Source organism: Rhinatrema bivittatum, chromosome 4, assembly GCF_901001135.1.
Source record: "Rhinatrema bivittatum chromosome 4, aRhiBiv1.1, whole genome shotgun sequence".
Taxonomy (NCBI): Eukaryota; Metazoa; Chordata; class Amphibia; order Gymnophiona; family Rhinatrematidae; genus Rhinatrema; species Rhinatrema bivittatum.
Window position 1 is genome coordinate 131,774,929 of NC_042618.1, and position 247,278 is coordinate 132,022,206.

The 247,278-nt window shown below is 44.0% G+C and overlaps 1 protein-coding gene across 6 annotated transcripts; it reads right to left on the reverse strand.

The window, feature by feature from the left end:
* Positions 1-66,168: 66,168 nt before the first annotated feature.
* On the reverse strand, positions 66,169-232,256 carry TMEM229B (transmembrane protein 229B). 6 transcript variants are annotated; one of them, XM_029598841.1, is made up of 4 exons: positions 231,902-232,256; positions 109,271-109,335; positions 92,270-92,310; positions 66,169-68,184 (listed from the first exon to the last, which is right to left on the reverse strand). In XM_029598841.1, exons 2-4 carry the CDS (start codon positions 109,296-109,298, stop codon positions 67,651-67,653), a joined length of 603 nt encoding a protein of 200 aa, XP_029454701.1. In that variant the 5' UTR covers positions 109,299-109,335; positions 231,902-232,256; the 3' UTR covers positions 66,169-67,650. The 6 variants fall into 6 exon arrangements, with proteins under 6 accessions (XP_029454701.1, XP_029454700.1, XP_029454705.1 ...); XM_029598840.1 differs by lacking the exon at positions 231,902-232,256 and adding an exon at positions 189,099-192,618; XM_029598845.1 differs by lacking the exon at positions 92,270-92,310.
* Positions 232,257-247,278: the final 15,022 nt, after the last annotated feature.

The following is a 247,278-nucleotide window of genomic DNA, read 5'->3' on the forward strand; positions in this document are numbered from 1 at the left end:
TGGCTTCTATGTCCCTGAAGATCACATCTATATACCTTTCAGGTTGCCTCAGCTCCTCCAGGTCTGCCACTCTAGGCTCCAGAGATTGGACTTGTTCTGTGAGAGCCAGGAGCTTTTTGCACTAGGTGCACACATACAACTTCTCACCAGCGGGTAAAAAATCATACATGTGACTCTTGATACAGGAGACTGGAAGGCCCCCCTCTTGCTGCTGGATTGCTGTCTTCATCTTAATTTTGCTGAGTTCTTAGTTAAGATTAGATTGCTAAGGGAGTAGGAATGTGTAAATAAGAGTCCTTTAAATGTATTGGTATATTCACTGCTAATCTGGTAGTAATCTACAATGGGATAATTAAACTCTTGATAAGGGCTGGGGAAATCCTGTATTTTCGATAAAAGGCTGATTGATTTTTAATGTGAAAGTGTCTCTTGCCTATAAATCAAAGGATGAGCTAGGGGTGGGTGAGAGGGTAGGACAGAGGGAAAGACAAACACACACAAACTTTAAGTTATTACCTACCTTTTGGCTTGCTTTTTATAACAAACACACAAACTCTAACCCTAATACCATATGGGTTCCAAGAGCCGGGCACCAAAGCAGTGCATGTAAATATGATATACCTGTTTTTATAGGTGATACTTTTACCTCAGAAGATAGTACTTTGTATGTCCTTTTTTCATTTAAAATCTATTATATATGCATAATATTTGATTGTATATGGCAAGGTCCATGGAGGTGGGAGGGGTGCAAGGCTGGAAAGTACACCTATGACACCTAATACCTTTGCACCAGCCCTGATTCTGAGGAAAGGATGAGTACCAGTAGTGTGCCATAGAGATCATATTACGCACCCCGTCCGCGCCTGGCCTGCACACGGGCCTGCTCACCTCTCTGGTTCTATGGCAGGTCCCGGGTCGGCCTCCCTAGCGGCAGCTGCAAGCTCTTCCAGGCCTCGTTGTTCCGCAGTGGTGGTCGCTGGGCCTTCCAGTGTGCACCAGGCCTCATGCCGGAGCTCAGTGTCCTCGTTAGCGTTGGTCATGCCCATACGCGCTTGCGCGCAGACCGCCCGGCCTCTTGTAGGGCCAGGGGCGGGTCCTAGCTCCGTGGCGCACCCTGATTGATTCCCTGATATAAGGAAGTCCCTGCCTGTACTTCCTTGCCTTGGCAATCGGGTTAGTGTCTTGCTAGATTGTCACTGCGTCTGAACCTTGTTCCAGAGTTGTTCCAAGTCTCGTTCCAGGATCCTTCTGTTCCAGTCTTGTTCCTGCCTTGTTCCTGCATCCTGGTTCTCCAGCATCCTTCTGTTCCTGTTCGTCTGTCCGCCTCCCCAGGTAGTACCTCCAGACTGTCTCACTGGTACTGACTTTGGCTTGCTCCTTGACCTGCCTGCCTGCTGCCTGCCTTCTGACTTTAGCCTGCTCCTTGACCTGCCTGCCTGCTGCCTGCCTTCTGACATCAGCCTGTTCCTTGAACTGCCTGCCTGCTGCCTGCCTTCTGACCTCGACCTGCCTGTGACCTTGTCTGACCTCCAGAACCTGACCCCTGCTTTGTTGACCACTCCTTGGACTGACTCCTGGATTTTTGACGTCTGCCTGCTTGACCACGTCTCCAGATTCTGGCTATGTTCCTAGCCTTGTCGTCACCTACACTATTCTGGTCCTCCCTGCTCCATCTGACCTCCAGTTTCGAACCTGACCGGGCTCCTCTCCTGTCTGTGGGCACGCCGGACTTCCATCTCTCCAGGAGACCCTGTGAGGCCCACCTAAGTCCAAGCAGCCCGGGTCCCTACGGGCTCCTCCCAGGGGGACCTCGGGCTTCCAGTGGTGAAGCTCATCCTAGCCTCTGTCTCCTCCAGTGCTCCGCCTCCTGGGGGCAGGTGCTTTCTGGTCCCTAACAGGGAGTCATTCTCCACTGCTTCAGACAAGGGTCCACCCCCGAGCGCAACAGATCAGTCTTCATTTTGCTTCTCTTCAGTATTTTTATTAGTGATATTGTGAAAGGGCTATCATGAAAGGTTTGCCTTTTTGTGGATGATACCAAAATCTCAACAGAAAGTATGGAAAACATGAGGCGAGACCTGATAGAGCTAGAGTAATGATTTAAAATCTGGCAGCTAAAATTTAATGCTAAAAAAATGCAGGGTTGTGCATTTAGGTTACAACAACAAAAAAAGAAGTTCATACAGTATAGGGGATGAAGTTCTTCTGTGCATAAAACAAGTGCAGGATCAAGAGTTGATCATATCTGATAATCTTAAGGTGCACAAACAAGTAGAAAAATTGAGGAGAAAGCAGGCAGAAGACAGAGAAAAGGAAAGGGGAAGTCAAGAAGAGATGGGAGAGTATGCAGGAAGGGGGAGTAAGGCGATAACAGGGAAGGGAAAACAGAAAAGAGGAGAAAATGGAAAAGTCAAGAGTAAAAAGAAACAAGGGTGGAGGTGGTGCAACAGAAAGAAGGGAAACATAAGACAGAAGAGGGGAGGGAGTGCCGCAGAGAGGAAGGAGGAGGAAAAGAAGAGAGGAAACGAGAAAATGGAAGGGAGCACAGCGGAAGGAAAGGTCAAGAGAAGAGGGGTGGGAGCACAGCAGAGAGAAAAGGAAGATGGTGGAACATTATAGAGCAGGACTGAGAGAGGAGGAGAGAGAGAGAAAAAAATCGAAACACAGAAGAGAAGAAGGAAGGCAGAAGGAAAGCAACAGACAGAATGGAAGCCTGCAGTAAAGAATCTTTGCAGCAGAACAAGAGTTGGTTTCTGAAATGCACACTGAGTGAGTCTCTGTGTGATATGTTGGGGGATAGGTTGAGGAGATTGACCTAGGGGAGGAAGTGATGAGTTGGAGAGATGTGGGCAGAAGGTGAGTGATGGACTGGAGAGGACAATGGACCAGAAGAGGGGAGCGTGGAAAGGAGGGAGCAAGGGACCAGAGAAGTCAGGTAGAGTGGGGGCACTGGAAGAGAAACTTGACTGAGGGGACAATAGACTAGCCCTCTACTAAATGCACTCATTTAAAAATGGCTACCAATGGAAAATAATTGGGGACTACTGTTCTGTAGCCTTTGTTTTCACTATGTGCAGAGTTAGAATGAGAGACAGCTGATATAACCAGTTCTGGAGCACAGCATAGCAACTGATCTGCACTGTCCCTGCCATTTTTTCTAGAGTGGGCTGACATATTGTTTCTTGTTTTTATTTCATTTGTTTTTTTAAATAAATGTAAAGAAACAAAACAGCAAAAAATAAACACAAAAACTGAATCCTAACAAGATTGTTGCTGTTTGACTTCTCAGAATTACTGTTGTTTTGGTATGGCAGGTTTGCTAAATGGTTTCTTAGTGTCTTTTTGAAGATTTTGTTACTTCACAAAGTGCCTAATAATAGAGGGAATTTATGTCACTGTTACTGAGGTGACAATAGAATTTGATTTTTTATGTATGTTGAGTAATATATATATATATATATATATATATATATATATATATATATATATATACACACACACACACACACACATACAAAACAAAGTGTAATATCTGTTTTGGAGGGGTGGTGGTGTCATCATGATTGCTGAGCTTAATTATCTGAATTTTGAGTGGTGGTGGTCTATTGGCCTGAAAATTAATTTTGTTGGAGGGGTACCTGCTTATTTCGGTACAATCCTCGACTGCCCCAATCAGTGCAGCAGTTTGAAGAGCAGCTCAGTTCCACCCAGCAATTTCTCCCATTCACAAAATTTAGGACCTGTGAATTAGTATGCTCATAGGTCTATCAGTGGCCCTACCCCCCACCTTATGCATGGGCTTCCTGTTCAGTGAGGAAGCCCATGCAGAAAACAGGGCTATATGGATGTGCATTTGGAATTTTCAGTCTTTTGTGTGCATTATTAGAAACAAAAAACAAACAAAACAATAATGAAACAAATGGGGGAAAACCCCATTTTCTACTGTGGAGTCTGTGGGCACTCTGGCTCACTAGCACTGTGCTCCAAGACTTCTCCTGCCAGCACCATCACTGCTGGTGGAGGGGGGACAGCACAGTAATCATTCACCTAGGGCAGCAAATAGGTATTCTGAATGCATACTTGAACTGATGGGGAAGGCAATAGGTTTTTTTTTTCACTCAGGAGTATCAAACCTTTAAGAATGATTATAGGAATGGCGAGATTCAGAAACCAGAGGAAAAGTGCAGATATTAATAAGTTTATCATATTGAGGGAGAGCAGCTGCAGTTTAGCTAGACTGGTGCCAATATCTGTTTTGCTGAACTTTTTATGATCAGCAATTTAAAAAAGGGTATTTTGGCAAACTGCTAGACCGTTAATTATTCTGCAAATAAATATTCACAGGACAGGTTGAGTGAGTATTTGGCTGTGTCCTGTTTGTGTGTGTACTTCAGATAAAGGAAACCAGCCAAAGTAATTCTGAAATTGTAATTCTATCACTTATTTAAAAATTTTCCTTTCCTGAGCTGAGCTGTCAGGATGCTGAGTGACTGAATGATATTTTCCTAACTTTCACATCTTCATCCCTCAATTGTTCCCTGTTAGAGGTGTGCATCCGTTTTCCACGTATTTGTAATCCGCAACTTATTTTGTCCTATCTGTTAAATACGTGGGGAGGCGAAATGCATCGCGACTCCCCATGTATTTAACAGATTTCTGTTTTATTCGGCCTCCTAAATAAAAATTTAAACCCCCCCTCCACCCTCCTGACCCCCCCAAGACTTACCAAAACTCCCTGGTGGTCCAGCGGGGGGTCCGAGAACTCACTCACACCCTCGGTGCTTTATTAGTTTTAATTATTGGGTGTTATTTGATATATGTGCTGTTTTGAAATATTTTATTGGTGTTTGGGAAATTGTAAAAAATGTATATGATTTTAATTAATAGAAATTCTATTTATCAGTAGTTTTAAAATATTCTTTTATTAGTATGGTTTTACTATTATAGCTGATGCTTTATGTTTCTTGATTTTATTTGTTTTATGAGGAATGGTGGTTCTGTTTTTCCATTGTTAATACACAGAGTCTGGCTTCTTGGAGTTTCCATTTCAGTTTTTGTCTAATTTGTGCTCCTTTATTTTGTATTCTGTATTTGGTGAGGGTCTGTCTCTGCTCTGTGTGTGTGACCATGATGAGAGATTCTGCTAGCATAGGGATCTATAGCAATCGGGTTTGTTTTGTTTCCTCAGTAGGTGGTGTATTGGTATTCTAGGACCCAGTGTAATATTTACCCTTGCTTTTTCACAGGTAGGGTTATTGTTGTTTGAGTCCTTGGTATTATTACTGTTATGTTATGATGGGATTACAGTTTAGATTTTGAGTGTCTTTTTTGCGAGGTTTTGTGTTAGTTCACAATGTGCCTGGCAGTGGAAGGTGTTTGTGCTGCTGTTACTGGGAGGTGACACTAGAATTTGAAAATATCTTCTACTATGTTGAGCTGTAAGGGAAACATCCAAGCTCCATTATTTGGGGGAATTTCAGTGGATGCACAGAGTTACAGAACTGGAGGTGCAGGATTTATATTGACATTCTGTCCCTTCCTATAAATTCCAGACTTCACTCTCATAGCCATATAGAATTAGTTGAATGAGGCTATCAAATAATTATATAGTGTGAAACTGGCCAGCTTTTTTAAATTATGCAGAAGACCCTTTGGACTTTTTTTTATTAACACCAAATATTCAAAAGCTGTGTTCATCCCATCAACCTCATATATCTCATTAAAGAGGTAAATTGAATAACACAATAACTTTGTTTTATTATTGTTACTCATAAATTATAACAATAACATTAATCTTGGAATATATATTTTTAATATAAATGAAAGGTTTTCACAAGATAGGTTGTGTCGTGAAACATTTTATTATGTATATATTTAAGGAAACATACATAAATTGTCGAAATACATTTCGTTCGTTTAACCTTTAATCTCTGGTTTGCTAGTAGACTGAATTACTGTGTCCCGAAATTATGTTTGTCTAAAAGGTGTGTCACCAACATGAAAAGTTTGGAAAGCTCTGCTATATAGAGATATAGTGCATAAAAGTCCCAAATGATGACTCCTCACCCACTCACTGTTCCAGGTGATGAGGGGTCATCAGAATGTCTCTGCATCCTGTGGCCAGAGCCTGGTATTCTCTGCAATAGAGCCGGCTTCTCCTTCCTCTTAACCGGGCAGATGGGCGACTGGTTGACGAATCTTCAGGCACAGTAATATCCATCTCACCTAGGAATGCGTGCACTGCAGCAACCATCTTCACCTTTGTGGATTTGCTTTGAACAGCAACTTGCAGTCCGAAAGGGAACACCAGAGATATTTAATGTCTGCCTTCTTCAGGGCCTCAAGAACATTGTGAAATTCTCTCCTCTTCAGAATAGTGATAGCAGATATGTCCTGAAACACTTCTCCTTTCTGACCTTTCCACATGATCTGCCCTTGCTTTCTTGCCATCTATGCTACCTTTTCCTTGAGAGCAAAACTGTGAAAAGTCACAGTATCATGAGGGAGATTATCTTTCGGGCTCCCCAGCACTCTATGTGCTTGCTCCAGCTTATTCTCAGGTGCCTCACCCTCATCACCCTCTGATTCCAAGATAGCTGTGCAGATGTTTGCCACAGTTTGGAAGCAATCATTAAACTCTGAAAGCTCCTGCACTCCTCTGAAATGCAAGCTGGCTCTTCTGGACCTGTTTTTGAGGTCCTTGAGTTTTTCTTCCATCTCCTGCAGGGTGGCAGCCATCTCCCAACCCTCTTTTTGTTAGGTCACCAGGTCCGTGGCCTGTTCATTGAGCCTCATCTCAGCCTCCTTCACACGCTGGCCAAGCACCGTAATTCAGCAATCAGCATCCCCAGCTCAGATCTTAGGGCCTCCATATCGCGGCACAGATCTTAGGGACTCCATACCACCGAAATTCAGCCCGGGATGGCAGGCCAGCATCAGCATCACTTTCATCTGCGCTCCCATGTTTGCAAGTCACGCTTTCCACCTCACAGTCAGGCTCTTCCCCTGCCTCAAAGCCCAGAGCATGGCCTACCTCCTGGCTTGCAGACAAAAAGTGCTTTGGGTCCGGGTTCTTCTTGCTCGCAGCCATCGCGGAGCAGTTCAGCAACAGTGGGAGACTAGAGGCGACAAAAACGGAGGGTCTGAGCACCGTGATTGCAGATGATTGCTGAAGCAGGATCAGAGCTCGGGATTCAAGTGGCCATTCGTACTGGATGACGTCACTTCCTCATTTTTATACAGAATTTGAATGTGGCCAGAGAGTGAGCATAGCACACTGACTCAAGTAGTCTATTCCAGTCATATGGCACAGCAAGGTGGAAAACGCGGAGTCAGGAGTTCATTTTGTACTTCATCAGTCCCGCCCTAACCACATGTTCCTCTTGTCCCACCTTAGCCCTGGGAAAAGTGTGCATGCTGTGGACACCATTCTCCAGAATGGGGGGGGCGAGGGTGCATTTTTTAAAGAGGCAGTTTTCATGGGATCCCTTGAAAATTGCCCACTTTTAGAAGGAAAATTCCATTTTAATGAGTTGCATTTTTTTAATTCACATCTTCATGTGCAGGGCTTTTATGGACTTGACTTTCACATCACTGGCACTGCTTGAAGAGTGCCTTGGGCATCAAGTTTCTTCATGGCCCTCAAAAATAAGTGGCTTCAAAGGACAACACTGGGCAACCAAAAGCATTAGTTGTAGATAATAAATGAGCAAAAAGACATGTTAACCTGTGGACTCATTTCAGTTCCCTAAGCTCTCAGGAGTCTTCGCAGGCCATTCTTTACTTTCCTGCAATGCCATTTTTAGCTCAGGCAGCCTTCCAACCAGGCATCACCTGGCAACATCCTTATTATCATTCATTTATACTTCAATTATCACTGCTGTATCAGACCAAAATATGTTTATTGTTCCTCTCTGCAGACTCCATACTGTCCCCTGCTCTCATGAGACTGCCTCTTTGGTGAATTCTGCATCTGAGGCACTTGAAATTGCTTTTTCCTTGGCTTAATCATACTGACAGTAAAACATCCACTTCTAAAATCATCTTTACATATATTCTAAATATTCATGTAAAGAGATATCTGTGGTTTTATTTCTTCAAGATTATCAGATGATACGAGTCATCAAGGACAGGTTGAGTCGCCCCTGATTTTGTCCCATTATTTACAAGGGCTTGTCTTTCCAACCTTTTTAAGAAGCTCACAAATATAATTGGTTGAAACAAAGGCTACCTTAGCCTATCTTAGTGACCTGGAGCCATCTGGTAACCCTATTTCCATTCTTCTTTGCTTTCATTATTTCTCACATATGTTTTCATTTTCTCCTGATCGTGAAGCCTAGATGCTAGATCAAAGAGCTGTGAATCTTTGATCTGAGTCCTATATCCTGTCATTTGCATTTGATTCATCCCATTTTTTACAACTCCAGAGGCTTGTAAAGTTAGCCGGATAATTTGTCCAGTATATTCAGCAGGATAAATGTGCCGCTGAATATACTTGTTGAAAGTTATCCGGCTACATATAGCCAGGTAACTTTAACCCTAACCGGGCATTAATTGAATATGCCTGGTTAGGCCTTAAGTTATCTTACCTCGTGTGGCTGAATAACTCACTACTTATCCGGATATCTTCAGAGATATCCAGGTAAGTAGAGCCTCTTAGGAAAAAATAAAACCTAAATTGTGGGCTTCCTGGCCCAATGCCCATCCCCCCACCCTCTACCACGTGTATCTTCCCCCTCCCCCCTCGGATGTCCCAAGAAGCTGGCCCAATCCTTTAAACTTGGGAAACTTCCAAACTTTCAGCAGACTTTCACTGCAGGCTTGGGTCACCCTGCCCCCCCCCCCCCCCACTAAAAAATGTTAAATGTCCCTCCTCTGCCTCCCTCCATTGTCATCCCCCTTTCCCCACCCCTGACTGACACCCTCCCACCTACCCATTACCACCAAAAAGTGCCCCTCTCCTGTGGGCTAGGATTGCTGCTTTCAGTGATCTCGGATGCTTCCTGCACAACTTTACCTATGTAAAGCTGGAAGCATACTTTTACACTGAACAGTACGCTTCCAGGATTATTACTTATGTATCTCTGAAGATACCCGGGTAAGTAGTGAGTTATCCGGCTAACCTAGCCAGATATATACACAATATTTGATTAGATTAGATGGATAACTCAATCCCTTCCCAGAGTGACCCTGAAACGCTCTCTTTTTAACTGGTTACCTGGCTAGAATTTAGCCAGATAAGAGTTAAATATAGCCAGGTAAGCCATTCAGACAGGTAACTATTATGCTAACTGTCTAAATGGATTTTGAATATGGACCTCCCTGTTTTTCTGAACAGTAACTGTCATAACAAATATTTGGAATATATTCAAGGTGGTCAGAAGGATATTTTCTGTAACACTCAAGACAAAGTAGAGAAGATACAAGGGAATCGGTGCCACAGAGATGCAGTTAAGGGAATGAAATATCTATGGGCATGGCCAGTGCAAGGGTACGAGATGCCCTAAATGAACCTATGATATTGCATCCCTTTTCTCCCCCTAATACTTACCTACTTGCAGCAGTAAACTGCCTCCTACACTCTTCAGGCACTGGTGGGATAGGTTCCACTGGTGGCCCCAGCCTTCCTTCTGTTCTCTTCAGTTACCAGCTGGATGGGCTGAGCCAGCAGCCAGAGATCTCCAAACATAGTAACAAGTAACATAGTAATTGATAGTAGATAAAGACCAAAATGGCCCATCCAGTCTGCCTAGCAAGTTGCTTAAAGTAGTAACTGCTGTTCTGTCTGCTAGCAGGATGGGATCCCCACCAGCAGCTCCAGCCCTCCTTCTGAACTCTTGGGCCACTGGTAAGATGGGCTCCTCCGGAACTGCCAGATCACCTCCTGTACTCTTCTTCTGCCAATTGGATGGGCTCTGCCGGCAGCCCTGGGCCTTCTCCTGCCCTCTTTGCCCACCAGCAGGATGGCCTCTGCCAGTGATCATGGGCGCTCTTCTTCCTCTTTGGATGCCGATGGGATGGGTTTGCCATTGCCCAGGGGCCTGGCACTTTTATGATTTTGCTGTTTCCCCCCTCCCCTCAAGATATGGCACTGTGGGCGACCATCTAGTTTGCCTAATGGAAGCATCAGCCCTGCCTTTGTAGGCGGTTCTATGGATGGCTTCAATTCTTTTTATCTCTTCCTCTTGTGATGGCAGCCTATGGATTATGCATATTAGACAACCTGTGTGTCTTCAAGACAACCCACAGCACTTCAGCTGCATTTGATTACTTGGTATCTTGATGGCTTTTGTGTAGCTATCATATAAAGTTATTTCTTCCCCCTTTTTTACCTGTCTTGTTTCTGAAAAAAGTGAATCCTAGTATATTCATCTCACAGTCCTGATTATCACTAAGCTGAGATTCAGTTACTGCACCCACATCATTATCCTTTTCCACCATAGTGGCTTCTAAATTAATAAGCTTGTTGGAGAGATTGCAAGCATTTGTACACATGACTCACCAAAGTATTTTTCTAGCTCCCTCTCTCCCTCTCTCCCTATCTCCCTATTTGTTCCTTCCTAAAACTTCATAAACTTCCAATTTTTATTTGGTGTTTTATATGCCTTCCAATATACTACTGCTTCAGTGTATCTATCTGCTAATACAGGACTCTGCATACCTCCCCTTTCCCATGTTTTGGGTTGTTTTTTTTGTTTTTTTATTTTGATCCTGCTTACTTGTGGGCTTTTGTCACTGTCTCCTGAAGAACCTAGTTTAAAGCCTTCCTCATTAGGATGACAACTCTGTGAATAGAGGTAATCTTTCCATTTTTTGATAGATATATCACATCTTTTCTCAGACAACCTTTTTCATTGAATATCAGACCACAAGCCAAGAAATCATAGCGTTATCATCAATACCATCCATGCAGACATACATTTATCTCCAGAATGGGTCTATCTCTAGCAATGCCTTCTTTATACTTGACTGTTAACATAGACAAGAACACTACTTGGACTTCTACTTCAACCTATGTTTCTAGTGCCAGGGAGTCCTTTCCGGTCTGCTTAGTGTCATCCCTTGTAACATCGTTGGCACCTACATGGATTAGATCAAAAAATGTTGACAAAAGATCTCATTGTAAACTCCATCATGACAAGGAATCCTAAATTAAGGTGATCAGCTAGCTCCTTAGCATATGGGGCAGGCTGAGTCCTGGTTTAAGTCCAGTTGCCTCAATGGAGTTGTATTTTCAATTTCACAAGAAAAGCAAGACTGCTCATCAGTGGATATAGTGAGGCAGAAAGAACCATGATTAGCTCAACCTGTCCCTTGATGAAGTGGCACTACCTGATCACTTTCTCTTAAACAGCAACCTGGATAGCAACATCAATATAGGTCGTATAATGAATGGGTATATAGACTGCACTATTCTTTTGTCCCCATAACTTATTTCCTTAGAGAACAGATAAGGCATATCAACATATTAGTGTGAAGGAACTTGAAATGACACTGCTCATGATTATCCTTGTCTGTAGATACACTGCTATCTCCAGTACAGTCAACCAGGCAACTTGCCCAAGAACAAAAATTCATAAAAATAAAATGTTTTACATGAAATCTTACTTTACTTTTTGGGTGATGCATCAAGCTATATTAGTGCTCTCACATGCATTAAACAGTGTATAGTGTGTGATATACACTCTATATCTCACGATGAAGTACCATCATGGCGATATACGTGATATTATGCATGGCTCTGCCCAGATTGCCTCCCCTATTACAATGACCTTCTTTGCATGTGATTTGCATGCATGAATAATACAAAGGCATGAAAAGAACGTCAATAATAGGCAATTTGTTGTTAATATTTTATCACAGTTGTCTGAGAAAGTGGTCAGTTGCTATAAAATAACAGCACCTTTATAAAAAGCAGCAAATGTGTCATGGGAGCCACGAGACCCTAACCCAGGACCCGAGGCTGCCACGTCACATTTAAAGTGCCTGGAACCTAAAAACAAGAAAACAAGAAAACAATGCAGCAAAAGAAAAGGTTGAGTAGAGGTCAGTGCAACTGCCCCTCCTCTACCCCCCAATGTAGGGGGGGGGGGTTCAGGGGTTCTCACCCCCACCCCCTATCTCCACTCAGTGGGGTATAGTGTACCCTTCCTGGCATCCCCCTCCTCCCAAAGGTGTGAAGAGCAAAAAATGGATTTCAGAGACTCCCCGTACCCCCAGGCACACCCACCTTCCAACCCCCCCCCCCTCACTCCTAAACCTTAAAATGAAGACTCTAGTCCAGTGTTGGGGTTGGGGCACCCCCTAGCAGCCTGCCTGGTCAGTGTTAATTTTCAAAATGGTGCCAACCTGACCTTACCCTTGTCACATGACTGGGGGTGCAGGAGATTCCCTGAACCCTGTTTTTTGCTCTTCACACCTTTGGGGGGAGCAGAAGGGGGATGCTGGGGGTTACACTATACCCCAACGAGTGGAGATGTCTATTGGGGTGGGAAGGCCATTGCCACGTTTGAATTTGACACTTTTTTCTTTCGCTGCAGTGAGCTTTTTTTAAAGGTTGCAGCCGCCATCGTACCTAAAAGACTGCTTGCCACGTTCTTTTGTCCTGCGATGTTTAGCTACAAGACAAAAGAATGTGCCATAGAGCTGCGATCTTTTTTGAGGAGGGGTCCCTCTATCAGGAGGCACCCCCTGTGATAGTGGGACTCCTGTGAAAAAAATTGCGGCTTAGTGGCTCTAGGCCTTTGTTTGCTGTGCAATGTTTGTCATTATAGGAAATATAAAAAATCCCTAAAAGGGAAAAAAATGTTAGTTGGGGAAATGGTTGCTATTGATCTTTATCAAGCAAAAGGATTTTATTATATTTTTTTACACAGGCATTTAGCACTTTTTAATGCCATTTCTCAGTTTCTATAGATCTGAAGCAATAAATTATGCTTTGATAGAGCATAATGTGATATTAAAATGTCACACAGCCAACTAATCACAATTCAGAACATCATAACCTGCACAGAGCAGATTCATTTTTAGGTGGCTCGCTAATGTAGTGTTTCCTAACCAGTGTCATATTTATTTATTTATTTATTTATTTTTAATTTTTATATACCGACCTTCTTGCATATCCAGCTAAGTTAAACCTGCATGTTGGCAGATAGAACTTACCCGCATAACTTATCCGGCTAAAGTTAAATAGCACTTCTTAGCCGGATAAGTTATCCGGTTAAACAGCACCGTCCAGATCCACCCACTGCCCGCCCACTATCAAGCTGCTAAGAGATAGTCAGGTAAGTGACTTATCAAGCTATCTAGCAGCCACTGATATTCTTATTTATCTGGCTATCGAGCGCTGAACGCACTTTCAATATCGGGCCCATAAAGACCAGGGGACATTTAATGAAGTTACTAGGTGATATAATTAAGACAAATCGGAGAAACTTTTTTTAACCAACACATAATTAAACTCTGGAATTCATTGCCAGACGATGTAGTAAAAGCTTAGTATAGCTGGGTTTAAAAAAGGTTTGGACAAGTTCTTGGAAGAAAAGTGCATAAATCATTAATAAGGTGGATTTGGGGAAAGATGGTTTAAAGGTGAGGCGAGAGAGGCTATTATAGCAAAAAGAATATCTCTCAAAAAATGGAGAAGGGATCCACATGAAGAAAACAGGAAACAACATAAGCACTGGCAAGTTAGATGCAAAGCATTGATAAAGAAGACTAAGACAGAATTTGAAAAGAAGCTTGCTGAAGAAGTAAAAATTCATAATAACAAATTTTCAGGTACATTTGAAGCAAAAAGACTGCGAGGGAGTCAGTTGGACTATTAGATAATCAAGGGGTAAAAGATACATTAACAGAGGACAAGGCTGGGATAAGCAGCATGGAATCTATTGAATTTAGGAATCCTGCCAGGTAATTGAGACCTGGATTGGCTCCTGTTGGAAACAGGATTCTGGGCTTGATGGACCTTTAGTCTGATCCAGCATGGCAAAAAAGATGTTTTTATGCTTGTTCATTCTAAGTCAGGGTTTCCCAAACCTTGTCCAGTTGGGTTTTCAGGATACCCATGCTGAATATGCATGAGATAAATTTGCATATACTGAGTCTCATGGTATGCAAATTTCTCTCATACAACTCATTGTGGATATCCTGAAAACCAGACTGGCTGTGGGACAGGTTTGGGAAGCACTGTTCTAAGTTGTAATGGCAAAAAAGTGAGTAATGCACATTAGTTTTAAATAATTAAAAAATTGATTTTTCTATTACAAAATCTTTTTTTTTGTATAGAATTCTTGACAATGTAGGGACAGAGAGCGTAAGGGAAGGAGAAGAGAGAGAGTAAGAGACAAAGAACGACAGCATAACCATAAAGCTAGACTAGTAAGTTCTAATGGGGTAAGGCACATACCCATTGTTACAAACCTTTCCACGTCCAATTTACAGAAATCTAATTCCGGGTAGAGAATTGGAATGTTTGTAATGCTGGTCAGGTAGATTATCTGTGTGCAGGGGGTGGAAGAACACAAGTACTTGGCATATGCCATCCACATAGCTTATGTACTGGAAAATCAAGATGTATTTGTTATGAATGTATTTGGCAAGCATTTCCTTTTCCTCCTGGTGATGATGTGTTTGAAGATTTGCAAGTATCTTTGAAGACATGAAGATACATGGGTGCCTGCCAGGTTCTGAAACTATAGTTCACAATGTCAGCTTATGCGTATAATCAGAAGATTTGATTCCATCTACAAATCCAGCTTTGCTGGTAAGCAGTAAAGAAAAGTTGCTATACAAATTATAGCTGCGCAAACATTTCACAATATTGAAATGCAGTATCTGTACTAATTACATAAAATGCATTTCATGATGCCAGCCAGTTATGAATAATGTACAATGGGAACATTGATCCATAAAATTGCGGGTATATGAGCATTTACTATAATACTGAGTTTTTTCTAAAGATCCAGGTCTTTCCATTGGATTTCAGTGCAGCAAATAATAAAAACACCTTCTATTTCAATGGATTGTAAATGCAATACATCAATACTGTATCCTAGATAAAAATGCAAATCCTGTGCCACTAACTGCATCACAACAATGAAAGCTGCAATGGTTTCAATATCAAATGTGTGCTCTGCATTCACCCTAGCATAGTAGCATTTAATTCCTATGTCTGGTTTACAGTAGGCCAAGGAAAACAATTGCTTCCTATCATAAAAGCCTATTTATTAAACCACATTCAAATCAGGAATTAATGCCCAGTTTTAACACAAGCGTTAGCTCTGATTTTAACACCTGATATACTAAAGGACATTAATCATTTAGTAAATGAGGTACTAAAACCAGAGGGGTAGATTTTCAAACCGCGCGAATTGGCGTACTTTTGCTGGCGCATCAGGCGCCAGCAAAAGTACGCGGGATTTTAGTAGATACACGCGTAGCCGCGTGTATCCGCTAAAATCCTGGATCGGCGCGCGCAAGGCTATCGATTCTGTATAGCCGGCGCGTGCCGAGCCGCGCAGCCTACCCCCGTTCCCTCCGAGGCCGCTCCGAAATCGGAGCGGCCTCGGAGGGAACTTTCTTTTGCCCTCCCCTCACCTTCCCCTCCCTTCCCCTACCTAACCCACCCGCCCGGCCCTGTCTAAACCCCCCCCTTACCTTTGTCGGGGGATTTACGCCTCCCGGAGGGAGACGTAAATCCCCGCGCGCCAGCGGGCCGCTAGCGCGCCGGGACACAACCTGGGGGCGGGTACGGAAGGTGCGGCCACGCCCCCGGACCGCCTCGGGCCGTAACCACACCCCTGGACCGCCCTGGGCTGTAACCATGCCCCCGGGCCCGCCCCCGACACGCCCCGACACGCCCCCGACACGCCCCCGACACGCCCCCCTCGACAAACCCCGGGACTTACGCGAGTCCCGGGGTCTGCGCGCGCCGATAGGCCTATTGAACATAGGCGCACCGGCGCGCAGGGCCCTGCTCGCCTAAATCCGCCCGGATTTAGGCGGATTTAGGCGAGCAGGGCTCTGAAAATCCGCCCCAGAATGTATATGGGTATTGTTAGAGCTGAATTAGGTTCCTGCCCTTTTGGTACTTCTGGGTTTTGGGACAGGATCAAATACCAGGCATGGACACTCAGGCTAAGGCCTAGGACAGGATAAGAACTTAGTGGAAATCTGGAAGGTTGCTGAGCAGAAACAGGAGCTGGTAGCAAACTGGTGGCAGGCCAGGAAACAGAGTCAGAAAACAAAGCACAAGCTGGAGTTGGAAACTAGTAATAAGTCAGAACAAAAGACTTACCGTAGATATGAGAAACTTAGTGAGAGAGATTCTGTGTATAAGAAGTTCAGTAGCAGAGGGGCAGGTCAGCCTTCGCCCTTCGGGTTCCTGAGAACATCTTTCTGCTTCCCAGCAATCCCTTTTGACTGAATCCCATTCAATTCCTGATGCCCAGGGGTATGGTCTTAAGGGCTCTTAGAAGCAGTCTTCTTTTCTGCTGCTTCCATTTGCTTTGGGTTCTCCACTGATCTGAAGTTTAGGACTCCGATCTTGAATACAGGGGCAGATCCAATTTCAAGCCTCCATCGGGGTCTTGCCCTAACAAATTACAGGTTGTACATCAGTGTTACTATGGCCAATTGCACCCCTCCCAAAGCTTCCAAGTTATCAAGTGTCCTCTTATACTCCCCCCAAGTCAGCAAGTAGTCTCTATCACTACCTATCCCTTCAGAGAGTTTTTGAAGGGAACTCTGGAGGCAGGACAGAGCGTTTGTGTTGTGTCTGTGGATCCATGGGTTGAGGTGAGATTTGCCCTATCTGCAGAGAGGAGCCCTGCAGGTTCTTGCCATTAGCAGGTGGACCCAGCCGAAGCCCATATTCCCCTCAGGTTGAGCCTTTGGGTACCTAAGCTGGCAGAACTTAGGCAAGGGTCTCTGCTGATGATTGGAGACATGGTCCAAGGCAGGAAAAGGTCATAGCAGGCAGTGAGTAGGCGTGTCGGTCTAAGGCAAGGGTCAGAGGCAGACTGGGGTCAAGTGTATCCAAAGTCCATGCAGGGGTCAAGGGCAGGCAATAATCAGGCGTATCCAGAGTCCAGGCAGGGGTCAAACCAGGTATTCATCCAAGGGAAAGGAAGAGGAATGGATAGGCTGAGACAGACACGCAAGGCGGGAGCAGTATGAGGAATAGGGCATGCAGAGACAAAGATCCGAACAGGCTGGAGATGAAGACTAGAATAGGCTGGGGAAGCAACATGTACAACCCTCGGTAGCTGGATCTGTTGCTGAAGTGGGTTGCTTCTGGGGAGTGGCCCTTATATAGGGAATGCTGATGATGTCATCTCTAGAGACCGTGGGGACGTTCCCACCACGGACCCTTTAAATACCAGATGGTGATGCAGAAGCGTGCCATTACAGTTGGCAGCAGCCTGCTGCATGGTGAGCTGACAACGTCAGAGAGCATCGTTCTGCTGCGAGGTGAGCTGGCAATGTTTCACTACATCAGAGAGCAGTGAGCTGGCCTGGGCCCAGAGGTGAGGGCAGTGGTTTGCAGGGTTAGTCTGTGGACGACTGAATGCATTAGTACTTCCATGAGATCAGATATTCTACTTTTTTGCTCCTCTGGTGGGAATCCAGGACCTCTTGAACGTCATATATTGTATCCTCATCAGCAACAACTTCCTGAGGTTCAGGTAGCACTCTGGAGGGCCAAGAAAGCACAACTGGTTTGAGCAGAGAGACGTGAAACACTTTTTAAATCATTAGCATAGGCGGCAGCTGTAGCTAGTATGTGACAGGACCCACTTGCCTTAATATTAAGAAAGGCCCAATAAAGTGTGGTGCAAAATGCATTAGGGAAGCCATAGGCACAAGTATTGGGTACTTAGCCAAACCTTCTCACCCATCTTGAATTGGGGAGCTGACCTCCTTCGGGTATCTGCCATTTTCTTGGCTCGGGTGGTGGCTCTCTCAATTAGCTGATTAGTTTGTTCCCATAATTCATGCAATTCCTGAGCTGAGAGTTGATCTGCCAGTGAAGGAACTGTCACATGTAGTGGCAGAGAGGACAGAAACTGTTTCCCATAAACCAGATGAAAGGGAGATGAGCCAGTGGTTGCGTTGATGGGATTGTTATGGGAGAATTTGGTGCAAGGTAGGAGGGCAGCCCAATTGACTTAGAGGTCATTGAAATAGGAACAGAGGAAAGATTTTTGAGAGTGCAATTGGTACGCTTTGCTTGCCTTGCGAGTGGTAGGTCATTGTATAGTCAAGCATGATACCAAATATTTTGCAGGAGTGCCAGTACCATGCAGTGAACTGAACTCCTCTATCTGATAGTATATACTTTGGTAATCCATGTAGGTGAAAGACTTGGAGGGTGAAAAACTGAAGTGTGCCATCTTGGAGAATTGATCAGTCACCACCCATATCACAGCGGTGCCATTAGAGAAAGGAAGATTCATGATAAAATCAGTAGACAAGTTGATCCAGGGTTCTCTGGGGGCTGGCAACAGCTGTAAAAGCCCCCAGGATCGACCATGCAACACTTTTTGCTGTGCGCAGGTGGGACATGAGTCGATATATGCCTTGATGTCTTGCTTCATTTGGGGCCTTCAATAGTGCTGTTGAAGCAATTGAAGGTTTTGTGCCTTCCTGGAGTGTCCTGCTACATGGGAGTGACATCAAATCCACTGAGTTCATGGCCTCAGCAAATTGTTGTGTCTGTGGACCCATGGTCTGAGGCAAGATTGGCTCTACCTGCAGGGAGGAACCCTGCAGGTTCTTGCCATCAGTAGGCGGACCCAGGCAAAGCAGAGACCGGACAAGACCTTCACCTTTATCAGCCTATGTTCCCTCTCAGATTGAGCCTTTGGATGCCAGGGCTGGCAGGACTTAGGTGAGGGTCTCTGCTGATGACTGGAGCCATGGTCTGAGGCAAGGCAAAAAACATAGGCAGGTGGCGAGTAGATGTGTCGGGATCCAGGCAAGGGTCAGAGGCAGGCAGCAGTCAGGTGTATCCAGAGTCTAGGCAGGGGTCAAACCAGGTATTCATCTAAGGGAGAGGAAGAGGAACAGATAGGACTGACAGGCAAGGCAGGAGCAGGCTGGACAGATGAGGCCTAGGCGTACAGAGACAAAGACTGGAACAGGCTGGAAACAAAGAGTGGAAATGGCTGAAGGCGAAGCCTGGAACAGCTTGAAGATGAAGTCTGGAACAGGCTGGGAAGCAACACACACTACACTCGGTAGCTGGACTGCTTCAGGGCACGTTTGCTAGCTGTTGGGGTAGGCCTCATAGGTTTTCCTATAAGGCTGCGTCAATTATGCCACAGCAACAAGGGCTTTACTCTCATGCTGCTCATCTCAGAAAGTGGTAAACATCACTTCCCCACCACTACCACCTTCCAAAGACCCAGAGTGCCACAGCAGCATTCATTTGAAGTGCGCTGATATAGGCTACTCCTTGGTATAGTTGTGTTTCTCTTTGGCCTGGGTATTTGCCACTTTTAAAATTTGGCAATCTAGGCAATTGCCTATGCCTAAATCCCAGCCTGAGCAGATCTAAAACTTGAGAGTATTTGTTCTCCATGAATCTTCTGTGAGAAAATAGGCAAGGATCAAGTCACGGCCTCTCTTCCTATTCCGATATAAAACCCTATTGTCAAGCGGGGCAGGCTGGACTCCAGGTGCACCTCCTGCAGGAGCACTGCAGGACTGCAGGGCTAGGCTAGAGTTTGTCTTCTGCTAGCCAGTCCCCTCCCCCACAGGTTGAGCCCTTAAGTTCTGGGGGTCAGTAGGGCTTGGCTTCTATGGCTGAACATCATGGTTGCAAGACAAGGCATGCTGGACGAGGCAGGGCAGGCACTGGCTGGAACTGAGGACTGGACACTGGAGTAGGCTTGCAGCAGGATACCAGGCAAGGACTGGGGCTGGATACCAACACAGGCTGGGCAGGATACTGAACAGGGACTGGGGCTGAACACAGGAACAGGCTGGGACAAGGCAAGGCAATGGCAAGGCAGGGAATGAATACATGGAAGTGGACTGGACAGGGCCTGACAAAGACCAGAAGGGCAAGACTGGACAAGGCAGACATGGACAGGGCTGGACAAGACAGACAAGGACAGGGCTGGACAAGGACAACACAGAACAAGGAATACTGAGGCCCAAAGGCAGCGAGGCAGAAGGTCTGGAGGCCATTAGGTAAGGCAGGAGGCCACACGGTAAGGAAAAGCCTGAGTAGGCCACAAGCAAGGCACAAGGTCAGAGCAGACCCGGAGGCCACAAGGCATGGAACAAGGTAAAAGCAGACAGGTCAGAGAGCCAAGGGTGACTCCATGAATAGGCACTGAGGCTTTAAGCAGGCTGGATTAAGTAGGGCTGAGGCTTGTGAAACCAGTGGTTAAAATAAGGAGGTGGAGGATAAATAATTTTTTTTAATGTATATATAATACTTGCCCTGGCTCCTGGAGAGGGGGAGTGCTGCTGTGGAATGGCAGATGATTGGGGCTGTTATAGCCCATGCTGGAACCTAGGAGCTGCTGGAAACCATATCCATGGTAACCTGCTAACAGGGCAGTGTAAGAGTAAGAGTAAGATTGACAGTTAAGAGAGAGATGAGCAGAAGGATTTTGTATGTCCCAAGTCTACCAGAGCCTGCTCAGCCACTTTGAAAAATAGTATGAAGCACAGAGAGGAAGGCTGTATACACTATATAGAATGTATGAGTTTGTATATGTGAATGTCTTAAAGTATTTTCATTGTTATAGTGAACTCCAGGTAAGAGTCAGAATAGAGTCAGTTAATTTGGAAGATTTGGTCAGCCATTGATAGCAAATTCATGTATTGCCTGAACCTAAGGAACACGATTGTCATGCCTGGGAACTCTCTGGATTTAGCCTAGAAGACTCTGGAAAATTTAGACAAATTACCAGGTCAGACCATAAGGTCTCCAGGTGGTGCAGTGCTGCTATTTTTTACTTTGCCACGCTGTTTCCTCTCGTTGTCCTTGGTTAACTTCTGGGCATGTGCGATGATAATTTCAGCAACAGCGCATACACCCGAGGTGAAGAAGAGGCTGCAAGGGACTAGGCAGGCACCGGTGTACATGAGAACCTCCTTTGGAGATATGTGAGCACGAGGGAGAGAGAAAAAGAGAGAGCACTGTAACAAGAAGAACATGCCTCTCTATATATCTACCACTGTAAGAGGGGCACTTTCAACTCAGGGCAGGTTGGGAGTGGGATGGTGTTTCATCTGCCTAGGGCACTACAGACCCTTGCACCACTCCTGTGCATAAGGATTGCAGGGGCCCATGGTAAAGAATGACTGTTGTTAGTTGCTGGGGAGGTAAGAGAGAAATTGTCCTCCCCCAACTCTCCCCCCCCCCCCCCCAACACTAATCTTGAGAAATCTCAGGGTGAACAGAACTCAGAAGTTCCCAGGTGTGATTGTGAGTGAATTTAGGTTCATATCAGTAATACCACTGGGGTAGATTTACAAACAGCGCAAATTGGCGTACTTTTGCTGGCGCATCAGGCGCCAGCAAAAGTACGCGGGATTTTAGTAGATACGCGCGTAGCCGCTAAAATCCGGGATCGGCGCGCGCAAGGCTATCGATTCTGTATAGCCGGCGCGCGCCGAGCCGCGCAGCCTACCCCCGTTCCCTCCGAGGCCGCTCCGAAATCGGAGCGGCCTCGGAGGGAACTTTCTTTTGCCCTCCCCTCACCTTCCCCTCCCTTCCCCTACCTAACCCACCCGCCCCGCCCTGTCTAAACCCCCCCTCTTACCTTTGTTGGGGGATTTACGCCTCCCAGAGGGACGCGACCTGGGGGCGGGTACGGAGGGCGCGGCCACGCCCCCGGACCGCCCCAGGCCCGCCCCCAAAACGCTGCCGACACGCCCCCAAAACGCCGCGCCGACCGGGCCCGCCCCCCGACACGCCCCCCTCGCCAAACCCCGGGACTTACGCGAGTCCCTGGGTCTGCGCGCGCCGGTAGGCCTATTGAACATAGGCGCACCAGCGCACAGGGCCCTGCTCGCCTAAATCCGCCCAGATTTGGGCGGGTTTAGGCGAGCAGGGCTCTTAAAATCCGCCCCACTGTGTATATATCTGTTATATTTCTGTTTCACTGGTATCAAGGGGAACAAGAGAAATTAAAGTCCAAGAGAAGGGTTTATCCCCTGAGAGAACACCTGCTATACAGTAATAAGATTAATGGTGAAAGGAGAAACAGACAGCTTCAGAATTCTGTGACAAGGTCTCTGACAGGCTAATATTGGGCTTAAGAACCAGTTTACTTATTCTGCTGGTCCAGTGGCTGGTAAGGTAAATGAGTAGTACCATCATTACACTGCAAGAGCTGTACTAATAATGAAAAAATATATATATAGCGCAGAATTTTACAGCAGCATCTCCCAGTGTGAGAATATTTCCCTGACATTAGGGAAACAAATCAAACATTGGAACAGAGTAGTGCTCAGAGTTTAACAATCAGAACTGCGAGTGTGCTGAGAATAAAGGAAAAAAAAACAGATACATGAACAGTTCTGTGATATCATATCTGTACTGCAGGAAATGAGGTAAATCTATAGCCTCAAGAGAAAAATATTTACAGAAACTGACTCAACTTTATACCACCTAAATACCTGACCTGAGAAACATTAAGCTGGAATCAGTGTGTGTGAGTACAAGGAGTGTGAGAATGTGAATTCACTGCTAAGCACACTGAAACCACTATTCCTCTGTGCATAGATAGACGAGAGGGAAATTCAATTTTTTTTTATTTTTACTCATTTAGCTAGCCAAATTCAACAAGACTCCTTGACCACAAGTTGAGGTAACTCTATTAGTACACTTTTGGTGCCAGTATAATTAGGAGCACATTATTTTTTTTTGTTATGTAAAGCTTAGTTAAGCACAAAGATAAGCAAGGAGATTGTGCTCCCCAACTGGATCCAGTGACTGGACCCCTCTAGTTGCTCAAGCTTCAACCTCAATCAGCATTAAGCCAGCCATGATATCAAGCATCAGTGGAGGGGAAGAAGACCAGTGACAGAGCAGCGGAGACCAGCTAAGTGCATGCAACCCAGAACAACACAATCCACCTAGACCAGAAAAAAACTGAGATATCACCAATACTTTCACAAGGAATTCTTGAAAAAAATCTGAGACCATTGTACTTACTGACCCTGATTCAAATATTGTAAAGGAGAGAAAGAGAACACTTACAGAGAGTAACAATCTACAGTAGAGACAGAAAAAGAGAGTAGCACACATATATAAGAAATGCAACCAAGAGAGACACCAACACCAAAAAACTGTTGCATGTGCTGGCCGCGGTAGGTCCACGGTAGGCCCGCGGCCAGGCCCTCTTACCCTCTTTTGCCTGCTCCACCGTCTGGCTCCTCTTCCCTTGCGGCCATGGGCTGCCACCTACAACCTCGGGTCACCCCCGGTGCTCCTGTCTTCGCGACGGACGTCTGTGCTCTGCGGGAAGACACCGCCATCCTGCGCCACGCCCCTCCCTAGGCGCGTGCACAACTCCTCTTCCTTTAAAGGAGCCACGGCGGGAAACTATTTAACCCACGGCCCCGGATGATGATGTCACTGGGTTCCGGTATATAAGATATATAAGGCCGAGCCCAGCTACAGTTAGTTGCCTTTGCAACAGGTCTCCATGAAGGTCATGTACTTCATTGCTTCCTCTGGTGATTCCTTCGTGTTCCTGGTTCCTGTCTAGTCCGTGTTCCTGTTCCTAGTTCCAGCGTTTTCCCTTGCTCCTGTGTTTCTGCGTTACTCTACTTGTTCTATGAATTGACTCCTGGACCCGACCTCTTCTTTGCCTGACCACGCTACTGATCATCTCCTGGACCCGACCTCTGCTTTGCCTGACCACGCTACTGATCATCTCCTGGACCCGACCTCTGCTTTGCCTGACCACGCTACTGATTATCTCCTGGACCCGACCTCTGCTTTGCCTGACCACGCTACTGATCATCTCCTGGACCTGACCTCTGCTTTGCCTGACCACGCTACTGATCATCTCCTGGACCCGACCTCTGCTTTGCCTGACCATGCTATTGATCTTCTCCTGGACCTGACCTCTGCTTTGCCTGACCACGCTACTAATCATCTTCTGGACTCGACCATTGCCTTGCCTTATCACTCTACCTTGCCTGTTGCCTGCCCTGACTCCAGCCTGTTCGAAGACGCCTCTGCTATTCTCTTTCTGGACTTGGCCTCTCAGGCTTCGGCCTGTTCTTACTCGGGCACCCTCTGTCTGTCTCTTGTTCAATTTGGCGCCGGGTTTCTGTGACTCCGCCTCATCCAGATCAGATCTTCTACTCTTAACACTGCTGGCCCCTGGCTGACTCCTCCTCATCCATCAGAAGGCCTCGGACGGAGACCCACCTAACTCCAGCTGGCCCAGGTACCCAAAGGCTCAACCTGAGGGGAATGAGAGCTGGTATTGGCGAAGCTTCAGCCAGCCTCCGTCAGTCAGCCAGCTCCACCTACCAACGGTGGGGACCCATAGGGCTTGCCCTGTGGGTAGCATCAACCCCACCTCGGCTCAAGGGTCCACCTCCTGTGCAACAAAAACAAGGGAGAGTAACAGTTAATACTTACCTTCTTCAGAGATCCTGGAAGTACTCTGTGCCTGTAAAACAAGAATTATACACAAAGACTCAATTTCTTTAAGGAAAAACAGTAAACAAAACACACTTTACAAGAGAAGAGAGTAAAGTAGTTTTCTTTTTTTAAAGAGAAAAGTGGCCAAGTTATCGGATAAGTACTCTTTTGGGGTATAAAAAAATGGTTCTTTTCATTTTCATTTTTTTTAATGCGACGATATCTACTGAAATATAACAAGAAAATTGTTAAAAGTTGATCGTGACAATATTATTGCTATTGCATACTTGCTCTTAAAACTTGCTAAAGTGTAATAAATAAAAGTTAATACTTCAAGTTATTTACATAGAACTACAATCCATCTAAGTTATTTCCATAAAGACTCTGTCTTCCCTCTCTACCCCTGGGAGACTACTTGGTTAGGTTCTGACCCATATGTCTTTGGAAGAAGTCCCAGCAGGAAGAAGAGCATTCACATTTTTCCTCTTTCAATTGGTACTTTGATAACATCTGATAGTGACTCTCTTATTAACATCCAAAACCCTATAGTTGAACTTTTCCATTCAGTCACCGAAGTGGGTAAGTCTCTACCACGAAGTGTCTGATTGGTGAGACTTGGGCTTAATGTGATCAGTGAGGAGATATTTGGCCAGGCTATAAATGATGCTAGCTGAGGACCCCAAGTGGAGGGAACACTGCATAGCAGGCTGAACTTTGGCACGAGAGACTGTAAAAAGGTGAAACCGTGACACCTATCACTCCTAGCTTATCATTTTTGTCCAGCAATTTTTTTAATTTGTTGATGTATAGATATTGCTATCAACCAAGGAGGGTTAATAATAGATCCAGAAATACATGGTATAGCTAAGTTAGATGTAATTACTTCTCTGCTACCAATAAATTGTGATTTCCATACCATTCCCCCTGATCACTCACTCTTCACTCTGTCCCCATACTGCGCTGCCCTAAAATTACTGGAATTCTTTCAACCAGTTTTCCTCCTTCCCCCCTGCCCCCTTCTTCATGCACCAGCTTTGATTAGCAGATTAAGAAGCCAAATCAGTTTAACAAACCTAAACCCTTCCTTTAAACAGACTTTGGAAATAAAACCCATAAAGTAGAAGCCACAGATATAGGGCCACCTAGAGAACTCAGACATAGGCCCACACTCACAATAATGGTGGACCAGAATCTTCAACATAAACAGTAGAGACTACTTGCAATGCTCAAGATGAACATTCGGCCAAATAATGTACTCACACAATGCTCACAAGATGCACAACAAGTGGTGCACCCAGCTCTGGGGCAGCTCCTTAAATACTGCAATGTTTGCAGTTGATGATGGGCAAAAAGGGAGCAGGATCTTCTGCTCCAGGCCTGTGGAGTGCTTATGTGCTAGCAGCAGACCTAGGCCAGGAGTGCTCTAAGAGGAGGGCATGCCAATCTCTAACCCCCTGCTGCAGAATGAGTCTCTGGCAACATGACGCTGCCTCTGCTACAGCTCCTTATTTGTTGTAGTGCTGCTGTGACATTGCTGCAGTTTCACACATGGAGCTGCATACCTGTAGTGGCATCAGAATCCACTTACCACTATCACAATAGTACTGATGGAATCCATAACAAGCATCATGTTAAAAATATTTTAAAAGTGGAAAGCAGAAATTTTAACACAGATGCAATTTCCCAAATTCTAGCTTTCTATGATAAGTGATTACAGGGTGCATTTACAGCAATGGTGCTAAAAAAAAAAGTATAATGGTCAGTCTTAAAAGAATTTCAAAACTGATTGACTTAGCAATAACATTTTCTGCTGAGAAGTGGTGAAAATTACTACTTGCTTTGTTTCCTTTTGAAATATTGCCCAGTACGCCAAGAAAACAGCTTTCTTTTAAGAGAAAAAATAGTTTGTAAAAGCATCTTTCTAGTTTGGCAGCCATTTCAGACGCATGCATCCTGGAATAGCAGGAGCATTTTGCTCAGAGCAGATGGGAAAGCAGAGCTCAGTTTAGATATGGCACCACAACAGCATTGTGAAGAAATCTCTCTGCCTGCTGCACAGGCTACTTGGTAAACTGGAAAGTGCCTTAGGGAAACAGCCACTAAGACGTCAGGTGACGCTCTCTCAGTAAACCTTCAAAACAGTATCAGGTCGATACAGTAAAGTGTGCTCCGTCGGAGCGCACTGTCAGCCTGCTCTGGACGCGTGTTTTCCCTTACCCCTTATTCAGTAAGGGGAGGAAAACACGCGGCCCACCCGCGGCACCTAATAGCGCCCTCAACAAGCAAATGCATGTTGATGGCCCTATTAGGTATGCACGCGCGATTCAGTAAGTAAAATGTGCAGCCAAGCCGCACATTTTACTTTCAGAAATTAGCGCCGACCCAAAGGTCGGCGCTAATTTCTTCCGGCGCCAGGAAAGTGCACAGAAAAGCAGTAAAAACTGCTTTTCTGTGCACCCTCCGACTTAATATCATAGCGATATTAAGTCGGAGGTCCCGAAAAGTAAAAAAAAGTAAAAAAAATAAAAATTTGAATTCGGCCCGCGGCTGTCGGGCAGAAAACCGGACGCTCAATTTTGCCGGCGTCCGGTTTCCGAGCCCGTGGCTGTCAGCGGGCTCGAGAACCGACGCCGGCAAAATTGAGCGTCGGCTGTCAAACCTGCTGACAGCCGCCGCTCCAGGCCAAAAGGAGGCGCTAGGGACGCGCTAGTGTCCCTAGCGCCTCCTTTTCCTCGTTTGCACCGCGTCACCTAATTTGCATACTGGATCACTCGCACCGGCCAAGGGCTGGTGCGTGCGCCGGGAGAGCGGGCGTTCGTCCGCTCTCCCGCGGTTTTACAGTATCGGGCTGCAAGATAGGAGCTGCTTTAGAAAATTATCTGGCCTACAGAGTCAGCACTTAGATACAGAGCCAAGATGGCTAGTCTGCTCTCCTAAAAACAAACCCCAAAAGTGTAAAAGTCCACCAAACAAGCACAACAAAATAATCTCACTTTAAACGATCAGTAGGTAAACATTCTATGGTGAGAGGTGATGACCATCATATAGCACTGAGATAGTTCAATAGTTTCCAATCCTGAATGTGTGCTCAAACTATAATCATCGGTCAAACACTCTGGCCTCTCTTTGTAGGATATGAATATTTTTAAAGCATATTTTCACTTGCATTTAACATTTTTAAGAATCGCTGCAGATTTAATGTAATATGAAAAACTGCACTTATCTTGGTGCTTGTGCCTCCAGGTGTTGTCACAGACTTGTGCACAGACAACATTCATAAATTAATTAAGCCCCATCTTCAGCTCCCACTTTAAAAATATTCATATCCTACAAAGAGATGCCAAAGTGTTTGACCGCCGATTATAATTTGAGCATACATTCGGGATCGGAAACTATTGAGCTATCCCAATGCTATATGATGGTCATCACCTCTCAACATAGAATGTTTACCTACTGATCGTTTAAAGTAAGATTATTTTGTTGTGCTAGTCTGCTCTCCTTACATAAAGAAGAAGAAGCTGACATTTTTCTGATTGATAGGTCACAGCAAAAACAAAATACAGAATTATTTTATTAGCCTTAGATATAACCAATGCTTAACATGAATCATTGAACAGTTGGATGGCATACATGCCGGTTAGGGCTAGATAAACTATTGGCCTGATTTTAAAAAGCATTTTGAAAATTGTTACAATATATGCCATTGAATTGTCCATAGGATTTGCTCGCGTAAATGCACTTTACTCAAGTAAATGGCTTTTGAAAATTGCTACAATGGTAGTTACATTTACATGTGCAAATTCTTTTGTAAGCATTTTCCCCATAGAAACAAAATGGGAGAAATCCTCTATATCCAGCCCTATTTGGGAAAGATTCACTGAAGCCATGCAAGTTCACATATAAGAATCTTTGTATGTGCTTCACTGGTGCTGTATTCAGTTCACTAATACTGTGCGCACATGTCAGAGCCATAGCAACCCTATGGTTAATATGACTAGGTTATAGGAGCCACTGCCAGAAGTGTGCCATGGCCCCTACTGCTCTGCCGGCCCTGCATGTAAGTTGTTATCCATTGTGGGTCTGGTGGTGCAAAAGGAGTGCATGCTCATGGTCATATCCCTGCCACTCACTCTCTTTGTGCTCAGCCCTGTTGCTAGCATGAGGCATGGGTAGAAATCTTCCCACTACTGATGGGATCTTGCCAGCACCACAAGCAAGAGCTGGCCAGCCCTCTGCAGCATCTGTGAACATAAGAAATATAAAAAATGCCATGCTGGGTCAGATCAAAGTCAATCAAGTCCAGTATCCTGTCTCAGACAGTGGCCAGTCTGGATTGAAAGTACTCAGCAGATCCCATAAAATAGATCTATTTCCTGTTATTCACTACCAGGAAGAGCAATAGCTTTTCAAGTCTGCTTGGCTAATAATGCTTCATGGACTATTCCTCCAGAAACTTTTAAGCCAATCCTCTTTTAAGCCCCCCTATGCTAGTCACTCTGACCACATCTTCTAGCAAGAGATTCCACAGCTTGCTGGCACCACAAGCAGTACCATATTTCCTTGTGCTGCCAGCAGAGATGCTGCAGAGTACTGGCCATCAGCAGGATGGATCCAATTCAGCTTAAAGCATGAGGGTGGTTTGGGTGCAGCAAAGCTTCTCTCCAAATAATGGAGTCACACCAGCGTCATGGCCTGGAAGAAGATATAGCTACTGCAGCCAGAAGAAAATGGAGATGGAGAAGAGATGGACAAGGGCCCATCTGGACCAGAGGAGACCCTGCAGCCTCAGAGGTGGAAGGCAGGTGTGGCCTCACCATTTGCGCAATAGGGCAGTGCACGAGGGCCCACAGCATTTTCCCCTAGCCTTGAATGGGTAGCTAGAGGCCAATGAGGGGCCAATGACCCTTATTTCCCAGGGGCCCGGATCAATGTCAGTCTGTGGGAGTAATGAAAGTGGAAAGATATTGTGTTGATTTGGGTCAGGGGAGGGAAGAGAGTGCCTGGGTCAGGCTGGATAGGGGAAAGGGAGTGCCTGGGTCAGGCATGGAAGAGGGAGAGAGTATGTTGGGGTCAAGCTGGGGAGGGGAGAATGCTGAGGTTAGCGATGCCAATTAAAGGCTGGAAGGGGCTGGCTTTGGGGAGCACTGGGATAGGGAAGGGTTATCAATAGGACTTGGGGAAGTGAAGAGGGCAAGAGAGGGCTGGAGATATGAAGAAAAGGGGAGAACACTAGGGTTGAGAGGGGATTGTACTAGGTTTGGGGGATGAGAGGGAAGGGGGAGATCACTGTAGTTGGGAGAAGGTTCTGGGCTTGTGGATAAAGGAGTAGACAAAAGGGGGGAGATTGCTGGTGCTGGGAAGAGAGTACTAGGTTTGAAGAAGTGGAAAGAAGGGAAAGGGGTTATTACTTGGATTGGGGGGACAGAGTGCTGTGGTTGGAGGGATGAAATCACTTGGGTTGGGGCAGAATATTGGGATTGGAAGATAAGGGAAGGAATGGAAGGGGAAAATCACTATAGTTGGAAGGAGTGCTGAGATAAGAGGGAGATCCCTGGAATTGAGGGAAGAGGGAAGAACTGGGGTTGGCGTTGGAGGAAAGGGGAGAATGCAAGAATCAGGCATGGAGGGTGAGGCGAGAGAATGAAAGAGTGCATATGTGTGTGAGAAAGAGAGTGTGAGTAGAGCAGGGGAGAGAATTTGTGTTGTGTGTTGTGTACAGGGTAGGGGTGCACTTAGTCACTTGGCAATGTGTGCCAAATTGCCTGGCAAACGCGCACAGGAAAACAAACAAATCTATATGACAGGTTCCAAATGTTCACAGAACCTTTTTGGCAAACCCTGTCATGTGTGCCATGACACGTCTTCTTTCCAGCCACCCACTCCTGCCAGGAACAGATAAACAGTTGCCTTGTTGTTGTTGAGGATTGTGTAAATCACTTGCCTCAAGTGAGTAGAAAACCTGAAAAAGAAAAAGGTGAAAGTTAAGAATTTGAAATAAGTTAAATAGAGTAAATTAAACTCTGAAAATATTCTTTGAGGAAAGCTGCTCCTGAGGGAAAATTCCTAAAAGGAAAAGTAAAGAAACATATTATTTTAGTCTTTTGTGAATGTTGTTTCATAGACATAATACTTGTTAAATTTACTTGTAGTCATATTTTCTAACATCCTCTTTGCTAACTACATTTCTGCATAAGAAAAGGCAGTCTTTTCTTGACTAAACAGCTGGTAAATTAGTTAACAACAAAGTTCATCCTACCTGTATTTGTGTTTTCTAAACTTTTCATTTTAATCTCCTTTTCTGTTGCTACAAGCACCATTGGCTGGGTGAGTTCTTGTCCCCAAACTTTTATTAGTACACGTTCGTGAGGTGAGACAACTGTGCAAGCCCCTTTAGGAAGCCAAGAAGACTAACACACTAGGAAGCCTAGGTCATTGTGTAATGCAGTGGTGCACAAACTGGTCCATGCCGCACTCCCCCCCCCCCCAAGTTGGGTTTTCAGGATATTTCTAATGAATACGCATGAGAAATATTTGCATACATAGGAGGTAGTGCATGCAAGGTTCCACATTAGAACTCATCATTTAGGAAAAGGATCTAAGTATCATTGTTGATAATATGTTGAAATATTCTGCTCAATGTGCAGCAAGCAGCTAAGAAAGCAAATAGAAAGCTATGGATTTTTATTAGGAAAGGAATGGAGAATAAAACGGAGAATATCATAATGCCTCTGTATTGCTCCATGGTGCAACTTCATCATGAGTATTGTGTGCAGTTCTGGTCACCACATCTCAAAAACGATATAGCAGAATTAGGGAAGGTACAGAGAAGGAGAACCAAAATGATGAAGGGGATGGAAAAATTCCCCTATGAGGAAATGTTACCATTGCCTGATAGTCAGTTCCAGACCAGCTCCTGAGCTCTGCTCTCAGCAGCAAGAGTCACCAGCAGTGATTATTAAACATGTAGGAGCTCCTATCTGAAAGCATATATAATCATGAACGTCTCATCTTCTTAGCCAACATGAGCCTTGTAGTGTGGTCATCAATGGGAAGCATGCATGGCATGGATAGCTGGCCCTTGCTTTGTGGGCATACACATTACACACAGCACCTCCTCATCTTTCTCCTCTTGAGCTTCCTGATTTGAGTCTTTCCAGCCTTTATCTTCGCCCCAGGCTTAGCACGACAGGAAGAGCGTGCACTGAGCACTGGATGCAAGTCATTCTGAGTGCTGGGAGCAGCAATGGTGGAAGAGCTCTGGCAGCTACATGTGGCAGCCAAGGTAACTAACTGAGATGGCTGACCACTTTGAACTAACTTCTTCCTTCTCCCTTCTCATGCACTTTTATATAGAGGAAAGTGGCCCATTGTGATGAGTTCATGTGTATTTTTGTCCCCTCTTTTCTTTGTTTTAAAATTACAGAGAGAGATTAGTGGGGCTTTCAGTGCTTCTTTTGATTATAAGAGTCCGCTCTATGTCTGTATTGTCTGCCCCATGAAGGTTTGTGTGCCACATAACATTTTTGTTAATGTAGGTGTGCCTTGGGTTTGAAAAGGTTGGGAAACACTGAGTTAGGATGTTTCATTCTGGGTTGGTGTCCTTTTCTTCAGCAAACTGGATGAGCTTCCCAATTTGTGGAGTAAAATGTGCACTAAAAGTTCTCCCAGAGGTTTACCCAGGATTCCTCTGTCAGGGGTCCTCTTCTAACATAGCAAAAACAGTCCTACCTAAATCTCCAAATTCTCATCGATTACCCAGTCCTGTATCCTGGTCCCTTGGGAGGAGATACGGATGGGGCCTCCATGATCTTGCTTGACTCCTTTTGGTTGTTTTGAAAAGTTGACTTCTCGGGCTGAGAAGTCTGGGGTTCTGGAACCTGCTAATCCAGCCTGGCTCCCAGTGAGAAGGAGCAACGTCTTTTCAATAACTCCTGGGCTTTTCTGCACTCCTGGACTTCCTGAGTTTCCTATTGTTCCTGATTTCCCTGTGGTTCCTGAGTCTCCTGTGGTTTCTGAGTTTCCTGTAATTCTTGAGTTTCCTGTGATTCTTGAATTTCCTGTGGTTTCCTGTATTCCTGATCCATCCTCTTCCTCAGACTGACACCTGTCTCGACTTTTGCTTGGATATCGACCACAAATATCGCCGCCTATCTCGACCTTAGCTGGGATATCGACCACAGAGACTCCACGTAAATCCAGCCAGCCAGCCCCGGTACCCGAGGGCTCAACCTAAGGGGAATGTGGGTGCTAGCCTGGGCTTCCCCCTTGTTGGACCGCTCGGGTCCTATTCTCCAGGATCTTCCCTGTTCTTGGATCTTTTTCGGTCAGTCTTTGAAGAAACAGGTCATTTGGCGGCTTCCAGATCTGAAATACTGTGCACTCGCCAGGGCGGGCATTCCCTGATGGATTATACAGTCGAATTTCGAACACTGGCTAATGAACTCCATTGGGGAGAGGATTGCCTCCGGTCTGTCTTTTTGGATGGGTTAGTGCCCAGGATCAAGGATGATTTGGTGGCCTGTGAACTTCTGTCCTCTCTGGATGCTCTTATCGACTTAACAGGCAAGATTGACCAATGCCTGCAGGAGAGGGCTCACAAACTACAGGGCCCGAGGAGGCATGGGGTTGTCAGCCATCTCCGACATTTTTTTCCAGCTTCACGTCCATCTTCATCTCCAGAAAAACAGATAGAAGAACCATGCAATTGGCTTGTGGTCGCTTGACTCCTGAGGAAAGTCAGAGATGCCAACAGGGTGGACTCCAGCTTGAATTCTCCTTACCGCCATCGGGACCGTTCCTCCAGGGAAAACAGTGGTTCCCAAAAGACTTCAGAGCAAGGTTTTTGTCTTGGTCCCACAACTCCCGTGTTGCTGGTCACCCAGGATGTGCCAGGACCCTGGCTTTACTTCAGCAGTTTTATTGGTGGCCAAATATGTGCAAAAATGTCCTGGCATACGTGGACTCTTGTCCAGTCTGTGTGCAACAGAAACCTCTGGTGGGACATCCTTGGGGGCAGTTATACCCACTGCTGGTTCTCGAGGAACCGTGGACACATATATCTACTGACTTCATTGTGGACCTTCCAATCTTGCAAGGCAAGACTGTTATCTGGGTGGTAACTGACCACTTTTCAAAGATGGCCCACTTCACTGCATTACCTGGCCTTCCTTCGGCTCCCCAATTGGCTCAACTCTTCGTGCAGCATATCTTTCATTTGCATGGGCTTCCCAGGCACAATGCTTCAGATCAGGGTATTCAGTTCACTGCGAGATTTTGGCAGAATCTCTGTAAGAAGTTTGATATAGCTCTAGATTTCACGACTGCATATCACCCTCAAACTAATGGTCAGGTTGAATGGACTAACTGTTCTCTAAAGCAGTTTGTGAGAACCTACGTCAACGCTCGGCAAGATGACTGGGTTGATTTCTTTCCTTGGGCCGAGTTTTCACATAACTCGATTTCCTGCATGGCCACAGGAGCCTCACCATTTCAAATCATCTACGGCAAACAGCTGCTTCCACCCTTGCCTCTGCCTTTAACTGTCCTATCTCCAGCAGCTCAGTTGATGGCCAAGAAGTTAAAACAGTTGTGGATCCATACTCAATGTATGATTAAGCAAGCAGGTTTGACGGCCAAAAGGTTCACAGACCATCACCGCAGACCGGCACCCCGGTTTCAACAAGGAAACAAAGTTTGGCTTAGTACTTGCTACATCCGTCTAAGGGTGCAATCCATAAGTCTGGATCCACACTTCATTGGTCCCTTCACAGTGCTCAGACAATTGGGACCAGTGACATATCAACTTTGACTATCTCCTTCACTAAAGATTCACAACTCCTTCCATGTCTCTCTTCTTAAGCCTCTCATACTCTCCTGGCCTGCTCGGAGAATTCCTGATCCATCGCAGTTTGCTGCTGAGAGCGACACTATCTATTAAGTGAACGAAATCCTGGATGTTCGGAGATGAGGTCGAAGATGGGAGTACCTTTTGTCCTGGGAGGGATAGGGGCCAGAGGAGAAATCATGGCAACTGGCTTCCAATATCTTAGACAAGAACCTAATTAAGCAATTCCATGCGGATCATCCAGGTAAACCCAAACCTCCAGGAGGAGGGCCTAGAGGGAGGGGGTACTATTGCATGGGTCGGATGTCCTGCTCAACATTCAATCCCACTTACCTTTGTTTCGGAGTCGCATATGGGGGCTTCAGGGTCGTGTCAGGAGCTTCAGGGTTGTTGTGTTAAGAGCCTGGCCACTGCGCGGCCGTTGGGACTTCAGGCTCTGCTGCGGTCAGGGTGGTGCACGTGGCTGGGGCCTGCCACTCTCTTCCGATGCCGCTGTCTTCCCAGCCCTCCAGGTGTGTGCTGTTTACATTTAAATTAAAGGGCCAGCAACCTCTATCCTCGCGGCCCTATTGAATGACATCATGGTGTAGGGACTATATAAGAATAGTCCCTGCACTCTGCTAGTGCCTTGGCAATGACTTTTCAATAACTCCTGGGTTTTTCTGCACTCCTGGGTTTCCTGAGTTTCCTATTGTTCCTGATTACCCTGCAGTTCCAGAGTTTCCTGTGGTTTCCTGAATTCCTGATCCATCCTCTTCCTCAGACTGACACCTGTCTCAACTTTTGCTTGGACACCGATCACGAGTATCGCCGCCTGCCTCAACCTGTGCTTGGACAGTGACCACGGGTATCGCCGCCTGTCTCGACCTTAGCCGGGATTTCGACCACAGAGATCCCATGTAAGTCCAGTCGGCCCTGGTACCCGAGGGCTCAACCTAAGGGGAATGTGGGCTGGTTATGGTGAAGCTCCAGCAGGATCTCTGCTTCTCTCCAGCCTCGCCTGCCAAAGGTAGGGACTTGTGGGGTTCTTCCTCATAGGTAGAATCAACGCCCCTTCAGTCCAAGAGTCCATAACCAGAACACCCTGAGACTAGCACTATTTTGATTTACAACTGTGTACTTTATGGCCATAAAACATTGGCATTAGTCCCAGGGCTGGTCAACACCATTGTGGAGTGGGAACTGGCGGGCAGGAGCAAGTGAAGATCTCTCCTGCCCCTTTCAACACTGAAGAACCCACAGAAGGAGTAATTGGGGGCCAGCTCGCGTGCGGGTGTGGGACGATACAGAGAGTCCCAGGGAGATCCCAGCTCAACTTGACCCCAGCTCACTTGTGGGGAAGAAGTGAAGGATCCTGGAGAAGCCCCAGCTCACTCAAGGTAGCAGTGGCAGGATGGCAAGGCAGAATCTATTGTGGCTCATTTTATTTTTTCATTTAATGTTTATTTCTGTTTGACAAATGAACAGAACCAAAATAAACATTGAACAAACGGAAACCCCAATATTAAAAAAATCCTTGAAATGCAAAAATAAAGCTTTTCACGTTGTACATCTCTAGTTTGGATCTCATTCTTAAGTGTGTCTCCATGCATATTGCACACATTGAGAAGTAACCAGAGATAGCATAGAGTATAGAGGTTTTCAGCAGGACCCATAGTGGATGAAGAGAAAACAACTATATAAAGACATTCTTATCCATCAGATGTGCCTGTTCCAGTGAAATGTAGCCTTTGGCTATGTAACAATGTCTTTCTTTGCTCAAAACATTACCAAACAGAAGTTTAAATAAATAAAGGTGACTCTAATCCAGGATGTGCATGTGACATGGAGTAGTGTAACTCTGCTTCCGCCTCATCACATTTCCTTCTCCTATATGGATTTCAGTAAAGCCTTTAACACTGTTCCACATAAAAGAATGGTGAGCACATTAGCTAGTGTGGGAGTTGGAAGACAAATTATAAACTAACTGGGTAAGAAGCGAGTTGAGCAACAGGACTGAGAAAGTGGTGGTCAGTTGGATCTGTTCTGAGGAAGGGAAAGCAACCAGAAGGGTGCCATAAGTTTCAATGCTAGGTTCAATCCTTTTCAGTGTCCTGTCTGCATTGGGGCAGGTTAGAAAGAAAAGTGTATCTCTTTGTAAATTATATGAAAATTTGCAACAGACTAGACACATGCCAGAGGACATAGATAAGATGAAAGATGAATTTGAGGAATTGGAAGAATGATTACAGACATAGCAGCTTCATTTTAATGAACAAAAATATTAAACTGTTCACTTGGGATGCAGAAATCCATTTTGGAGGAGAAGAATCTGATGACCTCAGTATAAGCAGTCAGAGTAACAAAGTAGCTAAGAAAGATAATAGTATACGCGGGTGCATAAAAAGAGGTATCACAAGTAGAAAAGGGAAAGTAATATGATCTCTCTACAGATGTCTGGTGAAACCTCACCTTGAATACTGTGTTCACTTCTGGAGACCGTATCTACAACAAGACACTGACAAGATCTGGGCAGTTCAAAGCAAAACCACCAAAATGGTGAAAGGCCTATACTAGAAGCAATATATAAGGATTGAAGGAGATAAAGAGATGCTCTCTCAAAGAAAGAAGGGAAAGGAGACAAATGGTACAAATATGTCAATATCTAGCTGGCTTCAATAAAGTATCAGAAAGCATTTTCCATGAAATGAAAAGGTTAAGGACCTGGGACCATCATATGACGCAGAAGGGAACTTCAAAAGAAACATGAGAAAATACCTTTTCACTGAAATGATAATAGACATGTATTAAGCTACTATAATTCCACAACAAAAAGAGTTAAAAGAGACCCCCAAACAGATACCAGATTACACCATAGACTGAGCCCAAATAGCAAACTGAAAAAGTTTTATTGGTCAGCAGTAAAACCTCAAACCAATGAACAAAAAATATATTAATCAAAAGAAGGTGTCAGCAAGCCTGTCGATGTGTCCTGCTGTGGTAGGGGGCATGGAATGGCTGCCCTATGAGGAAAGGCTAAAGAAGTTAGGTCTGTTCAGTTTGGAGAAGAGACGACTGAGGGGGAATATGATAGAAGTCCACAAAATCATGAAAGGACTTGAACTAGTTAATACACAATTGTAAACCGATCTGATATGACTCATGTCATGAAGGTCGGTATATAAAAGAATTAAGTAAGTAAGTAAGTAAATAAATAAATAAATAAATAAATAAATATAAATCGGTTGTTTACTCTCTCAGATAATAGAAGGACCAGGGGATACTCCATGAAGTAGCAAGTAGCTCATTTAAAACAAATCGAAGAAAATTATTTTTCACTCAGCGCATAGTTAAGCTCTGGAATTCATTGCCAGAGGATGTGGTTACAGAAGTTAGTGTAACTGGGTTTAAAAAAGGTTTGGATAAGTTCCTAGAGGATAAATCCATAAACTGCTATGACGGTAATTAATAAGCAATAGTAGCTTGTGATTTATCTAATGTTTGGGTACTTGCTACGTACTTGTGACTTGGATTGGCCCCTGTTGGAAATAGGATACTGGGCTTGATGGACCCTTGGTCTGACCCAGTATGGCATATCTTATATTCTTATGTTCTGCTGGCAAGGACCACCCTGTCAGTTCAATCAGCCATCTCCAATAGTGTCTCTGAGACTTTGAGTCCTGCCTGAACGACAAAGGTCTTCTTGGTGGATTATAACTTATCACTGAAGAAGCTTTTTTCAGTGAAATACTGGCCACTTTGGGCCTGTTGTTCAAGAATAATCTAGACTGTTGTAATATTGCTTTTAATACGCTTTAAAAAAGTATCTCAGAAAAATTCCCTTTTTTGTAGGTGGATGATTGAACTGACCGGGTGGTCCTTGTCTACCACAGCAGGTCATACTGACAGGCTTGCTGACACCTTCTTTTGATTAATTTATTTTTTGTTCATTGGTTTCAGGCTTTACTGCTGACCAATAACATTTTTTTCAAATTGCTATTTGGGCAAGTGAAGCTACTATAAACTAGGTTCCTGCTCCTATGAGCTTTTCATGTATTGGAGCCTTAGAATGTGGACTGAGCTGAGTCTGGATCTGAGTGATATGTTTTGGACCTATCAAAAAGGGGTTTTCAACCCTGCAGAGACTGCCACAGCTAAGGTGAGGAATATAAAAATATGTCAAAATCCCCTGAGTGCTGTTCTGTGAATGACAAATATTCTGCAAGAAACAGCACCCAGCATTCACACTGTTAACAAGTTGGAAAAAGGACTGTACTGTTTAGCTTGCCCAGAGAACAGCACTACATAGCCAGCAGAGGAGGAAGGCAAAGAAATGCTGGGATACCATTTAAGGAAGAAAAGGCATAATTTGGCTGGCTCTGTTTGTGTGTGCAGAGCAGGATCAGCCAGGACTTGGTGTCAGGAAGAGAGGAGTACATCTAGCAGCCCTGTAATCAGCTCTTTTCCTGAAGAGCTAATTATCGAGATGGAGAGACAGAAGTCTGAGCTCTGAGAAAATAGAGAGACAAACAGCTATTATTGATTCATAGCCGAGCTACATGTAAATAAGGGACATAGAAGCCTGGAGCTGAGAGACTGAGAGACTTTCTTTCCAGAGAGCACATGGCTGGATCACCCTCCTAAGAGATTGAGTTAAGTAATTGAAACTTTGCACAGAGAGTAGAGGAGGGAGAAGGTTTATTTCCTTGCCTTTCTCACAAATTCAGTATCTCATCTTAACTGCTTCAGCCTTTCAGCCAAAGTCAAGCATAAACCCTTGCTGGCAGATATTGTGAAAGAAAAACTGGTGCATTGTTTAGTTCTGTAAGAGATTGAAACCAGGCCTGCTTTCTGTTTAGTACCAAGTAAATCATTTGGGGAACTCTCCAGGAGAGAGAGATCTTTCACACACTGCAGAACTCATCTATTTGGCTTGTCATCTAGCCAGCTCCACCATCAAGAGGGACTTCTTCATTTTCTAGATTGTTTTTTTCATACAATCTTATATTTGGGACAGGGTATACCCTTTACAAACTGGAGACACTGGGGTGGATCTGTCCCCCCCCCCCCCCCCCCTCCTTTTTGAGTACTCAGAGGTGAAGACAATTTTTGAAAGCTGTGTATTTCACTGCTTCTCTCCCCCAACCTTTCTCTATTAGCGTTCCTTAATTTCTTTTACTATCCATATGAGTATGTTGGTTGCCCTGGCTAACAGGCCATACCCTGTGTTATTTTTGCATTGCTTGATTTAAAGTAAGAGAACTGCAAGTTTATATTATACTTTACTACTGTACTTTTCCCATTTAATGTTCTGGTTGGATTTACTGTCTACTTATATAATACTAGTAAAAGTATTTTAATCTGATGTGATGAGTTTATCTGGTCTATGGTACCACAAGTGAAAGGTTGTTTGGGAAGGGCACCGAACTGTGGTATCGGGGTGACTGGAACTCTGTCTTATCCCCCACTCAGGCTACAAACCCAAAAATAAATCATATTAATAAATATAATTTCTCATGTGGTACTCCCCACCTCAAGCATAAGGGTAATTCATAATCCGGACCAAGGAGGGGCCACAGACACCTGGAACAGATTTCTAGCAGATTTGATAAGAACCAAAACAGTGGCAAAATCAAACATGCATATGATATCACAAGGGATCTTAATGTCAGGAGTGAGAAGACCACAGATCTAGTCAGACCTGTTACAGCATAGTAGGCAACTACAAATAGGCAGACAGGGTGGATCCAGTGATCCTTTTCTCCCACCTTCCTCTATGTGTCATATAGTTTTGGTTTTTTTACTATTTGTGCTCACTGAGAAAATGCATTCAATCTGATCTTTAACATCACATCAATAACACCAGGGGTGGGCAATTCCGGTCCTCGAGGACTGCAAACCAGTCGGGTTTTCAGGATATCCTTAAAGAATATGCATGAGAGAGACCTGCATACACACTGCCTCAGTTGTATGCAAATCTATTTCATTCATATTCATTAGGGGTATCCTGAAAACCCGACTGGTTTGCAGCCCTCGAGGACCGGACTTGCCCACCCCTGAATAACATCATCAGAATTTTAATCAACACAATGAAATAAGAGCACAATACAACACTGCAACAATGTAATGTTCCTTTTCAATTCTCTCTTGTTTTTTTAAATTTTTACTACTCTGTTAAAAGTTTGATGGACCAAAGACAAGCCTATAGAGTCAGGTTCTTTCTTTGTCACCCAGCATTTTCCTCTTACTCTGTTGGATCTCCAGGTCCATCAGAATAAAAGCTGGGATCTGGCATTATGAGCTTTCACTCGCATCCATTCTGGAATTTTTTTCCCCTTATTTTATGTTCTCTCCCAACTTATTTTTGTCTAGTCTAGATGTCACTATTGAACCATGACTATGACTTCCTCCATTCAAGGGACTGTGAACATTATCTTTGCAGCATTCCCAGCCCATTCAACCTGGGAAGTAGATAACTGAGTCGGGAATCAAAACCCAGGTCCCATCATGTAACAATGCACAGCACTTCCACTGAGCACTGGGCAAGTCTGTGACATTGGGTTCTAACTGGGGTATCTGAAGATGGGTTTCAGCAGGTATTATGTGCTAGAGAAGATCATCTCATTATGGATAATGGGTCTCATCATGGATATTGGATAGAAATCATCCTTTGTAATAGACCTGAAAGGTAGACATATGCAGACACTTCTTCCCATTTTCTGCACAGACAGAAAACTGAACTCAGTGTAAATGAACTTCCTAATCTTCTTAACTATTTCATTATACATTTGGATTGTAATTGTAATTGTAATTTTGCTTATAATCCATCTTGAAATTAATCAAATGCTTACAAATAAATATAATTAATTAATTGATTAATTAATTACCTGTCGACATTACAATAAAGAGGCTAGTAATGCTAGCAATTAAAAATATGTACTTCACATAAAAACAGTTGTTACAACATTAAACCCTATGTAAGGACCCTTTTAGTTGGAGAGAGTGGGTAGGAGTGGACTGAACTGTTTGCTAAGCATTCCCAGACAGGAGGTACCATGGTGGTTCATTCCTAAGATGTAATTTAATGAACCCCAAGGAGTTCTAAAGCAGTGCTCCCTGACCTTTTCAAGTTCAAGGCACAACTACATGAACAAAAATGCAGACGTGAAGAGAACTAGGAAAGCACTGAAAACCCCCACCTCTAGTCACTCTTCCGAATGGCAGCCGACTCAGTTAATTACCTTGGCTGCCACATGTGGCTGCCAGGCTCCTCCACTCAGGGCCGGTGCTTCCATTAGGCAAACTAGGCAGTTGCCTAGAGCGCCAAAATATGGGGGCGGAAAAATATGGGGGCACGAGGCATTAGAGGGGGTGCTGTGCCAGATCTGGTACCACCAAAGAAGGGAGCACTGTGCTGGAGCCACTGCCACTAGTAGGAGGGTGTGCTGGGCTGCAGCTGCCACCAATAGTTAAGAGAAGGAGAAGGGGGTGTATGACCAAAGGTTTACCTAGGGTGCCTAATACCCTTGCACCAGTCCTGCCTCCACCGCTGTTGTTCCCAGCACTCTCAGTATGAATCACATTCAGTGCTCGATGCATGCTTTCCCTGTCGTATTCAGCCTGAAGACTCAAAAGATGAAGCTCAGGAGGGGGAAGATAGGAAGATGCTGTTTGCAAGCAGAGCCCAGCTGCTGGTCTGGATCTCAGCATCAGGCAGTGGTGATTTTTCCTTTGCACACCTGATCAGGTCTGAAGGAACACCAGTATGTCATGGCACACTTGATGGGAAAAACACTGCTCTAGTGGCGAGTGTAGTCAGTTACAGGAGCAGCATCACAACAGGGCCAATGTAATAAGGTGCACTAATGTTAGCACCGGATATTATTCCTGATTTAGCATACATTTTTCTATGGTAAGTTAACTCTGGTATTTAAGAGGGGTTTTAACACCTACAAATGCATGTTAAATCAGGAGTAAAAACCAGCTTTAAAATTAGCGCAGGTTCATGCAAATTCCTTGAAAAAGAAGGCATTAGCTGTTCCCCAGCAATGCAGGAAGGTGCGTTAAAAGGCAGACAGATTGAAGCACATTTTCTAAACACTGGAAATTTAACTTCTGGGTCAGATCAAGAGTAAAACTTAACTCACATTTTTGGTGGCCATGTTATACTATTGCTGTGCCTAGTGTAGTAGTGCCTAGTGTAGTAGTTGCTGGACACAGCAACTGAATAATTTTGGCCACCAGAAATGTGAGTTTACTCCACCTCAGAGCCAGGAGTTTAATTTCCAGTGTAAGCTCTTGAGGCAGGCACCTACAGCTGAACAGTACACCGGTGCTGTGCATCCCAATTTTGGTATACTGTTTAACTACAGATGCTGTTGGAGTCATTTTTTTGTTACTTTTGCTGAGAATGTATATGGAGGGTAGGCCGTATGGATTCAGAGTTTTCACCTAGACATAGGCTAGTTTGAAGGCCACAGGCTAACCTCTGAGTGAACTCCTATTTACTATCTTACACTGTGAAATGTTTACGAACAGGAAGAGTCTGTTTATTTAGTTATTCCACTAGGTCTAGATGAGAAAGCAGTTGCTATTAACTTATACTAAAGCCTGAGAAAGAAAGTGAAGGACATAGCTGTGCCTGAAATTTGATAAGAAATCAGAAGTAGGGAACATCACTGCTTTCAAAAGCATTTTTAGTGTATAAGGAGAGACAGCGAGAGAGAGAGAAAAGAGAGTGGCTCCTGGACCTGATAGCACAGGCTGATCCTTTGGAAACATGTAAGCTTTTACATATATATATATATATATGTGTGTGTGTGTGTGTGTTTGTGTGTGTGTGTGTGTGTGTAGCAGTTGTTATTATCTATTTTATTTGTTCTGTCCTCCTATTGCTCAAATAAACGTATTTTCCTAAGTACCTGGAACCGTGATGTACTGAATCAAAGTTTGTGTGTGACTATTTGTGCAGGGGATAAGCTCCGGGGTTCAAGCCCTCAGGTATAATCCCAGTAATTGTGTATGTTTATATCCGAGGTAATCCTGTGTGCATGCAGGTGATAAGCCCCTCAGGTAGCACCCAGTGTAGACCTCAGAGATATTAACCCCCCCCAGGTCAGAGCCCCTGGGCAGAATGCCAGTGTGCACGGTCTGAACCCGGAACAGATGCCCATCCCAGGGAGCTAATACTTTGTTCAAATAGCTGTAAGTGCATACACAGAGAGTAATTCTTGCACCCAAGGCCATTTTGGTAAGGAATGGCAAGTAAAATCAAAGCATAAGCCCTTGGTGGTGGGCACCTACAGCTAGCTTAACAAAGCATAAATTCTCTGAGCGGGGGAGGGGGGGGGTGGGCACCTGCAGCTGAACAGGATGCCAAAGTCAGATGCACAGTGTCAACGTGTATACTGTTCAGCTAAAGATGCCTGTCCCAGACAGCTTTTTCTTGTCATGCTTGCCAAAATGGTCTTGTATGTGAAATTGGTACTATGCATCCCAACTTGTGGGTACATTCTCTCAATCAAGGCCATTTTAATAAGGAATGGAAAGTAAAATAAAAGAATAAGCTCTCTGGGAAGACACCTACAGCTAGATCAACAAAACATAGGCACTTTAGCACAGTGCGTGTCCTGTCCAGCTATTCAGGAAAACAAAGAAAACCTTTGACTGGTGCTTGCTTCAGAGAGCTTACATTGGAAATCTAACTCCTGGGTTTGAGATGGAGTAATCACACATTTCTGGAGGGCAATGTTTTCTATTGTACACAGTGTGGTATTCCACCTCAGACCTAGGAAGGACTTAAATTTCCAATGTAAGTCCTCTTGAGCTGGAACCAACAGCTGAACCATGTGCAAGCTAACTGGGGGTGAGGGGGGCACCTACAACTGAACACTATGTCAAAGTCAGGATGCACAACACAAAAGTGCATACTAGCACTGCATACTGTTCAGCTGAAGGTGCCCGCCCCAGACATTGGCTTGAGGCCAATATTCAGAGCACTTTTAGAGTGCTACTTATCCAGATAAGTGGTCAGATATAACTTAGTCAGCTACGAAGCAATTTTTACGCAGATAGTCAGCAGCATAACTTTGCCACTGAATATCCCATGTAACTTAACCAGATAAGTTATATCCGGCTAAGCTACATACCCAGCTGGATTTCAATATTGGGCCCCTTATGTTTTGTTCAGCTGTAGGTGCAATCCCTAGAGAGCTTACATTGGAAATGTAAGTCCTTATTCGGTCTGAGGTGAAGTAAAGTCACATTTCTAGTAGCCAAAGTCATTCTATTGCAGTTCCCAGTGTGGTAGAAACAGCAAGACACTACTACATGGGCACAGCAACAGAATATCATGACCACCAGAAATACCTCAAGACAAGGAGTTAACAAAGCACAGGAGTAAAGAGGTAAGTGCTTGAAGTTGGAAGGAGTGTGACCAAAATGGTCTCGCAGGCAAGATTCACATGCAAGGCCATTTGGACAAAGCATTCCAAGTGAAATCAAAGGGTCAGCTCTCTGGAGTGGGCAAGTACAGCCAATAGGGATGCACAGCACCTACGTGTGTACTGTTTGGCTGTAAGTGCCCTCCCTAGAGAGCTTACCCTTTGATTTCACTTGACATGCCTTAACCAAATGGCCTTACATGCAAGATTGTGCCCAAGCTGAGGTGCCTAGTGCCAATCTTGCACACAAGTTCATTTTGGTCATACTCCTTTTGGTTTCAAGCACCTACCTCTTTACTCTTGTTTTAAAGCACTTTTTAAAGCACTTTTCAGCATTAGTGTGGATTTTTCAGGTTAACTCACATTTTAGAGCATTTTTTTACTCCTGTTAGATTTGTACCCCATTAGCTTACCGCATTCTGCAGAGACCCTTGTTTTTAATGCACGCATTAAATAAAACCTGTGTTAAAATTCAATTCTGATTTTATTACATTGGCCCCAATGTGTTGCTGTGGGTGCCTTGAAAATTACTCTTGCCTTATTAGAAAAGGCATTTTCTTTCTAATCTGGGAGTGGAGAATTTCCCCTTTTTCCAAGGGAGGATAGCTCATCCCACCATGAGTATGTCTTATATAAGAGAAACCCCGTGTATTATTTTTTATATGGAGTTCTCTAGAATAGAACTTTTCAATCTCCAAAACTTTTGTGGACCCTCCACATGCATCTCTTTAATTTTTACATGCAATTAAATGCCATACAGAAAATTGAGTGATGTATTAACAAATAATAAAATGCATTCCAGAATCATTTGTAATGTATAAAACTTAATATGAAATAAACAATGGTTTGTGATATAAGCTGTGTTCTCCCTCCTGCCCTCCCCTTATGATTCTTCATGAGTGCTGCTCCCCACCATCACCAAGGCCCCTTCCCAAGTGCCTTCTTTTCTGTCCTGCTTCCCTCCTACCACAGCCTGTTTGAGTGCTCTTTCTTTCCCCTGCAGCTCATTCTCTGGTTCTATCCTTCCTGCCCTCCTCCTGTGACTCTTTCTTGACTGCTCATCTTCCAGTCTTCTCCCTTACTGCCCTGCTTGCCCCACCCATGGCCTCTTACCTAATGCTTTCCCTTCTATCCTCTCCCCCCTGTGTCCCCTTCCCTGGTCCTTTGCCTCAAGGCCTCCTTCCTGAATGCTTAAACTCCTGCACTCTTTCCTCTCTTGAAGCTATGCCTTTGGTTCTAGAAGTGAGTTCATTAAACCAGGCCAGTTAATGTAATGGTAATGGCCCAATACTGAAATAATCATACAATAGAGAGGCCAATATTCAGTAGCTGGCAAAGTTAGTGGATAAAATTATCCAGATCACTTAGGTGGGAGGCACCGCTGGATATACCCAGATTTCTTAAAGTTAACAGGATAAGTTTATCCAAGGGTGCACAGGGAGTCTGGAATCATGCCCCTATTTGAGAACACCTGAATGGAAAGTGTCTGGAATGAAAATACATCACAAAGGGAATTCCTGCAGGAGGTTTCTTGACTGAAGATTCCAGGTGGATTTTCTCCATCAGATTGCTCTTAAATGCGATGATCCTGGAGGTTGGTATAATGGGGCATTTATCGCAAAGCACAGAAGTCTTTTCAGAGGAAAACTGTTGTGACAATGCATCAGCCTTATCGTTGTTCAAGGCAGGATGATAGGAGATAATGAACTGAAAACAAGTGAAGAACATGGCCCAGTGGGCTTGCAGGAGGTTCAGACATTTGGCAGTCTCAATTTAAAGTAAACTTTTAATGTATGTAAGGCTTGTGATCAGAAAGATGGCTCTTTCCAGCAGATATCTCCATTCTTCCAAAGCCCACTTAATTGCAACGTGTTCTTGGTTTCCCACATCATAGTTGCATTCTGCAGGACAGGATTTTTGAGAAAGGTAACAACATGATGCAACTGAGAATCCAGATCAGAAGTTTGTTACAAGACTGCACCTGAGCCAACTTTAGAAGCATTCACTTCTAAGACGAAAAGTTTGGCTGGATCCAGGTGACACAAGATTGGAGCTGACACAAAGAGTTGCTTCAGTTCTTTGAAGACCCTCTGAGTATAGGGGTTCCAAAGATTCTTTGAAAAGTTTTGAATAAAGTGCTAATAATAGTTAGCAAAGCTCAGAAAATGTTGGAGTGCCTTGAGACCCAATAGATACCAGCCAGTTAAGTACTGGGATTACCTTATCTGATCCACCTAAAAACCTTGAGCCAAGATCATATATTCCAAGAAGCGGACTTGAGTCTGTTCAATCATACACTTCTCAAACTTAGTGAAAAGCTGGTGCTAGGGAAGATGAGAAAGGACTCATATTATATGCTGCCAATGCTCTAGGGAGAAGATCAAGATGTCATCAAGATAGACCACTACATACTGAGAGAAGAAAGACATCATTGACAAAGGCTTGGAATATGGCAGGAGCATTACAAAATCCAAAGGGCGTGACCATATGCTTATAATGACCATCTCAGGCATTTAAGGCAATCTTCTTCTTGTTGCCCTTACATATCTGCATGATGTTATAGGTCCCCTGCATGTCCAGCATGGTACAAGTTTGGGTGTCCTGAAGTCTATCAAAATGTTCAGAGATTTCATTTCATTTCTTTAGCGGCAGGGGATAACAATCCTTTACTATAATTGTATTGAGGCCCCAGTAATCAATACAAGATCTATGGGATCCATCCTTCTTTTGTTCGAAAAATAATCCTCTGCCTGAATGGGGCTTTTTGGTTGAATAAAAGCCTCAAGCCAGATTTTGCTGAATATATCCAAACATGGCTTTAAATTCTGGGCCTAACAAGGGATATGTCTGACCATGGAGCAGCATGGATCCAAGATGTTCCAAGAAAAAGAGAAGCAAGAAGGAGCACTGAGAGGAGAGGATCACCTTGCTAGTGGCTGAAAGGAATCAGTAAGTTTTGCTTGGGAAATTTGAAAAGTATTGGGGAGAAGTAAACTATTGGGGTATATTATTTAGTGTGTTTGTGTGTTTGTGCTTTTTATAGTCAGTAAGGCAGCTAATAAGCAGAGGTTAGTGTGCTTGTATGTCCCACTCCTCCCACCCCTCTCCCACCCATCCATAGCTCATCCTTTAATTTATAGGCAGGTGCCACTTTCACACTAAAAAAAAAAAATCAGCCTTTTAACTTCACTTCATGAATTCCCCACATCTTATTGAGTGTTTGATCATTCCCCTGTAGGCCACTACCAGACATATAGTGAATACACTAATACATTTAAAGGACGCTAATTAGACACATTCCTACTCCCATAGCAACCTAAAACTTAACTAGGAACAGAACAAATTTGAGATGAAGGCAGCAGTCCAACAGCAAGAGGGGGGCCTCCCAGTCTTTTGCATTGAGTGTCACATGTATGATTTTTTACCTGCCGGTGAGAAGTTGTATGTGTGCATCCGATACAAAGAGCTCCTGTCTCTCAGAGAATGAGTCTGATCTCTGGAGGCTAGAGTTGTAGACCTGGAGGAGCTGAGGCAGACAGAGAGGTATATAGATGAGACCTTCAGGGACATAATAGCCAAGTCCCAACTTCAGACCGGCAGCCCTGGTGCTGCCTTGGAGGAAGAAGGTCTCATGATGGGAAATCATCAACCTGATGGGAGATCATCAACATGGTGCAGCAGGAAAGGATCCTGAGCAAGGACCTGCTCTCCAGGTGATGCATTGTCCTTTCGCACCAAGGATGTGTCTCCCAGGGCTACTGCCCAGGAGGGAAGTGTTAGGTCAGCCATCATAGTTGGTGATTCGATTATTAGAAATGTAGACAGTAGGTTGGCTGGTGGGCTTGAGGATCGCTTGGTAACATGCCTACCTGGTGCGAAGGTGGTGGACCTCACACGTCACCTAGATAGGATTTTAGACAGTGCTGGGGAGGAGCCGGCTGTCGTGGTACATGTGGGCACCAATGACATAGGAAAATGTGGGAGGGAGGTTCTGGAAGCCAAATTTAGGCTCTTAGGTAGAAAGCTGAAATCCAGAACCTGTTATGATGCTGCTTGAGGGCCTAGCCACAAGCAGCCTCTCACCTCTGCAGCCAGGAGGCTGCCGCCGCTGCCGTCTCTTCCGCGGCCCGGAGGCCACCGACAACATCACCCGATGTCCTTCTCCTCATGGCCTGGAGGCCGCCGCCATCACTGCAACCCTCGCAGCAGGAAGCTGCTGCTGGCCTGCTCCTTCTTGCGGCAGGAAGCCACCAACATCAGGGCCTTGTTTCGCGACCTAGTGCTGCCCCCAGCTCGATCCTCGTGGTGTGGATGCCACCCCCGCTGTCCCTGGTCGTGCCCTTCCTCTAGGTATGTGGCTGCGCCTCTCTCTGACATTTAAAGGGCCCATGGCGAGAAAAGCCCCATGGCCCCACCTGATGACATTTTCAGGGCATCTTCTCTCCAGTCCCATAAAAAGGGCTCCTCGTCAGTCCTCGTTGCCTTCGCAAGGAGCCAGTCTGCTCCTGGATTCTTCGTTTGTTCCAGCTCATCGATCCAGGAGGCTTCTGAGGTCCATCGCTTCTTCAAGGTCCTTTGTTCTTCGTTGGAGCTCCTGTGTCTTCATCCATGGTAGCTGGTCTCTCGTCGGATCCTGTATTATCTCTAGATGTTCCTGTCTCCGGATGTCCTGTGTTCCAGCCCTGATCCCGATGTCCTCTACTCCAGCTCTTCGACCTGCTTCCAGGTTCCTTACTTGCTCATCTTTCCTGGATTGCCTCTGTCGTGGTCTGTGACCAGCCCATGGGGGGCTGTGTAGGGCACTTCACGGCACAAGGTCTACCTTCACATCTGCAGCGCAAGTCTCCGGAAGGCTCCTATTTTTAATGCTGAGTTCCGAGTCTTGAATCCTGAGTCTTGAATCCTGTTCCCGATCTTTGGAGTACATTGTTCCTGCTTCCGTCTATGCCCAAAACTCAAGCCTGAACCTGCTTCGCTTCAGCGTGGTCCACGACTAGCCACGGGTGGCTGTGTAGGGTGCACCTTGGTGCAGGCCTCTCCTGAATCTTCGGCATGATTCTAGTTCCAAGTTTCCACTGTCTCGCCTGGAGTCTGCTTCGCTTCCAGTGTGGTCTACGATCAGCCATGGGTGGCTTGTAGGGCGCGCTGTGGTGCAGTACTCAACCCGTACTAATACCTGTATCCTGAGTCCTTGCTTAAGCCTCTGAGTATCCTGAATCCTCTAGTCTCCAAGTATCCTGAGTCCTCGTCTCTGAGTATCCTGAATCCTCGTCCAAGTCTCCAAGTGCCTTGTCTCATCCAAGTCTCCAAATACCTAAGTCTTGTCCAAGTCTCCAAGCACCTTGTCTTGTCCAAGTCTCCAAGTGCCTTTTCTCATCCAAGTCTCCAAGTACCCATGTCTTGTTCTTGTTCCAGTACCATCACCTGCCCTCGACCTCTGTCCATCCTGTTGCACCTGCCATTTCCAGACAGTGGGTCCAAAAGGGCTATCAAGTTGCCGGAGGGCTACCCCAGAGACCAGCATTGCGTTGTTGGGTCTCTTCTAGTGTGTTCGGGTTCAGCAGAGGTCAGGGCCCCTGGTCTTCAGCCTGTCCGCCCATGCTCGGACATGTCTTGCCTGCCTCGGTGCTTCTTCGGAGTTCCTCTGGGGTCCTGCCATGGCCTAAGGGCATACTATCTCCCTGGAATCGGAACTGCTCCCTAGCACTTCCTAACAGAACCTCCAGGGTAGCATTCTCTGAAATGCTCCCTGTTCCACGCGCAGGTCCCAAGAGGCAGGCAGAGCTCTGGAGTCTCAATGCATGGATGAGATGATGGTGCAAGGAAGAGGGATTCAGTTTTCTAAGGAACTGGGTGTTACGCTCTCCTCCTCCAGAGGGGAGGAGTTAGCAATCTGCTGTCGTTCACCCCGCCAGGAGGGCAGAGTTAGCAAACTGTTCTGCTTTTCTCCTGAAAGGGGAGGAGTAGCAATCTGTCATGATCTGCTCTTCCAGAGGGGAGGAGATAGCTATCTGTAGTGCTGACCCTACCAGGAGGGCAGAGTCAGTAATCTGTTAGCAAACTGCTGGTAGATGCTCCTGTAAGTGAAGGAGGTAGCAATCGGTTATGGATCAACTCCCCAGGGAAGAGGAGTTGGCAATCTGTTCTATGACACTCTTCTGAGGAGAGGAGCTAACAATAGGTATATTGTACTTCACTACTGAGATAGCAATCTATCATGCCTCCGCTACGGAGTAGCAATCTGTTTTATATAGGCTGCTGGCAAGTCCCATAGAAAGAGAAGGTAGCTATCTATATAATACTTCCGTGAGCGGTGTTAGTGGTCGGTAGTGGTTGGCTCCCACAGAGTGATAGCAGTGTAAGGAATGACCACTTGGAGGAAATGGTGAATCCCTGGGCCGATGGCAGATGACAGCGCCCTCAGGAGGAGATCCTGAGAGGAACCACCGGCTAGGCTAGAATATGAAGTAAACACAAATAGTTCTTTATTAAGCTGGAAGCTGAACCACCAGTGGTGGCAGTAGTGATTTGAGGTGTCCGGTAGGGCTGAAGTCCTGATACTGGAATGTAATCTCTAGGTCGCTGAGCTGTAGAGAGAGACTAGGAGTGAGAAGACAGGGTATACTGGATACAAGATGGTACACTCACAATAGTAGATGTCTGCAATGGTCTCTATGCCACAGAGAGTCTTCGGTATATTCAGGAACAGGAGCCATTGGCGAGCACTGGTTCCTCTAAACAGTCTGTAATAAGAACTCACAATAGCTGTATATGAAATGGCTTCTACAGTAGAAGAGAGTCTGTAAAGGATTCTAGGAACATGGGCCCTCATGGAGCGGTTCCTATCTGCAATCTTGCCAATATAACTCTTGTTCTCCATACCTGCGATAACATCTTGGACGGAAGGGAGTCTTCAGAGCTATAGGAATGTAGGCCCTCGTGGAGCAAGTACCAACTCCTATTTACAATAGAACTCACTGTGTTCACATCCGCAATTGCTTCTGGGCAATGAGGAGTCTTCTGAGTATTCCGGCAATCTGAAATCAAGAAGAGAGAGTGGAGCCCCTGTGGAGCGGGTACTCCTGGTAACTTTGAAAAGGACGAGCAGTGGGGAAGGATTCCCCTGGCTGACTCGGATCGTTGTTACAAGTATCGTGGACTGCCGAAGCAAGTTCTATTGGAGTTCCTTGCTAACTCGTTAGAGGTTAGCAAACAAAGACCTTTTAAAGTGGAAATGGATGACGTCACTATGGGGGACGCCCCCAAGGTTCACGCCCTTGCTGGTACAAATTCTGGAGCGCGCGCACACGTGCACCCTTACGTCATCAGGAACATGGCGGATCTGTAGCGTCAAGCCAGCCCGGGGACACCGGGACCAAGAGGCAGGGAGAAGCCGCGGCTGCATCTGTCTGTCAGAGCTTAAGGGATTCGCTCCCAATGTAGAGAGGGTGGAGCGAGGGGTGAGAAGAGGCACGAACACAACACTGGGAAACCTTTTGGGGAAGGGGGAGAAATCCCTTGTGTGTTGGAGAAGAGTATAGTGATCGGAGTATAGTACCATCCACCTGGCCAAGATGGTGAGACAGACAGTGAAATGCTAAGAGAAATTAGGGAAGCTAACCAAATTGGTAGTGCAGTAATAATGGGAGATTTCAATTACCAAACTATTGTCATAGAGAGTCAATACAGTAACCCAAACAAAACTATAAATAATGAGGGAAACCAAAAATATATATCTATAGAAAAGCCTAAGTGACAGTGTCAGCAAGCCTGACGTTGTGATTTTTTAGAAAAAGAACCCAACTGGTCTTCTAATCATTCACCATCACTGTCAAAAAGGAAAAACTTTTATTTAACTCAAAAATATTATTTTTTATATTTTTTTGTTTTAGTCTTTTTTATAAAAATCAACTCTAATCCTTAGGAGAAGAATGACTAGCAATCTCTCTGTAGAATGATAAATGCAGTCTTCTTCTTCCTCTTCATCGGGAAGAGGATGAAGAAGACTGTTGAGACGCTGTGTCCATCTTGAAATGGCAAGGACTCTTGTGATAACAATCTTATACGCCCCTGAGGAAGCATGTTTTGCGAAACACCAGCCGTGTAGGGCTGTATTTATCATTCTACAGAGAGATTGCTGGTCATACTTCTCATAAGGATTAGAGTTGATTTTTATTAAAAAAAAAATAAAAAAAAAGACTAAAACGAAAAATATAAAAAATTCTATTTTTGAGTTAAATAAAAGTTTTTCCTTTTTGACAGTGATGGTGAATGATTAGAAGACCGGTTGGGTTCTTTTTTAGGGATGTGAATCGTGTCCTCGATCGTCTTAACGATCGATTTCGGCTGGGAGGGGGAGGGAATCGTATTGTTGCCGTTTGGGGGGGTAAAATATCGTGAAAAATCGTGAAAAATCGTGAAAAATCGCAAAACCGGCACATTAAAACCCCCTAAAACCCACCCCCGACCCTTTAAATTAAATCCCCCACCCTCCCGAACCCCCCCCCAAATGAGTTAAATAACCTGCGGGTCCAGCGGCGGTCCGGAACGGCAGCGGTCCGGAACGGGCTCCTGCTCCTGAATCTTGTTGTCTTCAGCCGGCGCCATTTTCCAAAATGGCGCTGAAAAATGGCGGCGGCCATAGACGAACACGATTGGATGGCAGGAGGTCCTTCCGGACCCCCGCTGGACTTTTGGCAAGTCTCGTGGGGGTCAGGAGGCCCCCCACAAGCTGGCCAAAAGTTCCTGGAGGTCCAGCGGGGGTCAGGGAGCGATTTCCCGCCGCGAATCGTTTTCGTACGGAAAATGGCGCCGGCAGGAGATCGACTGCAGGAGGTCGTTCAGCGAGGCGCCGGAACCCTCGCTGAACGACCTCCTGCAGTCGATCTCCTGCCGGCGCCATTTTCCGTACGAAAATGATTCGCGGCGGGAAATCGCTCCCGACCCCCGCTGGACCTCCAGGAACTTTTGGCCAGCTTGTGGGGAGCCTCCTGACCCCCACGAGACTTGCCAAAAGTCCAGCGGGGGCCCGGAAGGACCTCCTGCCGTCCAATCGTGTTCGTCTATGGCCGCCGCCATTTTTCGGCGCCATTTTGGAAAATGGCGCCGGCTGAAGACAACAAGATTCAGGAGCAGGAGCCCGTTCCGGACCGCTGCCGTTCCGGACCGCCGCTGGACCCGCAGGTTATTTAACTCATTTGGGGGGGGTTCGGGAGGGTGGGGGATTTAATTTAAAGGGTCGGGGGTGGGTTTTAGGGGGTTTTAGTGTGCCGGCTCACGATTCTAACGATTTATAACGATAAATCGTTAGAATCTCTATTGTATTGTGTTCCATAACGGTTTAAGACGATATTAAAATTATCGGACGATAATTTTAATCGTCCTAAAACGATTCACATCCCTATTCTTTTTTAAAAATCACAACGTCAGGCTTGCTGACACCATCACTTAGGCTTTTCTATAGATATATATTTTTGGTTTCCCTCATTATTTATAGATTTCAATTACCCCAATATTGACTAGGTAGATGTATTATCGGGACATGCTAGAGAGATAAAGTTCTTGGATGGAATAAATGACAGTTTTATGGAGCAATTGGTTCAGGAACTGATGAGCGAGGGAGCAATTTTAGCTCTAATTCTCAGTGGAGCACAGGATTTGTTGAGAGAGGTAATGGTCGTGGAGCTGTTTGGCAATAGTGATCATAATATGATCAAATTTGAATTAATGACTGGAAGGGGCACAGTAAGCAAATCCACAGTTCTAGTGCTAAACTTTCAAAAGGGAAACTTTGATAAAATGAGAAAAATAGTTAGAAAAAAACTGAAAGGAGCAAATACAAAGGTAAAAAGTGTGCAAGAGGCGTGGACGTTGTTAAAAAAATACAATCCTAGAAGTACAGTCCAGATGTATTCCACACATTAAGAAAGGTGGAAGGAAGGCAAACCGATTACCAGCATGGTTAAAAGGGGAGGTGAAAGAAGCTATTTTAGCGAAAAGATCTTCATTCAAAAATTGGAAGAAGGACCCAACAGAAGAAAATAGGATAAAGCATAAACGTTGGCAAGTGAAATGTAAGACATTGATAAGACAGGCTAAGAGAAAATTTGAAAAGAAGTTGGCTGTAGAGGCAAAAACTCACAGTAAAAAATGAAAAAGGGGACGGAACAGCTCCCCTATGAGGAAAGGCTAAAGAAGCTAGGACTGTTCAGCTTGGAGAAGAGACGGCTGAGGGGGGATATGATAGAGGTGTTTAAAATCAAGAGAGGTCTAGAATGGGTAGATGTGAATTGGTTATTTACGCTTTTGGATAATAGAAAGACTAGGGGACACTCCATGAAGTTAGCATGGGGCACATTTAAAACTAATCAGAGAAAGTTCTTTTTCACTCAACGCACAATTAAACTCTGGAATTTGTTGCCAGAAGATGTGGTTAGTGCAGTTAGTATAGCTGGATTTAAAAAAAGTTTGGATAAGTTCTTGGAGAAGTCTTAGAAAATAGCCACTGCTATTACTAGCATCAATAGCATGGGATAGACTTAGTTTTTGGGTACTTGCCAGGTTCTTATGGCCTTAATTGGCCACTTTTGGAAACAGGATGCTGGGCTTCATGGATCCTTGGTCTGACCCAGTATGGCATGTTTTTATGTTCTTATGAGATCAAGAGATAATCTGTGCTGAATGTCAGTCAGTGGGTGGGTTATGTAACTGAAGCCAAAGTGACCCAAGGAGAACTGTACAGGAAATGATTCAAGGACTCAGAATGAAATTATTTCAGAGTGACACATACCTACTACTAAATACAGGACCACTGTGACCTATTGTGTCCTACCTTAGTTCAAGGGCCAAACATCAAAGCCAACAAAGGAGACAGGTATAGGATTGGGGCAGCTAGGAATTCCATGCAGACAAAATCCAGGGTAATGAAATTGACCACTGCCCCTGAATAGATGAAGGCCAGGGACTTCACCAATTCCAATGGCCAATGTAAGGAGACTGAGACTGGAGATGCTGAGCCACATGAATAAGGGAAACATCAACAAGGTCTAAAGGAATCAGATCTTGTGACGCTGGTGATACATAGTGATCAGACCTGGGTGTGTGTGGACAACTTCTAACTGTAAAGCCAGCACAATAGAAACAAAACCCCAGCTGTCTCCTATGATTTTTCTCCATGTGGGAAAAACAAATGCCAATTTAATACAGTTCCAAAGCTTCTCGAGTGGCCGAACAGGTTTGGCTCATGGGACTGTGACAAATAGAACATAGAAAAACATAGAAATGATGGCAGACAAGGACCAATGGTCCATCTAGTCTGCCCAGCAAGCTTCCCATGGTAGTATCTGCCACACCATGCAGGTTACCCCCATGCATGTCAATTTTTCTTAATGTGCTTTGCTTATGGACTTGGCCATAGAAGCAGTCCTGTTTTTTCCTTAATGTTTGCACTTCAGTACCTCAGATTGTAAAAAGTCATGGCTCGTGTTGATTGCTTCTGAATCCAAATTCCTCTTTCCATCACTCCCCAAGCACCTCCTTTGAAGCAGAGAGCGATGTTGCAGTTGCATCAAAAGCATCACGGCTTATAGGTTAAGGGAGGTAATCTCATGCCTTCTGTTAAGAGTAGTAACTGCTAGGGGTGTGCATTCATTTTGAACTTATATGTAAAACGCTACTTTTTTTTTTTTTTTAACTTAAAAAAGTGATGAGGCGAAAACGATCGGATTTCCAACTTATTCAACATAGCTATGTTGAATACGTTGGAAATCGCGATCGTTGATCCTAAATAAAAATTTAAACCCCTCACCCTCCTTAATCCCCCGCAAGACTTACCAAAACTCCCTGGTGGTCCAGCGGGGAGTCAGGAAGCCATTCCTCTATTCCTTTGCGAGGAACACGTGACGTCCGCGTCACGTCGGCGTGACGAGGCCGTCACGTGGTCCACCGCGGTTCCGCTCCCGGACCCCTCGTTGGACACAAACGGAACTTTTGGCCAGCTTGGGGGGGCCTCCTGACCTCCCCAAGCTGGCCAAAAGTTCCGTTTGTGTCCAACGAGGGGTCCGGGAGCGGAACCGCGGTGGACCACGTGACGGCCGCGTCACTCCGACGTGACGCGGACGTCACGTGCTCCTCGCAAAGGAATAGAGGAATGGCTTCCTGACTCCCCGCTGGACCACCAGGGGATTTTGGTAAGTCTTGGGGGGGATTAAGGAGGGTGAGGGGTTTAAATTTTTATTTAGGGAACCGGTGCACGTATGGACATAGACTCAACTTATGGAATTCTCCATATGTCCATATTGACCGAAATTGACCCCCCTTTTCGACTTATGGACTTATGAACATAAACTTTTTGTCTGCACATCCCTAGTAACTGCTGCTCTGTGCTGGTTACCCCCATGCTTATCAGTTCTCTAGATTGTTAGAGTCAGGGCCCTCATTGATTGCTGTCTAAATCCAATTCCTCTTTTCCCCTGATATTGAAGCAGAAGTCTGGAGTTCTGACTGTTGGATACCGGCATCTAGATGCAAACAAAACAGGATCAAGATATCCAACTCTAAAAGCAACTCCCAGAGTGGGGTGAATCATTTTAGTGTGAGAAGAAATAGCTTCACCTCCTAGACAATGAGCTCTGCTAGATTGTTACCATTTGAATAAGTATTGCTTCAGTAAACTTTTATTTCATTAAAATAACACTGATGCAGAGAGTGTTTCTTATGGAGACTTTAGTCCTGTTCCTTAAAAGCCATGAAGCTTTGTTTCTCGCCTGCTTATAGTCCTGGGGGAGTTCTGTTCTACTGCGGAGCGCAGAATTTGTGCAGAACTCCCCCCTTTGTGCAGAATTGCCAAATTCTGCGCAGAAAATGGCAGAGGAGACCCAGGCATGCTGCGGAGTGCACTGTTCGTGGCGAAGATGAACGCCCCAGCGTGCTGCAAATGGAGCGCATGCACCATTCACAGCGAACATAAAGGCCCCTGCATGTCTCGGGGTGCACTCCAATCGCGGCAAAGATGAAGGCCCCAATGAGCATGAATGTATGTAGAGAGGTGTGTGTGTGTGTTTGTGAAGGGGGGTGTGAGAAGGGGGAGGGGGGAGGTATGTGAGAGAGAAGGGGAGGGTGAGAGAGAGGAGGGGAAGGGGAGGATGAGAGATTAGGAGGGAGGAGGGATGAGGGGATGAGAGAGAGCAGGGGGAGGGGGTGAGAGAGGGAGGAGGGGTGAGGGGGTGAGAGACAGAGCAGGGGAGGGGATGAAAGAGAAAGCAGGAGGAAGGGGGTGAAAGAGAGAGGAGGGGGGTGAGCAGGAGGAGTGTGAGAGAGACCAGGGAGGGTAAGCAGGGTGTGTGTGAGAGAGAGAGCAGGGGAGTTTTTGAGTGTGGGTGCCAGAGAGAGGGAGCCTATATGAGGAGATTGTAAAGGAGCATGTATGTGTGTGAGAGATTGGGAGCTGGTATGAAAAAGGGATCCTGTGTATGTGAGAATGCTGGCCTGTGTGAAGGGATTGTGTATGTGTGAGAGAGAGCCTGTGTGAAGGAGTGCATGAGAGAGAGACATAGGTAGCCTGTGTGAGGGTGTATGCGTGAGAGAGAAAGGGAGCTTGTGAGACTGTGCATGCAAGACAGAGGAACCCTGTATGAGGGGATGTGTGTGTGCGAGAGAGTAAGGAAGCCTCTGAGGTTATGTGTATGCGCACTAGAGAAAGGGAGCATGTGTGTGAGAGAGGGAGGGACAGAGGGAACCTGTGTGAGGGGCAGTACTGAGAACGGGGTCAAACCCTAGAGTGGAGATAGAGTAGAAGGGGTTGAGCCTACAGATGGAGGGGAAAGATACTGGCAGGTGGAGGAGTTGGGGCCTGAGAGGGCAAAGTGGCCTGGGGAGTAGAGAGAGAGAGTGGGAAGGGAAACTCTTACAGTGAATTTCTAGAGAAATTCTATTCAAAATGTTTAAAATTCTGCATCTTTATGTAATACCTTTATTCTGTATTAATTTAAAATTTAATTATTTAAGGACCATCATGTAAATTGTTTTATTTTTACCAATATAATATGGAGCATGAGAAATTGAACTGTGGTTGGGTGGGACGTGTTTATTACTCATTATATAACTCCATAACTGGGGTGTTTGTGTTTTGGTTAGTAAGAATCTGCCTTTGCAAGTCCATAAATCATTATGTGATCCCGAAGGCAGATATATTATCCTTAACTGCTCTCTTTATGATGATTAATTCATTCTTGTGAATGTGTATGGCCCCAACCATGACCAGGATGTCTTTTATAGGAAACTGCTGGAAATTGTTGTGACCTTTGGTTATGATAAGTTGTGTATGGGGCACAATTGGAATGTTTGCATGAACCCTTTTAGATAGATCCTCTGGATGCTCTTCTTTGTCCCAATACCGGTTTGATTCTAGTGAATTGGTTTCTTCTTTATCCCTGTTAGACATCTGGCACCACTTTCATCCTACTAATAGGGACATCTGGCACCACTTTCATCCTACTGATAGTAGGCTTGATTATTTTTTATGTACATTCAACATTTTGGCTGGGACATGGGACTGTGCCATCCTCCCTTGTACTGTTTCTGCTCATAGCTCTAGATACTCTGCCCTGCAAAGAGTAGGCCGCATACCACCATATGGAGGTTGAATACATCTATGCTGGGCAGTCTGGAATTTTTGGAGACTAAATATTAAATATGCCATATAAATGCAATTTATAAGTCATGTATTATCTTTGACACTTTAATAAAAATAAATTTAAAAAAAAATGGTAGTGGTAGACTTTAATGAACATAATCCTCCTGGTGAATATTCCCCTGTGCTCCGCTGGGAAGCATTTAAGGCTTGTCTCAGGGGGCATTTAATTAGCTATACCAGTCACATTCAGAAGAATTTAAGACAAAAATTGTTAGCTAGCATCACTCAACTGGAATCCTAACATAAGCAGGACTGTAAAAATGAGACGTATCATAAATTAGAAAGTGCCCGACAAAGAGCTTCCTTCTTTAGAAACGGAAAAAATAGAGTGTGCTCTGAAAATTACTAGGTTATGCTACTATGAGCATGGGGATAAGGCCGGGAATTTATTAGCTAGAGTGGTAAAGGAGAGGCAAGGGAAGTCACATATCACAGTCCTTCGCACCCCTGAGGGCACGCTTACCTCTGACCCGGGTAGGCTTGAGCATCTGATGATAAAGTATTTTTCAGATCTTTACTCGGCCCCTGATGGGCAGGACGATGGAGCCATACACACTTTTTTGGAAAGAATAGACCTTCCTGAATTGGGTGAGGCTCAAAAAGAAATGTTGGTTAAGCCTATCACTCTCCTTGAGATTCAAACAGCGATCTGGGCCCTTCCAGCTGGGAAATGCCCAGGTCCTGAGTTATCCCATTGATTTTTACAGGAAATGTTTGGATGATGTAGCCCATCTTTTGGTGTCTTTATATAATAATGCTGGTTAGGTGGGGTCATCTTTGGGGGATTTGGGTGAGGCAACAATTTCTCTCATATATAAACTCAGAAAGGATCCTGCTGAATATGGCTCTTATCGTCCAATATCGTTATTAAATTCTGATCTGAAGATACTTGTCAAGTTTATGCAACTCTGTCTGGAAAGTATTCTGCCCTATTTAGTACACCCCGATCAGACAGGATTTATCAAAGGGCAAGTATCCGCTGCGAATACTAGATGCATATATAATATTATTCACCTTTCTCAGAAATTGGGGAAATGGGTCTCATTGTTTCTTTAGATGCGGAAAAGGCATTTAATCATATCTCCTGGCCTTTCCTTTTTTCTGTTCTCCAGAGAATGGGTTTCCCTGATAAATTTGTGCAATGGATATGCACCATGTACAAAACTCCTAAAGCTAGACCTTTGGGTTAATGCACTACTATCTCCCTTTTTTCATATTTATCATGGTACTAAGTAGGAATGTCCCCTCTCTCTACTTCTCTTTGCCCTGGCCATTGAACCCCTAGTGGCTTGATCCGACAACAGCAAGACATCACTGGTGTTTGGTTTGCTAGGCAGAAGCATATCACTACTCTATGCGGATGATGTCCTGTTCTTTTTATCTCATCTGTGAGAATCGGGTCCTGCACTGCTGGACACCCTTCACCACTTCGGGGATCTATCAGGTTATAAAGTCAATTATAACAAATTGGAAGATTTTCCTCTAAGTACCAGAAATGTTGTCCCAGCAAGCATGGCAAATTTCAAGGTGATACGCGTTGGGTTCACTTATTTGGGCATTTATACATTCCTCATGAGTTCAGGCATCTTTATGCCTGTAATTATGAATGTCTAGTGGCTGATATACACCAGAATTTAAAAAAATGGGTGGATTTACCAATTTCATAGGCGGGGCGCATAAATTAATAAAAATGAGTATCTTGCCCTAGCTATTTTATTGCTTTCAACATGTACCCTGTGATATTCCCATTAGGGTTTTTGATCATCTATACAGCCTTTAATTGAAATGTATTTGGCGCTATTTGGGGTAGATTTTAAAAGAAGCGCGATCAGCCTACTTTTGCTTGCGCATCAGACTCAAGCAAAAGTACGCTGGATTTTAGTAGATACGCGCGCAGCCGCGCGTATCCACTAAAATCCTGGATCGGCGCGCGCAAGGCTATCGATTTTGTATAGCCTGCGCGCGCCGAGCCGCACTGCCTCCCCCCGTTCCCTCCAAGGCCGCTCCGAAATCGGAGCGGCCTCGGAGGGAACTTTCCTTTGCCCTCCCCTCACCTTACCCTCCCTTCCCCTACCTAACCCACCCACCCGGCCCTGTCTACACCCCCCCCTTACCTTTGTCGGGGGATTTACGCCTCCCGGAGGGAGACGTAAATCCCCGCGCGCCAGCGGGCCTGCTGCGCGCCGGGCCGCGACCTGGGGGCGGGTACGGAGGGCGCGGCCACGCCCCCGGGCCGTAGCCACGCCCCGTACCCGCCCCCAAAACGCTGTCGACACGCCCCCGCAACGCCGCGCGCTCCGGCCCCGCCCCCCGACACGCCCCCCTCCGAGAACCCCCGGGACGTACGCGAGTCCCGGGGCTCTGCGCGCGCCGGGAGGCCTATGTAAAATAGGCTTCCCGGCGCGCAGGGCCCTGCTCGCGTAAATCCGCCCGGTTTTGGGCGGATTTACGCGAGCAGGGCTCTGAAAATCCGCCCCTAAGGGGTAGATTTTAAAAGAAGCGCGATCAGCGTACTTTTGCTTGCGCATCAGACTCAAGCAAAAGTACGCTGGATTTTAGTAGATACGCGCGGAGCCGCGCGTATCCACTAAAATCCTGGATCGGCGCGCGCAAGGCTATCGATTTTGTATAGCCTGCGCGCGCCGAGCCGCGCTGCCTCCCCCCGTACGCGAGTCCCGGGGTCTGCGCGCGCCGGTAGGCCTATGTAAAATAGGCTTACCGGCGCGCAGGGCCCTGCTCGCCTAAATCCGCCCGGTTTTGGGTGGATTTAGGCGAGCAGGGCTCTGAAAATCTACCCCTAAGTGTCCACGCATTAAGGGCGGATTTTCAGTGCCCTGCTCGCCTAAATCCGCCCAAAACCGGGCGGATTTAGGCGAGCAGGGCCCTGCGCGCCGGTAAGCCTATTTTACATAGGCCTACCGGCGCGCGCAGACCCCGGGACTCGCGTACGTCCCGGGGTTTTCGGAGGGGGGCGTGTCGGGGGCGTGTCGGGGGGCGGGCCCGGTCGACGCGGCGGTTCGGGGGCGTGTCGGCCGCGTTTTGGGGGCGGGTACGGGGCGTGGCTACGGCCCGGGGGCGTGGCCGCGCCCGCCGTACCCGCCCCCAGGTCGCGGCCCGGCGCGCAGCAGGCCCGCTGGCGCGCGGGGATTTACGTCTCCCTCCGGGAGGCGTAAATCCCCCGACAACGGTAAGGGGGGGGTGTAGACAGGGCCGGGTGGGTGGGTTAGGTAGGGGAAGGGAGGGTAAGGTGAGGGGAGGGCAAAGGAAAGTTCCCTCCGAGGCCGCTCCGATTTCGGAGCGGCCTTGGAGGGAACGGGGGGAGGCAGCGCGGCTCGGCGCGCGCAGGCTATACAAAATCGATAGCCTTGCGCGCGCCGATCCAGGATTTTAGTGGATACGCGCGGCTCCGCGCGTATCTACTAAAATCCAGCGTACTTTTGCTTGAGTCTGATGCGCAAGCAAAAGTAGGCTGTTCGCGCGCCTCTTAAAATCTACCCCTAAGCTTAGCCAGCTGTGGCTTCCCAAGAAACAAGGGAAAATGGCGCTTACCAATTTAAGGGTTTATTACTGTTGCGTCCGTCGGTCTCAGATGGCTTCTACTTCTGTGCCTCACCTTTCTTCCTTCTCTCTCCTCAAGCCTTGGGAAGATGGCTGTTGCCGCATCTTCATACCCGCTCTCTCCGGCGCCCCGGAATGGCAACGGCGACGGTGTTCGCCATGATTTTCCTGAAGGCCTCCTAAGGTGCGCATTCGCACGCCATCCACATCTTTATCCACGACATGGCAGGAACCTCGGGGGCGTCCCCTCCGAGTGATGTCATCACATCCTGGTATTTATCCTGCCCTTCGTTTGCTAACAAACTGAGTTAGCAAAGATTGGATTGGACTGGAATGCCTCCGGTCCAAGCTGCTCTGCTGCTTCCTTGCTGCTGCAGGAAGTCCTCTCTCTGCCCTTCAGGGTAATTCATCGCTAACCTGGGTACCCGCTCTTCGGGGGCCTTTACGCTCTCTTTCAGGTACCTATCTGGGATATCCGGTACTCGCTCCTCGAGGGCCTGCTCTCCCTACTCTGGTGTCTACTACTGAACTACTTCTGCCTGCCAGGATCTCCATCAACACAGCTATCTACTTCAGTGAGTACTAACCCTGTCAGTCTATCTCACCTTCAGCTTCAGCGCTGGGAGTCTTCATCCGGGACCTTCCTCGGCTACCTTGCGTTGCCTATCATCTACTCAAGTGTGGGACTGGTCTCCTCTGCTGAGGACCCCTGGACTACTTCTACTGGGTTACCTCATTGCTGTCCACTCCCCGGACAGTACCATCAAGCTGTATAATAAATACAAATTATCTCTATCTGCGTGTATAGAGTCTAGCCTAGTACTGCGGTTCCTCACGGGGCTCCTCCCCATGGGAGTGGCCATCACTGCAATACCCAAGAATCCACTCCAACACCTCAAAACCATAACAATTACTGGGCTGCCCCCTCACTGTCAATTAATGTATAGTTTAGACAAGCTGGTGCCATTTGGTGGTCCATAGAACAGTTCCAATCAGATGAAATGGACCTTGTTTTACTCTCTTTTGTGCTCCTGACTTCCTCGATTTGCAGAAGAGTAACTCAGAGTAGTCCTTTGTTAGCTCACATACTGCGGATCTGGAGTCAAATTGTGGGCTACTTAGGGCTCACCATGGAAGCAATTTCTTTGATGGGGGCCATTTACAGTAACACGACGATATTGGCCCTTACTTTTGCTCCTGGGTTGAATGCTTGGAGACAGTGTGGCTTAATTAGCCTAGCTCAGTTATGGGAAGATGGGAAATTTCTTAGCTTTGAAGACCTTAGCTCTGAATTTGATCTCCCTGTAAATACCCATGCTAATTACTTGCAACTGCAGGCTGCTGTCTCTCAGATGTTTGATTTAATGGTTCCCCTCCTGGAGTTAAATGATCTGCATCATTACTTTTCTGACCCTGATATTGTTGTAAAGGGCATAACATTAGTTTATTGGGGGGTGCTCCTTGGAAAATTTGATTCTACTACTTCTGGTAGTTTGATTCTTCAATAGAATGAAGATTTTGCCTGAATGGAAAACTATATGGTCCAACACTCATTGTAGTTCTCTCTGCCAGTGGCAAGTTGAACTAATGGTCCAACTGTTACACAGAACATATGTCTATTATTCTATCATATTTCCTGAGGACAGCCTCTACTGCTGAAGGACTTGTGGGGAACGAGGTACTTATTTACACATGTGGTGGCACTGTGTTGGAGTCCGAGACTTCTGGCGAGAAGTAGCTGCTATCATTGCTGATATCATTGGAGTTCCCATATATTTAGCTCCCCTTACGGGCTTGCTTGGGAGGTGGGACGGTTCTCTAGTCCCGAGGAAATTTCAAAGCTTGGTGAGCCAATTACTTTTAGCGGCACTATTCAACATTGCTTCTGTTAGGGAAAGGAACCCAAGCTTTGGACACTGGCAGCGCCAAATTCGCCACATTGCAGATATCGAAAATCTTCGATATGCGCTCCGGCATGAGCAGTTTAAATATTGAGCTATTTGGTGCCCTTACTACATTTATTTAGAGAATTCTGTTATTATCTAAATGTACTCATTATTTTCTTCCTCTGTATCTTGACTGTGCTAGGGCAACTACCTTTTACAGAGCCAGTCCTCTATGGTGATAGATATTTTTGTTCTACTACTGTTTTATGTACTGCTGTTGCATGTATTGTATTACATCCCTCCTGTGGATTTTTCTTGTATGTTAAAAATTTATAAATAAATAGTTAAAAAAAAAAAAAGCAGACAGAGACAGACCGGAAAACCCAGGATTGGAACTGTGTACTTCACAGAGTACACAAAATTTCCAAAGGTGTACTTTACCTCCAGCACTTACACACCAGGGATGCACTGCAATCACCTTGTACTCTATCTGTCTCTATCCCTACCCCCACCGAACAATTTGTTTTGACGGATAGCAACACAATGATAGCGCATGTCTTTCCTGGTAAGTGCACACTGGCTACCTCACCCCCATACCCCCATTCCATTACCCCCTACCCACCCTACCCTCACCCTCTCCTTACTCTTCCCCTTCCCCCATCCCCAAAAGGATGAAAATATATCTGGATTGTTTCAATGGAACTGGATTTGCTGAAACCAACAAAAATTAAATTTGCATGGGACTCAGAAGGAACTTTTTTCTATGATAACGCAGCCTTATTTTTCTTTACAGAAGGAATTATTTCAGGTGCAAATTATTTAAAAATACAATTGGTGACTTAAAAATCTAATTGTGCTTTTTAAAAGGGGGATATGTGCTTTCAGAAGCTCTTGAAGAAATAGCTTTTTTTTCCTGGCGTCCCACCAAATTACTAATGGGGTTTTAGGATTTGTGGCACTGTTGCTACAATGAACGTACCTATAGACATGTGTGTATACCTACCTGATTTGTCTTACCTTTCCTGCAAAAAAGATGCCATACTAGAAACTGCCAATGCCCTCGTCAATGTGTTTAGAGAAATCCATTCAATGGACATAATCAGCACTTGTTAAATGATTTTAATAATTTATTATTCCTTTGATTTCATGGTTTCAGTGGAGGGTCATGGATACACTTTATAACCTCTAGAGAGAACACTAGTATCTAACTACATGTTATGGATATTTCATGAGACGTTGCATGCTACAGGAGAATTCTAATTAACACTGTTTTGTCAATACTTGCTCATAAGGAAATTTGAGACCAAGAATTCCATTTATCATAATGGAGGTGTTTCCCACCCCTCCACCCCCATCAGAACAGTTGTATATGGAAACCGATACAAAAAATGAAAGTCACTGTGAGGCTCAGGTAAAATTGCAGAGTGTCACTAATTACAGTAGACCCTCCCTTAAGGCTCTGTCAGGTATAGGGCTATTATGCTCAAGCTGGCATTGTCTACTGAGGTGGTTTGATATATCATCAGACAAAATATAAAGTATCATCAGGTACATTCTTTGTCTCCTAAGAATAGCTTGATAAAGAGGGTATACTCTTCAGTTTTCAGTATAATTTGTCATGTAAAAATACACTTTTTATTAATGCTGTGAAATAAGAAGTACTGAATTAACTGGCAAGAGTAGGACAAGTGATGGTCTATCTACTAGATCCTCTGTTCTAGATATTCTAGTTCACATCCTGACACCCCCGGTCATTTAAAATCTTTGACCTCAAGGAATAACATCTGCTTCTTGGTCACATTGACAGCATTCAGCCTCCATGAAGACAGATAACTCTTTGGAAAGGGAGAGACCTTTGGACTTGTACTGTCACCACAATCTTTGTACTAAAGAAACACAGGCTGAAATCTGGAGCAGCTGATGGCATGGGTCCTGTCATTTGGAAGAAGACCTGAGATATTCAGCTATTTGGCCACTTTGCTAGGATTTAGAGTGTGGCTGGCAGAATTCAACCATCAGAAAAGGCCCAAACATCTCTAGCAAGTATCTGTATCCATATGTCAAAGCAGAGTATAAATCCAGCACCATGTTATATTGTGGTGCAGTTAGAACCTTGAGGCCATGCCATGGTATCACATTGGGCAGAAATCTAACTTCCTGGTAGCATTATGCTGTAGTAACCTATTTTTCATGATTGTACTTCCGTAGTCCTGAAGTGGTATGTTAGAAAAGTAGATACCATGGGAAGTATTGGTTGCAATAACCAGTATAATAGAATAAACCAGTCTCTAAAAGTTAAGCGTAACACAGGGCACTAAGCCCGTCCACTAGATTTATCAGGGTTTGTTTTTTTTCTGCATCTTAGATGATAATGTTTCTTTTGTTTTCTTCAAACAAATGCAAATAAATAAATTTTTTTGTGTTAGTTAAAAGTCACAGCTACAATATTATCAAGTAGCTAATGACGCTAATCCTTGCAGCCCAAAAAAAGATATTTTTTTAAAAAAAACTTTTTTCATGCGTGTCCATGTAGATTATATATCATACAAGAACTGGCAGTTCTTGAAGCCATCAGCGACAGTTTCTGGTGAGTACCTCGTCATGTACTCCCGGAAGCATCTTCAGTCAGTTTTAATATGCCCATTCACAAGGGACAGCGTGGTCATGATGGGAACACCTGGCTCTGCGTTTTCATCAAACCTCAAGCGCAACGTATTCCTGATGACTAGCTGCTCCATGATGAAGGCAGCGCAGAACCAAGGAATGGCATACTCCAGTGTTATCAAACCCATGAAATCAAAGTCAAACTGTGAATAATCCCAAGGGCAGGCATTGAACTGTCTCAGGACAAGTCCTGTTGTGAATTCCCATAAATATGTCCAGAGGGTATAAATCAAACAGCGAATTATAATGTTACATTTATCTTTCAAATACAGGTACATCTTCTCCACGATAAGAATGGAAGTGCCATATATAAACAGGGCCCAAACGCTGGTGACACCAGGAAACTTCCAGTTATAGTTCACAACAAATTCCCAGGCAGCTGTGAACATTACTTCACAGAAGTAGCCATGAATTGCATAGAGATACCAACGAGACAGTGCAGTGAGTGGCTCTACTGCGGCCATCCTTCCGCGAAGCATATAGCAAGAACCCTGGAAGAGAAAGAGACATCAGTTACAAACCAGTACGGTATGGGTATATGTACTAAAGGCCATTGCCTTAACAACTAAATTCAATGTGCAGTAACTCAGGCTTTAGCATGTACAGTGTTAAAGCGTGCAATTTCAATGTGCATTAGCACTATCATCAGGAGTTCTGGAGCTAATGCTAACGCACATGCAGCTTTAAAATATGAATATATTTATTTATTTTTAAGGGCCTCCTTAGGTATTAATGCATGATATAGTATGCAGTGTTAATACCTGTGAAGGTTAACACAGCACATCTCATGCTGGAAAATTACACCTCATGAGATGTAGTCAACTATTCACCATGAAGCATGCCTTTTCCATTTCTATGAATGTCTAGCCACCTTGTAACACTCATTTTATTTATGAATGTTTTACCTGTAAACCGTTATGAACTAGTGATTCCTACATGGAATGACGCATTTAAATAAATAAATAAATAAATAAATAAATAAATAAATAAATACATGCCTCTCTGTGCCGGAAATTCTCCACCATTACCTTCCTGATGAAGCTAAAGGACCTCCAGACTCAAACTGCCTTACCCCCTCCCTTGTAAAATCCTATCCCCTCCCAAAGCACATAAAAAAGCTCTTCTAGCAAAAATCCTCCATCCCCTCACCCATGAAAAAGAACGGGATCTCTGAGCTGTAAGGTCTTCCATCCCCATCTTCCACCAGGGCCGCTTTAACCACTTAAGGGGCCCCAGGCAAAGTTTTGCGAATGAGCCCCCTTTTATTTTTTTACTTATTGTTTATCATTCTCCCTCACCTCCCTGACCCTAACACTCTCTTCCTTCCTTTTGTCCTTGTTAACCTGATGCTGCTAACCCACTGCTGCAAGCTTTCCTCCTCTGTACCAGCTGATGAGAGGGCAGCTGTATGCTGCCTCCTCCCTCTGCCCTTTGTGGGCCAATGCAAGCACATCTCTACTGTCTTCTGGTCCACATAGACCCACGGAAGTGTGGCGTAAGGTGTCTTCCTCCTTCCAGTCTGTGCGGACTGGTGTTATGGGTTCAGACCGTGCACACTGGTATCCTGCCCAGGTGCTCTGACCTGGGTGGGGGGGGGGGGGCCTAATCTCATATAAGCACACAATTACTGGGATTATACCTGGGGGCTTGAACCCAGAGGCTTATCCCCTACACAAAGAGCCACACACAAACTTTGATTCAGTACGTCACGGTTCCAGGTAAAGTAAGTTTATTGGAGCAATAGGAGGATAGAACAAATAAAATCAGGTCAAATAGAAGTAATGGTAGATAATAACAATTGCTACAACTGGCACAAGCAGTGTTAAGGGTTTGTGCTATAGACAGGACTGGTAGAAGGATATTAGGCACCCTAGGTCAGTGGTTCCAAAACCTGTCCTGTGGAACTCATTGAACATGTAAATGATACATCTGCATGCTGTAATATCCTGGAAACCTGATTGGTTGAAGGTCTGGAGGTCCCCAAGACAGGTTTCGGAATCTCTGCCTTGGGTGATCCTTCAGCCTTGCTCCCTCCTCTCAATTAACTTTCAAGTCCACAGGACCCTACCCCCATAGAGATTTTGCTAATTAAACTCAATTATTCTGACTCCATCCTTCCAGAACAGTCCTGTAAAAACTCATAATTTGAAAAGAATATCAAATGCTTATAAATAAAATCATACTTTTAAACACTAAACCTTATTTAATTTATTTATATGTATTATATATATCTATATCTAAATCTAGCTATCTAGCTATCTAAATATTTGTTCTGATATTAAACAAATTTATATATATAATACAAATGTTTCAGAAATCATGTCATAGTGTCTGAATGCATCATCTGTGATTTTTGAAGGAAGATTGAAAAAAAATATCAAATACATACATTTATAAATTAAAATAAATCCATACTTCATCGGTTGAAGGTAATCACTGAAAAGGCTGGCAGTGCTTTCCTACTCATCACAGCAAAAAAAAAAAAAAAATTCAAATTGTGATGTCACCTCAGTAACAGTGACAAACTCCCTCCTTTACCAGACACTTCGTGAAGTTACACAAAATCTTGAAAAATGTCACTCAAAACCTATAAATCAATCCTGCCTTACCAAAACAGCACTAACTCCCGGACCACAAACAGCAACAACTTTTTATGTGTAAAGCTCCTAAAGTCACTAAGGAGAAGTTTCCAGAGTTGGAGCAGTTTTCTTTCTGCAAAGAAAATTCCTGAAGAGTTCAAAGAGCTGGGCTTGAGGGGAGGGGTTGTTCCCCATGGGAGGGGTTGGGTTGCTGAACATATAAATAGTGCTTCTGCACAAGACACAGGAGGGTGGTGAAGAGAAGTTGAGAAGAGTTAGAGAAGTGTTAAGGGGTTCTCAGTCAAAGATTCCCTGGGGAGAAGAAGTGAGAACTGAGCTGAAAGCTGTAAACTGAGAAGTTTTGGAGTACTGGAAGAGCCCAGGACGGTTTCTGGCCAGGATCACTGGAGAACCAACCAGAGGGATTAGAAGTCTGAAGACAGAGAGAATCTGTCTCCTCTGGGGAAGCCCACAGAGAAGAGAAATTGTAGAGAATTGTATTTGGGAGTTTTAAACTGATAATCTTGGATTAACTGAGAGAACATCTGAAGAAGAGTTTTGTGAGGCTATTCTGAGTAGAGTCAGTAAGTAACTGTTTTCCATGGTTTCTTCTTCTCCCCCTGTTTTCTTTTGATTTGGACTATCTTGAGATTTTGTTGGGTTTTTACGATTGTTTATTTTGGACTTTAGAATAAATTTTGATTGTTTTGGAACTACATAGCTGTGGTGTGCACCCTATTTTTGTATGAGTCTCCCCTTGGACCTCCCACATTTTTTGAGGTCCCTGACTGGCTGAAATCTGGTGGTATTTGTTTTTCCAGTTCTGGGACTGCAGAAGGATTACTCTACAGCTGCCAAAAGTGACCCCAATGAGAAGGGGGTTGTTACATATGAAAAGGCAACACTACAAATATTCCACCAAGCCCTAAAATACCAATATATCTCCTATTGGAAAAACAGAACAAATTGGACTGCTACAGAATCCTACACAGAACCTACAAAGTAGCAGAATACATACCCTCACCAAAAACAGAATAAATGGCCACAAATTAGAAATATGCAGACAAAAACTAATTTATTTTTTTTTACTCTGCTGTCCACTCCAGCTTCACCCCTACCTCCTGTTCTCTGCAAACAGGCGGAGAGAAGGAACAAGGAAAAAGAAGTGGCTGGATTACCTCCAGGCTCACCCTCTCCTTTTCCTGAATGGCAAGAAGGGAGGGACTGGATTAGGAAGCTGAGGGGCTCGTTTTTGTTTTGCAGTGCCTGCTCCAGGCTCACATTTCCGCTCCTGTTCTCTGTATGCTTTCTGTGAGGGGATGTGCTGAAGCAGGAAACAGACGGCTGTTCTCTGCTGCTTGAGATTAGGGGCATTGGCCAATAGAGTCATCTGGGCACAGCCTTGTGTGCTCATGCAGTGCACCCCCTGCTATGCATGGTCCAGGGCAGCTGCCCCTTTTGCCCACATTCAAAAGCAGCGGTCTTCAACGTGGTAGTTTTTACCAAGCATGATCCCTGCTAGTGCATCTTCCTGTGTTGCTTGACTACTTATTTCCCATAAAGAATGTGCAATATATATATATGGAGGGAGAAAAGAGAAGAAACCAGGTATTGGAAAGAGAGAAATGGAGAAATGACTGGGGGATAGGAAGAGAGATGGGGATTGGGAATAGGGGGAAATAGCTGGGGATGGGAGGGGGCAGGGAGAAGAAGAATGTGGGAAAACTGGGGATTTAGGGAGAGAGAGCACTGGATCGAGAAGACCCAGAATAGTGGGAGAGGGTAAGAGGACCAGGTATTGGGTAGACAGTGAGGGAGAAAGGACCTGTTACTGGTGGGAGGGGGAGGGAAGATAGAGGCCCTAAATTTAAGGGAGAGGGGAATCCTGGAAGATATACCCAATCTATCCCTGCAAACTGATATTTTCCTATATTATTCATAATATAGTGAAATGCTTAATTAGCTGACCTGCCTAACTGTGAGCTTACTAGTGGACATGTTTAACTGTTAATTAACGGACATATTAGAACAGTCATGATACTCAATGATTAAAGTTGCCTTGTCTATTTACCTAGCTATTTATAATTGTTTCTGTACTCAGTTAATATACCCATTTCCGTTGCTATAGTTGCTACAATATCCATTATTATATTTAACCTCTCTTGCATATTAACGAGTTATTATGAAAATCTTCGTTATTTCTTTATTATTCTAACTTGTATTTCTTTGTAATAAGTTGTTATATCTGTAAACCGGAATAAAGGAATGTTTCAAACCTCGGTATATAAAAACATTTAAATAAAATAAATAAATAAATAAATAAATAAATGGAGGAAAGAACTTAAGAGAAAAAGGAGGAAAGGGGGAAGGAGAGAATCAAGGGAAGAGAGCAGAAGGAGTGAAGAAAGAGAAAGTATTAAAATGTCCACTCTAAAGGAAAGAGACAAAGTTGCAGGAAGGAGTACACCAGAGTAAGAGAAAAAAAATGAAACAGAGAGAAGACTGAAAAATATGAAAAAAAGAGACATGCCAAGCCAGAAAACAAAGCCAGGCATATCAAAATTTGGAAACTCGTTACTTCATGGAGAATGTTAATAACTATTCACTATAAAATATCCTGGGACCCATTTCAAAGTCTCTGACCTGGACATGTCTCCCATATAGAATTTACATTTTGGGAATAGTTGGGTGTTGTTGCCTAATTTGACTTTTTCTGGTATATGAAAGACATATTCATCATCACTGGGGTTTTGTATTGGGCTCTAGAATATCTTGTGGCAACAAAACATAAGGATGTGCTTTTCGGTATATTTTGAGAGTAGATTATGACAGTTTTCCATGGGGACAATCCACCAGACCTCTTCCCTCCTATCGAAATGAACTGCTCATTCACTACTAGCACTACAGCCAGTTGCTAATGAGCAGGTTGCTAACAGGTATAAACAGCGTACGTTTAGGCGTCTATCCATATGCAAATGACAAAAGTCTGAAAAACAGGTTCAGAAAGTTAAGAGTACGTGGGATTAAATGAAGATATCGGCAGGGAGGGGAAATGGGGGAAACATGTGGCCATGGGATCTTTGAAAATTGTCTGCCCTATCTGTGCGTAAAGTTATGCACAAGAACTATGTTTAGATCCCAAGGAATAGTTGGATCTTTTATTGGGGGAGTATAGCAGGAAGTGGCTTGTCTGCTCAAAAATGTATGTTGGATTGGTTTGATTTGAAGACATCTCCCCTGAATCAAACCACTGCTACTATAATTGATAAAGTATTATTTTTAGATGAAATGGGGCTTGGACTTCTTGCTACAGTTTACATAAGCATTGTTCAGAGACGAAGCTCAATTGGTTTTGAAGATTTAAGTGATGGACATGTTTTTTTAAATAATTATTTTGCGTACTAAAAACATTTTTAGCAAGACTGAGAAATTCTAAAAACTGAGTGATTAATCTTTTTAGGTTATTTTCATTATTTCAGGTATTGATCTCACCTTGCTTTTTTATGAGGATAATTGTACCATAAATAATTGATTTTTTAAAAAAATGTTAAATTGAAGGTTCTGTTGTTTTCATACAGCCTCAAACTCTGGAACACCCTCCCAATGGAACTAAGAACTCAACCAAACCCAAAAACCTTCAAAAAGGTTTTTGGGTTTGGTTGAGTTCTTAGTTCAAAAAGGAACTTAAAACCTGGATGTTCACCAAAGCCTACCAAAACACCCAATGACACATACACATCCTCCCCAAAATATAACACAAATCTGGACTGAAACCTCCTAGCCCCTGCCTTGTTAACTTTCATACAGAACCCCACCATGTACCCTTTGCTACGTTAAGAATATCACTCTCAATCTTAATAATGCTATAAGAGATTGCTGTATGTCAATGCATCTACTAACCTGCTAACACTTTATCGTTCGAAAACTTAACCGTTATGAAAACGATGTAAATGCCTCTCCTAACCTCTTAACATTTTATCCGTTGAAACTTGTAAACCGTTATGATGGTGAAACCGAATGACGGTATATAAAACTCGATAAATAAATAAATAGATAAAATAAGTGTACTTGAATTATCAAAGCAGAATGTCAGCAAGAGCAGAGTCAGCTTCAGGCTGAAATCCACAACTAGAAGAGCAATCCAGGGGGCAGCCAGCAGGGAAACCAGATCACACACAGGAATCAGGCTGGAGTTCAAGAAGGCACGGAGCCAGATATGGGTTTAGGTAGGCAGCGAAGCAGGAATAAAGCAAGGATCCAAGCAAGGACATAAGAACAATTCAGAGCAGAGCTTCAGTTGGATGATTTTATCAGGATCATCAGATCCTTGATCAGTTTCAATTTGGTTTCAGAAAATCCATGAATACTGAAGCCCTACTACTCTCAAGCCTTAATGTGTTTAGGCGAGGGTTCAACAGCAGGCATGGTTTTGTATTAGTGTTACTCAATATTTCTGCCAAATTTGATATTCTTAACCACCAAATTATTTTGTATCATTTGAAGGAATGTGGCATATTACGAAAGTCAATGAGTGGATTACAACTTATTTATCTGAGAGAACCAACAGGGTTAGTATGAACGCAGGGCAGACACTAGCAATAGGTGTCCCTCAGGTATTGGCCTTGTCTGCTGCCTTGTTTAATATTTACATGGCTCTAATATGTAGGCTTTTGCCTGGGCTCTCTACTGGATACAGACTGTACATGGACAATATACAATTCATTTTATGTCGTGGTCTGCCACTTTTCAAATGCTTTCCGTCTGCATTTCTGCTATAAAATGTTGGATGGCTTATAATATGTTAGCTCTAAATCTGAAAAAAACAGAGGTGGTTGTCTTGCAGAAACTAAATAATGTTAGCATTCTGTCTTCTTTCTTTTCGAGAATCTGGAGATTCTCATGGCAACGTCAAAACGTGTAGGGGTTGTCTTTGGTAAGAACCTATAGATGTGGGATAAATTATGGCCGTTGTTAAATCTGGCTGTTATAAATTGTGATTACTGTGACCTTTAAAATCTTTGGTAACTCTGAATTTCGATCTGTGGTTGAGGCATTAATTTTGCCAAGCCTAGGCTATTGCAATTCATTATTTATTGGGTTGCCAACATCTGCCCTGTAGACCTCCATATTCTTCAGAATTTGGCTGCTCTTGACAGTTGAGCCCATATCACCCCTGTTTTAAAGGATTTGCACTGATTACCCAATGAGTGGTGGGTATGATTTAAAATTGTATTATTTGTCCATATAATGCTGAGTATTAACTCATTTTCATAGAAGAACTCGATGTTACATATCTATAATCCTACTCATGCCTTGAGATCATCTCAAAGAGGGCTCTTAATGTTCCCTTGGTTCACTCTGCACTCTTGGCCGAGACTCGTGAGAGGGCTTTCTTGGTTGCCAGACCAATTCTCTGGAACTCTTTGCTGGAAGCTTTGGGTCACACTACCTGTATGTAACCCAGGCATCTTTTCGGGTTACCAGTAACCCTGGGACATGTCATGGTAGTGCAGTTAGTGAGAGAAATAATTAGGGGAGGATCCATTAGTATGCAGTCCCTCCCATTGAGAGTGCTGTAATGGATATCCCACTCAGATGCTTTATAGAAGAGCTCTGCCAAGGGCTCTGGGAGCAAACTAAGGGGGTTATTTTTCAAAGCGTTATCGCGTGTGAAAAGGGCCTTTTTGCATGCAATATAATACAAATTTGCTGGAGGGGAGGAGTCGGGGCGGGGAGGGGGAGGAGTCGGCCGCGGCACCGCTGCCGACAATAATGTGAAGAACATTATCGCCGGCAGTAGCACAGCGAATAGCACCACCTTTTACAGTGGTGCTATTTGTGTGAAAGGTTGCAGCCGGCCGCACTGCGGCTGACAAAATCACATCATCATGGTGTGAACGGCTGCGTCCTTTTGCAGGCCTGCCACCCCCTTCGCCACCCCGTCCCCTTTTCCACGGGATTCATTATTCTGCAAAGAATGATGAAACCAGTCCTAAGTTGGCAGTTTAAGAGGAAGGTTGGAGATTTTTGCTTTACTTATATTTTGGCCTGCCTGGGACCTAGGCTCCATCCTACTTGGGTATCTTTTGTAATCAGGGCTCCACTGCTGTACTCTTCTCACAAGGTGCAGCATGGTTGTCCTGGGAATATTTTGTCTTTTGGGCTTTTATTTCATAGGAGCTTTGCTGGACACCTGGGCCTTTCCTGGATTCAGGGAATGAGGAACCCTGCATTCAGGATGGCCAGGGATTGGTAAGACCTGCCCCAGAAGTGGTGGTGAGCTGTTGCAAGGGGAACTCCGGTGTTATTTCCTTTTTGGGAACCAGAAGAAGTTATTTTTGAAGATCTGGGAGGAAGTGTTTTCTGGCCCTCTTCTTACCCATCTTGGGATCTGTGAGCTGCAGTTCCAGCCAGGATCCCTCCCAATAGGGATCCCCATCGAGTGAAAGGCTAAAAACCTCTAACTGTGAGTAAGAACATATTTACAGTTTGGAGGACACCCATCTGGAGTCTTCACGCCCTGAGGAGAGAGAGGATTTGCTGTCTGTGCAGAGACAGTATTTTTCGCCATCTTGGAAGGGATTTTCCCAATCATTTAAGGGTTGCCCTGCCCACTGGGACTACCATTTTCCAAATCCAGTAGTTCCCTTACCTATTTAAAAGACGCCTGTATAGATAGAGGACAAGGATTTGTAAAAAGAGCTAGGAAGATTGTGGTGCTAGAAACATATTTATTGTGCAATTAACCCATCACGTTTTGCAGTAAACTCTTTATTTTGGACACTAATCCAGTGGCTCCAGCATGTTTATTTGGGCACACAGTACAGAGTGAACAGAAATTACCCTCTCCCAGGAAATCTTGGGAAGGAAGTTAGTCACCCCTACACTGGGACCTGAAAGGAACTCTTTCTTTCCCAAGTCAAAGGATCCACACCTTTGGGAAAGAGGACACTCAACGTCAGGGTCCCTGCCCCAAAGAGATTACAAATAAGTTTATGGCCCCACCCATGCAGGATAGGCACACCAGACTGGGGTTACATGTACAAAAACATTTAAGAAGATGTTAAAACGTATCTATTTCAGCAGGCATTTACTGAGAAAATAATCATTTTGATGCTATGAAATGCTACATTGACCAGGAAACTGGAGTGCATTTCTATTTTGTCTATACATTTAGATTTTGTTTCTGTTTTATTAAGAATGGGAGGTTTTTTTGTACATCACCTAAAGCTGTGGTGATAGGTGGCCAATAAATGTTTTACATAAATAAATAAATAAATAAATAAATAAACAGAGCTGCAGGGCAGCTAAAATGGCACAATCATAGAAACATAGAAACATAGAAATGACGGCAGAAGAAGACCAAACGGCCCATCCAGTCTGCCCAGCAAGCTTCACACATTTTTTCTCTCATACTTATCTGTTTCTCTTAGCTCTTGGTTCTATTTCCCTTCCACCCCCACCATTAATGTAGAAAGCAGTGATGGAGCTGCATCCAAGTGAAATATCTAGCTTGATTAGTTAGGGGTAGTAGGGGTAGTAACCGCCGCAATAAGCAAGCTACACCCATGCTTATTTGTTTTACCCAGACTATGTTATACAGCCCTTATTGGTTGTTTTTCTTCTCCCCTGCTGTTGAAGCAGGGAGCTATGCTGGATATGCTTGAAGTATCAGTTTATTCTTCAGGGTTGGCCCCTGCTGGGCGAATGGGATGGCAGCATGCTGGAACGCACCCAATCTAGAAAGATAAAAATGGAAGACGCTCTATAATTTCCATTAAATCTTGTGGCTCCCTGTGCAATCTTCTTGCTACTTGCTCTAGGGAATACTGGCTCAAAACTGGCTGTAACTTCCAAAATTCAGGAAAAGTACCTTAGAGTTATTGAGGATGATGCATTATATCCTCAACTTGGTAGCCAACAGTAATCAAATAAAATATTAGGAATTATTGGGAAAAGAATAAAACTGAGAATATTATAAGACTCAGTATGAAGCTAATGTAATAAGCTGTGTGCTGAAATTCAGTGCACGGTTTCTTAACACGTGCATACACTGAAAAATAATTTAATTCCAGATTCAATAAGCTAATGGTATGCTAATGCATCAGGAGTTTTAAAAAAGTGCACTAACCTGAAAATGTGCTCAGAAGACATGCTTAATGTACATAAACAGGACTTCAATTCAAAAAGAAAGCTTGGAAGGTGGGGGTGTTACCAAATGAATTGCCTTTTGATTGATTCATAGATTGCCAAAGCTGCTAAAGTAGCATTTTTTCATTTGTGGAATATAAGAAGACTCAAGATGTAGTCTGATTCTTAGCTATTAAGCTATTGATTCAGCTCTGGTTGGAGCACAATTGGATTAGTATAATGAATTGTATTGTGGTCTTCCACATAGCACTGTGTACCACTTGCAATTGGTGCAAAATGCTGCAGCTCAGCTCCTCACTGCGGACTTGCTGTTGAGATCATATATCCCCTGTGCTAAAAAATCTACACTGGCTGCCAGTCAGTTGCCCAGCCAAGTTTAAGTTTGTCTGCTATATATTTAAAGTGTTATGGGGTATCAGCCCCCACTACTTTTGGGATGTGTTCTTTGTATGTCCTGAATCATGCATTGCGTTCTCAAGTAGAGGGGTCCATTGGTGGTTCCGTCTGTTGGGGAGGTTCAATTAATGTCAGTATGCTATAGAGCCTCCTCTGTCCTGGCTCCCACTATTTTGAATCAACTACCCAAAGAGCTAGCATAAGATATGATCATTTTTCATAAAAATGAAGATTACAAGGTTATTTGCACAAGCATTTTATGTTTAAATTTGCTTATTGAAAATTTTAACAGTAAGTACCTATCATTAAAATCATCCATTGTACCAGAAGACTAGAGGGTGGCCAATGTAACCCTGATATTTAAAAAGGGCTCCAGGGGCGGCGATTCAGGAAACTATAGGCCAGTGAGCCTGACATGAGTGCCGGGAAAAATATAGTGGAAACTATTTTAAAGATCAAAATCACAGAGCATATAGAAAGACATGGTTTAATGGAACACAGTCAACATGGATTTATCCATGGGAAGTCTTGCCTCACAAATCTGCTTCACTTTTTTGAAGGGGTTAATAAACATGTGGATAAAGGTGAACCGGTAGATGTAGTGTATTTGGATTTTCAGAAGGCATTTGACAAAGTCCCTCATGAGAGGCTTCTTTTTTTTTTTTCTCTTTATTAAATTTTTCAAAAACTTACAAAGTATCCACTTTGAAACAGAAATATGGTATTATTTTACATGGAGGAGCATATTTTTATAAATGAAAGAAAAAAAAATAGATCAAAAAAAGTATTTTCCAAATATATAATACCCATTAGACCCCTATACTTGGGGGGGGGGGGACAGAGTAACTGCACATTTAGGAGATTACAGAGGAAACAACATTAAACTAATTTAAACATATGGATCTCACAAACCATTACTTTTAATCAGAATTACTATTGCTCGGTTGTAACAAAGCTTTTTTCCCTTCTACAAAGCTCATCAGGTGCTCTGGCTGGTAAAATATATGTGTCCTCTTTATATTTTACGGTACACTTGCATGGGAAGCGTAGATAAAAAGACGCTCCCAATGCTAGTACCTCTTGTTTTACATCAAGAAATGCCTCTCTCCTCTGTTGTGTACTCTTTGTGACATCAGGATAGATTCTGACTACTGCGCCCATGAAATTTGCTTTAAGCTTTTTAAAATAAGCCCGCATAATGTCCCCAAGTCTTTTTCATTAAAGAAAGAGATAAGGAGTGTTGTTCTCTCCGCTATTTCATATGCTGATGATTTGAGGAATTCAGTCAAGTTTTCAAGAACATTAGGAGTTATTTGTTTTTTCTGATCTTTATGTATCGGGAGAAAGTTTACTTTATCCAGAGACGGAGTTTTTTCAGAGGAAATTTCAAGTACTTCCATGAAGTATCTCTTTATGGTTATACGCGGTAATTCTCCTATTACTCTGGGAAAGTTTAAAATCCTAAGATTTAGATGTCTCATCACGTTCTCCATATATTCAATTTTTCTATTTATAGCTCCATAGTTCTGCATCATAGTTGACTGCACCAATTTAACTTGTTTAATTTCTTCTTCAATTTGTTGGAATTTCTCCACTGTTTCCTGTTTTGATTTTTGAAAGTTCTCATTCAGCTGGCACATCTGAGAGGAGTGTACACTTATATTTATAGAGCACTCCAATAAGGACTTAGCCAAGGTAGTTGTTAAACACCACAGGGATTCTAAAGTCACTATCTCCAGTCTCTTCATGCTTATTACTTCGCCAGCTTTAATAGGGGTAATGGAATCTAGGTTATCACCACATCCACTGGCTTGATCTCCTGCCATCCCCAGCACGAAGCCTCTGGCGGTATTCTCCGGACTTTCCAGGCATCTGAACAGCATTGCCCTCCAATTCAGCCCCCTCTGCCAAGACACCACAAAGATCCACTTTGTGACTTCCTGTCAGGCGCGGAGTCGAAGTTCCCCGTTCAGTCGGAGGTAGTGCTGCGTTCGTGCCTGCTTTCACCCTCGCTCCACCCTCTCTACCTGTGTGGCGACTCCCTCCATGCCTGATGGACGGCATGATGCCGCAGCGTCTCCATGCCGCTTCTCCCCGGCATCCCTGGGCCGGCTCGACGCTGCGGATCCGCCATGTTCCTGATGATGTAGGGCGCACGCGCGTGCTCCGAGGTATGTACCAGCAAGGGCATGAACCTCAGGGGCGTCCCCCTGTATTGACGTCATCCGCTTCCAACATAAAAGGTCTTTACTTTTGCTAACAGATCGAGTTAGCAAGGACTCCGATTGGACTAGCTTCAGCTGTCCAAGACTACTTTGCACCCAAAGGATTGCTTGCGGGATTTCCATCGGACCCGCTTCACTCTTGCAACATTGCCTCTGCGGACCTACCAGGGGTACCCGCTCCTCGGGGGCCTCATTCTCTTTCTCTATTTCAGATTACAGAAAGAAACCGGTACTCTCTCCTCGAGGGCCTATGTTCCTAAACCCTCTGAAGACTCTTTATTGCCTGGAAGCGATCGCAAGAGATGGACATTGTGAGTTATTATTTCAGACTACCGATAAGAACCGGTACTCACTCCTTGAGGGCCTATGTTCCTGAATACTCTGAAGATTCTCCTTGTCCAGAAGCTATTGCATGTACAGACATTGTGAGTTCTATTTCCGAAGGTATATAGGAACCGGCACTCGCTCCTCGAGGGCCTATGTTCCTGAACACTCTGAAGATTCTCTATTGACTAGAAGCTATTCCAGATACAGATTATTGTGAGTTATCACCGCTTTCTCAGAGTTTCTCTGGAACAGGTACTCGCTCCTCGAGGGCCTGACCCTTTCCAGCTACTGAGCCATTTCAAGACCTTATGTGAGTTATCACCTAGTACTGGCTATATATATCTGCATACCCTGTCTATTCACTATCTACAGTCTCTTTGCAGCTCAGAAACCTTGGAATCGCAGTTCCAGTATCTGAGGGACTTCAGCCCTGCTGGGCATACCAGCTCACTACTGCCATCTCTGGTTGTTATACGACCTTTCTAATAAAAGAACTATTTGTGTCTGTCTCCATACTCCAGCCTAGCCGGTGGTCCCTCTCGGGACTCCCTCTTGGGGGCACTGTCATCTGCCATCGGCCCAAGGATTCACCTATCTACTTTCTGTCCAGCTGAACACCATCTTCAATACTCCGCTGGTACAGATTGCCTACTCTGCAGTCTACATTATAGCACATTGCCATTCCTTAGCAGACCCATAGGAGGCAGTATATGACAGATTGCTACTCTTCCCCTTTGGGGAGGGGATTCTACCAGACTGCTATTCTCATCTGCTAGCTCCTCCCATCCGCATAGCAGATCCCACAACAGATTGCTAACTCCTCCTTCTGCAGGAGCCACAGCACAACAGATTGCTAACTCCTCCTTTCCAAAGGAGCCAAAACTAACAGGTAGCCTCTGATCCAAGGGGCTGAGGGAAACTTCCGAAGTCGAGTCGTGGTCTCCTTCTACTGGTCCGACAGCTGGACCACTCAAGCCCTCCTCCTTTGGTTTGATAGCGCATTGAGGAATGGTTTTCTGCCCGGGAGGTAGTGAGGACGTCGAGGGGTAAGTCCTCTGCTTCCCTTTTCATTTGGGGGGCATTATTTCTTAGGAAATCTTGATAAACAAAAAAAGACACCAGAGCAGTCTCAGCATGCAGCCAGTCGAGACGCCATCTTGACTCCGCCCCCCACCATGAGAGGCTTCTAAGAAAACTAAAAAGTCATGGGATAGGAGGCGATGTCCTTTTGTGGATTACAAACTGGTTAAAAGACAAGAAACAGAGAGTAGGATTAAATGGTCAATTTTCTCAGTGGAAAAAGGTTAATAGTGGAGTGCCTCAAGGATCTGTACTTGGACCAGTGCTTTTCAATATATTTATAAATGATCTGGAAAGGAATACGACGAGTGAGGTTATCAAATTTGCAGATGATACAAAATTATTCAGAGTAGTTAAATCACAAACGGATTGTGATAAATTGCAGGAGGACCTTGCGAGACTGGAAGATTGGGCATCCAAATGGCAGATGAAATTTAATGTGGACAAGTGCAAGATGATGCATATAGGGAAAAATAACCCATGCTGTAGATACATGAAGTTAGGTTCTATCTTAGGAGTTACCACCCAGGAAAAAGATCTAGGTGTCATAGTGGATAATACATTGAAATCATTGGCTCAGTGTGTTGTGGTAGTCAAAAAAGGAAGCACAAAGGGAAAGCAGAGTAAAGGGCACACACATTTAGATGAACAACAACAGAGTAATATGCGGCAATTAATTATACTGGACAATATCACTTTGGCAAGACCAATTTTTAATTCTATATTGTGCACACAACAGCTGTGCACAAAGGTTCAATGTCAGAGTCAAATGTCTGGGACATCGCGTTGAAGTTCCCTAAGTGCCAAGTTGTTCTGCAGAAGAGTCTTCACCTCTCAAGATAATCGGTCTAGGCACAGAATGTTGTTGACTCCTTGGTCATTTTCACATGCCACACTCCTAAAGCTATAAGCTTACATTGCCTCTGTGGACCTACCAGGGGTACCCGCTCCTCGGGGGCCTCATTCTCTTTCTCTATTTCAGAATCTTGCGTATATTAGATACTGCATGCCTAACTTAAGTAAACCCCTCCTGTTCTGGAGAAATCAAAGAAGGCAGAATCACTGAGAGTCGATCAGCCATAATTTTTGCTAATAGCTTAACATTAAAATTAAGTAGCGAGATCAACCTATAAGAACCAGGTTGCAAAGGATCCCAACCTGGTTTAGGTAGAACTGTTATAGTGGCTGTGTTTTTCCCTAAGGGAATTGCCCTAGTTGTCAAAAGTGCTTCATACATTCTTCCTAGGGGGAACGCACCTGTTCCTGGTTGTCGACTTCGTTCCTGTGTTCTTGCTATTTGGCTTTCCTTACGGACTAATCTCCTGGACCCGACCACTGCCTTGCCTGACTATGCTATTGATCTTCTCCTGGACCCGACCACTGCCTCTCCTGAGTACGCTACTGATCACCTCCTAGTCCAGACCTCTGCTTTGCCTGACTACGCTACTGATCATCTCCTAGTCCAGACCTCTGCTTCGCCTGACTATGCTACTGATCACCTCCTAGTCCAGACCTCTGCTTCGCCTGTCCACACTACTGATCATCTCCTAGTCCAGACCTCTGCTTCGCTTGACCATGCTACTGATCATCTCCTAGTCCAGGCCTCTGCTTCGCCTGACTATGCTACTGATCACCTCCTAGTCCAGACCTCTGCTTCGCCTGTCCACGCTACTGATCATCTCCTAGTCCAGACCTCTGCTTCGCTTGACCATGCTACTGATCATCTCCTAGTCCAGGCCTCTGCTTTGTCCGACTACGCTATTGCCTTTCTCCTGGACTTGACTTCAGCCTTGCCTTGCCACCGCTCCTTGTTTGCCACCTGCCCTGACTTCAGCTTGTTCTACGATGCACCCCTTGTCTTCATCCTAGACTGGGCCTCTCAGGCTTCGGTTTGTTCTTGCTCGGGCGCTCCCTGTCAGACTTTGGTTCCTATTGGCGCCCGGGTCTCCAGGACTCCTCCTCATCCAGTACAGACTCTTCAGTTCTATAGTTGCTGCCTCTGGGCTGACCTCTTCATCTCCTCTTCAACGACATACTGAGGCCCACCTAACTCCAGCCGGCCCTAGTACCCAAAGGCTCAACCCGCGGGGAATGAGGGCTAGTATTGGCGAAGTGGGTAGTGTCAACCCCACCTCGGCCCAAGGGTCCACCTCCCGCACAACAATTACATCAATTTCTCAATAAAATAAGAATGAAAAGCTTGGTTGTGACATAAATATGGAGGACATTTCCACTAACCATACTCAGAAGAATTAGTAAAGCCATCTAAAGTCACCCGTAAAGGTGCACGTCAGAAATTTCTAAAGGACCTATCTCAGGACTTTCCACATTTTGGAAGGCAGATGCAGAAAGCATTATATAGTCTAGTCTGGCCTTAGTTTTATGAGCTCTTGAATAATGGGTAAAATCCTTCTCCAGTGGATGAAGGGCTCTCCACACATCTAACAAATGAGATGGTAGCTCAAGTAAGGAATGTCCTGGCCTTGATCTCATGCCGTGACAGATTTAGCAGGAGTTCTATCAAGTTCTGGATCTGAAACAATATTAAAATCTCCTCCCATAAGAATGGGAATATATGCATACTGAGCAAGAAAGTTTACCAAATTTGCAAAACATTGTTCAGAATAATTATTAGGAGCGTATACATGTCCCAACAAAGCATGAGTCCCAAATAAATATCCTTCTACAAAGATGTATCTGCCCTCAATATCTTTTATCATCTTAACTATTTGAAAGTGTAACATATTATGCAGTAATATTGCTACTCCTGCTCTCTGTAATGTTGCAGAGGCATAATAAAAATCACCTACTCGTTGTGTATGGAGTTTAGTATGTTCTAAGTCTGTTAAATGGGTCTCCTGTAAAAAGACAATGTCAGTGTGAAACCTTTGCATAGCTCTCAGCATCTTGTATCTTTTCACTATTGTTGCGCAAGCATTTTTATTTAAATGTTTTAATTTAGTCTTACAAGTTGTATTTATTTTGAAATATTGATTTTTATGTTATTCTTATATTTTATTTTCTTTCTGCACTGAATTATGCTGTTTGTAATGTACAATTGATGATTTGTGTCATTTTATTATGTAGATTAATTGTAACTGGCTTAAAATTTGTCAAAATAAGTGTGCATAAATCATGTTTTCTGCACATAAATATTGAGCACAGGACCACCACACCATGAACTCCAGGTTCAACTCCATAGACTAACACTAGCCTCACATTTCCAGCATTAAGAAAACATGAGTTAAGCCTACACACCTCTGCACTGGGAAGTAATAGCTAATGCCTTGATTAACATGAGATTTGAATGGAGGAACACTAATTTGTGCGCACAGTTTTACTCAAGTTTGTGCACATATGGGTAGATTTTAAAAGCCCTACACGCGTAAATCCAGGAGTTTATGCACGTATCCGGGCCTTATGCGCGCTGGGCGAATTTTCAAAGAGGCCTGGCCAAGCGCATAAATCCCTGTATACACACACCACTGCCGGGCCTCTTCAAAGGGGTGGGCTGGCGGGCCCAACTTACTTCAACTCGAGAGCTGAAGTAAGTGATGAAACAAACAAACAAAAAAAAAAAGATAGATAGGGTTTAGTAGGGATGTGCAGAGCAAAATTTTATGTTCATATTTTTTATGTCCGAAAGGGGGTCCCACTTGCGGCCAATATGGACATAAAAAAAATCCAATGAGTTGGGTATATGTACATATGTGCAAAAAAAAAATTTAAACCCCCTCACCCTCCTTAATCCCCCCCCAGACTTACCACAACTCCCTGGTGATCGAGCGAGGAGTGAGGACGTCATTTCTGCAATCCTTGGCGAGAAGCATGTGACGTCGGTGGCACGTCGAGTGACGCGGCGTCACGTGATTCCCGGCTCGTTCGCGCCGGACGGCTCGTTCGGCCCAAAAAGAACTTTTGGCCAGCTTGGGGGGGCCTCCTGACCCCCCCAAGCTGGCCAAAAGTTCTTTTTGGGCCGAACGAGCCGTCCGGCGCGAACGAGCCGGGAATCACGTGACGCCGACGTCACGTGATTCCCAGCAAGTTCGCGCCGGACGGCTCGTTCGGCCCAAAAAGAACTTTTGGCCAGCTTGGGGGGGTCAGGAGGCCCCCCCAAGCTGGCCAAAAGTTCTTTTTGGGCCGAACGAGCCGGGAATCACGTGACGCCGGCGTCACTCGACGTGCCGCCGACGTCACATGCTTCTCGCCAAGGATTGCAGAAATGGCGTCCTCACTCCTCGCTCCATCACCAGGGAGTTGTGGTAAGTCGGGGGGGGGGATTAAGGAGGGTGAGGGGGTTTATATTTTTATTTTGGCTCAACAATCGCGATTTCCCACATATCGAACATATCTATGTTCGATATGTGGGAAATCCGATCGTTTATGTCGAATCAATTTTTTAAGTAAAAAAAAAATATGAGTTGCGTTTTACTAATGCGGTCAATCCGAATGCACACCCCTAGGGTTTAGGGGGTGGGGAGGAAGGTTAGGTAAGGGGGGTAGGGAAGTTCACTCCCAGTCCGCTCCTTAATTGGAGCGAACTGGGAGGGAACTGGGGAAGGCCGGAATGTGTCACTACACAGAAATTGCGAAAGTCCCCCCCCCTTGTGTGCGCTGCTTGCACATACGCGCACAGAATATAAAATCTGGCCCACATCTGCGTGCGGCCCACAGATTTTATAACGTGCACACGCTGGTGCGTAATTGTTATAAGATCAAGGAGTCAATGTGTGCGTGCCGGGAAGCGCGCGCACATTATAAAATCTAGCCCATATTTTTTGAGCCCTAAACTCCTGATTGCATCTGAAGTGAAGTTGTATGCACAAAAAATGTACACACAGTCCAGCGCACCTTATACTGTGTAAGAATATGGAAACTTCCAGCAATGGGAGGTTCCAGTTTGGGTGTGTTAAATTACTGAGTGATAGTCAGGGTCCATCCCATACAAGGTGGATGAGTGTCCACATCTAGAAAGGTGACTCTAGGAGTCAGTGGGAAGAGTTGTCGATGATGAAGACAGCAAGGGCTATGATTCTCCTAGCTCTACAAAGGGAAAGGGTTTTTGCTTTTCCTTTCTATTGGAGTTTTGCGAGGGATTCTAGGAGGGGTCCCATAGTCTGAAGAGCTCTAGAAAAAGTTTGCTTCTATGTCTCGGGGCAGGGCAGCTTATCTGGGAGGCTGAAGACATTGGGTGATTCAGATAGGAGGGTGGTTTGATAGGATATGATTTTTATATTGAGGAGTAGTTGGGGGCTATGAGGAAGGTACTTGGATTTGTTTAGTATATATTTTAATGTCAACATTTTGAGTGGCTTCTGATAAAGTGGATAATCAAGTCAAAATAAATAAACCTACCATTACCATAGTTTCAAAGTGGGAGAGGAGATTCTGAAGTTCCTGAGGGGTGTGAAGGGAAAAATTAACTGGGAGCACGAGAAGGATTTCCCACTAATTGATCCAAGAAGCATGAGAAGCTGTAGGTTCATGCCACAAACTGTTTGAAATGATAAAACTTGTCTTTTTTCTATTTTTATACTGCTGACACACTTTACTTTTCAGGTAAATATTCAGAAAAGCAATGAGCGGATAAGTCATTGGGCAAAGTTAGCCAGATAACTTGTCACAAATATTCAGAGAGACAAGTATCCCACTGAATGTACTCAGCTAAAATTATCCAGATAACTTCAGCTGTGCCTCTGAATATACTTGGTGCAAGTTATCTGGGGATGTGTACCCAGCTAACCTCAACCGTATCTCTATACTCAAAGTAGCCAGGTAACTTTAATAAAAAAAAATATCTTCCAGACTAGTAATCCTGATCCCCCAATTCAATTCCTAAAAATGTGCCAAAAGAGCTTCAGGGCCTGGCACCCAATCCCCCCCCCCCCCCCCCCCAGTCTTCTAAATAAAAAGAAAAAGTTGCAGGCCATAGTGGCCAGAGATCTCACCCTGCCACATACATATATGTTAAATCAAATCTTGGCTCCAGTCACCTCCTGCCAAGTACCCCACTCTTCAAGAGCCCCTACCTCCACCCAACTGCCTCTCCCAAAACCCCCAAATACCCCCCAAGGATGAGCTGGGAGCCAGTACAATCTCACTGTGCTCCAGGCCGCTTCCAGCTCCATTGTTAGCATATGCTGTCAGCACTGGGGGAGCTTGGAAGTGGCTGGGAGAGCCGGTAAGACTGTCCTGGCTCCTGACTCATACTTGGGTAGCTTTTGGGGCTTTCAGGAGGAGTGGGAGAGTGGAGTTGGGAGTTCTGGGACTAGGAAGTCCTATGCAGAACGTATTTCTCCCGTAGACATAAAAAGGGTCATTTTCCAAAGGATTTCTGTAGGTACCACAGTGCTTTACCTGCAGAAATGGCCTGTTTGAAATCTACCCTGGCAATATGTAGGTAAAACTGCACACAAATTACCTGTATACATGTAATTTTAGGTGAATCAGGGAGAAGCATTCCGGGACAGTGGAGTGTAGGTGGGGCTTGCATTTATATGCAGCGTTTTTGATTCTGAAAAATATGCATGTACATTTCCTCAAAAAACTTTCCCTGCACAAAGTATCAATTAATTAATTACTCTGGTGCTTATTTATTTATTTTGCAGCCTTTTTTGGCACTTCAGAGCGGATTACATTCAGGTAGCATGAGCAACTTTCTGCAGATAGTTCTCGTGAAGTAATTTTCAAACCAAACTTACGCCCAAGTTTGCTTTGAAACTAAATGTAGCTTAGGTGAATACTAGTCTGTAAATGGCTGCATTGCTTTATGGCCGTATAACAATTTGACTCCCCCCGGCCCTAACACTGTTGCCATTTTTAAATCACAGCTAGCAGGGCAGGGGCATCTGGGGGCTTGCTCCTATCCCTTTCTTGCTTGGAAATCCCCGGTGGGGTAAGCAGAAGCTGGGGGATGCAATGAGGAGGAGGACCTGGTGGCGCTGGATGTGCTGATAAATGGTGCACACTATTTACCATACAGAGAAATCCAAATAATGAGTCATATTGTACCCACTCAGGTAAAAACAATAGTTGGATTTGTCATTAGACATGAGAGAGGCGGACAGGGGAAAGGTGCTGGGTGTGAACAAATTAGGGGATATTGCATGTTCAGTTACCCAGAAGGGTGAAGTTCAAAGGAGGAAGATGACAAAACTGTTTTGGATAAATAGGATAGCCTACAGGCAGTCGTGTTACATGGCTGGCAGCTGGCATATAATCTTGGCATTGTGGACAGGAATAACTGGGTAGACTGGATGGGTCAATTGTTCTTTTTCTGCTGTCACCTACTATGTTATGATGTTACTATGAATTAAAACAGGGAGGCTATGGCATCATCCTGGAAGACATGTCACATACACACCCAGGAGACCAGATCCCATCCTTGCACAGCATCCAGTCAGGAGAGTTTGCAAGGAAGAGAAAGATTAACGCAAGATGGTGCCTGCCCTGGCATTTTCATCCTGTTGATACCAAGGAGGGAAAATGGCAAGCCCTCATTCCAGAGGGCACTGGTACCTGATCACCCCCCTCCATGAGCACCCTGTAGTACTGGGGCCAGGATTAGCCTGTACCCTGGTGGTCCTCTATACAAGCAATCAAAATATATTGGGGGAGGGGAGCACATTGCAACCCTAACTAAGGCTACTACCAGGAAGGACATATTCTTATGGTTTAAAAAATGTTTAAAAGCCCATCTTTTTAAAGACGCTTTTTCATAGAAATGTACACATGTTGTGTATTGTACTGTATTGACAGAATTTTGTGTTTTTATTCATGTTTATGTTTAATATGTAAATTATTTAGTACAATTCATCGAGTCAAGAGATTGATAAATATTTTAAATAAAATAAAATAAATATTCTGGGAGGGCCTCAAAGCTCTCTGAATAGATCTTTATAGTAAAAAAAAAAGAATTGTTAGCTTCAAAGAAGCCTTCATCTCCCAAACCGCTATTCTGGGTCTGAATTCAAAATGCCTGCAATAGTCTTGGGGAAACCTGTAATCCACTTTAAAGTGGCTGAAAGCCTGAATATAAATACAATAAATACAGAAAAATAAATAAAAATATAAAAAACCCTCCTCTTTTGTCAATGGGATTTAAATCATTGTGTTCCCCGTAGGATCACGTGACAGGGTGCTTCCACCATAATAAACAGCTTTCCAATGGCAAGGAAACATCTTCAGTTCAGAGATCACACTCTATGCTTTATTACACAATGACCTTAGCAGGTGGTAAGAGTCTCCATCAAATACAAATTTATCTCATGCATATTTATTGTGGATATCCTAAAAGCCTAACTGGCCATGGGGTTCTCAGAACAGGTTTGGGAAAGCCTGCCATAATGTCATCAACGGCACAGTGATCATCCCAGCTATGCTATTTGATTGCTAATGTGTTACCGTGACCCTTTATAAGAGACAGTAAAACCACTGTCTCATCTACATTGTAATGGGTACAATGCTTGCCGGTAGCTCACTTTTTTCAATAATATCCACACTAAAAGGTTATTAGCTAGTCCAAGGTGTTAAATTTTAGGTCTTAGTGAGCACTCACTAAATACTGTGTGGGAAGAGCATGCCGTGCTATTTACCTTGCACATTCTACAGCCTCATTTGCATAAGGCTTCCCTTCATTTACATGTAGGGACATGCTAATTTTAGCTTGCACATATTTACATCCTCTGATCTGGTTTAATATGCCTGATAAGGCTTTCCTGCTCTTTTTAGTGCATTCAAAATGATCTTAGCATGCATACTAAACTTTATTTCATAGGCCCCAAAGTCTTACTCCTTTAACTATACTGAATTTCACTTTGAATGTATCTAGAGCCAGGGTCAGTGCAAGGGTATTAGGCGCCCTAGGCACCTTCTGCCTTGCACTGTCCCCCCCCCCCCCCCCCCCCCAGGTTGCACTGCCACTCTCATTAGGGTTGTGAGCCATGAGGCGCTATGGCACCAAAGAGGAGTGGAGATTGCTGAATTATCCCTCCTCCTCGTTGATGTCACTGCTTGTGGCCCTGCATAGTTCACTTAGTGGTTCTGCTGGCTCTAACTAGAATCCAAAGTAATTGAATGAAAATCCATGGGTCATGATACCCTACCAGGGCCCTTCAGAGGAAAACTGCTATCCTTGTAATTGGAGCTGGGCTAAGAATAAAGTGTAGGGTCTGAGCTATTAATCCAGGATGGTCCTTTCTTGATCTTTTGGCTGAGGTGGAGTCTCTGCTGGAAAAAAAGGGAAATCCGATTCAGCTCCAGAAAAAACTCCGTGCAAGTAGAACCTTGTGTGAAAAGGGCTGCAGGACGTTTGCTCGATCCACAAACTGAGCCTTGGGACAAAAAGCCTGCAGCACTCTTTACACAAGTTTGTGCCTGCACATTATTTTATCTGAAGCTGTGCTGACTTTTCCATTTGTATGTGTTTAATCCTCCTGCTTTGACAATGGGCCTTACATCACTGTGGTAATTTAAGAAGACGCCTGAGGAAACATTTGCTGCATGTGCAGTAGGTGAGGGTGGAGGAAATGTTAGCAGGAATACATCAGCAGATTAGATATTGTCAAGGCCTTTGCCTTTCTACTGCATTGTTCTTTGAAGCACTTATAAGAAGGAATATTGTTCCTTAGAAAGATTTGCATTATCCTATGTTTGTTCTCCTTTTGGACAAAATGGATTACCAAAAGCACTCATTATTCACCCTTTTTAGATTTCATGCATGAAATGGGACCACAGATGGCCTTATCACACATAGAAACTGGAAGCAGAGAAAGAAAACCTACTGAATAAGGAAATCTGATATGTAATACAGTAAATACCTTAGCTGTTCCTTTTTGCTGGCTTCTCCCACTTGTTAAACCTGAAAACCAACACCAGTGTTTTAGGAAATGATGTGCCACACTTCCATAAAGCTATCTATGAAAGGCAAAAAAAAAAAGTACTTCTTATCTTTCAGAGGGTTTTTTTCCCACAGAACATTCATCATGCCTCTCAGACAGAATAAACTTCCAATGCATTCAAGTGCCATGAATTAAACTGTGTAGATTAGAATGGAAAATAGTTTAATATTTTCTCTTTTCTCACTTCACTATCTCTCATTTAAGGTCTGCATAGAAAGTCCCTTTCAAACAGCATTAGACCGTGATACAAATTTTTTGTTTTGTGTAAAAACAATATTCTTACTTAGATTACTATGGTGCCCTCATTCAGTGGTGATAAATATGTCTAAGGTGCTTGTTTTCATGCTGCAAATTTAAGGAGGAGTATCTTTTCTTTTAATTGTATTATATAGGTGGGGGAAAAATGTACAGAATTTTCTTTTTTTCATCTGGAAGGTTTCATCTGATCTTTTGGGCTTCAAGGTTATTTTTGATTTGGAGGGGGAAGGGACCTTAAAAAAACAAAACAAAAAAGGATACGTCTCTCACTAAGAGGGTGGAGGCAAAAATAAAAAGTTTAAAAAAGCAACTTTCATGCCATGTTTTTAAAAGAATTTTGGCATAGATGCTGGTAGGATGTCATGAACAGCCGCTGCACTCCTGCTGCTTGCTCCATTCTTCAGAGTGATTGGGTGCCTACTAGTGGCCAGAGCTGATTGGTAGTTGCCTCCGGTTTTTTGATGTTATCACCTACTTTGCCCTCAAATGATTTTCAAATGCATCTACTTGAGAGTGTCAATAAAATCTCACATGCAAACACTTTAGACTCATCCTTGGGAGAAGTTGGATGAAAAACGTACTAAGCCTTATAAAGATTTCATTTTTTTTCCCCAAGAAAAAGCACAAGGAGTCCTACAACTATCTGAGGACAGTTTAGATCTGTGGGGACTCCTTGAAAGGTCATTACAAGAGGAAAGCAATAGGACAATGCTTCTAGTATCATATGTGCCTGAACAAAACCTTAATATGTTTGTTCTCTCAAACAAGCAGGAATTGTTTTGGAGTCAAAAACCTGGGCATTCCCAGAACAGTTTAGGAAAGAAGAACAATTTATCTGTCAATGTGCCAAGAAACTAGATCTCTAGGCTCTGATGTGTTTCTTCAGGACCTCTGTAAATGGATGAGTTAATTTTTTTTTTTTTTTCAAATTCAATCAACTGAGATTTTTTCCTGTACTCTAAAAAGAAGACCTAGACTAAGGTTGGGTAATGTTGTATTTTAGAGGAGCAATGGAATGAATATCATGGATTATATAGATAAACTGACTATGCCTTATAGACCAGTATTTCTATTTAATAATTTCTTGATTTCAGCTCCTGATGATGTCGGACATTGTTTTCTTCATTTCTGATCTCAAGTGCATGATTGATGAATAATTCTTGAAGTATAATTAGAAAAAAAAAAGAAGACATTTTTATCCAATTGCTTTGAGGTTCATATTCAAACGTTCTGGATGATAGGACAAACCCTGACAGTTTCAATTTCCCCTGCTCCCTACTCACTAGCTACATTTTGGGCAAACAGGCTGATGCAATATCGGTGCGCAGAAAATGGGCGCTTGTGATTGAGTGCCCGCTCTCCTAACACGCACTGGTCCACCTCACCCAGGCGCCCGATTTAATATGTAAATCGGCTACCGCGGTAAAAAGGAGGCGCTAGGGGAAATTGTGCGCCCCTAGTGCCTCCTCGGCAGCGGGCCCCCAGGAGAGGTGGCTGTCAGCGGGTTAGGAAAATGGACACTCGTTCATTGGGCATCCCTTTCCCTAACCTGACTGCCAGCATGCTTTTTCTAATTTTAATTTTGTATTTTTTTCTATTTTTTTTTTTACAAGTTCTCCTTTTTCAGTTCCTCCAAATTAATATCGCCACGATATTAAGTTGGAGGAACTACAGAAAGGCAGTATTTTCTGCTTTTCTGTAAAATTTTGAGCTCCTCAAGAATTAACACCTACTCGGGGGCAGGCTTTAATTTTTTAGGGTAAAAATGTGTGTGTTGGCACACATTTCTTTTTTGTTTTGCATCTGGGGGAAATAGCTAATAGCCTCATCAACATGACTTTACATGTGATGAGCACTATTAGCTACGCGCCCGGTTGGATGTGCGTTTTGGACATGCTAACCCCCATTTTGCATCGGGGGTTATGGATGGCATCCAATTACATGTTTAGTTGTGCGCTGCTGCCAGCGCATGGTATTGCATCGGCTTGCTAAAGAGGCAGCACAGGGGTGATAGGGCCTGGTCCCGTGATGTGGTTTTACTTTTCGGGGCAGTTCTGAAATTCAGAGCTGGCCAGACAAAGTTATTCAGGTAACTCTGGCTGGACAAATAACAGGTCTAAAGTTACCCAGATAACTTTGGCCAGCTTTCAACCAGATAGTCAAATGGTGTAGATATGGGCTTAAAATCCCATTGAACATGGACAGAGCTGGTTGAATACTGGCCTCTTCGATTGCAGGAGGGATGCAGTAACTATCTTATTTTTTGTAAGTTAACATGCCAAACCCTTTCTACTTTCCATGGACTGTACTGTAAATTTAAGCTACACTTTCTCTGATCTCTGTTCTACAATTACTGCTGTTACGTGGCCTTCATTTAGATGTAGGCCCTGGCTTTGGACAAACATGTTTGATTTTCTCTTTCTGCTCCTCAGAAAAAGCCCGCCTAGCTCAATGAATGGGAAATGATGATGAGTCTGTCTTGTCCCTGTAAAATAACCCTTACTTGAGCCTATGAATATCAGGAACTGCACACTGGGCCTTGTTTCTGTGCTGTAGAACTGCCACATCAGCAGTCACAGGCCATGCCCACAGACCACTGGGAAGCGTCCGATGCAGCGGGGCCATGGCTAGGAACCTTAGCCTTGGTAAGATGAGATTGTGAGGAAGAAAATAAAATATTCAGAAGGGAAAGCAAGAGTTAAAAAGCAGATTCCAATAATAGAAAGAGGCAGAGGAGAGGAAAGGAGGGGGAAGAAAAGAGGACTAGCTCTGCAGAAAAATAGCATGTCAGTAAAAAAAAAATAAATAACATTTTCCATCTAATCTGACGTTCATTGAAAACATTTAATAAAAGAATAAAATTTAAAAAAAAGAACTGACACTGCAGGATAAGGTACAGAAAATAAAGGGGAAGATAATATAAAATTAAAAGCCCCTGAACACAAGTAACCTGGAATTGAAAAATAAGGAAAATAATATAATGAGCATGAAAGGTAAGGGGCAGGAATGAAGGACAGCGGTCCTTCCTTTTGAAAATACACCTCCTACTCCTTGCCTATGTCTTGTTTGCATGGTAGTTGCTATTCTCTGCAATAATACCCGTGTATGCCCCTTATACCCATCCACCCATATATACACACACACACCTGCACATACACAGAGCCAGATTTCCCATTAGGCAGAGAAGGCACCGGTTCTGAGGCGCCTTGTGTTTGTAAGGGGACATCATGTTCCACGACAGAGAGGATTGCTTAGAGGAAGAAGTGCACCTTGATTTCAGCGCATCTATGGATGAGACCCGCCCTCCCCTTTCTCACTCTGTTGCTGCAGCTTCCAAGGGGGACCCCACTCCTCTCCCCACGCCTACAACTTCAGAAGGGCCTCCCCCATGCCTTCACCTTAGGGGTAATGCCAGCTGGGACAGTGGAAGCACTAGGTGGACTAGGCGGCTGTCTGGAGCAGCACTGGTATGGGGGCAGCGACGGCAGGGTATCTCCTTCCTCTGGCCCAGAAGAGGGGGTGGTGGGTCTGCGTGGGCGGGAAGAAAGAGACGCCATACAGTTGTGGTCAGAAGCAGCCAAAAGAACAGCATGTGCCCTGGACCCTCGCAGGAAGAGGCGGCATCGGCCTGGGCCCTCGCGGGGTTCAGCAGCAGCCCCGCGACCTCAAAAAAGACGAAGGGTTCCGTCTGCTGCAGGGGGCTGAATCAGGAGGCTGCTGGCTGGAATGGGTTTCTGATGGGGAGGGGGAGTGTGAGACAGTGTGTTTGTGTGTGTATATGTCTGTGTGTATGTGAAAGCATGTCTGTGTGTGTGTGTGTGTGTGTGTGTGTGTGTGTGTGTGTCTGAGAGAGAGCACGTGTCTCTGTGTGTGTGTCTGTGAGAGCATATGTGTGTATGTGTGTGTGTGTGTGAGAAAGCATAACTGTGTGCATCTTAGAGCATGTCTCTGTGCGTGCATATGTCTGTGAGACCTTGACTGTGTGTGTATGTGAAAGCATGTCTGTGTATGTGTGTGTCTGAGAGAGCATATCTGTGTGACTGTGTGTGTGTGAGAAAGCATATCTGTGTGTGTGTCTTAGAGCATGTCTCTGTGCATACATGTGTCTGTAAGACCTTGTCTGTATGTGTGTGTGTGTGTGTGTGTGTGTGTGAAAGCATGTCTGTGTATGTGTGTGCCTGAGAGAGCATATCTGTGTGAATGTGTGTGTGTGAGAAAGCATATCTGTGTGCGTCTTAGAGCATGTCTCTGTGCATGCATATGTCTGTGAGACCTTGACTGTGTGTGTATGTGAAAGCATGTCTGTGTATGTGTGTGTCTGAGAGAGCATATCTGTGTGACTGTGTGTGTGTGAGAAAGCATATCTGTGTGTGTGTTTTAGAGCATGTCTCTGTGCATACATGTGTCTGTGAGACCTTGTCTGTATGTGTGTGTGTGTGTGTGTGTGTGTGTGTGTGAAAGCATGTCTGTGTATGTGTGTGTCTGAGAGAGCATATCTGTGTGAATGTGTGTGTGTGAGAAAGCATATCTGTGTGCGTCTTAGAGCATGTCTCTGTGCGTGCATATGTCTGTGAGACCTTGACTGTGTGTGTATGTGAAAGCATGTCTGTGTATGTGTGTGTCTAAGAGAGCATATCTGTGTGAATGTGTGTGTGAGAAAGCATATCTGTGTGTGTCTTAGAGCATGTCTCTGTGCGTGCATGTGTCTGTGAGACCTTGACTGTGTTTGTATGTGAAAGCATGTCTATGTATGTGTGTGTCTGAGAGAGCATATCTGTGTGTATGTGTGTATGTGAGAAAGCATATCTGTGTGTGTCTTAGAGCATGTCTCTGTGCGTGCATGTGTCTGTGAGACCTTGTCTGTGTGTGTGTGTGTGTGTGAAAGCATGTCTGTGTATGTGTGTGTCTGAGAGAGCATATTTGTGCGATGTGTGTGTGTGTGAGAAAGCATATCTGTGTGCATTTTTTTTTAAATTTCTGTGTGTGTCTTAGAGCATGTCTCTGTGCGTGCATGTGTCTGTAAGAACTTGTCTGTGTGTGTGTGAAAGCATGTCTGTGTATGTGTGTGTCTGAGAGAGCATATTTGTGCGAATGTGTGTGTGTGAGAAAGCATATCTGTGTGCATCTTAGAGCATGTCTCTGTGCGTGCATATGTCTATGAGTCCTTGACTGTGTGTGTATGTGAAAGCATGTCTGTGTATGTGTGTGTCTGAGAGAGCATATCTGTGTGTATGTGTGTGTGTGTGAGAAAGCATATCTGTGTGTGTCTTAGAGCATGTCTCTGTGCGTGCAAATGTCTATGAGACCTTGACTGTGTGTGTATGTGAAAGCATGTCTGTGTATGTGTGTGTCTGAGAGAGCATATCTGTGTGATTGTGTGTGTGTGAGAAAGCATATCTGTGTGTGTCTTAGAGCATGTCTCTGTGCGTGCATGTGTCTGTAAGACCTTGTCTGTGTGTGTGTGTGTGAAAGCATGTTTGTGTATGTGTATTTGTGTGTGAGAAAGAGAGCACTTTCCATGATTCAGCATGTATGTATATATGAGAGAGAGGAGAAACATTGTAAGAAACAACCCCTCTCCTCTCCCCTACTAATCCACAACAATCTCAGGACATCTGGAAATAAAAAAAAATCCCAGGTATGAACAGTAGGAGATTTTTTTTTTTTTAATCCTTTATACATTTTTAAATATTGGGAGGTGTTTGTTTCTGCTCTTTTGAAATGTTTTATTGGTCTTTGGAAAATTGATACCAGTTTTAAATTATTGGATGATATTCTATTTGTCAGCTGTTTTGAAATATTCTTTTTATTAGTATAGTTTTATTTCTATTGATTATTTATGTTTCCTGAGTTTATTGTTTGATGTTTTATGAGGAACTGTAATGTTTCTGTTTTTCCACTGCTGCACTGCATACATAAATGAAGGACATATGCTGGATGTGGTTTACTAGGATTTCAGCAAAGCTTTTGATACAGCCCTGCATAGGAGGCTCATGAATAAGAGGAGCAGCCAGGGAATCGGTCCCAAGGTGGAGGACTGGATAAAAAAACTGGTTAAGTGATAGAAGACAAAGGGCAGTAATAAATGGAATTCACTCTTATGAAAGGAGAGGGTTTAGTGGAGTACCTCAAGGGCATGTTCAGTTCAATATTTCTGTTCTGGGTACAGTTTTGTTCAATATTTTTGTTAGCAAAATTACAAAAGAGGGATTAGAAAGAACAGTTTGTCTTTTTGCATGTAACCCTAGCCTAGTGTGCCTGTACTTCAAGGGTGGGGCCATAAAAGATAATGTTTTGACTCTTTGGGGCTAGAACCTAACCAGGCTCGCTTGATCCCGGCCTATTACTTTCAGGGCCTGGATTCTTTGTCAAACTGGGGGAAAGATTACATCCAAGGCCCCCTTGGTTCTCATCCCTGGGAGTGGTTTATCTGTATAGCACAATGTGTGCTGAGGGTGCCAAATAAAACTACTGGTGTTAAAATTTAGTGAAGAATGGTACAACAACTTAATCCACAGCACCACAGAGTCTTTTACTTTTACGATCTCTTTCCTCAATCTGTGCAGGAATCTTTGGCACCAGAACCAGGGAAACTTCTACCCTCCAGGGTTTGGAAAAACAGAGTCCCCGGGTGGGTAGGGTATCCCTTAGATGGGCAGGAAACCCCTCCCAAACTATCAAAAAAAATAAAGTTATTGTCTCTGCACAGAGAGCTAAATTCTCTCTCTCCCCGAGGTATGAAGGCTTCGGATGGGATTCCTCACTGATCTTAACGTTCTCTTTAGTCACTGTTAGTTAGTCTGCTAGGTTTTTAGATTTCTTTACAGATCCCAGATGGGTGGAATCCAAGCTGGAACAGCAGCTTCGCATGTCCTTAAATGGGAAGGAAGGGGGCAGCCAAACCTTCGTCCTAGATCTTCAGAAACAAGGTATTATCCCCCAAAATGTTGCAAACCACGTTGTTTTAACCCTGCAGCAGGCCACCACCTCAAGGGCAGGTCTTCCCTATCCCTGGGATTCCCAGACACTGGTTTCTCCGTGCCCTGAATACAAGAAAGGCCCAGGAGTCTCACAGGGCTCCTACAAATTAAAGTCTTTAAGCTCAAAATATTCCCGAGATATAGCCCTTGCCCACCAGGGAATGAAAGGGAAACGGCAGATCCCCGACCCGACTCACAGACTACCAGCAGGGTCGGCTGGAGCCCCAGCTCAGGCCCAAAAATCCAAACTTGGGAAAAACTTCCAGATACCTCCTAAACCTCCAAAAATCAAGCTACACTGCCCCCAGAGCTCTCTGTGGAGAGCTGCTATAAAACCTCTGAAAGGGGACAGCCATTTCAGACCCCTCAAAGAGAGGGGCTGTGCATGAATAGTGCCTCCCCCTAATTACTAACCTACACTGGCCCTCTGAACATGAATTATCCAGGACTTACTGGTAGCGTGACTGGTGGCTCCCGTTACATGCAGATGACACCAAGATCTGCAACAAAGTGAGAACTCCTGATGGAGTCTCCAAACTGAGAAGTGATCTAAGATAACTTGAGGAATGATCAAATGCATGGTGCTTAAGATTCAATGCAAAAAAGTGCAGTCATACATTTGGAGTGTAGAAATCCAAAGGAGTTGTATGAGACGGTGGTAGAGAAGCTGATGTACACCAACCAAAAGCGATACCTGGGGGATAGTAATATCTGAGGATCTCAAGATAGCAAAACAGTGTGACAAGACAGTGACTAGAGCCAAAACAATGCTAGAATGCATAGGGGAGAGTCATGAGTAGCAGAAAATAGGAAGTGTTCATTCTACTGTACATGTCATTGGTGAGGCCTAACCTAGAGTACTGTGTTCAGTTCTAGAGGTCACATCTCAAAAAAGATAGAGAGTGGCAAGAGGTGGTCCAGAGAGAGACAGCCAAAATGGTGCATGGTCTGCATCAAAAGCCTTATGAGATGAGATTATATCTTAGAAGAGAGGACATACAGGATGTATATGACGGTTATTTAAATCCCTGAAAAGTATCAATAATGCACAAGAAACAACCTTTTTCAATGGAAAGGAAAGTCTAGAACTAGGGAATATAATATAACGCTCCAAGGGGTTAGACTCAGACCAACATGCTTTATTTGTGTTAGATGGTGCCCCTAGTGTTCCCCTATTTACCTGTGCAGAACCAGGCTGGACACCTTGTCCACCTTAAATCCACTAAGGAGAGTATGCTGTATGGGCGGGATCCTGCAAGACAGGTGGGGCTCAAATGGTGTAACCAGAGATTGGGATCCAGGTGGGGAAAACCAGACCAGGCCCAGGTCTCCAGGATGAAGGCAGCTCCTGTAGCATCCAAACACTGAGTTGAGACAAAGATGGACTGTGAGTATTGAGGGAAGCAGTACTGAACTGTAAGTAAAGAGAGCACACTGTTCTGAAGGGAAGACAGTATACTGTTGTGCGTGTGTGAAGCTGTAATAAAGATATATTGTTTTAAGTAATGCTGGAATCAGACTAGTTTATCTCCAGGCCTGTGGAAATCACTGCTCGTTCCCACATATGGTGTCATGTATGGGATTTTTTTAAAGCTTTGCACTGAAAAAAACCAGGCCTCCAAGAAAACATTTATTTTGAGTTCAGAGAGTTGTGAAGAAGACCTGTGGTTCTAAATGTAGTACAGAATACAGGGGGACTTGTGAAAAGGTGTGGCTCAGAAGCTGCACTGAAGATTAAAAAACCCAAAGTTTAAAAGTTTCAGGTAGAGAGGAAACTGTGTGTGGGCCTGCTTGAGGGACAGCCAGGAAGTGGTAGGTTTGTACTGGCTAACGCAAAAAGCCCAGCTGAGGGAGATAGGGATTTAAAGTGATTTAGTCAATGCTAGTTATGCAGGCTTTTTTTTTTTTTTTTACTTTTTTGCCTTGAAAAAATAAAAGAGGAAGGATCACTGGTACAGCAAGGCTGTGCTGAGCAGCTTTTGGCCCTGGAAAAGTGGGCTGTGAGTGCAGTGAATGGAAACAGGTTGGGGCCCTCTTCCAACAAGCAAGCCACTCTGCAGGAAAGGTGTACAGTAACAGGAAAACCTGGAGTGGAGTAGTCAGAGGGCTGGAAGGAAAGAACAGCATATATTTGTATGTATTGGGAGTTCCCCAGTCCCAAGAGCTGGGTCAGAGGGAGGACCTGAGGCTCGTGGTTTGGCAGCTAGACAGGCCAGCCAGGGGAATTGAGTGAGGGAACCTACTCCCAAGAGTCCAGGCCAGGCAAGAGAGTGAATGCCTAGACTGGCTGGACAAGGAATACCGACAGCTCATGGAGGAACTGGCAAAGGGGTCCAGTGAGGTGACTGAGTCTTGGCAACAGTTTGAGATTGGCACAACAGGTGGTCCTGATGAAGACCCTGTAGGGTGCCCAAACACTTCCCATGAGAAGCCCCAAGAAGGGGGCAGTAAAGAACCCTGAGAGAGGGGTCACAAAGAGCCCTGGAGAGGGTTGTATTGAGAAGTTGGAAGTCAGCCTTTCAGGAGGCCCTAAGGAAGACCCTGTAGGGTGCCCAAACACTACCGGGAGTTCAGAAACCTAGAGAGCACGGGCATGAAAAGGCAAGCGAGAGATACCATGGAGAGCCCAGAGGGTGGCGTTGTGGAAACTTCAGCAAGTGGGACTGCAGAGGAGCCAGGAACAGGCATGGGTGAGTGGCCAGAGTTTACAGATGAGGAAACTGCGGAGAGCCTAGGGGGAAGTGCTGCAAGGTGTACAGAGAAGGAAACCACGCAGAGCCCAGAGGATGGTGCTGTGGAGACCCCAGCGAGAGAGGATGTGGAGGAGCCAAGAAAAGGCTCTACATCAGAGATACCAGATGCCAAGAAGAAGGCACAGCTAGTTATAGAGGAACTAGCACTTGTGGTTCCCCAGTTGGTTCATAAAGCTCCAGTGGGGTGGAATTCAAACCCAGAGCCACCAAAGGTCTCAGTTAAAGAACTAGGGATATGCACTGCATGAATGGCACAGAGAGTGGTGGTTGTGAAGCTGTCAAGGGTAACCCTAAGATATGGAGGTGAGCATGTCACTAAGTCTCCGTTCCCAAGTGTAGCTGATGGGAGCCAGAGGATGAGAAATGGGATCTTGGACCTGATGAGTCCAAGCTGAGGGGAGGGGTATGTGAGATAGTGCCCCTAGTGTTTCCCTATTTACCTGTGCAGGACCAGGCTAGACCCCTGGTCCACTTTAAATCCACTAAGGAGAGTATGCCCTATAGGCGGGATCCTGCGGGGCAGGTGGGGCTCAGAGTGCATAACTAGAGACTGGGGAATAAAAGCTGGGATCCAGGTGGGGATAAGCAGATTAGGTCCAGGTCTCCAGAAGAAAGGCAGCTCCTGTAACTTAACACTGTCCAAACACTGAGCTGAGACGAAACTAAACTGTGAGTACTGAGGGAAGCAGTACTGAACTGTAAGTAAAGAGAATACACTGTTCTGAAGGGAAGACAGTCTACTATTGTGCATGGGTGAAGCTGTAATAAAGATATGTTTTAAGCAAGACTGGAATCAGACTAGTTTGTCTCCAGGACTGTGGGGATCACCGCTCTTTCCCACGTTGCGGTACACACAGTGCACACAGCACCTCCTCCCTTTCCCTTCCTGAGATTCCTTCTTCCATCCTGTGTCTTATTCCCAGACTTAATGAGATTGGGAACATGTGCACTGAGAACTGGTTGTGATTCATTCTGAGTGTTGGAGCGGGGAAGGAGCTGGACCAGATGGTATATACCCCAGAGTTCTGAAAGAATTAAAAAATGAAATTGCAGACCTATTACTAGTAATTTGAAACCTATCATTAAAATTGTCTATTGTACCTGAAGATTGGAGGGTGGCCAGGATAACACCAGTTTTTAAAAAGGGGCTCTAAGGGTGATCTGAGAAACTATAGGGCAATGAGCCTGATGTCGTGCTGGGAAAAATCATAGAAACTATTCTAAAGAACAAAATTACAAAACATATAGATAGACACAGCCAGCATGGATTTACCCAAGGAAAGTTTTGCCTCACCAATCTGCTACATTTTCTAAGGGGTTAATAAACATGTGGATAATGGCGATCCAGTGGATATAGTGTATTTTGACAAAGTCCCTCATGAAAGACTACTGAGAAAATTAAAAAGTCATGGGTTAGGAGACAATGTCCTATTGTGGACTGAGAACTGGTTAAACAACAGGAAACAGAGTAGGAATAAATGGTCAGTTTTTTCAGTGGAAGAAGATAAATAGTGGAGTACCTCAGGCAAAACTGGGACTGGTGCTTTTTTAATATATTTTTAAAAATCTGGAAAAGGGAACAAGTGAGGTGATCAGATCTGCACATGACACAAATTATTCCAAGTTGTTAAATTGTAAGAAATTGCAGGAGGACCTTTCAAGACTGGGTATCCAGATGCAGATGAAATTTAATGTACGCAACTGCAAAGTGATGCACATAGGGAAAAGTAATCAAATTGTTGTTACATGTTGTTAGGTTCCATATTAGAAGTCACCACCCAGGAAAAGATCTAGGCATCATCGTGGACAATTCATTGAAATCCTCAGCTCAGTATACAGCGATGGTCAAAAAAGCAAACAAAATGTTGGGAATTATTGTAAAAGGAATGGAAAATAAAATGTAAGTACTATAATACCTTTTTATTGTTCCATACTGTGACTGAATCTAGAGTAATGTGTGCAATTCCGGTCACTTCTCAAAAAAGATATGGTGGAAAAGGTTCAGAGAAGGGTAACTAAAATGATAAATGGAAAGGAACAGTTCCTCTATGAGGAAAGGCTAAAGAGGTTAAGGCTTCTCAGCTTGGAAAAGAGGAGGCTGAGGGGAGATATGACAGAGGCACAGGTAACTGCAAATCAGATGTTTACTCTTTCAAAATAGGAGACACTCCATGAAGTTACTAAGTAGCCCATTCAAAACAAATTGGAGAAAATTATTTTTTCACTCAACACACAATTAAACTCTAGAATATATTGCTGGAGAATATGATAAAGACAGTTAATGTAGCTAAATATACAAAATGTTTAGATAAGTTCCTGGAGGAAAAGTCCATAAATTGCTATTAACCAAGTAGACTTGAGGAAATCCTCTGCTTATCCCTGGGCATGCAACATGAAATCTATCTACATTTGAGAATCCTGCCAGGTGCTTGTGATCTGGATTGGCCACTGTTGGAAACAGGATACTGGGTATGATGGACCCTTAGTCTGACCCAGTATGGCAGTTGTAATATTATGTTCTCTAGCAGCCATATGCATCAGATGAGGTAACTAACTGAGCCAGTTGCCCACATCACACTGATTTCTACTTTCTTCTGTACTTGTATATAGAGAGAACTGGGCCATTGTGATGAGTTCATGTGTGTCTCGGCACCTCTGTCTCCCTTAATTTTAAAATCTGGAAAAGAGAATGGTGAGGATTTTAGCGATTTTCTATCTCTTTTGACCATATGTGTCCCCTCCATATTTGCATTGCCTGTCCTTAGGCTTGAAAAGGTTGGGAAACACTGCACTACAGTAAGGAGTGGAGTAACTTTCAGCCAAGGTTGAGTGTACAGTGAAAACCCCATTGGAAGGAAAAGGGGATCCACTGTTCTAAGATTCAGCCATACGTTGAGATCCCTCTACTTCTGCTATTGCAGCAATGGATGCTGGTGTAGTAGCTCTGCCTAAGGAGCTTCCTATTATAAACTTGGATCACTGCTCAGCTGCTCCATACAGAAACTGAGAGCTGCAACAATTCTCTGTTTCCTGTGGAATGTAACCTGTTCAACTATTGCCTTGTAAATAAATTCAGACCAGTTTAGAATCACTCCTGTTGAGTAGTCTACTATTATTTAGAGTTGCCTAACAGGAATTGCAACAGTAGTCACAACGAGGACTATTTTTTTACACTGGGTCTTCACCCAAGGTCTATTACAACATCTGACAGATTGACTATAACCAACCAGGCATTTCCCCTGATGTATTCATTTACATAAAAAATATCCATGCCTGCATTCAAATTTTTTTTTAGGGGAGGGGGGGAGATGGGCTGGATAGGAGAGTGGTAATCTCCTTCTTTTTCTTTTGGGCTTCCAGCTTAGTTGAAATTAGCTTCTACTGGGGCTATGGTGCCATGGGCCTTCATTCTAACTACCTAGTTGGGAGGAGGGGAGGGAAGGCTTCCGTTACTAACACTCTCTTCTCCTCCCATCTAGCTCAACCATATAAACAGTCCTTGGGCAAGGATCACACAAACCACAGCTTCCTCCAGAAGCAGACGCATGCCTGATCCTGACCACCAGGTGTCACTGCTGTGTGTGTGTGATAACTGGGACTTCTTTCCCTGCCCTCCACCCCGCCTTGGTGAATGGAAACCCTAGCATCCCCGGTCCCAGTCAGCCCAAGGGGTTGATGTCAGGCTCAGGAACTGAGTCCAGGTCTCCTATTTAGGTGCATGCCTTGTTGCCACTGAATAACTGGGCTGACTGCTGTGGCTGCATGCTGGAAGAACCACCATCCCAACTACAAACATTGGTCACCTCTGTGATGCACCTCTGCTGACCCTAACAGACCAGAGACTCAAGCCTGACAGAACATACTGTATGAAAAAACTGCATAGAAAGAAATGACTATTCAGATGAATACAGTTTTCAGATGTTTTCCTTCTTACTTTTTAACCGTACAAATAAATACCAGTATGAGAAGATGTTCTTTCTTTCTAGTTCTTGCCTTATCTATTACTTCTCTGGCTAATTGTTACTGTATACCTGCTAGTTCTATGTATGCTGTGATTCTTATCACTATTTCATCGACTAGTTGTTATTTTATACCTGCTGTTTCCATATGTATCCATGCTATATGATGATCGGCTTTACTCATAGGGGTAGATTTTCAAAAATACACACAGGCGAACATGTGTGCGTGATACCCAGCGCACACACATGTATGTCGATTTTATAACATGCGTGCGCCAGCAGCCTGCAGGCACACGATCCTCCGACACAGCAGCAAATAGCTGCTGTGACGTAGGCCTCTGGCCCCGCCCTGCCCCCAGACCGCCCATTTTGTAAAGGCCCGGGACTTAGATGCGTCCCGGGGTTTTACACGCATCACTGGGCCTTTATAAAATAGCCTGGCGCACATAGCACTTTTAAAATCAGCCCCATATTGTTGAATCACCTAACAATTCCTTTTATTAATTTGCCACTATTATGTGTGTTCTTAATGTACCCCACTCTGAACGTAAGAAGGTAGGGTAATAAATGCTGATAAATAAATAAATAGTAGTGTTATCATGGAAAACCATTGTTTGCAGTAGACTGGCAAACAGAAAAACATATTTATAAGGCTCAACTGTCTACATACAGATACTAAAGCCCAAAAGATCTGGAAGATCAGTAGGAAGATAATACACATTATTTTGTTTACATACTGCCTTTTGTGATATTTCAAAGTATAGGTAACATAATAACAATAATATAATATTATATAACAGGTTTTTGAGATGCTTTTGTTTCTACTAACTTTCTTGGAATCTTTTTAATAAGAAAATTACAATTCAGCAGATGTACTGTACAACAGCAATCTCCAAAATAATGCAGCCTTAGCTAAAATTAATTTTCTATTCTATTTTCTTTCATTTTGATTGTTTGGTACCTGTGCTATATGATTCCCTTATTGCAGTGTTAACCACCTCAGAATGGAATGCTGCACTTGGGTGTCCTAGAGGGCGGGGGTGAGATGGTAGGTAAGAACTCACGATGTCCCTTAAGGGGTCATCTCTGAAAAGTCCTCTTTCCTGCTGGGCTTTGTGACCCACCCAGTCTGTCTCCTGGGGGTAGGGAGGAAAAGCAGGGATAGAAAAGTTAGGGGGGGATGTTGGTCCAAAAAGAAACCTCTGCAATAAATAATTCTTGTGGTAAAAATTAAAAGTTTTATTTCACTAGGATAAACAAAAAAAAAAAAAAATTAAACAGTCTGGCAATAAACAATATAACAAATACTTGAACTCTTTCAACAAATATTTTCTGTTTAAACTTTATACTTCCAGAAAATGCCTTATACCCTTACATATACTTAAACCACAGTGATAGATTTCAAACAATTAAAACTTGCTTTGTGAGGTACAAGATACCTTGAAACAATTATATTCTTTTTTTTGTAGAAAGAACATAAGATTTGCCATACTGGGTCAGGCCAAAGGTCCATCAAGCCCAGTATCCTGTTTCCAACAGTGGCCCAATCCAAGTCACATGATCACAAGAGATAGACAGATACCATGCTGCTTATTCCAGTGATAAACAGTGGATTTCTGCAACTCCACCGTAATAATGGTTTACAAGAACATATAAACCTTATACCATGTCCAACTAAGCATTAGATAAGTAGTGCACTTGTATATCTCTTTGCTTTAAAATTCAAATTGGTAATTTTGTATTCTCTTTTTTTTCTTTACAGGCTCTCCCTATACAGCATCCTGCCTATACCCTGACTATACCAAATCAATAAAAGAGACTAGCTCCCTGGCATCGAAAATCTTCCGTAAACTAATTAAACTGATTTGCTAGCTAAGCACAATAAAAGTATAAGCAAAATTTCCTTGTCTTGAATATTATTTAATGGGTACAGCACACATCCACCTTCACAAATCTCCACCCTTCCCTCTAATAAGGATAGGTAAATAGAACTGCCATCCTATCCAAGATTTTACCATTAAATATCTTGTCCCCTTACCTTGGCACAAGGAATCATGATTAGCTTCTAAAAAAAAACAAAACAATTTTTTGTGCCTCTCTCAATTTCCTAAGCCATACACTAGCACTGCTATTAAACTAATCTCTTTAAACTGGTGGCTGAATACTCCCAAGTTCTTTTTTCTTCTCTTAGAGAATGGCAAGGTCAGTACAGCACTTCTGCCCTAGTACAGTCGCACCCATTTTCTTCCACTAATCTTTTGTCCCAAAAGAGCAGATTCCTACTCTAATGACCTCACAAAAATAGTGTTAGTCTAAAGGTTTCCACAGACTGTGCTGACAGTTTTTCCCATTTCATAGCATAAGTGTCAGCCACTTCTAGTAAAATCTTTATATTTTTTAAAGTAGTTGTGGTGCCACAAAAATCCCCGGGAGGCTAATCACTTTACTCCCTTAATGTTCCTATACTGGTACCAATTATATGGCCTTATACTGGAGCCTAGTTTATGCACACAGTGAGAGGCCTGAAAAAATAAAACTAATAGATCTCTCTGAGAGACTGCCTCAATTTCCAACTAAGCTATTTCTTAGTTGCATTGTGTAACTTGTACTTCTCTCCAGCCCAGTGTAGTATATTTCTTTATTATTTTTGGATTTAGCTCATACCTTTTCATTGGTAACTCAAGGCAAGTTACATTCAGGTACAGCAAGTATTTTCCTTTCTCTAGATGGTTTATAATCCAAATTTGGGCCTAAAGCAAAGTGACCTGTCCAAGGTCACAAGGGTGTCAACAGGATTTAAACCCTCACTTTCCTGGTTTATAACTTCCTACTTTAATCACTAGAGGTTAGTTCTCCACTGCATGTGTGCCTAGACATTCCTTAGCCTGTATTCACAACAGGCACCACAAAATTAAAACTGTGACTAAGTACAGTTTCGGCAAGTGGGGGATCCCCCACCTTTTTACTCACTGTTGGTCTCTGGCTGCTTGCTTCTCATTTCCAGATAGAGGGGAAACAGCTGCAAAAATGGCCATCTTCAAAAATCAACAAATGAGTGAACAAAAGATAAATGAACATCTTATTTTTTCACTTTTAATTTCTTTCTTAAGTCTTAACAGTTTTACCAAGTGATCAGTTTACCTAAAATAATGGTTCTCAAACCTGTTCTCTCATGCATATTCATTGTGGATATCCTGAAAATCTGACTGGCTGAGGGTCCCCCAGTACAGGTTTGGGAACCTCTAACCTAAAAGGCAGATTATACGGATGCCAGAATATTTCTTTCACCAGTCACTCATGCAATGTGTTTGCAGCCTGCCTCTGGAAAAGGCAAAGACAGAAGAAATCGAAGTTACAAGAACATGAAAATTGCCATGCTGGGTCTGACCAAGGCCCATCAAGCCCAGCATCCTGTCTCCTACATTGGCCAATCCAAGATGCAAGTACCTGGAAGATCCCATAAAGTAGATCTAATTCCTGTTATTTACTCCCAGGGTTAGCAACAACTTTTTTAGTCTACCTGGCTAATAATGTGTTAAAGACTACTCTTTCAGGAACTTGTCCAAACCTCTTTTAAACCCCACTATGCTAGTTGCCTTGATCACATCCTCTGGCAACAGATTCCACAGCTTGATTGTTGTTGCATCTGTGGACCCTTGGGCTGAGGCAAATCTCCCTGCAGTGTCTCGCCATTGGCAGGCAGACCCAGGCAAAGCAGACACTGGTCAAGATCTTCACCTATAGTAGCCCACATTCCCCTCAGGTTGAACCTTTGGGTGCTAGGGCCGGCAAGACTTAAGTGGGGTCTCTGCTGATGGCAGAAGAGAAGGTCTGTACTAGCAAGGGGCATGGGATGGCAGTGGTTGGGCATATCCAAGGTTCAGACAGTAGTCAGAGGCAGGAGGTGGTCAGGTGCATCCAGGGTCCAGGCAGGGGTCAAAGGCAAGAAGCAGTCAGGCATATCTGAGGTCAAGGCCAAGGTCAAACCCAGGTATCAATCTGAAGGAGAAGAGGGATGGATGGCAGAAGAGAAGGTCTGTATTAGCAAGGGGCAAGGGCAGGCAGTGGTTGGACCTATCCGAGGTCCAGGCAGTGGTCAGAGGCAGGCAGCGTCAGACATATCTGGGGTCCAGGCAGTGGTCAGAGGCAGGCAGCGGTCAGGCATATCCAGGATCCAGTCCAAAGTCAAAACCAGGTATCTACTCAAAGGAGGAGAAGAGGGACGAATATGCAAGGAAGGCAGGCAAGGGCAAGAACAAGTGGGACGAAGACTGAAGACAAGCTGGATGAAGACTGGAACACAGAGAAGCAACATGCACTACTGAGGAATAGCTGGACCTGTTGCTGAGGCAAATTGCATCTGGAAGGCTGCCCTTATAGGGCTGTTGAGCTGACATCAGTAAGGGGCGTCAGGTGAAAAAGTACTTTCTACAATTTGTTTTGAATCTGCTGGTTATTAGTTTCATGGAGCGTCCCCTCACTTTAATGACTATGGAATACCTGCTATATCTAAATTGATTTTTAAAAATGTACATCAAAGAGGCCTTCATCCCAGCAAGTCAGCCTTTTCTACCACAAAGCACTTGTGCTTCAGATCAACATGACTTCCCCATTCCCCCAAAATAGCTTCTCTTATTGAAATATTCATGAGCTGGGTGACTCTAGGGAGACCGGATTGCAAAGCTTAGTGCCTGGAGCATAGTAAAACACATAGGGCTCCAAGTGCTATTTTATCCTTAGTTACAAAATTATGAGGTGTGAATTTGGACTGCCAGAAAATGTTCACCTTATTTGTGCATCAGGCCCCTTATGTTTTACTCTGTTTTTGAATTATTTCACAATATATCTGAAATAATTTTTTAATTTATGTATTGGATTTTGAAATGTATATTAAGCCACTATGCGCAGTCTCGTTAGATTGATAGGGTGGGATATTAAGGGGTGATTTTGTAACATTGCACATAAGTTAGCCAGCAAATATCTGCAAAAATTACATCAATTTTCAAAGTAAGTATAATTCCGCTTTGAAAGTTATACAGTTACACCTACTATTTGATGCATGTAGCTTTGCCAATGGAATATATGCATATACTTTTTAAAATCACAAAGTATGCATGCAAGTCCCAACCCCACGTAGGCTCCACCCCTGGAACAACTCTCTCCTATGCATGTAAATGTATGTGTATACCTTGGGGTAGATAGTCAAAAGCCAAAAACACAATAGTTATCTGTGTAAATGGCTTACCTGGCTATATTTAGCCCTTATCTGGCTAAATTCTAGACGGGTACCTAGGTATCTGGCTAGAATTTACCCTGATAAAAAAGGGGCATTTCAAGGACATTCTGTGGAGGGGGTTATCTGGCTAACCTAGCCGAATGTTTTAGAGGAGCACAGAGGCCTCGGGAGCAGGGCGAAGGGTCTCTTCCTCCTGGCAATATTGGGGGAATCAGGCGGGTCAGGGGAAGGGGCTGGAGGCCTGCTATTTAGCATACACTTGTGGGTGGGTGGGAGGTAAGGGAGGGGGCCGCCAGATGTTAACATTGCTGATAAATTGGGATGGGGAGGGGGGGTCTGGTTAACATTTTTAGGAGTGAGAGGGTGAGGAAGGCTCGGCCCAACAGGGCCTTTAAAGATATTTGAGGGGCGGGGGAAGCCAAGGGAGGGGATGGCCCATTCTCTTTATTTAATACTTTTCAACTTTTGATGTTAACATTGCTGATAAATTGGGACGGGGAGGGGGGGTCTGGTTAACATTTTTAGGAGTGAGAGGGTGAGGAAGGCTCGGCCCAACAGGGCCTTTAAAGATATTTGAGGGGTGGGGGAAGCCAAGGGAGGGGATGGCCCATTCTCTTTATTTAATACTTTTCAACTTTTGACAGCTCTACTTAGCTGGATATCATTAACGATATCGGATTAAGAGGCATGCTATCTGGCCACACTAGGCCGGAGAACTTTACAACCTACTTGGCTATATTCAGAAATAGCCGGTTAGGTTTCAAAGTTATTTCAGTTACATATAGCTAACTGTAGCCGGATAACTTGTCCTCTAAAGGGCCTATTAAATATTGGCCTCCTTGTGCATGCGTTTAATTTTATGCACATGTCAGTTAGACAATGTGTAAGGGTAGGAATATAAGAGTATTTGGAATGTGTAAGTTGTGTGTGCGCATGTGTATGTGTGTGGTGGGAGTATGTGGAACGTGTGTGTGCATGTGTGAGACATTTGTTTATTAAAAACATTTCTAACCCACCAACCCAAAGGTTCTCAGCACTGTACATAAAAACATTCATATTTACATTGAATCTAAGTCAACAAATAAAAGAGAGGAGAGCTCCTCACATTTTCCAAGTCCAATTTACACCTCCTAACAGCTCTAATTGCCTCAAGATAATCACAAGCAATAGGCTCTTTGGAAGTGTGGGGGAAAGTGGATTTGAATGTTCCTTTTTGTGCCTTGTTTCACCAGCTGCTTTAGTTCGTTTTCCCCTTCTCTGCTGGTGTTACTGTGCACTAAACTATGGAAAGGGCTGAATGGGGAGGGGGGCAGGGGGGCAGGGGGGAGGGGCAGGGCATTTGCAATAGAGCACCCATGAACATTTTGTAACCTGTAACTGTTTCCCAAAGAAAACAATGGGATTTTTGGGGGGAGACTCAGTACTTCAAATATACCAATCAAATATTTTTAGCTTTTTAACTTATCCATCATACTCACATTTTCTTCCTACATGCCAAATTTGGTGTCTTTAAGTCCCCTTTTTGGAGAATTATTGTGCCTACAGACAGACAAACATTGATCTATTTTCTTTCCCATATTCCAGCTGCCTTAAAGCTTAAAAAAAGTTAAAATACCACTGGGAGCCTTTTCCATTATGAAAAATAAATTATCAGGGTTTCCCTGACTTGCTTACTCCTCCTATTTAAAAAAAAAAAAAAAAAAGGAATGATGTGAACTTTTGTTTGCATTTAATTCATTAGCAATACCACAAACAGAACTTTCTGGGTTTCATTCACACATGCACAGCCTCTCTCCTCCCTCTCCCCCCCCCCCCCAAAAAAAAAAACCCCCATTATAATTCAAAGTGTTAGTGTTTTATTTTTCATTAACAAATGCATGATGTGAAAAACACACAAAAATGTCAAACTTGTGCAAAACCTGCCCAGTTAAGGATAAAGGCAACAACTAAAATATTGCTGGCTATTTATTTATTTATTTGAAAAATGTATTTACCGAGGTCCTGGCCCAAAAATAGTGCCTTAAACATAAAAACAATAACATAAGACAGCCACTACAGCAGCAGTCCACCTAACATCTCCAAAAATGCCCCATTTACCTAGCCACTAGAGTTCGATAGCCAAGACCATAAAATTGCCTTGTCACTGGACTTAATCCAGGCTGTATCTTTTTCCACTGTCGTCTACTAAATCCATCCCAAGTATAAATATTTTGCAGACTCAGAAAACCTAAGGTGTATTAGCCCTAACTGATAAGTCTAGGATAGTCAGGCCCAAATCTGTCAGATGTGATGGATGAGGAGGGCGACCACCCAGGATGCGAGGCCCAGGGGGCACCAGCAACCCTTGTCTGGGGGATGGAGTCCCAGTGCTCTGTGACACTGTTTGCTGCTACAGTGGAGGTGGGAGCATTGCACATCTTTATGTAGCCATGAGTGTGCAGTCATTGACAAGGGATCTCTGCAGGCTGGCTGTAATATTGGAGGGGGACCTGCCACCCCCCCCCCCCCCCCCCCCCGGACTGCCAGATGTGCTAGCTAGGCCAGCAATGGGCCTGATCAGATCTCAAGCATTCTTAAAACGTAAAGCTATAGGTAATTGTTGATGAATAAGGTTATAGTTATACAGTGGGCTAGGTTTTTATTGCAGTGTCAAAATGTTCTGCAATTGGAAAGAAAGTTCCTGGCGCTGGATCCCACCACAGAATTCAGTTATTGATTACCTTGTTGGGCACTCAACTCAGGGAAAGCATCCTAGAGAGCTAGAACTGGCAAGCCTCACTTCAAGGTAGCGAGTTCTATTTGCAAACACACTAAAAAAAAAGATGGGCCACAGCCTAAATACCACTTAAGATAAATTTAAGGCAGGGAAGCGAAGTCCAGAATAGGAGCCAGAGGGATTGGCTTGTTTCCTCCCACCCTGTTCTCCCAGATTATGCCCCCCTCCCTCTCCGCTCACATTGTGTTCTACTATCCCTGGATAGGACCCGTGTGGTCATGGGGAGTTAGGACAGGTGGGAGGTTAAGGGGATCCTATTGGCTCATTTGGAGGGAGCCTCGGTGGGGAGGGTTTAGGGGGGAGTTTCTTGGAGAGTGAGCAACGGTTATGCTCACTCTGACCTCTGTGATTTCAAATCGTCCTTCTCTTTTGGGCTGGTCTGTTGCAGTTGGTTTGTGATGGTCCATACCCGCGAGAGGATGGTCAGTTCTGGTACCTCAGCAGAGTGGTGTTGCGGTCGGGCTGCCACCGCAAGTGAGGGCAGACGAGAGATTGAAACGTGTGCCATTGCGATGAGCACTGTAAGTTTTGGGGAGGAAGCCCGGGTGGCTAGTCGAACTGCAGAAGTTTAGAAGGTGAGTGTGCGTTCAGCAGGGGAGCGGTTATGGCAGCTTTAGGCAAGGGGGCCTCTCGCTTGTCAGTGAAGCGCCAAGTGATTTCAGAAGGAGTGTTGAGGCTTGGGGGATGTTTCAGTGGAGGAGCAGGTGGACTGTTGTGACCGTCACTGCCCGACATCTCCATTCCGCCCTCCTTACCTCCTTGGCGACTCCCTCTTGCTCTAGTGGAAGGTTGGCTGCTGCGGCGTCATTCTTCTGTCTTCCTCTGGCGTCTCCGGAGCAGCTCGATGCTGCAATCCACCATGTTTCACAAGGGCCTAAGGGTGTGCGCGCAGCACGGCCCCTGACTGATGTACCAGCAATGGCGCAAACCTCAGGGGCATCCCCCTGAGATGACGTCAGCAGTACCGGATATATAAGGTCTTAGAAATCGCTAATTAATCGAGCTAGCAAGGAATGGATTCGTTCTACGCTACACTGCCTCCTCGGACTTACCAGAGGTACCCGCTCCTCGGGGGCCTCGCTCTCTTTGTTTTTCAGGTCACAGTCTGGAACCGGTACTCGCTCCTCGAGGGCCCATGTTCCCAGACTGGTTGCTGAATACTTATTCTGCCTGGAAGTCATCACTGCCTACTACACCAGTGAGTTACCATCTCTCTCTCAGAGCTTTCCCTGGAACCAGGTACTCGCTCCTCGAGGGCCTAACTCATTCCAACACCTGGACTACTTCTAGAGACTATTGTGTGAGTGTTACCATCAAGGTTCTGTTCCTGAACTCTGCATACTCTGCCTACTCACTATATTCAGTTTCACTACAGCACAGTTATCCAGGATCGCTGTTCCAGTACCTGAGGGACTACAGCCCTGCCGGGCACTTCCAACTCACTACTGCCACCTCTGGTGGTTCAATATACTGTTTAATAAAAGAACTAGTGTGTGTCTGTCTCCATACTCTGAGCCTGACCGGTGGTCCCTCTCAGGATCTTTCCCCGGGGGCGTGGTCATCTGCCATCGGCCCTAGGATCCACCCACAACTACCTCAAACACCAACATGGACTCGCACAGGATGGATAATGAGTCAGGCAAGGAGGCCTGCCAGTCTGGTGCATCGTCCAGGAAAGCTGGGCAGGAAGGGCCTGCATTGAGAGAGCGGTTAGTGTTAGGGAATGCGTCAGTGAGTTCCAATGTGACAATGGTTGCACCTGGCAGGGGGGAGGCTGGAGCTGAAGCACTTAGAGAGTGGAGGGGGGGGCAGGAAGATGATGTTGGCGACTTGTCCAGGGTCGGTCCCAGGAAAGGAAGAGCATCGAGGAGTGGCAGCAGCAAGGGCAAGGCCCGAGCTACTCAGGAGCAGGACAGTCATGAGTCAATTCCTCCATGGAGGGTTTGATGTGGTAGGGGAGAGAACTGGTGCAGCCGCAGGGGTCCAGTCAAGGGTAGTTACTTGATTGGGAGCCAGATTTTTTTGGTACTTGGGGCTTTAGGGGCAGCGAGGGTCCCAGTATTGGAGATTTTCATTTGGGTTGGGAAGGCAGGGGTGGGGTTTGGACTCCATTCGCGACACCCGGGGGCCTTCCATCTTCGCCGTGAGTGGAGCACACTACGTTCGCAGCAGAAGGGAGGGCCTTCTATTTTCGCCGCGAACGTCGCACCCGGGCCTTCATCTTCACACACTCCGTTCACAGCAAGCCGGGGTCTTCTCTGCTATTTTCTGCACAGAATTTGGCAATTCTGCGCAGAAAATGGAAATTCTGTGCAGGGGGAATTCTGCGCAAATTCTGTGCTCCGCAGTAGCGCAGAATTCCCCCAGGACTAATAGTATGGTGAGCATTTGAGACTGGCTGCAGTTGGCAAGTGGATTTATTGGTTTGGCAAAAGAGGAATGAAGTGGGACCAATTGATTCTGATTGGAGTGCACGGGAGATTATCGTTATTCATTTAGATGGAAATGACTTGGGCTCTTGGTGTTATAGTGGCGGCCAGAAAGGATTTTGGGAGTCTGATGAACATGATGTCGCATTCTCGGTTCATGTGGTCAGATATTTTAATCAGACTCAAATTGGGTGATCAGCCAATGTGGAAAAATGGTGTTAAGAATGTCCATCATCAGGTCAATGCTTGGGTGATGGTACAAGGGGGTTTCTGTGTGTGTCACGAGTGGGCTTTAGATGGATGCCTGAGTCTTCATAGGGGGAACAGACTCCATCTCTCTGATGTGGCGCTTGACCTTTTTAATAATTCCTTACAGGAGGCATTAGAAATTAGGTTTAATGTTAGGTGGTAGGCTGCAGTGTGGGGAGGTCGTGGACTGTTCTATGAATGTCCTCACCTGTAGCAGTAGACCTGAATCTAAGTTGTGTAAATTGAATATGGTTACCTTTTGGTATGTGGGCATGTGTAGCTAGGGGGGCTGCTACACGATGCACTGAGCATTATGCAAGGTTTGCAACCATAATGCTGGTGCTCTCTTCTGGGGGCGTGGCAGGAAGGACTAGGTGGCTGGCATTGGCCACCAAAGGTGGGACCAGATTAATGATGGGCTTGAAATGGCACGCCGCTGGGGTGTGGCAGTGAGTCGCCTTGAGAACTCTGTGTGGAGGGATGGTGATTAGGGTTTGTAAATTGTGTTCTTGCTTGGCTTGAGTTACTTGCTGTATCCAGTAAACTGTGAATTTATTTAATACCATTTAGGTGTTTTGTGTGGTTTGTTAAGGGTGTCTGGGAGGAATGCTGAAAGTCCTGCTGCCCATGTTAAGTAATTGCAAGTAAATATCACATAGTGCACCCAGCCATTATAGTGCAATTAGCAAGCTGAAAATAATTAACTGTTATTTAGTTAACATAGGGATCCCCTGCCATTATCTCCACTGCATATGGAATCATACAAAAGAAAATCAAAGAGCAAAGAAATGGTTGCATTTTTCAAGAAGATAAACCAAATGTAGGTTATGACCTAAATCTACACTGACTGGAGTACAAATGTGTTAAGAAAACAACTGACTAGATCAGTAATAGTGTTAATGCATCATAATTACCATGACAGACAGCTGGTAACGATGGCGGGACAAGAAAAAGGAAGAGATGTCACGCCACACCTGGTAAGGATGGAACCTGAAAGTTTTGACAAGGAGCAAACTTAAGAGGACAGACTACCAAGGTAGTGCCCAGCCAGATGGCTAAGCAAAGTGGAATAATAGATTGAGGGGAAAGAAGTGACGGAGGATAGCAAGAACTGAAAAGGAAAGAATACATCAGGGAAGTTCACGTAATGAAGTAGAATGAGGATAAGCAGATCAATGAGTAGATATTCCTCTCGATATGGTACAATCCATTTCTTTTCTTTTTAATGTTCTATTTGTAAAACAGGTATGCTATAGACTGACGCTAAGAGGCCAATCTACTTAATGATAATGATTTTACTAGGCTACCACCAGCAAAATTACTACCTGCAATAAATCAGCCAATATTGCCCTATGTACTAATATATTTGTATGCATGCTCAGCTATAGAAATGCTTGAATTCAGCAGAGTAACATAGTTACCACAGCAGAGCTCTTTACCTGCAGTTAGTTAACGAAGCCACAGTGTCTATAAAACTTATCAAACATCAGCCTCTCTGACCCTAGCCATCAGCTACTTGTGGACAGTAGTAATAGAAGATTGCAGAAAGCCATTGAAGGGTGGAAAAGGAGGATGAGGCGGTGGAAGAGGTGATGAGAGAGGAAAATGAGGAGACAGAGCCAAGAGAGGAGAAGGGAGAAGCTAGATATGGTCTAAAAGGAGAAAAAAAAATCTTAGAAATGGAAGTGGCATCACAGGAAGCAAGCAGAGCAGGGATACCAGGATCTACTGTGCAGCATCCTTGATCCTGGAGCACTGCCCACTACTTCTTAAGGGAAGAGTCCAGTAAGAAATCTGTACCGACAAAGGTCAAATGGTGGACGGAGATAATTGCAGCCATCACCTGCTTCAGGCTATTCCAGCATGCTAATGACCACAGCAAGAGAAGGTACAGGGGCTGCAAAGGATTACTGCACCAAAGGAGATCTCCAATCCTGGTTCTGCTTACCAAGAGTAGAGGAAGGGAGGCTATGCTCCAACCAGCTCTGGGTTAGAGAAGATAGGCTGAAGACTCTTCTGGGACAAAAACAGGTGGCAGGCACAGAACGGAGGTGCATGGCCTAGAAAAACAGGCTCGTTGCTGGCTGAGGCCACCTTTCTGTTCTGGCGTTTCTTCCTCCCTCCCTCTCTTGCCTTGTTCTCTCACTTTGTTTTTCTCACGCTTCCTCACTTTTGCCCTCTTTCTTCCAGGCTCACTTTTCCCTCTCCTGTTTATTTTCCTCTTTCACTGTCTCCTTCCCCCTTTTGCAGTGGTCACTGCAGCCAGTGCACCAACAGCTGCATTAGGATAGAGAAATAATTAGTTCAAACTCTTCTGAACTGAACTTTCTCATGCAGTTTCAACATGGTACTATCCTCCAGTTGGCAATTTTTTTTCTCAGCTCCTAATGTTCACAGTAAATGCTACACTATAACATGGCTACGGCAAACATATTGTCAGGATTTTATTTCTTTCTATTTCTATTTCTATCTCGTTTTTCTCAGCAGGTTCTCAGCTGGAGTGCACTGAAACACAGTCCCTTTCATGTTCCAAGCTTAATTTTTCGTAAACATAGGAATAACAAGCATACAAGTTCTCTTTATCACAAGGATTCAGCAGATGCAAGTTCTCCTGGCAGGGGTTAAGACATACAAGTCCAATAAAAGCTTCAAGTATCTTCAGGCAGCAATCCCAGGCAGTTCACATTAGAAAAACAGGGACTCATAATCAGATCAACTCCAAATATAACTTCGGTTCTCACCAATGTCTGGATCCGGGTTCTACAACATGTCTAAGTAGCCCTCCAGTGGGCTTAGAGGACAAAGCTACCCCCATTCAATGCCCACCAGCAACAATTCCTAACACTTACCACAGGCCATAGCAAAGCATTTACCATTATTGATGAGCTGTGACAAAGGCTTAGTAGATACAGCAAGTTTTACCTTCTGCAGTAAACTCCATCTCAGTTTAGTACATGGACCTTTAAAATACAAAATCAGTTAAACCTCAAATGCCAAGAAAATTATTGTATATGCTTTAACTCTCTCCATGAATAATTACCAGTGGGGACTTTGCACCTGTAAACTCTGCGTGTACTTTTGTACTTCCTATTAAGAAAACAGAACTAGCCAGGCTGCTATAAATCCCTACACAGAAACTACACAGTAGAAGAATACCTTACTTACCTCTGTCACACACCCGAAGACAGACAGACCCTCACCAAATACAGAATAAAGTGACCATATAGTATAAAGAGAAACATGCAGACAAAAACTGTACTGGAAACTGCACAAAACCAGACTCCGTATGTAGAGCATCAGTGGAAAAACAGAAACATCACCATTCCTCATAAAATAATAAAAAACATTGATCCTAATAGTAAAACCATACTAAAATATATATATATTTCATGACAGCTGACAAAAAGAATAATATTAAAAAATAAAATTCATATAAATATGTTTTAAAAAAGTTCCCAAAAACCAATAAAATAATTCAAAACAGCAGACATCAAATAATACCCAATAATCATTAAAACTAATAAGGATAAAAAGATTCCCACCTTTCCATGCCTGGAAACTTATGATTTAGTCACTCTGGAATTGTCCTGGATTAGTGGGGAAAGGGAGCTGCACACAAACTTTTCCCACTCTCTCTCATATATACAAACTTTCTAACACACAGATGTTCATTCTCAAAACACACGCTCACACTCTCACATATTCTCATACACATGCTTACTCATACACACACACACACATGCTCTCATGCTCACACACATATACTCTTACTCACACTCTCACACACATGCTCATTTAGACATTTGCACATGCTCACACACACTCTCATGTCCCACATATGTCAGTCACTCAAATGCTTCCTCCTGCTCCCCCTTCCCTTCCATCTCCTCTCACTCAGTCCCTTCTCTTTCCTCCCTCCTCATTCGTTTACCCCAGTTTCCCTTTCATTGCCTCTCATGTACTCAGCCCCCTTTGCGGTCTTTCCCTCCCCTTTCACACGCTCACTTAACTCCTCCTTTCCCTTCTCACTTATTACCCTTCCCTTCCCTCGCACCTCACCCACCGTGTCTCTTCTTTCCTCCTGCCCGCGGGGCCTGGGATCCCCATGGACATGTCATAATCCTGCTCCACCAGCTCAGGGTTCATTGTCCCGCCCGGGGGCCTGGGATCTCCACAGGTATGTCATACTTCTGTGCCACTGGTTTGGTGTGTCTTCCTGCCTGCCGCACATCACAAACCTGTGCCACCAGTGTGGAGTTTGTCTTTCTGCTCTGGGGCCTGGGATATAGGCAAGCCATTATTTGGGGTGACTGGTGACTTCTTTCTACCTGCAGGCCTGCAGGCACAGAATCAGGGTGAGGCAGCTGCCATAGAGGTTGTTCACATTTTACTGCTCCAGGATTTGGCTGCCTGAGGCAGCCACTTTATCCTGCCTCATGACAGAACTGCCCCTGTGTACACCATCACCCACCTGGGCGGGAGCTGCACAGCTAGAAAAGACAGCAACCAAGAACCAAGAGAGCGTCTAGCAAAAAACCTGAAATTCCATATAACTAGATCACCCAGTGCAGCATACATAGCACCGTTCTTTACTGAGGCCTGCTAAATATTTGAATGTTTCTATAATATCAACATTTTTCCTTCTTTCTATCAGTGAGTACACTTTGAGTGTCTTAAGCCTCTCTGAGTATCATCTGTGCTACAGATCTTATACCATTTTAGTGAGCCTTCTCTGAATTGCCTCCTTCCTTTTTATGTCCTTAGAAAGGTATGACCTCCAGAACAAAACATAGCACTGTATATGAGGTCTCACTAATGAAGAGCTGCCGAGTTACCCAGGTCCATGAAGGGGATTTTAGGCCAGCCCTAAATTTCTGACAACCCCATCCTGATTCATTATGGGACCTGCAACAGTGATGTCAATGGGTAGAATCATTTTCGAAAGATACCACACTGTATTGGGATGTAAGTTCAAAACCATAGCTGGCCAAAGATTCTCTGTCCTGGAACCGAATAACTTGACAGCTCTGCTAGTGACCTGAATAAGGATAATATTACCTCCTTTTTTCCTGCTAATGATACTTCTTCATATGCCCTTGAACATACTGTCAATGTTCCCTATGTCTCTATCACATTGATTGACAATCTTCAGTATATCCAAGATGATTGCTCCTAGGTTCTTTCTGTTTAACAATTGCTTTGATCACTAAAATAAGGGCAGGGCTGTCTCCGGAATTTATGGGTTTTATGGTTCCTTAAAAGCCCCTGGACCTTTTACACTTACCTCATCTAGCAGCAATCCTTAACACTTTCCCTAGATACTGACACATTCGTTTATCTGTCATGTTACTTTCATTTGAAAGGCCAGGAGAATAGTTTTAATCTATCCGTATATCTGATCTTGATTCAGGTAGTCAGATTGAGTGAGTTGGGCTTTTCTGGAAAGAAAGCTCTTCTGTGTAGCTGCATATTGACCATGCAAGATATCATATGCCTGATTCAGATATCTTGCATGGTCAATATGCAGCTACACAGAAGAGCTTTCTTTCCAGAAAAGCCCAACTCACTCAATCTGACTACCTGAATCAAGATTTTATGTCACATGTTTAATGCACAGTCATCCAGCAACTACAGAGTGTTGACCATTAAGTGTGTGTATGCAAAAAAAAAAAATTGTTTTGTTGTATTTTGTTTCCTTTTTATTGCCTTTTCATTATTGCATTTCATTTATTTTTGTTTTCAGCACACGCTATTTGCAAATAGTATGCATTAAATATTTTAGTGTACATTATTTGCAACTAGCACACACTAAAAAATAAAATAAAAATAAAACAAAAATGATTTTTAGTGTGTGCTGTTTACAAATATCATGTGTAAAAAACAGAAACAAAAAAAAATGAAATTTGATTTGGCTTTTTCTGTCAATTCATTTCAAAATGACAAGAAACTTAGGAAATGTTGTTGACATCCATACTGCTGATTTTATATATTCTGCTGCAATTATACTTTCTTTCCTACATTACTGTAAAATCGATAAGTACTGGACAGACCCAAAGAATAACTTGGGTCAAATCCACTTGGCATTCACCTTAGAAGAAATAAAAGAGTAAAGACAGTAGAAGTGCTGGGAGGAGGGTCAGAGTGAGGGTTAGGATTGGGATTGCAGAAGTAGATGGGAAAAACTGAGCCTGCATCTCTTTCCTGTAGTGTGCATGTAGAATACATAGAAGGCACTTTTAAATCAACAGTGCAGAAATCAATGTCTCTATTTCATTTCTCATTCTTTAGAAATAAATATAGATAAACCCACAAAATGCCTATATATAGGATGCCTTCTCATCATTAATTATTTAGGCACTAATTGAGCCAAACGTCAGTCCCTCATGCTTTGTGGTTGGAGTTAAAAAGGCAAGACTAGAAGGAAAATCTCCCCGAGGAACTAGTAAGCTGGAAGCTCTGTTTATGTATTCATTTTCATATGTTCATTTTTTTTTCATTCTTCATAGATCACCACTCAGGCTCAGTATTAGGAGAGGCAGGTAGTCAGATGCTGCTTGTAATTTTAGTTTTAGATATCAGTGAGTCTAAGCAGAATCCATACTTAGTCAATGGGTGCTCTTCCTGCCTACCATCATTGATTTTTGTTTACTTAAATATTTCATGCTTTAATTTCCTCAGAAGCCTCCACGCCTCTCTTTGCAGCCAGCTTTAATCATGTGCCATACTGTCTAGTTTCTCTTTAAGAAATAATTGTCTACAGAAAACCTAAGTACTGAACCCTTTCAGCTCAAGGTATGAATAGCTTGTTTCCATTTGTTAACTAGAGGAGGATGGGATTTTCTGCTGTTAGCCCTGTAAACATTGTGTTGTGCTCTCCCCAAGTTTCAGCACAGAGGAATTATTATTAACCTCTGCACAGAAGCATAATGAAGAAGAATCCTCACTTGACACATGGTACAGAAGACCAGATCTAGGAATCAAACTGGGGATCCTCCACATGGCAGCGCACAGCACTGCCACTCAGCCACCATGCCAGACTCATAGATTATGCTAATCTGCTGGAGCTGCAAAAATTAATTCCATGTAGTTTAGCAGCAGAGGGTTCTCCCCATATGATGTGTTTTCACTATCATGCTGATTTCCACTGTTGTGTGCTAGCCACTTAGCATTCTGGCAAACTATAGTTTTCCTCAAGTATAGAGAACAAATTCCTAGATAACAATTCCTCTGTGATAGAAACAGGGAAATATGCTCTTCGTATGTAAATCCACTATCCTTTCAAACTGAGCATATTAAAAAACTATAATTATTCTAAATTTGCTTTGGTATTCTAATTAAATTAGCAGTAAGATTTGTTTAGTATTTATTTATTTATTTATTTTTCGATACCGACATTCGATTTGACATATCACATCGGTTTACATACAACATGATGTCTAAGGCAAGCCTTATAATGACATGGTACAGTGTAACAGATTAACTAAGTATATAAGTAAAACCATAATCTGTAAGAGGGGCAACCATGAATCATCTTGGCCCCTGCTGCCCCTACCACCGAACATTGCTCAGAACATAAAAAAACATGGGCATACTCTAGAATGGATAATAAATGGTCGCAGCCTTTGTTAGATGCCTAACAATGATATCTAATCTGGGAGCTCAATCCTACCAAATTCCTAATCCTTCCCCCATACCCCACAGGAAAGCACCTTCAGGATGCACATGTCCACCGCTCTGCAACTTTCCAAGGCCCACTGTAACACAGCAAGACCTTATCTGGTGCTCAAGTTCTCTAGGGTCCAGTAGGGCAGCCCACCCCATACAATAAGACTGTCAGCCCCTGGCTATATGACCCTCCTGGTGTCTTTTTGGCATATTAAGATGGACTCATTCACTGTCACACCTCATGATCATTCTGCTATGCTGTCACCAAGGCTAAAAACCCAGTCACAACCTTTTCACCTTCCAGCCGCACTGAGTGGACAGCCCATAAGCACTGGTCCCACACCAAGTGGCTGGCACCATTGTAGTATGGTGGGGAGGAGAGAGGTCAGCCACACTGGGGGGGGGGGGATCTAGAGAGAAGCTGACCATGATGGAGGTGAGTCCAAGGTGAACCAGGCCTAAGCCACTTTGCAGGTAGAGTCTGCACACTCTGGCACAGCAGCCACCCACTTTTTCATAGTTTGCAGCAAATATTATTGGTTAGTGCTCCGTGACAGTGAGATCAGTGAGACGAAGAGGTATTCTATTTTAATCAAAGAGACACTGAATATTTTTTATGACATTTAAAAATACCAGTCTGCAAGTGTTAACTATTATTGTGTATGAATCAATGTAAGTGTGTAATATGATAAGTCCAGGAGTAAATGTGTAGAAATATAAAAATCCTGAAGAAATAAAGTTGTGTAAATTGAGATTTTAACTGAGATTGAACTTGCATCAACAATTTAAAAGACAAATTTTTTTAGAGCCGAGCTGTGTTCAAAACGTGTTTTAAAAGCAAAATAATAAACATAGGGCAATCACGTTCATGAAAGTCAAAAGTAGCCATTAAAAAATAAAAATGTAGCCTTTTTCCTAAATTGTTTGTAGACAAAGAATACATATATATGTATACATGTATGTATATATGTGTGCAGGTATCCTTTGTTTACAATTTAGAGAAACATTAAAATATATATCCCAAGCTGGCAAAAATAATTAAAATGCCCTTTTTATTTTATTTATTTTATTTAAGCATTTTATATACCGTCGTTCCAAAAGAAGATCACAATGGTTTACAAAAGCAACATTCATTTGTTCTTGGTGGTAAAGATAACAGAAATGTAGATAGCTACTGCAGTCAGTTGCAGAAAATAAGGCTGAGTGAAGGAGTGAGATAGAAGCTGTAATAAAGTTTTCTGGGCAGAAATATGTCAAACATTATGTGTCAAGGAGTATGCCAAAAGGGAATACTGATAGAGCTGTTAGCAAATAAGAAAATTAAAGCTTGAGTTTTGTGGACATGGAATGCCATGGAGAGTGACGGAAGTTATTTGAAAGTCATTTGGGAGGCAAATGTGTAATAGCCTGCATAGGAAAATTGGAAAATATGCCCATAGATTATGTCAATTTTCATAAAAACACAGAAATATGATGACAGAAAAAAGAAAATATGGCCCATCCATCTAATTTATCAAGCCCTTACAATTCCTATCACTCCCTCAGAGATCCCCTGCATTTATCACATGTATGTTTCCTTTGAAATCATGTATGATTTCACACATGTATGTTTCCTTTGAAAATTACCTCATCAAAACCTGCACACAATTACACCTGCTAATTTGTATTTTTGGGAAAATGTACAAGCATACTTCTGAAAATCAAAATGTATTTGTCTAAGTCAAAATCCTTCCCCAGTTCTGCCTCCATTAACAGCTTCGCTCAATTCAGATCAACTTTTATGCATTCAGGACCTAAGTGCATAAGATTATTTGCTTATCGGGCAGGCAATTTTATAACAAGTCATTTCTACAGACAAAGCACTGTTTTACCCTTGGAAATGCCTTTGAAAATTACCCTCCCTATGATTGGAGAAAGTAGTTTCATTGGTTGAAGGATGTGGCAAGTATTAATGGTTAAGTCTTTTTCTGAGTCAGTTCTGGAACATACAGACTAAAATGGGTCAGAGTCCATGACATTTTTATTTGAATTTTGTACATGGCATTACAACCATTTATGTATTTAATTTGTCATCTATGCTTTTATTTCCCATCTGTGTTTATAGCTGAAAAGAACTAGCATGTGGAGACTAATATTTTGATTTCTAATTACAGAAACTCCAAACAGAGTAAATTTTATATTGCAATTAAAGAATTATAGGTAACCACACTTATGACTGAATTATAGTGTAACATTATTCAATTTATGAATATCAGGGGTAGGCAAACTGCAGCCTGCAGGCAAACACCAGCCGAACATTTTGTCTAATGCGGTCTGCCTACCTTGTGCCAGATCTCTATTGCTTCCAGCCCATCAATGCAAGGAACCATCATCTTCCTTGAAGGCTTGTTGTCATGCACATTACACAGGCCTGTACTGATGATGTTGGTATGGATTTGACATTTATTAGATTAGAATCTAATCTAACATTATAAATAATGGAAGATAAAAACCTAAATGGTCCATTCAGTCTGTCTAGCAAGGTTTTTAGGGCTGTAACTGCCACTCAGGGCAGGTCACCCTAAGAGTAGCAAGGCCCCATCCCAGCTGTAAAAACAGGTCATGGCCAGACATCCCCCTCCCAACATTATTTATGCATTCTTTCTTGCACTGCACAGAGGACATGCCCCAACTATAAAAGATCAAGAGCAAACTGCCCCTGCCCTATGCCATCATGAGTGCACTTGTTGATCAAGCTTTGTTGAATGCAACAATTATTAATACTTTTCTGATATTTAAAAGTCTGTATCATATCCCCCTACCTCTTTTTTCCTCTAGGATATACATATTTCAGTCCTACAGACTCCTTTCATATTATTTTTGGTGCAGGCCCTGCACCACTTTGGTTGCTTTTCTTTGGACCTTTTCTTTTCAAGTTAAATTTTTATTGAACCAACAGCAGCAGAACATATTGTTAGCATTTTCAATGGACCTTTTCTAACCTATCTCTGTCCTTTTTGAGATATAGCCTCCAGAACTAAACACAGTATTCCAGGTGAGGTCTCACTATTGACCTGTACAGGGGCATTATTACCTCCTTTTTTCTTGCTGGTTATGCCTTTCTCTATGCAGGCCAGCATCCCTCTGGCCCTAGTCACCGCCTTGTCACATTGCTTCTCTACCTGCAGATCATTAGACATTATCACCCCCAGGCCTTTCTCTCAATTTGTGCTCAACAGTCTCTCATGCATCATCACATACAGCTCCTTTGGATTTTTGCACCCCATATACAAGAGTCTGTACTTCTTCGCATTGAATCTTAACCGCTAAATATTTGACCACTCCTCAAGCATTTTTAGATCACTTCTCATCCTGTCTACTTCTCTATGGATATCTACTCTGTTGCAGATCATATCATCTGCAAAAAGACACTTTCCTTATGAATCCTCCATAATATCACTCATAAACATATTGAACAGAACTGACCTCAGAGGAACTCCACTAATCACCAATCTCTCTTCAGAGTAAGTTCTACATAAGACAGCTTAGGCCCTACTAAAGATCAAAGTGAATGTATTGGTTAACATAAGAAATCTTCTAGCCGTGAGAGATTCAAGGGGTAAATGTGTTTCTGGCGAGTGATGATGGCTTTTTTCTTTCAAAGGGGATGGGACAAAGGACAGAATATAAAAATGCCTCCCATGAGACTCTGTAAGTTAGTATAGTTAAGGGCTATCATATATTTCCTTTTTGGCCTAATTTTTATGTATTTCTTTTTATACAGATATTAGTAGTTAATAATTTTTTTTAAGTTAGATCATTTAATCTTGTTTTCTCATTCCTTTCTTTGAATTCTAGCAGAGGTCCTGGTTTCGTTTATCCAGTTGACCTTTCACTTTTATTGTCTATTATCTTAAGTTTCCTGCTAATTTTCTGCTCTGTGCAATAAGGAAAGAGGGAAAGACTAGTTTTCTTAAGGCAGATGGTAGGATGGATAGTAATTGCAAGCTGAACTGTTAATTAGCCAAAGGCTGTGAAAGTGTCAGAAGTATACTTCAGTGGTAATCAACCCATCAAAAATGGACATATAAAACTGCAAAGAATGCAAAAAAACCCCAAACCTGTTTGTTTTACAAACTGCTGAATATGTGACATAGGAAGCACCAGCTATTAGATGGCAAGTAAACTCTGCTGAATTGGAAAAGTTTCAGTATCTTGCATGAACAGTGCTGGTATGATATCATGGCAAGATTTCCTCTAATTGATCTGGGAAGGTATAATAAACTAAGAGTGTCTGAAGAACTTTTTACTTACTAATTCACATACACACACACAGCTGTATATAACTGCAGTAACAAGTTACTGTAATACCAGTGCAATAAAATACAGATATCAGACAGATTCACAGCATTAGTGATAAGACTAACAGCAATGGACCATACAACTGCTGCAGCATCCAGAGCATAATCATCATCAGAAGCAGAGAGAGAGAGAGAGAGAGAGATCTGCATGAGAGAACTTCAAGACATCTGGGAAGAGACAGACGGCTGCTGACAATTTCCAGGTCCAGCTTGCAAGAAATTTCCATGAAGGGTGGGATTGGTAAATGTTGTTTTTCTATTTTAAAGTAGAACTAATCATACATTTAAAGGACGGTCACAAGGAATTTAGTGTAGTAGGCTACCAAAAACTAACTTATGGTTTCAGGGATAAGTTTCATTTAGGCTGGGGTCACTAGAATTATAGTACAGTGAATTGTTTTTGGCCAGTGACAGATTTAAATCAGACTGGGGTCACTGAAAATGTTATAAAGATGTGTGATAATATATATTGTCTGCTATTATGAAATATATTTTGTTTATTGTCAGGAAGCTTTGTTAATAAACTTGGGTGCCTTCTTATCTTTTTCTGCCTAACAATGTGCGTTTATTTTTTTTTTTTGTATTTGGTGTAGGGTGGGGCCTTGAGATAAACAAGGTGAAGTTTATCAGGGTAGCCTTACAATTAATGGGAGGAAATTTTGAGGGCAGATTTAGGAAAATTCGCCAGGGTTTCTTCCACAGTAGTTTACCACACCAAAGGAGGTTGGTTAGGAGATTCAGATTGGTAAAGATCTGTGTAGTGCTACTGCAAGATAGAATCTATGAAAGAGTAATGAACTGGGAAGAAGGGAGGCATAACAAGAAGAAATTATCCTAGCCTAACTTTCCAGCTCTTGGATTGCCTTTTGGAAGGAAGTGAACCCTTCTTTGGATAGTCCAGAAGTAAGATCTGGAATGTTTTTCTCCACTGGGAGAACATAGGAGGATTTTCCATGGGTCATCGACTAAGTTGTGAGTATGGTGATCAAAACCTAAAAAGCCTCTGTAACTTCTTTTGGGGAACTGTAGAGAACTTGGTGAAGAAGAAAAAATCCTGGAAGAGACTTATAGTATGTAAGATTTGATTCTGGAGTGTAACTTTGGAGAAGTTTTGAACTTTTGCATTCTTATGTCTAGATTGTCTGTTATTTCTGCTGTGGACTGTTTTGTACTAGCTGAAATGTGGTTATTTTTCTCAAATAAAATTTTATTCTGTTTGGAGCACAAACTCAGTATGATCTTGCACGCATGTTTGTAGTCACACTTCAAGTTCTGAAGCTCCATGTGAAACCTAGCTACCTTGTATTGGACTACACTTCCCATTGAGTCTCAGAGTTTCTGGTCGCAGGTGACTCTCACAAAGGGTGACTCAAGGCAATCTGATGCCTGAGGCAAGGGATGAGATTGCACTTCCTCATCCAAGGTGTGGCATAAGTCAAATCACCAAGAGGGCTGGGTGGGGGGCTGAAATACTGGAGAAGAGAGGAGGCAGGGGCCAGGGTTCCCAACAAAGTGGCAAATACAGCACCATTGATAATTCTTCTAGGAAGCTGGCAATCTTGCCATATTCCTGGGAACCCTACCATCTGCCTTCCATTCTTCCCCATCATTTTCCTCCTGAGGAAGTGGGAGATGGATGAATGGTGAGAGTATATGTGTGACATCTTCTCTCAGAGCCAGTGCAAGGGAATTAGGCACCCTAAGTGAAACTTACAGCCTTGTGCTCCCCACCACACATAATTAAAAATTATGCATTTATAGTAACAGATCTGACATAAAAAAGGGCATGCAAATTATTGTCTTCTTAGGTAAAAATATTGCTTACAACAATATGTATATTATACTTCCATGTGCCGTGTAGTGCCAACAAAGAAACTCTGCAAAATAAGACACTTGGAGCCCATATGGTATTACGCCCTTAGAAAGCTATGAGTAAACTGATCTACAATATAGTAAATCTCCCATACCAAAACAAAATGAAATGCCAGCACTCAAATAGTAACAACCATTCCCATGAAAATGCAATACTGCAAATATGTAACATTGGATCGACCTCAGACACCATGCCACAGCCAGCCGGCACTCACCCTTGGATGCCACCATGCCTGCTCCTCCCTGGCTTGTCCTAGGCATGCCAACACTTAGATGCCCTATGGCAGGAATTGGAGAATGACACCAGAGGATGACATCAGCACAGGCTGAGGATTTAAGCCCCAGCCATGCTCTTGGCTGGTGCCTCTGCAACAGGTCCTCATGCCATGCCTCAGCCTGCAGTATGTGTTGCCTGCTCCTCTTCCTGCTTGCCCTGTTCCAATCCAGCCTTCTCTACCCTTAGTCTTGATCTCGCTCTCCCTGTCTGCCTTCTCTGATTGCCTTTTGGATTTGACCTTGCCTGGATATCAATACCTCCTTCTTGATGCCTGCCCTGATACCTTGCCTGGATACTAATAGGGGCTGACCTCTGTCTGCATTGACCTCAGCCTGGTTATTGATTCTACCTGTCCACACTTCCTAAATCTCTTGGCTAAGTCCTGCCAACCTTGGAACCCATGGGCTCAACCTGCAGGGGAAGAGGCTGGTGTTGGTGAAGCTCAGTTCTGGTTCCTGAGTGTCTGCCTCTTGTTGGTGAGGGCCCAGCTGGTTCACCATTTGGGTAGCGTCAACCTCACCAAAGCATAAGGGCTCACACACTGTGACAGACTGCAGAGTCTATGAGCTTGGCTGATTCAGCCTCAGCTCAGGCCATACCGGGATTGGCCTTCTGAGTCCAACAGCCACAGAAACAGCTCCAACAAATTGCTGACTTGCTCAATGTTCTGGTCAGCGGAATGGATGCCATTCAGGCCCGACTTCTGGCACTGGTACCAGCACTGGCATCACCTTCATCACTTCCGCCAGCACCAGTTCATGTTCCAGAGCCTATGCCAAACTTGTCTCCACCACCTAGATATGAGGGAGATCCCAAGGCCTGCTGTGGATTTTTTAATCAATGCCTTATGCATTTTGAGATATAAACACTCACCTTTCCTTCCGATTGTCCAAGATCACCTTTATCGTGTCTCCACTGACTGGCTTGGCCATAGAATGGGCTTCCCTCTCTTGAAGCAGGATGATTTAATTATGAGGAATTTAGAAGAGTTCCTTAGGCAGTTTCAGCAAGTCTTTGATGCACCCCAAATGCTCTTCTTCTGCCACCACTGAGTTGCTTTGACTCAAACAAGGGGCCAGGACCTCCAGCGATTATGCTATTCAATTTCAGACACTGGCGTCTGAATTGTGCTGGAATGAGGAGAATTTTACAGCTGTCTTCTGGCAAGGATTGGCAGAGCACATCAAGGACGAGCTTGCAGGCTGAGAAGTTCCTACAACTTTTGAGGAGCTCATCACCTTGTGCACAAGAGCCATAGAATAAGAATCAATATTCAATTTCAAGATCACACCAGAGCAAAGGATGCCTATCGGCACCATCTAAAGTTGGCTCCCAAGTTCCAATATCCATTAGTCATGCCTTCTAAGGATCCAGTCCTAGCCCCGAGTCATGAAGAACCTGTGCAACTCAGGAGAATCACGCTGACTAATGAAGAAAAGCAGAGATGATGATACCTCTACAGAGAACAGATCCCTCTCTATGTTCTCCTGAAAGCCATGAATCCAATCATTTTGGTCTGCCCTGGCTCATTCAGCACAACCCTACCATTGATAGGCAGACACTTTAAATCACCTGGTGGGGACTCTCCTGTTTTCATTAGTGTCTACTTCCAGTCCTTCCCTGGTATTGGCTGCTTGGACCTCTGTTCATGTCCTCCCTAGACTTCCTTCCCAATATGCTGAGTTTTCTGAAGTGTTTGGTAAAAAACACGCTGAGACATTGCCACCCCATAGACCTTATGACTCCCCATCAATCTGCTTCCAAGAAAAGTTCCACCTAGAGGCCAAGTCTATCCACTGTCCACTCCAGAGACTAAAGCAATGATGGACTTTTATTAAGGAAAACCTGGTAAAAAGGTTTATTTGTCCATCATCTTCGCCAGCAGTGCCAGGCTTCTTCTTTGTGGGGAAGAAGAAAGGGTCTTTCAGATAATGTATTGACTACAAGTACCTTAACGCTATTACCCGCAGGAACAGCTATCCAATACCATTGATTGCTGAACTGTTTGACTTTCTGGAAGAAAGCCACAATATTTTCCAAGTTGGATCTTAGGGGTGCCTATAACTTCATCTGCATAAGTGAGGGAGATGAATGGAAGACGGCATTCAATATCCACAATGGGCATTATGAAAATTTGGTAATGCTGTTTGGTCTCTGTAATGAGCCGGCTATGTTCTAACACATGGTCAATGAGATCTTCCAGGACCTCCTTCACTTCTGCGTTCTCATCTACCTCAACAATATTCTCATCTCTTCTCTTCTTTGTCCCAGCACTGCAAACATGTCAAACTGATACTCCAGAGATTCTGAGAAAATCATCTCTATGCCAAACTCAAAAAGTGTACCTTTGAGCAACTGAAATTGCCTTCCTGAGATCCACTGTTTCTCATCATGGTCTCTGAATGGACCTGAATAAACTGAAAATGATCCAAAAATGGCCCCAGCCTGTGGGCCTCCAAGCCCTGCAAATGTTTCTAAGCTTCATGAACTATTATCAGCAGTTCATCCATAATTATTCTTCTTTAGCTGCACCGCTCACTACCCTTACTAAAAAGGGTTCTGATACAAAGAACTGTCCAGAGGAGGCCATCCAAGCGTTCACACAGCTTAAAACTATTTTTTTGAGCTCTAGCACCCTGATCCACTGAAGCCCTTTATCATAGAGTTTGATGCTTCTACTACTGGAGCAGAGGCTGTCCTCTCTAAACACAATGATAAAGTAACACGCATTCCATGTTTCTCTTATTCTAAGAAGTTTATTACCACAGAGAGAAACTCACCATAGGTGACAGAGAATTAGTGGTTAAACTCACCTTGGAGAAATAGCATCATTTGCTGGAGGGAGCCGCGTATCCTTTTACCATATACATTGATCATAAAATCTCCAGAATGTCCAGTAGACACAAATGAATCCATGCCAAGCCCGGTGGTCCTTTTTTTTTTAACAAGTTCGATTTTGAACTCAAGTATTATCCAGCAGAGAAAAATCAATGTGCAGATGCTCTTTCATAATACTTTGAACCAGAAGATGCACAGGAACAACCCCATCACATTATTGACCCAACATGAATTCTGAAAGCTGTGTCCAAGTTCCACCTAGGAAGACCATAATTCCCAAACGTCTTCAAGAGAAAATTCTTTGCTGGGCACATGACTCTCGACTCGCTGGCCAAACATTGGAACTGCTCTTTCATCATTATTGGTGGCCTCAAGTAAAACAGGATGTCCACTGCTACATGGAATCCTGACCTAATTGAGCTGTCAATAAACAATCTCATGCTTGTCCATGGGGACTGTTACAACTGTTGCCTGTTCCTGAGAAACCATGGTCTCATACTGCCATGGATTTTTTTTATGGATCTTCCATGCTCTAATGGTTGCACTGTCATTTGGGTTGTAATGGACTAGTTCTGAAAAGTGGCTCACTTTGTACCCCTGCCAGGACTTCCCTCTGCCCCAGAGCTGGCTGATCTCTGTTTTCAACATGTCTTCCAACTTCACAGTTTACCTGAACATGATCTCTCTGATCACGGAGTTCAATTCACTGCCAAATTCTAGAATTTTTTGCAGAAATTTAAGATGTCTTTGGAATTCTCATCAGTGTGTTACCTACAGATGAACAGTCAGATAGAATGGACCAATCAAATTCTTAAAAGTTTCTTAAGAGCCTATATGAACAAAAGGCAGGATGACTGGGCTTCTCTATTGCCTTGGGCAGAATTCTGTCATAATTATCAACCTGCGGAATCATCAGACTCTTCCCCCTTCAAAGATGTGTATGGCAGACACCCACAGATTCCACTTCCGATGCTTCTGGCAGCACCTTGCCCCAATGGCGAAAATTGGGGCCGATGCAATACAGTGCGCTCAGCCAAGCGCACTGTATAACCCGCAGTCTGACACGGGATAAATAGGCGCTAATCCACCCCCCTAATGCAATAAGGGGATTAGCGCCTATTTAATGTGCATCCGACACGGAGGGAACGAGATAGTGCTCATCACATGCAAATGCATGTGAATGAGCCCATTACTCATTCACTCCGCATGCAAAAAGATGCGCAAAAAGACGCACATTTATCGCTCAGATATTAATGAATGCCAGGAGCAGGCATTAATAGCTGCGTGCATTGAAAAGAAGTACAGAAAAGCAGAAAAAAACTGCTTTTTGTACTTCTTTTTTAAAGAAAAAATAAATAAATAAATAACTCAGCAGACTGCTGAGTTATGAAGACCGATGCTGAGTTTATTGGTGACCATTTTCATTACTGGCAGACGGCAGGTTATGAAAACCGAGGCCGAGTTTACCGGTGTCAGTCTTCATAACCGGTAGCCACGGTGGGTCGCGTTAGCAAGGAGGCACTAAGGTCGCGCAAGCGACCCAAGTGCCTCCTTCCTAGCGCGACCCCCTAATTTACATATTGCATGATGCCCCCCTTGCGGGCGCCATGCGTGCATTAAGAAAGCAGGCACTGAAAAGTCAGCGCCTGCTTTCCGCAAAGATTATTGCATCGGCCCCATATAGGTCAAAACCTTAGAGAATTAAGACAAATGACTCACCAGCTGCTTACCCTGGCTGCAGAGAAGTACAAAAAGCAGCACATATTTGACACCGTACAGCACTTCAGTTCAAGTCTGGTGATTTGGTATGGTTAAATACTCGTAATCTTCATTTGAAGATGCTGTCCATGAAATTTGCACCATGTTTTATCGGGCCATTCCCAATTGCTCACCAGCTGAACCAAATCTATTACCAACTTAGACTATTTCCCACATTCAAAGTCCACAGCACATTCCGTGTGTCATTGCTTAAGCCTTTATCCTTAGCTTGGCCATCACGATCCTTCCCTAAGCCTACCAGTGTGGCAACTGAGGAAGACACTGAGTATGAGATACAGGACATCCTGGACTCCAAGATCATCCCAGGAAAGTTATTTTATTTCATATCATGAAAAGGATTTGGTCCTGAAGAGAATACATGGGAACTGGCGAAAAACATTCATGCCCCTCAGTTAACCAGGAAGTTCCATAGCCTCTTTCCCCATAAGGCCAAGCCAAGGGACTTGGGGAGGAAGTTTAGAAGGGGGTAATGTAACTTTGGGCTGAGTCCAACCATGTCATGGCTGGCCTGAACTCATCCAGGGACACTTCCATGCCTGCTCCTCCCTGGCTTGTCCTAGGCATACACGTACAGCATGCACTAACACTTAGAGGCCCACGGCGGAAATTGGAGAATGGCGCTGGAGGATGACGACAGCGCAGGCTAGGGATTTAAATCCCAACCACGCTCTTAGCCAGCACCTTTGCAACAGATCCTCTTGCCATGCCTTAGCCTGCAGTATGTGTTTCCTGCTCCTGTTCCTGCTTGCCCTGTTCCAGTCCAGCCTACCTTGCCTCCAGTTCATCCTGCCTTGCCTCCAGTGCAGCTCACCTTGCCTCTGCCCCAGTCCTTCCCTTCATCTCCTTTCTCCTCCTTTGGCCTTGCTTCCAATTTCTCTGTCTGCCTTTTCTGACTGCCTCTTGGATCTGACCTTACCTGGATACCAATGCTGTATGATCTCCACCTGTCCTGGCTACTTGCCTGGATACCAATAATACCTGACCTCCACCTGCCCTGATCATGGCCTGGTTACTGATTCTACCTGTCCATGCTTCCCGGACCCTCATTTAAGTCCTGCCAGCCTCGGAACCCAAAGGCTCAACCTGCGGGGGAAGAGGCTGGTATAGGTGAAGCTCAGTCTGGTCCCCGAGAGTCTGCCTCCTGTTGGTGGGGGCCCAGCTGGGTCACCAGTGGGGTAGCGGCAACCTCACCATAGCACAAGGCTCATCTACCATGACAGAATATTACATCAGACTCTAAAACAACAATACACCTCCTATTAAGAAAATAGAACAAGTCAGCTGCTGTAAATCGCTACATAGAAATTACACAGTAGCAGAATACCTCACCTTGGTCACACATCAGAACACAGAAAGACCTTCTCTCAATAAAAAATAAAATTACCATAAAGTATAAATAGAAAAGTTCAGACAAAAATTGAATTGGAAACCGCACAAAGCCAGACTCTGTATGCAGTGCAACAATGAAAAAACAGAAACATCACCAATCCCCATAAAACAACAATAAAATATGGAAATAGTAACCTCAACTCCAAGTGCGGACTGCTACCCAATGAGGCCATAAAAATATTTGTTGTTCTTGTGGGGTCAGGAAGCTTCCCAGGCTAGCTTGAACACTGACTCTTCCTTCCAGGGTCTGGATCCTTGGTCGAGTGAGGGGGGGGGGGGGAAGGGGGAGGTAACTCCCAAGGCCCTGAGTGCTAAGGGTGGCTTCCTTGTTTCCTTTTATTATTTCCCTGGTGCAACCAATGTCTGTCCCTCAGTGTGCTGGGGTGCCAAAGAAAACTGGAGTCATTGGGTTAGTGTCCAAATGAATATTTACTGATGAAAACTGGCACAATCTAAATTCAAAGCAGCACAATGATTCCTCTTGTCACAATTAACTCCTCAATCTGTGCAGGAAGGTCAAATGCCAGCCAGGAGGATTTCTACCCTTTGGGGCTTGAAAAATAGGATCCCCAGGTGGGCAGGATGTCCGTTTAATGGACAGAACCACCCCCTCCAACTGGCAAGGACATTTTATTGCAGACTCTACACAGAGAGATAAATTCCTCTCTCTCCCCAGGGGTTGGAAGTACCGGTTGGGTGACTTCTTGAAAAATAGGCTTTGCCTTTACTCACAGTTTGTTGGATTAGTCTTGGTTACTGTTGCAGTCCTTGTTCCTTTCTTTCTTTTGGATCCCCAGTGGGAGAAACCCAGGGAGCAGGTCTCTTAAGGCTCCCAGCAGGACAGAAAAGGAGTCAGAACATCTGACCCGGATCTTGAAATTAGGTTTACAAAAACTCAGAAAGCCTCCAGGGTGGCTCCAAGTGGGTCACTACACCCCCTTCCTCACCGAGGCTCAAACAGAGGGCAAGTCTTCCCTAATCTTCTCAGGTCCAAACCCAGGGTTCCTCATTCCCTGAACAGACTCCAGAGAGGCCCCATTACTTAAAGAGTAAAAGTCCCAAAAAATGACCCAGAGAGGAATAAGCCAACCAGACAGGTTGTGCACTGGAAAGGAACTCCTCTCAACCTTGGCCGGGACCACCAAGCAGGGCTTGCCTGGCTGACACTGGCTTGGCCTGTAAAGTAAGAAAAATCGAACTCCTCTCTACCTTCTGTACTCAGTACCAAATGCAAAGGACTGTCTCCCAAGCTGTAGCAAGGGAACTGTTAAATAGTATTACAAGTGGGAAGGCCAAGGCAAACCCCGCAGAAGGAGGGGCACCACCCAAATCCATCCTCCTCTGACTGGCTGATATTGTCACTAAATACCCAGGACTTTCTGGTAACTTGAGAAGTGCCCGGTTACATATAAAACATTAATCATAACAGTAAAACCATACTAATAAAAAGAATAAATATTTCAAAACAGATGACAAACTGAAAAACATTCTATAATTAAACTCATATAAAAAAAAAATTTAAGTTTCCAAAAACCAATAAAATATTTAAAATCAGCAGATCCAGTGAATAACATCCAAAATTAATTATTAAAACTAATAAGGATTAAAAATTCTCTCACACTGGGAACTTTTGATTTCCAGTCACCCTGAGATTGTCTGGGATTAATGGGAGAGGGAGGATGCCCACAAACGTTATCCACTCTCTCTGCTATACACATACTAACACACACAAGTTCGTTCATACTCTTTCACATGCTCGCTCATATACACACTCTCACTCACTTACTTGCACATATAGTCTTGCTTACTCACTTGCACACACGCACTCTTCTCGCCACTCCAGAATGCACAAGTGGCAACAGCCTCTACCTTCAGCCCATGTAGCCAATGGGGCTCCTCCTATTTCCTCCTGAGATATGGGCTGACACTTCCCCTGCTCCATTCTCCTGGTTACGTGGGCTGTTGCAGCTCCATCTTTCTTCTGGTCATGTAAGCTGGTGCTGCTTCTGTTCCTTCTGGCTGTGGCAATTGCACCTCCTTCTTCCCACCACACAGGCACATGTGACACAACGTCTTCTTCCGAGCCCATATGGGAGGGAAGAACAAGGAGTTGCAATTGTGTAGTCCTACCAGCCCCAAATCAATGAAGCTCTAGGTTGCCACCTAATCAGGGTCAATAACCACAAGGAAAGGCTTCACAGTAGTCGAAACGTAGAGCCTGCTAAAAAATCCAGCACCAGGTTAAAACTCCACAAAGGAACTGGCAACCACAAGGAGGCAAAGAGCTTCACTCCCTTCAAGAAACGGGCCACGTCAGGATAGGATGATAGGGAGACACCACTTATTGTGCCTCTGAAACATGTAAGAGCCGCAACCTGAACCTTCAAGGAATTAAGGGCCAATCCCTTATTCAACCCATCCTGCAAAAAATCCAGAATAAGCAGGATCTTAACCGAATGAAGAAGAGCACCACGCTCCTCACCCCAGGCCTCAAACACTCTCCAAACCCGCACATATGCTAGAGAAGTGGAGAACTTCCGAGCGCAGAGTGAGGTAGCAATCACTGCAGAAGAATATCCACGCTTCAACAGGTGAGCCCTCTCAAGGGCCAAGCCCACTACATCTGTTGCCAGGGGAGCATAACCCGCTGGTCCTGAGTCCATCTATCTACACGCTAGCAAAATTCATTTGCTCAGTGTAGAGTTCCAGGTACAAAGAAGTCAGGCTCTGTGAGCTCCCATTGCTCCTGTGAGGGACCATTAATTCTGAAATATGCTTAACTCCTACAAAGGACTTCAACCTGTCCCTGTGCTTTCAAGGCCCCTCTAACTGGTGTGCCCTTATGGCTTAAAAAAAAAAAAAAGGAGAATGTGCCTAAGAGAAAAGAGGAACTTGGACTCAAATTGCATTTAGCACCAAATTGTATTTAGCACTAAATACAGACACTAACTGCTGTCTGACTCAGGGCCAGTGCATAAGTATTTGGCGCCCTAGGCAAACCTTCAATCATGCACCCTCCTTTCCCATCTTACCTTTTGTCAGCAGTGGCTCCAGCACAGTGCTCCCTTCTTTGGCGGTAATGACTCTGACACAGCATCTCTCTAGGCCTCACACTGGCTATTGCTGCCCCCCCCAAATTTTGGCACTCTAAGCAACTGCCTAGTTTGTCTAATGGAAGCACCAGCCCTGGTCTGACTCGGGAATAAAGGAAACCAGCAGACACAGGGTTAATTTCAGAGGCTGGTGAGGCAATACATGCATCACAGTCTCCTCTGAGCTCCTCTGACTCTGTAAGCCAATGAGATTTCCTCTTCCTGTTTGTTGATTCTGTCTCCCAGTGAATGAGGCAGAGGAGCTCTCAGCCCACAAAAACTGTGATTAGAACTACTATGGTTCTGTCTGGAGAAAAGACAGAGCATTCAGGTGCTGAGAGAGAGAGAGAGACTCATCATGTGTTATCCTCCATATGGAGCTTGGGTGATTAAGGGCATTCAGAGGTAAAATTCACCAGTTTTCCAAAGAGTAGGACAGCCTAACATCGGAGGCTGGGTGCTGTTCCAGGAGTGAAACTTGGTTTGCACTTAGGAGTCATCAGCTGTGACTTGGTGTAGTGAGTACTGGCCACCATCTCAGCAGGGCTGGTGCTTCCATTTGGCAAAACAAGGTGGCTGCCTAGAGTGCTAAACTTTTGGGGGTGGCAAAATCTGCCAATGCGAGGCCCAGAAGGGTTCTGTGCTAGATCCAATATCACCAAAAAATGGAGCACTGTGCTAGAGCCATTGCCTTCAGAAGGAGGAAGCGCTGTGCTGCAGCAGACGCCAGTAGGTAAGTTGGGGGAGGGGGGTGCATGACCAAAGGTTTGTCAATGGCTCCAAATAGTCCTGCACTGGCCCTGAATCTATGGCTTTTATTTGCTTCTGAAACTGAGTGCTTGTTGAATTGGGGTTACAAAGCCTCCACCCAAAAGGATTTTTTTGAGATCTCCAACATTTATCATCTCACTTACCGTCTGCGAAAATATTTGCCAATTTTCCCTGTGCTCCACTGAGAACTGTTTCATTGAGCACACAGGTATACTGGTTAGAGGTATTTGATCCCTGCTAAGGTATCAGATTTTTTAATATGTTATTCATTGTCTACATATAATTCATTGCATTTTCACTGTTTTGTTTCCAAGCTATTTATTCTTTTTTTTTTTTTTTTGTTCTCCCTTTTTTCCCTTATGCTTCTTCAGTAAAATGTTTAAGAAAACTTTAATATTGTGTGGTCACTATGGCTTGCTTAACTGTGTGGTTTGGGGTACCCTGCTGCCCAGGAAATCCTTGTGGAGTGTCCCTGGCATAGTATGGGGGGGGGGGGGTGCTGCTGACAAATCTTACACTTTTTTCCCGTCAGTCACTGGGGTCAGGGTGTTTATTTTCTTTTAGGATTATATCCCCCTTGCGTGCCACTTTATTCGTAATTTCCAAAGGGGGGAGGGTCACATTCATAACGGGCAACAGCAATGCCTGCTCTAGAAGGATGCTGGCACAGTTCATACTTGTGCAATTGTTCCACTGCATACACCCAGTTGAAGTTATGTGGGTATGTAATGTCCCTTACCTCTAAGCATCTCCAGTGTAGCACCCTGCACCTTGTTGCATCCAAACATCCAGGCTAGAACTTCCTGCAATCCTGGGCCTTTTATTTAGGTCCTAGAGCTGGGACTTCCTGGGGGTGCCGGCTGTGACATCACATTCTGACTAGTATATAAGGAAGGTCTGAGCAACCAGCCAGTGCCTCAGCATCAGGTCCTCCTGTGCTAGCTGTCGGTGCTATATTGTTTCTGTTCCTGCCTTGCCATGTCCGTGCCTTGCCTAGTCTCATTCTGCTGTGCTCCTCTTCTGCTTTGCCTTGCCTTCCATCCAGTCTTTCCTTGGACTGATTTTCTGTTGCTGACCCGGACTGACTTCTGCCCTTGTTGTGCCACTTTTCTGCCTTCCCTGACCTATTCCTGGACTCCAGCTCTGTTTGATCTATACCTGCCTTGACCTCTGCCTGGGCTCTGACCTGCTACTTCTCTGCCAGCCCTGACCATTACCTGAACTCTATATTTATCTGTGCACTGCCAGCCCCAGGTCCTATCTATTCCCTCTCCTTGCCTTGTGTTGTATCAGCTTCTTTCTGCTAGGACCTGGTCCAAGCTTGCACTCATCAGGCTGTGTCAACCTAGCATCACAGCCTGGAGCATGACAGGGTAAATTATCTGGGTAACATTAAGACAGCAGTTAGGGCCATAACACCTCAGTATAACCAAGAGAACGACAGAGTAGGTGGATCAGGCTGGACCACAAGAGTGGTACAAGACAGCAAGGTGCTGAACCAAGAGAGAGGCATAGCAAAAGGAAAAGATTGGGCCTCAAGAGTGATACAGCAAAATAGCAGGGCAATGAACCAGAAGAGAGGCAGAGAATGAGGACTGGCCAAGGCTGCAGGAGCAGGCCAGGTAGCAGCAGCAGAAGCAAGGCTTGGTCTGGATATTGTTTCATCACCTGATAGCTTAGATCTGTCAGCCTTTTTAGAAAGTTTGAGGGAAGAGATTGCCCTCTGTCTAGAGTCTGACAAAATCTGTTGTTTAGAGTATATTTTAAATTTAGGAATGTCCCCTTTTTTTGTAGTCAATCGGTAAAAGCTTTTCCTTTGCAAGTAAGCTTTCCTTCTGTTGCAACAGCATTTGCTGGCTCTGAGGGTCACTTTTTTCTTTAAATTTCCATGCAAGTGTTTAGTAAACCACAAAGAGACTAAATGTGCTTTTTTAGACCCACATCTTGTGAATTTGATGTGAAAATGAAAATTATAAATAAAAAATAAAATAAAAAAAGCAGAGCCAAGGCTCCAGGATGCAGGGAAGGAGAATATTTTTCTTTTCATTTCAATGTTTTTGGGTTGAGGCCAAGCAACCCAGTAAAAGAGAGACACAGCAGGGGGAGGAAAGTGGGCTGCAAGAGTGATACAACAAAATAGCAAGGAGCTGACCCAGGAGAGAGGCAGGGACTGACTGGGCACCAGTAGCAAGAATTGCAACTGGCAACAAGGTACTGAGGGCAAATACCGTGGGCATTGGTTCGCTGTAGCTGTATTCTTAGTCCTCCTGTCAATCACATGGAAATTCAGAGAAACCCAACAAAGGAAGATTCATTTTAATAAAGACCAACTTTTCCACCAACTCTGGCACTAGCCATCAACAGTATGGACCTATGATTTCTACTGCCACTGAGAATACCCATTTACATTGGTAAAAGAGCAGGAAAGGGTATTGGGAAAAGGATCCAAGATGGCTGAAGCTGTTGGTCGTGCATGAGGCAGCTCCGTTCGGGTCAAGTGAGATTTCTTTTCCTCTATGCCTCATTCAGCAAGGAAGTGGCAGGCAAAGGAGAGAGAAGCCCTGCCGAAACCCTCTGCTATAATTCTGGGCCCAATGGACTCCCACGTACAGTGGAGTACACTGGAACTGGGAACAATCTTCCTGGACGGCGTTCGGGAGGAAGTTGTACCTGATGCCTCCCTTGAGTTACACACCAGCCTATCCCCGGAGGAACGGACGGACCCAGTTAACCCAGCGGAAGGTAGACCTCTTACCCAAGCCCTTGGATCCTTGGAGCCCGATGGCAGTCAGATCCAGAATGGGCAGAGCAGCGTGGGAACACCTGAGGCGGCTGTTAAGCCTTCCTTAATGGTATTGGGAGCCGGAGAACAAGCCAGGAGCACTGCGTTCCAGTTGGGAGTTAGAGAGACGCTTGTACTGCTGGAGATTTCAAAAACCGATTTGGTAAGACCAGCTGTTATTTCTTTAGATTTGATTTGGGAGGCTATACAATTATTGAACACTAATATTTATAACCAAATGACCCCAGTCTATGCCTATATGGGAAAACTAGACTCTTGTGTTGGAAACCTGGAAAAGAACTAATGGTGATAAGAATAATATTGAGCAATTGCAGCAGGACTTAAGTAGTAAACTGTCATTTCAAGCATCCCTGATGAAGGATAACCAGTTGCTTTCTGTTAGATTGGAAAACATGGAAAATTTGATTAAGGGGGAAAATCTTTGTTTTATAAATTTCCACAGAAATCAGCTGATTTTACCAAAAGATATGTGGAAGAAATATATGTAGGAAATTCTTAAAGTTCCTGAACAAGCACTCCCCTTCACTTCAAGAATCTACTATATTCCTCCCTTCAAGAGAAGAACTCTTTGGATCAGAAAGGAGTTCAAGTTCTGACACCAATTGTGCCTCCACAGTTAACAGATATTCTGAAAACTACTCAGAAGGACTCTATTACTCCTGCTACCTTAGTAGTATTGTTTCTTCTTGAGGTGAACAAGGAACGGACGTTAAAAATGTATTTTCGTCATCGTACAGAAACGTTCATGGATTATAAAGTTAAGATTTTTCCAGATTTGTCTAAAACAACTCAAAAAAGAAAGAAACAGTTTCTTTTGTTAAGACCCAGGGTCATTGAGATAAGTGCTTTATTTCTTCTAACATTTCCCTGCAAATGTATTGTAAAATACCAAGGACTCTCTTACATTTCCTTCCAGCCAAACCAGCTTTCTGCTTTTCTTGCAGATAAAATTATTCCTGTTACCAGCTCCTCTCCAATCACAGCCGAATGAGTGATAGGTATGGCATATAGGTCCATAAGTGAAAGTGTTAGTACTTCGTATAACAGTCTTTGTTTCTTTTTTTTGAATTGTTAAATACAATTTTATCGCAGGTTGAGTCCTTGGATCTCATTGTGGACTTGGATTTGGGGTTTTTTTCCTTATTTTATATTACAGTGTTTTTGTGTATTTGTATCTCTGATTTCAAATCAAGATTTTAAATTTCTTGAAAAAAATTTGTTAGATTCAATAAAAAGAAAAAAAAAAGAGCAGGAAAGGAAATGCTGTGCCACCTTGTCCTGATCTGAATAGACTGGAGCCTTGTGTGTCCAAATATGCCAGTGGATCTGTAGTCATGTCCTCAATAGGCTCTGCAAGATAGCATGTGACTGAAATATGTGCTAGGGTCTCCTTTGTGGAGGGGAAAAAAATCTCCTCTGCTGCCAAATACTGTAGCTATGGCCTAGGTCAGGGGAGCTTGTTCTGTGGGGTGGAAAAAGGAGGAGAAGGAAAAGGTGGCTGATGGTGCAGCTCATGTTGACAGTACTATATAGTGTGTCCTTTCTTTCATGTGCTGCATATCCACTGTTCTTTTGCCTCTGGTACTCCCATTCTGGTATTTATTTATTTATTAACTTATTAGGTTTATATACCATTATTCTGTCAGTCAATCACAGTGGTTTGCAATAAAATTAACAATCAAACAATGAATCAATAAATTAAAAATAAAAAGTTAAAATAATAAAACAGTTTATGGTATAAAAGAGATACAATTATATAATAATAAAATAATAAAAGAGGAGAACATAAAACAGAGTAGGCAGAGAATGAATAAGCCTCTAACACTGCATATCTTAAAATCTCCTTCTACAAATGTGATGCACCGATTATATAACAGTTGAACTCTCATATGCCTGTTTAAATAACCACATTTGAGATCATTTTTGAAAGTCTCTTTGCAATCTTAATTCAGTCGGCAAGGAGTTCCATAGTTTTGGACCTGCGATGGATATTGCCCTGTCCTGGACCTCACTCAAGTGCACAGATCTTACTGATGGAATATTTAACAGACCTTTGTTTGCTGAACTCAGATTTTGTTGCAGGATGTAGAGATAAAGGGAGGCATTTAGCCATTCAGTTTTATCATTATTAATGGATTTGTGTAATAAACATAAAATTTTAAAATGAATCCGAAATGTTACAGGTAGCCAATGCAAAGGCATCAAAGTAGGAGTAATATGATCAAATTTACTACCACCCATCAATACCCTGGCGGTAGTATGTTGCAACAACTGTAAAGGTCTGATGGAACTTAATGGTAGACCAAATAGTAGGATTACATTAATCTAAATTAGAAAAAAATCATTGTTTGAAGAACTGTACGAAAATCATCCAAATGTAATAAAGGTTTTAAACATTTGAAAATGTGGAGTGTATTATAACCATCTCTAATTTTAGTGCTAATACCCTAGCCCTCAGCATCTCCTTACAGTATATTAGTCTGTAGGACCAGAGGGTGATGTTCTCTGTCACCCATGTGTCACACAGCATGGCTAGCATTTAAATATCCTTTTGGACGGGGGTTCAAACCTATCTAGAACTTGCTTCTGCAAAGAGTCCAGGAACAGCAAAACCTCTAGTGCAGTCCCTGTTCCTGCAGATACTGACTTCCCCAGCATGGCTCTTGTGGAAGTGAGATCCTTCATGGCATCCTTGAAGGACTTCGGGACTTGTGTCTTTTGTAGCCAACCATAATGCCCCAGGTGTAACTGCCAGCTCTCCATCATCTTCTTTACTGCTCCTAAGATATCTACCGAGATATCCATCATCTGGGATATGCAGAACAGCCTATCTGTACTTTGCTGATCTGCCTCACTAGAATTGTTTTCTGCCCCTGCCTGAGCAAGCTGCCACCAGTATGCCATCAGGGAGAGTTATGCATGTGAGTATTTCTGCTGGTCTAGATATTGCTGGTTGAAACTGATGCTATCCCTACCCACTTTAGCCAGCTGTGCTTGGCATGCCAGCATGGCACGGTGTCTGTAGAGCAGGGATAACCTGTTTACTGAATGCTGTCTGGGAGGAATCTTTGTAATTGAGAGCTAAGAGTTACAGCATTCACTTAAATCATACATTCTCTACAATCTGCAGGGGACAGTCATCCAGAGAAATGATTTCCCTGATGCACAGTGTCACCACCTTTGATGCTGTCTGCCTTCTACTACAATAGATGTGGTAAAACACCCTATCTGCTCCATTGTGGCTTGCCATTTCACTGGAGAGAGGTCAGCTAAGCTTGGAAGACAGACTTTCTTTTTCTCTGGCTTTCCTTCTGCTGCTGCTACTCTGAATGGTAGATGGGTACCCCAGGCTAATACTTGTATCCTCCCCTGAAACCAGCGCTAATAGGTTTTCTTTTTTCAAATGATGCTGCATGCCACTGATTATATTACAGCTCAGTATTTTTCATATACTGATGGCCTTACAACAGTGCATAATTCTGCAAATCACTGGTTCTCCCTAACTCAAAAAGTACCTCCAGTTTGCAGGATCTCCTCCATCTCTCAGGATCCTTAGGTGCTACTGCTGGGGCAGGGTTAAGGTCAGACTAGGAGGCATCTTTCAAGCTTTCCAGTATATGTAAATAAAGGATGGTTATTTATCCTTTCAAAAATACTAAAACATGGGGAAACACCATGAAACTAATAACCAGCAAATTTAAAACAAATTGTAGAAAGTACTTTTTCATTTGGCGCACAACCAAAATGTGGAATCTGTTGCCAAAGGACATGGTCAAGGCAACTAGCATAGTGGGCTTTAAAAGAGGTTTGGACAAATTTCTGAAAAACAAATCCATAATACATTAGCCACATAAACTAAAGAAAGCTATCACTATCCCTGGGAGTGAGTAATCGAAAATAGATCTACTTTATGGAATCTGCCAGGTACAACCTGGATTGTCTACTGTTGGAACAGGATGCTGGGCTCAATGGACCTTGGTCTGACCCAGCATGGCAATTCTTCTATTCTTATGCTCTTTCTAGGGTATACTTTTTTTCCCCAGCAGTATCACTTTCTGCCTTCTGTGGCTGCTCACTAGAGGATTGCATGCTAGTAAATAGATTCCCCAAACACTCCTGTGCTAATAGAAATTCAATATCCTCTGAGTCTGTGACTCTCTCACATGATGCATCTGAAACAGTACTTTCTCCAATTATCTGCTGCAGACACTGTTCCGAAGAAATCAGGGGGAAACACAGTGCTTCTTTTGGGTGAGCCACTCCTACTGCTCCCGCTCATCCACTGCCAATAGCACCCTCCACTGACTCTGCTTTCTACTGACCCTGCTCCATGGGAACAGAGATGGGAATGGGAGCAGGTGACACATGCTCTTTCAGCTTGAGCTTCTTCTTGTTTGACCCTGCCTGTGGTTTCCTCCTGCTAAAAATGTCTTTATCTTGGGTGGGGGACACTACTATCATCAGTAGTGCAACTTGAAGCAAAAGCCTTCACTCTTCGTATCCCTTTATTGTTGCCCCTAGTGCCACTTCTACCTTGTGCTCCCAGAAGCATAATGGAATTGAAACAGTCACTGATAGTGGGTAGGGGTTTTTAGTCGTTTAATCTTGTGCACTATAGTACTAGTGTCAAGATATACAGGCAGCAGAACAGATAACACTCAGTCCCTTTTGTTACAAACTGTGCCATATACTATCTTCTTGCTGACTATGACTATGTGGACTTCTATTAGCACATGACAGGTTGTGGAAAAAAAAAGGTCTCACACACAGTGTATCCTGCCTCCTTTTTCCATGCTTAGAAAGTCAAAGAGAAGGAAGAAAAGAAAAGCTGGTGTTCTATCTGGTCAGTGGTCACTGGTCCCTGGTCAGAGCTAATGCCGCTGTTAAAATGAAAAGAGATCTCTCTCTGCACTGCAAGTACATGCTCAGAGAGACAACCTCTTACTCTTGCTTGTTCAATGGTACAATAATTCTGTGACTACAAACAGACAAATTAAATTACACTCTCTCCTCTCACACAGTGGCAATGTGACAACAGTGAACCACCCAGCCCACTTTTTCTAAGTTTCTTCTTTCTTTCCTTTCTAAATCTTTTTTCAAATGTATACAACACAAATTTTGAGGCTATCCTTACCTTTTATTTTTGTCAACGGCATATACAAGCAGTACATATACAAACACTGGTTCTGCTAAAAATATTCCCACTTGATCAAATAAAATGACACGGTACGCGGTGACACGATGCGCTGACATAACATGCCGTGCACTGACACAACACACTGTGCGTCTTGTGAATGTTCTATTATAATAATCACTAAAACAAGAATCACAGCGAACTCTTTCCTCGTCAAAATAAATGGTAAATCTGTTTTGCTTGGTTCTAACTCAGTTCTTGGTACAATGACCTATTCGCCCATTACTTCCAGTGAAAATCTCAGTATCAATAAAATGTCGATAAATTACTCTCACAAATAATTTTCCATTCAGCAAGCCCTTCTTCAGGTTCCCAGTTGTACTTAGCATTATGAACACTTCAACCCTCAAACTCAGTTAGTGTGGTAGAATTTCTTACAATGTTTGCGCATATCCAGCATAGCTCTCTGCTTCAATGGCAGGGAAGAAGAAAAACTAATACTTCACACATATCCAGCATAGCTCTCTGCTTCAACGGCAGGGGAGAAGAAGAACTGATATTTCACGCATATTCAGCATAGCTCTCTGCTTCAACGGCAAGGGAGAAGAAAAACTGATACTTCACGCATATCCGGCATAGCTCTCTGCTTCAACGGCAGGGGAGAAGAAAAACTGATACTTCACGCATATCCGGCATAGCTCTCTTCTTCAACGGCAGGGGAGAAGAAAAACTAATACTTCACGCATAGCTCTCTGCTTCAACGGCAGGGGAGAAGAAATACAACCAATGAGGGCTGAATAACATAGTCTGGGTAAACAAATAAGCATGGGTGTAGCTTGCTTATTGCGGCGGTTACTACCCCTAACTAATGAAGCTTGATATTTCACTTGGATGCAGTTCCATCACTGCTCTCTACATTAATGGTGGGGGTGAAAGGGAAATAGAGCCAAAGGTTACTAAGAGCCAAGAGAAACTGATAAGTATGAGAAAAAAGAAGTGTGAAGCTTGCTGGGCAGACCGGATGGGCCGATTGCTCTTCTTCTGCCGTCATTTCTGTGTTTCTATGTTTACAAACTCAGACCTAGATTTATCAAAATGCGGTAACTATCTCATGCGATAGCAAAAGGGGTGTGGAGCCAGACTGGTTGTATTTCCCACATATGAGAGAGAGAGAGAAAGAGAGAGTGAGTGAGAGTGAGAGAGAGAGAGAGTGTCTGGCCATAATGTCATCTCCCTAGATAGGTATTTGTATCCCTATGGTAGGCCCACCTAGTAACTCGAGCTGAGGTTTAGGTATCAGAGTAATGGGTTAAGGGCCCCTTTGACATTCAATGTTAGACGTACGAACAGAACAGTGGTCTCTTGACCCTCGGAGTGAGGAAACTCACTCCAAGATGAGATTTGTACAATGTTCTCTCCACCTAGCTTGATGTTACCCAGGTAGAGAGTCCATCAAGCTAGGTTGAGAGAACCTTGCACAAATCTCATCTTGGAGTGAGTTTCCTCACTCCGAGGGTCATCAAATGTTCACAAGAGACCACTGTTCTGTTCATACGTCTAACATTGAATGTCAGAGGGGCCCCTAACCCCTTACACTGATAGATTGCTGCTGCAAGTATTACTTTTGGGGACTGAAGATTGGTGTTTTATCTTCTGCCAGCAAACGTGAAACATGTTATCTTAAATTTCATTTTGTTTATGTTTATTTCATATGAAAATGAAGTGCGACAGAGTGATAAACAAGGCATTTTATATTAGTGATTTCAAATTGTGCTGTGTGTATATGCTAAAGTGGGAAGATAATCTGAAACCCATGGCCCCTGGGACAAAAGCTTGAAAGTCTCCATCTTTTCTATTTTCTCTCATGATAAATTTTGAGACATTAGAAAAAAGTCCAACAAAATTGCATATGAAAATATAAATAAGAAAAAACATTGTAAACAAATCTTTATACTTTATATTTATATCCCAGAGATATGCTGAACTGATTTAATATAAAGAGTAAAAGACCATCATACCACCCCGCGGTGACCAAGCTTTAATTGCACTCAGTACTTTTTACCAACAAGGGTCACTTATAATCATTGGTCCTAGCGTGCCAAAAGACAAATTCCTGTGGAAAAATTTTTTTTTAAGTTTTTTGAGAAATGCATATAAAAGTATTTTTAAAAATATGTATTTCCCTTTCAACAAGTTCAGCAAATCCAATTCAGCATGCCCGACTTGATACCATGTTTCGTAAATGAACTGCCTCAGGGGCTTCCTTTGTGTTCTTTGCTGGTAAAGGGTGAACGATGACACCTTGTATTGAATCTTAGACACTGGAAATTCTCAATGTCAACGCAAACATTTTTTCTTATTTATAAATTTTGAGACATGCCATGATGCTACTTCCATTTGCAGTGATTAAGTAGTCATCAGCCCAGTATGTGTGTTCCAGTTATTGCTAGAGTACTCTGCCTATCCTTTATTTTGCTTTACAAATAACTGAAGCATTTAAAGTAAAAACTGCAGTACAGACCAACAATTAATGGTTATTGTAAAAGCAATACATCTCTGTTTTTTTCACAGAGTGAAATAATTGGATGAAGTCAAACCTAGTATTATATCCTTTCAGTTCAGCAAGAACAGGTGTTATGTAAAGATTTAACTAAATATTTCTTTTCAGTGAATGCAGCAGATCTGAGTATTTCCTCACAGATCAAGGACCTTCCTTCCGAACAGTAAAATTAATCAATCAACTGTTGTGAACATGTCGTGCCAAATATTTTCTTTTATGCAGTCGTAACTCTAAAGGTTCTTTTAGCTAATACAATGCTTCTTACAGCAGGCAATAATCAGCAGATATTCCACAGGTAAATCTATGTTTACCCATGCAAAATCTGTTTGATTATATCCTCCTCTCCATGCAGCTAAAAGTACATATAGTACATACTTTTAACTGCAGAGAAAAGTAGGCTGCTTAGGTTGGGGAGGGAAATGTCATGCCAAGATTGCGTCACCCAATCTCCATGGGTAATTTCTGGCATGTACATTGTGCCTGTCTCATGCGTAATATCTGGCATTTATTTTGTACCTACATTGTGCATGCCAATGGAATTTTCAAGAGGAGGAGTTTCCCTTTGAAAATGGGCTTGTAGTCCCGTGGGTCTGATGTACTTGTGGCACTGCAAGGCCTGCAGGGAGGAACGATTGCCCTCCCAATGTCCTACAAAACTGCAGCCATTCTTTACATTTAGATCAGTCATATAGCTGGCTGTTCTGTCATCCAACAAAAGTCATCTGCCCTAAAAATTCAATGTCACCAAAACCTTGGAAAACTGGAGTAAATCATTACAGGTTGCACAATGGGGCAGAATTATCAAATATTTGCTCTAGTGCAAAAGCTGCTCTAGACTTAATAATGAAAATCTCCCAGTATTGTCAACAGGAAAGTGCAGGAACAAAACCTGGATGAATTTGCTCCTGTAAAACATGTCATCTCCATTCCTCATGGCAACTAACAGCAGATATTTATTCCGGCATACTGCTGCTCAATCCTGATAAAGGGTTTTGGTCTATGTCACTGCATAGAACACAACTCTTAACCGCCTCTGGAGGCAGAACTCAGTTGCTAATGGAAATTCAAGTAGCACCGCCAGGTATCAGCCATTTTGCATTAATACTGTACAATTAACCACTTCCACAGGTGAACTCATGACAAGATTCAATCCCCACTAGATAACAGGAGCACTGTAGACAGAAGGCTTTTAGAATGACCATCATATTATTCCAGCTACCGACTGTTTTACAGCCACAGAGGGCCCAATTTAAGAATGAGGCCGAATTAGGACAAAAAAAGTAGAAGTTTGCAAGCCAACTTGCTTTACCGTTTTTAAAATAGTTCATTTTTTTCTCACTTCTTACATTTCTTCCAACTTCTGGATGGAATAAACATCCATGGGAAAATGTGCATGCACAAACTTCTGCAAAAAGCACTGCAGTGCAATCATTACATTTAATCCTTCAGGGATATAACACTTGTTACACAAGATGTGCTTGCACAGATTTTTTTCAGTGGATTTTTTTCCTAACCAGAACCAGTCAAGCTGACTGTTCTTTTAGGGAGGGGCTTTGTGCAAATAATACCAGTTTTCAAAGCGGACCCTCATGCAAAAGTGGGTAAACATTTTGGCCTGAAGGCTCCATTGGTTCCCAATGGAGATCTAAAGAGCCGGGGTCTCCCCTCCCCCCTGGGATTTCCTTCATAGAGTGGCGCAGGCAGGATGCTCATGAACTTTCTTTTCTCCTTCTCAACAAACATATACTGACATGGATTAACAGGGAAGGTGCAAATGTTCTCTCTCCCCCAAACCCTTTCACATGCACTCTCACACATGCTCATCCTCTCACACTCAGTCTCTCTCTCTCACACATACACACACACACTTTCTCTCTTGCCCCCAATCCCAGATCTGATCCCAGCATCCTTCCTCTACCTGCTTTCAGGACCAATCCCACCAGTCTCCCTATTCTTCCACTGCCTCGGGCCAGATGATGAGCTCCTGTGGGCCGGATGTGGCCTGCAGGCCATTATTTTCCCACCTCTGTGACACATCATAACATACTACTGATTTTAGAAGCTTACTTTTATTTGCTAATGATTTATAATAGAACCTTTTCACAAAAGGTTTTGAGGCTGTTTGTGCTACTCAGGCCAGAAGTCATAAAGGAAGCAAACAAATTCAGAATTATAATGCTAAAGGCTTAGTCACAGAGATGAAGGTAGGGCAAAACCAGGGAGACCAAAGGATAAAGAAAGAACATTTTTATTGTATACTAAAAAAATAAGAAGAGGCAAACCACATCCCAGGTGCCCTTAAGAAGGAATTTAAAAAACTGTGGGAAAAAAACGAGGAAGAGCAATATGCACTGCATAATAATGAATACCTACATGAAACTATTTCAAATCCATATCATTATCATAATTTTAATTCCAAAAGCAGAACAAATAAATATAAAAACATAAATATGAACCTGTACAAACTGTATTCAAATGTACTAACATTAACATGGCCATGTTTCAGCACACATGCCTGCTTCAGTGAAATGATACTCTATAATACAGCATCCTTTTCACAATGCTCATAAAGATCTCTCCGAAGCTATAAATAGATATCCAAAAAGCAGCTGGATCTGATGTGGTCCAATGAAAACTCCTCAGGACACAAGAATCACAATGAGAGCAATTCCACCAATTCTGTCCGTAACTCGGTGTCCCAGATGCTGTCCTCAGAGTAAAGTCCCACAGACAAATGAGGTCTATGATGTGAGGGGCTTTGATAAACACTAAACACTACAAGCAATGCACAATGTGTCAATTATTTACTGCCTGTTAGCCAGCACTGAAAAAACAACCCTAGGATATTGAGTTGGACAGTAAATTGTTTATTTCTTTATGCCCATTTCCGGGACATCGAGTCACCACAGAAATAGTGGCAACACTCTGAACATGAATGATTACTTTGTTTGGTGTCTAATTTGGTTATGGGTTCAGCAGTGAAACTACTAAATACCAGCTCATTTATCTAAGAGCAGTAGGTTTAAACATGACTTCTCACTGCTTCTCGCACAGGGGATGTGTGTGGATTTCCTTCTTTTGTTGATACAAAATAGCAGGAAAAATTAAACAATTGTATATGACACTATTGGAATTACATACTGGGAATGAGTGAACCAGAACAGATCAGACCCAAACCTCTTTCTACACTTTATTCTTTTGGAAAAGGGGGATTTGGTTGAACGGGGAAGAGCTAAGGGGCCGAGCGCACTGTTTAACCCGCTGTCAGATGCGGGTTAAATAGGCACTAATCCACCCCCTAATGCAATAGGGGAATTAGTGCCTATTTAACACACGTCCGACACAGAGTGAATGAGTTACCGCTCATCACATGCAAATGCATGTGAATGAGCCTATTACTCACTCACTATAAATGAAAAAAAATAAATGTGCGTCTCAGACGCACGTTTATCGCTCAGCTATTAAGGCCTGCCTGGAGCAGGCCTTAATAGCTGAGCGCACTGAAAAAAGTACAGAAAAGCAGAAAAAGCTGCTTTTTCTGTACTTTTTTTAAAGTTAAAAAAAAAAAACAAACCTCTGCCGGTTGCTTTGAAGACTGACACCGATATGCACAGCGTCAGTTTTCATAACCGGCCGGCTGCAGTTATGAAAACCGACGGCGAGTTTATCGGCATCGGCGTTCACAACCGGCAGACCGCCAGTAACCATGGGGTCGCGTTAGCAAGGAGGCGCTAAGGTCGACCCTAGCGCCTCCTTGCTAGCGTGACCCCCCCTAATTTCTTTATTGCATGGCGCCCCCCCCTTGCGGGCGCCATGCGTGCACTAAGAAAGCGGGCGCTGAAAAGTCAGCGCCTGCTTTCCACAAATTTTATTGCATCGGCCCCACAGTTCTTCTGGTCCTGGATCAGGTCTGATTCTAACCCTTACAACTCCACCCTAACATGACATTTAGGCTAGTTTCACATGATATAACTTGAAACCAAGCAGCTTAACGGACAAGAAAAACACTGCGCACTAAATCCAAGGCCATTTCAAGCTTATAATGCACATTCTCAGGGGTCTTAGAACATCAAACACAGATCGATATGTGTATATCCCTTCAGTTATACAATAATAATAATAATTAAAACAAGTTAATGATTTAAAATCATCTGAACTCTCACATTATCATTTTATTTATGTACTTATGTGATATCCTAAGCCAGGGCACCTTCTGAAAGATATACTGAACAAACTGAATAGTACAAAGAAAGAAACACATGTTCAGCCTGGGAACGAAGAAGTAAAACTGAAGAAACTAGTGGGAAGCGTGCATGAAAAAATGGGTCTTAAGGAGAGAATATAAAGAGTAATGAGGGAGAGTGCTGGACATCAAGACCAAGGGACTCACTACAGATCGGGGACTAGGAGAGAAAAGGCAAAGAAGTGTAACAGGGCTTGTTTGGAGTAAGGCGCTGCAAAGTATAATGTGTAATATTTGAAAAAAAAAGAATTTTAGATTAGTAAATCACAGATTTACTGTGCACTTATTAAAATCTATCTCATGCATATTCATTGTGGATATCCTGAAAACCTGACTGGTTAGGTGGATCCTGAGGAACTGGGTTGAGAACCCCTGCTCTAGACCAAAAGAAGAAGAAGCCCGGGAGGTGAAAGATATTGTATAACAGAAAAGAATTGGTACTTATAGTTTCTCTATAAATGCTACTTTGAGTTTTATATAGAAAAGTGTGCTCACGTATAGTGGGCAGGCACACGGTAACAAACACAAAAAGGGGTTGGAATTAGCACTAGTTTGAAACTTGTGAGCATCAGTACCAATCGTCAAGGCTTCCTCCTGGCTACCTGGTAGCCAGAGCTGAAGCCAGATTAGAAGCCTTGACAACTGGTTCTACTGCTCACAAGTTTTCAAGCTCATGCTAATGCAACCCCCTTTTGATTCCGAATTCTAAAATTATCATCAACAAATAATGTCACAATAGCAAATCAATATAGAGAGGGACAATTTTCAAACAGCACTGGGACAAAGACTGCCTGTACTTTTCACCTGCGAGCTTCGCACCAATTTGCAAAGCAAAAGTCTGCGCATACGTTCACTCTGAAACTTGGTACAAAGTACCCATGGTCACCGTAACCTGCTTTCTTTCTGGGTAGAATTTTGCTGGAAAAGTATGAGCGTAAAGCTGAAAATGCCAGCTAAGCATGCACTTTTCCTTCCTTGACCTAGACATGCCTGCAGGAACGCCTCCTCTCACCGCGGCTAAAAGTACAGCACTGAGGAAGAGCAGTTTTCAGACAGCTGATCAACACTGGGGAAAATGCTTCTTACCTACATAAACTGCTTTGAAACGTGTTTTCCCCAAGATCCCAGTGTACATCAAAGAATAATTTACACTCTCCATTATTTATTCTTATGGCTCTGGTCTGGATCTAAACCTAATCCCTTCAGCTCAACTCAATAGAAGGTTAATGCTATTTTTCATACAAATTGATGGCGCGACATGATTTAAAAAGATAATTAATTTCACCTACTATCAAAAATCTATTAACAAAGGCCTCAAAACCTCACAAAATTGTACTAATTGTTATTGTTTCTGCCACTGAAAGTCAAATTTTAATTCAACAATTTGGAAAACATCAGAACTATGTTAGTGTTATATCCTTGGAGAACTAGAAGTCCATATAAAGCACAGCAGGTTGGCTCATCTAAGACTTGGGGAGATCCATGCTAGAAATGATATTGGGTCACATCTGATTTATACGATCCTAATGCATACACACGCACACATACACACACATGGATAAGGGCCCAGCACCTTTCAAGCTGTTGGTTAATTAAGGGCTTAATTCACTAAGGTTTTTCTCCCAATCTGTGCCTGTTGGAAAAGACTTTGATGAATCAGGCACTTTGTGTCAAATCTAAATGAACAGAATTTGGTGTTGATGTCTGAAGGGCCTTATATGGTCCCCAGCTTATATATCACATCATCTTTGGGTAATCCTAATATTGGTCTAATCAAAGGTATCACAGCCTGCAAAGAATTCAGTTTTAGTTGCAAAAGTATTTTTTAATTCATTTATTTTATAATTAATCGCAACATTTTCTAATTGGCAAATACTTGCCAGGATTATGATATGAATGCTCTTTTGACAAATTAACTTTATTTTAGTTTGGTATTTACCTGTTCCATTGATTTTTATAGTTTGCATTAAGGAAGTAGACTCCAGCTTTACGCTCATGTTCCTGCATCTAATAATTCTTTGTGCATATTCCATGCTCTCTTGAATTCTGATTCTGTTTTTGCCTCTACCATTTCTACTGGAAGGCACTGAAGACACACTTCCTTATGCTACACTTTAGCCTTTCGGCTTCATGTTACTGTATGATGTCCTGTTTTAGAACTTGCTTTCCACTGAAAAAAGGCTTCACTCTTATGAATTATGTATAGACTTGAGGGATTTAAATGTCTCTGGCATATCCTGCACTCCCTTCTCTATGATTATACATATTTAGGTCATTAAGACTCATCTCAAAGGGCTTAAGGTGTAGGCTCCACACTCTTTTTATAGCTCTCCTTACATTGCTTTTGGTCTAGCTGTAAAAGGAGGTACATGCTCCACATTCAGAATGACTTATGAAAGAGGGGAACAGCTGAAAGCTGCTAAGAGGACAGTGTCAACCCACAGAGAAAAGGAGGATAATAAAGTCTGGCAAAGAAAAGCAAGACCTGACTGGCTACGAAAAGGGAGTCCATGTGTGGAGCTCTCGGAAAGAGGAGGAACAAGCTCCCAACTCCACAAAAGAAAGACAGTCTCAAGAAGAAGGAAGGCAGGGATCCAGAAAAGGCCCAGAAGAAAGGCAAGAAAGAGAGGGAGAGATGACACCTAGAAAAGCCTAATGAGGAAGGCCAAAGGTAAGGCACTAGAGCAACAAAGAGAGGGGCCCAAAGGAAGTGGAAAGCACAGAAGAAAAAGGAGGAGGCAGCAGGAGCAGGCCGGAGAAGTTTGTAGCAAGATGTGCATGACAGAAAATAGCTGGGAGGAAGACGGACATGAGATGCCAGGGCGGCTGTGCAAAGATGGTTCTGTCAAACATCAATGGGATGCTGGGAAGAACACTTCACTGAGATTTTAGTGAAGAGGGTTACAGATGGCATGTGGAGGGCCACCTTAGACATAATCTATATTTTATTTTTAAAACTCTTCACCACACTAAGCTTTCTTAAAATACTCCTCATTCTTTTCACTCTATTTAGAGTATCACCCCTATTACAGATCTTTATATCCTCTTGCTGAAAGGCAATCCTTTTGAGTTAGCAATCCAGTATCACTTGAAAATATTAAATAGACAGGTCTCAGGACTGGAAATCCCCCTATCCCTGGAGTGAATGTTGTTACCTGTCATTCAGTTTCTAACCCATTTTTCCACCTTTGGACCTTCCCATTGGCTGCTCAACTTCATGAGTCTCATGTGTGGAACAATGTCAAAAGTCTTTCTGAAATCTAAGCATATCATATTCATCACTTACTCATGGTGCAGCAACTTGGTCACCCAGTCATAGAAATTGATCAGATTTATTTGACATTATCTCCCTCTGGATCCTGCCACTTTGGATTCACGATACACCAGTGACTCCATTAATTTACCTACCAATGACGTCAGACTACCTAGCCTGTAGTAAGCAGCTTCTTTCCTATTCATACTTTTATGAAGAAACAAAACATGTGTCATTTTCTTGTCATTGGAATTATATCTTCAGTGATTGAACAGAACTGTCAGTGGATTCACCAGGACTTTTCTAAATTCTCTCAGTATCCTATGGTTTATCAAATCTGGCCCCTTGTTCCATGCAAACCCCTTTCTGGAGTAAAAGAAGTGGGATCTCCCTCTCTACCATATATTTTCTATGGTGATGCACCAATCCCTTCTTCAATGAATACTGAACAAAGGTATTTATTCAGTAATTTCAATGTTTATTTGCCCTCTTCCACAGATTCCTTCCTTTCATGTCTCAGTCTTACAAATCCAGCTCTGTGCTTCCTCCTTTCACTAACGTATCTAAAAAAAATATCTTGTCGCCTTTTTTTTTATCTTAGCTATCTTTAACTCCATATAAACCTTTCCTGTCCTGACTACCTTCCTGCTTTCCTCCGCCATTCCAGAGATTTTTCCTTCTACCTCTGGAATGCTAATCTTATTTGCCCTTATCTTTTTGCCCACCATAGTGGTCCTTTTTCTCTTACTTGTATTTGCTGCTCTAAAGTAAAGATGCATTGCCCTTTCCATGAACCCCTTCAGTTTTGCCCATTGTTCTTCTACTTCACCTACATTCTCCCACTGTGCCAGTTACTCTAGTGTAACCCCCATCCCTGGGTGCAGACTCCTACCCAATGTGGCCATAAAAGAATGTGTTTCTCTTCGGAGCTGGAACCACTCACCAGTTAACTCTCTCACAGCTCTCTTACTCCCATTGCCGGATCCTTTGTAGGTGGGGAAAGATTTCTTTTCAGAGCCCAATGTGACAGGGGTCACTCTTATTTGTATTGCTTGAGAGGGATACACTTTTCTCAACACTGTGGATGCCCTAAGTGCCAGAAAGAATACACCAGAGACTCTGGTTGAATGTCCAAAAACACATTTTTTGCTGTTGGGTAACTAGATTTAAAAATTGCACAATTCGATTTAATTCTTTTAGTTTTCATAGGTGTCTGTTACAGTTCTTTCTTGTTCTATCTGTGCAAGGGTCTCTTTACTTTGATCCAAGGGTAATAGAAACACTCACCATCCAGGGCTTGAATTAACGAGGTTCCCAAGTGGGCAGAGAGATATCCTTCTTGGGACGGAAAACCCCCTTCCAACTGACAAAATATCTAGCATACAGAATCTGCACAATATTCCCAATTATCTCTCTTCTCAGGGGCAAAGACTCAGAGTGAAGATCCTCTGATGTAACTCAAATTTAGTCTTATAATTTTCCTTAGTCCTTCTTGATCTCACTCACTTTTCATGGATCCCACGTTGGGAAGGGATCCTCTGAAACTTGCAGCTTTCGATGCTCCTTCGTCAGGGCAGGAAGAAGGAGCTGCCAAAATTTTCCTCCCAGATCTTCTAACAAAATTGTCTTTTTATCCCAAAAATAGATATTAACACTGAAGTTGCTCCTTGCAGCAGGTCACCACCTCTAGGGCAGCAGGTCACCACTTCTAGGGCAGGTCTTCCCTATCCCTAGGCACTCCAAACACGGGGTTCCCCATGCCCAGGAGAGGCCCAACTGTCTCACAAGGCTCCTACCACAAAAATTATAAAAACCCGAAAAATAACCCAGAGGGAGAATCCCAACCAGCCAGTGAGTGGACTGGAAAAGGAAAACCCTCCCAACCCTAGACATTCTCCCCAGGCAGGGTTTGCCTGGATCCTCTGACTGGGCCTGAAAATTACAACACAGAAAAGCTCCTCACTCCCTCCTAACTCCAACTCAAAGTTGCACTGCCCCCCAAAGCTCACTCTTACAAGCTGCTTTTGTTAACTCTCAGGAGGAGGACCATCCCAGTACCCCCAAAGGGAGGGACTACATTTGAATGGAACCTCCCCAATTTCTAACTTACACTAGACTGCTTAATGGTGACGTAACCAAAGGGTCCGTCACACTAGCATCTTAACAAAGTTGATAATCTTGAAGATCATGTCCTAACCTTTGTGGGACCCATTTCTGCCTTTGCTCTATTAAACTACAGTGAGTAGAGCTCAGGTAATCAACTACTATAACCTTAAAAACTTTCCTATTTGAAAATACCCAGTGCCGCATATGTACACTCTTGTTACTAGTTGCCAAAAGAGTTCCAGGGAATCCAGGATCACTCTGCTTCTTTTACCTTGTAGTCTTTCATTGTGTTGTTGGTTTTTTTTTTTTGCATAGTGAGAATCTATTCTTCTAAAGTCTGTTAAAGTTGCTCGGTGTTTGTTGAGCCCTCACAAAGCTCTCTTCTCACCTAACACTTTTTGGTGATGGCACAGCACGCTAATGGACTCATTTGATCTTAAGCCTTCATTTGCAACTGCCTGGGATTTCCCTCCCCCCTATTTTAAATCCCCCTTCTAACTCACTACTCCAGTCATTGCAGTGACAGTCTTTGACTAGAGGCCATGCACCAAGACTCTTTTGGAAACCCTGCAATCAGTGGCCACAAAGCTAACCACTAGATGTCACTGCTGTGAAATGACTGAGACTATCTCCCATCAGGGGCTGTGAGCACACTGCCCCCATACCAATCCCAGTCCCAAAGGGCCAGAGGTGGGGGAGAGTAGAGATGTGAATCGTTTTCCATATCGTCTTAACGATAGAAATCGTGTGGCAGGGCAAGAAAATCGTGTTAGGCACGATTTTTTAGTTAAAAAATCGTTAAAAATCGTTTTTTCCGATTAGTGCGCACTAACTCGAGTTAGTGCGCACTAACTGGGAGTTAGTGCGCACTAACTGAAAATGATACAATTTGACACTTTTGAGGTCAGTTAAGGTCAGTTTAGGAATGAATATGTATTCCTATTGGCTGCCCTCTTATTTATTCATGTTACCAAGCTTCCCACTGACAGTATATGGGGGATGGGAAATGGAAACAGTTGGTAGCTTGACAAAACAAGTAATGTGATCAGTTAATGTGACTAGAACTTGTGCCCTAACCCTGATACCAGGGGTATTGTGATCTTCCTGCACACAGTGCCCTATCCCTATTAATACCAGGAGTGTTGTGATCTTCCTGCACACAGTGCCCTAACCCTGGCACCAGGGGTGTTGTGATCTTCCTGCACACAGTGCCCTATCCCTATTAATACCAGGAGTGTTGTGATCTTCCTGCACACAGTGCCCTAACCCTGGCACCAGGGGTGTTGTGATCTTCCTGCACACAGTGCCCTATCCCTATTAATACCAGGAGTGTTGTGATCTTCCTGCACACAGTGCCCTAACCCTGGCACCAGGGGTGTTGTGATCTTCCTGCACACAGTGCCCTATCCCTATTAATACCAGGAGTGTTGTGATCTTCCTGCACACAGTGCCCTAACCCTGGCACCACGGGTGTTGTGATCTTCCTGCACACAGTGCCCTATCCCTATTAATACCAGGGGTGTTGTGATCTTCCTGCACACAGTGCCCTATCCCTATTAATACCAGGAGTGTTGTGATCTTCCTGCACACAGTGCCCTAACCCTGGCACCAGGGGTGTTGTGATCTTCCTGCACACAGTGCCCTATCCCTATTAATACCAGGAGTGTTGTGATCTTCCTGCACACAGTGCCCTAACCCTGGCACCAGGGGTGTTGTGATCTTCCTGCACACAGTGCCCTATCCCTATTAATACCAGGAGTGTTGTGATCTTCCTGCACACAGTGCCCTAACCCTGGCACCAGGGGTGTTGTGATCTTCCTACACACAGTGCCCTATCCCTATTAATACCAGAAGTGTTGTGATCTTCCTGCACACAGTGCCCTAACCCTGGCACCAGGGGTGTTGTGATCTTCTTGCACACAGTGCCCTATCCCTATTAATACCAGGAGTGTTGTGATCTTCCTGCACACAGTGCCCTAACCCTGGCACCAGGGGTGTTGTGATCTTCCTGCACACAGTGCCCTATCCCTATTAATACCAGGATTGTTGTGATCTTCCTGCACACAGTGCCCTAACCCTGGCACCAGGGGTGTTGTGATCTTCCTGCACACAGTGCCCTATCCCTATTAATACCAAGAGTGTTGTGATCCTCCTGCACACAGTGCCTTAACCCTGACACCAGGGGTGTTGTGATCTTCCTGCACACAGTGCCCTATCCCTGGCACCAGGGGTGTTGTGATCTTCATGTACACAGTGCCCTATCCCTATTAATACCAGGAGTGTTGTGATCTTCCTGCACACAGTGCCCTATCCCTAATACCAGGGGTGTTGTGATCTTCCTGCACACAGTGCCCTATTCCTGATACCGGGGGTGTTGGGATCTTCTTGCACACATCCCGGTATCAGGGATAGGGCACTGCATGCAGGAAGATCACAACACTCCTGGTATCAGGAATAGGGCACTGTGTGCAGGAAGATCACAACACCCCTGGTATTAGGGATAGGGCACTGCGTGCAGGAAGATCACAACACTCCTGGTATTAATAGGGATAGGGCACTGCATGCAGGAAGATCACAACACCCCTGGTATCAGGGATAGGGCACTGTGTGCAGGAAGATCACAATACCCCGGAGGAGTGAGGGTCAGGCAGCTCCCCCCTGTCTGTGAAGCCAGCCTCTCACTAGTAATGCAGGGAGGGAGCTGTCTCAGACTTCACCATCCTCCCCCCCCCTCCCCCACACACCATTCACTAGCTGGGACATGGGGGAAGTCAGGAGTGAGGGTCAGGCAGCTCCCCCCTGTCTGTGAAGCCAGCCTCTCACTAGTAATGCAGGGAGGGAGCTGTCTCAGACTTCACCATCCTCCCCCCCCCCCTCACCCACACACCATTCCCTAGCTGGGACATGGAGGAAGTCAGGAGTGAGGGTCAGGCAGCTCCCCCCTGTCTGTGAAGCCAGCCTCTCACTAGTAATGCAGGGAGGGAGCTGTCTCAGACTTCACCATCCTCCCCCCCCCCTCACCCACACGCCATTCACTAGCTGGGACATGGGGGAAGTCAGGAGTGAGGGTCAGGCAGCTCCCCCCTGTCTGTGAAGCCAGCCTCTCACAAGTAATGCAGGGAGGGAGCTGTCTCAGACTTCACCATCCTCTCCCCCCCCCCCCCTCACCCACACACCATTCACTAGCTGGGACATGGGGAAAGTCAGGAGTGAGGGTCAGGCAGCTCCCCCCTGTCTGTGAAGCCAGCCTCTCACTAGTAATGCAGGGAGGGAGCTGTCTCAGACTTCACCATCCTCCCCCCCCCCTCACCCACACACCATTCACTAGCTGGGACATGGGGGAAGCCAGGAGTGAGGGTCAGGCAGCTCCCCCCTGTCTGTGAAGCCAGCCTCTCACTAGTAATGCAGGGAGGGAGCTGTCTCAGACTTCACCATCCTCCCCCCCCCCCCCTCACCCACACACACCATTCACTAGCTGGGACATGGGGGAAGTCAGGAGTGAGGGTCAGGCAGCTCCCCCCTGTCTGTGAAGCCAGCCTCTCACTAGTAATGCAGGGAGGGAGCTGTCTCAGACTTCACCATCCTCCCCCCCCCCCCTCACCCACACACCTTTCACTAGCTGGGACATGGGGGAAGTCAGGAGTGAGGGTCAGGCAGCTCCCCCCTGTCTGTGAAGCCAGCCTCTCACTAGTAATGCAGGGAGGGAGCTGTCTCAGACTTCACCATTCTCCCCCCCCCCCCCCCCTCACCCACACACCATTCACTAGCTGGGACATGGGGGAAGTCAGGAGTGAGGGTCAGGCAGCTCCCCCCTGTCTGTGAAGCCAGCCTCACACTAGTAATGCAGGGAGGGAGCTGTCTCAGACTTCACCATCCTCTCCCCCCCCCCCCCTCACCCACACACCATTCACTAGCTGGGACATGGGGAAAGTCAGGAGTGAGGGTCAGGCAGCTCCCCCCTGTCTGTGAAGCCAGCCTCTCACTAGTAATGCAGGGAGGGAGCTGTCTCAGACTTCACCATTCTCCCCCCCCCCCCCCCCTCACCCACACACCATTCACTAGCTGGGACATGGGGGAAGTCAGGAGTGAGGGTCAGGCAGCTCCCCCCTGTCTGTGAAGCCAGCCTCTCACTAGTAATGCAGGGAGGGAGCTGTCTCAGACTTCACCATCCTCCCCCCCCCCCTCACCCACACACCATTCACTAGCTGGGACATGGGGGAAGTCAGGAGTGAGGGTCAGGCAGCTCCCCCCTGTCTGTGAAGCCAGCCTCTCACTAGTAATGCAGGGAGGGAGCTGTCTCAGACTTCACCATCCTCCCCCCCCCCTCACCCACACACCATTCACTAGCTGGGACATGGGGGAAGTCAGGAGTGAGGGTCAGGCAGCTCCCCCCTGTCTGTGAAGCCAGCCTCTCACTAGTAATGCAGGGAGGGAGTTGTCTCAGACTTCACCATCCTCCCCCCCCCCCCCCTCACCCACACACCATTCACTAGCTGGGACATGGGGGAAGTCAGGAGTGAGGGTCAGGCAGCTCCCCCCTGTCTGTGAAGCCAGCCTCTCACTAGTAATGCAGGGAGGGAGCTGTCTCAGACTTCACCATCCTCCCCCCCCCCTCACCCACACACCATTCACTAGCTGGGACATGGGGGAAGTCAGGAGTGAGGGTCAGGCAGCTCCCCCCTGTCTGTGAAGCCAGCCTCTCACTAGTAATGCAGGGAGGGAGCTGTCTCAGACTTCACCATCCTCCCCCCCCCCCCCCCTCACCCACACACCATTCACTAGCTGGGACATGGGGGAAGTCAGGAGTGAGGGTCAGGCAGCTCCCCCCTGTCTGTGAAGCCAGCCTCTCACTAGTAATGCAGGGAGGGAGCTGTCTCAGACTTCACCATCCTCCCCCCCCCCTCACCCACACACCATTCACTAGCTGGGACATGGGGGAAGTCAGGAGTGAGGGACAGGCAGCTCCCCCCTGTCTGTGAAGCCAGCCTCTCACTAGTAATGCAGGGAGGGAGCTGTCTCAGACTTCACCATCCTCCCCCCCCCCCCTCACCCACACACCATTCACTAGCTGGGACATGGGGGAAGTCAGGAGTGAGGGACAGGCAGCTCCCCCCTGTCTGTGAAGCCAGCCTCTCACTAGTAATGCAGGGAGGGAGCTGTCTCAGACTTCACCATCCTCCCCCCCCCCCTCACCCACACACCATTCACTAGCTGGGACATGGGGGAAGTCAGGAGTGAGGGTCAGGCAGCTCCCCCCTGTCTGTGAAGCCAGCCTCTCACTAGTAATGCAGGGAGGGAGCTGTCTCAGACTTCACCATCCTCCCCCCCCCCCTCACCCACACACCATTCACTAGCTGGGACATGGGGGAAGTCAGGAGTGAGGGTCAGGCAGCTCCCTCCTGTCTGTAAAGCCAGCCTCTCACTAGTAATGCAGGGAGGGAGCTGTCTCAGACTTCACCATCCTCCCCCCCCCCCTCACCCACACACCATTCACTAGCTGGGACATGGGGGAAGTCAGGAGTGAGGGTCAGGCAGCTCCCCCCTGTCTGTGAAGCCAGCCTCTCACTAGTAATGCAGGGAGGGAGCTGTCTCAGACTGGTATCAGGGATAGGGCACTGAGTGCAGGAAGATCACAACACCCCTGGTATCAGGAATAGGGCACAGGTTCTAGTCATATTGACTGATCACATTACTTTTTTTGTCAACTACCAACAGTTTTCATTTCCCATCCCCCCAACCATCACTTCAGTTGGAACCTTGGTAACATCAATAGATAAGAGGGCAGCCAGCCAATAGGAATACATATTCATTCCTAACTGACCTTTACTGACCTGGATAGTGTCAATAATTTGTATCATTTTCTGTTAGTGTTCCTGAGTTTCCATTTCCATTTCCCATCCCCCCAACCATCACCTCAGTGGGAACCTGGTTAACATCAATAGATAAGAGGGCAGCCAGCCAATAGGAATACATATTCATTCCTAACTGACCTTTACTGACCTGGATAGTGTCAATAATTTGTATCATTTTCTGTTAGTGTTCCTGAGTTTCCATTTCCATTTCCCATCCCCCCAACCATCACCTCAGTGGGAACCTGGTTAACATCAATAGATAAGAGGGCAGCCAGCCAATAGGAACACATATTCATTCCTAACTGACCTTTACTGACCTGGAAAGTGTCAATTTGTATCATTTTCAGTTACATAGAAACATAGAAACATAGAAATGACGGCAGAAGAAGACCGAATGGCCCATCCAGTCTGCCCAGCAAGCCTCACACATTTTTTCTCTCATTCTTATCTGTTACTCTTAGCTCCTTGTTCTATTCCCCTTCCACCCCCACCATTAATGTAGAGAGCAGTGATGGAGCTGCATGCAAGTGAAATATCTAGCTTGATTAGTTAGGGGTAGTAGGGGCAGTAACCGCCGCGATAAGCAAGCTACACCCATGCTTATTTGTTTTACCTAGACTATGTTGTACAGCTCTTGTTGGGTTTGTTTTTTTTTTTTTTCTTCTCCCCTGCTGTAGAAGCAGAGAGCCATGCTGGATATGCATTGAAAGTGAAGTATCAGGCACATTTGGTTGGGGTAGTAACCGCCGTAACAAGCCAGCTACTCCTCGCTTTGTGATTGCGAATCCTTTTTTTTCTTCACCCCAGTCGTTGAAGCTATGCAGGATATGCGTGAAGCATCAGGTTTTTGTTTTTTTTTTTTTTTTTCCCCCCTGCCCTTGAAGCAGAGAGCTATGCTGGAAATGCGTGATGTATCAGTCTTTCTCCCATGCCGATGCAGGAGAGAACCATGCTGGATATGCATGGAAAGTGAAGTATCAGGCACATTTGGTTTGGGGTAGTAACTGCCGTAACAAGCCAGCTACTCCCCGCGTTTTGAGTGCGAACCCTTTTTCTTCTCCTTTGCCGTTGTAGCAGAGAGCTCTGCTGGATGTGTGAAGTATCAGTTATTCTTCTCCCCTGTCATTGAAGCAGAGAGCTATGCTGTATATGCATTGAAAGTGAAGTATCAGGCATATTTGGTTTGGGGTAGTAACCGCCGTAACAAGCCAGCTACTCCCCTCTTTATGAGTGCAAATCCTTTTTTCCATTACCTCTTGCTGTTGAAGCTTAGAGCGATGTAGGAGTCACAGTAAGCATGTGTATGTTTATTTAGTAAGGGTATTGTGTCAATAGCCATCATTCTGGCGAGTCACCCACTCTTCATTGGTGGCCTCTTGACTTTATGGATCCGCAGTGTTTATCCCACGCCCCTTTGAAGTCTTTCACTAACTCCCGTTAGTGCGCACTAACACGATTTAACGATTTTTAACGATAAATCGTTAGAATTTCTATTGTATCGTGTTCTATAACGATTTAAGACGATATTAAAATTATCGGACGATAATTTTAATCATTAAAAAACGATTCACATCCCTAGGGGAGAGTCCTCTGCATGTCAGTGGGTGGTACTGCCACTAAGCTAACAGGCCCAAGTGTACTTGAGTGACATTGTTTCATTATTTTAGCACAAGATAATCTATTATCTAATACTAATACAGTGATAAAAGCAGCAGTGCTGCACAAAAACAACAAACAGTAATGAAAGGTCATTATTCTTGATATACAATTGTAGGAATGCAGTTATCAATAACTAGAAAAAATTAAAGGTCATGATTCCTTAAAATTACAGTAAGGAAATAATCAGTAATTAGGACCAAATAAAACGTTATTATTCCTAAAACAAAATATATTGATACAAATATAAGTAATCTAGAATAACTAAAACATCATCGTTCATAATAAAAAATGCAGCAACTGACTTATCAAGAAGTAGAAGTGATGTAAACTTAAAGGAAGATCATGTTATCCAAATTTGGAATTTCAAAATATTTACAGTCATAGGATATTTGGTGATTTGGGTGAATAATATAACCGTCTTCTACGTTTTAAAAAAATGTGACTTAGTCTGTCTTGGAAAAGTAGTGGCACACAGTTCAGGGCCTTCCAGAAATCCCCATAAGACTCAACATCCCCTCCCATCCCCTCTATGTATTCACACTGTCAGGCTTCACATTCTGAATGTCAGCACAGAAACTGGAGCAGAGCAGAACAGCTCAGCGGCAGCAGTGCCAGCAGCAAGCCTTCCTGTCTGTAAAATCCCCCAGCTATACTCCTACCAAATTATTCACCGGGGATGTCAGACGGGCAGCACTATTCAGCGTCAGCAAAAGAGAAGAGCCATGTGTGTACCTGTTAAGCTTTCTATTTTTCACTCATATCATGTCATGCCATTTCCAACGGCTGGTGGAAGCTCATCCCACCAGTCGCCAAAGAGATGATGAAACCTGGGGTGGCCGGCAGAGTCAGCCACTGAAGTTTGCAGAAGCTTAGCCGGAGAACTGGCAGAGTTAGTTGGCAGAGTACGTCATTCTGTCTGTCTCTGCAGTTGTACCCTCGACCTCTATGATATATACCTGATTGGACAGGAGTGTATGCAGTAGTGGGGAGGTAGGACACCACAGAGACAGACAACAGCTTTGAGGGGACAGTGGGGCAGCTATCGATGTCTTGTTCTGCAAAAGTAGGAGCTGGGGAGCATGATTGTGGGAGAGAAAGGTAAGCCAGAGAGGAAATGATCATGACGGGGTAGTAAGTTCTTTGAGGGGATGATGGGGAATAACAAACATGAGAAGGGTTAATAAGGGGAGAGAGTGAACCATAAAGGGAATACTCATGAGAGGAAGGTGTATAGGTGTCACTATGGGGTGGCAAGTGCCACCCAAAAAAATGGCTTGTCACCTAGTTTATACATCAGATTGGCAGGAATAAACGAAACCCCTGTCCAATCTGATGCAGAGATGGAATGCAGTCGGTAGCAGATCCTTAAATTCACTTTCCTCGCCCCCCCTCCCCCCAGCTGGCAGTAGGTGTCATGTTTAGGAAAATGTCACCTCCTGCTGCCCTGGGGCTGGCTCTGCGGCAGCAGAAGATGACGATGCTTAAATGTAACTCCCCTTTGATGCCCGCCCAACCATGACCATGGGTAGAGTTTGAAGGGGTATTGCCTCCTTCTCCCAAAACATAACAGGACTTGGTAAGCCATCACAGAGCCCATCCCATGGTGGCCAAAACAGAGTGAGAGGGGACCCAGTGGATTCCAGCAGAGCTCATCCTATTGGCATCTGAAGATAGAAAGAAGATGGGCAGGCTGCCGCAGAACTCACCTGCGGTGGATGAAGAAGAGCAAGAGGGGACCTGGCAGTCACCAGCAGATCCCATCCTGCTAGTGGCTGAAGATAGGGGGGACCCAGTAGGCTGCCACAGAGGCCTATTTCATGGCAGCTGAAAATAAAAGGTTACACAATGGCCACCAGCAGACTCCATCCTGCTGGAGGCTGAAGAAGAAGAGGCCCAGAAGAGAGGGGAAGGCCCTATGATTGAGAGAGCCTGTATGTGTGTGTGTGTGTGTGTGTGTGTGTGTGTGTGTGTGTGCGGGTTGCCGCGGCTGGTCCCCCCTACCTGCTCCAGTACTCCGCGGACCTCCTGTCTGCCGGCGTGGCATGCTCCGACTCAGAGTCGGCTGCCGGCATGGCTCCCACGTGGCCCTGAATGCTGCCGATCCTCCTCCTGCAGGCCTCTCCCTAGGCATGCGCGTGCGGCTCAGCCGGCCTCTTAAAGGGGCCGTGGCGGGAAACCTCGGCCCGGCCCCGTCTGATGATGTCAGGACTGAGGGGTATTTAAATCCTTTCTCAGTCCCCAGTTCTTCACCTTGGCAATAGGTCCATCTCCTAGGAGTGCTAGTTGCTGATCCTAATCCCGCTGACGATCATCAGAAGTAGGAAGCACTGGAGGAATAGATGCAAAGGAAGGCAAGGAAGTAAGGTGAAAAGAGCAATGCTTCTAGACTAGAGTCTGGAGAGGAGTTCTGGAGAGCTACAAGCAAGTTAAGAGCCAGTTCCAAACTGAACTTTAGCAGGAAGTAAAGTCTTCCAGAGGTTTCAAGAGGCAACAGTCCAATAGGAAGAAGCAATAGAACCAAAACAGAGGAGGAGCAAACAGGAACAGATCCAATCAGAAGCTTAGCAACATTTAAACAATATCCAATAAGAAAAAGGAACTCTACAGCATGCAGAGAACCAAGCTGTGCAATATCAACAAGATGACAGAGTGACAGCGTAACCAAGAAACATATATACCGGTACATATTTTCCAACACACCGTAGAGGCAGTGGGGGCCTCTGTTATGATTTGATTTCCTTGTAAATGTATTTTACAATTTAATAATGTCAAATATTTTTTCTTTGAGCCTTCTCAATTGCGCTACTTTTTGGACTCCAAGAGATCTCCATAACTTTCCTATCGGTTATCACTGTGTAATGCTGCTATGTATAATATGCTGACTTCTCCCTTTTTCTAGTTATCCTTTTTGCTTTTACAGTATTTTGTTCAAGATCAGAACATTTGGATCTCTCTCTTCTAGGACACTTTAAAGATATATTTTGTAGTTATTTTCTTTGGGCCAAATTTTAAAAGCATTGCTCGCACTAAAAGGCCCATGTACGCGAGCATGTGGGCCGCATGTGAGAGACACAGATTTTAAAAGCTGATAATTACGTGCAAATATGCAGGTACGTGAGCTTAAAAAAAGGGGTGGGGAATGGGCATTCTTGGGCCAACAGTTACTAATGCAAATCCGTATTTAAAACCGGAGGCAGCAGCACATGGTGGTGTGTTAGCCATGTATATTTACTGCTGCTCCTTATGAGGTGTAAGTCTGAAAGAAATCGCTTTTTAGAGCTAACATGACAGGTGGAGGGGTGTGGATCAACTGGGGGGAGTGCGGACTGAAAAACCAAAGGTGTCTGGATGACCTCGAGATAGACTGAGCAAACTGGTGGACTAATTGGTAAAACTGGGAATGTCCTTCATGCGAGCATGTTTTAAAATCCTCATACCTACATGCATTAAAGCTGACAAAGTCCTAAGGAAGATACACAAAGTACATTTGTCCAAGTCACGGCTTAAAATTAGGAGCACGCTTATGTGCAGTAGGTGTATTTTGAATCATACGCTCGCAACTGTGTCATGATTTAAAATTCCAGCATATGTACGTTGCGCGTCCATACGCACATGCATGGGTACCCACACGCTTGTTTTAAAGATACTGTCTTTGTCTCTTTTGTACGTTCTCAGTATTAGTTTCTTTATTGCATTATTTGTCTGTAGCAAGAGATTCTTGTGCTATAATGTAAAAATTTATTAAAAATAAAATTTTTAATTAAAAAAAAAAGAAAAGTAACACAGGCAGGCCAGGATTTAAGAACTGGCAAAATAGGCAACTGCTTAAAGAGAACAAATTTTAAAGGTGCCAAATACCCGGGCCAACACAGTACTTCCTCCCAATTCCTTTAGAGTCATGTGCCAATACCATTTCAAAGGGTTGCCGCCATGGCACTTTGCCCATCCCCCAGACTCTGATCTCCAGAGGAAACTCAATCCCACGCCCCACTCTCCAGTCCTGCCCATAGGTGCCAAAATCTTATATGTGGCCCTGAATACAGGACAGAGAGAGTGGACAAGAAGGAATCACAAGAATATCATCAGCAACAGTGCCATGACATAAGCAGTTATATACCCCTAGAACCAGCACCATCAAAAAGAAGAAAGGCAGAGTGAATTTAAAATCAAGAGCATACCTTCAGCAAGCGTTCAATATGGAACAAAAGCATCACCTCAGAATCACTGTCACTTGTACCGATGACCACATTGTCACCAACAACCGGAAGGTCATCACTACTAACATCCACATATTCTTTCTAAACTGCCACAGATTATTCAGTAAGGATGCTATGGCATAGGTTACTTTGACGAATACAAGTTTTTCTGCAGTTTGGAGTAGTAGGTACAAGGGTCATTAACAATACAATGTAAACATTCTGGAAGACTGTGCCTGCTGCACAATTTAAGTGGCCTGCAGAAGGCCACCTAGATTATGTCTTTCTCCTGCCGTCGGCTCAGTGTGCTGCAGCAGTCAAAAAAGCAAACAGAATGTTAGGAATTATTAGGAAGGGAATGGTTAATAAAACTGAAAATGTCATAATGCCTCTATATCGCTCCGTGGTGAGACCGCACCTTGAATACTGTGTACAATTCTGGTCTCCACATCTCAAAAAAGATATAGTTGAGATGGAGAAGGTACAGAGAAGGGCAACCAAAATGATAAAGGAGATGGAACAGCTCCCCTATGAGGAAAGGCTGAAGAGGTTAGGGCTGTTCAGCTTGGAGAAGAGACAGCTGAGGGGGATATGATAGAGGTCTTTAAGATCATGAGAGGTCTTGAACAAGTAGATGTGAATCGGTTATTTACACTTTCGAATAATAGAAGGACTAGGGGGCATTCCATGAAGTTAGCAAGTAGCTCATTTAAGGCTAATCTGAGAAAATTCTTTTTCACTCAACGCACAATAAATCTCTGGAATTTGTTGCCAGAGGATGTGGTTAGTGCAGTTAGTTTAGCTGGGTTCAAAAAAGGTTTGGATAAGTTCTTGGAGGAGAAGTCCATTAACGGCTAATAGCCACTGCTATTAATTGCATCAGTAGCATGGGATCTTCTTAGTGTTTGGGTAATTGCCAGGTTCTTGTGGCCTGGTTTGGCCTCTGTTGGAAACAGGATGCTGGGCTTGATGGACCCTTGGTCTGACCCAGTATGGCAATTTCTTATGTTCTTATATGATGTTTGCTCATCAATATTTCACCGGAAATGTTTCTTTTCAAATTTACCATATAAGCTAATTTGAAATTGTGAAATTGTGCACATTTTAATTAAGGGGAAAAAAAATGTATCCTAAGGCAAAAAAGGTGTTAAAATAAGAAGTTCCATGCAGACGCAATGGAGCCTACTTTTAAAGACATAGATGCCAAAATGCCCCTGACAGAATGCTTTTGGCCCTCCTGACATTCTGAAAATCTGGTGTGGGCAGGACACCAGACACAAAAAAACTAATTAGGAGCGGACACACAAACGTCAATCTCATAAGCTTTCTTCCCTTCGAAAAGTAGGCTAAAGTCCCCCCAGATAAAGCTCAGGCTAAAAAAAATGCAGATTTTCCCCCAATTCTTTATCTGTGCCAAAGCAGCGTATCTGGTAATATCATTACATGCTCTCGATACATGCACTCTTATGGAGATGGCATACATCCTCCAAAGTAGTAAATATGATGGCAGTTTTGAAAACTGATTTCCACAGGTAAAACACTTCTTGTTGTGTAATTAGCATTTTGAAAATTGCCCACCCTCAATGCAGGTAAAAATATCTGCCTTCTCTCTGCATTGTCAAGATGTGCTCCCAAGAGCATGATTAGGCTGAGTAATTTCCATCTTTCCAAGAATCAAAAACCTGTTCCACATGGAATACAAAGTAGCAATACATAAAATCATCAACCAATAAATATCTCAAAGAATAGTCAATCATGCAAAGTAGCAAAAATGAACACATAAAATCATAAGCTAGGACAGAAAATAATGTTACATGTGCTGTATCGCAATAATATACAAACATAATTATGCACATTTAGCTCCTGTCCCGGTCAGCTATGGGGCCCAGGGTACATGGGGAGGATCGCGAACCACGCAGGGCCCCATGACCTCTAGAGTTCCCGCACAGGGGGGAATAGCCAATCTTTTCAAGGCCTTTAGGATTTTTATTCTCTCTAGGGTTCTTCTGCACATTAGTCCAGTCAGACCAAAAATCACTCTTCGCTCCAGTTCTGTTGTTCATAATAAAAAGTCTTTATTGAAACTGGTAGCAGGAAAACAAATCAAAGTCCAACATACACTAGATGGTAGTGCACCACATTGAACACAAAGTCCATCCATACAGAAACAAAATGTAGCCTCTTCTCAAATTCCACACTACCTTGCAAACAATTCAGCTCCTGGGGCAGGTGCCATTCCACCTTGAGCCTTCCCAGTACCTTTTGATAAAACCTTCCTCTCTTCTGTTGTCTCTTAGTGGAGACCCTGGCTGCTGGGTCTAGTCAGTCAACATTCCTGGAGATTTTCCTGAGCAGGCTACTTCTCTCTGGAACCTCCCAAGACAATCCTCTCCCCTGTACCCTGTCTCTGGAGATATCCCTCCTTTCTGGGCTCCTCAGATGCAGGGGGCTTTTCACACAAAAAGCACTTCTCTTCTGAATTCTCTGGAGACCCGGTACTTTACCTCTACAGGATCTTCTTTCCCCTTCCAGGCATCACTTGCCCAAAAGAGTATCACTTCTTCAGGCCCTACAGACCCACCAAGTATCCTCCACAAGGAGAGACACCTACTCCTTCAGCCCTGAGCTAAGGCTGATTCTCGACTCCCCCTTTGTCACATGGGCACAGGAGATTGGTTAACACATAGGCCCCTCCCTACGGGGAGTTGTACGCTGCACTAACGCACCTACAGTACACTGACCTCACACTTGGTGGCAAGGTCTGGATGGAGACCTCTGATTCACACTGCTGGCAAGCTGACCTCTTGAGGCCATTAATGCCATATCACTAGGGGCAACCACAGCTAATAAGAGGCAGATCTTGAGGTCCCCTCTCACACACACACACAGATTAAAAACAGCCAGCTCAAAAGCTAAAATACTGACCACAAAAAGCATTTTCAATTCTATGCATGTTATTTTCCTTTAAATTTCTACCCACACAGAAAGCAGGCATAAATATCACCGCTCCTTTGTACCCGCAGTAATAAATCAAAACGACATGCCTAATTTAGTTCTGACGATTGGGGCAAAAACCCTGTGAGTAAAAAGTACCTGGGTCTTTTCACTACAACAGGCAGTTTGATTATTGCCTCCACCATGATCAATGATGTCTTCCCAGGTGTCAAAAATAATTATATGTCTTATCGCATCATGTCCGGTGGCATAATTACATTGTCTGCTATAGTGCTTTATCACTAAAGGTAAAGGAGTTAATAAATCACAATAATCATTGCCAATTACATGATGTAAGAGTTCTAGGGGCACTCAGCATGGACGAATCAATTTAACTCACTATGGGCCTTATTCAATAAAGTTTCTTTTGCATTGGCACAGAATGAAGGAATGCCTTTTTTGAATAAGGTCCTATATCTGAAATGTCAGCATTTTTAGTTATATAACATCTCATAATTACAAAAGAACAAAATAAACCATAAAATCCTACTTCCTGCATTGAAGAAACCAATTGCTAAACTAGGGGTAATAAAAAATATATTGAATATGTAGTGAAAAAAAGAATTATAGAAAAACCATAAACAAGCTATAGTATTACTATTATTATTATATATTGGATTTAATATACAGCCTATAAGACAATTCATTCAGGCGGTTAACAGTAAAAGCATTCACAGAATTCAACTGGAGTACATATAATCAGAACAAATAATAAGGCAAGCACAAATAATAGGACAAGCACAAAAATAACAAGGCCCGACAAATAAGCTGCAAACAATTGTCACGGTAGATGTTAACAGTTGTAAGCCTGACAAAAAAGCCATGATTTAACTGCTTTCCTGAACTTCATGTAGTTTAGTTCCATACAGATGTCAAAAGGAAGAGCACGCCAGAGGAAAGGGGCCTGATAAGCAAAGGAAGTATCTCTTGTCATCTCTATCCTGATGATGGGAGGAGATGGGGGATGCAAAAGGTTTTCTTGGGAAGAGTAGAGGGTATGGGAGAGGGTATAAAGGAATCCAAAGTTTCAAAAGATACAGGGGAAAGCCAGAGTAAAGGGCACAAAATGTCAGGCAGAAGATTTTAAATTTAATCCGGCAGATGATTGGTAACCAGTGCAATGCCTGCAGAGTTGAAGTGACAGGATCATGTTTTTTTAAAGTACAAAATTGTTCCCAATATAACAATGCCAAATATAATTGGACCATCATAATAAGTACTACCAGTCACCGGACCTTCTTTGCTTTATCCATAACCATTGGCCCTTACAATGATCACTTTTTCCTTTTCTTTATAGACCTTTTTTTTTTGCATATAAAACTTTTTTTAAAATGTGTTCTCAAACCCGATGAAAGAGGTCTCAAAATGGATGATTAAAAATGCTGCTTAAGAAAAAAATGATGAATATCCCCTGATGCAGAAAAAGATACTCGAAACACGGCACGTGTCGGGAGAATCGAGAAAGCGTTAATCAATGGCAGCATATAAGATATGTTTGAGTACATATATTTAAGAAAAAGTTTTATATGCAAAAAAAAAAAAAGGTCTATAAAGAAAAGGAAAACATGATCATTGTAAGGACCGATGATTATGGATAAACCAAAGAAAGTTGGTTGGCTGGTAGTGCTTACTATGATGGTCCAATTATATTTGGCGTTGTTATATTGGCACACAGCTTTGAATCTAATTTTCCATACAATTGGGATCTAGTGTAGCCCCGTGTCTGAGCAAGTATATTCTGAACAAACAACTTTAACTAAGCACTGGGGTATTATTTCCCCTAATATTTCTGGTTTCCTGTCATATTGGAAACAATTTTGTGCCGTAGTCTATATAAATAAAAATGTTAAATAGTTTGTACAAAATCGCTAATCTCAGCAACCACTTAACCGATTGCGTTCAAATTTGGACACAAGTTTCACCACACATACGGCAAGGATCTTCTACACTTACATTACATATATGTCACACTGGGGGCTGGTAAAAAAGTTTTAAAATTTGGTTCCACAAAACAGCGACATCTGGTGGACGTAAGCGGAAGTTCTTACACCTTGCACAAATGCTCACACCCCACACACACGTGACCAATGTTTGCGATTCACACACCCTCCGAACAGACACAAATCCACCCTCCTCACACCCCCCCCCCCCCCCCACATATGCCAATTGTACTTATTTCACACACCCTCCAAAAACCCACAAAAACCCACTAAATACCAGCATGCTACACCGGGAGGCCACTCACATGACACATGTTTGCAATTCCCACACCCCACGAAATCACACACAAACACCCTCCTCACACCCCCCACGCACATGACTTTTCTACTTACTGCCCACACCCTCCGAACGCACGGAAAACTGCAGAATAATTCGGGCTGCTCCAGCGGGGGGAGCAACACCGCTCCGGTACACATCGCATACACTACAGCCGTCGGCTGCCAGCAATCAAAATGGCGCCGACGGCTCTTTCCCTTACTAGGACACTTGGGAACGCCAATAGCGGCAATAGCCCATGTGACATAGTAAGGGCGAGGGCCCGTCGACGCCATTTTCTGAACTGGCAACCGGCGCACCTTCGCCCTTACTATCTGAGCGAGACGACCGCTCCCATTGCTCCACCTCGAGGGCCCGGCGTCAATACTTCCATGCCAGAACAAACGCCCGCTCCACCAACTACCATTTTTGAAAGGTATCGTCGGGCCTGCAGGGGGGGGCTTGGGGATGTTCTTGCGTCCATGTTTGGGGGGGGAGGAGGCCAGGAGGCAGTTCCGAGATTAGGCAACTCTTGTGGGTTAGTCTATTTCACCGGCCGGGGGGGAGGAAAGGAGGGTGGGGAAGGCTTATATAAACACAACATTTATGTGGGGATTACTTTGGGGTGCAAAGGGGGAGGGCACACACAAACACATACACAAAATTTGCACCATCTCCAAAAGGTTACAAAACAGCCCTCACCAGGTGGGGAGTCACTGAGGTGACAGTGAGGGGAGGGAGAATGAGGAGGGAGGTAACTGTCAGGGGAGGAAGAATGAGGGGAGAGGTGAGTGTGAGGGGACAGAGTTGGAGTGGGGATAGGGGAGGGAAGCGGGGGTGGAGTGACCAAGGGGGAAGAGGATGAGTGACTGAGCTAAATGAGCAAGGGGAAGGGGCAGGGAGGGAAAAGAATCTGACTCAGCCACTGCAACGCGTGGCAGGGGTCCGCTAGTAATATATAAAATATAAGAAGTGACCTGGATAGATATCACGGTTTTTTTGAAACCATGAATGACTTTTGCTGCCAAGTTCTTGAAAAGTTGCAAGCATTGGAGCTGTGAGTGTGGGATCCCAAGAAGGAGAGGACTGCAGTAACCTATTCTAGAAATTACCAAAGTGTGAATTAACAGTTTTAAGTCATGAGGATCAAGTAATGGATATAGTTGATGAATGCAATAGAGGAAGAAGCAGTAACAACTTTTTTTTAACTGAATAGGGGTGCCATGTATTGTTGGAGGAATAAGCTTGTTGGTGACCCAATGATGGATCTATTAAGCTTCAGATTCATTGGGATATAAACAAATTCCTATTTATTTAGTTAGTATATTTATTACCTGCTAATATAAGACTGCCCATGGCAAGGTACAACATGAAAATATAATACAGCAATGAGTAACAAGCAAAATCAAACAGGGCAGAATACAAATAGAAATCTGACACAAATCAATCAGACCTCACAGGCTAGAAACCTAAATTAATAGATTACAGCATAATTCAATATTCAGAAAACTAGTGAGCAGCAAAAACATCCCAGGAAAGTTGCATGCCTATCTTTTAACGAAAAAAAAAATATTTTTTTGTCCAAAGCTGCAGTGAAATGTCATTCCACGTCGTAGGCCCTATATAACAAAAGGACTTATTCAGATGCAACTGATATGTAGGTCCTTCAATTTCAGTTTTTATTTTATTTTTCCTGGGAAATTAAATGTTTTAAGAAAAAAAAAATCAAAGTTACTTCTGCACTGGTTTTTCTCCTGTTTCTTATAACAAAGTCATTTTTGCACTGATTTTTTTTGTTTCTTTTAACATTGAAATTCCCAGGGAAAATAAAATAAAAGCTGAAAATAAAGGTCCCTGCTCTCATTTACTAAAAGACTAGATTTCATATAGCTTCCTTGCCCCAGATGTGCTTTGAAAATCAGGCACACAGCTTTGAATCTAATTCTCCAAACAATTGGGAATCTAGTGTAACGCTGTGTCTGAGCAAGTATATTCTGAACAAACAACTTTAAGCACTGGGGTATTATTTCCCCTAATATTTCAGGTTTCCTGTCATATGGCCATGTTTTTTGAATTATATGTTTTGATTTCAGCTTCGGCGAGCTGCACGGAACATGCTGCTAACACTTCGTTCAACAGTGGATTGTTAACGCCCAGCCTAATGCTGTACGTTCTTCATGCATGAAAACTTTAGGTTTATTAACACATATGCCTGAACATCTAATTATGATATTAACATAAATTATTTGAGCTTGGGAATATGTTGTTTTTTTTTTTCTCCAAAGCAAATAGTTCCATGGCAAATTCCAAACAAAGAAACTGTGGATTTCTGATCTGAGTGTTCAAGGCAATTAAATGACCCTCAAGCACTGAAGTGGGGCTCACTGGGACTTTTTGGAGCCCCTGGTTAAGTTTTTTATTTTAAAACAAAGAGCATTGCACAGAGGAAAAGCCTCTGGGTAGGTACTTGGCAGTACTGAGCAGTCGCAAGACAAAATTATTAATCCAAGCACATTCCCAAATGGATACAAAACATCAGTTTTTGACAGGATATATATATATACACATATATAGATAGATATACACTATGGAGTAAATTTTCAAAGGGGTTTTGCATGTAAAAAGAGCATATATTCGCATAAATAGCATGTATGTGAGTATATATGCTATTTTATAAATGTTAAGAGTATGCGTGTATTTTCCATTTCGTGCATGCATTTTACGAAAGAAAAAAATAAGCGGGCTACTGGCATCCCGGAGCGGGGTTCAGAAATATGCGCAGTGGTTGCTATTTTGTAACAGATATAGGGCCTCATTTTCTAAAGTATCGCAGGCCTGCAATACTTTAGGGAATGAGGGGCAGGGGGTCGACCCGGGGGGGGCGGTCCTGCGCTAGCCGGCAGCGATCGCACCGCCGCGGTGCGATCGCTGCCGGCTTCGCACCCAATAGCGCCACCATAGAAGGTGTAGCTATTGGGCACGAACTAGGACGCGAAAAGGCCCTTACCTTTTCGTCGTCCGCAGCACCTTCGCGGAGTCGGCCCCGGTGACGCCCCGACTCCTCCTCTTCAGGGGCCGACTCCGCCCCCTATCTTGGTATTGCACGCGATAAGGGACTTTTCTCGTGCGAAACATCCCTTATCGCGTGCGATCCGTCTGGAAAATGAGGACCTTAGGTCGATACATTACTGAATTAATTTGTATACTTTTACACCTACTGACTGACTCGTGTAAACTGGAGGGGTTCAGGATTACATGCTAAAGGGTCTAGGTGAACTGGAGAAGGTCTGGGTGACTTGGCAAACTGGTGATTCCAAGTATGCATGCAAGTACATTTTTTTCAAAACGGTATATTTACATACTTTGTAAAATACCTACCTGCATGTAAAAATCGGAATTTTTACATGTACATGGGTTTTTTTATGCACCTCAAATATGTGCATATTTTATAAAACAAGCAGAGAATTTATGCGTTGTCTTATATTTTAAATATTCATGCATACCAAAACATATGGGCCTGATTTTCAAAAGTATTTGCACACTGAAATGTGAATTTTCAAAAAGTTGCACATGCACAAATTAGCAGATGTGAGCGCAAATAGCACATATTTGCTTAAATGCTATTTTATAAATTTCTCACATCCAGGCACAAGTAATGATACGTGAATAAATTTGTATAAAAAAGGGGCGGGACAGGGATCTTCTGGGGAGGGCTACCATTTACATGTATAAGTTGCTATTTATAACTTGCCATAGGGACACACACACACACACCTGTGACCTGCGCATATTTTATTTTTTTTTTGTTTATTTTAATTTTTCTCCAACAACCACAGTTATAACCATTAACATACATGTGAGAGGGATTTTGTGTCTGGAATTCATGCCAATTGCAGAGTACCCTATTAATGATTGATAATTATTTTTGGCTTGTTGAGGCCCCTGCCGTGTAACACGGAGGAAGGGAGGCTATTAAACTAGGGGCTTTGGAAATCCTATCCCTTTACTGGGCGAACTGGGAATGAACTGGGAAAATTAGCAATAGTGTCAGCACACGTGCCTATTAAAATCCCCCCACTTATGTGGTAGAAGCGGCATTTGCACACACAGGAACGCGCCCACTTAAAGTTGAGTGCACATGATATATGGTAGTATAGATAAATTCTCATATTTCTGCCAGGGCCTTGTAATATTCCTGCTGACCTTCATTTAGATAATAAACATTAATCAGGACAAAGTGATCTCCATAAACAGTCCATTCCAACACTATGTATTGCCCACTGGGATTCGCGAGCTGCCTATGCACTTGTAATGGAAATGCCTTATGCACTAAGATACATACCCTTCTGCTTTAGGAGTTATACGGTGAGTAAAAAACGTATCCCACCCATTCCCTTAGTAGCTTTAGCATGTTCCGCGTCACTTAGGTGAGTCTTCTGCAGGAAGGCAATTTCTGTTTCTTCAAATAGTATAAAATATGTTTACACTTTATAGGAGTACCCACCCCCTGCACATTAAAAGAAATTATGTTAGTTCAAGACTAATTATTGTATATATATATCTTGCCAACAAAATGTCTGCCACAACAGTGAGGTATTTTGTCAACTGTCATCACACTTTCCTGTATCTCATATCAAATTAGTGAGTATACAATACCCAACTCATCCAACTGCCCTCAAAACAAAACTGCAGTCACATGAGGGTATAAGAGGACCCCCGTCCACCTCAGCCTCAGCCCACATAAATCCCTATGCCTTCTCCCTCTTCCCTACTAAACGCGCATTCAGTCTCCCTCTGCGTGCGCAAATAAGAAAGCAAAAACCAGACATACAGACCCCTCTCTCCCCCTCTGCCTCTCTTCCCTAAATCTACCTCCTTCCTCTCGTTGCCCCCACTCTGATATTGTCCTGGACCCCTGCAGTATTCCATATACAATTGCTTCTCAGGCAGTGCTCTGGTGAGTCCAAAATTCTACTCTGTACCCTCATATATTGGCCTATGGACACTATGTGGCACCACCACATAGTGTCCATAGGCCCTACAGACCCCAAAGTCAACAGGGCACCCTTCTGTATCGAACCACCACTTCAATAGGTCATTTCCATGAATCACACTCTCTGCTCCATCGCCAGGTCCCAGACACTGTATTTCCACAGCCCACACCTTCCATTTCATGGGCCACACCTATCCAGATATATGCTCAAGGGGGCAGCTACAAGGCAAAAGACATAAAGCTATGCACAACACCCAAACCACTCCCTTCTCCTGCTTCCTCCCCTCCCCCCTCCATTCGAATAGCATAGTAACCCACCCGTTTATCACCCTGGGATTGTACCCTGTAAGCATTTTAACATCTATACCCCATTCCTCCACCACACTTATCTTCCTCCTTTTCTTATCCTGGAAGGGCGAAAGAAAAGGATCAACCAGGCTCTCAGTGGTCAGATCGGGGAGGAGCTTCGCGCAGATCTGGATGAAAATGACTGAAGGGCAGTCTGGCTCATGCACGATTTCCCAGGAGTGGAAAGTGGAGCATTGCACCTTTGACAGATACCTCACCAGATGCTTTATTTCCTTTTTATTTTGCAAGCACACAAACATAGGCCTGCGCATATTTACACCTGCTGATTATCTGGAATAAGAGAGAATAAAATTCTTTATAGCCAAATACTGACTGGGTGAGGGGTCAGGGTAAACTGGGGGGGAATTTAGGCTGAAGAACCAGGAGGGTCTTGATGACCTAGAGGTAGACTGGGCAAACTGGTGGTCTAATTGATAAAACTGGCAATTTCCTTCAGGTACACATGTTACAAAATTTGATGATTTACACATGTAAAAGCCAACAAGTGCTAAGCAAAATACGTGAGTGAAATCTCCATGTGTAAATACTTAATATTAAGAGCACAAATACTCGTGTATAGGATATTTGCACTACTTATCAGGTTAAATTCTAACTTCTCGAGGTAAATGGCGGCTTTGCTGCCATTTAACAGGATAATTCTCAAAAACCGCTACTTATCTGGCTAACTAAGGCCTAGATTTATCATTTTGCTATAATTTTCATGAAAATAGCGCCCGCGATAAAAAAAGGGGCATAGTTAGGGTAATTTTCCTGATAATACATTGCATAGCTATTTTACTGCAACGTGTTAAATTTATTGTACTTTTGTACTTTGGGCTGCTGCTGCTGCTGCTTAGAGACAGAGAGAGAAAGCATAAGGATCTCATATAAATAAACTATTTATACCACTGTAAAAGGGGCAACTAGTGAGGTTTTGGTGGTTGCCTAGGTTTTCGGGGGTGGTTTTACATGTACAGTCAGCAGTACAAACAGCACAGTAGACATCAGTGAAGATTTGATGTGATTTGGAGGGATAAAAGGTACACAAAAATGAGATTTGTACATTGTACTCTCGAGCTAGCTTGATAGGAACTAGGTAGAGAGTGCATCCAGCTAGGTCGAGAGTACTTTATACAAATCTCATCTTTTTATACCATGTAAAACTGTCCCCTAAAAGCTAGCACACCACCAAAACCTCACCACGAGTTCAGAATGCCCACTCTTAAAGTGGTATAAAAAGTTTGACTAATATGTGTCCCTCCCCAGAGGCGCTGCCTCTCCCCTCCCTCTCCCTTCTCTCCACCCAAAACAGGATTTGCAATATTTATCAGAAATCCCATTTCAGCCATAACACTCAGCTATTGCAGCAATAACACCAGGAAAAAATTATTTCCAGCATTAAATCCCATGATAGCAGGCATTACATCATCACACACAACATTAAGTACCCCTCATTTTCATGAACTCTTCCCACTTCACTACATTTTTCAGATTTGCATACGCATGTTGCAATGTATTTTTTATCACATGCCTGCGATAAGGCCCTAACGTGATTTCAAAAATGACCCCCTAAGATAGCCGGATATGGGTTAAAATGCTACTTATCCATCTATGTTGAAAATACATGCCGCATATCTTTTAGGTATGTGAACATGTTGTCAGGTAGATTTAAGTGTACTTTATACAGTGTGCACGTATTTGCGCACACGATATAAAATACATGTTCATGCATGCACATCCAAATAGCTGCATATATGGGCTCGCGCTTGTTTTAAATTTATCCTCTTAAAACTGAGTTTAACGTGTAAATGCATTTTATCTGCATTAAGTGGCTTTTGCAAATTGCTACGGTATATGCTATTGAATTATCCATAGGATTTACCCACGTTAAGTGCACTTAACAAGGGTAATTGGCTTTTGAAAATGACTACTACAGGGGCCGATATAATAAGCCGCGCAAAACCTGCCGTGGTTTTTGGCGTGCATAATTGCGCATGGTTTTCCTCATTAATGTTATGCGCATATGTAATAACGTGTTCGGCACAGATCAAACGTGTGCAGAATCCTTTCAAAAACACAGGGCAGGTTTTGCACAAGTTCTTGCAAATGCCATGTAACGGAGGCGATTATCTATTCACAGACAATGCAGGGACCCCCGCTAGTAGGGTGAACGGTCAGTGCAGGCTTTTTTCAGCACCTGGGTCAGGCAGGAGTTAAGTTAAAGCGCCTTTCTGGAGGCGAAGAATAACAGCAACATAAGCCTTACAGCGTGACAGAAGAGAGAGGTCAGAAAGAGAACCGGCTGAGAGAAGGCAGTTTCTTGCTGAGGATGAGAGGAGGGCCTGAGAGGAGCAGGTTGACCTGGCTCAAGCTGCTCGCAGAAGGGCACACAGGCAGTGGATATTCCGCCTGAGGACAACACTGCTGGGGATGCCGGGGCCTGAGCTCCAGGGCTATTCCCAGTCTGTGTGAAGAAATCCGTGGACATGGATGTGCCATTCTGGGCCAGGTCAAGCTTCTCGGAGCCTTACACTTCCATTTAACACATGTCACTTTAAACAGTCAACAATCTCTGCTGCATTTCCCGCGCTCACCAGCATCATTCGTTATAGTTCCCATGTGGGCGGAGTCAGATCATGAAGGGGTTAGACATTTCTCTACCCATCTTCAGTCCCACTCCCAAACTATTAACTTCTTCATTGTCTTATGAAAGGGGAAGGCTTTCGCTCCGAGAATCAATCACAGGTCTCCACGCACTGATAATTATGCAGGTTTGTGCGCAGGTCTCTATATAGGAACAACGCACCACAAGGACCTCAGGAAAATTACATCTAGACGTCCCATCACTACCTTTAGCTAAGCTAACCAACATAAGAAACAGAGCCATCTCCATAGCAGAACCTAAACTCTGCAACTCACTACCAGAGTACCTAAGCTCACAAAGCAACACCAAAACATTTAAAAAAGAGCTCAAAACATGGATCTTCAGACAAACCTTCAAAGATGGAATTGGTTAACCACACATAACATATCCAACACATAACCATCGTCGGTTATATAATGACAATCTCAAGACTATTATAGAGAGCGTTACTATATATCTACTCACAGGCCTTTAAAATTAGTAGGGATGTGAATCGGGCTTCGGACGATTGAAAATATCGTCGATATTTTCAAAATCGTCAGAAATCGGGGGCTCCCCCAAAACGATAGGAAAACCCCACGATATTGATCGTGGGGGTTCCCTTATTGTTTTGGGGGAGGGCGGGAAAAACGGCACACAAAAATAACCCCTAAACCCACCCCGACCCTTTAAAACTAACCCCTTAGCTTCCCCCACACTCCCGACGCCCCCAAAAACATTTTACAGGTACCTAGTGGTCCAGTGGGGGTCCTGGGAGCTATCTCCCGCTCCAGGCCATCCTCCCGCTCCCGGGCCGTCCTCCCGCTCCCGGGCCGTCGGCTGCCACTAATCAAAATGGTGCCGATGGCCCTTTGCCCTTACCATGTGACAGGGTATCCGTGCCAATGGCCGGACCCTGTCACATGGTAGGAGCACTGGATGGCCGGCGCCATCTTGTGCTCCTACCATGTGACAGGCGCTGACCAATGGCACCGGTAGCCCCTGTGACATAGTAAGGGCAAAGACTATCGGCGCCATTTTGATTACTGGCAGCCGATGGCCTGAGTGCAGGAGATCGCTCCCAGACCCCTGCTGGACCACCAGGGGCTTTTGGCAAGTCTTGGGGAACCCTCCTGACCCCCACAAGACTTGCCAAAAGTCCAGTGGGGGTCCGGGAGCAACCTCCTGCACTCGGACCGTCGGCTGCCAGTATTCAAAATGGCGCCGATAGCCTTTGCCCTTACTATGTCACAGGGGCTACCGGTGCCATTGGTCAGCCCCTGTCACATGGTAGAAGCACAAGATGGTGCCGGCCATCTCTAAAAATTAGTACTCATCCAGCACTGACATTCGCTTCTTTCTGTTATAACATAATTCTTCCTTCCATTATAACATAATTCAGATTATGTACCCCAACCCACCAACGTTACTTAAAAAAGTTGATATAAATTATATAAGTTGAATCAATTCTTGTTGATAATTAACTTGTTTGATATCAGTTACTTCCAAATGTATTAAGTTGTTGTATCTGTAAACCGGAGTGAAGGCAGCTAGCTAAACTTCGGTATATAAAAACATTTAAATAAACAAATAAATAAATAAATAAATAAATAAAATAATTGCACGTGTATTTGGTTAGCATGGATTTTCTGCGTATATCTCATTTGTATACATTTCCTTTATTACATCCCACGGGGCCGCTGCTTTTTGCCACGTGCGCTCAAAAAAAATACATGCAGAAAAATAGCACCGATTTCAGCGTGGATCTTATTACATCGGCCCTATAGTATCTTACATTTACACACGTAACTCCTTTGAAAATTCACCTGTTAGTGTGCACTTTCGGACCAGAAATATACATGATATTTTATAAACTGTACAGTACTTAGTGCACAGTTTATAAAATACTGGTATTAATCTCGTGAGGTTCATATTCAGATACAGTCCGAAAAGCAAAGTTAGCTGCATAAACTTATCTGGTTAACTTTTGAGGCGTATTAGGAAGTGCAGCCACACTACTGAATATAGCCGGCTATCATCTAGGGTCATTCATCAAATTGCGATGGGTCGTTATCACAATTTGGAAATTCAAATTAGGGAAAGGGGAGGAGTTTGGGCAAGGTTTAGGCGGGGTTAAGGAAATTTAGGGGCCTGTAGCGCTGTGGGCGATAACGTATCGCACAATATCGCCCACGTTAGCACCAGAAATAGCTATAGCTATTTTATTGGCACGAAGGGGGTGATAGTGTGGCAGTGCGGCCCCAACCATGGTGAGCAAAACGCACCGCCACGATGCGGCTGCCTGCTCACTATTCCCCCCCCCCCCCACCCCTTTTTTTTCCACGGGCGATCATTTCCCTGTAATTATTGCGAAATGATGAATCCGGTCCTAAATTAGTTAGCCAGCTAACTATAGATGCCTAACTTTAGGATGGCTCTTTGGCCCGAGCAGACTTAGCCAGCTAAGTCATCCAGCTTATTCTGAATATTGGAGTTAGCCGGTTAATTTAGCCGGCTAACTCAACTCCTCTCAGTTATGCCCTCGGAACACCCCTAACTCAGCTGGCTCAATTCTAGTCACCTAACTTATTAGGAAGCTAGAATTTAGCCAGACATGTGCCCTAATATTCATTTAGCTGGCTAACTTCTGAATTAGGTGGCTAATACTTTTGAATATGAACCTCTGTGTGACCACTTGTGCACGTAAATGCTGTATCGTGGATAGATTTGAAAGTTTGTTTTTAGAGCTTTTAAATCCATGTAAAAAGCACTTAGGGCCTGGTTCAATCCTTCCATCTGTCTGAAGACACAATAATTTCCCCTATCTTGCACCTATAGGGTCAGCCTCAGGGTAAAGGTCCGCTATGGTCCTACATGGAGCATTATTGAAAATGAGTAGAACTTGAGATTGTTTTTAATAGGGTAACTCCAAAAAACCCATACAAAGGCAACGTTTTACTTCCTTCCTTACATATTACATATTTCTTTTGAAGAGAAACCTAGTTTAATATTTTTGTCCTGTGAGCCTTATTGGTATGATGTTGGGAGCAAGAAAAATCACTAACCTGATCTGCCCCAAGCAACTTCACACTCATGTTCCTTAACTCCACATTGAGTTCAGCATTTGACAGTGGTTAATGCACGCTAGGAGGAGATCACAGTCCCATAAAGTCCAATTCTTCTCTTGACCCTTGACTTCACCTCAGTATAAGCAGTGATCCAGTTGAAAATGAAAAACAAAGTGTAAGTATATCTCTCCTTCATACTGAGGTAAACATGCCCTGCACGCCTATATCACAGCCAGGTAAATGACAAGGAACTATAAGGAATTCAGATCACGGATTCAAATCAGATTACATCTGACTTAACTTCTCTAAGCCAATCTTCGCAAAATTAATTTTGTGACTCGTTATTAATGACAACAAATGTCACCAACTATAATAGCATTAAGTAGCAGGTGTCAGCTATGGATCTGAATAACCAGAACAATACAATTTCAGGGAAGAGAAATTGAAATAGAAACTTTTCAAGGTCCTCCTTCCACAAAATGTTACCCATAAACACATAATTATAGATAACCTTTTGAAAGAGAGTACAGTACTTCTGTTAGGTTTAATTATGGCTTACTGATTATGGAAAGCGTAGCACTACACCCCTTCTTACAGTTACTATTCTGCTCAAAGTAAGGATGCATGAACTGCTTCCATGAGTGACCTGAACTTCAATAATTCCAAACCACTGGTGATTCATATTCACGCAGTTGAAATCTGTTTGATCTGAAATGAGCATTCATATTCATTGATTCATGTTTGTAGCTGATATATTCAATGATTTTCACTATTTTTCAGATATATTGAACTTGAAAATACTCTCATAAACATGATCAGTGTAAATCTATTTCAAAAACTTCAAAATAAATACATAAAATTTACTTTGCTTATCAGAGTAAAATTAGGACAGACATTTGTAAATCTGAACCAGGCTGGAAGAGGTTCACCCATCTCTAATATGTATAATGGGCCTCTTCCATTCTGTCTTTATAATAGATTAAATTCATAACACCTGATTTATGCAATTTTTTTTCCAAAGGTCAAAATTGGGCCCCTAGTATGTATTTAAAGTTTCTCCCCTAATGCATTTGGAAACTAGTTTATTAAAATGCATCAGCCATCTTGGAATGTATGTAAAATACACTTGAAATGCAGTGTGGAAGAAAGGTAAATGTAGAATATACTGTAGTATCTGAAATATCCACAACTGGTCCAAGAACTCCTTCTTGACACCATTTTGCAAGTCAGCATCATCCTGCAGATTTTGTTCATCTCTCTGAATTTGAGTTGCTATTCTTCGTACACTGCCACATACATTGCCCACAGGCTTCTGTCTGAAATATCTATATGTACAATTAGTTCTCATACATAATCAATAGGGTCGGTCTCATTCATGGCAGCTGGGTTGACTATAGGCTTTGGCTGCAATAGTTTAGAACTGTAGAACTACCCATTTAGGTTGTTAATTTCATATTCAATGGGTCAGAATTCTAGATTGGCATACTCAAACATTTAATAATGATCTTCGGGTCATGCAAACACAGTGCATCTTTCTATGTTGAAAAAGCCTGCCAACCTTCCTGCTCCACTCGTTCCATCTATAAAAAAAAAGAATGCATTACTTAAAATATGCATACATTTTATTTCTCTCAGTATAAATGTACACTAGTGTAAATCACCAACTGCTGATGGAACCATTTAGGAATATTTATTCATAAATAATAAATGTATGTCTCAAAGAAATATAGAATATACAGATATAGGTTTAAATATATACATCTCTCTCTCTCTCGATATATATAGATAGATAGATATATAAGGAGAGTGTGAAAATGAAAGATATATTATACACACACACATAACAATAGTAATAGCTAAATTCTTCAAAATATTCACTTGTCTATTTTTTATTCTAGTGCTTCCAATTTTGATCCTGTTCTTAGGTGTTAGGACTGCAGTGTGCTTTGATGTTGAAATCACTGCTAGCACCGGGATGGGAACATTTTATCACCTTAAAGAAACTCCAGCAGACCCTGCAGAAAATGTGCAGGGAGGAAAAGGAGTCTTGGATGCTCTGGACAGTGAAACTGAAGATAATGCACACGAGAAGTAACTGCAAGTAGCGCAGAAACCTGGCACATAAGCAATTCATGACCGGACACAAGAAGGGGGCGATTGAGAGTGACTAGTTGTAGAGTTAATGCAAAAGTACCAAAAGGCAGGGTCACATACAAGAAACATTTTAACTGTAAGTGACATACAAAGCATGTCACAGAGACCCCTATCCATTTCTGAGTTCTTTCAGTTGGCAGATGGATCGATCTGGCCTACTGTTCCTGGTAATTTTATGCTTTCTGTATTTTGTGGCCATACTTTGGTTTTGCATTCTAGATCTTGGTCTTCAGTGATGATTGCTAAGGAATATAACTGCAGGGTTTTTATAATAGTTACTGAATTTAGAAAATATTTGCTTTGGGTCTCATATTTATCAGCGGTTCTGATAGCATTGGCGTCCACAGGGTGGTCTTCATTAGTTGGTCCAACTACAGGTTTTCAGACTAGAGAAGTCTCGATATTTGAGACCTGGCATAAATACTGTTTTTGCGTTTGGCTGGTCATGGGATGGACCTGCGGCCAGCTGCTCTTACCTCCAGCCCCAAGTCACAGGCAGGATCCTCCAGCATCGGGGCAGGCCCCCTGGACAGAAGCGCAGCAGGCCACCGTGCCTGAACAGGCCCAATGTGCCAGCCTGAGGATCACCGCTGCCAGCTGTCTTGGGTGACCTTAGGCACACGCGCGCCAAACTCGCTGCCATTTAAAGCGCCTGCGGTGAGAAAATTCCCATGGCACCCTATGATGATGTTACAAGCAGCTCCCTATTTAAGGCTTCCTCTGATGCCCCTCAGATGCCTTGGCAATAGGTCACCTCCATTAGAGTAGCAGTTTGCCCCTGTGTTCCTGGTTCCTGAACCTGATCCTTGTCTCCGTGTTCCTGGTTTCACTGTGTGTCATCTTGAGTTCCTATGTCCTGTTCCTGGTCCCCCCACAAGTCTGGTCTTCTCCCGAGTTCTTGTCTTTGTGGTCTGCCTTCCTTTGTCTGTCTTCAGCATCTTGCCTGTCCTGTTGTTCCTCTTCTCCTCGCCCTTTGGATTGGACTCCTGGTTTTGACTTCGGATTGGAGACCTGGCTTTGACTTCAGATTGGACTTCCATGCTGCTTGACCTCCGCCTGCCTTTCAACCACTGCCTGCTCTTCGACTTGCTTGAACTCTGCCTGCCCAGACCTCTGCCCGGACCACCACACTGGATGAACTCTGCCTGCCTCTGACCACAGCCTGTAGCAGTCTCTGCTGCCTGATGCTTGCCCTGACCACCGCTTGAACTGACTCAGTTTCTCTCCTGCTGGCCTGTAACACCCTACATGATGGATCTACTGTTACGCTCTCCTCCTCCAGAGGGGAGGAGTTAGAAATCTGTTATCGCTCACCCCACCAGGAGGGCGGAGTTAGCAATCTATTCTGCTTTTCTCCTGAAAGGGGAAGGAGTTAGCAATCTGTCATGATCTGCTCCTCCAGAGGGGAGGAGTTAGCTATCTGTAGTGCTTACCCCGCCAGGAGGGTGGAGTTAGTAATCTGTTAGCGAACTGCTGTTAGATGCTCCTGCCAGGAAGAAGATAGCAATCTGTAATAAGAACTTACAATAGCTGTATATGGAATGGCTTCTAGAGTAGAAGAGAGTCTGTATAGGATTCTATAAACATGGGCCCTCATGGAGCAATCTGCAATCTTGCCAATAGAACTCTTGATCTCCGTACCTGCGAAAACGTCTTGGACGGAAGGGAGTCTTCGGAGCTATAGGAATGTAGGCCCTTGTGGAGCGAGTACAGATTCCTATCTACAATAGAACTCACTGTGTTCACGCCTGCGATCGCTTCCAGGCAATGAGGAGTCTTCTGAGTATTTAGGGACGTAGGCCCTCGAGGAGCGAGTACCGGATCCCATCTTGGCAATCTGAAATCAAGAAGAGAGAGCGGAGCTCCCGTGGAGCGGGTACTCCTGATAAGTTTGAAAAGGCCGAGCAGTGGAGAAGGATTCCCCTAGCTGACTCGGATCGTTGTTGCAGGTATCGTGGACTGCCGAAGCAAGTCCTGTTGAAGTTCCTTGCTAACTCATTAGACCTTTTAAAGTGGAAATGGATGACGTCACTACGGGGGGACGCCCCCGAGGTTCACGCCCATGCTGGTACAAAGTCTGGAGCGTGCGCGTGCCCTTATGTCATCAGGAACATGGCGGATCCGTAGCGTCAAGCCAGCCCGGGGACACCGGGACCAATAAGCAGAGAGAAGCCGCAGCTGCATCTGTCCATCAGAGCCGAAGAGAGTCGCTCCCAAGGTAGAGAGGGTGGAGCGAGGGGCGAGAAGAGGCATGAACGTACCCCCCTTCAAAGGGCGATCTCTTCGGGTACCAGTTTAAGTACCAGAGATGCGCGAGGTGGAACTGATGAGCATCTCTTATCCAATAGGTCTAAGGATCCCAAAGATGGATTTGGAGTCGAAGCCTTTTCAGGCAAACAAAGTTTAGTCTCTGTTCAAACATCCAAGGTCTCAAAGTCTTGAGTTCAAGTCCGTATAACACAGATAGATGTAGATTTGAAGAATCTAGTAGAATGACTAATGACGTCAGCAGCAATGAGAGGGCTGCCGTGGAAATCACTGAGGCTTCAGTGGAAGTGGTGATGTAGAGATTGGTCCAATATCCACTTCGAATGAAGCTCTTCCGCAGGATGCTGGAAGAGAGATGTTGATGATGGCAGCAAAACGAACAGGCTGATGGATGGATAAATCTTCATCCTCGGAATCAAACGGTGCTGTAAACCCCCAGCACGACTTCTGAATGATCCAACGAAGTTGATGAGTAGAAACATCTTTTTTCTTTCCTCGGAATCAACCAGTGCCATGGGTTATGGACACGACTTCCGAGTAATCTTTAAGTAAGGTTGATGAATAGAGATATCTTCTTCGGAATGAAACAGTGCTGTAACCCCAGCACGACTTCCGAGTAGGCCAATCGCAATACTGGTAGCTAGGAATGTCTTCTTTCTTCAGAATCAACAGTGCTGTAAACCTCCGAGTGGACCAACACAAAATTGAGAGGTAGCGATGACTTCTACTTTGGAATCAACAGTGCTGTAGTCGTTCAGCACGACTTCCAAGTAGGTAGAGTGTAGTAGTTTTCTCAAATTTGTAATCCAAGAAGACATAGTAGATGAAGAGCGCAACCTAGCTATGGCATGCATAGCAACCGCTGTGACTACCTGCAGAATTTAGAAAAACTGCTGGTGATGTTGATAAGATCCTCAAAAGAAGTGGTGAAAAGAATCATCCAAGGCCCACTTCATAGTGTGATACAATATTGGATCTTCAAATTTACCACATGGACTCCTCAGGTATTCCACAAAAACTCTGAGATGGTAGTTGTCTCCTGCCCCTGAGTCCTTCAGGGCAGAGGTTTGAACCATCACTGGTTCAGGGTTCATCGAGACTGGACGAGAGAGTGGAGGAGATATTGCTGTATAGCCCAAGAACAGTCCTCCCACGGGACTCAGGCTTGTCCGTTTTCCAGACAACTAGGGCAGACAGAAACATCATGGCCTGGCTGACTACAGTACATGCACAGGCCGTTCTTCCTTCTATATCTTCTCTCTTTAGACGTCAAGTGACCACGACCAGATTCCTTTGGTTCCTTCTTCTCCACAGCAGGAGGTGCTGTTCCCCTTGTGAGTGCAGGAGCACTGGTTGGTTTTAACCCAGGTAACACCTTAGGCCGGAGTCCCTTCACCTTGTCTCGGAGCCGCCAGTTAATCCGAGTGGCTAAGGATATCAGTTCTTCCAGCGAGTCAGGTGTCTGACGAGCAGCCAACTCATCCTTTATGCGAGTGAACAGGCCTCTGCAAAAGAGTGTCTTCAGACATCTGGTGTTGCGATCCCCCCTGTTGCTGCGCCACAGGAGGCATCTTACCTTCTCCTCCGGAGGCCACTCCAAAGCCAGGGCCTCGCCTGCGTACTATCCAGGATTTGCTCTAGGGCCTGGGAGGCCTAGCTGTTCTTGAGGCTGCCTGTGGCTTGCTTGTGCTTGCTTGGACTTCCTGGTTCCAGCCACGCCCTTCTCCCTAGGGGCCGGCCCACGGCACTCCACCTCAGTTAAAGGGCCAGCAAGGGGCGGTCCAGGTGAACTCCTCCCAGGGAGTTGCCTGCATACAGCAGTATAAAAGGACTTTCACTTCAGTTCCTGTTTGCCTTCGGATTGAGTCTCACAGTTGTCTGTGCTCCTTCCTCGATCCAGGTCCTCCGTGGTCGTCTTTGCTTCGATGGCTCCCTGTCCTGTCTCTGCCTGTTGCCTTGATGTTTGTTCCGGATGTTGCCTTGATGTTTATTCCTGATCCAGTTCCTGATGTCCCTGCTTGCCTTAGGTTGCCAGGAGTGCAGCACCCTGCTTTAGGCTGCCAGGAGTGCAGCAACCTGCCTTAGACTGCCAGGAGTGCAGTAACCCACCGCTTCCTCTTCCCTGTGCTCGTCCCGCTCCTGCGACTGTAGGACAAGGTGGTCCGTGACCAGTCCAGCAATGCTGGCTGTGTAGGGCACCCTGAGAGACAGTGCCAATGTCTTCCTTCCTGCCCTTGTCTATGATGTCTTGCTTCAGCTCTTGTCTATGATGTCTTGCTTCAGCCCTCGTCTATGATGTCTTCAGTGTTCTAAGGACTCTGTCTGCCCTCGTCCTCTGTCCGGCCTGCTGCCCTATGCCGTTACCCAGCGGCAGGTCCGAAAGGGCTTAGAACAGTTGGAGGACCGTTCATCAATCAACATTGCGTTGTTGGTTGCCATGGGCGTGCAGGTCCGGCTGAGGGTCAGACTCTGTTCCTAATTCTTGCTTCAGTACCTGCCTGGCTCTCCATGCCTGCATTGGCTCACCTCCCACGGTGTGGCTTGGGGCTCCTCCCTGAGTCCCGCCGTGGCCCAAGGGCTCACCACCTGCTCTAGAGGCGACCGCGCTCCTCGCGCCTGCAACAGAACCCGAAGGCCTCCAAACCCTCGGTCCGTCAGCGGCGTGGTGGATGCACTCATAACATCTGGGGTCCCAACGCAGTTCTGCTGCTAGAGTTTTAAATTCAATAGCAAATTCCACCAGGGATCTGTTGCCTAGCTTTAAGTCCACCAAACCAATCCAGCAACAGTCATACAAGCAGGGTCATCAAAGACGGATTTAAATAAGTCCATAAATCCTTCTATGTCCTGCAAGATAGGGTCCTTGCATTCCCACAAGGTAGAAGCCCATGACAAGGCTCTCCCATCCAAATAAGACAGAATATAACTTGTCTTGGAAAGACTTGTGGGAAACAACGAAGGTTGTAGAATGAAGTGTAAGCTACACTGGTTCAGGATGCCTCAAGTCTTTTGTGTATGAAGCTGGTGAAAGGCTGCAGTAAGTTTCTCCAGGGTTTCTTGCTGTTCTGAAAGGCGTTGAGCCAGGCCCGGTATAGCCTGCAAGGCAGAAAGGTGAGCCGGTTCCATGGGCTACAAACATCCAATATCTTGAGCTGAATCCCCAGGAGTACTGCTTCTCCAATTCTTTCTTGAAAGCTGGCTTCAAGTTTAGGCTTCCCCAATTATATATAGGCTGCTGGCAAGTCCCATAGAAAGAGAAGGTAGCTATGTATATAATACTTCCGTAAGCGGTGTTAGTGGTCGGTAGTGGTTGGCTCCCACAGAGTGATAGTAGTGTAAGGAATGACCACTTGGAGGAAATGGTGAATCCCTGGGCCGATGACAGATGACAGCGGCCCCAGGAGGAGATCCTGAGAGGAACCACCAGCTAGGCTAGAATATGACATAAACACAAATAGTTCTTTATTAGGCTGGACGTTGGACCACCAGAGGTGGCAGTAGTGAGTTGATGTGTTCGGCAGGGCTGAAGTCCCTCTGATACTGGAATATAATCTCTGGGTCGCTGAGCTGTAGAGAGAGAGACTAGAAGTTGTGAGTAGACAGGGTATACTAGATACAAGATGGTACAGTCACAATAGTAGATGTCTGCAATGGTCTCTATGCCACAGAGAGTCTTCAGTATATTTAGGAACAGGAGCCGTAGGCGAGCACTGGTTCCTACAAACAGTCTGTAATAAGAACTCACAATAGCTGTATATGGAATGGCTTCTAGAGTAGAAGAGAGTCTGTAAAGGATTCTAGGAACATGGGCCCTCGTGGAGCGAGTACCGGTTCCTAGCCCCTGTGGAGCGGGTACTCCTGGTAGGTTTGAAAAGGCCGAGTAGTGGAGAAAGATTCCCCTAACTGACTCGGATCGCTGTTGCTAGTATCGTGGACTGCCGATGCAAGTCCTGTTAGAATTCCTTGCTAACTCATTAGAGGTTAGCAAACAAAGACCTTTTAAAGTGGAAATGGATGACGTCACTACTGGGGGACGCCCCGAGGTTCGCGTCCTTGCTAGTACAAAGTCTGGAGCGCGCGCGCCCTTATGTCATCAGGAACATGGCGGATTCATAGCGTCAAGCCAGCCCGGAGACACTGGGACCAAGAGGCAGAGAGAAGCCACGGCTAGGGATGTGAATCGTGTCCTCGATCGTCTTAACGATCGATTTCGGCTGGGAGGGGGAGGGAATCGTATTGTTGCCGTTTGGGGGGGTAAAATATCGTGAAAAATCGTGAAAAATCGTGAAAAATCTAAAAATCTAAAAATCGCAAAACCGGCACATTAAAACCCCCTAAAACCCACCCCCGACCCTTTAAATTAAATCCCCCACCCTCCCGAACCCCCCCCCCAAATGAGTTAAATAACCTGCGGGTCCAGCGGCGGTCCGGAATGGCAGCGGTCCGGAACGGGCTCCTGCTCCTGAATCTTGTTGTCTTCAGCCGGCGCCATTTTCCAAAATGGCGCCGAAAAATGGCGGCGGCCATAGACGAACACGATTGGACGGCAGGAGGTCCTTCCGGACCCCCGCTGGACTTTTGGCAAGTCTCGTGGGGGTCAGGAGGCCCCCCACAAGCTGGCCAAAAGTTCCTGGAGGTCCAGCGGGGGTCAGGGAGTGATTTCCCGCCGCAAATCGTTTTCGTACGGAAAATGGCGCCGGCAGGAGATCGACTGCAGGAGGTCGTTCAGCGAGGCGCCGGAACCCTCGCTGAACGACCTCCTGCAGTCGATCTCCTGCCGGCGCCATTTTCCGTACGAAAACGATTCGCGGCGGGAAATCGCTCCCTGACCCCCGCTGGACCTCCAGGAACTTTTGGCCAGCTTGTGGGGGGCCTCCTGACCCCCACGAGACTTGCCAAAAGTCCAGCGGGGGTCCGGAAGGACCTCCTGCCGTCCAATCATGTTCGTCTATGGCCGCCGCCATTTTTCGGCGCCATTTTGGAAAATGGCGCCGGCTGAAGACAACAAGATTCAGGAGCAGGAGCCCGTTCCGGACCGCTGCCGTTCCGGACCGCCGCTGGACCCGCAGGTTATTTAACTCATTTGGGGGGGTTCGGGAGGGTGGGGGATTTAATTTAAAGGGTCGGGGGTGGGTTTTAGGGGGTTTTAGTGTGCCGGCTCACGATTCTAACGATTTATAACGATAAATCGTTAGAATCTCTATTGTATTGTGTTCCATAACGGTTTAAGACGATATTAAAATTATCGGACGATAATTTTAATCGTCCTAAAACGATTCACATCCCTAGCCACGGCTGCATCTGTCCGTCAGAGCCGAAAGGAGTCGCTCCCAAGGTAGAGAAGGTGGAGCGAGGGGCGAGAAGAGGCACGAATGCAACATCTACATCTTCACAGAGGCCCGTGCCTAAGTCCAGCTGGCCCCAGCACCCGAGGGTTCAACGAGGGCTGGAATTGGTGAAGTTCCTGTTGGGCCTCTGCTCTAGCAAGCTCCACCTGCCAATGGTGGGGACTTACAGGGTTCTTCCCTGTGGGTTGCGCCAACTCCACCTAGGCCCAAGGGTCCACTTGAACAACACTGTATGTGCCTAATATTAGTTCAACAAATATACATTTTGTGGGGGGCTCATAGTTTATAGCATATTTGAGATAAACTCAAATTAGGTAGTTGATGTTAGTTGCTGCTACAAAAGCAGCAAGTGAAAAGGAGTGGTGCCCTTGAGAAAATTTTAATTTGCAGTGGCAGTCATTTGCGGGCTGTGTACAATCCTTCCAGGTGAATCTTCAAAAATTTACACATGTAAAAATTAGCCTATATATGCATTAAGTAGCCTCTACTTGCATATTTTGTATTTTACAAAATAAGTCTGTATATTCACTTTTGCATACACATATGCACATGTATAATATAGGGGCAGTTTAGGGGCATTCCAGGGTGGGCTAACAGTTACGTGCATTAAGTTGCTATTTTGAAAATCACTTATGCACAAACCGTTGCCAACTTACCCATGCATTTTTACACCTGACAATTATCTGGTGTAAGTGATATTATACGTGTTTATTGTGCACTATTGACCAGGTGGGAGGCCTGAGTGAACTGGGGGGAGTTCAGGCTGAAGAACCAAGAGGGTCTCCATGACCTGGAGAAGGACTGGGTGAACTGGTGGAGTAATTGGTAAAACTGGTAATTTCCTTGACACGCATATTTTAAAATTGGCTGACTTATGCATGTAAATCCTGATACATGTGAGTAGGTCCTACTTTACTTTTGCATGTAAAATATACACTGTATTTTTTTAAAATAGGTAGAAGTATGCATGTTCAATGCATTGATATATGTGTTTCAACGCATTGCATGTAGTTACACAGTTGCCTATATACGTGCATACGTTGAGGGGTAAAGATAAACATATTACATAAAACGCACATATATCATATGCATAGGGGCAGATTTTAAAAGGGTTACGCCCGTAACCTTTTAAACCCGCTTCTGCGCGCGCCGAGCCTATTTTGCATAGGCCCAGCGACGCGTACAAGCCCCAGAATGCGCGTATGTCCCGGGGCTTGAAAAAAGGGGCGGCACAGGGTGGTCCAGGGGCGGGGGCATGACCAGAGGCCTCTGCTAGGCTGCTGAGCCAGGGGATCACGCGCCGGCACTTGGCCGGTGCGCGCAAGTTACGCCTCTGGCAGGTGTAACATCTGCAACAAAGGTAAGGGTTTTATTTATTTTGGGGCTGGGGGGATGGTTAGGGAGGGGAAGGTGGGGGGGGGCCAAAGGAAAGTTCCTCCGAGGCCGCTCCGATTTCGGAGCGGCCTCGGAGGGAATGGGGAAAGCCATCGGGGCTCCCCTAGGGCTCAGAGCGCGCTAGGTGCATTAGTGTGCACCCCCTTGTGCGCGCCAACCCTGGATTTTATTATGCGCACGGCTGCGTGCGCATGTTATAAAATCGGCGTACACCGATAGTTATTGATGGTTATAAGAAAATCAGTTCTTGATGAGGGAATGCTAATTCCAGAAGATGTGAACTGAATTTGTTAGAGTTCATGTTGAATTGGTGAATTTTATTTGACTTTGTATAAATACTCATCTAATAAATAATCTCTATATTTCCCATTGTATGAAGAGGGTAAAGCCAAATATTCTGAGTCTTAATAAGGGCATTAACATTATGCTGTTTTGGATCTACTGAAAAGTCAGTCGATTTTTATAGTTGGCTGTAATTAAAGGATTACTTACATGTTATAAGGGAGGATAATTTTCAAAGGGATGTCTGCAGATAAAGGAGAGCTTTACCCACAGAAATGGCCCTTCAGAAAACTGCACAGTTGATGCGTGTGTAAAATGACATTGCATACACACTGTTGCAGGTACTTTTATGCACATAGGGGAAAGCTGTTCCAGGGATGGATTCTGGACGTACGTGCATACCCTTTGATTTTATAAAGTATAAGTGAGTGACAAGGCTACTAACTGTATGGTGAACTTTGGCAAGTGAGGTCCTTTGTATGTCAACATGGCAAACACAGGAAAGGAAACTGTGGTTTCTTACTGAAATTCACCCCTTGGGTTTTTATTATAATAAAGTTATTGAATTTGGTAACCATGTTGTTCTTTGATCTAATATTTACTAGGGATTCTGATAACACTAGGTCTCCCTTTAATTTTGTCTTTCTGTAGTATATTTTATTTCTTTAATTGTCATAACCTTCCAGAAAAGAAATGTGTACCTCTTATTCTATACATGCTGCTCAATTTTAAAGTGTGCCCAAGTTTCTTTGTCAGTTGCTCATGTTGTACAGGGTGGCAGCAGGATGGCTGAACAAGGCTTAACAGCAACCCAATTCAGATTTGGGATGCTAAGAAAGACTCCGAAGAAAACCCTTTAAATACTAATACTTCATCAGAAATTAGAGTTAAATCAATCCAAGGAAGGGAGATGGTAATAATCTTGCTTGGTTTTGCTCCCTTAGCTCTCCATTAGTTTGTGGTATTTGAGCTGCATTATTCTGGTGACATTGCAGGGTTATTTCAGTGCATTCTGGACAAGGTAGGCAAGTTATTAGCAATGCAGCACCGTACCATAAATCAATATTGAACAACAGCTTTCACTGCACTGCACAATGCTGCAGTTCACGCTGGTCAAGGGAGAAGGTAAAGAGGATATGTCAGCAAAGGAGAGAAGATTTTTAGAAACTGCTTTTGTTTTTTAAATCATATTCCAGGGTTATAATTAGTGTTTCCATAAAAGCGCAGTGCACCCCAGCAGGCATAATTTGCAGCATACTGTATTATGTGCTCACAGGAGGATTTATGGACTGATGAGTCCTAAATCTAAACCATTATGCAGTAACTCATCTACTGTACAGTGTCTCTTCTCAATATTAGCATGATTAGCTTAAGAATTGATAGTATTCGCAGTCATGCCAATTATGCAATTTTGGGGCCAAACCTAACTGTTTACTTCTTAGACTGAAGTATTCTGGAATTTGTAACTTGTCTTCTTCAGAACAAAAAGCAGGACTTTTGTCTTACAAAAGTGTTCAAAACTGATAATGGTCAAAAATTGCAGTGATGAGCCTTTGTCCATTGTCAACAGATCCCTACAACCCACAAAATTTTCAGTTAAAGCAATACCACAAAAATGTTAATAGTGCTGAGCTCCACTGACATTAGACCCCATTTAACTTTCTTTACTAATATATCAGTCCAGCCCTGGGGTTCTAGCCCCTATGTCATCTCAATGTACCCTGATCCTCAGAGCCTCACTTTCCAAAAGAAAATAAAGACTACAATGAGAAAAGTGCATTCATTAGGAAGGCAGTTAAGACTATCCCATGGTCTCCAGCACAGAGAAAAACTGACACATATGATAAATTTGAAACCACCCGGCTTATTGGTAATGCAAAAAAAAAAAAAAAACCAACCTTTATCATACTAAGTTCTTGCTACAGAAAGACAATCTCTCAAGCCCTCTGGTGAATTGGGACACAGGCACCCAGTAGTTCATCTGTTATTCTCTCCAAGTAATGCATGGCACACTGGATTTTGTGGTTACCGAAGAAAAATAATCTCTTTACTGAAGAAATTTATAGCAATTAAACTATTGACAAGCAAACCATCCAGGCACAATTCTTTGCTTCTATAGAAACCGAGCAGCATGAGGTCACTGATGAACAGCAAAGTTAATATAACCCTACCCACATGCATTTTATTCACTGAACTACTGGCAGCCACTTCCACAGGCTGGCACAATGTCCTCCACAACCCTGCGCAGCAGAAGACCTGGGATCCTGGAATTATCTCTGCTTGTTACAGCAACCCCCTGCTCGTTACTTATCACGTCAGTTCTCCCCGAAAGACACTTTCGGGTAGATTTTCAGAGGCCTATGCGAGTGGCCGGGCCTTGCGTGTGGCTGAGCGAATTTTCAAAGAGGCCCGGCCACACGCATAAACCCTGGTATGCGCACAATTGCTGGGCTGGGGGACACAGACCGGGACAGCTCCACTGAATGCTGTCCTGAAGACTCGTGCGCTGGCAGCTGGCTGGCGCGTGCAACTTATTTCTGCCTGGGGACCTGAAGTAATTTATAAAACAAAAATAAAAAGATAGGTAGGGTTTAGGGGGTGGGGAGGAGAGGAGAAGAGAGGGGAAGAGGGAAGGAGTTTAGGTAGGGGAGTAGGAAAGTTCCCTCCCACTCCGCTCCTTAATTGGAGCAGACTGGGAGGGAACTGGGGAAGGCCCGAATGCGTAGCCTTGCAGAGTTTGCATTAATTCTCCCCCCTTGCGCGCACCACCCACACATACACGCGGCCCACGGATTTTATAACGTGCGCGCTGGTGCGTGCACGTTATAAAATCAGCGCGTGCGCGCACGCGTGCACGCGTTTTAAAATCTACCCCTTAATTTCTGGCTTTCAAAGAATTTAATCCCATTTAGGACTAGGAGCTGACCTGTCATAGGACTAGCTCCCTTCTTGTCAGTCTCAAAATTCTTAACTCATTAGAATCCCAGGCTCAGCTTCTTTCTCTCTGCCTTCTGTATGGAAAACCTCTGATTTCTTCCTTCCTCCTCTCTCAGAAACAGAACTGAAGAGGCCCTGCTGTTCAGGCAGAAGCTGGCTCCTGTAGCTCCTTCCCCACCCAGGGAAAGCACTATATTCTCTCTCTCTCTCTCTCTCTCTTCTCCAGTTTCTGAGACAGTCCCTATGCTTCATGGCAGGGTTTAGTCTCTCGAGCTCCTTTCCTCACCAGGGGGAAAGCTTAGACTAAACTTTTCGCAAGATCTGCACTACCACCTATACCTGCCTCTCTGTACAGGAACATTTGTACCAGAGGGATAGCCATGTTAGTCTGTTATAGCATCAGCTCATGCATCTGACAAGGCTCATGCTTTTATAAACTGGTTAGTCCATAAGGTGCCACTCGACTCCTGTCATTTTTTTCTCTATATCAGAGAATGTCATTATTCCATAGTAGGGCCAGCCACTCTCTCATAGGTGCCAAAGGGAACCCTTACAGATTGAAACCATTTCTAGTTTGAAATGAATTTTAACTCTTCTAAGTTAGACATTTAGAGGTGACTTTTAAAAGAGATGCTCGCGCCAAAATCGGGAGATGGGTGTGCATCTAACACATGCGTGTGTCCACCCAATTTTATAAAGTGGAGGGAGGGGGGATGCGCGTGCATGTGCTCATATCGCACTGAAGAAAAAAGGGGCGTGGTGTGGGCAGGGCATGGGCATATCCGGGGCATGGTCAAGAGATGTGCGTGCAAGCACCTACATGCCTGGATGCGCACCCAGGTCCAGTGCCGTGTAAGTATACGTCTGCTGTGGAGGAGGTGTACGTTAAAAAAAAGACAACAGGCATCCCTGAGAGTTTAAACCATCTGGAGTAACTGGGGGGAGTGCAAGCTAAACAACTGGGGGGGGGGGGGTTGGAGGACCTAGCTCTAGACTGGGCGAACTGGTGGAAAAACTGGTGAAACTGGTCATGATGTGGACATGCACCACTTGCACGGCTCAAACCTGACCTAGTTATCTATTTTCACTACTGACTGCAAGGTCATAGACCCTATCTGATCTCTAGTGTCAGCTAACTTTCCTCTATGCTTAACCTATACCCTCTTAAACTGAGACACCCATTTTTACCCCTGCCAATTTCGATGGAGTTGAGGCTCATACATGTTTAAATTCCTTTTGCTTTCCAGTCCATCCAGTTTTATCTCCAACAAATGTAAAAAAAATTTTTAAACAATAATGGGGTAATTTTGTACCATCGCACTTTAAAAAGTTGGTAAATACACTTATTCATTTCACTATTATTCATAGTGGATTTATGCACAGAAGTCTGCTTTAAAAATTATCCCACACCTACCCACACAAGTTACATCTGCTAAAATATCTGCACAAATATTTTTATGTATTTAGATTTATATTCCGCTTTTTCCACTTTTTTTCAGCACTTGAAAGTGGATTACATTCAGGTACTGTAGGTATTTCCCTATCCCCAGAGGGCTTACAATCTAACGGGCCGATGCAATACAGGGCGCTGAGCTCAGCGCACTGTATAACCTGCAGTTGGACGCAGGTTGTAGAGGCGCTAACTAATCCCCTTAGGGATTAGTGCCTCTACAATGCATGTCCAACACGGAGTGAAACTAATAGCACTCATCACATGCAAATGCATGTGAATGAAGCTGTTAGCTATTCACTCCCTATGCAAAAAGAAAATGTGCGTCTAGGACGCATGTTGCTGAGCCCTACTAAAACTAGTACAGAAAAGCAGAAAAAACTGCTTTTCTGACTGCCTCCTACTTAAATGGGAGGAACAACTCTTTAAAAAAATAATTTAAAAAAAAAAGTTTAAAAAAAGCACTGGCAGGGGTTTGGAAAATGGACGCTGGTTAATTCAGCATCCATTCTCCGAACATGACTACCGGCAGCAGGAATATATACAATCAATATTAAAGTGTCGGGCATGTAATATTAATTTATTCACTCCTTCACTTATTGCCCATTGGTCCTTTTCACTGACATTTGTCAGTGAAAGGACCAATCCCCTTTCAGGACAGCCTTTTGAAAGGAGATTGGTCCTTTCACTGACATGTGACAGTAAAGGGACCAATCCACAATAAGTGAATAAATTAATATTAAGTGCCCGACACTTTAATATTGATTTTATACACTCCTTCTGGTGCCAGTAGTCAGGGTGGGAGAATGGATGCTGAATCAGTGTCCATTTTCCTAATCCCTGCATGTGCGCTGGTTACGAAAAGGGGACGCTGATAAATTCAGCATCCGTTTTCTTAACCAGCGGACAGCCACCACAGCAGACCTCTTTCCAGCTAGCGCCTCCTTGACGCCGTGAGCCCTAATTTAAATATTGCATCACACCCCCAGGAGAAATGCCTGGGGGCATGTTATGAAAGCAGGCACTGAATACACAGCACAAGTTTTTTGCATCAGCCCCCTAAGTTTGTACTTGAGACAATAGAGGGTAAAGTGACGTGCCCAAGGTCACAAGGAGTGACACAAGGACTCAAACCCTGGTCTATAGCCCACTGCTCTAACCACTAGGCTACACAGAAACTTTACACACAGGAGGGATAACTTTCAAACAACTAAGCGCAATGACATATATGTGCATTTATAGGTAGATTTACAATAGTATCTTATAACCCTCACATATGCACATATTAAAAAATACGCATATATCTACCTCGCAACATACATGCGCATATATGATTACGTGCAATGCATTGAAAGGGAGTATTTCAATGCACTGAACATGCGTACTTTTTATACCTATTTAAAAAATATATGTGCATATATTTTACGTGCAAAAATAAAGTAGGACTTACTTCATAAATCAGAATATTTTAAAACATGCACATAATTGACATTACCAGTTTTACCAATTACTCCACCAGTTTGCCCAGTCTTTCTCCAGGTCATTGAGACCCTCCTGGTTCTTCAGCCTGAACTCCCCCCAATTCACCCAGGCCTGCCATCCAGCCAACTTACATAATTTACACATTTAATATGACGTATGCAAGATAATTGGCAGGTGTAAAATTCCACAAGTAAGTTGACAAATCTACATGTGTCTTTTAAAATAGCAACTTATGCATGGAAATGTTGGCCTTGCTCCAGAATGTCCTTAAACTGCCCACTTTTTACACAAATATATGTGGAAAGCAAAAATATGCACGTCTGATGTTTATAAAACAGCATGTAAACGAGTAATTTATTTTATTTAATTTATATGCTACATTAAGAAGCTCACAAAGTAACAAACATAATCATAAAATAAACATAACATAAAGCAAACAATAAAAACAGAAATCATCTTTGCCTGTTCTTAACATTACTAAAAATAAAAAACAAATAGTCATCAACTAAAAAACAGGCGAACCATAAAACAGACAAAAGCAATACAAAACACATCATTGACTATTTACAGCATTGCAAACAATTGGGCCGATACAGTAAGGACGCGTAAGAAAAAGTGCGGCAGTGCCGGGCGCCCGCTCATTTGGCGTGCATACATTTTGGTTCACAAGCCGCTCGATTCAGTATTCAAATTAGACGCAAATCCAAGCCGTGGCAGACGAGCGTCCAAAGCGCGTCAATGAAGCGGTAGGCATTCGCAATCCATTTTACTGTATAGAGCGGTATACAGCGCCTATACAGTATCCAGGGTGTGCTGGTACCTGTCATTTCAAATGTCATTTGAAATGTCATTCCACCAGGTAAGTGGATGGTTCTTTTCTACAGACCCCGCAGCCTAATTCTAGACACATGAGGAAGGCGTCCGTAGGGGCATCCATAGGGGCGTCCATAGGGGCGCTCGTAGAGGCGTCCATGTCTCTGCTGGACACCCCCCCAACCCGGAGCCTCAGGATGCCTAGCAGACGCCGGATGAAGGATTGGCGTGGCCCCCATCTCTCCGGCGTCCGTCCGTAGAGGCATCATGTCTGGAGCCTCAGAGACGCCCAGAGATGGATGGTACAGTTGAACCCGGTCTTGCTGCTGGGTTCTCCGGTCTTGCTGCTGGGTTCTCCGGTTGGATGAGTTCTCCTTGCTGCTGGGCTCCCCCGTTGGCCTCTCCCATCTGCCGGGCATTTCGAGCATTTCTCATTCTGCTTCGCAACCGAATGAAAAATATTGCCAGAGCCAGTATATGCATGTTGTCCATGGCACTGCCCGGTACAAAGCTGACTGAACACCACACTAACGCCAGGGTCAGGGTAGGTGATAAATATTCAGGTTAAAGACGCAGTAAATAAGCTGGTTAAAAAGGAGATAAATTGGGTGCACGTTACTGTATCGGACGGAATAGCTAATCCGATCATTAACATATCATATACATGCGGCGGGCGGAAAGGGATACGCATCTTTGTCGGCAAGAGATAAGGACGTGTAAAGCCGATACTGAATCGCGGGTCCACCTTGCGCGCTCAAAACATGCGTCCAAAGCGGGTTAAAAAACGGGCAACCGCAGCTGCACTTTACTGTATCGGCCCGAATATAAGACCAACACTCATTGACTAACTAGGCACAGTAAAAGCCTTCTTAAAACAAAATGTCTTAAGAGCCTTCTTAAAAGTTTAAAAACATCAGTCTAGACATAGAGTCTCAGGCAGCTGGTTCCAAAAAATAGGTACAGCAATGGCAAATAGCTTCTCCTTAGATTTTGCTATCTTTGCCTGATTAAATGTGGGAACATCTAACAGACCTAGACCAACAGAATGGAGGCAACCAGAAGGTCTATAGATTTTTAATAAACTACTAATACAAGAAGGAAGACCACTGTTTAAAACTTTGGGGTAGATTTTAAGACCTGCGCGCCCGCGTCCCAATTCTATTCATAAAAAATGCAAATGCAATATTAGAATTCAACATCCGTCAATCACATTTACAAAATTTTTTTTAACAAACTGTTTTCCACAAACTTCAACAATAGCATATTCTTGCGTTGTTTCCAAGACTTCAACATCGAACTGATGTTCAACCCACAGCACTCAAAATTCACAATGTTTTGAGGATGTTTTAACACCTAACTTCAATGTGCATATAATTTCCCCAGATATTTTTCACATCAGCTCGACGATGAAGTCTTTTAAACAACGCAAGAATATGCTATTGTTGAAGTTTGTGGAGAATACTTTGCTAAACAAATTTTTGTAAATGTGATTAACTGACTGATGTTGACTTCTAATATTGCATTTGCATTTTTTATGAATGGTATGGGGATGTGAATGGATGTGAAGGTATGTGAGTTAGTGTGTTTGTGGGGTGTATGCTTTTGAGTTTGTTCATTGTATGATACTGATGAATATTTGTTTTTAAGGCACATAAGGTTTGTGATATTCATATTACATTGTGTTTTGTAATAAATATTTCATATATATCTGTTACGACTGTCGCTGCCCAACATCTCCACTCCGCCCACCTTACCTTTTTTGCGACTCCTCCCGCAGTTGATGGACGTCTGGCTGCCGCGGCATCTGCCTGCCGTCCTCTCCGGCGTCCCTGGTCCGGCTTGGGCGCTGCATCCCACCATGTTGTCCAGGTACCATAGAGCATGCGCGCCGCGTGGCCCTGCTTCTTATTCTCTCTTTGGCGCGAACCTCCTGTGATGATGTCACGCATCCCGGATACAAAAGCCTACACTTTTTCCTAGCTAATCGAGTTAGCAAAGAAACTTCTTACGGATGGGATTTGCTCTCCATACCTAGCTACTCTGCCTCTCCAACTTTTGGACTTAATCCTAATGGGGTACCCGCTTCTCGGGGACCTCTCTCATTTCTTTCAGGTCACTATCAGAAACCGGTACTCGCGCCTCGAGGGCCCATGTTCCCTGACTCGCTGCCTGAACTTATTGCTTCTGCTTGAAAGAAACCGCTGCCTACATCATCAGTGAGTTACCAACTTTATTTCCTCAGAGCTGTTCTCTGCAACCAGGTACTCGCTCCTCGAGGGCCTGCCTCTATTCCAGCTTCTGTGTTACCTTCCGGGAGAAACCGCTGTGTGAGTAACTTTACCAACGAGGCTCTGTACCAGAACTCTGTGTATGCTCCACTGTTCTCACTAACTCAGTTTTCTCCACTACAGCACAGCCATAGAGGGAATCACTGTTCCAGTATCCTGAAGAACCCTAAGTCCAGCCGGGCTTCATCTCTACTCACTACTGCCACCTCTGGTGGCTTCTCAAGTCTGTCTAATAAAAGATATAACTCTGTGATGTGTGTCCCAAAGCTGAGCCTGACCTGTGGCCCCTCCCAGGACTTCCCCCTGTGGGCATGGTCAGCTGCCACAGTGTCCAAGGGTCCACCCAAAACCTTTCAAACAATAACAATATCCTATGATTATTGATGAATTTATATAAAATTATTGTAAGGTTGATGTGCTAATATTTAAGAAATTACTCTCATCAAGTGTTGTATGCTATAAGGTAGTTAAGAGCAACTTGTAAATCACCTGGTCTTTTTTTCTTACCTGTGGCAATTTTATAACAATCACGCATTATAAAATCGGCTATACGCAATTTTAGATTGGTGTGTGCATTTCCGCACAAATAACGTCTCAAGAACTTAAGTGGAGGGAATTTTAGTAGATATGTGCGCCAACGCAATTGTTTCCCCAGTTTGTTCGTAGTTCACCCCAGTAAAGGGAATGACTTCTTAAATCCCCTAACTTTTAACCTATTAGCCCTAAGCCTTAAAACCCCGCTGACTAGCCTAGCTTTTTCTATTACATGACTTCCACGCTGTCCATAGCAGAAGTAAAGTTATGCAGCAGGGGACTCTGGTGCGCGCTTGTGAGCGTAAACACTTACAGACTTCATGGTGCAGTTCCAGCCCATACATCCAGACCATGCCCATGCCCCGCCCCTTTTGGTGAAATTTTTTTTGTGTGTGTACCAGGAGATACGTGTGTACCTATGCGGGTTTTAAAATCTGTGTGGCACGCACAGCGCCAAGTCATACACATATCTCCCATCTTCGGTACTCGTAAGGGTTTTAAAATCTACCAAAAAACTTATAAAATTGAAATATTTGATAATATTGGGGTAGATTTTTTAAAAAAGCGCGTTCGCATACTTTTGTTGGCGCACCAGGCGCCAACAAAAGTATGCTGGATTTTATAAGATACGCGCGTAGCCGCGCGTATCTTATAAAATCCTGGATCGGCACGCGCAAGGCTGCCGATTTTGGGCAGCCGGCGCACGCCGAGCCGCGCAGCCTGCCTCCGTTCCCTCCGAGGCCGCTCCAAAATCGGAGCGGCCTCGGAGGGAACTTTCTTTCGCCCTCCCCTCACCTTCCCCTCCCTTCCCCTCCCTTCCCCTACCTAACCCACCCCCCCGGCCCTATCTAAACCCCCCCCTACCTTTATCCATGGATTTATGCCTCCCGGAGGGAGACGTAAATCCATGCGCGCCAGCGGGCTGCTGGCGCGCCGAGACCCGACCCGGGGGCGGTTCCGGAGGGCGTGGCCACGCCCCCGGAACGCCCCGGGCCAAAACCTCTCCCCCAAAACGCCGCATCCCGCCCCCAAAATGCCGTGTCGTTCAGCCCTGCCCCCGACACGCCCCCTTCCAAAAACCCCGGGACCTACGCACATCCCAGGGCTCTGCGCACGCCGGCGGCCTATGGAAAATAGGCGCGCCGGTGCGCAAGGCCCTGCTCACGTAAATCCGGGTGGATTTACGCGAGCAAGGCTTTTAAAATCCGCCCAATTTTGTTGCTCCTGATACAGTGTGAGCTGCAGAATTTTGGATTATCTACAATGATCAAATTACTGTCTCAGGAAGGACTACATAAATATGCTATTGCAGTAGTCAAACCCGATATGATCATTGCTTGCAAAACCATATGAAAGTCTCCTGGTTCCAAATAAGGCTTAATTTTTCTCATAAGGTGGAGTTTATAGAAAAAAACCACTGCTTTAACATGTGATTTAAAAGAACACTCAGTATCAAATATCACCCCCAAATTTTAAATCTCAGATGAAATTATGTCCTGACCTCACAATCTCAGTTTTATTAATAAATTAATAGAGCCAGTTTGTGTGCAGACCTCCAGGCTTTAATTGTCTTAAGATATATTGTCAAAAAGTCTAAAGGGCGACCAAAATGATAAAGGGGATGGAACAGCTCCCCTATGAGGAAAGATTAAAGAAGTTAGGACTGTTCAGCTTGGAGAAGAGACGGCTGAGGGGGGATATGATAGAGGTGTTTCAAATCATGAGAGGTGTAGAACGGGTAGATGTGAATCGGTTATTTACTCTTTTGGATAATAGAAAGACTAGGGGGCATTCCATGAAGTTAGCATGTGGAACATTTAAAACTAATCGGAGAAAGTTCTTTTTCACTCAACGCACAATTAAACTCTGGAATTTGTTGCCAGAGGATGTGGTTAGTGCAGTTAGTGTAGCTTGGTTTAAAAAAGGATTGGATAAGTTCTTGGAGGAGAAGTCCATTACCTGCCAAAAATTAAATTGACTTAGAAAATAGCCACTGCTTTTACTAGCAACAGAACATGGGACAGACTTAGTTTTTGGGAACTTGCCAGGTTCCTATGGTCTGGATTGGCCACTGTTGGAGACAGAATGCTGGGCTTGATGGATCCAGTATGGCATGTTCTTATGTTCTTATTAGGGATCTGCATTCATTTGCGATGAAATAGGAAATAGAGACAATATTTCCTATTTCATCACATTTCGGAGGGGCGACAAAACGATTAGAAAACCCAAGAAATTTCGTGTGGTTTTCTTATCATTTTTTGGGCGGGAGAAAGTGCACATTAAAAAAAAAAACTCAAACCCACCCCAACGCTTCAAATGTTATTAATTTCAACCCCCCACCCTGCCGACCCCCCAAGACTTGCCCGACCCACCCCCCCAAGGTTTACTGAAAGTCCCTGGTGGTCCAGCGGGGTCCCAGGAGCGATCTCCCCCTCTCGGGCCGTCGGCTGCCACTAATCAAAATGGCGCCGATGGCCCTTTGCCCTTACCATGTGACAGGGGCTATCAGTGCCATTGGTCGGCCCCGTCACATGGAAGGAGCCATAGAGAGCCCGTGCCATTTTTCAAGATGGCGCCGGCCATCTATTGCTCCTACCATGTAACAGAGGCCGGCCGATGGCACCAATAGCCTGTCGTTTGGTAAGGGCAAAGGGCCATCTGTGCTATTTTGATTACTGGTAGCCCACGGCCCGAGAGTGGAAGATCGCTACCAGGACGCCCGCTGGACCAACAGGGAATTTCGGCAAGTTTTGGGGGGGTTGCAATTAATTAAATTTGAAGGGTTGGAGTGGGTTTGGGTATTTTTTGTTTTGTTTTGTTTTTTACAACCCCGTTCTAATTAATTAAATTGGAAGGGTCGGGACGGGTTTCGGATATCGTTTCGGGGGCAGCCGAATTAAAATCGGCCCAAACCTCATCGGCAGCCGAATCACATCTCTAATTCTTATTATCTGGCACCAAAGGGGAAAAAACTGAGCATCGTCTGCATACATGCGATAATGCAGGCCGAAGCCTGCTAGCAATTTGTATATCGGACTCAAATAAATGTTGAACAGTGTTGCTGAAAAGGATGATCCCCGAGGTATACCAGACTTTAGAGGGAAGCAGTTAGAAATCTTAGAATTAAATCTAATTTGCAGTGATCGATCAAAGAGATATGATTGGAACCATGCATACACTGATCCATCAATATCAATTTTGACCAAATGTGACAGTAACATATCGTGGTCCAAAGTGTTAAATGCTGAAGATACATCTAGCAGCACTAACAAAAAGTCTGTGCCAGCAACAAAACCTCTTCATAGCACATCTAGGCTGGAAATCATTAAGACTTTATTGTTGTTTTGATTTGAAGTGGATCTAGTATACCTTATTCATCCAGAAATTCATGGACGTGTTTAAGGTGCTACTTACACGCATATATGCTAATTTTTATGCTTGTAGTTCTTTGAAAATTCACCCCATACTTTTTAAAATCCAAAAGTGTGCAGATAAGTCCAAACCCCATCCCGACTCGGCCTCTAAGTATGATTCCATGCAGTCCAGGTAAATTTACATGTGAACTTGACGTATGCATGTAAGTTTACCTGCATACTGGACAGGCAGTTTTACAAAAGATCATTTCTATGTTTATAACACTGCTGTACCTGCAGAACTCCCTTTGAAAATGACTTCTATATGTATATAGGGATCTATGTGATTTTTGCCTTCTTATATCTATGGGAAAACATTTCCACAAATCAAAAAGGAAATCCCGTAGTATCTGAATTTGCAGGCTTATTTTTTAAAGGTTTGCCATGTATGATAGAAGAGTTTCAGTTGATTGATCAAAGCAGCTTTTTCCACTGTTTCCACTGTGTAAAATCCATCCATGTTGGCAATAAGCACTAATTAAAAGGTTTGGCTTTGGACTTTATTGACTATAATGTGAGTTTACCATCTTGTCCTTTTGGTAGTTCCAGGCGCAGCCATACTTTAGAGTCAGCAATCCAGAGGAAAGCTATTAAAATGGTCAATGGTCTTCCATATTAGGTGCTACAACCCAAGAAAGAGATCTAGGCGTCATAGTGGATAACACATTGAAATCGTCGGTTCAGTGTGCTGCGGCAGTCAAAAAAGCAAACAGAATGTTGGGAATTATTAGAAAGGGAATGGTGAATAAAACGGAAAATGTCATAATGCCTCTGTATCGCTCCATTGTGAGACCGCACCTTGAATACTGTGTACAATTCTGGTCGTCGCATCTCAAAAAAGATATAATTGTGATGGAGAAGGTACAGAGAAGGGCTACCAAAATGATAAAGTGGATGGAACAGCTCCCCTATGAGGAAAGACTAAAGAGGTTAGGACTTTTCAGCTTGGAGAAGAGACGCCTGAGGGGGGATATGATAGAGATTTTTTAAATTATGAGAGGTCTAGAACGGGTAGATGTGAATCGGTTATTTACTCTTTCGGATAGTAGAAAGACTAGGGGGCACTCCATGAAGTTAGCATGGGGCACATTTAAAACTAATCAGAGAAAGTTCTTTTTTACTCAACGCACAATTAAACTCTGGAATTTGTTGCCAGAGGATGTGGTTAGTGCAGTTAGTATAGCGGTGTTTAAAAAAGGATTGGATGAATTCTTGGAGGAGAAGTCCATTACCTGCTATTAAGTTCACTTAGAGAATAGCCACTGCCATTAGCAATGGTAACATGGAATAGACTTAGTTTTTGGGTACTTGCCAGGCTCTTATGGCCTGGATTGGCCACTGTTGGAAACAGGATGCAGGGCTTGATGGACCCTTGGTCTGACCCAGTATGACATTTTCTTACTCTTACTCTTACTAGACTGCTGTGGGGTCCCCAGGACAGGTTTGGGAAGCCAAAGCCTGGAGGAAAGGGGCGATATGATAGAGACATTTAAATTCCTCCAGGGAATAAACATGCAGGAGGTGGACCTCTTTCAACAGAACAAAGGCTCTAGAATGAGAGGTCATGGGCTGGAGATGAAAGAGGGAAGAATCAGGAGTAATCTTAGAAAATATTTCTTTACAGAGAGGGTAGTGGATGCATAGAACAGCCTCCCAGTGGAGATGGTGAAAATAAAGACAGTATCAGCGCTGTCCCACCAAGGACAGGGTGCCCTCAGATGGCCTGCGCAGCACTCGAGACCGCCACAAGCCTGCGGCCTACCTCGACATCAGATCCCGCCCCTCGAACGACATCATCAGTCGCGGATGGAACACTCACCTGAAAAGTAGGCGACGACTCCTGGCGTCGCGCGCCTAAGGAGCTCGACCAAGGAGTCTGCCCCTTGGCTTGCCCCTTAGCGTTGACCCCTGACCAGCACACCACACTTCCAACACTCTCACAGCTCCACACTGTCTACGCTCACATCACCACACTCTCAAACTAGCACTCCAAAACTCAACGCCCTCACCGCTCTCTCCTCACTATCTCTCCAGATACTTCTCTCGCACCTACAATAACATTCACACTATCCACCTCAATACTCAGCACCCTTAAGCACACCCTCACCCAAACTTACCCACTATAACTCCACAAAAGAGCGAACCTTCTCCATTGCAGGCCCCACATTATGGAATATTCTACCCTCTGACCTTCAACAAGAAACAAGCCCACAAAAATTCAAACAAAAACTAAAATCCTGGCTTTTCTTACAAGCATACACTTAACCCGCTCTTTAAACCCTCCTCTCCCCCCCCCCCCCCCCCTCCAGTTGCTAATATCCGTATACGATATAATTATCTATGTTTCTTGTACATAGCTTACCCCAACTCCAGTTACATATATAGCCAATCCAAAACCTTCAAGCTTCTAATATTTGGTAAACTTTCGTTATTATCTATGTGTCATGTATATAGTTTCACCCTTGTTCCTCCCCCCTGTATCTTCAATTCACTGTTTAATTCCATTGTTCTCTCTGTAAAGCATATTTTGCTATCGTTATGTTTTAATGTAAACCGATGTGATGTTTCTAACGAATGTCGGTATAGTAAAAACTTTAAATAAATAAATAAATAAATAAATAAATAAATAAATGGATCCCTCTCTGAAGGAATGGAAGGGACTATAAAGATGAGCAGGAGATGTTGATGAGCAGACTGGTTGGGCTGTATAGTCTTTATCTGTTGTCATATCTATGTTCCTATGTTTCAAGCATTTTGAATAATAAAGAGAATCACTCTTTACTATCTATCTCAGGTGAAGAAAGAGGCTTTATCTAATTAAGCCCAGTGGTTGCCCTAAGTCAGGGTTTTCCAAAACTATCCTGGGGACCCCACAGTCAGTTGGGTTTTCAGGATATCCACAATGAATATGCATGAGATAAATGTGCATATACTGAGTTTCCATAATATGCAAATTTATCTTATACATATTCATTGTGGGTATCCTGAAAACCTGGTGGCTGAGGGCTTCCCATGACAGGTTTGGGAAGCCTCACCTTAAGTGAAGACTTACTAAATATCAATATATGTGCTGACAGTCTGTAAAAAAAGAATATTCTTTTTCACACTGTCAGCAAAATCTGTAAACATTTCCTACTCATCGGCCAGAAAAAGAGAGAAAGAAAAGTTAGTGAGGTGTGTTGATAATAACAGAGCATGATCCAAAGGTAAAATCTAAAAATATAGCAAGGGGGTGCTATTTTAAGTATATTTGCAGGATTGTTTTTGCACTGCATTTGTTACAATCTAATAATATAAATGTACTATATGACAAATATATTGTGCTAGTGTGGCATATTAATACACAAAGGAATTCACTACTTGCTTGTTGAATATTTTATATGCTATCATATTCATACAGGTGAACACTGGCTAGAGTTACCAGACTGGCTCCAACTCTCAGTGACAATCCTGCTCATCCAGCTTCCATATCATAAAATCCTGGATCGTTGAGTCCTACTCTTACAGAAATTTGGACAAATGGTAGATTACAGAGGAATGGGATTAAAAGTCAACAGGCCAGATTCAACCTGGAAATGATAGGTCTATATTCCTTTAGGACTTTCAACAGCAAATGTTTGATTGATACCCATGTATGAGTAAAAATATTCTCCATCACTGAAGGAAGATGTTAATTATTCATTAATGCTAAGATTCTCAGGAAGCAGAACATACAAATTTGAGGGGGAGCTGAAAGAGGTGCATGTCAATTTCCTCCTCAGAATTCACATGGATGATTAGAGACCTTCATTTTTGGTTTTTACTTTTTAAATGTTGCCTGGGGATTTATCTGTTGCGTCCTACGGACTGCCACTCTTGCCTCCAGCCCCAACCTGGGTGCAGACTCATCCGACGCCATAGCAGGCCTTCCTGCAGCTCACATGACTGACCTCCAAAACACAACAATGCCACCGACTCCAGTAGGGGCTGTCCCTAGGCATGCTCACACCCGATCAGCCCCAATTTAAAGGGTCCGCGGCAGGAAATTCTTCATGGCGCTCCCTGATGCCATCTGGAGCCCAGGCCTATTTAAGGCTCCCTCCGCAGCACTTCATTACCTCAGTAACAGGCTGACTCCTCCTGTTCCTGCATTCTGGTTCCTGTCTCCTCTGTGGTGTTCCTGTGTCCGTGGCAGTCTGGTTTTCCAGAGCTTCTCATCTGTGGTCAGTCTTCCTCTTGTGTCTTCAGCATCTCCTCGTGTGCTTGTGTTCCCTCATCTTCCTCCTCTTCGTCATCTTCCTTGGATTGATCTTCTGGCTTTGACTCTGGACTGGACCCCAACGCTACTTGAACTCCTCTTGCTACTGACCATAGCCTGTTTCTCATCTTGACTGAACTCTGCCTGCCTCCGACTCCAGCCTTGTCCAGACTCTGCTGCCTGTCGCCTGTCCTACTATGCTTCCCTGCTGAGTTGGCTTATTTCGTCTACCACGTGTCGGATCTTCACCTCCACAGAGGCCCGCGCTTAAGTCCAGCTAGCCCTGGCACCCGAAGGCACACCTAAGGAGAGCGAGGGCTGGTATTGGTGAAACTCCAGTTGGGCCTCTGCTTTTGCCAGCTCTGCCTGCCAACAGTGGGGGATCTGCAGGGCTCCTCCCTGCAGGTTGTGCCAACTCTGCCTTGGCCTAGGGTCCACTTCCACAACATTATCAGGGTTTATTTTGCCGAGAAAATTAGTGGAAAAATTATTCATCATTTTTCCAGGAGAATACTGGAATTTATTTTGGTGGACAGAAGCCTTCCACTATCCCATTCCCACCCAACCTGTCTATATTACCTCCCCTCAAATGATTGTTCAGATGAATCTGATCCTTTACCCCACACCCCAGCATTTCCCCTTTTTCTCCCACTCTCCTTCTGTTCCTTCATTATCTCCCTTCTTTACAAAAATCTCCTTCTCCCCTTTTCCTCCAAGAATCCCCACCAAAAATATTCTCTACCTCAAAACACCTCCTCCTCCAAAATTCCTCCAAAACCTTTCTTTCCCAAAAACCCCTTCCCTCAAAATCCTCTCTCTCTTCCCTAAAGATTCCATCCCCCATCTCTCTGCTCTTTCTAAGAATACCCCATCTCTCTCTCTCTCTCCTTTTCAAAGAATCCCCCTCTTTCCCTCCCCATGAATCCCCTCTCTCCCAAATAGTATTTATCCTTACCAACCATGGTGGCTTCAGGCTTCTTCTCTATATGTTTTCAGCAGTATACTTATGCTCCCGTGCTCTGCACTGCACACCTGAGTCTGCACTGAGCCAGGGAGACAGAAAGCCTGCCCTGAATGTTCTTCTGGGTGGAGGATCTGCATCTGGTGGGTGATTGTGAAGCCATGCTTTAGCCAACCATGCTTTGGTTCCAGCCCTCTCCTGGAGCTATATCAGCAGCCTTTTTCCCCCAAAGGGAGCCCCGCCCTTCTACAGGAGCCAAGAGGAGCCTTGCAGGCCTAGTTCTGCTGACCTCATCTCCATGGGCCAGGAAAGATTTCACCTAAGCAGTGGCATCCCAGCTGTACGGAGATGTGGTCAGCAGACCTGAGCCTGCAAGGCTCCTCTCAGCTCCTGTAGGTTAGTGCGTTTGAGGTCAAGAGGTCTGAGGCATATTTTCACTGCTTGGGAGAGGGAGAGATTTTAAATACAGTAGGCTCTTTTGTCTGTACTGGCTTCGGGAAACTTTGGAAACACTTTCTCCACAGCTGTTGAAGACACATAAAATCTGGGGATTTACAGGTGAAAATCGGTTTAAACTGAAAATGAAGGTCCCTACGGATGATATCCATGAATATTATTCACAGATTCTCTCTCAATACAGATAGAAAGATCACTACACCTTTTCTGCCACTCATACCTACTGATTTGTTAAAGATGTTTCCCACAGATACAATGTGGGACAAAACCTTTAGTATCTGAGCCTAGAATGCACTCTGCTTACTTGCTACGACAGAGATGCTACAGAAATTCATCCATGCATGAATGGGGTCAACAGATGACTCCGTATCTAAGACAAGCTGAGCCAGTCCTGGTTTTTCCTGAGTGCGTGTATTAAGGACACGCAGTCATGCTTTTCTTAGTAAGAGGAAGGAAGGCTATAACTTCATCCTTGCTCAGTCTATCCTAGCTGACATGGAGTCACATGATAAACCTGTATATGTGACACCACTCCTCTAGATTTTACAAACATGTGGTACACACATGACATACATGTATCTATGTAGAAGATTCTGTAAGTTGTGTTCAGTAGAGACTATTTAAAAAACTTTCTGCTATATAATTTAAATGTTCACATCTCTGAGATGAAGCAGGAGCACACCACCACCACATCTACCTCGTATCTTGTCCTGAAACCTTCCTGAATTCAGATCGAGAGCAGAGCAGCTTCTTCTGCATCTCATTCTAAGGACCTAGTTCAGCCCCCTCATAATTCTTTTTTAATCTCATAATTGGTGAAATGCCCATAAAACTTCTTTAGTGACCTAAACTGTTTAACATACTGGTACTTATTGGCTAAAACACTGCAACAAATCTTTTTTTTTTTTTTTTGTGCTACCGTGTAACACCACGTCCTCTTCGGACTATCACCTTGGCATTAATGAGTAGATTTCTGCACTCTAATGATGTTGAGAGCCGTATCAGCAGAGTGCAGGCTCCCGGGAGGAAAACCCCCACTGAGCAAGTCTCAAGAGAGGAATGGACCACAGGTCCCCCAAGTTAGGGGTGTTAAAAGGCTGGTAACCTACTCACATAAATATCAACTTACTCATAAACTTCAAAATAGAAATAACTCAGAAGGGTCTAATGGATTTGAACCTGGAAAAGCAAATAAAGGAAAAGAGATTATGGGTATAATGAAAACTGCAACATGGAACATCAGAAATCTTGGCCTAAAAGAAACTGAGCTTATAAAAATGTTGAAGAAAAACAAATGAACTTGGCTGCCATTATAAAAACTAAGAGAAAAATGGAAAGCACAAAGGAGATTGGGGATTATGCAATGGTACACAGCAGAATAAATCAAAATGTTAGAGCATACTTAGAATAGACCGGAAATGGAAAAACAGAATTAAAAGTTATAGGGAGGAGAGATCGCCGTGCAGAGCCTCTGTCAGGCCCCGAACATCACCACCGCAGAGGGCCGACCCGAGGGGGAGGAGCCAGACGCGCCTTAAAATCGGCGCGGGAGCATGTGGAAGCCGAGAGACCGCCGTGCAGAGCCTCTGTCAGGCCCCGAACATCACCACCGCAGAGGGCCAACCCGAGGGGGAGGAGCCAGACGCGCCTTAAAATCAGCGCGGGAGCGTGTGGAAGCCGAGAGACCGCTGTGCAGAACCTCTGTCAGGCCCCGAACATCACCACCGCAGAGGGCCGACCCGAGGGGGAGGAGCCAGACGCGCCTTAAAATCGGCATGGGAGCGGCGCCCCACTGCCGCCGGCGCGCCGCCAAAGCCGTGTGCACCTAAGGGGTGCGCACGGCTTGGTCCGGCTTAGTCCGGACTAGGACGGACTAAAAGAGGAATCTCTGCAAGACGAACTCTAACTACTGAGATCAAGGAAAAAAGGTACAGAAAACGTTTGATTTCTCAAGTCAGTAAAACTTTGTTTAAGTTTCCAATTAGTGCTATGCCAGCTAAAAGGAAAGGTAAGGTAAGGGTTTTTCCCTCAGAACCCTTACCTTCATTACTTCAACTTGAGATTGACCGTTTTATGAAGCAGCTAGACATAGAGGGTCCCGGTGAATCCTTTGGTAGCCCCTTGAAAGGAGAACAAGAGGCTCCCCAGGATGAGGCTTCCCTCAGTCCTGACCATAGACCGCCTCCAGTCCAACATGGATCAGATGGAGCTGCAGCAGTTTTGCCCACCGAGGAGGGGGAAAGAAACTTAGCCCTTGGGGGAGTACTCTTGGGACTAAACTCGGGGGAGAGAGGAGTAGAGGAGAATCCCACTGAGGTGGTTTCTGTAGAGGGAGAAGCTACAACATCAGCTGCAGGTCAACATCTAGACTCCCCCCAGTTTGAGAATCCCGTGGACTTGCAACCTTTAACAACAAGGCCCGAGACGGTCACATTAGGAGCTATTTGGGACTTGGTATGTGGCCTGAATGCCACTGTGAATAGGTTGGAGGGGAAAATAGACTCTGTTTCCTCCAACTTACAACAACAATTATTTGGTACACAGAGACAAGTTATCGAAGTGACGGCTAGATTGGAAGAAGCTGAAAATAATATAAAATCTGTGCAGTCCTTAAATAATTTAATGATAAAGGATCAAGTTGCATGTTTCAAGCGCCTGGAAATACTTGAAAATAATATGACAATTGAATGTAAGGATTGTGAACTTTCCTAGAATAGTGGGGGAGATCCCCTTCACGTCTTTGAAAAGATTCTTTATTGAGGTTCTGGGTTTTTCAGAAAATAATATTCCATCTATTAATTCTTGTTTCTTTGTTAAAAAAAGAACCTCAGATCCTGGTGTATCAATACCTAGTAATCTTACAAGTTTCCTTGAAAATTCTACCTTACAGGTGTTAGATAGAAATACATTAATTGTTTCCTTAATAACAACAGCTGATATAAGTAAATGAATGAAAGTTTATTTTCAGAAATTCCCAGTTTCTTATTTTGGACAAGAAGTAAAAATTATTCCAGACCTGGCCCCTTCTACACTTAGTAAACGAAGAGAATTTCTAGCATTAAGATCAAGGGTTATTGCACTGGGGTTTTCATTTTTGCTTAGATATCCTTGTCGTTGCATAATTAAGCGGGGAAATGAGTTATTTATTTTCTCCCAAATAGAACATCTAACTCAATTTGTAGAGGCAAGAGAGCCAGTTGCCTCTTCCCCTATAGTACCTTGAGGTATCAGGCATGAATACAAAGTAACTGCTGTACTGTGCCATATGAATTAGAGTAATGTTTCCTTTTTATTCTCCTATATTGTGATTTCCTATGATCTCAGGTTTTATATTTAATATTCCTGAGAAATTATTATCTAACTTAGTAATATATAGAGTTAGCTTTACAACATGTGCTGTGTATTTTTCTTTTGGGATACAATCCTTTAAATTTGAGTTAAACAGTATTGTAAATGTTGGAAAATAGGATCATATTTCAATAATGTATTGAATGATTATTCACAATGTATTAAGATGTGAAAATTGAGAAAAATATATTAAAAAAAAAGTTATGGGGAGAATTTTCAGTCTTACGCTAGTAAAAATTAGCATCAACTCGTGTACATGCTATTTTATTTTAGAAATCTCCAACATATGAACGTATTTTTGCTTTCGCACACAAATATATGTGCGTAAAAAGGGGGCAGTCTAGGGGAATTCCAGGGCAGGGCTAATATTTTAAAAGACACTTATGCATGTAGATTTGCCAAGTTACTTGCTTAATTTTATACCTGCTAATTATCTTGTGTAAGTGGTATTGCATGTGTTTATTGTGTACTATTGGTCAGGTGGAAGGCCTGGGGGAATTTAGGATAAAGAACCAGGAGGGACTCGATGACCTGGTGAAGGACTGGGCGAACTGGTGAAGTAATTAGTAAAACTGATAATTTCATTTGCACACGGATGTTTTAAAATATACTGACTTGGGGCAAAAATCCTAATTTACATGAGTAAATCCCACTTTATCTTGGCACACAAAATATACACAGGGATATTTTCAAACGGGTAGGAAACATGCATGCGGGTCACTGTATTGAAATACTTGCTTTCAATGCATGGCATGTATGTTACGGAGAAAAGATATGCGTGTTTTATAATACACGTGCATGTGATATGCACAGGTTATAAAATATTATGGTAAAACTATACATGGTCATATATGTGTATATGTGCTGCTGCGTGCAATTGTTTCAAAGTTATCCTCCCTTCTCTTAGAAACCATAGAATGGTCATTGGAAGAACAAACATCGCTAGAGGCCACTTGTCTGCCACTGGAGTATATGCCCTCGAAGAAGGGAAAAACTGTATGAGACATTACAGGAACAAATGAATAGCTGGAGATTTTAAATTCTAGGACTGGGAATCTACCTATTCCCCATGCAACAGGAACATCTGGGGAAGATCATATGAATAGGAATGGTTATGAACTACGAGAATTTGCAGCATTTAACGATCTTAAAATACAAATACATTTTTCAAGAAGAAAGTCAGATACATTTACTTGGTGTGCAAGATGATTAAGCTTCCTCATTGACTATATTATCACCAATAAGCAACTATCTTCCCAGGTTAGAGATTCAAGGGTCTATAGAGGCAATGATGTCTATTTGACAAGATGGAAAAAAAAAACCCAGAAGGAAAGTTTATAAAATATATTTCTTGCGAAAAAAAGAACATTAAGATATTGTTTAAAGCAAGATTACAGTAGTACCTAGAACTGCCTATCTTTAGTGATGATATAGATGAAGAATGGGAAAATATAAAGGAGATAATAAAAAAGGACAGCTTCTGAAATATTAGGGAAGAAAAATTCAAAACTCTGGAATGATGCATGACAAAACGTTGGAACAGAAAAGCAAGTAGCATATAATAATTTTATACAGAAGCAGATGATGCCAAACAGATATATAAAATGAAAAAGGAACATCACAGCGTATGCAGTAAGAAAGACACAAGAATATAAGACGTGCCATGCTGGATCAGACCAAGGGTCCCTCGAACCCTGCAGCATCCTCTCTCCTACAGTAGCCAATCCAAGCCTCAAGGAAGTAACCAGCAGATCCCAAAGAGCAGGTCCATTTCATGTTTCCCACTCCAAGGGGTAAACAATGGTTTTCCCCAAGTCTATCTGGCTAATAATTTTTTATGGCTTTTTCTTTCAAGATCTTGCCAAACCCCTGTTAAACTACAGCTATGCTATTTATTGAGCACATCTTCTGGCCACAATTTCCACAGCTTGATGATTGGGCATTGAGTGAAAAAAATATATTTTCTCCAATTTTTTTTTTTTAAATCTGCTACTGTTAGCTTCATGAAATGTCCCCTAGTTCTTGTACTATCTGAAATAGTAAATAATCTATTCTACCCCACTAATGATTTTCTAAACCTTTATCATAGTCCCCTCTCATTCACATCTTCTCCAAGCTGAAGAGCCCTAATCTGTTTAGATTTTCTTTATAAGGGCACCGTTCCATCTCCTTTATCATTTTTGTTGCCGTTCTCTGTCCCTTTTCTAGTGCCACTATATCTAGTTGGAGATGGGGTGACTAAAATGGAATGCAGTGCTCAAGGTGCAGTCCATCATAGATCTATACAGAGGCATTATGATGTTATCAGTTTTGTTCTCTATTTCTTTCTGAATAATTTCTAACATTCTATTTGCTAGTATAACTGTGTTGAGGATTTCAACATGTTGTCCGCAATAACACCAAGATCTTTTTTTCCTGGGTGGTGATTCCTAATAGGGACCTATAGTTAGGATTAGTTTTCCCTATGTACATCACTTTGCACTTGTCCACATTAAATTTTATCTGCCATTTAGATGCCCGGTTATCTTGCTGGAAAGGTTCTTCTGCAATTCCTCACAGTCTGCTTATTTTCTTAAAGTCTTTAAATATTTCTGTCATCTGCAAATTTGCTCACTTCCATCACTGCTCCCTTTTCCAGATCATTAATGAATAAGTTAAACACTGATCCCTGTACCGATCCCTGGGGCACTCAGTGGCAAGTGCTGTGCACTTCCATGCAGAAGGTCCCTTGTTCAATTTGTGGATTGGGTCTTCTGCACCTCCAGTCAGCCACCGCTGAGGATGCTGTGGAGGTAGTATTCACAGCTCCTGCAGGGAGAGGAAGTCATGACCATTGTTAAGGGTGACCCCTGGTGGCTGGATTTAAAAGCCTGTGATACAAGGTTCCAGAAGGAGGCCTAGTGCATGGCTCCCGGCCTCAGGACTGTTGCGGCAGTGACTGGACTAGGAACACAGGGAAGGTCTATTAAAATAGGGGAATAAAGACCCATGCTTCAAGGATCTCAGCCCTGGTTCTGACTGAGATGGAAGAAGAAGGAGCAAGGACAAACTATCAGGCCAAAGTTAATAAAGAAGAAGCATTACTAACGGTACAAAGAAAAAAGCCATTGGACTAGTGTTAGGATTTTGCCTGCTATGCAACCTTGTCCTATCTTCATGATGCCTCCCCACTAGCAGAGGCCCTCAGTGAACTTCAACACTAGCCCTGTCAAGTTCGTCCTCACTGCCCTTGCCACGTCCAAGTCCCAGTCCTATCTAAACCTGCCCTGCTATTCTAGCCTTGTCTTCTCATGATGTTGCTTCTGGCTCCATGGCCTATCCATTGTTCTTGCCTTGTGGTCTACAAGCCTTCTGCCTTGCCTTGCCTTGAGGCCTTAGGCCTATTCTCTCTTGTATCCTGCCTTGAGCCTTTGGGCCTAATGTGTCTGTTCCAAGCCTTGCTGCCTTCGGGCTTCTGTGTTCTTTGTTTGGTATTTCCCTTGTCTGCCTTGTTGGTCTTGTCCTGTCTGTTTCAGTATCCTGTCCAATCCTGCCTGTATCAGAGTCTAGTCCTGTCTGTTCTTGTATACTGTCCAGTCCTGCTTGTACCAAATCCTGTCCTTGCCTTGTCTCACCCTTGTCTTGTCTAGTCCCAGGTCCTGCTTAATATCCAGCCTTGCTTTGTCCTGCCAGCCAAGCCTTGCATGCCTTGTTCTGCCTGGCTTCTTCCCAGCCTTGTCTCCAGCCTGCCTTTGTCCAAGTCTTGCCTGTGTGGACTCACCGCTGTGATGTACTGCCGATGCAGAAACCTACTGGCCCCCAGAACGGAGAACGGCCCTTGTCTTATTTCAAGTCCTGCGTTGCCGTCCCATGCCACTCCCCAGGTGGGTTTCCCAGACTCCAGGGCCCGTAACAATTAGCAAATATAAATGTGGAATTTTTAAAAAATAGAAGACTTTACCTCAAAGATCACTGCATTTTCTAAACCTTTATTGAAAGTGATATAAAATACCAATAGAATAGAGGATGGTTAAAGCAATATCTATCCTTTTTTTTTTTAGGAGATTAAAGTTGCTGCAAAAGCTACAAAAATATACAAGATCTTAAAAGACTTGCCTCGATCTCTGATGTTTGACTATTAGAAGAACAAAGTTTTAGATGAAGATGTTGATGTACAGACAATATTTTTCAAACAAATAATAGAAAAAAGTGAGTTTAGTCTGGAAATCCATTTAGCCTTTCTAAATTTTGGAAAAGAACTCAATAGGTTAATTGCAATAAATTGTGGCACGTCCAGAAGCCCATAAATTGTCAATGTCTTAGGAAGTAAAACATTTTGAATTCAGTAAGTTATCTATTTTCCAGACCAATATCAGCCATGCTCACTTTATGGGCTAGATTTTAAAAGCCCTGCGCGCGTAAATCCTGCCGGATTTACCGCGCAGGGCACTCGCTCGCTGGCGCGCCTATTTTGCATAGGCCGCCGGCACGCGCAAAGCTCCGAGACGCACGTAAGTCCCGGGGCTTTGTAAAAGGGGCGGGAAGGGGCATGTCTGGGGTCAGGGGGTGGTCCGGGGCAGGTCCGGGGATGTGACGACGGTTCGGGGGCGGGCCGGGAGGGCGGTCTCGAGTCCCCCGGCACTGTGGCCTGTCTGTTTCAGTATCCTGTCCAATCCTGCCTGTATCAGAGTCTAGTCCTGTCTGTTCTTGTATACTGTCCAGTCCTGCTTGTACCAAATACTGTCCTTGCCTTGTCTCACCCTTGTCTTGTCTAGTCCCAGGTCCTGCTTAATATCCAGCCTTGCTTTGTCCTGCCAGCCAAGCCTTGCATGCCATGCCTTGCAAGCCTTGCCAAGCCTTGCATGCCGAGGCGGCGCGCGCAAGTTACGCCTGCTTGAAGCAGGCGTAACTTGCACAACAAAGGTAGGGGGGGGGATTTAGGTAGGGCTGGGGGTGGGGGTAGATAGGGGAAGGGAGGGGAAGGTGGGGGGACGCGGAAGGAAAGTTCCCTCCGAGGCCGCTCCAATTTCGGAGCGGCCTCGGAGGGAACGGAGGCAGGATGCGCGGCTCAGCGCGCGCAGGCTGCCGATTTTGCGCAGCCTTGCGTGCGCCGACCCCGGATTTTATAAGATACGCGCGGCTACGCATGTATCTTATAAAATCCGGCGTACTTTTGTTCGCGACGGTTGCGTACTTATTTAAGATCTACCTCTATGTGTTTTTGTATTTATGGGTAGATTTTAATTTGGTCCTGCGTGTAAATCCCGAGGTTTACGCTCGTGGCCGGGCCTTACGTGCGCCGGGCCATTTTTCAAATGGGCCCAGCCACGTGCGTAAACCCCGGTATGCAATTAAGTACTGTGGCATGTAAAGGGGGCGGTCTGGGGTGGGGCTGGAGGCAGCCAGTACAGCAGCCATTTGCTGCTGTGCCGGGGAAGTGCGTGCCGACAGTCGGCCGGCATACGCAAGCTGCTTCTGCTTCGGAGGAGCAGCAACTTAAAAAATCAAAAAAGAAAAAGGAAGGGAAGTTAGATTTAGGGGGGTGGGGAGGAGAGGAGAAGGGGAAGGGAGGTTAGATAGTGGGAGGGAACTGGGGAAGGCCAGGATGTGTCGCCATGCGAAATTTGCAGAATTCTAGCCCCCTTGCACACGCCGCCCGCACATATGCACGTGGATTACAAAATCTGGAGCAACTGTGCGTGCGGCCCAACAATTTTATAACATGTGCACATGTTATAAACCCAGCACGTTCATGTGTGCACGCCGGGAAGCGCACATACATGGACGCGCGCGTGCTTCTTTAAAAATCTACCCCTTAGGTTGTTGTATTGTTGATGACAAGTTTTTGAATATGTTGTTGGTATGGGACTATTTTTCATGAAAGCTTTGTAGTCCTGGTTTGATCTCTGCATTGTATGGTGCTTTTTCATAATAAAAACATTATGTTTAAAAGAATTGTGGCAAATCTTGGAGAAGAGTGGATACCATCAACATTTAATATACGCTATCTAAAGCTTATACAATAAAACACAAATAACTGTTGATTATGGAATGAAATTTACAAAATCAATTGAAATAAATCAAGAAGGAAGGCAAGAATGTTGCTTATTGCTAACACTGTTTACAGTGATGACCTTCTCACAGAATGGAAGAATTTAGCTGAATCTGGAATTCCACAGAATCATAATGCATTTATAAATGCAATACATTTTGCTAATGACCAAGTAATATTACATAAATGGAAAATGAAACTCAGAAAGCAATTAATCAGTTCCATTAAGAATTATAATCTCAAAATATTCTTAAAGACAATGGGATTTAAAAGAACTAAGATTGTCATGGACAACTATGGTCTTGGAAAAAAGTTTCACATTTTAATTTCTTTGGTTGTGACATTACTTTTGGCTGTGATAGGAATATAACAAAAAAATTACATTGATTCCATTCAATTTGTTGTGTCATTGGAAAGAAACTAGGATTGAATTGCATAGTCTGGGAAAACAAATAAGCATGGGAGTAGCTTGCTTGTTGCGGCGGTTACTACCCCGAACCAATTCTTCACTTTGAATACATATACAGCGCAGCTCACTGCTTCAACGGCAGGGGGAATGAAGAAAAGAGGATTTATATTAAGACAACCAACAAAGACTAAATTGCACAGGCTGGGTAAACAAATAATTATGGGTGTAGCTTGCTTTTTACGGCAGTTACTACCCCAAATCAATTAAGCCTGATACTTCACTTGGAATACATATCCAGCGCAACTCACTGCTTCAATGGCAGGGGGAATAAAGAAAAGAGGATTTATATTCAGACATCAACCAACAAGGACTGAATGGCACAGACTGGGTAAACAAATAAGTGTGGGAGTAGCTTGCTTATTGCGGCGGTTACTACCCCTAACCAATTAGGCTTGATACTTCACTTTTATGCAGCTCCAGCACTACTCTCTACATCAATGGCAGGGGTGGAAGGAAAATTAGAATCAAAAAGTTACCAATAAGGGCCCTGACCTCAGTGGTCAGAGTAACAGATAAGTATGAGAAAAATAACTGTGAAAGCTTGCTGGGCAGACTGGATGGGTCGTATGGTCTTCTTCTGCCGTCACTTCTATGTTTCTATGTAAACACAAAGTTTATAAAATTATGTTCACACTGACGCTTTTCTATGGATTCAAAACATGGGTCATAAATAATAAAGATGTTGGTAGAATTCAGACTACATTTTTAAGATCAGTTAAAGGATACAATACATGAGATAGGATTTGGAATGACAATATAAGAACTAAATATATATTCCATGAATGAGAAATTCAAATACTGTAAAGAATGATGGAAACAATACACAGAAAGAATGTAACATGGAAGATTCCCAAAAGATGCACTTCTATATCGACCTACAGGAAAAGAGCTCCAGGCAGACCTAGGAAAAGATGGACCCGCGGTGATCTGTAATGAAACTGTGACAGGCACTGTTGTCTAACCTGTGAGAGACAATGGTAAGGATGGTATGGCACCTCAACAGCAAGGAGGAGACAAGCATTAAGGCATTCACTGAGAAGCACAGATTGAACACAGGTAGGTTAAGGGACTTGAGCAAGATCACACAGCAAGTATGGCTAGAGCTCAGGCCCACAAAACAGAATTGGGTGAAAACCTGCTTGCCTTTCTGAAATGAGGTGAAAAAAATGCTGCCGATTTTACTCTTCATCCTGGAATTAACTTGAATGTTTTTTTCTAAAACAGGTGAGAAACAACAAACTTTGCCTTTTCACTGTATTTGCAAACCTCCTTCTTTTTGTCTCATTTAAAAGAAAACTGGAAAAATGTTTCAGAACAGGTGAATTTCACCATTTCCCCCTGTGTGCATAGATTTTAGCCCACTTACGTTTTATGGCAAATAGTTTCATGGCCAAGTTTTACAAATTCATGGGTGGCCATTCAGAAGCCAAAGAGGCCCCAATTTTAATGGAAAAAAACTGTTTTTGTAACTATTTCTATGATTTTGTTTTCATAAAACCCTATTTTTTGTTATGCCTCCACCCCTGCAAAATTTTCTGCAGACACTCATATGCAGAGTATTCATGAAATGAATATTTTGCTTTTACGCACATCCTTACTGTGAGACTGATTCCAGAGTACTGTCCATCCACTGCCAGTGTGGATAATGGATCCTATTTCCCCCCCCCCCCTTCTCCCTTAGTAGAGGAGAAAAAGATCATGTGCTGAAAAGTGAATTCTTGCCCCAGAAGGTCAAGGGAACTCTCCCTCTGCGATCCAGTGGCGTTCTTGTGTTGCAGAGATCAGGGACTCCCTTTGTGCACTCAGCCCACTTACAAGACTGCACAGAGCCAACCAGGAACCCCAAGCACTAGCGTCAGTGCTGAGCTTGCTAAATGAAGGCTGGTGGCAGTAGGGTCTCAGTATTCCTCCCACTCACACACAGACTGCCCATTCATAAAATCCATGGCACAGAGCAAATTACCAGCATCACTCTCTCTACTCCTGCCACAATCTCAGGGGTGCACCAAGGGGTCACTGCTGAGGGGGGGGAGGGAACATAAATTTGAAAGGAAAACATAAAATGAGGATGGTAAAACACTTGAGAAGGGGGGGGGAGAGCATATAGTAACCATTAGGACCATTTCTTGCTAGACCTTGAGCATACATTAATACATGATGTGTATTTTAAGTAAACTGAAAAGGGAAATCCCTATAGCCACTAGCCAGACGTGCCAGCGCCCCCCAAGGCAACAATATATCTTTCTTCATGTGAGTTGAACTGGCAGATCGAGAGACAGCAGAAAAAAACTGAAAAGTAAATCTGTTTCCCTCAACTAAACCTCCTCAGATTTAAAATATGCTGCTCTTCCAACAGCACTATCGGAGGTAATGAAGAAAACTAGCAATAACCTCCTAATACGAGAGACACACACATTATTTTTAAAAAAAATAAAAAAAACAAATCCCTCTCATTAATTTCCTCTCCGTCGACTGGCTGCTGGGCCAGTTCCTGTTTCATGAATGCTTAAGGATCGCTGTCTTTCTCGCCGGCTCAGACCCTGCCTTGAAAGGCGAAGCGCAGAATGCCGAGAGGGGCGCCTCGGGTCGCCCGGGCTCTTCCTCTTTCACACCCGGGAGAGCAAAATGCTGCGGTGTTTTCCTTCTGCTGCCCCGGGCAACCAATTGCAGACCCTGATCCTCTTCCCTTCCCCGCCCCCACCCTGCTTTGTTCAAGGCGGTTAAAGTTCAACATTACATTTCCTTGAACTCCCGGCAAGGAAAGGAGGAGCAGGGCAGCAGCAGCAGCAGCTGACAAACGCATCCTTTTGATCTCCTGAAGCCTGGAAAGGAACAGCAACGGCAACGGTCTCCAATCCCCCCAACCACCACCACCACCAAACCCCCCACGGCACCGCCGTGCGGCATTTCCCGAATATAATGTGCAGCGCCTACCGTGAGACAGGAGGAGGATCCGGCAGGGGGGCTGCGAGGGAGATAGTTTTTTTTTTTTCCTCAGCAATGCAGTCTTTTCTTTTCCCCCATGCATGCAGGATGGTTGGGCTGCCTAAGTGTGCCAGTGACAGTAACACATCCTATGTATGCGCTGCAGCTGCACATGCTCCCTTTTGACAAGTCTCCTTCTTGGGTTAACCCCTTTGTTGCTGCTGCTGCTGCTGCTGCTGTTGCCGTGTGCTCTCTGACCATCCAAAGTAGCTAGCGATGGACAGCTCCTCTCCTGGAGTGCTGCAAGCAGATCTGCGTTTCAGGATTACCCACAATAAATATTCATGAGTTGTAGCGCCTTACAAGGAGGCTAACAGAAATAATAATCAGTTTAATTTGCCTACAGAGGGTATCCTGATAACCTATTTGTGGTCCTCAAGGACAGAAGCTGGCTATTCCCAATACACTGAATCCAACACGCAGGCCGTATGGTTCCTGAAAACAGATCAACATTTTTAGTTATTGACTAACCAGATGGATGAAAGAATCTCTACTGATTGAGAAAGATTGGTTGCACAAGGGACATTTTGTTTTGTTTTTAAATATGTTTAAAATGTGGAACGCCTCTTTCACAACAAAGAACAGGAGAAGCAAGTCTTTTGTGAGCAGCGGTGAGGAGAAATAAATTAGAACAATGTACTTGAGCTGGAGGAGCAGTAATGTATCCATCCGTAATCCTCTAATTTGCACTGTGAGTTCAAAGCACTTGGCAAAGACTTGGTGCAATGGGAATTGCTGATTTTTGCTCGAAGCAGCAAAAATATGCAAAATGAAGTGACAGAAACTCAGCTGTCACTCATCAGGAATTGGCTAACCAAGATGGTCCAGTCTGGTTGCTTCAGTTTGTATATTATTGTTATTTGTATTATAGGGCTTTATTACCTACCTTTTTGAATAGCAAATTCACCAAGGCATAAAAGTTTAAACAAATAATGGATGTAGCTTCTGCATCACAAGACAAACACAGCAATAACAAAAATAAAACAGAGGTATTATGGTAAGGGTTTTTCATCAGAAAATACACAAAAATGTAATTAACATTTCACATATAATTCAAATCTTTTATTATAAACTAGAATATTTTTACAAGCAATATTTTTTTTTTCATTTTTTTGTCCTCCATTCTGTAGAAGCAAAAATATGCAAATTAAAGCAACATGATTGTGCCAGTATACTAATAATCTAAGTGATTTTTTTTCATGCATTATTTAGGTTTTCACTGCTATGTTTCTACCCATGCACATACGCCTGGTAGAAAAAAAGTTTAGCTAAAAAGTTTTTTCAAAAAGCCTCCCCCCCCCCCCCCTGAAAAAATCCCCAAACTACACCTCATTTGCAAACAACATTTGGGAAGTAAATTTTACACATAGTTCTACAATGCACTAATAGTTAATGAGCTGTTTTCCCTAATTTTGCATCTCAGCAGTTCATTAACTGTTGATGTAAATAAAATTTCATATGTGTAAAACTGTGCAAACTTACTATTTGTGAAGAAGAAAAACTTTGCTGTGACGTTTGGCGGTTCTTGGGCCTCCCCTGTGAACTGCCACTCTCACTTCCTCAGCAGGGCGTTCAGAGGGGTCCCCATCGCAGTCCAATGCCACCGATCCTTCCTTCCACCAGATGCCATACGTGGTGAGAAGTAGCCAGCCCTAATCGTGACAGGAAACTGCCGGAACAGTCCAGCTGCGTGCCCAACCTTCTCTTCGTAAAGAGCCCATGGCAGGAAAAGCCCCACGGTGCCCACTGATGATATCAGACACTGTGCCCTATTAAGGACTTTTCCTGTCCTTCCCTCACTGTCTCAGGAACAGGTCTACCTACGCTTGAGTACAGCATGTTGTTTCCAGGGTTCCTGTCTTCATTCCAGCCTTCGCTCCAGCCTGGTCTTAAGTCTCTCACTCCAGTTTGTCTTCAGCCTTCGTCCAGTTGTCTCCAGTTGTATTCTGCCTTCATCTCCTTCCATGTTGCCCTCCTGTTCTTCACTTTGCCCACCTGCCCTGTCTCCATCCCTCCTCTCCTCTTGAACAGATACCTGGTTTGACCTTGGCCTGATCTTGGATTACCTTGACTGCTGCCTGCCTCTGACCATCGCCTAGACCTTGTACTCAGCTGACCACTGCCTGCCTCTGACCATCACCTGGACTTCGAACTTGTCTGAGTGCCACCTGCCTATGACCCTAGCTATCCATGAACCGCCTTTTCTGCCACCAGAGAGATCCCACCTAAGTTCTGCTGGCCCCAGCACCCAAAGGCTCAACCCAAGGGGAATGAAGGCGTTTACAGGTGAAGGGCCTGATGGGTCTCTGCATTGCCTGGGTCCACCTGCCGATGGACCGCCTGCCGAAGGTAGGAACCTGCAGGGATTCTCCCTACAGGTAGCACCAATCCTGCCAAGGCCCAAGGGTCCACATACACAAAAGATTGCCGAGGCCATGGATTCAATGGAATTAATTTCACTGCAAGTCATTCCTTGCCTAGCCCTCAGGTTGCATAATCAGCAAAGGACCCTGGCGTTTCTGGCAGCCTTGATGGATTGGCTATCCACTCACCTGGTCATGCTGACCATTTCTGTGGTACCACCTCCACTATCACTGGTACTGCCACCTCCCACAGCTTCCAGCCATCCAATACCACAGTTACCTGCTCCTCCTCGGTACACCGGGGACCCCAAGCGATGTCGGGGATTTGTGAACTAGTGCCATATGCACTTGCAGCTACAAGCACTACTATTTCCCAACAACCAGGCTAAAACTACATATATCCTTTCCTTGCTGGATGGAGCAGCTCTGGTCTGGGCCTCTCCCTTCTGGGAACAAGGAGGCCCCCTCCTGCTCAACTTGCAGCAATTCATGGAGCAGTTTCAAATTGTCTTCGAGGCACCTGACCATGCAGCAACAATGGCTTTTGACTTTCTTCACCTCCATCAAGGCTCAAGAACCCTGGCATAGTATGCAACATAGGTCCGGACACTGGCCACTGAGCTATACTGGCAAGACAGTTTAGTTGTGATCTTCGTAGAAGGCCTCTCCCCTAAAATTATAGATAAGTTTGTTGCCCGAGACTTCCCCACCGCACTGGAGACTCTCTTCACCCTAAGTGGCAAAAATGACCGCTGACTACACAAAGGGCTCAACAGACCTGTTACTCCTTCAACTTCTCCCCCTGAAGAGCCAATGCAGTTGGGATGCTGCTGCCTGACTCCCAAGGAGGGATTCTGTCACAGACAGCAGGGTCTCTGTCTGTACTGCGTTGCCCGAGATAACCTTTTGGCCCACTGTCCACAGAGATTGGGAAACCTCAACGCCAAGGGTCCTGCAGGGAAATGACCCTAGGACTTACTGTTCCAGCTCCCCAACTACTACTTCCAGTCACCCTGGAGTTGGGTTCCACTCGCTTCTCCACTCACACCCTTTGTAGATTCTGCCTCTGAAGGAAACTTTATCTTGAAGGAACTTGTTGACCAATTCCAAATTCCCATGGTCCAGATGACCTCTCCCTTGATAATCTCTTCTGTTTATGAAGATCCCCTTCTAGGCCAAGTTACTCTGACCACAGTGCCTGAACTGTTAGCACTGGCCTCTTGAATCTGGAAAAACTAAGTTTGCATGTGATTTCCAGGGCCATTCACCCCATCATCCTGGGGTTACTGTGGCACCAGCAGCATCAACCCCAGTTCGACTCTTCTATCTTACAACTCACCCGATGGGGCCAGGGATACACAAATGTTTGCTTTGAGTCCGTAGAACTGCTTTGTTCAATGACCATGACTACTTTATTTATTTGTTTATTTATTTATTTACTTAATTTTCTATACTGATTTTGGTGTATACCTTCACACCGGTTTACAGTGTTTCTTAATTTAAAAAAACATAAAATACAGTGTTTCATAAATAAAACATAAAATACAATAAAATTTAAACCAATCATAAGGGAACTATCTATCATATAAATACTTAAAATAAAATAAAATTACATAAGAACTAAAATACTAAATGTAAAAGTAAAAGTCTCATTAAACTATGTCTGTTTAACATAAAATAATCAACAAAAAATATCCACATAGGAAAAAAGCACAGAAAATTACTGGCTGACTTCTACTTGAAATGCTTGTATATACATCCACATTTTTAGTGCTTTCTTAAATTCTTTTAAATCTCTCTGGAGCCTTAATTCAGTGGGTAATAAGTTCCATAAACCTGGACCAGCTAATGAAACAGCCCTTTCCCTGACAGAAGTAAGTTTGGCAGTAAATATAGAAGGAATCGTAAGGAGTCCTTTACCCGCCGAACGCAGATTTCGCTGAGGGGTATGTATGCGTATGACCGCATTCATCCAGTCTACTTGTTCTGCATAGATTGCTTTATGTATCAAACATAAAGTCTTAAATTTAATTCTATATTCAACTGGTAGCCAATGTAATGCGGCAAGGACAGGGGTGATATGGTCTCTTTTGTTAGTACCGGAAATGAGTCTGGCAGCGGAATTCTGCAAAACCTGCAATGGTCTAAGTGATGACTTTGGAAGACCAAGCAATAAAGAATTGCAGTAGTCTATATTGGTGAATAGCAACGCTTGGAGAACAGTTCTATACTCATCGTGGTTCAGTAAGGATTTTAAGCACCTAAGAATTAATAATTTATGATAACCTTCCTGTATCTTTGTTGAAATGTGTTTTTTAAGTGTAAATTCGGGGTCAAGCCACACGCCTAGGTCTCTAATTTTATTCCCTAAAGAAATGGACACATTTTCCATGTTAAAACTTTGCATTGATCAGATGGCGTTAGTTTACGTTCTAACAACATAATTTCTGTTTTTTCACAATTGAGGCTCAGTTTCATTTGTTTTAGTAATTGTCTAATAATATTTAGATAAATATTAGCAATTTTAAAGCTTTTCTCAATGGAGTCATTTATTGGTATAGCGATCTGAATATCGTCTGCATAGATGTAATAGTTGACCTGCAGACCCGACAGTAATTGACCCAGGGGCAACATGTACACATTGAATAAGGTGGCCGATAGGGCAGAGCCCTGGGGTACTCCTGTTTCGAGTGAGTAAATTTTTGAGTATGAATTGTTAATAAAAACCTGATTTGATCTGTTAGTTAAATAGGAGGAGAACCAATCTAATGTTTTGTCCTTAATCCCGATTTCTGACAGTCTATTTAGTAGGATGTTATGATTTACTGTATCATACGCTGCTGATAAATCCAGAAAGATTAATAAGTAGCATTGTCTTTGATTGAAACCTTTTAGTATTGTGTCAGATAAAGACAAAAGAAGAGTTTTGGTACTAAAATATTTCCGAAAACCGAACTGAGTTGGGTATAGAATATCGTTTGCTTCTATATGATCATTAAATTGTTTTAATACCACTTTTTCTATTACTTTAGCTATAAATGAGAGATTAGAAATTGGTCGATAGTTGTTCAGAACCTCTGGATCTAAGTTATTCTTTTTAAGTATAGGCTTTATAATAGCCTGCTTGAGTTGATCAGGTAAGGTACCTTCATGCAAAGATTTATTAGTTATATCTGCTATGTATGGAGCTATTAATGCAGATATTTGTTTCAAGGTCATAATACACAGACTACAAAAATGTCTTCTTGAAAAAAAAGGCTGAAATATTAGTGCCTCATCACAGGTATGATTGTGGCATTGAGCTCATCCCAAAAGCCAAACCTCCATGTGGATGGGTTTACATTCTGTCACCTCCAGAGACTCAGGCCATGTCTGCCTGCATCCAGGAGAATTTGGAATGTGGAATTATCCGTCTTTCTTCCTCCCCGGCTGATTCTTCTTTGTTGCAAAGAAAGACAGGATAACCTAGACTACCGCGGCCTGAATGCCATCACTAAGAAAGACCATTACCCATTTTCTTTAATAGCAGAGCTCTTCAACCTCCTACAGGGCACTAACAGATTCACAAAGCTGGACCTCAGGGGTGCATACAACCTTATCCATATCAAAGCTGGTAATGAGTGGAAAACTGTGTTTAAGGTGTGCGATGAACATTACGAATAGTTAGTCATGCCCTTTGGGCTTTGCAATGTCACAACTCTTTTCCAGAAAATGGTCAACGAGATCTTTCATGACCTGCTTTACACCTGTGTGGTCATATTCTTAGACGACATATTGATCTTTTCCCAAATCCTGAGTTCTCACCACCGAGATGTCCACATTATTTTACAATGTCTACAAGAGAATAACCTCTACGCCAAATTGGAAAAATGTCTCTTTGAACAAGAGGAACTCACTTTCCTGGGGAATATAGTCTCATAAGAAGGATTCTGGATGGACCCTGCCAAGGTAAAAGTCATCATCGATTGGCCTCATTCTGTGGGGTTTCCGGCCTTACAAAGATTCTTGGGATTTGATCATTATTACCGTCAGTTTATCCCAAACTACTCCCCCTCTGGCAGCCCCTTTTACTGCCCTTACCCACAAGGGCGCCAACAAGGATTGGCAACCTGAGGTTTTGGAGGCATTCCAGAAATTAAAGAACGCCTTCGCTGATGAGTGGATTCTACGTGACCTTTCGTCTTAAAAGTAGACGCCTCTTCCCTGGGCATGGGGGCTGGTCCAGAGTACTTTATCCATGTTCCTTCTTTTCTAAACAGTTCTCCCCAGCTGAAGACAACTACAACATTGGAGATCAAGAGCTTTTGGCCATCAAATTAGCTCTCGAGGAATAGCGCCTTGAACATCTACATCAAGCTCAGTAGCTTAATGGTCTTTGTTCTTTGCTCACTTAGACGTCTAATTGCGGTATTATCCAGCACTCAAGGATCAATGGGAAGACGCCCTTTCTCGCTCTTTCCAGACTGAGAATGTCCCAGAGTCTCCCAGGCCATCATCGATCCTGCTAAGATAATCCTAGCTTCTACGGTAACTGTCCCTCCAGGGAAGACAGTCTTACCCGCCAGACTACATGAGAAAATGTTGAAATGGGCCCATGACTCCCATGTTGCAGGTCAACCTGAGTGGGCATGAACCCTTGAATTGCTTCAATGACACTATTGGTTGCCTCATATGAAGCAAGATATGCAGGCCCTTATGGATTCGTACCCTACTAGCACACAGCAAAAAGTGTTGCATGGCTGACCCTGGACACTGTTACAGCTGTTGCCGGGCCCCAGGGAACCCTGGACCCAACTGTCCACAGACTTTATCATGGACCTTCCCATCTCCAATGGTGCCACCATGATTTGAGTGGTAATTGATTGTTTCTTGAAGATGGCACACTTTGTCCTATTACCAGGCCTTCCTTCTGCACCAGAGTTACTGTCTCTTCACACACCACTTCTTTCACTTGAATGGCCTCCTACAACACACACTATCCAATAGAGGAGTTTGTTCATCGCAAGGTGCTGGCGGTCTCTTTGTAAAGAGTTTAGAATAACACTGGATTATATCACAGCCTAGCACCCACAAGGAAACAGAGAAGTGGCACATACCATTCATACCCTTAAGACTTTCCTCTGCTCCTATGTTAATGAGCACCAGGATAATTGGGCTACTCTCTTACCATGGGCTGAATTCTCACACAATAATCATATCAATGCTGCCACCAGCTCCTCACCGTTCCAGCTGGTCTATAGAAAATAACCTCTGCCTCCACTGCCACTGCCAGTGACAGTGCCCTTTCCAGTGGCTCAAATCTCCACCCAGGAATTGTATGAACTATGGGAACAGACTAATCAGTTGATTGAGAAAGCCGCCACTCATGCCAAGAATATGGCAGATGCTCGACGAAGGCCAGCTCCTCAGTTTAAAGTGGAAGAAAAAGTGTGGTTGAGTACCCAGCACTTACGCCTCTGGCTTCCTTTTATGCGCTTAGCCCCACATTTTATTGGGCCATTTCCTGTGCTTCGACACGTGGGCCCTGTCATAGACCAGTTAAGGCTACCACTCACATTAAAGGACCATAATGTGTTTCTTGCTTAAGCCAGTGATACTTTTGTGGCCCACCAGGGTCCCGCCTGAAATGCGAACAGTTGTTGTGGACGGAGATAATATGGACAAAGTCCAAGAGATTCTAGACTTCCGCTGGAGGGGAAAAAAGGTCGAATACTTAATCACATGGAAGAATTATGGCCCAGAAGAAAATTCTTAGGAGCTATCCTCCAACATACTAAACACTAGTCTCTTGAAAGATTTTCATGAACAGTAGCCTGGTAAACTCAAGGCCTCAGGGATGGGGCTTAAGAAGGGGGAGTACTGCTACATTTAGTGGTTCGCAGGCCTCCCTCACAACCGCTGTATTCATCTCCTCAGCAGGGATATCTGAAGGGGTCCCCATCGCAGGCCGATGCTACCGATCCTTTCTACTATCAGATGCCTTGCTTCAACATGGCGAGACGTCGCCAGCTTTGCTCGCAGTAGGATGCCATCGGGTCTGTCCAGCCGTGTGCCCAACCTCACTCTTAAAGGGCCCACAGCTGGAAAAACCCCATGGTGCCCACCTATGACATCAGATGCTGTGCTCTATAAAGTGCTTTTTCTTTCCTTCACTCACTGCCTCAGCAACAGGTCCACCTACCCTCGAGTAGAGCATGTTGCTTCCAGAGTTCCTGTCTTCGTTCCAGTTTTGTCTTCAGTTCTTCATTCCAGCCTGGTCTTCAGTCCCTCTCTCCGGTTTATCTTCAGCTTTCATCCAGCTTTCTCTGGTTGCCTTCTGTTTTTGTCTCCTTCCACGTTACACACCCATTCTTCACCTTGCCCGTCTGCCCTGCCTCCATCCCTCCTCTCCTCTTGGACAGATATCTGGTTTGACCTTGGCCTGATCTCGTATATGCTTGACCGCTGCCTGCCTCTTTCCATCATCTGGGCCTTGGACTTGCCTGACCGCCACCTGCCTATGAATCTAGCTATCCATGGACCGCCTCTTCTGCCAGCATAGAGACCCCACCTAAGTCCTGCTGGCCCCAGCACCCAAAGGCACAACCCACAGAGAATGAGGGCTGATATAGACGAAGGTCGTACTGGGTCTCTGCATCACCCAGTTCCGCTTGCCGATGGTATGGTAGGAACCTGCAGGGCTTCTCCCTGCAGGTAGCACCAATCCTGCCTTGGCCTATGGGACCACACAGACACAACAGGTGCTTTGTGCACTAAATCAACATATAGTACACATTTTTGTTATAGTGCGCACTATCTGATGTGTTAGCATGAAAAACACCATTCTTGACTGCAAATAAACATCAACCATGGCCATGTGGTATGCAAAAGCTTCTTTCAAACTTAAATGAAAGGCTATAAAAAATTCCAGTGGTTCATAAAAATTCAAAAGTCACTAAAATCATAGCAAAAAAGATTTTAACAGTAGAATGCCAAAATCCTATTTTAATGAAACAAACTATTTTGCTTATTATACCAGCTTTGATGGTAGCCCTTGGAGTTCCAAACACAAAAAAATTTGGTGGCGTGACCAGTTGGTTAGAACAGCAGGCTTTGAACCAGGAAAGTCAGGTTTCAGATCCTGCTGATTCTCTTTGTGGCCTTGGGCAGTCAGTTCCCCCTTCATTGCCTCAGGTACCACTTTAGGGGGGCATTTACTAAGCTGTGTTAGGTGTTTACTGCATGGCAAAACAACATTTACCACTTGATAAATGGCTTAACACAGCATCAATGCATGGTATTTCAACTACCATGCATTATCTTCCCCAGTTACAGCAAATATGGTAATGAGCTCATTTGCGTGCAAATACATGCAAATCAGCTTGTTGCTAGTCAATTTGATGTCAATCAAATATTGCAGCTTGCCTCAAAAATCACAAACCATGTTATTAGATTAAAAGTTAGCTACAACTATTGTGTTGTAGCTAACTTTCCTGGGAGAAGCAGGATATTAACGTTTGTCTCAGTGCTCCTGGGGCCATCTATTAAAGCAGCCAATCAGCCCAAAATAACTCCCCATTCAAGAGTGCCCAAACCCACAGGGATCTGTTGAGACACTGTGTTCCATTCCCCTGCCATCCCTTGAGGCAGCCAAAATCAGAAACATTTTTTCAAAGGGTAGGTATGGCTCTGACCCGTCCTCAAACTCCTACCTCTTTTTCCAAAAAAATGCCCCCAAACTGCCTCCCACCACCTCCACCCTAATCCACCCTCCTGACACAGGGCTTTACCTAAGTAGCCTTGGTGGTCTAGTGGAGACCCAGAGTGCCCCCCCTCTAGGCTCCGGACCCAGCATGGCCATTTTCCAAAATAAATGGCACTGGCCAGCAGATATCATGCTTTTGCTTCATGATGACCAGGGCTTGAGGGGGTTGGAAGTATGGAGAGGCTGGAGTCTAGAGGGGAATTTGGAAAAGGGGAGGGGTTGGGACTTGGGAGCAGGGCTAGCTCTGCACCTTATGTTTGTAAAATTTTTATTTTTGTGACTTTAGCAACCTCAAGGGGCAGTGAAGGTTGGTAGGGGTGGGTAAGGGTGTCTCATCTCTGGGGGTTTGGGCACTCTTTGAATGGGAGTTATTTGGGGCCAATCAGGATGGGTTTTGCTGCAGTCCTGCAGGCCTCTCTTCCAGCCGCAGCAGGATTGGCTCTGCCACAGCTTTGCAGACCTCTCTTCGGGCTGTAGCAGTCCATCTTCTTTTCTTTGGCTGGGAAGCTGAAAAACAACCACGTGATGGGAGCAACCAGCCCACCGGGGTAAGCCTGATCCCCTGACAGGCCAATCTGCCCCTGCTTCAGTCACACAGGCAGGATACAGAGAACCTTCATCAAATACAGAATAAAGGGACCATAAAATATAAACAAAAACATGCATACAAATTGAAATGGAAAATGCAACAAGTCAGACCCTGTGGGATCGATTTTCAAACATGAACACGGCTATTTTATAACATGCTTGTGTCGGTGTACACATGCTATAAAATACGATTCCCACACACACATGCGTGCCTCTCCCGCACTCAACGGGGAGGGATTTAAAAAAAATATGCGTGGCAACGCGAGTAGGGTTTTCCCAATTCCCTATCCCCCTAACTACCCTTCCTACCTTTTCCCTCTCCTTCCCAACCCCTAACCCCTACCTAGCTAATCCACATTTTTTTTGTTTTATTATTTACTGCCCCTTCCAAGCAGTAGTAACTTCGGTGTGCCAGCTGGCTACTGGAGCGCACTTCCTCAGGACAGAGCCTAATGGCCGCTGTCCCAGTCGGCCCCCACCCCTCCCTACCCAGATCCCTCCCCCTGGCCCGCCCCTTTTCGATAGCCCGGCACTTCAGCACATACCAGGAGATACGCACATGGCTGGACGGTTTCTAAAAGGCGCTCAGCGTGAGCACAGCCCAACCACACGCGTATCCCCCAGATTTTATGCATGCAGGCTTTTAAAAATTCAGGCTTGTATGTAGTGCAACAGTGGAAAAATAGAAATATCACAATTCCTCATAAAATATCAAACAATAAAATCATGAAATATAAAACATCAATCATAGTAGTAAACCCCTTACTCATCAAAAGAATAAATATTTCAAAACAGGTGCCGAATAGAATATCCAAAATTTCCCAAACACCAATAAAATATTTCAAACATACATCAAACACCAAGTGATAATTAAAACAAATAAGGATTTTTAAAAATCCCTCTCTCCATACTTGGGAACATTTGATTTCCAGATGCCCTGAGATTGTCATGGATTAGTGGGGCAGAGGTGTGGATGGCATATGCTCCTCCCTTTCACACATACACACCCACAAATACACATTCAGCCTCTCTCTCTCTTTCTCTCTCACATGCACCCCCACACATACACACACACAGCCACTATCTCTATCACAAAAACACATACACACAGCATCTCTCTCTCTCAAACACACACACACACAGTCTATCTCTCTCTCACATACACACATACAAATATATACACACCCTCTCTTTCTCTCTCTCTCACACACACACACACACACAGCCTCTCTCTCTCTCCCACATACACAAACATAGCCTATTTCTCACATATACACAAAGCCTCTCTGTCATACACACTGCTTCTCTTTCTCTCTCACACACACATAGCTTTTCTTTCTCTCTCACACACACACAAATACAGTCTCTCTCTCACACTCACACACATACACAAATACAATCTCTCTCACATATACACACAAGCTCACTCACACACTCTCATGGACTTCCTATCTTTTCTGGGCCTCTTCTTCAGCTGCCAAACAGGAGGGGTCTTCTGGTGGCTGCAAGGTCAGGTTCTCTCTCTGCTGCTAGCAGGATAGGGTATGTTGGTGGCTCCTGGCTTGTAGCGTGGGCATCAGCAGGACTCGTATTTAAGGAATGTCATCTCCTGCTGCTGCAGGACTGCCTTAAATGCAACATCTGCTGCGGGCAGGGAGGTGCTGTATTTAAGTATCAGATTGGGAAGCGATTTGGTTTATCTCTGCCCATTCAGATGTATAAAATTGGGGTGGCAAGTCATTTTTTGGGCATGGCACTTGGCACCCTTTGCCCCCTCGTACTGACTCCTATGTGAATACCACAGTATTTTCCTCTGTTGGGGAAATATGCAGTTTAATACATAGACACCTTTGATTCTAAGCTCTCTGGGGACAGGGAAATATATTGTACCTGAACATAACTGTGCTTGAGCTACCAATGAAAAGGCATGAACTAACTCTAAATAAATAAATAAATAAATAAATAAATAAATAAATAAATACACTCCCACAGACATTCTATGTAGGGAACTCAGTTAAAGTGAGGAAGGGGATTTAAGTGCCTTCTTCCTGTTGGACGTTAAATCAGACACCTGGAAACCAAATTATTCCATCTGCCCTGGCGTTTCTGAAGGGTTTGGAAGAGATGTACACTTCAGCCTAGCCAAAATATGATTACACTGAGTGATAGAAAAGATGTGGGCTGTTTGGTCTTGATAAACCTGCCTGCATCCGCATTAATTAACATGCCATACTATACATCTTGGGGATTGTTTTGTTTTTTTTCTTTTAATTATTGACATCTATTGTTCGCACAGCAGCAGCTGTGTCATGGGCATTCTCTGCCCTGCATTTCCTTTCTAAGCAGAGTTGTACAGGCAGTGAGCGAAGAAAGAAAACTGTGTGCTTGCAGTCCTCCAGCATTTCTGCAGATCAAGCATCTGCCAGGGGACCAAAGATTTGTACCTTTAAGGAGGACAGCGAGAAGGAGGCAGAGATGGAGAGAAGGAGGAAATAAAAGAGACTATGGTTTTGCTGTGTGTGTGTGTGTGTGTGTGTGTGTGTGTGTGTGTGTGTGTGTGTGTGTGTGTGTGTGTGGCTTGGGGAGATAATGCCAATGGTCTGGTTGCCACAAAGAAATTGGCAGATAATGGTGGGCGATGCTGCTGTGTTCCTACTATGGTCTGTTGCTGTTTCTGCGGCATGCACTCCTAACCTAAGCCTGGCGGGGCTGATATCTAAGTATGCAGCTTTCAGACTGGCTTGGCAACCTGAGGCTTATAGGTTCCCACAAGCACTTCAAACTATACACTCTGTTATATTAGGTTGAAAGAGAAAGAGGTTTGTTCTCCATTTTTATTAATTTGGGATCCGTCAGTTCAGATTGAGTGGCTCTCAAACAGCCTGCATTAGTGAACTCTTTTGGCTCTAAACCAATGAACACTTTCACAATGGCTTAAGTTCTGGCTACAGTACCAACATTAGGTGAGGAGGGTCTATGAGTCTGCATAATACTGTGCAGCATTTATCCAATACAGTGCAAGCCAGCATTCAGATCTCAGTTCTGCAGAATGTAGAGATATACACAAGTGATATACTGGAGTACATTTCCAGGAAATAGAGCCAAACAGATCCCCACCCCCTGCTGAGCTGGGCCTCAGAAACCAGAAAAAAAATATTGTGGGCTGAAGGTCTGATATTCATTTATTTAAAAGGCTCAGGAATTTTGCAAAATAGGCATTAGCATTATAACCATGATCTCTATGTAAATGTATTTAGTTTAAGAGTAGATACAATGAAATTACTGTATTAGCTTTAAAAAAAAAAACAACATGTATTAATATTAATACTGCCAATGATCAGCTGGCCAGAGGAGTTCTAGGGCAGTTGTACTCTATCCAGTCCTCAGGACATACCTAGCCAGTCAGGTTTTCAGGATAGCCACAATGAATATGCATGAGATAGATTTGCATACACTGTCTCCATTGTATGTAAATCCATCTTATGTATAATCATTGTGGCTATCCTGAAAACCTGATTGGCTGGGTATGGCTGGGGGTCTGGGTTGAGAACCCCTCTTCTAGAATAGTGTAACAACAATGATACGAGGTGGGCGTGGCAACTTATTGAGGTATGAGCTTTCGAGGACAGAGACCACGTCATCAGATGCAAGTGGCTAGCAATAAGGTGCCACCTGCCTCTTGTCATTTTGTACTAGAACAGTGGTTCCCAAACCTGTTCTGGAGGACCCCCACCCAGTTGGGGGTTCTCAGGACAGGTTTGGGAACCATGCATATTCATTGTGAATAACCTGAAAACCTGACTGGATGGGAGCCCCCCCAGGAGAGGTTTGGGAACCTCTGTTCTACAGTACACATTGTACTGCCAACAAACCTCTGATCTAAGTACTGCCAAGAAGGCATTGTCTTCAGCCCTTGTCCAATCATTTGGTGGATATAATTTTTCCACCAGATTAAAAAGCTTACAATCCATGAACAAAAATATGAAATCATTCTTTCAGCATATATAGCCTAATTGCAATGTTTTGCATTTGCTACCAGAACAGTGCATTTTATTCAGAAACCAAACTGTTTGTTATTAGGAAGGACATCTCCTTGCTAGGTTTCCTTATTTACAGCATTTAAGAAGGTGAATGGCACCAGTTCCTTCATCTCCTTCCTCAACTCTCATTTCACATTGTCTTCCCAAAGTAGTAATTGTTCAAATCATCTTTGGTCTCTTCCATCTATTTTGGAGCAATTGGTGTACACCATTAGTTAAAAAGAAGCCACAGAGCAATAATGCAGGGGAACTCTCATAAAGTGAGTTGGAATCCCCCAGCCTGCAACTAACCTTGTTTGTCATGTTATCTCCCTTTCCTCAGTTTAGCCAATTGTAATTAGCCAATAATTATATATTGTTCATTCAGTCTTCTCCAATTTGGCAACTGCTGTTCAGTGCAGGTGCCAGAAATATGTCACCCATCAACCAAAGAGAGGTGTCCCTATAATATTACTACAATTATGTGCACTGGGATCCTGTTTGGACTAAAGGCCCTATTTCTATTGACATCACCACTACCATTTGCTACTCATATTTATGTAAATCTGCCTCCTACTATCTTCAAACCATTGCCCACATCCACCATATGCT

What these genes read in the sequence shown, in the direction of transcription:
- TMEM229B (XM_029598841.1), bottom strand. Translation starts at nt 109,298, where the DNA reads ATGAGAAGCAAGCAGCCAGAGACCAACA. An exon ending in CAAGCAGCCAGAGACCAACA is followed by an intron (nt 92,311 to 109,270) that starts GTGAGTAAAAAG and finishes GTTGGTTTTCAG; the next exon opens with GTTTAACAAGTGGGAGAAGC. An exon ending in AGCAAAAAGGAACAGCTAAG is followed by an intron (nt 68,185 to 92,269) that starts GTATTTACTGTA and finishes TTTCTCTTCCAG; the next exon opens with GGTTCTTGCTATATGCTTCG.